Here is a 288,358-nt window from a genome sequence, read left to right as displayed (position 1 = left end):
GCCGCACTCAGAGTTTCGTCCCCACACTAGTGCATCTATAGATTTTTCGACATTATTGTGGAAAACTGCTGTGAGGACAATACACGGGCTTTACACCGAACATCGCGTGGGGCCTACTCTGGCCCTGCATACTGCAGTGAGACGCCTTGGAAGTGGGTGTACAAATCCCTGGTAGTCCTCTGGAAGCAGCTGACACCAAATCGTTTGCAGAGCAGCAGCCAGTTCTGGTCATTTCGTGGGTGCAGAATCTATGGCACGGATCCTGCATTCCATGACATCACAGAAACACTCGATCTGTATCTGGGCTCTGGGGTGGCCAGCTGAGTCTTAGGACTTCCCCTGCATGTTCCCGGAACCATTCCCGGGCGATGTGGGAGCGATGAGGCTGCGCGTTATCATCTTGAAACACCGCAGAACCCTCAGTGCGTTGGGTTATCAAATATGGATGGAGATGGTCCCCGAGCAGCGCGACATACCGCGGACCATTCAAATCCCAAAATCAGTTCGAGAACAAATAGGGGCCCATTCCACTCTAGGAAAATGCACCCCACACCATAATAGAGACACCACTGCCTTGGACCACACCTTCTTCGAAGGCGCGATACATGGATATAAGTGGTCTGCAACACACACAGGGCCTCCCATTGGTTTGGTGTAGTTGAAAGCATCACTGTTCCGATCATATTACGTTACGCCATTTTTCCAGTGTCCATAGCTTGTGACTGGCGACAAATGCAAGACGTTGTGCACGATCACGTTGGGTTAAAAGTGGCACCCGTGTGCGGCGCCGGCTCCCATACCCCATGGAATCCATGTTACTACGGATTGTCCAAAGGGAGATGCGTCTAGCATGTCCTGTGTTGAAATGAGGCGTGATTTTTTTCACTGTTGTCCTTCTGTCGCTACTGACGATCCGTCTCAGATGATATCGGTCACGGTCAACAAAGGTGTGTGCTGTGGATTGTGATACCCTTATTCAACCATTCGCGATACACTGTGGACATGGCTGACAGTGTGAAGCCGAATTCCTGCACCACTGCCGAAATCGAAATTCCCATCCATCCGGCACCGACCACCGTACTCAGTTCGAACGGCGTCAGCTCACGCCGCTGTTGCATATTATACAAATAACTTTCACAACTACTTCTCAGAAGGCCTCCTATGCAACTGCAATCGGTACAGGGGCCGTGTGGAGCGCATACAACACACCTGTGCTATCTTGGCCCTACTATCCCATGACATTTGCTACGTCAGTATGCATCGACGTAGAACGACGCTGCTGAACATTACTGAGTATCGGGAATTTACATATCTGAATCAGCACTCAACACTATCTGTTACACTCATGTACACTACCCTCTTTGTAAATCAGCACCACAGAGGAACCTGAAGCTGTTCAAAATTACGTATATCTTATTTATTAAGTGTGGGTATTGTAAGTACACTTACTGATGTGTTACCCGTCTTCATATGTCTGTCTGTGTTTGTTGGCCACCTCCACTACGGACACAATAGATCATACGGACCCTTGTAATTTTCTGTATATACAGGGTGACAATAACTGAACTATATGAGAAAAAGGAAACTAGTTAATAACTGTGTCTTGCACACCCTATATTCCACATGTAAACGTCACTACAGATACTCGGATTTAGATTATGACATGTTCGATATGCCTGCCATCTTTGGCGATGATGTGGCGCAAAGGAATAGCGTAATTCTGCATGACCCGAAGAAGTGTCGGAACATCGATGCTGTCGATGACCTCCTGATTGGCTGTTGTCAGCTCAGCAACGGTTTTGGGGTTTTTGCTGTACACGTTGTCTTTAATATAGCCCCAGAAAAAGGATCACCTGCTTTCAGATCCAGAGAATATGGCAGACAATGGAGGTCCATGCCAGTGACCTCTGGGTACCACAGAGGCAGAATGCGGTCCCCGAAGAGCTCCTCCAGGACATCAAAAACTCTCCTGCTTCGACGGGGTCGATCTCCGTCTTGCATGAACCACATATTGTCGTAATCAGGGTCACTTTGGACCATGGGGATGAAATCATCTTCCAAATCCTTCACGTACCAGTCGGTAGTCAGTGCGCCATTAAGGAATATCTCGCCGACTATTCTATTTCCTTACATTGCACACCACACAGTCAGCCGTTGAGGGTAAAGAGACTTATCGATCACGAAATGCGTATTGTCAGTACCCTAAATGCACCTACTTAGCATATTGACGAACCCATCCAAATTAAAGTGAGCTTCGTCGCTAAACCAAACCATACATGCGCATACGAATTTCCATCATGCCCCGCGGACAGCCGTGCAGTTCGAACATCCTAACGCAAACCTTTCAGAAGTTATGACGATTTCATATCATGTACTTAAATAATTGTCACCCTCTGTGAGTTTACATACCCTACCGTCTGTTGTTCTCAGAAGAGTGGTATCGCAGTCGAGGTCTTTCTATCCCATACCACTCAATGGTATTTTAGGGACAATCTAAAATTGTATGATTCATGCTTTCTTCTTCTCCACAAGTACAGATAGGTTTGTCTATCGGTACCAAATGATTTAAGTATTTTTTAAAACGATAGCGATCCAATTTCATTCGTGCAACGGTTGTATAAATTCCTCTTGGCACCGTTTACGTTATATACCCATGGCTTGTCGGAATTGCAAGGTGTATCACTCAATGATGTTTCCCTTTGCCGTTGCTTCTCCTTACCCATTCTTCGTTCCACATCATCCGAATCGACAATGGAAGTAGTTGTACGGAGCTTGTATGCGGTACCTTTGGATGACATTTCGTTCCTGTTTAGCTGCTTGGTCGGCCTGTGTGTTGCTGCGGTTGTCGCAGTGGCATTTCACCCAAATTAATATAACCCCTTTTTCTGGGTTTATAGCCTACTTACTTAGTGCATTATTTCATTAACGTTTCGTTCGTTTTCTTGAAGCGTAAAATGGTTTTCCAGGACCAAGAATGCTGCATAGGAGACGGTGAAGATAACGGTTTTTCCCTCAATACAGCTTCCCGTGGACTTAAGTGCTTCTAAATGGGTGCTAGCTTTTATCGTCTTAATTAATATTCCACAGGTAACTTACGACATCGAGAGGGTTGCGTTGACAGGCCAGTGAAACGGTACCCGGTTCCAAAAAAATGTGTGTGAAATCTTATGGGACTTAACTGCTAAGGTCATCAGTCCCTAAGCTTACACATTACTTAACCTAAATTATCCTAAGAACTAACACACACACCCATGCCCGAGGACGGACTCAAACCTCCGCCGGGATCAGCCGCACAGTCGATGGACAGCAGCGCCTAAGACCCCTCGGCTAATCACGCGCGGCTACCCGGTTCCATTTGCTTTCTTGGTCCCACCTGTATATAGCAGTTTGGCGTCCATTGTGAGTCGTAACACTTCTTGTATCGCCTTGTCATACTCTGAAAATTATTATTGGTGTCATTTTAATGCTTTACTTTTTTGTGTGATACAATTGTCGTAACATGTTGGAGTTGAGGTGCGCATCACACTCAGCTTATATTTCAGTGTAATCTACAATCTATCTCGGAGCTTCTTTGCTGACCTAATAGAGTCCGGTAAAATTCCAGCGCCACCATCAGGATACCATCGACACAAATACATAGTCCTTTGTGCTGTATTTTGAATAGTTTAAATGGATGGTTGTGCTTATAGACCCCCAGCAGATACATAAATAGTCCAGTTAGAGACAGATAAGTACTCGACAACTACACGGTCCAGTCACATTAATGTGTCCACCTGACAAAAAACCGAATAATCGTATTTTGCGGCGAGAATTTGCAGGAGGCAGTCAGTGAAGTTCTGGAAGATACCGATAGCGTGTGGAGCCATGCCAACTCCAATGCCAATGACGATACATGACGCGAACAGCCCGATCGATGTTGTCTGACGTACACTGCGATCTGCGTCACATTGTATTGTCCTGCTTGTAGAGGCCATCGTCCCGAGGAAAAAAACGTACTGGCACCCCAAGGAGATAGATGCATATTTTTTTAAATCCATTGTGCCTTTTCGCAGCCCATAACGATTTCTCCTGCAGCCTGATCCCTTCCGACAATGGTTGCAGGGCCGTAGACGGCAACAGCTAACATCCTATGGAGCATAACGCATGATCATCTGAAAAGGCTACCTATCGCCACTGAGCGCACGGCCAGTTGTGGTATAGGCGTGCATATTCCAGTGTTCATCGCCGCTGAACTACAGTCTGCATGGGAGCACGAACCAGGTGCCTGCTGCAGTGATGTTCGTTGTATGGTCGCTGAGGAAACACTGTTGCTAGCCCGTAGGTTCATTTGGGAGGTCACTTGTTTAACAGATGCACGTCTGTTTGCCTGGACATAAACTGAAGCGCCAAAGGAACTGATATAGACACGCGTATAAAGAGATATGTAAACAGGCAGGATACGGCTCTGCGATCAGCAACGCCTACATAAGACAAGTGTCTTGCGCAGTTGTTACAATGTCTGCTGCTGCTAAAATGGCATGTTGTCAAGATTTAAGTGAGTTTGTACGTGGTTTTATCATCGGAGCACGAGCGATAGGACACAGCGTCTCCAAGGTAGCAATGAAGTGGTAATTTTCCCGAACAACCATTTCACGAGTGTACCACGAATATCAAAAATCCGATTAAACATCAAATCTCCGATATCGCTGTGGTCGGAAGAGGATACTGTAAGAACGGGAGCAACGACGACTGAAGAGCGTCCTTCAACGTAACGGAAATGCGACCCTTGCAGATTTCATTGCTGGGCCACTGACAAGTGTCAGCGTGCGTACCATTCAACGATATGGGTTTTCGGAGCTGAAGGCCTACTCGTGTACCCTCGATCGCTGCACGACACAAAGCTTTACGCCTCGCCTGGGCCCGTCAACACCGACACTGGACTGTTGATGAGTGGAAACATATTGCTAGGACGGGTGAGTCTCGTTTCAAATTGTATCGAGAAAATGGATGTGTACGGATATGGACACAACCTCATGAATCCACGGACCCTGCATGTCATCAGGGGACTGTTCAAGCTGGTGAAGGCTCTGTAATGGTGTTGGACGTGTGCAATTGGAGTGATATGAAACACCTGATACATCTAGATACAACTCTGACAGGTGACAATGCACGCAAACATCCTGTCTGATGACCTGCATCGATTCATATCCATTGTACATTCCGAAGCACTTTTGAAATTCCAGCAGGACAATGCGACACCCCACACGTCCATAATTGCTACAGAGTGGCTCCAGGAACACTCTTCTGAGTTTAAACACTTCCGCTGACCACCTAAGTACACAGACATGAACATTATTGAGTGTATTGGCGATGTCTTGCAACGTGCTATTCAGAAGAGATCTCTACCTCCTCGTACTCTTACCGATTTATGGACAGCTCTGCAGGATTCATGGTGTCAATTTCCTCCAGCCCTACTTCAGACATTAATCGAGTCAATGCCACGTCATGTTGTGGCACTTCTGCGTGCTCAAGGGGGCCCTGCACGATATTGGCATGTGTACCAGTTTCTTTGGCTCTTCAGTGTATGTCCACAGCTCTCGTTCACCCATGTCATCTGGGGATTGAGGTGCATCACAGTTGCCTCGGCGCCATTTATGGATAGCGCCATTTTCCCATGCACGGCATACTTTAACTACGGAGGAACGCGAACAGTTTACAGACTTAGCCATTCGGAAATGTTTCCACCCTTGGGCCAAAAGCCGATGATTGTGCCCATTTGGACGTCTAATTAATAGCTCTGTTTCCACGCTACGACAAAGGCTGCAGTGTTATCAGCGCCCACCCGTGACGCTTTGTATACTCTCCACTGCTAGTGCTGCCATCTGCCGTTCAAAATGGCTCTGAGCACTATGGGACTTAACTGCTGAGGTCGTCAGTCCTCTAGAACTTAGAACTACTGAAAACGAACTAACCTAAGGACATCAAACACACCCATGCCCGAGGCAGGTTTCGAACCTGCGACCGTAACGGTCTCTCGGTTCCAGACTGTAGCTCCTAGAACCGCTCGGCTACTCCGGCCGGCCATCTTCCGTCTGTGAGAGATTATTGCACATTGACGTCGAACATAAGCGGTTGTCACATTCATGTAATTCGACCGTATATAAAGGTTATTTTAAGAAAAATAACCACCCACTTTTCAGTGTATTTTTATATACGCCAATATGCGTTGCAGTCTTTCGACCATCTTTAATTGGGGTAATACCTAGCTGAATCTTCAGTAAGCACATCGCTAAAACATCGATAGCAATATGGGAGCTGCGGTTGGCTTGTGAAAAAGTAACAATTTTGTTTGGCTGTTACGCTTAGCGAGCACACAATTTTGCACAGCCGCGCGGTGTAGCCTGGCGGTCAGAGGCGTCTTGTCAGGGTCCGCGCGGTCTCTCCCGCCGGAGTTTCGAGTCCTCCCTTGGGCATTGGTGTATGTGTTGTCTTTAGAGTAATATAGTTTAAGTTAGATTAAGTAGTGCATAAGCTTAAGGACCGATGACCCTAGCAGTTTGGTCTCATAAGACCTTACCACAAATTTCAAATTTCAATTTTGCACAGGCTAGCTGCAGCGTCCAAACTGCCGTCGATGTTGTAAAGATGTACTTACTGAACATGCAGATATATATTACACCAACGGAAGATGGGTGAAAGCTCGAGACGCGTACTGGCATAAATAAAAATACATAAAAAAAGAGGGTGGTTCTTTATTCCTCAAGAAGATATAACCCTCAGGCACGGAGCTCAACAACCATTAAAATGAATACAATTTAATGTTTCATAAAATTTTGCACTTAAGTTGTCAATTATTTGCTGATTAGTTTCTGGCTTTGCCCTTTTCCACAAGCCACATATGTTGTCTTTACTATATGTTATAAACTTTGTCAGTACGTCGCGTCTTACAGCTCTCAAGCTCTGGAGAAAGCTCAGCCAATAAATAATTAGCAGCTTTGGTATGAAGTTTATAATAGTCTCTCCATCGGTATTCAAGAGCTGCAGAAAACATGATGTATTGAAAACCTTTATAACATATCCTAAATTCAAAATACGTGACTTGTGAAAATGGGCAAAGCCGAAACTACTCAGCCAATAAATTACTAATAGCATTGGAATAAAATTAAAAAAAAGACTTCTCTTCAATATTTGAGAGCTGCAAGACGGAAACGTACTGAAAATTTCAATAACAACGCGTGGCCTTTCAAAACGGGGAAGGCCCGTAACTAATCATCCAATAAGTAATTAAAAGCTATGGTACAAATTTTAAAATGTAAGTTTTTCTTCAGCGCTCTGTACATGCTTAGTCATATTGGTTTCTGCTCTCTAGGAATACCCGAAAGTGCTCGTTGGGTGGATATTACTCTTCCACACTTTTGTGTTACTCCTCCAACACGTGGGGTTCATATCAGTTTGTAGTCTATCTCCAAGCCTAAATACCTGACATTTCTCTTGACTGGAAATGTATATGGGCCTAATTTTATATGATTGAAGCCTGTACATTTGTGTCTAGCGAATATGCAGACGGAGGTCTTAGTAGGATATACTTACAACGAGATATTTGGCTGCCAAGGTTGAATATTCTCCATCAAATTGTAAGGCCAAGTGTCATATCTAAATACTAGTGTTTCATTTGGTCGGGTGCATAGTTTGGTTTGCACGCTGTGGAGGGGGACATGGCGAGCGTGCCTCTGATAAGAGCCTGTGTGCGTGACTCGGCTGAGCAGTGTGGCCAGATCACTACAGAAGGTGTTATACATTTTTATACTTCAATTAATGTAGGCTCAGAGGTTGTGAATTAGTATGGTTAATGTCGCTACAAATTTGCAATTATTTAAATTTATTTATAGCCAAATTACTTCATGTAGAACTGAATATAAGGTACCTGTTTTGCTAAGGTTTTTAATATGTATCTGGTGGCATATTAGAATTTATAATTTTATTTGTATGTAAAAATTTGGTGGAGAGGAGGATGGTAGTATGAAGTCATTTATTGACTATGACACTTCAGTTTTCTAGAGATGTGTGCGCTAAAGACTTAAGTGGGTGGCGCCATCTTTCTCTTTCGTATTGTTTGGTACTGTTTGGTACAAGCAACACCCATGCTAGTCTCAGGGGTGATCTGGCTGCACTCTTTCCGGTGACAGCAGTTTTTGTCACCGATTTGAACATAATAGCATCGTATGGCGTACCGATTAGACTTCAATTTATTTGTCTTAGTATGGAGTCTGAGTTAGATCAAAGTTAGCTGTGAATACCGTCTGTGTTTTCCAGCTATTTTATTCATTTTTTGTGCAGTGTGTGTGCTAGTTACTTTATGGGGGGCTCGAGCTAAATTTTAATTCACTTAATTACGTAGAGTTTACCACTAACCTATAAATTTTGTGTGATATTAAGAAGTACAAAACTTATTACTTAAAATTATCCACTACTAGTTGGAATTATTATTTGCTGCAGCTACCTATCATCCTAACGTTATTTCAAATGTGATGAGTATTGGGAGACAACTTTGTTACTTATATTATTATTAAAGCTATAATAACTGCAGAAAGAAGAATCATCAACAAAACTTTTTTATAGAGCAATATAACTCTATTAGAGTTGTCACAATTGGGGGGCTCCTCTGGGATTTCGTTTGTCAGGCAGCTAGATCTGAAGGTTACGTTAATCAGATGTGGTCTGCAATAGAGGATTTTGGTCCTTTGGTTTCTTTATTTTCTCAGCGAACGGGCACTGTCGCCGTAGTCACATGATAGCAGCTGCGCAGTCCATGTGTGCTCCAGGGGTACATCTCCAGCGCGTCTCACAGTGATACGGAGTCGTCGCCTCCACATCAGCCTATCGTAGAAGTCCTTGCTCCGAGTTTTGGTGAATCTATAGCACCGTTGTGCTAGACACGTGACACATGCAGCTATCGACACCAGCAGCAAACGGCGACCGAACACATAAGTTAAGCGTTAGCAGCATTTGTGACTGTAAAAGGTTTGGCGATGCAGCCAGCTAACAATGACTGAGAGGATTAAGTGGTTGCCCATTGAATGTGGGTCTGATCATACAGATAGTTAAATAGGAAGTTCAGGTAGATATATGTCGGAAGAAAATAAATATTTGGGGAACAAAGATGCACAAACGCTTTGGCGGTGCACGATGTAGGAATTGTCAGCAGTAATAAGCCCAACCGAGTGGCTTAGAAAGGATTTTGAAGTTAAAATTCCAAAAACCCATATTATTTTAGAAGGGATGAGTACACAAAATAGTGATGTAGAGAAAAATCGTGAGGTATAACAGATGCAGTGGGGAAGATTTGGGTGGGAGGATAGATACTGTACAGACTGGATGTGATAACAGGGAAAAAGACACAGAGTCTACACTAAATGAATGTCCGCTAGTATAGATCAGCTTCGTCGGTGCCAGATGGAAGTCAAAGTAGAGATGAACTCAGTGAACTTACAAGGGAATGGTCCAATAAGACATGTTGAAACCTATCCTGAAATATTTTAAACAGGAAGAAGACAAAAAAAATAAAAAAAATAAATGCAGTGCCAAAATTTTAGCTGCTAAGAAGCACTGCCATTATTTTGTAAAAAATGTTGAAGTCACACATTTTTGCCGCGGGAAGAACAGCTTACAACAGCTATTTGTACAGCCCTACCCGCCTAAAGCGCGACTCTGCGAATCACTCATGCAGCGCCGGGTAATGGAATTATCCGGTGTTCACAGACACAAATTTTAAACACCTAAAGCCTGGTTTAAAATGGAATAAATGGAAGCGAACACGTGTGAATGAGCATTTGCAGAAAATTCACCACCATTTGCTTGTATTTGGGTAGAATTGTTTATACTAGATGGAGCGGAAGAGGACACGAGGTAACGAACATTGCCCGTGAACCCTATGTTATTAGTTTTTGGATTGGGAGCCAATATTCGGCCACAATGCGAAACTTTGCTATTCAATGAGAATTATTTTGCATGGCGAGTGCACTGTTCTTGACGGCGTATGTAAAATGGCGCAGGGAAGAAAGAATTTAAGTGTCTCAACTTGTATGGAAGCGTGGCATGTGTGGAGATCGTGCACTTTACACGGAATTGCATCTCCATCTCGCCTTAGCAGTGCTCCAAAATTTTTCTTCTATGTCGGCTGGCATTTTTCCTGGCTTCTCACAACCATTGAGGGGAAATAGGTTATCAGAACACTAATTACCGACGTCGAGCATCTCCAGAGGTCACACAGTTAGCGCTTCCACTACGCATGTAAAGACTAATGGTCATATTTTTTTTTTCTAAAGCAAAAATGGTCTAGTGGCAAATCAAATCCCGTTCACATCAAAAACTTTTCACCATGATTTTTAACCTAGCATTCAAGTTTCACAGACGTTGGAGTGGACACAAAAATCATGTGGTTCGGATACTACGCAAAACTGCAAGTTTCCATTTTCATATTATGTAACTGGGTAATGTTAGGGACACGTAAGTAGCTGCAGTGGCGTCCAGTTGAAAGACCTACAAGAGGCCTACGCGATACACCAGACAGAATTCTCTTTTGCTTGTGCTTGTTAGCTTGTTTGCTTTGGTGAAAACCTGGCTTAAACTATACAAATATTTTTTTGAATAGTTCAATATCGACATGTTTAATTCTTGCACATGTAATACTGATAAAAGTCACTATCAGAGAAAATAAAATCATGGCAGTGTTTGATGTCACAGACGACTTCCATCAATGAGGACTTGTAATTTATTGAAATGAAATATCTCTTGCAGTACTACATTTTATAACTATTCCTTAAAGCAATGTTTGAAAGTTGTACATTTGACTATCAGTGAAACAGTTCTTTGTTCATTGCCTGTAGTTATCACAAAAATGCGAAGTGTCTATTGAATGACAAAAACAAACATTTTTCTTGCGTCAGACACACCGCACAAAGGAAAATTTGGTGCAGTCAGGCACATCGCAGTAACCAATAGTTTTGTTTTGACAGAACTGGGAAGGAGTCAGATATGGTCCCGGCCGTTGTTCTGCATATTGCGCTGGGTACCAGACATACTTTATCAAAGTCGTAAAGCGTGGCGAATTAAACTGGTAATGCACAAATGACTGCAGCTTAAGAATACTGTTCCGCTGATAAACCTGAAATGAGAGATAGGTACCGGAAATTTTGTTGTCCGATAATTTCCTCAAAAATGCTTTCCATTGTCGAAAAAATTCTTTATCGAGAGATTGAATCGCACTTGTAGTTCTAGGCGGATTCCACGTTACATCTCCAGATTTGTCGTCGTCTTTCACAAAAACAGAGGCGTCGTTATATCCAGGCCGTGAATCCAACAAAAGCGATGAATTACTTTCTGCAGCTTGTAAGAATACGTTTCGAACGAAATGTTGAAAATTATTCTTTCCCATGTTTCCAGATTTTGAAACGTTGATTACAAGATTTTTACCACTAAACAGCCCATTTTTTTTTTAATTTTTGGTCCTAATTCGCCTTGCGGTTCTTGAAAACAAATGTACAGTTGCGGAAACAGTAAACCATTCATACTTATCACTGGTATTATCTTATATGCTTGTGTCACTGCATTCATTGATTGGGCAACCGACTCCGTCGTTTTGTCCCCCCTAAATGATAAAGCGCGGTGTGCACGCAAGTTTTTCACGAAACCAGACTGATCAGCGTTAGGAGCAGCAGTTGCGGGCAGAACAGAAAGTTTCGTCTTAACGTCAATCGTGAATTCCTCTACAGCACTGTCTATCACTGGCAACTGCTCAACACGTTTACGTGACGTAAACATTGTCGTTTTGAGATTTCTCGTTATGTACGATTTCTCGAACCTGCGTAGCCAGGTAGACGAAGCTCGGAAATTGACACTGTTTATGTCAGATGCAATTGGGAGGGCCCAGTCTCGTAGATCTCCATCGGTAACGATGCACAGCCTCTCACGACCAGTTATAAATCTTCCGAACAAATTTTCATTCAGAAGGTTTCGGGTTTCTGTTTGGCGCATATTTTTTACTTCATGTAATTCATTCTTCCATTTGTACAGTTCACGCTACGATTTTACGAAACAAAAACGCCTTCGCACACTGCGTAACTTCAAGTGTTTCCTTCCCTCCTTCGTTTAGCCAATATTTCACCGTCTTTTCTTTGTTGCTGAAAGCTGCTGTAGTACGTTTTTTTAGGCTTGGAAGGTATTCTTCTTCTTCAGAACTGTTACTGGCACTGACGTCATTGGAACCACAATTCATGGAATCGTTACAGTTATTTCCTATTGCTCCTAACGTATCCAAAACTTCAAACGAAATGTCGACATCAGTAGAGTGAATGTCAAGGACATCAACTAACAAATGACACATATGTACGTCGTCAGGAGAATTAGGTGATTTCGCCTGGAAACCATGTTCTTCATGTTTCATCACTGCTAAATTGAGAACGTTAATTGGATTCAACATTACTGTGAAACTGGAAGAAGATAAAGGTACTATCGGCAGGCATGCCTTACGAAAGCACAATAAATATTAATTCAGCTTATCTGTATTGCCAGTACTTACCGATACTTCAAAAAGCAACTGACAATTTGTAATAGATGTTACTTTGAGTGGATAATTCGAGAGAATAGTGACTGTGTACTGTACTGTCAGAAAAACTACCAACGAATGGTAACCTGAAGCATCCTTTGCAAATCACGATCATGCTGTGTTGTGTTTCCTGTTTACAAATGTAGCACCGACACGGGCTGTGTGTGTTTGTGTGTGTGTGTGTGTGTGTGTGCTTAGTTGAGCATGTGCAGTTGTTACAGCACCAGTAGGGGTGTAAATTTCTACCGCCACCTGGCGTGCTATGAATCTGGCTATTTTCAGTTTTTTTTTTAATACTTGCAGTGTCTCTTATCAGCAAAAAAATTTGATAATGCATTTCTTTCGTTGTCTTCTTCCTGTTCTAACAACGCTACCACAACAAAGGTCAAAATTTTAATAACGATTGTGGTGTTGCTCACGCTGCTAAATACTGCATTTTCGGGCAACAACAGTCATATTATGTGGCAGGTGTCATTAGAGCACAGTTAATAAAGTCATTTCAGGTAATAATGAAAAAAACTAGGCACTCATCTTTTTGTGTTTGCCACGCTGGTCTCGTATTATCATGGCTCAATCGTTGAAAATCTAGGTGGTTATCATTGGAAGCTCGGATGCAAAGAGCCCTAGGTTTTATCCTGCTATATTCAAAAGTTTTGTAGATGTGCTTCACAAACCATTCTTGAAGCTTATACTTTTACTGGACAATGGTGATGTAAAAAAATAATCAGCACTCCGAAATTAAGTTACACTTCCTTTTAATTGCTTTTATTGCAATATCACGTGACACACAAACATCACTTCACAATACAAAACATACTTGAAAACATCTTCCTTACAGTCACTGTTAAAGTTCACATTTTATAAGTTGACTGCAATATGCGTCTTTCCTACATTACGTCAAAGACTTGACCTTCTCAAGGTCCGACTCTCTAACAACTTAACAACTAAACTAACAATCGCTTACGCGCCCAAAAATCAGAGTTACATGTACGTCAAAGATCATAGTGACAAAAGAAAGAATACACATAAGAATAATATTATTGCAAAATAAACATATCGATGTATCACAAATGAAATCAAATCTGAATGTTGTCTCAGAAATATGTCAACTACTTTGCAGAAACACAGTCGAATATAGCTGGTATCGAGAGGTTCAGGTGCGGTGCCGTAATGGTTGCGTAATTCAAGTACTATTACACTGTGTAAAAAATTTCAGGGTAGGTTTCGACCTGTCTTATTGGACCATTCTCTTTTTACAGACTAGTAGCCTACACTCTGTCATGCTCAAAGACGCTGAAGTCTGACCAAAAGAAACTGCATATATTAAAGGCGATAGTAAGCATTGTTTAGACGTGTCAGGTAGGGGAAGTGTCTATCCATTTCATGGCAAGCCCTAAGTTACACTACATTGAAGGTAAAACAAATACCAAGTGGTAGATCGTTAGCACCGTGTAAATATTGTTTTATTGAGGGCATACTTGACAAGGCAAAAATTTAATTTCTGAAGCGGCAGCTCGACTGTGCTGCACAGACACTGGAGAACCAAAACGCGGTAGCATTTTGTGACTACGCTCTGTTTGAGGCTCTTCTACTAAACAAATATTGGGGTAAAAAGGCTAATCTAGTAGTAGCATGTCTTTCAGACAGGTCGTGTGTACGAGTTTTGTGAGTGTGAACTGTAAAAGTTGGTTCATATGGACAAAGCACTGGGCACTCTTACCGCACTTTCCACTCTGAAGAGACGATTTCCTTACTATTTACCGTGGGATTTGGTCCTTAGGCCCACTGAAACAGTTGACGGTTTCGTTGAATTTGTTAAGTGAATTCACGGTGCCATATTTTACCGCTACAGGGTAATTGAGAATCTAAGAAATAATGATGAAACTAGAGGAGGGAGGAACTGGCAAGGACTGCAGAGTGTAGAACAGTAGCGCTTTCAGTGAGGCTTAAGTAATTTTCAGCATAATTTGCTTAACCACAGAAGTCAGCTGAACAAAGACCAGATAGTAGTAGGTAAGGAGACAGTGGACAGTAGAATATAAATCAGCAGCGGCAGCAGTCACAAAAATAAAATTTCCCCCTGCTGTGGACTGTGAAGGGAGTAGAACTCCCTATGACGGAAATACGACCAGAGATGGATTTGCAAGAATATGTAATGATAGTCGTAACGTTACGGAAGCTCGGGTGTTTAATAGGGAAACAACGCTGGGAAGCGAAGATAGGTGGAGAGGCTGGAGGCAACAGAGCGAATTATTAGAGAGAAAAATGGTTCAAGTGGCTCTGAGCACTATGGGACTTGACATCTGAGGTCATCAGTCCCCTAGAACTTAGAACTACTTAAACCTAACTAACCTAAGGACATCACACACACCCATGCCCGAGGCAGGATTCGAACCTGCGACCGTAACAGTCACGCGGTTCCGGACTGAAGCGCCTAGAACCTCAAGGCCACCGCGGCTGGCAATATTAGAGAGGAACAGAGGCAAAGAGTTACGTCTATAGACGTAAATTTAAGTGATTTATTTGATCTGGAATCTTGTGAAGGGGGTAATGATGTCGGCTTGGCAGCACCAAAGCTGAATAAACAGAGGGTGGAATCAATATCGGCAACCAATGGCGAAGGCAGTGTGAAATTTTGTATTGACCGGGCTGAAGCAGTTCCAGCAGTAGAAGTTTTCGCGGTTAGCGTACAGGAAGTGAAACCTATCGCGACAGAAGTAGAGGTCAGACACACAAAACGTATTCTGTGTGCTGACAATATATTCACTGAACACCAGGGTACCACAGTGAACGATGATACAGGAACAGTGAGTGGAATACTGGGCTCTGTTCAAAGTAATAATAGTCTAAACATAGCTGACAGCCGGGATAAAAAGAGAACACTCATATCTGATGATAAGAATGAATTCATTGTTGTTGATAAGAATGAGTAATTTTGCTGTTGTTGAGTTGATATCAGATTGGCTCAGTAAAGGGGAGTGGGAATTCCAACCGGTATATTACAGTGTGCAGGTCAGGTTAAACAGTAGGTTGTTACCTCAAAGGTGAGCGACTGAGAAGTTTAAAGTAGCCAGGAAACTAATTAGTTTAATTGAAAGTCAGTTTATACCTCTACAACACCTCTTGCTTCTGAAGAAGTATTTGATTAAGATGATGAAGTTGTATTTTGTAGCGAAGTATGCATTAATACGTTATACAACGATAGTTGTGTCTCCGAATCATTATTTAATAATGTAAATACTAAGGTTAATGCAGCGTTTCTACCTACTTGCGTGATATTTAAAAAGACTACTGGAAGTTACAGTAGCCCAATTAAAAGTGAAGCCGTTATCAGAGTAAATATTGATATCGTTATCTGTGAACAATGACTGTTGTTGGTACCAAAAATGCAGACGACATCAGTTACCAGACCAGGCTTGTAAAGATTCGCTTGCTGGTGAAAGATTGGTGACAAACTTTTACGTAGGTAGATGTTAAGATATTTTGTGAAATTTGTAATTTATTGTGTGTTTATTATGTATTTTGTAATTAATCCAGTGATTTAAATTGTTTGCGATGGGGTAGCAGTGCATGTTCATTAATTTGTCTTTGTTTTATGATTTTTGTTGTATTTTTGTATATGGTGACAGCTGGCGTTTCGATACTTTCTCGTTCACATTGAGAAGACCTTGGTTAAAGTGAGAGGCCGTTCTCAGATGGGTGCAGTGTTGTGGACGGTATTCTGTCTATGTGAAGACACGTATCACAGCATCAGGAATAAGAAAATTGCAGTTGCCCGTGTTCTTCTCGACACAGTGTTTGTGCATGTGTTTGCCTATCTTTTCTGACGGTTTTTCTCTAACGTGAATTTTGTATGCCTGGGTTCCCTATGAGAGGCGTGTTCAGATTAGTGGTTCAGATTCAATGGGTTGCATTTTTTCTTCATTAGAGAATGCTCTGGCTGGCAAGGTTTACTACGCAGGACGACACATGGCAACGGCTAACACAGTAAGCAGTTCGACATATCAAGTGCTTTGTCGAGTAAATGTAAAGGGTTTCGAACGTGTTATTTCAAAGACCGATTGTAAAAAAACTACGAAGTACCGCAAAAGTCCTCATCAGACTGGAAGTAGGGGCATTTAAAGCAAGAGAAATTTGTTTTTTAAATTAGCGTTTATAGTGTTAATCGCCTCGTAAGGAGCACAGGCAAGTTTACTTTCGGAAGTCTTTTCAAATGACAATATGTTATTTCATTTCAATTTGAAATGTTAAACATACATATATTTGTATGTTTAGTTTGAAATGCCAAAAACGCACCACATGTACTGAGCCTGTCAAAAGATAAGATATTACACTTTTATATTTATGGATTTCCGTTTTGCTGATAACATATAACTCTCTTCGGTGAAATGGCTTAAATTTGGTGCTACTTCTCTTACCTTGCACAGTGCGTGAAAAATTAGATAAATGAAGGTATTGTCACACGACGTGTCACATCTGAATATTAGTGTTTTTTTCCTGGTGGGACACGGTGTTTGGTCTGCATACACCGTTTTGAAGGGAACAGGCAAGCACTCTCTGACATGCAGTTGTCAACATAGCTTGGCAGAGTGGTATGGTCGGACCCGCATGTGTACCTGTCAGATTTTGAATGCTCCGGGCATGACGTTAGATCCCCTTAGTAGCGAACAGGAAGGGTAGATTTACATTGTCCACGTTTATGCACTTGCAGTGCAAACTATTATAGATACAGAAAAGCACGATGTCATATCAAATAGGATGTGAAGACGATTTTCATGACATGCAGTTATGCTCTGGATAGCGCCAAGTACATATGTTCGACTAGTCACCGAAGTGGCGTCAACTCGAAAGACTTGCACCAGGTGAACGGTCTATCCGAGGGGAGGCCCTAGCCACACGGCATTTCCATATGTTTGAGAGGAATCTAATGAATAATTAACAAATTTTGCAATTTTTATTTCACAAAATGGATCCAGCTATTTATTTGCAGCACTCGTCAATGCTCACCAACTGAGTTATTCACATCTTTCAAAACATTACTAATTAAACTTTAAGAGACGTTTTAATTGAAGTTTTTATTAAAGCTAGAATATCATTTTACGAGTATATAAAACAACTATATACACTCCTGGAAATGGAAAAAAGAACACATTGACACCGGTGTGTCAGACCCACCATACTTGCTCCGGACACTGCGAGAGGGCTGTACAAGCAATGATCACACGCACGGCACAGCGGACACACCAGGAACCGCGGTGTTGGCCGTCGAATGGCGCTAGCTGCGCAGCATTTGTGCACCGCCGCCGTCAGTGTCAGCCAGTTGGCCGTGGCATACGGAGCTCCATTGCAGTCTTTAACACTGGTAGCATGCCGCGACAGCGTGGACGTGAACCGTATGTGCAGTTGACGGACTTTGAGCGAGGGCGTATATTGGGCATGCGGGAGGCCGGGTGGACGTACCGCCGAATTGCTCAACAAGTGGGGCGTGAGGTCTCCACAGTACATCGATGTTGTCGCCAGTGGTCGGCGGAAGGTGCACGTGCCCGTCGACCTGGGACCGGACCGCAGCGACGCACGGATGCACGCCAAGACCGTAGGATCCTACGCAGTGCCGTAGGGGACCGCACCGCCACTTCCCAGCAAATTAGGGACACTGTTGCTCCTGGGGTATCGGCGAGGACCATTCGCAACCGTCTCCATGAAGCTGGGCTACGGTCCCGCACACCGTTAGGCCGTCTTCCGCTCACGCCCCAACATCGTGCAGCCCGCCTCCAATGGTGTCGAGACAGGCGTGAAGGGAGGGACGAATGGAGACGTGTCGTCTTCAGCGATGAGAGTCGCTTCTGCCTTGGTGCCAATGATGGTCGTATGCGTGTTTGGCGCCGTGCAGGAGAGCGCCACAATCAGGACTGCATACGACCGAGGCACACAGGGCCAACAACCGGCATCATGGTGTGGGGAGCGATCTCCTACACTGGCCGTACACCACTGGTGATCGTCGAGGGGACACTGAATAGTGCACGGTACATCCAAACCGTCATCGAACCCATCGTTCTACCATTCCTAGACCGGCAAGGGAACTTGCTGTTCCAACAGGACAATGCACGTCCGCATGTATCCCGTGCCACCCAACGTGCTCTAGAAGGTGTAAGTCAACTACCCTGGCCAGCAAGATCTCCGGATCTGTCCCCCATTGAGCATGTTTGGGACTGGATGAAGCGTCGTCTCACGCGGTCTGCACGTCCAGCACGAACGCTGGTCCAACTGAGGCGCCAGGTGGAAATGGCATGGCAAGCCGTTCCACTGGACTACATCCAGCATCTCTACGATCGTCTCCATGGGAGAATAGCAGCCTGCATTGCTGCGAAAGGTGGATATACACTGTACTAGTGCCGACATTGTGCATGCTCTGTTGCCTGTGTCTATGTGCCTGTGGTTCTGTCAGTGTGATCATGTGATGTATCTGACCCCAGGAATGTGTCAATAAAGTTTCCCCTTCCTGGGACAATGAATTCACGGTGTTCTTATTTCAATTTCCAGGAGTGTAGATAGCAAGGTAGTACGTGTTGGCAGACGTGATTAGGCACTACCTACAACATTTACTTTGTAAGATTAATATTTTAATTATTTTTTTTATAAATTTGCTCGGTTTTACCACAGTTCAAAACTGACCAAACTTAAATTAGCTCTGATTGTGTAGTGGAAAGAGCAGGCATATTCCGGTAAGGTAGAGGTGTCACACATGTCTGAACTATAATTAGTGAAGACAAAGAGATCATGAATTACTTTGGTTCCTGCTACTAACACTGTAAAGGGCTTCGACCAGTATCAGTATTTGACACATTTTTGTAGATTCTTGTCTTGTGCTAGCCTGAGCGGTGATCTAGCAACACAGTTTCCGCTGACAGAAACTTCCGTGTCATCGCTCACGACGGAAATAATTCACATTATTCCTTTGGGACCTCAGAGGTATTCTATAGTGGGCAGGACTTGTTTTATTCCTTCAAGTTGCTCAGCAGAACTTGCCTTTTAAAGTGAGAATCCGATTTAGGCTTTGAGTCATTTGCACTGAGTATGACGTTTAAATAAGTTTCCCAGAGGGAACTTGAAATACTTTCGTGACTGATCGGCACTCAAGATTATTGCATCGTGTGTTGAATAAAATACCATTTACGTATGTTAGTGTGGAGTTTCATATCGATTAATTTTAATTGTGAACACCGCCTGTGTATTCCACCAATTTTATTTACATAGCGTGTTTGCTAACCGCTCCATTTTGGGCTCGAACTAGATTTCAGTTTATTTTATTACGTAGAGTTTATCACCAGCACACAGAATTTAACGTGATATTAAGGACAACAAATATTATTACTGAAACCTATCAGCCAGCAGTTGGGGTATTTTATTTAGATTTGCTGAATCCACTATCAACACAACGTTGTTTTAAATCTGATTAGTACATTAGATACAATTTTATTAATTTTATTTTTACCAAGCAACAAGTATTATCGAGCAGCCCAATGCTATTTCCATTGTAACAAGTTGTCCTACATCTACTCTGCAATTTACGCTTAGGTGGCCGGCAGACGGTTCGTCGAGCCACTTTCAGACTATTTCTCTACCGTTCTCCTCTCGAATAGCGCGAGGAAACAACAAATACTTAAATCTTTCCATGCAAGCTGTGATTTTTATTATTCTATTTCGATGATCGTTTTCCCTATTTAAGCTGCCGTCAACGCAATGCTTTCGCACTCAGAGGAAAATGTTGGTGATTGAAATATCGTTAAAGGCTTTCGCTGCTACGAGAAACTTCTTTGTTACTATGGTTGATATACCAAATCGGTTATTATATCTGTGACGCTCTCTCCCCGTTAGCACTATAAAAACAAAATGAGCTGCTCTCCTCTGAACTTTGTATTTCCTCTGTCAATCCACTTTGATGAAGATCTAATACCGCACAGAAATATTCAGAAGAGAATAGACAAGCGTAATGCCGGCAATCTCTTTAGTTAAACTGTTGCATCTTTTTTAAGTGTTATGTCATTCAAACGCAGTGTTTGGTTCTCCTTCCATACAAGATTTTCAATGTGATTGCTCCAGTTTATGTTGTTGGTGATTGTAATATCTAGTTATTTAGCAGATTTTACAGCTTTTAGATTTTTGGAGTTTATAGTGTAACCGAAATTTAAACTATACCTTCTATTACGCGTGAGGATAACTCCACACTTTTCATTAATTACAGTCAACTGCCACTCCTCGCACTAGCCAGATAACTTAACCAATCATGTTGCAGTTGGTTTTGTTCTTCTTATGAGTTTTCTACAACGAGAATGACACCATCGTCTGCAAGCGATCGAAGACGGCTGTTGAGATCGTGTCCTAAATCCTTTACATAGATGTCTAAATTATCTACTTTTCTGTCGCTCCCTTTGTACAGATGCATAGGTCGTTAGCAAAGTGCATGATGTTAGGGTTATCAATCTCTACATCATGTAAATCCCTTCAGTATATGCAGAGTGTCCCAGGATGAATGGTAAATATTCAGGGATATGACGCAAACCCTTATTTGAAGCAAAATACTTCATACGGACATATGCCCTGTTCCCAGTGGTTTGCGAGACTGAACTCATTTAATGTACATATATTTTAGGGCTAGTGACGCTCTGGTATGTGTCTTACCCACCCGACCTCGCTGACTGCTTAGTCTAGCCCAACGTATTTTCTTGCTTTCAGCCCGTTGGCTCGGGATGTCTTTCTGCCGTTAATCATCCCTTTGAAGGCACAGTTGTACGTGGTGTGTTGTGACTGAACTAGTGCAAAGGCCTGAGAGTGCATAAAAGAGAAGCACCGAGTAACTGTGTTTGTGGGCGCGCTGGTTAAAATGCCACACATCTACACTAATATGACGGTGCTTTCCTACAAGTAGAATTCCTGATCGTAGAGTGTTTACCAGAGTTTTCAGTACACTGCGTGAAAAAGTACTCTTTTGAGTTCGCATTTTTCTTCTCAACATGTAGTTCATCAACCTATGCAGGAATAGCAACACAGTATTATAATGTGGCACCATGGTCCTGCTACCACCATACGTCAACTTTCTGCACATATCAATGTCCCACGAACACGTTTATGGATAACATTACATGCAGATGACATGTAACCATTTCACATACACGCGCCCAAAAACTTCACCTTGGAGACAACGACAAGCGATTTCGATTTTATTACCGATTACATGGCAATCACCATTTGCGTCCATTAACACCACTCACTAATGAAGCCACTTTGGCACGGAATGGAATCAACTACACACGAAATAATCGCGATGGTTGCAGGGAAACGGGCACGATACAGTGGAAATAAATTTCCAAGTTCGTCTCTCGGTCATCTACATCTACATTCTACATCTACATTTATACTCCGCAAGCCACCCAACGGTGTGTGGCGGAGGGCACTGTACGTACCACTGTCATTACCTATCTTTCCTGTTCCAGTCGCGTATGGTAAGCGGGAAGAACGACCGTCTGAAAGCCTCCGTGCGCGCTCTAATCTCTCTAATTTTACATTCGTGATCTCCTCGGGAGGTATAAGTAGGGGGAAGCAATATATTCGATACCTCATCCAGAAACGCACCCTCTCGAAACCTGGACAGCAAGCTACACCGCGATGCAGAGCGCCTCTCTTGCAGAGTCTGTCACTTGAGTTTATTAAACATCTCCGTAACGCTATCACGGTTACCAAATAACCCTGTGACGAAACGCGCCGCTCTTCTTTGGATCTTCTCCATCTCCTCCATCAAACCGATCTGGTACGGATCCCACACTGATGAGCAATACTCAAGTATAGGTCGAACGAGTGTTTTGTAAGCCACCTCCTTTGTTGATGGACTACATTTTCTAAGCATTCTCCTAATGAATCTCAACCTGGTACCCGCCTTACCAACAATTAATTTTAAATGATCATTCCACTTCAAATCGTTCCGCACGCATACTCCCAGATATTTTACAGAAGTAACTACTACCAGTGTTTGTTCCGCTATCATATAATCATACAATAAAGGATCCTTCTTTCTATGTATTCGCAATACATTACATTTGTTTATGTTAAGGGACAGTTGCCACTCCCTGCACCAAGTGCCTATCCGCTGCAGATCTTCCTGCATTTCGCTACAATTTTCTAATGCTGCAACGTCTCTGTATACTACAGCATCATCCGCGAAAAGCCGCATGGAACTTCCGACACTATCTACTAGGTCATTTATATATATTGTGAAAAGCAATGGTCCCATAACACTCCCCTGTGGCACGCCAGAGGTTACTTTAACGTCTGTAGACGTCTCTCCATTGATAACAACATGCTGTGATCTGTTTGCTAAAAACTCTTCAATCCAGCCACACAGCTGGTCTGATATTCCGTAGGCTCTTACTTTGTTTATCAGGCGACAGGGCAGAACTGTATCGAACGACTTTCGGAAATCAAGAAAAATTGCATATACCTGGGAGCCTGTATCTAATATTTTCTGGGTCTCATGAACAATTAAAGCGAGTTGGGTCTCACACGATCGCTGTTTCCGGAATCCATGTTGATTCCTACACAGTAGATTCTGGGTTTCCAAAAACCACATGATACTCGAGCATAAAACATGTTCTAAAATTCTACAACAGATCGACGTCAGAGATATAGGTCTATAGTTTTGCGCATCTGCTCGACGACCCTTCTTGAAGACTGGGACTACCTGTGCTCTTTTCCAATCATTTGGAACCCTCCGTTCCTCTAGAGACTTGCGGTACACGGCTGTTAGAAGGGGGGTAAGTTCTTTCGCATACTCTGTGTAGAATCGAATTGGTATCCCGTCAGGTCCAGTGGACTTTCCTCTATTGAGTGATTCCAGTTGCTTTTCTATTCCTTGGACACTTATTTCGATGTCAGCCATTTTTTCGTTTGTGCGAGGATTTAGAGATGGAACTGTAGTGCGGTCTTCCTCTGTGAAACAGCTTTGGAAAAAGGTGCTTAGTATTTCAGCTTTACGCGTGTCATCCTCTGTTTCAATGCCACCATCATCCCAGAGTGTCTGGATATGCTGTTTCGAGCCACTTACTGATTTCACGTAAGACCAGAACTTTCTAGGACTTTCTGTCAAGTCGGTACATAGAATTTTACTTTCGAATTCACTGAACGCTTCACGCATAGCCCTCCTTACGCTAACTTTGACATCGTTTAGCTTCTGTTTGTCTGAGAGGTTTTGGCTGCGTTTAAACTTGGAGTGAAGCTCTCTTTGCTTTCGCAGTAGTTTCCTATCTTTGTGGTTGTACCACGGTGGGTTTTTCCCGTCCCTCACAGTTTTACTCGGCACGTACCTGTCTAAAACGCATTTTACGATTGCCTTGAACTTTTTCCATAAACACTCAACATTGTCAGTGTCGGAACAGAAATTTTCGTTTTGATCTGTTAGGTAGTCTGAAATCTGCCTTCTATTACTCTTGCTAAACAGACAAAACCTTCCTCCCTTTTTTTTATATTCCTATTAACTTCCATATTCAGGGATGCTGCAACGGCCTTATGATCACTGATTCCCTGTTCTGCACTTAAAGAGTCGAAAAGTTCGGGTCTGTTTGATATCAGTAGGTCCAAGATGTTATCTCCACGAGTCGGTTCTCTGTTTAATTGCTCGAGGTAATTTTCGGATAGTGCACTCAGTATAATGTCACTCGATGCTCTGTCCCTACCACCCGTCCTAAACATCTGAGTGTCCCAGTCTATATCTGGTAAATTGAAATCTCCACCTAAGACTATAACATGCTGAGAAAATTTATGTGAAATGTATTCCAAATTTTCTCTCAGTTGTTCTGCCACTAACGCTGCTGAGTCGGGAGGTCGGTAAAAGGAGCCAATTATTAACCTAGCTCGGTTGTTGAGTGTAACCTCCACCCATAATAATTCACAGGAACTATCCACTTCTACTTCACTACAGGATAAACTACTACTAACTGCGACGAACACTCCACCACCGGTTGCATGCAATCTATCCTTTCTAAACACCGTCTGTACCTTTGTAAAAATTTCGGCAGAATTTATCTCTGGCTTAAGCCAGCTTTCTGTACCTATAACGATTTCAGCTTCGGTACTTTCTCTCAGCGCTTGAAGTTCTGGTACTTTACCGACGCAGCTTCGACAGTTGACAATTACAATACCGATTGCTGCTTGGTCACCGCATGTCCTGACTTTGCCCCGCACCCGTTGAGGCTGTTGCCCTTTCTGTACTTGCCCAAGGCCATCTAACCTAAAAAACCGCCCAGCCCACGCTACACAACCACTGCTACCCGTGTAGCCGCTTGTTGCGTGTAGTGGACTCCTGACCTATCCAGCGGAACCCGAAACCCCACCACCCTATGGCGCAAGTCGAGGAATCTGCAGCCCACACGGTCGCAGAACCGTCTCAGCCTCTGATTCAGACCCTCCACTCGGCTCTGTACCAAAGGTCCGCAGTCAGTCCTGTCGACGATGCTGCAGATGGTGAGCTCTGCTTTCATCCCGCTAGCGAGACTGGCAGTCTTCACCAAATCAGATAGCCGCCGGAAGCCAGCGAGGATTTCCTCCGATCCATAGCGACACACATCATTGGTGCCGACATGAGCGACCACCTGCAGATGGGTGCACCCTGTACCCTTCATGGCATCCGGAAGGACCCTTTCCACATCTGGAATGACTCCCACCGGTATGCACACGGAGTGCACATTGGTTTTATTCCCCTCTCTTGCTACCATTTCCCTAAGGGGCACCATTACGAGCCTTTGGTGCGGCATGATCAGGTCCAGTTGTTGACAGGTCCAGTTAGTTTAGAACGTGTATGAACGTCCCTTGGGCCACACGGACTGCAGTGTACTGCCAGCGTCACCGAGGTCATCCACATTTTACCAGACGTATGATGGAACATCGAAACTGTACTACCTCTACCCGCTGTATTGCTCTTGGAATTATAATTAACTGTTCAAAAGATCGCGAGACATTGCTCCATTAGATTTTTCTTTGTGGGACCAGATGAAGTATGAGGCGTACAAACGAAAGTCGAATACGCGAAATAAACAGCCCGATCGCATCATAGACCCTGATGCTAACATTTAGGAATGTGTAGAACTCAGGCAAACAATACAACATGTTCTCCCAAGAGCGTACAAATGCACTTTAATTGATGGTGTTATATGCAAACATTTATTGTCAACTGTTCAACATTTGTAATATCATGTGTAATATAATTATTGAAGGTAAATATTTTGAAATACGTATTTCCAATTCATTCTTGTAAAAAGGACTACTGTAATTTTTACGAACTGTTCTACGTGCGCATATGTGCAACCCTGACAGAGCATGGAGTAATACGGAAAACAAATAACAATGTACATTAAATGTGCTCCATCTCGGAAACAAGTCAAATTGGGCATTAGCCCATATGAAGTTGTTTGCTTCAAATGGTCGTTCCTGGCATACCGCGGAATATTGACCACTACTCCTGGGACAGCATGCATATTGAAAAGTAATGGGAATTGTGGCAGTCCAGTACTTTTCATCTGTGGTACGACTGCTTGTAGACCGTTTATGATGGTGTTTTGCCTGTGCGATAATACCCGTTGTATTTTCTGAGCAAATGGTTTTAGCAGGCGATAGCTCATCAGCTTATAAGTCAATATCATTTGTTACATATTATCGTAGACTCTTTTGAAATATGTTAAAATTGCCTGTAAGTATTTATTTTCGCTTATTGTGATTTGTGAAACTCGGTTGTTAAAAGCGTTAGAACATTGTTCCCATTCCACTTCCGAACCCAGATTGAACGCCTGTCTTTTCCACCCACTACCCTAACGTATTGTGCATGCCCGTTGACAGCATTATGGGTCTACAGGAGAGAACCTCAATTTTGTCCTTATCTTGTTCTTAATTGCCAATATTCCTTGCAACTTTAGTGAACGATATAATGCTGCATTGATTATATACTCTGTTCAAGAGATTAACTAGTTGTTGCTTGCCAAGTTGTGGCAGGTGGCAAAGAATTTCGAAGGTAATATCGTCAGGTCCCGGTGCTCTATGTTTCTCATGTAACAAAGCTTAGTCAATCTTTGTTAGCTCATGCTCCTGTTAAATCTCGTGCATTGTATCTTCACGTCTTTGTTGCTGTCTGGGATCTGCCGTAGGGAACACCAGTTCTGCAGTATTCCTTCTAACTTTAAAAGGTTCTTTAGTGGACAAATCTCCCGCCTACTCCTCCGTCTGCTGGCGATGCGCGTAATTTTCAGCCAAATTTCGGTGAGTGGTGTTTGTTTTGTTAAAGTCGAACAGAAGTCTTCCTAGATCCGTGTCCACTTTTGTTACAAAGTAATTTTGGCTTCTGCTGTCGCATATTTAAGGGGAAGATAATTTTGTGATATGTTGCGTTCCTTGTATCGGCTGAAATTTCTATTAATATTTCCTTTCCGTCTTGGCATTCTACATTCCACCACGGTCTTGGACCTCATCTTCGCAAAAAGCTCGTTTGCTTTGCGCTATCGACGGCGTAGCCGCTTTGGTGAAGGCTTCTGTAAAAGTTGTATAAAATGCTACAGTGTCCCTTGTATCCTTAGTTACTGCCATGTTGTTATACTTGTATTTCTTGTAGTCATCCCAACCAGCTTTACATGAATCCCATACATACAAATGGTAACGAAGGTCTGTAGACTATTCCTGGTAGTGGAAGTTTGTGAGCAACGGTTGTGTTCCTATCATAACGTGCCTTGTAGTACGTTTCACGTCATGATACAAGGCAGTTCGTCTGATACTATAGTTATTCAACTGTTGGATTTTCTTGTCTGGGTATGCTGAAGCCAGTTACCGAGCCATCATTCAGCACTACTAACTCGCTTCTTGTGTAATTTTCCAAAACATATGCCCTCCTGTATCTAACCGTCTAAAACCCCATGTCGGGTACTGTACTTTAAGGTTACGAGAACCACTTTAGGACAGTTTACTTGATGTACTAAGCACATCAAAAAAGGTATTGCATCACCTCGGTTCCGAAAGTGCATTTTTCTACTTCTTTTAGTTTAATGGATTTTATATTTTCTATTTTAAATGTACTTTGCCATGTTACTTTTTTAGTGAGCTGTAGCAGATATTCACGTATTCTTCGTAAGTAAACTAAACATCTGTCATCAATTGCTGAGGGTACGTTTATTTTCTTGTATTCTCTTTACTGGAAAGATCAGGGTCTTTTGTTTTACAAATTTAAAGCAATTCTTGTTTTCAGTAGGACACGTCATAATCAAGAAAACAGCAGGTTCAACATACTAGTGACCCGAATGTTATTCTGCAAAGGCTGAACGAATTTGACGCTGATGATGATGATGACAGCCTGCCGATTGTGATTGAAGCACTGATGAAGATCAATCGCAGGAAGACGTTTATGAGGAATGTGAAGATAACACGGACTCAGAACAGGAAATCGACACAGATGAACCTCGGGAAATTTCGAGTGATAAAGCTAGTGATGAGGAAGGTAATTGTCACTCCAATAAGTATTATTTTCTTAGTAACATAACAAAATGTTTCATGATGTGATATTTATTTTTGTTAAACCAATTCCCGTAATGCTGAACTAAATTCTGCCTCCCTCTTACACATTCTCAGTCCATTTTTCTTTGATTTGTATTATGAAAAACAGCCAAAACCTTCAATTATTTTGTTCCATAAAGTCATTTTTTGTCACTTAGTGTTTATTCACTTGTGCTTTTAAAATGAGATTTTACGTACGTTTTCCCATTTCATATCGAAGTAATGAATATGTTTAATATTAACCACAAACTCCTAAACTAAACTGCGTCAGGACAGGCCTCGGGAGGCCCAGCGGTACTGACCGACCGCCGTGTATTCCTTAGCTTATAGGCGTCACCGAATGCGAATATGGAGGGTCAATTGGCCAGCACACCACTCTTCTGGCCGTTATCAGTTTATGAGACCGGAGCCGCTACTTCTCTATGAATTAGCTCCTTAATTTGCCTCACAAGGGCTGAGTGCAGCCCGCTTGCCAACAGCTCTCGATAGACTGAACGGTCACCTATCCAAATGCTAGCCAAGCCCGACAGCGTATGACTTCGGTGATCTGACGGGGACCGGTGGTACCACTGCGGCAAGGTCGTTGGACCTTACAAAATAAAATGAAAACAAAATACAGGAAAAACTTATATTTATTTTTTAAATTAGCTACCACCATAGTCTGTGCATCTAGCCTTGTCCCTCTTTGGAGAACGCCTGATGGAGGGTCAACTATGTATTCAATTAGTAAATATTCAGAGACACTGCACGTGGAATTAAAACACTTTCTTTCGGAAAGCGCACACGTACGATGTTTATTAGACCACAGCTCCGGCTGCTGCTGACTATGGGTTGAAGGAGACTAACAGTCTACGATCATTAGTCAATTATTCACACTCTCTGCTCTCAGGACAGAATCAGCTTTCCCCAACTGTGTCTAGAGTAAGTTCTACGTCAAATTGTAACTCAGTTTTCTAAATTTTCGTTTAGCGTGTTTCTGAGATGGGACGTAGGTATAGGTCTGGTGTTCACCCAGTCTGATGTGCGAAACCGCCTGAAAACCACACCCAAGCTCGTCGGCACACCGATCCTTGTCGCTAACCCGCTGCACGGATTTGAACCAGGATTGGCGTCTCTCTGTTCCGGAAGTGGGCGCTTTAACGAGCGCGGCTATCCGGGCTGGTGCCGGCCGCTGTGGCCGATTGGTTCTAGGCGCTTCAGTCCGGAACCGCGCTGCTGCTACGGTCGCAGGTTCGAATCGAATCCTGCCTCGGGCATGGATGTGTGTGATCTCCTTAGGTTAGCTAGGTTTACGTGGTTCTAAGTCTAGGGGAATGATGACCTCAGATGTTAAGTTCCATGGTGCTTAGAGCCATTTGAACCATCTCCGGGTTGGTGCCACAGTTCCGCAGCTAAACTGGAATACAGGAAATTGTGCCTGGGGTATCTAACCGCCTAGGGGAGGACCACCTATAGTGTGGCCGGGGATAGTAAGTTACTTAGACAGCTGTAGGATGTCTCGACCGTCACACTAAACTTCTGTCTCAATCGACAACAAGACCTATGTCAGCTTATTAGTGTGGCATCTGGAAACCCCAACTATGGTGTGGTTTGCGGCTCTCCATAGAAAGTATGGCTGACTCAGCACAGGCCGGAGCAACTGGTCTACCAAACTCTCTTCACCATGTGGTTACTAGACGATATCTGTGTGATTCTTTGGAGAAAAGGGTCCTTTTTACTTAAGTTTTCCTGCCACTAGACACTGTGATTTGAGGTGTAGCTGATGGACAGAGCTTATGGACTGGAGTCAGCTTTAGGTATACGGTCACTGAACGTGCTGTATTATTTATTGCAAATTCGAAAAACTGCATGTGTGTTCAACCGCTCCTAGCTCCTGCAAAATATTCCAAATTAGACTCGTACAAAGCCGTGGGTGACAATTTGTGCCTGTGTGTAAGTGGGGGTTGGAGGAAGGTTCACATTCCATGCCTTGCTAGTCATTTTCTAAATGAGTTTCTCCCGAGCGCATGTTTCACCTTTCGTTTTGTTGCAAAATTATTTAAAGCTTGATGTGTGATGTAACATTATTCTCAGGTACTTTATTATGGGACACGTTTCAAGACGGTTTTCTCTCCACTCGTCTCCAGAACTCTTCTCTCTTCAAAAGAGTATGAAGAAGAAAACCCTGATTATACATGTAGCATTTTCCATGGAACGAGGAAGCATAACGGTTTCTCTATATCACTTGAAGAGAATGACTAGATGGTTCCTAAACCAACGATTTACATGCCCATTCTTGTCCAATTCGACCTTCCAGTACCTCTCCAATGATCTAGGCATTGATAAGATGGAAACCTGTAATTTTCCTTTTGTATCTTTTTAGTACTTCTCGTCGTTATTAGGTCAGACTCTGTGATCCATTTGAGTGAGTAGTTTTCAATTATACTGAAATAACTTCGGAGTACCGGTGAAATTAGTTCTTTATAGTGTTTAGAGTGAATAAGCTGTGTTGTACTCCCGAATAGTACTGACATGATCGCTGAAAAGAACTGACTGGACTCTGCGATCCACAGATACACGCCAATATTGCCACATCCCCTTACCTCACGAAACAGTGGCGTTATAGGAGACTGTACCTAAGGTGTTGTAGCACATTTCTGAAATCAGTAACTGTATCCAATATTATATCCCACAATGGCCTTGCAGTTACTGCTGATGAATTTCATCTCCCTTAAATTCCAATAGGCAGCACCTTATCAAAATTGCTGAAGTCCATGCTTACGATATGATCAAAGTGTGCAAATAATTTTCCACTTAAAATTATGGGAAGTATGGTGTTGTTTTATTCAAATACCAGTAAAAAAACACTGTTCGCTTGAAAAAAGAAGTAAAAGGAGATACTATGTAGTATTTGTTATTTTGTTCTGTTTTATAGTAGGTATTCTGATCTCTTTTCTTTGACTGTTCAGAATGTTTACGACAAATGGCAACTAGAGAACACTCCTCTCTATGACAATGGCAGTTAACCCAGATGAAAATTAACACCGCGATACTGCATATATCAGGATATACGTTATTAGGGATGACACAGTCGTTAACGCTTGTAAACTCAAATTTATTACAATTATGTAATTTTCAAACATGTATGCCCACTCTCATTATTATCTGAGAGAACTACTACCCGTAACTTTATCACACCGATCATTTGGTAATTCTTGATCAAAAATATTTTCTATTATGAATTCTATTTTGGATAAGCCTTTTTACTAAAATATTTGGACTCTTTTATGATAATTATAAATATTCTTGGTTTCAAGCACTCTATGACCCACTGTTCGCTTGGTGAATCGTTTTGCATGAACTGGTTAATGACCTAAGCAGTTGCCAGAATCGTGATTATCAGCATCAAGTGCTCTATGGAAACGGCAGCATCAACAGAATATCGTTCATAATTTTATTGTGCTCATAATGGAGCATGGATCTATGATCATATCGAAAACCATCTATCGCCCCTGTTATCTAACACAAAGTGAATTAAAGTATCTGAGATAGTCATGAACAGCTGGCTATCAACTTGTTTCAACCGCTCTCCTTCTCAAATAGTGGTTGAATGAAGTCTGGGTAATTGCACGTCACGAGTTATGCTACTTTTTCACCGTCACTCCGAATCCCTTTCAGAGTTAGGTGGTCGTTACTCACATAGTGGTTCTTTCTGACAGTTAATGGTATGTGAACCAAGTTTGGTTGAAATCAATCCAATGGATTAGGAGGAGGGGCAGAACATACATGTAAACATACATACATACGTTATCACAATATGTATGGGTTTTAGTTTCAGCATTCTCATCATTCTCTTTCATTATCACTCCTTGTATTGATACTGTAACTGTTTCGTTGTCGGTGCCGCAATCACGTAGTATATCTTCCTGTTCGTCTTTCTTCGAATCATCTCCAAATTCCTCCTCGAAATCCACGCCATCTAAACCCTATTCATAGTCATTATCATTTTCTGTATCATTTTCATACTCATCTCCTTTGCCTTTAATTTCCATCTTTCTTCCATTCTGTCGTATCTTAACTTTGACCTATTTCCTCCCTATATTCCATAATTCTGCCCCCATAATAAGTAGCTGTCTCTCCTCTGGGCACTACTCTTCTGACCGAGATTGATGAGACCTGTTTTTAAAAGTATCATTTATAGACTCGCGATTGACTCCTTATCCTCTTCCCTACCATCATGAAATCCAGTAAAGCTTCGTCTCGTCTCTTGTTAGGTTGATCAGGTTTCTCGTTCTTCTTTTCGAATGTTTGTTTCTCAAAATCCCTATTTTTCGTTACTACTCAGGCTACCTTCCGGACAAATCTCCTCAATTGTTTCCCTAAACGTCAGCAATGATTCGTTTACTTCATTGTGATTCACCCTTGTTCCTTCTTATAATAAATTCCCTGAATTAACTGTCCATAAGAATGCCTTATTTTCTCCTGATCCACAATGATTAAACTAGTTCCATCCCTTGGTATTACTATTTCTACTTGATTTCGATTTCCTTCTCCTCTTTCTCAGAACGCATCAGCTGTAAATGTTATTGGGCCACTGCTCATTATCTGCGCAGCTGAGCCTCTTACTGATGCGAGGAATCGTTTTCGAATAACGTTCCCCATCACTCAGATTATATACATACATCGTCGATGTCTTCCTCCTCTCAGTCCCGTACCTTGTCTGATTTGCATCTTAAATTATCTCATTCAAAATCATTATTTTGTCATTGTCTCTGGATCTCATTCATTCCCCATACTACTGAGATTCTTCCCTGCTATAGTACATAAATACTCCATTTATTTCACTCATAAATTGATCAAAATTGATGTTTGCTACGCTAATGTGCGTTTATGCTTGCACTCGTAACCTCCGGTCTATGAAATAGATTAAATCTCCCATATACGTCTGCGGTTCAGCGCAGATCGCGATTTGAGACAGCCTTTCATAACATTTCCCCCACCAGGTCAAAACAAATTCCTAAAAACTCGTTTCAAGACTATGTTTTGTCCCTTCCCTAATGTTCTCTATTTAGACGGTTACTTTATCATGTGTCTCGCTTATCCGTCGCATTAAATTGATCTGAGTCGCCTCTATTCGCTCATTAAACATATTTTAACCGATTCACCTTCCTTCTCCACTGTTTCGATTTTCACATCAGAACATATCTTCATAACAACCAGTACCGTCCTGACGGAAACGAAGCTTTTGTTAATAGATTCCAACATCTATTTTTTCTGATAGTCAGTGTCTGATTGCATTTCTGTTCTCAGAGATATTAAGTTTACTTCACTCGATTGTAGCGAACTTATTACGTTTGTCGTTTTTGATTCTAACGAACCTATTCCTGTGGCTATTTTCAGTTACAATGTACCTATCTCTGTTATCGTCTCCGATTCCGATGAATTTACATCTTTAGTTATTTTCATTTTTACCAAAACTATAGATTTTTTTGGTGATTGACAAAAAACTGCATCATTTTGTAACGCTCCTAATGCTTGTCGCAATATCGATCTTGAACCCTACCGCCAGACAGCTCCGCCTAATTTGTATCAGAATAATTCTGCTCGTTTTTCACTTATGTTGCACCTTAGGTCCTTTGTTCTTCGTCTACACCTTGTTACGAGACTCTCTCCATACATCTGAAACAAGAGCAGGTACTCAGTGGATATTCCAAAATGTTTAAACTTAGCAAGTTGCATTAAAGCCTGAATCTTATAACCTCCAAGACAAGAACCAGCTAACTGCCTACATCACCATGACGGTCACTGATCTATTAGACTTTTTAATGTCCGATTCTTTGCATGTAAGTATCTTCAAATTAATGTGATCTCCTTGGGACAGGTGGTGGATCTCAATTCTTTTTGTTTTCCCACGTAATGCTTTTCACTTGCCACAGAATAAGTTTGCCAAAGGCAAGAGAAATACTGACTGTTTCATTGCACCTTCTCTTTGCAGTACTGACCACTCGCAAGAGCCGTCTACATTCGTTAACTCAGCTCAGTCTACTGACACTCCGAAATTGCACCAAAGTGTCTGTCCCAGGTTTTTATGGAAATTTCTCGTTAAGAGAATATTTAAGGGTGATCTGTTTTAATTGTTAACACCACTCAAAAGCCAAAATTGTACAAAATATTTTCTATTCAAGACAACCGGTTCAAGAATCGTAGCTGTCATCTTTAAGTCTTAAACTTTTTTTTTTTTTTTTTTTTTTTTTTTTTTTTTTTTTTTTTTTGTAGTAAACCATGTTCATTTTACTCTGACGTCATGCACAAGAGGTCAGGAGGATAAAACTTGGCACATAATTGTTCCGGCCTAACAATGAGTGCCTGCGCGAATATCAAGAACGATACAGCAGAGAGGGCTGTGAGACGACGTCAACCAATAGCACGCTGACTAGGACGTCACCACGACAGGAGCGGCATCTGCACGAAGAGAATAAAAGCGACGCGCCACCTAGACGCGGGCGCACTGGTAGACCGGCACTAGAAGACGCACTAGAACAGAGGCACTAGAAGAACCCCAGTGATATTAGCGATTGCTGTAACTAATGAACTTGTGGGATTAGCTTGCATGGAAATTGTGTCTATCAAAGGACACTGATTATTTCCATGCCGCCAATTGCTTGCAAACCATCCAGTAGAAACGGAAGTATTGTCAATTCAGTTACTGTAATAAACTCCATTAACATGATTTCCTTGTGTGTTGTTTATTTATCAGTGAAAACAGAGGCCCCATATAAGAGACGAGTGGGCCGAATTCCAGAATTATAAGCGTTTGACATAGCTAAATTACACACATCAAAAATAGTTTTACATCACCCTGGTTCCCAGAACTCCTGAAGACGTTTAATGTGGATATTGTATCACAGACACAGTCCCTTTGACTGTTCAGAGACGTCACTAAAACCGCCCTAAGATACAAACAACCATGCACGAGCACCGTCTATTAGACGGAGGGGATCTGACAGCCAATTCCTTCCAGTCATTCCACCAGGAAGGAGGTACACAGCTCCTGTTGTCTGTAGTTCAACCATGCCTAGACGGTCAATACCGCGGTTTGATCGCGTCCGTATTGTTACTTTGTACCAGGAAACGCTCTCAACAAAGGAAGTGTCAGGCGGCTAGGAGTGAACCAAAGCGATGTTGTTCCGACATGGAGGAGATAGAGAGAGACAGGGACAGTCGATGACATGCCTCGCTCAGGCCGTGCAAGGTCTACTACTGCAGTGGATGACCACTACCTACGCGATTATGGTTCGTCGGAACCCTGAAAGCGAAGCCACGATGTTGAATAATGCTGTTCGTGCAGCTACAGAACGTCGTGTTACAACTCACACTGTGCACAATAGGCTGTATGATGCGCAGCTTCGCTCCCGACGTCCATGGCGAGGTCCATCTTCGCAACCACGACACCTTGCAGCGCGGTACAGATGGGCCCAACAACATGCCGAATGGACCGCTCAGGATTGGCATCACGTTCTCGTCACCGATGTGTGTCGCATATACCTTCAACCAGACAATTGTAGGAGACGATAAGTGAATGCCATCCTCCGACCGATAGTGGAACAATATCGGCAGCATATTGGCGAGGCATTCGTCTTCATGGACGACAATTCGCCCTCCCATCGTGCACATCTTGTGAATGACTTCCTTCAAGATAACGACATCACTCGAGCACAGTTGCCAACATCCTCTCCAGACATGAACCCTATTGAATATGCCTGGGATAGATTGAAAAGGGCTGTTTACGGACGACGTGACCCACCAACCACTCTGAGGGATCTACGCCGAATTGCCGATGAGGAGTGGGACAATCTGGACCAACAGTGCCTTGATGTACTTGTGGATACCATGCCACGACGAATACAGGCATGCATCAATGCAAGAGAACGTGCTACAGGGTATTAGAGGTACCGGTGTGTACAGCAATCTGGACCACTACCTCTAAAGGTCTCGCTGTATCCTGGTACAAGATGCAATGTGTGGTTTTCATGAGCAATAAAAAGGGCAGAAATGATGTTTATGTTGATCTCTATTCCAATTTTCTGTACAGGTTCCGGAACTCTCGGAACCGAGGTGATGCAAACTATTTTTGATGTGTGTATTTAAAATCACACAGCATGTTACCCAAAAGGTCATGTCTCTATTGCTCACAGATACTTTTTACATTATACAATTACGTAACCAACAGCACTTCTGTTTACATTTGTTGAACACATACCGCCTAGTATGTGTAAAAAAACAATTTGTGTGATCAGTTTTATTTTTGTGAGTATAGAAAAAGTGTTTCAGAAGTACATCATGAACATAAAAACAACTGCGACTACGTCCAGAGATTACTGTCTGCTCATCCCACTAAGAAATAGCAAGGGTGATTACTCTAGGCTTGATGTTCCCCACTCATTGTAGGGTCTCACAACTATTCCTCTCTTCGTCCTAGGTAAACTCCGAACACAGCATTTAACTTTCATTAGACTAAGTGATTCCTCAATGTTTGGCCTCTTACATATGTATATATGCTATGTTTGCATTAAATGTTCTGCTGCTTAGAAGAGCTACATAGTGGTCTACCAAGTCAGTTTTTTTTTTAAATTCTTGTGTTCCATCGACTACATTTGTCTGGATATAAAAATAATGGCTAACCTCCATGAGGATTTGAATAACGACCATTAAATGCAATTGGACGCCTACTCGAATCATGTTTGTGCGTTCATTTTGCTATGGAAAATTTTAAGTTGTACACCCCATTCGCCATGGAAACTCGAGGTTTTTATCATTTACTATTTATAATATGTAGTAGAAGGCAAATTGAAGGTTAATCTGCTAAAATTTACCTTAACTCTGTATGCCGGATGAACCATCTGAAACTTGCTCCGCAAATAGTCTGGAAACTGAAAGTGTTGTTGATGTGCGATAGATTGGATTGGTATCCAGAGGTTTGTACTGTTAGCCACTAAACAGATTGTAATAATACTTAGAAAGTGTATTTTTTGTGCCGACGTACACGTCTCTTAATGTAACAATGCCTGTAGACATTAGTAGGCTAAATGAGTGAGTCAGTGGTATATGTGACAGGAGTCCAGTGCGAGTCGTTTACGAGGTACCATGTTGTGAAAAGTTTCCACATCGACTCTTGTTTGTGCTACTCAACCCGCGTAGTTGTTTTCTTAGAGTGTGCGTTTGTGTTCCTTGAGTGCACTGCGACTTGATGGCAATAGGCCGTGATTAGGCGATGGGGTTTATCAATGCAGAAAAAACCGACATGATTACGCTGTTGCAGACTGTAAGAAGAATACAGTTTGTTGTTGTACGGTGTATGCGGCAAGATATCCCCATAGACGTTAACTGTCTTGGTAATTATTTATCAGCATCTTCAATCAGTTACGGGAAAGTGATGTGTAACACCCAGTGAACGTACCAAAAGGAATCAAGTGACCACAGAAGACGGGGAAATTAATGTTCTGGCTACTTTTGCCGTTGATCCGGACATTAGTTCCCGCGCAATCGCAAGAGGAAGTGGCATCAGCTAGGCAACTGCCTTAAGCATTCTCCATCAACATACGTGCCATCCGTAACAAATCTCTGGACAGAGGTAGGTTAGTTGGTAACACACCACACCACTGCAAGTTGCGCCAAATTTGTTGACTCCTTAATCGTCTAACTTTAGAAAGGAAAGGGGGCTGGACAATTGTGTGCGTACCACCTGACGAAATAAGACTGTAATTATTGGGCTGTATTTGCGAAAACCTGAGCTCTCCTCATTATCAGGGTGGGTGTGGTCTAGCACCTTTCGGTGGTTTAGAACTCTGTATTTGTCCAGATGCCGGTCACCATTCAGAGGTTATACCTATCTGCTCACCGGTGGTAACTCGACGAATTAGGTAAATATCAGTGCCCTCTCCAGACTGCTTGCTCCCAGAAAGGACCTGACCTAAATTTCGACCAGCAACTGTGAAAAGTGCCAGCTCTCCACCACCGTGGAAGAGTGCATTGTCCACACACAAACAAGGACGGTGCGTGCTTACGAGCGCGCGCCCTCGCGTGCTCGTGTGTGTGTGTGTGTCTGTGTGTGTGTGTGTACGTGTGTGTTTGTTTGTGTTTGTGTGTAGGAATAATGTGCTCGTCGAGGTTATTGCTACTTTTTCCTTCCTTTCTTTGCGAGTATTGTGATGTCGTTTCTTTGTTGCATTTACATTTATAAACAGTTTGGCGTATAACCTACTAACTGTGTAATGGCTTTGCTTTTGTGTATGTAAAACAATAAACTGGTAGCCAAGATCGCAGGAATTCATTTTATACAAATGTTTCCCACTGCCTGGCTTGGCATACTGTTTTGTAGGGAGCGCAATGTGGTCATGTGGGAGCGATCTAATGTTTGTAAAACAGTAAACTGGTTGTCAAGATCGCCGGAATTCTCACATGAGCACAATATGCTTCCTAAAAAATTTTGTATATGTGACGATAATAGAGTAGCAACTGTTAATCGAGTAGAAAAGAAACTCTTTATTAAAGCCCTAAGCTGCAAACTGGTAGGGCAGCAAGGTGTGGCAACAGTTTCTGGAGTTTATTGTGATTTCACACTAAGTCCGGCAAATTATTATAGCCAGATCGGGATTATAGGCTAACGAGTCTTTGAGGTTCTCAAATATATTCAATGTTTACTATAAGTTATTGCTGATTTTATGAGAGTTGCAGGGTCGTCAGAGCAGCGATCCTAACATTTAGAAGAAGACATAGCTAAAGAATCTATCTTCGACAATATTCATGAAAATGACCACTATTAAACTAGAAACCATATTAAAGAATAATCTGATAGTTTAAACAAACAATTTTATGCAATAAACATTAAATTAAATTAGCAGTCTAGAAAAATGGATAGCATGAACATGCAGTTAGATCTGCAGAAGTCAGCGCTAACTTCCCTGACCTATCAATTTGGGGATGTCCGTGGTGAAGTTATTCAGTAAGGGGAAAAACTGAAGTGACTGAAAACTGAATTACATTCTCTCACCAATAATCTCAATAATCCACTTGCTTCACAAAATGTAGCACCGAGAATCGTATTAAATCAGTAGTTAACACTATAAATATTAAGATTGATGATTGTCAAGAGGGCCAGTGCATCCCTAGAGAGGCAGGTTTCTGCATGTGGAACTTATCTCAGCGGATAGTAGGAGCCTAACTTGTACCATTTCCGAAGTGTGGAGAAACGATCAGTCCATTGATGAGCTCTGATAAAGCAGCGTAGTTCTGAAGGTCATGGAGGAGCTCTCACATGGGCCTAGAAGGATTTCAGGCAGTAACCCAGACTCGTCGGCAGGTAGCTAGTCTAGCCGACAGACCATGTTCCCAGGAACGGGAGACGCACATGCTTAATGCTGTGAGCGCAACAACAGACTCAGTAATAGCTGATGGCATTTGTGACCAAAAAGTAATTAGAATAGCTAGCAGGGAAAACGCAAGCAAACTCATGCAAGTGATGGCTGCGCCAAGCGTGAAATTGGAGGTTTCGGCTCTCAAACTCACCCACTTCATGTCGTTGAATATTTTTGGAAATAATTTGCCTCTACTCAGCTGACAGATACCCAGAAGTTTATATTATTCAATTGATACCCCCCATCACACACAAAGCTTTGGTGAGATTTGACAGATTAGTTTTTCGGGATGTTCAGCGTGTAACACATTGAATTTCTGTTGCAGTGCTTAGGTAGAGCGCAAGAGCAGCAGGTTAAGCTCCGGATTATGACTGGAGCCTCTTACCAACCGAAATTAGTAACGACGCGTTATATTTGGCGTCTGTTTTTAGCAACCAGAACACTTGGTGCAGGGAGTGGCAACTGTCCCTTAACATAAACAAATGTAATGTATTGCGAATACATAGAAAGAAGGATCCATTATTGTATGATTATATGATAGCGGAACAAACACTGGTAGCAGTTACTTCTGTAAAATATCTGGGAGTATGCGTGCGGAACGATTTGAAGTGGAATGATCATATAAAATTAATTGTTGGTAAGGCGGGTACCAGGTTGAGATTCATTGCTAGGGTCCTTAGAAAATGTAGTCCATCAACAAAGGAGGTGGCTTACAAAACACTCGTTCGACCTATACTCGAATATTGCTCATCAGTGTGGGATCCGTACCAGAACGGTTTGACGGAGGAGAGAGAGAAGATCCAAAGAAGAGCGGCGCGTTTCGTCACAGGGTTATTTGGTAACCGTGATAGCGTTACGGAGATGTTTAATAAACTCAAGTGGCAGACTCTGCAAGAGAGGCGCTCTGCATCGCGCCTCTCTTGTAGCTTGCTGTCCAGGTTTCGAGAGGGTGCGTTTCTGGATGAGGTATCAAATATATTGCTTCCTCCCACTTATACCTCCCGAGGAGATCACGAATGTAAAATTAGAGAGATTAGAGCGCGCACGGAGGCTTTCAGACGGTCGTTCTTCCCGCGAACCATACGCGACTGGAACAGGAAAGGGAGGTTATGACAGTGGCACGTAAAGTGCCCTCCGCCACACACCGTTGGGTGGCTTGCGTTGTATAAATGTAGATGTCTTCCCGCGAACCATACACGACTGGAACAGAAAAGGGAGGTAATGACCGTGGCACGTAAAGTGCCCTCCGCCACACACCGTTGGGTGGCTTGCGGTGTATAAATGTAGATGAAGATGTAGATGTAAAAAGCATATGCTACCCAGCATCTCGCCTTTTATGGGCCAGGAGTGACTACTGTCATGACATGAACGCCTACCTGATTGGGCACGTTGACAGCTATTGAGTGTTCCATTGAGAGGGATAGACAGAGCGTTAGAGCTACTGACGGCGAAGGATGAGTTCTCGTTGGAATGGAACGTAATAGCGGGTCAAAAAATAATGTGCTCGAGTCAGCTACACCGAGATGACCATGAGAATAATTCTCAGTCAGTATCGTCCGCAGCAGTCAGCGGTTGCTGAGGATTGAGCCGAGGCACAATATTAGAATGATGTATGCTATGGGTAACGTGCATAGCGAGTGTGAATTACGTTCCATCAGCAGGAAGGACAACTAGATCTCTTCTCTCCAACAGGGAGTCGAAATTAAGGTACGGTGCACAAGAGAATCGGCATTACTGTTCAGTGGACCAGCTTACCCACTCATAAAGCCTTAATGTTTGGCAGAGAGGGAACGGCACCACATATAAAAAAATGTTGACCTTCCTTCTGGACAGGGCTAGCGCGGTAACAAAGATTGTGACGGCTTTGGAAACGATAACGAGTTAAAGGAAGTAAACGAATATACGACATGATGAACTACGCAAGCATACCCAGCTTTACATGGCAGATTTGATCCTAATTGCAACCATGAAAAGTCAGTCATCATGGAGAGGAAGAGAGCTAAGTTTAGTCTTCCATACGACGGACATTTTTGTGAAGAAAACAGGCTAGGGGCTCACCCTTTGTTTCTGTCTCAGCCAAACGCTGGAGAACAAAGTGGAAAGCATTTCAATAGTAAGTTCAAGAATTCCATTTCTTAAAGTCAGATAAGCAAAATAGCTATACTGAATGATACTGGACGGCAAGGAAGACTAGATGGAGATGTGACTGCTGAATATTCTTCAAGGATGTTTCATACAATCCTGGAAATTGAAATAAGAACACCGTGAATTCATTGTCCCAGGAAGGGGAAACATTCTTGGCACATTCCTGGGGTCAGATACATCACATGATCACACTGACAGAACCACAGGCACATAGACACAGGCAACAGAGCATGCACAATGCCGGCACTAGTACAGTGTATATCCACCTTTCGCAGTAATGCAGGCTGCTATTCTCCCATGGAGACAATCCTAGAGATGCTGGATGTAGTCCTGTGGAACGGCTTGCCATGCCATTTCCACCTGGCGCCTCAGTTGGACCAGCGTTCGTGCAGGACGTGCAGACCGCGTGAGACGACGCTTCATCCAGTCCCAAACATGCTCAATGGGGGACAGATCCGGAGATCTTGCGGACCAGGGTAGTTGACTTACACCTTCTAGAGCACGTTGGGTGGCACGGGATACATGCGGACGTGCATTGTCCTGTTGGAACAGCAAGTTCCCTTGCCGGTCTAGGAATGGTAGAACGATGGGTTCGATGACGGTTTGGATGTACCGTGCACTATTCAGTGTCCCCTCGACGATCACCAGTGGTGTACGGCCAGTGTAGGAGATCGCTCCCCACACCATGATGCCGGGTGTTGGCCCTGTGTGCCTCGGTCGTATGCAGTCCTGATTGTGGCGCTCACCTGCACGGCGCCAAACACGCATACGACCATCATTGGCACCAAGACAGAAGCGACTCTCATCGCTGAAGACGACACGTCTCCATTCGTCCCTCCATTCACGCCTGTCGCGACACCACTGGAGGCGGGCTGCACGATGTTGGGGCGTGAGCGGAAGACGGCCTAACGGTATGCGGGACCGTAGCCCAGCTTCATGGAGACGGTTGCGAATGGTCCTCGCCGATACCCCAGGAGCAACAGTGTCCCTAATTTGCTGGGAAGTGGCGGTGCGGTCCCCTACGGCACTGCGTAGGATCCTACGGTCTTGGCGTGCATCCGTGCGTCGCTGTGGTCCGGTCCCAGGTCGACGGGCACGTGCACCTTCCGCCGACCACTGGCGACAACATCGATGTACTGTGGAGACCTCACGCCCCACTTGTTGAGCAATTCGGCGGTACGTCCACCCGGCCTCCCGCATGCCCAATATACGCCCTCGCTCAAAGTCCGTCAACTGCACATACGGTTCACGTCCACGCTGTCGCGGCATGCTACCAGTGTTAAAGACTGCGATGGAGCTCCGTATGCCACGGCAAACTGGCTGACACTGACGGCGGCGGTGCACAAATGCTGCGCAGCTAGCGCCATTCGACGGCCAACACCGCGGTTCCTGGTGTGTCCGCTGTGCTGTGCGTGTGATCATTGCTTGTACAGCCCTCTCGCAGTGTCCGGAGCAAGTATGGTGGGTCTGACACACCGGTGTCAATGTGTTCTTTTTTCCATTTCCAGGAGTGTATTTTATCCTACGTAGTTCAGTCATCCCACGTACTCTCTTTCAAACCAAGTAATTCATCTGTCAAGTGCATGTCTGATCTAGAGTTAAGCCTTCTGATACAAATACCAATTGCGTCTGCCATGTACGTCACGTTGTTGTTTAACGAGGTATTGTGCGTCTGGGCAGTGATAAATATTACACGAGTGGAAAGATGCCCTCGTAGTCTGGCCTGGACCTCTCCTCACCTTGACAGAACACAAGCATCTGTTTTGAATGTCTTCCATCTGGAACTTGGCTACAACAGCCGCTACGTTCAGGTATTTCGAATGCTTTAATCTTCTCACAAGACCCACATGACGTCTTGTCGACTCCACACACCTGAAACAGGTATAGAAACCCAGTAGATTCTCCGAAATGTTGAAGCTTAGCAATTGGTTGCCTGCATCGCCGTGACTGTCACTGGATTAGACGATTAATTGCTTGAGGCTTCTGCTCTAAAGAATTTTTAAGATAAGATGGGACAGGCGACGACCATCCACAATTTTAATTTCTATTCCTTTTTAGTTTTGTTCCCTTCCATTTCCCCCCTCCCCCCCCCCCCCCTTTTCACACACTTTTGTTTCACTTAGCACAGAGTTAGTATTGTAACAAGAGAAAAAGCCCAGGCAGCTTCCACGCACTTACTCTTTGTAATACTAACCACTGGCAGGAAACAGTCTGGAGGGGTTAATCTAATTCAGTTTATAAATAGGTGAAGATTACTCCGAAGTGTCTGCCGCAGTTTGTTGTGTGAGTAAAGAAACAAGTATATCGGAAATACCTCATACCCGTAAATTAATTGTCAGTATGTCAGGCTATTACGTTGCACTTCTTTATCTAAGACATGATGACTCTTGGCGGGGTGTTTCCCACCAACTAAAAAGTTTTGCTAATATTCCTCTTGGTGTAAAAAGAAACTAATAATAACCGAACATGACCCTTATGTTTCATTGCAATGAGTGATTTCTTATTTTTTGCTCTCTTAGAGTAATAACGAACATATGGGGCCCATCTTAGGTAAAGAAGAAGAGTGACCAAATATACCTCTTCTTGTGACAACCAACAATCCCGCAGAAGTTGAAGAGCAGAAGAACCTGATGGCAACGCTTGACGGACGACCTGGTGAAGGACCTGGCAGCGCTGGGGATTGAAGGCACCTGGAAAAACCGACGACAAAACAGAAAAGAAATGGAGGCAGTTCTTGGGAGTAGTGCAGGGTCTGTAGGGCCTGTGATCGCTGGATACTGATGTTGACTGATAGACACGTATGCATCCCTGCCGGCCGTTGTGGCCTAGCGGTTCTAGGTGCTTCAGCCTGGAACCGCGCGACCGCTACGGTCGCAGGTTCGAATCCTGCCTCGGGCATGGAAGTGTGTGATGTCCCTAGGTTAGTTAGGTTTAAGTAGTTCTAAGTTCTATGGGACTAATGACCTCAGATGTTAGGCCCCATAGTGCTCAGAAACATTTGAACCATTTGTATATATCCCACGTTTACAATAAAAATTCTGGTGCACGGGTGAGCTACATCTGGGTGCAACATGTTTGATTTTTCTAATTAATTTTTGTCGGGCTCTAAGAGTAATGGGTAACCTCCACAAAAAGTGCCAGCAAACGCAACAGAGCACAACTGGGTTCCTAGATGAACCCTACTTACGTTTTTCTTTATGGAACTCTGTTTGGGATGGAAGCTTTTACAATGAATGCCCTATTAGTCACGGGGAGGATTTCACTCCTGGTTTCTACAGTTTACTATTTATGATAAATTCTAGAGATTAAGGTGAAAGTTTAAATTGCTAAGGTTTACCATAACTCTTCTTAAATGAGTGTAAATTTCATACATAGTATGCAGGAACAAGCGTGTAATAAGCAGAACCAAGACAGTGGGTGGAGTTGATAAAACACCGCACTCCTGTAAGCTGTTCCAAGTAGTTAGGTCCTCAACTGTGTGACTGAGGAAAGTAAAGTGTCGTACACAGCTCTGCGGCTCTCAAGTGACGAAGTAACACCGTAATCAGTCCACTGCATTTGCGGAAAACTGGCCCTCCTCCTTATGAGTGTAAGTCCGGTCCAGTATACTCGGTAGCTCAGAGTTTTGTATTTCTCCAGGTGCCCTCAGTGGCAGGAGAGAGCGATCACCGTCCAGAAGTTAGACCTGCCTGCCCGTGGCGTGAACTCGCCGAATTAGGTTAACGCCAGTGCCCTCTGCAGGCTGCCGGCTGCCCTGGAGGACCTGACATGCTTTCCTTCCAGCGGCAATGACAGCTGTCCTCTTCCCACCCCGTAGAAGAGTACATCGTCTCTACAAAAACACCGTGTATGAGTGTGTGAACAATGCGCCTGCCGAGGTCATTACAACGGATTACTTACTTTTGCATATGAATGCAGTGATAAACATATGTTTTTTTTTTGTTGTATTGCCATTCATGAATACCTTAGCGTTGTAACCTTTTTTTTTACAATGGTTTTGCTTTTGTTTATGTGACGATAACAGACGAAATAGTTCCTTCACAAGAAGAGATCCCCTACAACGTAGTCCAAAGCCACAAACTGAAAGCAAATAAAGGCCTCTGATTTTCTAGGAGACACTTTCAAGAGGCTGTTGTGATGTCACAATGTTTAGGGCTGGCAAACTTGTATCGCTACATCTCAATTACTGGCAAATCGGTCTGTGACACGATCAGAGCTGTTTGAATATAATGTACCAAATATTAACTATAAATTATTCGTCATTTTATGTTTGCTGTGAGGCCTGAAGAAAGACAAGGAATAGTCTGTGATGATGCCACGGTATAGCTTTATGGTATGTAAGCTATACAGGTCGTGGTTATTGATAATTCAAAAGTAGATAATTTTCACAAAGATGCCTTTTTGCTATTGCCCGGGGTCCCTTTGTGCCTAGTTTGAGCGGTCGTTTGTGCATATGTACATTGAGGAAGTCGGATTAGCGATCCTAACCGTTAGAGGAAAGCAGAGATAGGTAACGTAACTTAAAATTGGCAAAGAAAACAGAACTACTACTTCAGTTGATCGCCGAAAGAAGGAAGTACAAAAATACTCAGAGAAAGACAGGAATACAGACATATAAAACACTTAGGAATGAAATAAATAGGAAAGGGGAAAAAATGCATGGCGAAGTAACTGTTGGAAAAATATTGTAAGAAATCTAGAAAGAAATGATCGTCGGATGGACTGCCTCAGCATAGAAAAGTCGAAACACCCTTTTATGAAATGAAAAGCAGGGGCGGAAACACTAAGAGTGCAAAGGATATTCCGCTGTTGATCGTAGAGGATAGAGCGGATGGATGGAAAGAATACATCGAAGGCTTCAATGATATGGTAGAACTGTCTGATGAAGTGATGGATGAAGAAATTTGAGTCGATATGTAAGAGTTAGGGGATCCATTACGAAAGTCATAATTTAGAAGAGCTTTGGAAGACTTATCCCCAAATAATGCAGAAGGTATAGATAAAATTCCATTGGAATTTCTAACATCGTTGGGGGAAGTAGAAAAACCTGGCTATTCAAGTTGGTGTGTAGAGTCTATGAGACTCAAGGCATACCATCAGACTTTCGGACAAACATAACCCGCACAATTTGGATGATAGCAAGGGCTGACAATTGCGAGAACCACAGCACAATCAGCTTAATAGCTCGTGCGTCTAAGTTAGTGACATGGGTAGTATACAGAAGAGCGGGAAACAAAAGTGAGGAAATTTTAGACGACGATCAATTTGGCATCAGGAGAGGTAAAGGCACCATTGAGGCGCTTTCGACGTTGCAATTGATAATGGAGGAAATGCTGAAGAAAAATGCAGAGAATTTAATACGAGCTGTCGATCAGTAAAAGCGCTCGGCAATGTAAGCAGGTGCAAAATGTTCGAAATACTGAGGGAAATAGAACTAAGCTATAGGAAAGGATGGGTAATATACAATTTGCACAAAAACCATGAGGGAACAATAAGACTGGAAGGCCAAGAATGAAATGCTTGAATTAAAAGCGATGAAAGACAGGGATGCAGTCCTTCCTCGCTACTGCCTAATCTGTACACCGAGAAAGCAGTGACGGAAATATAAGAAAAGGTTCAAGAACGGGACCAAAGTTCAAGGTGAAAAGATACTACTAATAAGATTATTTTATGATATCGGTGTCCTCAGCGAAGGTGAAGAAGAATTACAGGATGTGTTAAATGGAATGAACAGTCTAATGAGAACACAATACAAACTGAGAGCAAACCGAAGAAATGCGAAAGTAATGGTAAGTAGCAGAAATGGGAACAGCGAGAAACTTAACATAAAAATTGGTGATCAAAAATTAGACAATGTTAAGGAGTTTTGCTGCCCTGGAAACAAAATAAACCATGAAGAGAGAATCAAAGTTGACATGAAAAGCAGATAGCACGGGCAAAAAGGGGTATTCCTGGTCAAGAGAAGTCTACTAGTATCCAACATAGGACCTAATTTCAGGAAGAAATTTCGGGGAAAGTGTGTTTTGAGCCCAGCGTTGTGTGGTAGTGAATCACGAACTGTTGAAAAATCGGAACAAAAGAGGGTGAAAGCATTTGAGGTGCGGTTCTTAACAGTAATGTTGAAATTTTGGTGGACTGATAAGGTAAGAAAGAGGTGGTTCTCCGCAGAATCTGCGAAGAAAATGGCTCAAATGGCTCTGAGCACTATGGGACTTAACTTCTGTGGTCATCAGTCCCCTAGAACTTAGAACTACTTAAACCTAACTAACCTAAGGACATCACACACATCCATGCCCGAGGCAGGATTCGAACCTGCGACCGAAGCAGTCGCGCGGTTCCGGACTGAGCGCCTTAACCGCGAGACCACCGTGGCCGGCTCTGCGAAGAAAGGAGCGTACGGAAAACATAGACAAGATGAAGGGACAAAATGATAGGACGTACGTTAAGACATCCGAGAATAACTTCCATGGTGCTACTGAAAGTTGAAGAGGATAAATTTTGTAGAGGACGACATGGAATAAGTACAACAAATAATTGAGGATGTAGGTAGCTACTCTGAGATGAAGAGGATGGCACAGGAGAGGAATTCGAGGCTGACCGCATCGAACCACTCAGAAGAATGATGACTAAAAGAAAATCTCTTATTTAAAATAGTCTGTAGCTGACTGTTATTTCAGTAGAGCTGGACAGCCCCCTCTCTCCTTAATCTATCATCACATGGTATATACTTCTTTGTGGCCTCGCAGACAGGGTCAAATTGAACCTCTAGTGGACAATGAACTTGACTCTTTATGTACGATCAGGGCAGGAAGTGGGGTAGCATGTGGTCGTTTCCATGCCATATAGCTGGGAACATGCTTCCACCTATCTACACCTACCCTTGCTTTTTGAATGTTCTCATGTAATTCTTGTGTGCGCTATTCGTTGCAAGGAACTGTGTCATCTGAAAACACGAATCATACGTGTGTATCTTTGAAAAGAATGTTTTTCGATTTGCTTGTGTCACCTGATACCAACGACAATAATGGTTTGGGTAGTGAATGAAACTCTGGCAATTCGCTTTGGCACTTGCGCAACCCATTCTTGATATGTCATTCTTAAATGTGGGGACACTGAACTACGGGTGTTATTTATTTACTCTTCCCATAAAAACAGTTGGATAAACACTGTAGTCATAATTGTCATCGTAATTGAATGCAACAAGATATAAACCATCGTGCAGTGTTTGCGTGGATCCAGCCATGCGTTCTCGAACGGTATCCATTCTTGCTTTCGTTGATTGACTGTTTCAGACGAACTGGCCAAAGCATTGCATACTCTAACGGTTTCCATTCTTGATTCCCATTGCTAGTCTGTTTCGGAAGATCATGATGCTTTTTTCCGTTAGGTGCAGATCGACCAATCGCTTTGGGTGGCACAACCGATTTGACAGCGAAAGTAATGCTTTGTGACGACCATCAGAAATCCACTTAGGAAAATAAAATAAAACCCCAGTGACATCTTTTGCCTAATGGAATATCACAATCAATACTGCCTACTATGTTACATGTGATTTGACTCAATTCAATTTTGTCAGAGTGTACACTCCTAACACCGAAAAAACGCGAACTGCTGCTGAACTATATAAAATACACACATTTGTTGAAACTGAAAATTAATGTACTAATTTGGAAAACTCCAAGGGCGTGTGGTCAACAACTCACCTATGCTAAATCACAACCAGATGCATGGTGTAGGAACGCACAAGGGACAAAAAAGGAACATTCGTTTATAAGACGACAATCTATCTTATGTACGTTACATCTTCCATCTGCTCATGTTTTATTGAAATGTGTTTTGTTGTGTAGAAAAATGAAGACTTTTAAACAGCATGTTTGTAATTTGGTTTTAGTTTTTCGTTATAGTTTCTGGAGATCCTGTGATAAGTAAAACTTCTGTGTTGGGTGTGACCAAAAATAAAGTAAATTAAGATCACTTTCAGTTGAAAAACGTTGGCATTACAGTTCGTGTTAAAGCATATGCCGTCCTCCAGCCCTCGGCTCTTCTACCTGCCGAGCAAGTTGCGCAGTTCGGAAATTTCTTCGATCTTAACTGGACGCAGATATCAATGGAGGCAGTTTAACTGAGCGTATTTTACAGGAAACCAAGAGATCCTCATCAGTATACTGTTCGTCTACAACACGCTGAATTAATTCTTAAAAAATACATTCGGTTGGTACGTAACAGTAATGTCACCTGCAGATAGTGAAACTGTTGTGAGAAGTGATGCCGATATTATAGAGTAATACGACTCATCATTGGTATGACAAGGATCAATATATACCGTTGGCAAACAGCATAGGCTATTACAACACAGACAGTCAACGCCTAAATCTAGACGAACGTGTGTAGGAGCAACATGACATTAGGAGCTTCGGCAATAATATTTTTATACGCACGAACTACTAAAGATTTTGAACAACGCTATATTTCATTTCATCTTCAGAAAGTGTGGATCAGGGTGGCAGCATAATTATAAGGGGTAGTAAAATAAAACGAAACCGAGTAACAGTGACTGAAATGTTTATTAATTCTAAAGCGGTTACCATAACTGTTGATACTTTTATCCCAGTGCCTTCATGCCTTTATGTCTACGGTTGTCTACGGCAACATAATTCTACCCAGGAATGCACCTCGTCGTTCAAAGCAAATCTACGACCACGAAAGTATTTTATGGAATTCACATGAGGAGAAATCTGGACTGTATGGAAGATGTGTAAGGGCTCCCCATGGAAAGTCCTGCAGTGTAGACGAAACAACCTTGGATTAACCCACTGCTCATTGACTTCCTGGAATGCGGCGCCACAACTAACGCACAGTGGTAAGTGGACACTCCGCTAACACTAATGCGCGCCATCAATGTCGAACCGCCCAGGAAAGTTGACGCATGGCATCATTATGTTGCAGTACAATGCCCGCCCACACGTCGCCGAAGTTATTTCGACTACGCTGCAATAGATTCGCTGGAAACCCCCCTTGCACGTCATCCGCAAAGTCCCGATCTCTCCACATAGGATTTCCATATTTTTGGCGCCTTGAAGGTAGAAATTCGTAGCTGTCAATGTACTTCAGACGAAGAAGTGCACGTCTACTTACAGTCATGGTTCCATACGCAACTGCAAACATTTTCTAATGAAGGCGTCGATCAACTTACCTCAAGTGGGACAGATGTATTAGGATATATGGAGATTACTTTTGAAATAATAAACAGTTACCTGCATTTTTACCATCTGTCTCGTTATCATATAACTGCGCCTTATACCATGTGATCAGAAGCGGTATGCGCGGGATTAGCCGAGCGGTCTGAGGCGCTGCAGTCATGGACTGTGCGGCTGGCCCCGGCGGAGGTTCGAGTCCTCCCTCGGGCATGGGTGTGTGTGTTTGTCCTTAGGATAATTTAGGTTAAGTAGTGTGTAAGCTTAGGGACTGATGACCTTAGCAGTTATATCCCATAAGATTTCACACACATTTGAACAGAAACGGTATGAAAGGCTTACAAAGTGGTTGTAGGGTAGGTAGTGCTGACAAATAGTTGCTAAGAAAAATGTTTCATATATTGCACCGCTTCCAAGGTAATTAGCACTGACGTTAACCAATCTGCCCACTGTGCGTGCAATTTCAAGCGGTCAGCCAGAGACGGTGCCGCCGTACGTAATCTTCGTTTGGCTTTCTAAACCGGAGCAAGAGCGATGCACAAATTCAACATTGGAGGCTAGTAAGGATCAAGCTCTAACCAAAATACGAGCTGTCTCTCAACCGCCTATGAGAACAGACACTAAATGTATCTGGGTGGCCGCTTGAATTTGAACGCACAACTGTCCGATTGCCTAACTTCAGTGCTAATTAGTTTGGAAACGGCGCGACGTACCGAATATTTTTTTTTAGCAATCATTTCTCAACACTGCCTACCCTGCAACACCCTTAGAAGCCTTTCAGACTTTTTCTGATCACCCTATATATATCTTACAACTGGAGAGAAGATACCTACGAATACGACAGTACAGAGCAACATTAAATAAAATTTCGCTAGCCAAGCTGTAAACTTAGCATTTGTTGCCTTAGTTTGCCAGTAAATTTGTATAACATTCTATATACACTCAAATGCTATCTTTCAATGGTATTAACTCTAATTATCTTCGTACTTGCGCCTTCGCCTCATGTACTTACTATATAAATCAATATTTACTGTTTCTACTTCTACATCATACTCCGCAAGCCACCCAATGGTGTGTGGCGGAGGGTACTTTTGGTACCACTATGTCATCCCTCCGACCATGTTCCATTCGCGAATAATGCGTGGAAAGAATGATTACCGATAAGTTTCTGTATTGACTCTAATACCTCGAATTTTCTTCTCGTGGTCAATAAGCGAAATGTATGTGGTGGGAAGTAATACGTTGTCTGACTCCACCTGAAAAGTTCAGTCCAGAAATTTCAATAGTAAATCTCTCCGTGATGCACAGCGCCACTCTTGTAACGTTTGCCAGTACAGTTTGCTTATCATCTACTTAACGCTATCTCGCCAGCTAAACGATCCCGTGACGATACGCGCTGCTCTTCGTTGAATCTTCTCTGTCTCCTCTATCAGTCCTACCTCATAGGGATACCAACTAGATGAACAGTACTCATGAATCGGGCTAACAAGCGCAGTACAAGCCACTTCTTTCGTGGATGAGCTAAATTTCCTTAAGATTCTTCCGATGAATCTGAAATTGGTGTCTGCTTTTCTCACTATCTGTTTTAATATGGTCATTCCGCTTAAGGTCGCTTTGAATAGTTACGCATAGGTATTTTACGGCAGATGCTGTCTCCAGCTGTTTTTCATCAATAGTGTAGCTGTACAGTAGTGGGTTTCTTTTCCTATGTATGCGCAACATGTTACTTTGATTTACGTTCAGGGTCAACTGCCAGGACCTTCCCCATTCATCAGTTCTCTGCAGGTCGTTCTGCAGATTCTTACTATCTTCTGCTTTTGCTACTTTGGTATAGACATCTGCATCATCTGCGAATAACCTCAAAGAGCATCCGACACTTTCTGCTAGATCATTTATATATATTGTGAATAGCAACGGTCCTATCACACTTCCCTGTGGTACTCCGGATATTATCTTTACATCTGTCGATTTAGTTCCGTCAAGAGCGAAGTGCTGACTTCTATCTGCAAGAAAATCTTAGAGCCAATCACAGATCGGCTCCGATATTCCGTAAGCTCGTATTTTTTTTCATTAAACGGCAATGTGGGACGGTGTCAAATTCCTTACTGAAATAAGAAACACGGCATCAACCTGAGCGCCGTTGTCCCCTGCCCCGTGGATCTCATGGACGAACATCTGAGTTTCGCAGGACCTCTGTTTGCGGAAACCATGTTGATTTTTAAAGAGGAGATTTTCATTTTCCAAAAACGTAATAATTCTTGAGTATAAAACATGTTCCATAATTCCACAACAGACTGTCGTCAACGATATAGGTCTATAACTGTGAGAATCTGTCTTACGTCCTTTCTTAAAAGTGGGAATGACCTGCGCTTTTTTACAGTCGTTAGGTATCTTTCATCGCTCAAGTGATCTACGATAAATTGCTGCTAGAAGGGAAGCAAGTTCTTTCGCATAAACTTTATAGATTCTTATAGGTATCTCATCTGGTCCTGAAGCCTTTCCACTACTAAGCAACTGTAGCAGCTTTTCAATTCCACGATCGGTTGTCTCAATATCTGCCATTTCCATGTTCGTACGACAGTTGTAAGGAGGAACAGTGTTACGATCTTCCGTGATGAACAACTTCGGAAGACCGAATTCAGTATTTCGGCCTTCTCTCCGTTACCTTCCGTTTCGGTGCCGGTGTGGTCGCTGAGAGACTGAATAGATGATTTTGACCCACTTACTGATTTTTCATACGACCAAAATCTCCTAGGGTTTTTACTCAGATCGGTTGACATCGTCTTGCTTTCAAAAGCATTGAACGCTGCTCTCATTGCTCTCCTTACTCACAGTTTCGCTTCGTTCAGCTTTTGGTTGTCAACTAGGATTTTACTTCTCTTAAGTCTGAGATGAAGCGCTCTTTGTTTACGTAGCGCGTTTCTAACGCAGCTATTAAACCATGTTGAATCTTTCCCATCCCTTAAAACCTTACTCGGACCATACGTGTCTGGGCATACTGACCGATGCTTTGTGTTTTTTCCATCTGTTCTCCACATTTTCATCCTCATCGGTGAATGTTTAATGCTGACTTCTGAGATATTCTGAAATTTGTATCCTGTCACCCTTGCTGAGCAAATATATCTTCCTCACTTTCTTAACATTCCTTGTAGGACCCGTCGTCATAGGTGCTGTCACAGCCTTCTGATGATTGATACTTTCTTCTACGTTAACTGATTTGATAATTCTAATTACTGTAAATGCCTCTAACTATTTATCTTTGGCCTAACAATTCTCTTACCTGTTTGTAATTGTAGCATTGTAATTACTGCCCTTTCCCTTGGTTAAGTCACTCACACGTCTTCTTGGTTATCTCTGTTCTAAGCTCCTAATTAGAAATAGCACAATACGCATCATTACAGTAAGTTACAACTGAAGTGTAGCTTTCTACGCTAATTTTGTAGCTATTAAGATAATGTTCATGTGCTGAGCGCATTGTTCCTGTAAAGCAATCGCCTTTTTCTTTCCACTTTACTGTGCTATGCACTAATTAAATTTCATCCTTTAAGAAATAGAGTTAATTGTTTCACAGTAATCACTATCTCGGGCATACTTCTTCACAAACAATAATTCTTCTCTATACCTCATATCTCTGTAGTCTTTGAAAATAATGGCTATGAGATCTCTCGTCCTTTAACGATTGTTAGTTAGAATCACATTAGTATACAATAGCTTGGTCACAGTTGAATTACACTGAGGTAACTAAAAGCATGGGAGACCAATATCCACATACATAGATGGTGGTAGTGTCGCGTACACAAGGTGTAAAAGGGCAGTGCATTGGCGACGCTGTCATTCCTACTCAGGTGATTCACTTGAAAAGGTTTCCGACGTGATTTTTACTGCACGATGGGAATTAGCAGACTTTGAACGCGGAATGGTAGTTAGAGCTAGACGCATGGGACATTTCACTTCTGAAATTGCTAGGAATTTCAATATTGCGAGAACCACAGTGTAAAGAATATGTCGAGAATACCTAATTTCATGTATTCCCCCTCTCCGCGGTCAACGCAGTAGCCGATGCACTTCGCTTATCGACCGAGAGCGGCTGCGATTTGCATAGAGTTTTGAGTGCTAACTGATAAGCAACACGGCGTGAAATAATCGAAAAATTCAACGCAGACGTATTACGAACGTATCCATAAGGACAGCTCGACGAAATTTGGCGTTAATGGCCTGTGGCAGCAGACGAGCGACGTGAGTGGCTTTGCTAACAACACGACATCACCTGCAGCGCTTCTCCTGGGCTCTTGACTATGTCGGTAGGACCCTCGACGATTGGATAACAGTGACCCATTCACATGCGTCCCGATTTCATTTGGTAAGAGCTGACAGCAGTGTTCAAGTGTGGCGCAAACCCCGTGAAGCCATGTACTGTGCAAACTGGTGGCACCTTCGCAATGGTCTGGGCTGTGGTTACGTGGAATGGACTGGATCCTCCGGTCCAACTGGACAGGTCCTTGACTGGAACTGGCTATGTTCGGCTACTAGGAGACAATTTACAAGAATCCATGGACTTAATTTTTATGTATGACAATGCGCCATGTCGCTGGCCACAACTCTTCGCGACTGGTTTTAAGAACATTCTGGACAGTTCGGGCTAATGATTGGGCCACATACATGGCCTGACATGAATTCCATCGAACGTTTATGGGACATAACCGAGAGGTCAGTTCGTGCACAACATCCTGCCCTGCCAATACTTTCGCAATTATGGAAGGTTATACAGGCAATATGACTCACATTTCTGCAAGGGACTTCCACCAACTAGTTCAGTACATGCCACGTCGAGTTGCTGCACTACGCCGGGCACAAGGAGGTCCGACATGGCATTAGGAGGTAGCCCATGACTTTTGTCACGCCAGTGTATGCCGCAACCTGAAAATGTGGGGCACTGCCCTTCGCCTCTGCTAGAGGTCAACTCGTCAAACGGCCTCCAGCAGGCTACCCGGATGCACGCATCAGAGCTGTCAATAGCACATTGTAATGTCTAATCCCTACATGCATGCAACGGGGAGGCAAGCCAACTATACATTCACTGAATCTTCCTGTCCCGAATTTGGTCATAACCACACGTCTCCATTGCATTGGTTCTTCTTCCTGGATATACACTACTGGCCATTAAAATTGCTACACCACGAAGATGACGTGCTACAGACGCGAAATTTCACCGACCCGAAGAAGATGCTGTGATATGCAAATGATTAGCTTTCCAGAGCATTCACACAAGGTTGGCGCCGGTGGCGACACCTGCAACGTGCTGACAGGGGGAAAGTTTCCAACCGATTTCTCACACACAAACAGCAGTTTACCGGCGTTGCCTGGTGAAACGTTGTTGTGAATCCTCGTGTAAAGAGGAGAAATGCGTACCATCACGATTCCGACTTTGATAAAGGTCGGATTGTAGCCTATCGCGAATGCGCTTTATCGTATCACGACGTTGCTGTTCGCATTGGACGAGATCCAATGACTGTTACCAGAATATGGAATCGGTGGGTTCAGGAGGGTAATACGGAACGCCGTGCTGGATCCCAGCGGCCTCGTATCACTAGCAGTCCAGATGACAGGTATCTTATCCGCATGGCTGTAACGGATCGTACAGCCACGTCTCGATGGGGACGTTTGCAAGACAACAACCATCTGCACGAACAGTTCGACGACGTTTGCAGCAGCATGGACTATCAGCTCGGAGACCATGGCTGCGGTTACCCTTGATGCTGCATCAAAGACAGAAGCGCCTGCGATAGTGTACTCAACGACGAACTTGGGTGCACGAATGGCTAAACATCATTTTTTTCGGATGAATCAAGGTTCTGTTTACAGTATCATGATGGTCGCATCCGTGTTTGGTGACATCGCGATGAACGCACGTTGGAAGCGTGTATTCGTCATCGCCATACTCGAGTATCACCTGGCGTGATAGTATGGGTTGCCACCGGTTACACGTCTCGGTCACCTCTTGTTCGCCTTCACGGCACTTTGAACAATGGACGTTACATTTCAGATGTGTTACGACCCGTGGCTATACCCTTCATTCGATCCCTGAGAAACCCTACATTTCAGCAGGATAATGCACGACCGGATCTTGCAGGTCCTGTACGGGCCTTTCTGGATACAGAAAATGTTTGACTGCTGCCATGACCAGCACCTTCTCTAGATCTCTCAACAATTGAAAACGTCTGGTCAATGGTGAACGAGCAACTGGCTCGTCACAATACGCCAGTCACTACTCTTGATGAACTGTGGTATCGTGTTGAAGCTGCATGGGCAACTGTACCCTTTTCACACCATCCAAGGTCTGTTTGACTCAATGCCCAGGCGTATCAGGGCCGTTATTACGGACAGAGGTGGTTGTTATGGGTACTGATTTCTGAGGATCTATGCACCCAAACTGCGTGAAAATGTAATCAAATGTCAGTTCTAGTATAATATATTTGTCCAATGAATACTCGTTTATCATCTGCATTTCTCCTTGGTGTACCAATTTTAATGGCCAGTAGTGTACATTCCTCATGGTTGACCGGCTAAATATATGGTGAGGGTGTTCTACATCTACATCTACATTTATACTCCGCAAGCCACCAAACAGTGTGTGGCGGAGGGCACTTTACGCGCCACTGTCATTACCTCCCTTTTCCGTTCCAGTCGCGTACGGTTCGCGGGAAGAACGACTGCCTGAAAACCTCCGTGCGCACTCGAATCTCTCTAATTTTACATTCGTGATCTCCTCGGGAGGTATAAGTAGGGGGAAGCAGTATATACGATACCTCATCCAGAAACGCACCCTCTCGAAACCTGGCGAGCAAGCTACACCGCGATGCAGAGCGCCTCTCTTGCAGAGTCTGCCACTTGAGTTTGCTAAACATCTCCGTAACGCTATCACGGTTACCAAATAACCCTGTGACGAAACGCGCCGCTCTTCTTTGGATCTTCTCTATCTCCTCCGTCAACCCGATCTGGTATGGATCCCACACTGATGAGCAATACTCAAGTATAGGTCGAACGAGTGTTTTGTAAGCCACCTCCTTTGTTGATGGACTACATTTTCTAAGGACCCTAGCAATGAATCTCAACCTGGTACCCGCCTTACCAACAATTAATTTTATATGATCATTCCACTTCAAATCGTTCCGCACGCATACTCCCAGATATTTTACAGAAGTAACTGCTACCAGTGTTTGTTCCACAATCATGTAATCATACAATAAAGGATCCTTCTTTCTATGTATTCGCAATACACTAGATTTGTCTATGTTAAGGGTCAGTTGCCACTCCCTGCACCAAGTGCCTATCCGCTGGAGATCTTCCTGCATTTCGCTACAGTTTTCTAATGCTGCAACTTCTTTGTATACTACAGCATCATCCGCGAAAAGCCGCATGGAACTTCCGACACTATCTACTAGGTCATTTATATATATTGTGAAAAGCAATGGTCCCATAACATTCACCTGTGGCACGCCAGAGGTTACTTTAACGCTTGTAGAAGTCTCTCCATTGATAACAACATACTGTGTTCGGTTTGCGAAGAATTCTTCAATCCAGCCACACAGCAGGTCTGATATTCCGTAGGCTCCTACTTTGTTTATAAGGCGACAGTGCGGAACTGTATCGAACGCCTTCCGGAAGTCAAGGAGAATAGCATCTACCTGGTAGCCTGTATCTAATATTTTCTGGGTCTCATGAACTAATAAAGCGAGTTGGGTCTCACACGATCGCTGTTTCAGGAATCCATGTTGATTCCTACAGAGTAGATTCTGGGTTTCCAAAAACGACATGATACTCGAGCAAAAAACATGTTCTAAAATTCTACAACAGATCGACGTCAGAGATATAAGTCTATAGTTTTGCGCAACTGCTCGACGACCCTTCTTGAAAACTGGGACTACCTGTGGTCTTTTCCAATCATTTGGAACCCTCCGTTCCTCTAGAGACTTGCGGTACACGGCTGTTAGAAGGGGGGCAAGTTCTTTCGCGTACTCTGTGTAGAATCGAATTGGTATCCCGTCAGGTCCAGCGGACTTTCCTCTGTTGAGTGATTCCAGTTGCTTTTCTATTCCTTGGACACTTATATCAATGTCAGCCATTTTTTCGTTTGTGCGAGGATTTAGAGAAGGAACTGTAGTGCGGTCTTCCTATGTGAAACAGCTTTGGAAAAAGGTGTCATCCTCTGTTTCAATGCCGTCATTTATACCGGAGTGTCTGGATATGCTGTTTCGAGCCACTTAAAGATATAACGTACGACCAGAACTGACTAGGAATTTCAGTCAAGTCGGTACATAGAATTTTACTTTCGAATTCACATACGCTAACTTTGACATCGTTTAGCTTCTGTTTATCTGAGAGGTTTTGACTGCGTTTAAACTTGCAGTGAAGCTCTCTTTGCTTTCGCAGTAGTTTCCTAACATTGTTGTTGTACCACGGTGGGTTTTTCCCGTCCCTCACAGTTTTACTCTGCACGTAACTGTCTAAAACGCATTTTACGATTGCCTTGAACTTTTTCCATAAACACTCAACATGGTCAGTGTCGGAACAGAAATTTTCGTTTTGATCTGTTAGGTAGTCTGAAATCTGCCTTCTATTACTCTTGCTAAACAGATAAACCTTCCTCCCTCTTTTTATATTCCTATTAACTTCCATATTCAGGGATGCTGCAACGGCCTTATGATCACTGATTCCCGGTTCTGCACTTACAGAGTCGAAAAGTTCGGGCCTGTTTGTTATCAGTAGGTCCGAGATGTTATCTCCACGAGTCGGTTCTCTGTTTAATTGCTCGAGGTAATTTTCGGATAGTGCACTCAGTACAATGTCACTCGATGCTCTGTCCCTACCACCCGTCCTAAACATCTGAGTGTCCCAGTCTACATCTGGTAAATTGAAATCTCCACCTAAGACTATAACATGCTGAATAAATTTATGTGAAATGTATTCCAAATTTTCTCTCAGTTGTTCTGCCACTAATGCTGCTGAGTCGGGAGGTCGGTAAAAGGAGCCAATAATTAACCGTGCTCGGTTGTTGAATGTAACCTCCACCCATAATAATTCACAGGAACTATCCACTTCTACTTCACTACAGGATAAACTACTACTAACAACGACAAACACGCCACCACCGTTCGCATGCAATCTATCCTGCCTTTGTAAAAATTTCGGCAGAATTTATCTCTGGCTTCAGCCAGCTTTCTGTACCTATAACGATTTCAGCTTCTGTGCTTTCTATCAGCGCTTGAAGTTCCGGTACTTTACCAATGCAGGTTCGACAGTTGACAATTACAATACCGATTGCTGCTAGGTCCCCGCATGTCCTGACTTTGCCCCGCACCCTTTGAGGCTGCTGCCCTTTCTGTATTTGCCCGAGGCGATCTAACATAAAAAACCGCCCAGTCCACACCACACAACCCCTGCTACCCGTGTAGCCGCTTGCTGCGTGTAGTGGACTGCAGACCTATCCAGCAGAACCTGAAACCCCACCACCCTATAGCGCAAGTCGAGGAATCTGCAGCCCACACGGTCGCAGAACCGTCTCAGCCTCTGATTCACACCCTCCACTCGGCTCTGTACCAAAGGTCCACAGTCAGTCCTGTCGACGATGCTGCAGATGGTGAGCTCTGCTTTCATCCCGCTAGCGAGACTGGCAGTCTTCACCAAATCAGATAGCCGCCGGAAGCCGGAGAGGATTTCCTCCGATCCATAGCGACACACATCATTGGTGCCGACATGAGCGACCACCTGCAGATTGGTGCACCCTGTACCCTTCATGGCATCCGGACGGACTCTTTCCACATCTGGAATTACTCCCCCCGGTATGCACACGGAGTGCAGATTAGTTTTCTTCCCCTCTCTTGCTGCCATATCCGTAAGGGGCCCCATTACGCGCCTGACGTTGGAGCTCCCAACTACCAGTAAGCCCACCCTCTCCGACCGCCCAGATCTTGCAGACTGAGGGGCAACGTCTGGAACAGGAGAAGCAGCCATGTCCGGCCGAAGATCAGTATCAGCCTGAGACAGAGCCTGAAACCGGTTCGTCAGATAAACTGGAGAGGCCTTCCGTTCAGCCCTCCGGAATGTCTTTCGCCCTGCCACACCTCGAGACGACCTCCCACTCCACCACAGCTGAGGGATCAGCCTCAATGAGGGCGGTATCCCGGGCAGGCACAGTCGTAGTCCGATCGGGGGATGCGTGGGACGAGCTGGCCGTCTCCGACAAACCCCCATCCGGACCCCCACAGTGATTCCCATTGGCAACAGCCTCACGCTGTGTGACCGAAGCCAACACTACCTGAAGCTGGGAGCGAAGGGATGCCAACTCAGCCTGCATCCGAACACAGCAGTTGCAGTCCCTATCCATGCTAAAAACTGTTGTGCAAAGAACGTCTGAAGTAATATACAGAGAGTACAAAGAAATCGACACAAAATTTAAACGGTTATTAAAATACAAGATTGCCTAGTAAATGCAGTAATGCTGCTACTTGCGCACTGCTGGCACACTGCTCAGCGGCGGAAGGAGACTACGCGATATTACACTATTCAGGTACTAAAACGCGATGCTACAGCTCTCAAATACTATAATACGCCCGAAATCTATGAATTAAACAATGCAAGTACCAAAAACACGCAAATAAATTAAGAATTAAACTATGTAACAAATAAGTGAGCTAGGAGTATACGACTTTCTGCTGGCATCTGCTTATCCAACGGCGGCAGGGGGCACACACTGGCTGTGACCAACCGACACTGGCCGTTCAAAACAAAAACAGAAGACAAACGACTACGCGAATTTACACTATTCAGGTACTAAAGCGCGATATTACAACTCTCAAATACTATAATACCCCCAAAATTTATGAATTAAACAATGCACGCACCAAAAACACGCAAAGAAATTAAGAATTAAACTATGTAACAAATAAATGAGCTAGGAGTATACGACTTTCTGCTGGCAGCTGCTTATCTAACGGCGGCAGGAAGCGCACTGGCGTGTATCTCATGGTTGACAGGCTAATTATTTATGGTGAGAGTGTTGGCGTGTACATTCTATCTGACCTCAGAAACAAGATCTTAAGCACATTGAAAGCTAACGCACAAGAATAGTATTAATTCACGTTCGTTATAACAAATGTACAGAGCAAAAATTGCTTAAATGGTGTTACTTATAGATCACCAAAAATCAGCTAAGTGACTTCTGTTCAGCTGCACTTCATGCCACCCAAGCACCACAAAATGGTTTATTATAGAGTCATACACAATATTCCTTCTTCTTTCTTTAACTTGCCCCTTTGTCCTGCAGTTTTACAGGGTCATCACAGTTAATCGGATTTTGCCAGGTTCTTTTAACGGGTGGCTGGATGCCCTTCCTGCCGCCACACCGTAACCCCTCGGACAGAGTTAGTGTACCACAACTGTCTGCGTCTAGTGTAATTTATGGAATCGTTCGGACGTGGTCAGATGTCTGCGAGCCGTATAACTGAAGCGGGACATTGTGACCATCCCGGTAATTACCTAGTGGAATGTGGGAAACCACTCAATAACCACATCAAGGCTGATCGGTAAACCGGCCGTCATCGTTAATCCGCCAGGCTGATTCGCTCCGGGGTCGGCGGCGCTATGCGAGTCCTCGATGCAGCACATTAGCATTCTCGGCTAACCTTGCGGGTCAGAGTCATATACAATAGTGTGGAAAAAAGCCATTGGACGCTAAGATAAACTGTGAGAACTTAAGACAGATAAAAAGACAGCTCTAAGTAACGTTTATACGTTTGTCAACATCAATAAGCTTTACTGCAGTATTAAAAACAAACACAATAACGAAGATAATTGTATGTCTACAACTAACAGTACTATCGCACAGTCTTCCTCTCCACACCTAAGTGAAATATATCCCTATATCTTTCACAGGTAGAGTGTCACATCGAACTTCAGAATTATTCCATGCTAAAAATATTTAAATTAACTTTTCCTCAAATAGTAATATGGTAGATAACCTTATTCGTAACTTATATCTTAGCATGAGCCGTGCAATAAATCTGGTATTTATCAACTAAATTGCTCCTTCCATCCTAACTTTTATATTGGTCCAAATGGTACGAGATTCAACATTAAACATAGAAAACACATCGATTCACTCAAGCTAGAAAACTACAATAAATCAGCTACTGCTGATCAAATGGCCCAACCCAGTGACACAGAATAGCATTTAAGAAAGTTTAGGAATGCTACATTTAGCTGAGAAACGAATGTAGATGAATTTAGTGAAAGGAATATAAATACAGAACTAACTTCACAATAAATCTACTTGTATCGTAAATAACCAAACAGAGATAAGAAATCAAATGTAGGTACAAAATTTCATCGAGCTTCCGCAGTACTGTATCGATAAAGGGAATATGTACACTGTCATAGTTTGTCTAGTTAGTGACGGAAACCAGATATAAAAACCCTCAGTTTAAATTACCAGAGCTTTTTTAAGACTTAATGTATAATACGCGTAACAATCAATGGTAAAGGAGAGAAAAATAAAGAATCTTTGCTGTAATATACACCATACGTGTAAAGGTATGCCATTACAGTACCATCTTGTTGTTTAGTGGAACCAATCAAATAACTAACTGACCCGACATCAGAGGTAATCAAATGTGTCTGTCATCTTGTCTTTAGTCAAACTGACGTTCAGCATATTCGATATAATGGACGTACATCGCAAAGCTGTAAGTGATAAACAAAAACCTTTTCTCAAGTAAGTTGTGATGACCATAGACATAAAGTAAAAGCTTTTGTAAATAAGAAATCATTAATGTTCTGTTATATTATGGGACCAAAATATTGTCAAATTTGTACAACATACCACTACTGCCGTACCAGGACGGGTTCAGACCCGGAGCTGTTGGCGGCTAAATAAAGAATTCATAGAAATGAGTTTCTGGTTCCAACATTTTCCTTAAGTGTAATTTAGGAAACCAGCCGGGATGTTATCAACCCATTATGGATAAAAAAATATTTAATGTGTTTCTCGTGAACGGAACACATAGCATCGTTTAGAAATAAAAGCATAGTCTTACCTGTCAGAAAGACTGAAGACTCTGAACGACCTAGTGATTACTGACCAATGCACGTTGTATACAAAGACACGGAATATTTTTCTCAAGTCGAAATTACTGAACACTTACACAAATCCCAATTATATGACAAATACTAGTCCGGCTTCCGTAAACACAATAGCACAAAAACTGCAGTAATTAATGAAAGTGAAACTCAGAAATATGCTATGGACGAATGTGAGGCCACAATATTGACTCTATTACTCTTCAACAAAGTATTTGATACTGTCAATTTTGGCGTACTGCTCAGAAAAATGTGACAGCCAATATTTTTAGACAGTGCACTTAAGTGGTTTGAAGGCTCCTTCTAAAACAGACATCAATGTTCTCTAACAAGTGTCACAGGAAACAATACTGGGCCCACTTTGGTTTTCTTTGTAGGTCAGTGATATCTTGTTACTTCTGTTCTATAGATATTATATTTATGCCGGCGACCTCAAGTTTTACCTAAGTGACAGATGTGAAGGTATCAGTATTTCGATCATTCAGTTGAATGATGATCTGTAAGCACAAAATCTGTGACTTAAATCAATTCCAAAAAAGTCCCAAGTAGTCTTAGTATCCCATCAGAAAATGATAAGTACAAGAATCCGCGAATAGTGGCGTCCTATTCTTGTCGGTGGCATTATAATACCACATCTGAAAACAGAGAAGAACTTGAGTGTAATTTTGCATGAGCATCTCAGTTGGACAGAAGATACTGCCATCACATACAGGAAGAATTCCGATTGACTCTACGCACTCAGATACTTTACGGAAATATCTGCACAATGTATGAAACATAAACATATGCAATAACTCTCCTACCTAACATGCACTACTGCGATATTATCCATCACAGCAAAAGTAGTGGAAACACCATACGGTTAGAACAAGCTATGTAATCTGGTATACGTTACGTCTGCAGTATTTGTCGCCATGATCATGTTTGCGCATCACATATCCGGTAGGATAAGAAACTTGACTATCATACGCTATATCTGCTTCATCGGTTCCTCACTGCGCAATCACTCCAGTACCTCGAATCAGGGATTGAATATCATTCATCTCCTCATAACCGAAACACAAAGTCTCACTTAGCTAGTACTTAAAATGTGCCCATTCATTATAAAACCATTCCCGGACTCCTTCTCTGTTGTCGTCATCCCTCTCTGTCACAAGCTGCTCAGTACTCTGCACACAAGTGAATGCCCCTTCCTTGTAACAAGAAGGTTAAGCACTTCCTTTCCTTAGTGCTCATGTAGTTTCCACCAAAATAAGTGCACCCTCTAATACAAAAGAAAACGACGTCCCATGAAACGACAATCAGTGCATGCGAAGTATATGTACAGACAAAGAAATGACAATAATTTCAGAAAAACTGAATGACTCATTCAAGAGAAAGTGCTTCGCAAACTGAACAAGCCAATAACATGTTGGTCCTGCTCCGGCCCCAATGCAAGCAGTTACATGGCTTGGGACTTATTTACGGAGTTACTGCAAGTCCTTCTGAGGGTTAGCATGCCAAATCCGGTCCACCTGGCATGTTATATCGTCAAAATCCCGAACTGAGTGGAGGGCCCTGCCCTTAATACTTTAGACGTTCTCCATTGCAGAGAGATCCGCCCACCTTGTTTGCCAAGGTACGGTTTGTCAAGAACAAAGACAAGCAACAGGAACTCTGCTGTGAGCGGGCAGGCATTACTTTCTGAGATGTAAGCATAGCATGGCTTGAAGTCCAGAGCAACAAAACGGGGCGTTGAATATCGTTGACATACCACTGTGCTCCAAGGATACCGCGTATGACAAGCTAAGGTGTCATGCTGTGAAAAGAAATGGGACCCAAGACCATCACTCTTGGTCGTCGGGCCTTATAGCCGGCGAAAGTCGGTTTGGTACCCCACCACCGTCTGGGGCGTCTCTAGACACGTCTTCGCTTGTCATTGGAGCTCAGTTCGAAGCGAACTCATCACTGAAGACAGCTCTAATCCAGCCAATGAGATTCCTGGCCGAAGGAGTGTCTAGAGACCCGCCGGACTGCTGTAGGATACCAGCCTGACTGTCGCCCTCTATACCGCTCGACAGCCGGGGGTGATAGTCTGAGGTCCCATTTCTTTTCACAGATTTATTCCTTCCGTTGTCACTCGCTGCCCTCTTACACCACAGCGGTACGTCGACTAATTGTACGCTCCGTTTTCTTTCCACTAATAGCGAGCCATCCTGTGCTCACATTTTACCAAGATGATGCCCGCTCGCACGTGGCGAGAGTTCCTAATACTTGTCCTTGTGCTTCCCAAACCCTACCTTTGCCAGTAAGGTAGCCGGATCTCTCCCCAACTGAGAACATTCGGAGCATTATGCGCAGGGCCCTCCAACCAGCTCGAGATTTTGCACGATATCCGTCTGGAGGACATCCAGCAACTATGCTGCCAACAACTCTATTAATCAATATCAAGCCCAATAAGTGCTTATATAAGGGTGACAGCTGTAGCAACGCTTTACTGAACTACTGAATTTGTGATGCCCTTCCTCTTGAATAGCCGGCCGAAGTGGCCGTGCGGTTAAAGGCGCTGCAGTCTCGAACCGCAAGACCGCTACGGTCGCAGGTTCGAATCCTGCCTCGGGCATGGATGTTTGTGATGTCCTTAGGTTAGTTAGGTTTAACTAGTTCTAAGTTCTAGGGGACTAATGACCTCAGCAGTTGAGTCCCATAGTGCTCAGAGCCATTTGAACCATTTGAACCTCTTGAATAAATCATCCAGTTTTTCTGAAATTTTAATAATTTGTTTGGCTGTAAATGTAAATCTCATATATTGATTTTCGCTCCATCCGCATAATTCCTTTGTGGTGCGTGGTTTTTTGTCTTAGAATGTATATGAAAGATATTTCCTGTGTCAAAGACTCAAACTTATGCACACATTTTCTCCCTGGTAGAATTCTTTTTCTTCTCAGTTCTCATCAGGCACGTGACTTCCCTCTTTGTAACTTCATTAATCGCATGTTATCATGCTACTCGTTCTTTTCTTCGCCCATCATTTTCTGTCACGTCCATTGTCGTTAGCGCCCACGGTTTAAGCTTGCCTTCCCATAATCTGAATTTCCTGTTGCACTTATCATGTAATAATGTGAACTGTGTTTTTATTTGTGTTAATACAATTTTTATGTATAGTATTCTATATTAGATGTAACTAATAACACATTTATTGTAATATATGTAATACAAAATACGTAGCGTGCCTGGTTGGATGCAAGGTGTAACAGAGATAGCTTAAAAGTCAGCAACGTCAATAAAATTTCATGTGCAGCAACATCTATTTAGTTATGTGTAATTTTCCTAACTTACTGGAAACCTGATTGCTCTCAACACGACAAAGCTGGTCATCTCAGGTCCATCGACAACTCCCCACAGTTTCCCACTCAGTTGGTATTTCTTTTTAACTACCTCGAAACAGACCCCATATCGAGATTATCATCCGGTATTTTGCATGAAACCACCCACAGAAAATCTTTCACTGTCCTGGAGGCACACACTATGGAGTTTACCTTCCTTTAACCTTCGATAGGTCGGGAAATCAGAAAGAACCGTTTTTTTAACATAATAACCATGGAGATCCGAAGTCCGTATTAATGATGTTTCAAGATACAAAGGCCAGCACACTTCAGACGGCTTTAGAAACAATGGCGTTTGGGGATACGCAGAGCGTACAGATAAATAACTAATCAATGGATGTCAAATGATTCAGTGAATAACTCTAAGGTTATTTGGATGAAGAAATCATAACGAAACTCTACATAAATTACCATTCCTGAAATATTTCCTTGTTAAATGTAAAGAGGTGGAGTCCAAAATGATGTAATCAGTGATAGAAATATATCTGTACTGAAGATAAAGTGCAAGTAAGATCGTGGGACAGTTGCATAGATTTAATTTAGCATCATATGTAATACTCAAGCTTGTCATCCGGAAAAGGAGAGGGAAGATAAATTATGGGTGAAGTCCCTGTCGCCGACGAGGTCAATAGAAATGTCATGTGGCTCTGTCGTTTCAGTCAACTTGTAGTCGTAACCAGACAACGTCTCCGCAGTTACAAGGAAACGGTTTTCTTTACAGTCAGTGAACGAGCCTGCAGCAGTGAAGAGGGTAATTGTGTGAAACTTCCTGGCAGATTAAAACTGTGTGCCCGACCGAGACTCGAACTCGGGACCTTTGCCTTTCGCGGGCAAGTGCTCTACCAACTGAGCTACCGAAGCACGACTCACGGCCGGTACTCACAGCTTTACTTCTGCCAGTATCTCGTCTCCTACCTTCCAAACTTTACAGAAGCTCTTCTGCGAACCTTGCAGAACTAGCACTCCTGAAAGAAAGGATATAGCGGAGACATGGCTTAGCCACAGCCTGGGGGATGTTTCCAGAATGAGATTTTCACTCTGCAGCGGAGTGTGCGCTGATATGAAACTTCCTGGCAGATTAAAACTGTGTGCCCGACCGAGACTCGAACTCGGGACCTTTGCCTTTCGCGGGCAAGTGCTCTACCAACTGAGCTACCGAAGCACGACTCACGGCCGGTACTCACAGCTTTACTTCTGCCAGTATCTCGTCTCCTACCTTCCAAACTTTACAGAAGCTCTTCTGCGAACCTTGCAGAACCTTGAGTACCGGCCGTGAGTCGTGCTTCGGTAGCTCAGTTGGTAGAGCACTTGCCCGCGAAAGGCAAAGGTCCCGAGTTCGAGTCTCGGTCGGGCACACAGTTTTAATCTGCCAGGAAGTTTCATATCAGCGCACACTCCGCTGCAGAGTGAAAATCTCATTCTGGAAACATCCCCCAGGCTGTGGCTAAGCCATGTCTCCGCTATATCCTTTCTTTCAGGAGTGCTAGTTCTGCAAGGTTCGCAGAAGAGCTTCTGTAAAGTTTGGAAGGTAGGAGACGAGATACTGGCAGAAGTAAAGCTGTGAGTACCGGCCGTGAGTCGTGCTTCGGTAGCTCAGTTGGTAGAGCACTTGCCCGCGAAAGGCAAAGGTCCCGAGTTCGAGTCTCGGTCGGGCACACAGTTTTAATCTGCCAGGAAGTTTCATATCAGCGCACACTCCGCTGCAGAGTGAAAATCTCATTCTGGAAACATCCCCCAGGCTGTGGCTAAGCCATGTCTCCGCTATATCCTTTCTTTCAGGAGTGCTAGTTCTGCAAGGTTCGCAGAAGAGCTTCTGTAAAGTTTGGAAGGTAGGAGACGAGATACTGGCAGAAGTAAAGCTGTGAGTACCGGCCGTGAGTCGTGCTTCGGTAGCTCAGTTGGTAGAGCACTTGCCCGCGAAAGGCAAAGGTCCCGAGTTCGAGTCTCGGTCGGGCACACAGTTTTAATCTGCCAGGAAGTTTCATATCAGCGCACACTCCGCTGCAGAGTGAAAATCTCATTCTGGAAACATCCCCCAGGCTGTGGCTAAGCCATGTCTCCGCTATATCCTTTCTTTCAGGAGTGCTAGTTCTGCAAGGTTCGCAGAAGAGCTTCTGTAAAGTTTGGAAGGTAGGAGACGAGATACTGGCAGAAGTAAAGCTGTGAGTACCGGCCGTGAGTCGTGCTTCGGTAGCTCAGTTGGTAGAGCACTTGCCCGCGAAAGGCAAAGGTCCCGAGTTCGAGTCTCGGTCGGGCACACAGTTTTAATCTGCCAGGAAGTTTCATATCAGCGCACACTCCGCTGCAGAGTGAAAATCTCATTCTGGAAACATCCCCCAGGCTGTGGCTAAGCCATGTCTCCGCTATATCCTTTCTTTCAGGAGTGCTAGTTCTGCAAGGTTCGCAGAAGAGCTTCTGTAAAGTTTGGAAGGTAGGAGACGAGATACTGGCAGAAGTAAAGCTGTGAGTACCGGCCGTGAGTCGTGCTTCGGTAGCTCAGTTGGTAGAGCACTTGCCCGCGAAAGGCAAAGGTCCCGAGTTCGAGTCTCGGTCGGGCACACAGTTTTAATCTGCCAGGAAGTTTCATATCAGCGCACACTCCGCTGCAGAGTGAAAATCTCATTCTGGAAACATCCCCCAGGCTGTGGCTAAGCCATGTCTCCGCTATATCCTTTCTTTCAGGAGTGCTAGTTCTGCAAGGTTTGCAGAAGAGCTTCTGTAAAGTTTGGAAGGTAGGAGACGAGATACTGGCAGAAGTAAAGCTGTGAGTACCGGCCGTGAGTCGTGCTTCGGTAGCTCAGTTGGTAGAGCACTTGCCCGCGAAAGGCAAAGGTCCCGAGTTCGAGTCTCGGTCGGGCACACAGTTTTAATCTGCCAGGAAGTTTCATATCAGCGCACACTCCGCTGCAGAGTGAAAATCTCATTCTGGAAACATCCCCCAGGCTGTGGCTAAGCCATGTCTCCGCTATATCCTTTCTTTCAGGAGTGCTAGTTCTGCAAGGTTCGCAGAAGAGCTTCTGTAAAGTTTGGAAGGTAGGAGACGAGATACTGGCAGAAGTAAAGCTGTGAGTACCGGCCGTGAGTCGTGCTTCGGTAGCTCAGTTGGTAGAGCACTTGCCCGCGAAAGGCAAAGGTCCCGAGTTCGAGTCTCGGTCGGGCACACAGTTTTAATCTGCCAGGAAGTTTCATATCAGCGCACACTCCGCTGCAGAGTGAAAATCTCATTCAGGGTAATTGTGTATTTGTAACTGAAGAGTTCGTTCTATGCAGATGCCCATTCGTCATATTTATTGGAATTATTCTGAGCTTTACTAGCACGTGCTGGAAGTTAGAACTACTTCGTATTCACAGTGAAATAACAGCTTTGTGGGGGGTAGTGTTTATCACCTAATCCTTCGAAGTGTCATAAGAGGACACTGATCAGCTTCATCTTGACATCTTCTTATAAAAACATTTTGAAGCAGTTGATGTATTTCAGACGGAGCAGGACGTCAAAACAACTCACTCCTCACAACTAGTTCCACTCGTAAGACGATGTTGTAATTACTTGCAATTAATAAGTTACAGAATAGGTAAATATACATCAGCAGCTTTCGCAGTACAATATATGTTGTCAGCATAGCAAATGCACTTATCAAGTGAAATCGTCTGGTGTAAATCACAATAACATACTCTTTGACTTGATGCCTCTGTTCCAGTCGGCGTGACCGCCTTACTACGGAGCCCGTTGTGAGTGCGTGATGCCGCCTGCGCCGGCCAGACGCTGCCCTACACTTGGGTGGTGCCACCGCTGCTGCCTGCTCGGCTCGACGACTCTACGAGCCGACCAGCTCCTGAGACCACGTGTTCAGCTACGCACACACTACTGCTCGTGGCCAACTTGCTAAGCTTGGTGCTGACCGCAGCAAGATGACGTTTGAACTGCTGGAATGCCTGTAATGAATTAACTGGCTATAATTTTATCACTGCTTCTATGACTGTAAGACGCCCATTCACTTGGATGAGTGACAGTAGATTTAGAAGATGATTTATAGGTGCGCAAACAGGATTTAGAAAGGAATATGTAATATTTACCACCAGTAGTTCGTTTAGAAATGTTTATAGAGTGGTATCTTTAAGTAACCGCTCAGGCAGAGAAACTGAATTGTAGCAGGAACTATTACCGTGGTGCTGGAAGCAACTATTCTTGCGTCATTGCCGTTTTGTTCCTCCTGCTGTTTTCATGAATAAGATAAATGTTTCATAATGATTGATTACAAAAATAGACTTTCGCTACTGGGGAATCATTGCAAATCTTTACTCTATCAGTAGCTCAGTTGACAGCAGAAAACACAGGATTATCGAGGCAGCTGAATGGAATAAGGTAGGGCGGTGCATCGTCTGGTTGGCTGTTCTCATCCTCGATTCAGCTGCTGCTAGTCCACTGAACCCTTTTTCAGGCTAGATAGAGGAGGATGTACTAGTGTATATAGGTATCCTATTGACAGCTGCAAAGGTGGCATCTAGGACAAATGACCAAGTTGTACTTTACGCGAGATGCGAAAACTTATGTGCCACGAGTACCTGAGGAATACCCAATAATTCAATGATAGGACAAGAGGTCTAGTACTACGATACAGGGGGAAAAATAGCTCCAGATATTATCGCAGATTATTAAAAGAAATGTCAAAATGTCACACAAGAAAAAAGAATCAGTCGAGGATGCTGAAGACATGATACGGAAAATTAATACTGATACCTTTCTACTGACGGATAGTGATGAAGCAAATAGGGTTGTTCTGCAGAAGCGTAGCAGAGGGAGTTAGACACTTTTCAAAGAGACGCTTCACACAAGTTGTCAAGTAAGGTACAGCATTTGCAAAATCTCTAAAGGACATTGCTGAAACCATAAACGTAGCTACAGCACTAGCGGATAGACATGGTTACGAGAATCAGTGGTAGAGGAAATGTTTTTTCATCTGACATAAAATGCTGTCGGTGAATATGTTCGGGTCACCTACGCAGAGACTGTCGACAACCACAGTGTAAGAGATGTGAGAAAGTACGACACTGGGAGCGAAATTTTAGAAGTAAAGGACATACTGGGGAAGGACAGAGTGTAAATAATCAACTGTTAAACAAAGACTGGAATGTCAAACACGACGAGAGGTCCTCCGAGTAGAATTTAAGGCTACAGAATTGTATACAGAGGTGGAATATTGCTTGATTGGAGCAGTAGACTGTAGGGTACATAGATTTTTGTTAGACACAGGTACTCACGTGCTTGTGGCAAGTCTAGACTTCATGGGAAAGAGGCGGTTAAACCCTCCACGGTATATGTTATACTGAGTGAGAGATAATGATGTGGAGTCGGTGGGTTCAGCAGTGTCGAGTTTTCATGTGGGGCACATCAAGTCTGGGGAATTATGGAAGTTTCGCTCCCTATAGGCTAAAGAAGGAAGGAAGATTAAAGTTTAACGTCCTGTCAACAGCATAGTCATCAGAAGCACAGGCTCTGATTATGAAATGATTGGGAGAAAATCTGCTTTGCTATTTTCAAACGAACCGATACCACATTCTGTGTAACTGAAGCGTGCTGCTCGGTTTCCTGTGCAAGCATCTTGCTAAAATTGACCTTCGACAATGGGTTGTTGGACTCAGGTGAATATTGTTACATCTGGACGATAATGTTCTCACTGATGTGCTGCCACATACCACGTCTCCCATGAAATGTAAAAAATTAAACTTCTTGCCCCCGGGTACAGGGAAACATCACCGGATGAAACTGAGAACTGAACCATTTATAAAAATGTTATCTGTCGGAGAACGACTACAAGAAAAGGGGTATTGTGCACATATGAGAAATGGATGGTGAATGAGTAGTGCCCATCGATGTTGATAATTTTGGAACTGCAGCGTAAAGGGTTAATGGTTCAAATGGCTCTGAGCACAATGGGACTCAACATCTGAGGTCATCAGCCCCTAGAACTTAGAACTACTTAAACCTAACTAACCTAAGGACATCACACACATCCATGCCCGAGGCTGGTTTCGAACCTGCGACCGTAGCGGTCGCGCGGTTCCAGACTGAAGCGCCTAGAACCGCTCAGCCACATTGGCCGGCAAAGGGTTAATAGTCCCCAGTTTAGAAGCTCTAGATAACGATGATCTAGACAGGTCAAGTTCAGACTCTATCCATGAGAAGTCATCAGTGTACCTGTGCTACCTGCAAAGGTAGGATATTTATGGGAACTGAGAGAGTAGCAATGGAGAAGTTACTGTTGCAGTTTGCGGACCTATTTCATTCTCGTGGGCCATTAGCAGCTACCCCAGTGTTGCAACACAGGATCCCAACTGGGAATCAAATATCTGTGTTCTGTAAGCCATGAAGAGCTCCTAATCATCTAGACCTTACAATGGAGGAATTCATTATTGAACAATTCCATGATGGTGTAACTGAAGGAAACACCATCCCCTGAGTGCACCTATGGACAGTACCAAAAAACAGATTACGAAGTAGTATCAATTCCGCTGTGATTACAGATAATTCAATAGTCGTGCTGTTACAGATGTGTATCCAAAGGAAATATACAGCCACCATTGGTAACGGGGGGTAATGTTGGTACTTCTCTACTATAGATCTAAGAAGGTAATTGGGGGTAGTACCAGAAGACTCACCAAGAACTAAATTTACGGTTCCTTGGGGACATAACCAGCATTGGTGAATACCAGTTGGTTTGAAAAATGTACTAACCATGTTTCAACGGCTGTTGGACGGATTTTTGAGGGAAACAAACAATAAAGAATGTAGGGAGTATCCAAATCGCATTATCATTACTGCGACGGATATGAAGGAACATATACAATAGTTGAGGGAATTTCTATGAAACTGCTTTGAGCACACCTAATTCTTAGAACAGACAGGTGCCATTTTTCAATGCAGAAAGTTAAAATATATCTTGGACATGGCATTCACTAAAATGGAGTTAGAACGTTTTGAAGATTAGTCAACACTACACAAAGTTTCAAAACACCACTGACAAGCAAGGAATTACAGCCTGCTTTGGGGTTAGTTAGTTACTTGTTGCAGCGCTGCTGCTTTACTTGGACTGACTAAATTAAAATAAAGAGCTCACCCATAGGGTAATGTAAGTAGCACCATGCAAGCAGGTCAGAGGGAGTACAGCAAAGCCATCGTGTACAAGCAGACCTCGCCAATGCTGAAGACTGCTGTCCAGGGGTGGGGCAGTTGCCACACATCCAGGTGCCAAGGGCTAAGTAAGAAACGTGACGTCACTGACACGCTGGAAACATAAAGCCACTTTGGCATTGGTGACCTGACTGCCATATGGCTTCACGACACAACTTTGTTGTGGCTTACGTAATGGGAAACAATGTCTTGCCGAAACTGTTACGAGAAAAGCCTGTATTAATACTGCCCAGTTTAGATGGACAGTCCGAGTCAACAGCTGCAGCCATCTACAAGAGGTAGTCTACACCAGTCACTGTCCCTGAAACTGATCCTCTAGATTCCATTACTGAACGCTGACTTCACTAAGCAGTGGGACCGCCTGCTGGGCTTAAGTTCTGATGCTGCTGAAACTAGAAACGGTGCCATCGATCCAGAGGACTTCCTGCCAGGTGACTTCTGTCAACTTCTGGTCAACTGCTTGTGGATCCTTAGCTTGTGCCTGAGCCTGCCTGTGTTGTCCAGGCATGCTCTATGGCTGCCGAGCAGCCAGGGTGGGCACACATTACCACTGTCAACTCCTGTCACAGCCGCCTATGCTATGGTTCATTGTTTGAGTAGAACATGTTTTGGTGTGCCCCACACTGAGGCATGAGCCAATGCTAACAAGCACACCTATCTTTCCCGGGGACCACAACAGCTACATGTCGTCATGGCTGGTGATATGGCTAGGCAGTTCTCAACGTCGTACTGCTGAAGGCAGAATGCTGTCTCAGAATGGCCTGCTTAAGCCTAGAGCTAACCATGCCTCTGAAGGCTGGATTCTGAGGCCTTCATATTATCCGCTTCACCACGCCGACTCTGGTCACCACCGGCGACAACGCAGTAACGTATTATGACGGATAAATGCATGACGGTGCCACCCTCTCGACATATGAGAAGAGATCAATCAGATTCCCGCCCGTCGCTTTCCCGTCACCATGCTCATCTTAGAGAGCCGAACACCATTCTGACTACCAGAAGAATTGCTCTTCCACCCACGGTAGAAGTCAAGTCACCCCTGACCTCTACTCTACGACAATGGGGGAAGGGTGTGGTTTCTCCTTCTTCTACTACTGGATTGAGATTAGCATCACCAGCTGCAACACGCAACGTCAAGACACAGTGAGGTGAGTGCTACAGCTGACTTTCTTTTCGTGTTAGGTGCGCAAGTTAGGGTGTGATAACAGAAGTGCCATAAGAAATTGAGGATGAAATTATTGAGACAATAGGAATATGCAGACCTATCACAGTTATGGGATAATAATAGGGAATACAAATCTGGCATGCATTCACTTAGGTGCATACAGTGTAAACTGTCAAGCCACAGCAAGTTGTGTACTCAGTTAGCACCAGTTGCATGTTGTATGTAAGGCCTCGTGGAGAATCAATATGGCTCATGATTTGGTGTAATAATTAGAAATAATGTTGCAATGCTATGATTTCCCATGTTGATTTTATTTCTGTTTTGTTTCCCCATTATACTTTTTGTGCTGGTTGATGTTCCACAAAATCTGAGATTACATTAGATTAAATGTACTTTTCGTTCCAGTTGATCCATAGAGAGGTGATCCCCTGAGATGTGGAACATGTCAGCAAATAAGAACACATAATAAATATTTACAAAATAAAAACAGATACGCTAATGTACCTTCAACAGATCCCAAATAAAACTGCCCTTATGGACATGAGATTTGTCAAAAAGTAAAACAGTCATGGACTGTGGGGCTGGTCTCGGTGGCGGTCGAGTCCTCCCTCGGGCATGGGTGTGTGTGTTTGTCCTTAGGATAATTTAGGTTATGTGGTGTGTAAGCTTAGGGACTGATGACCTTAGCAGTTAAGTACCATAAGATGTCACACACATTTGAACATTTTTTTGAAAAAGTAAAAACTTATGCATATTTACATTTAAGATATAAAACTGGTCACCAAATTTTAAATTACTAAATGTTCTATATACTTTGGTGCATATGATAATTCTTATGCTATTTTAGCCACATATCATCAAATAAAAAATAAAATAAATTTTACAGAACTTATTTACAACGAACGGGTTACTCCACAAAATTTGTGCAGAAGTCACATTGTACACAATATTCATATTATATGATATTAATAATAACACATCTGCGTCAATCGATTCTGTTAAGAAATTCATCAATGGAGTAGAAGGAGTTGGCCAAGAATAAATCTTCTAAATTCTTGTCAAATTGAACTTAATTATTAGCTAAACCTGTATGGCGGTTGGTATGTTATTGAAAATGTTTATTGGTGTATAGTTGACACGTTTCTGAACCGAAGTAAGTGCCTCAGATATTTGTTAAAGTTACTCTTATTTCTCCTATTGATTCCAAGAACTGAGCTATTGGTTAAAGAAAAGACAAGTTTCATTAAGGAATGAATATATTGCGAAGCAGTAGTTTGTATCCCCAGTTCCTTACACTGCCCTCTGCAGGAAGTTTTTGAGTTCACACCATACGTTTTTGGGCTCGGAAAACGATAGCTAGGTTTGATGAGTTAACCCAGAAAATAATCCCGTATTACACTATGGAATGAAAGGAAGCAATGTACGCTAGGTTTTTTACTTTTATATCACGGATGTCTAACACAATTCGCATAGAAAAGAGAAGTTTGTTTTGGCGCTTCAACAGTTCTGTGTTATGCTCCACCTAGCAGAATTTATTATCAAGCTGTAATCCCAAGAACGTAACATTGTCAACTTCTCATATTTACTTGACGTCCTATTTTAGGTGTATACTGGGAGGAAACCTTTTACAAGTTCTGAACAGCATATAGTATGTTCATTCAAGTTTAGTGCTAGAGAACTGGCTACAAACCATTTATTAATGTCAAAGATGCAGGGGCTTCAAACGCAAGACGTGGTGCAGTCTTTGTTAGAACAGGTAACTCATTTAAGAACCAATAAAATAAAACTACATACACAACTGAATGTTGTAGGATGCGACAGACCATCGGTCAGTTTGACCGATTCCTCATTACACTCAGCTATCACTAGACTGAGTAGTTTTTTTTTTCGGGAAAATCAACAGAGCATATTTTAGCATTTGAGGTTGACTTTCTGCTAGCTGCGAAGCTGGGTTTCTGGACAGACGGGCAATAGTTATAGATGACTACGTTGCGCGTGATGGTGGAAACATTAACTTATAGGCCTATGTCATACGGATTTGAGGAATACGCTGATTTTCACGCAACTCATGGGAGGAAACATGGATGTTAGTCCAAGGGACAGATTTCTTCCCATATTTCTGCATTTCGATGAAAAATCAACTCGAGCTGAACCAACAAATTCACTCTTGTGTGTAAAATTTAGTGAAAGTTCATCGAAATTGATGTTGCTTGATACCAGTCTGGAGAAAATATAATCATACATGAGCAACTATTACCAATCAATACAATAAGTAAGCACACGCAGTGCATGCTCAACAAACTCCACAAATAAGATGTCAAATTCTTGATTGCTGTCGATGTAGCGATAAGTAATGCTTTCCAACACCTCTGGAAAGAGGACACAGAGAGAGAAAAGCAACCAGTCGGAGAAATGACTTGGTTCAAATAGCTCTGAGCACAATGGGACTCAACTTCTGAGGTCATCAGTCCCCTAGAACTTAGAACTACTTAAACCTAACTAACTTAAGGACATTACACACAGTCATGCCCGAGGCAGGATTCGAACCTGCGACCGTAGCGGTCGCACGGTTCCAGACTGTAGCGCCTAGAACCGCCCGGTCACTGCGTCCGGCCAGTCGAAGAACATATCGTTTTTCCTTTCATGGAGCCATTTCTCAATTGCGAAAGAAACATAATGAGATACAAATTCCTCATATCTCTCCGACTTGCTAACAAGCTCAAAGAAAAGAGAATTTCATTAATTGATGCAATGAATAAGATTCTTCACGAAATATCTGATGAGGTAAAGAAGCCAAATGCAGAAATACACTCCATCAGCATTCTGCACCGTACTGGAAATACAGACTGCACTATGACTGTATGCCAAGTAAAGATAAATAAATATGTCATTGTTCTGAGTACACTGCCTGTCGAAGTAGTAATAAGCAAAGAAGGACGGAAGACACCTGAAAGCATAACATTTTAGAATGCAACAAAGTACAGGGTGGAAGTGATAAATGTACTACAAAACACTATAAACATGCTATAACAATTTAATGAAAGACATGGTTAAAGCATAGTTTCTACAACATCTTGTACAAGGCGGAAATAGATGCACGGGCCATCTACAAAATAATAACTAAGAAGAAAATGGAAAAGACGAAGTTCATATTTCAGCTGGAGAATGAACTCAACGAAACAAAAGAGTAGAAATAAGAACAGACAAAAGAAGAGGCTACAGGACCGAAATCTTCCAAAAAGAGGAACAAGTGTTAAATCAGCCCCTGCAAGAGCAGTATGTCTAGAGTCGACTGTATAAAGAGACACAAAGCTGTGAGCCGAAAAACAGAAACCACTTACGCTAAGTGCGTCTAGGAGGTCCCTTAACTTAAGTAAAGAGTACAACAAAGCCGTGTGTAGAACACATGTGCGTATAATATGAACCGTATATACTAAATGCATTTATAAGATTGTACAAATAGTTAACGGATGGAAGACTACAGTTTAGAGAACTTGTTAGACTGAACGATGGTAAATCAGGAAGATATTTTTGTTGAAATAATTATTTTCCAAATTAAAGTAATTGCTCTTATAACTTCTATAAGTCGAATATAACAGTATTTAATGTGAGTTCAAAATGAATTCCTTAAGCCATTTTAGGTGTGTCACAAGCTGTGCCATTCAAGTGTTTAACATCAGTGGGAAATTTAAATCACCGAGCGGCATTCGTAAGAAGTTTTGATGCTTTCAAGGCGTATGCAGAGGTGGAGTGTTGCTTAATTGGCATAATAGACGATAGATAGCATAATCTTTTTCATCACACAGAGAGGTTCACATCTCCGTTGTGAGTACGGAGAGTCAGTTAAGCCCTCCATGTTGTAACTTATGTGTGCTTGGGGATAATGATCTATGGTCGCTAGGCGCAACGATGTTAAGTTCCCGGTTTGGAACAAAATTGTTCCAAGAAAGTTTGAAAGTTTTGCCCCATGTAGGTGAACTATGCTGAATGAATCTAGGTTTGGATTTCCTGTATAAACATCTTGCCTTTGGCAATGCACGGTGGAACTCGGAGGACACTGTTTCAGCTGTTGGAATCTGTTGGGAATGAGCTACTATCATAGTGTTCGTCTACCATGGAAGACAAACCAATGGAACTGTGGGAAAAATCATTAAAGATCAATTCGAGAGTTAATATGCTGCAAGGAAAAGGAAAATTGCCTTGGGTATACGTGGGACTACCTGTCAACGTACTGTGCGTGGTAGAATAACTGGATAACTGGAAAAGAATGATGAACTAGACAGATGATGACGTTTTATAGACAGGACTGTTGTATCTGTACAAGTCAGTGCACCGTACGCATCAGTAATGATTTCTTTGGCACTATGATCTAATTTTGTCGAAAGGACTGTTGATAACAGTTTAGACGTTCTATATAAGTATGATCTACAGAGCTCAATTATATACCTTGGGCGTGATGATGGGAAAATTATTGTAGGAATTTGAAGTCCTATTAAATATTCACGGCCACTGCCAGCAATCCCGATGACACAGCAAAAGATTCCTGAATAAGATAAATCTCCTGTGTATTGTAAGTCACATACTGTACACCACCACTTAGAACGAACAATGGAAGGATTCATTAACCAACAGTTGAAAGATGGTATCATAGAGGAAAGTACTTATACATGAACGATGCCTGTTCCCATAGTGCTGTGGATATTGTAACACAGACACCGTCCATTTCTCTGTTCAGAGATGTCACTAAACCCTCTCAAAGATGTAAACAACCATGAATGAGCAGCGCCTATTAGACGGCGGGTGTCCGACAGCCGATCAGTTCCAGTCATTCCACCAGAAAGGAGGTATACGGCTCGTGTTGCTTGTAGTTCAACCATGCCTAGACTACAATACCGCGGTTCGATCGCGTCCGCATTGTTATTTTGTGCCAGAAAGGGCTCTCAACAAGGGAAGTGTCCAGGCGACTCAGAGTTAACGAAAGCGATGTTGTTCGGACATGGAGGAGATACAGAGATACAGGAACTGTCGATGACATGCCCTGCTCACGCCACCCGAGGGCTACTACTGTAGTGGATGATCGCTGCCTATGGATTATGGCTCGGAGGCACCCTGACAGCAACGACATCGTGTTGAGTAATGCTTTCCGTGTAGCCACAGGACGTCGTGTTATGACTCAAACTGTGTGCAATAGGCTGCATGATGCGAAAATTCACTCCCGACGTCCAAGGCGAAATCCATCTTTGCAACCACGACAGCGTGCAGCGCGGTGCAGATGGGCCCAACAACATGCCGATTGTACCGCTCAGGATTGGCATCACGTTCTCGTCACCGATGAGTGTCGCATATGCCTTCAACGAGACAATCGTCGGAGTCGTGTTTGGAGGCAACCCGGTCAGATTTAACGCCTTAGACACACAGTCCAGCGAATACAGCAAGGTTGAGGTTCCCTGATGTTTTAGGATGGCATTATGTGGGGCCGACGAACGCCACTGGTGGTCATGGAAGGCGCCGTAACGGCTGTATGATACGTGAATGCCATCCTCCGACCGATAGTGCAACCATATCGGCAGAATATAGGCGAGGTATTCGTCTTCATGGAGGACAATTCGCACCCCCATCGTGCACATCTTGTTAATGACTTACTTCAGGATAGCAACATCGCTCGACTAGAGCAGCCAGCATATTCTCCAGACATGAACCCTATCGAACATGCCTGGGATAGATCGGAAAGGGCTGTTTATGGACGACGTGACCCATCAAACACTCTGAGTGATCTACGCCGAATTGCCGTTGAGAAGTGGGACACTCTGGATGAACAATGACTTGATGAACTTGTGGAACTGTGCCACGACGTATACAGGTATGCATCATTGGAAGAGGACGAGCTACTGGGTATTAGAGGTACTGGTGTGTACAGCTATCTGGACTACCATCTCTGAAGGTCTCGCTGTATGGTGGTACAACATGAAATGTGTGGTTTCCATGAGCAATAAAAAGAGCGGAAATGATGTTTATGTTGATCTCTATTCCAATTTTCTGTACAGGTTCCGGAACTCTTGGAGCCGAGGTGATGCGAAACTTTTTTTGATGTCTGTATATTGTCCACCTGTGACATGTGAATATTTTTGCCGGTCCAAGACTTGAACCCTGGTTTCCCACTTATCGTCAGCAGCCACCTTAACCATTTTTGCTGTCCATGAATTCTCCTCAGCTTTACAAAGCCTTCAGGCGTCACTGTCCCTTTCCTTATATTCTAGTCTTGAGTATGTTTCCCTTTAAGCTTGAAACATTACTTGATTCCTGCTCAGGAGCATGACATACGACGATAAAAATTGTCTCAGTTTCTTGTGGTGTCATTCTCCTGAGTGGACTCAAGCAAAGATGCATGCTTAAAGGAAGATACAATTAAGACTACAGTACAAGGAAGTGGATAGTAACATACGAAGGTTTGGATCAGGTTGGGATTTGTGGATGGATTGCTATAAGGTTTAAGGCTACAGCATGCTATAACTGGGGAATCTCGTTTCGAGTCCAGGTCCACCGCAAATTTCCATACGTCACACTGGAGTAGTACATTTATACCCGCTGCAGCAGATGTTATGAAATTTGTATTCAGTACATAACCTAGAATAATGTTTCATACAGCTTCTGATTGCCATATCGTATGTAAACAATATAAAACTGACAGCACTGATTCCATTTATTCCCCACTCTCCTGTAAATGTAACCAAGAAACATGAACACCCTAAATTAAGAACTCATTCAAAATTAATAAATGCGAAAATAAGATGTAAAAACCTCTCACAGAGAATGCACTAGATTACTCTCTTGATCTAAACCCATCACCCAAAATCTGCTTGAATATATAATGTATAAAATGTTATCAAAACGCAAGTTAGGTCACCCAGAATAATTGGCTATGGTCATACCAGAAGCACACTTAACAACAAAACTTCATAGCATACTCCACTACATTCGTGACTAGTTTGTATGGAATTTAGTGTGAAGTTAATGCGAATGCTTCTGGGTTCATCAAATAACCTAACATTATGAAAGTGGAATGCCCTCCACAACAGCGATATAACTTTCAGAATGGTAAAGAGCAGCAATCAGTCGTCGGTTCCGTTCTAGCTTCATTAGAGCAGATCAAGATTTCGCCTAATAACTAATCATCATCCATGTCCTAATACACTGATGATGTACTAGTACATCATAAATGTACTAGTAGCCCGCATCTCGTGGTCGTGCGGTAGCGTTCTCGCTTCCCACGCCCGGGTTCCCGGGTTCGATTCCCGGCGGTCAGGGATTTTCTCTGCCTCGTGATGGCTGGGTGTTGTGTGCTGTCCTTAGGTTAGTTAGGTTTAAGTAGTTCTAAGTTCTAGGGGACTTATGACCACAGTTGAGTCCCATAGTGCTCAGAGCCATTTGAACCATTTTTGAAATGTACTAGTACATCCAAACCTGTTTTTCAGACGCTTGTCACATCTCATTAAAGACTATTTTGTAACCTGCTTCTGGTTTCCTATTCCTCACTTTACTACCTCCCTCCTTCTTAGGGACTGGTGTCACCGATGGTGGCAACAGATTTGGTACTTCTTTAAAAGAGCGAAGGCAGTTTATAAGCACAACAGATGTATGCCGAGATAACTGTTATTTGACTTTTAAAGGAAACGTCACTTCTGAAATCTGGCACTGACATTGGCAACGAGAGATGACTCTCCTTGTCTCACTCTTTGGGGTTTAAGGGCTTTTCATTAATACCCAGTGACTTGTATACGATACGCGAGAAAAAGAACTAAAACTTCACACCATTCTTTTCTGACATTTGGAGGCCTGGTATTAGGATTTTGTACCCATTAGCACACATCCTTCAACGTTCTATCGAAATTTCATACACTTTCCCAGTTCCTTCCCATTTTTGGTGTGACTACATCAAACGGTGAACGTACCATACACCACCTTATATTGCGACGGCTCCATATTATCATAAATACTTGAATTATACGCTGCTGCCATCCATAGTGTGAAAATATCACACTCATTATGATGGCTGTTAATGTAATATATCAAATGTATAGCAATGGTTTGATGTACATGTTCTGTCTTTCCATTGGCATGTAGATGTCATGGCCTCATTCTTGGTTTTCAAATGCAGAAAAAGATGACTTAACAGCTTCATTAGCTCTTATATAAAGTTGGGCCCCGATCTGTGATCATCATCTCTGAGCACCAAGCTTAAGCAGCCAACTATTTACCATTTTATGCTATTACGTGTGCTGGTTAGGTTTGGAATACCAATTATCTAAATATGTAGAGAGAACTATTCTATAATATTCAGAATGTATATATTTTCTGCTGATGTCTGGCTTAAATGTCCTAAAATAACCATTCCAATAGTTGTGAATGGTTTAATGGCCTATGGCAACCTCTATAGTTGGAAATTTTTATGACTTGAATCTGCATATTACACATATAGCACGGTTTCTGACACGTTTTTCTATTTCTTGCTTCCGTGTTGTCGGCCAGTAATCGTCAGGTACTCTCCAGTCCATGGTTCTAAGACCTCTGTACCCACATAATATACGATCATGGACTTCCCTTAATACTTCTTCCTATAGTGTGGCAGGGACTAAACCGCATGCCTCCAGCTTCGTGGCTCTAGACACTGCACCAACATGAATGGTGAACTGAGGCTGTATGGTAAATAGTTTACAATTTTCATCAGCATCTCGTACGCGCTTCCACTCAGAGAAGCTAAAACCAAGTGCTTAAACCATACCAAACTTGATGTTGAGCCCATTTCGTAACAAGTTTGTGAATAGCTTCAAAACATTCTTAATTTTAATGACCACTCTATAAGGCTGCTTGCTGGATCTTCCAAATCCAACACATTATGACCATTCAACACCTTAAATTTCTTCCCACACAAATAGCAACAGAAGTATGTCATACCACAAACGAATCCTCACATCTCTTTCTCAGTGGTAGAGTAGTTTCTCGCAGTCTCTTTCAATTGTCATACTTTATAGGCAATTGCACGGTCATTACACTGCACTTTCCGACTTAGAACACAACCTACCATAAGGCTGCTAGTCTCACATAATAAAATAAATTGTTTTTGTAATCTGGGAAGATCAACATGGAATTATTTGTTGATGATCCTATTAGTTTTTGAAATGAAGCTTCACACTCCGGTTTCCACTGAAGCCTTTTTCAAAGTAAACACATGAGTGGTTGTGCTGTATTCACAAATCCTGTAACAGACAACCTATATATGGTGGTATCTAATGTTTACTCCTAGTAGTTATTCTTCCAATAGCATCTCATACAAGCAGACCAGTTACTTGTTTCCTGTGGCTACTCATACTTTAGATACATTGGCTACGCACAGCTTCGTTTAAAAATAACAGCTCCGCACATCTGCTTTCATGCCCCACATCTAATTCGCTGCAAATAATAACCTGTAGCTGTGATCCTACAGTCCAACAGTCTAGGCATCGGCGAGAATTGAGAGTTAATAAAATACACTGAAATAATAAAGAGCAGCTAAATGAATCATTTAAGAACAAGTTTTCAATTCTATCGTCTTAAATGATATAGACGACATAGCACTGTGTTGAATAATGTTTATTCAAGAAAGGACATCTAACATAAACAGGAAGTGGTCCTACGATATTCATTTAAAATACGGACAGAAAATACCATTATCAAATGCAGAAAAGTTACGTTGAGAGCGTTACGAGAATGGGAGCAAAATCCCCAAAGCAAATAGCTATCGCAGATATGTGAAAACTAAGTTCATTTCGTAATCACGATACGAGAAACATAAAGAAAAGGTTTGTCTATAAATAAATAAGCCATTATTCTTGTGCAAGTACGCTCACAGTAAATGGAAACAGATTATCCTTATATACGTGTTCAAACTATTCATTATGTCTGATTGACAGAAGCGTCAAAAGAAAAATGGTTCAAATGGCTCTGAGCACTATGGGACTTAACTACTGTGGTCATCAGTCCCCTAGAACTTAGAACTACTTAAACCTAACTAACCTAAGGACATCACACACAGCCATGCCCGAGGCAGGATTCGAACCTGCGGCCGTAGCAGTCGCGCGGTTCCGGACTGCGCGCCTAGAACCGCTAGACCACCGCGGCCGGCAAGCGTCAAAAGACTCTGTTCAAATGTGGTGTCTGCGAACACATGCGACTGGCCACTTTTAAGTTATCACAGTTTTTAATAGCACTTGCATTCAACATTTAATTAAAGTTACTTGCAAAACAGTAAACTGTTCATAAACTAAATACAAAAGTATGACTAAATATGAGGTGTTCATGCTGTATCCATTTGCTGCGTAAATGTTGAGAACACAATGTACTGACAAACATTTGCATTACGAAAAGAGTATAAAAGACGTCATAAATCAAATAATAATATAGATAAAAATACTTAACTTCCAGTGATGATAGCTATAGAGGAATATTATCATTTGAGATATCGTGTGTTGAAATCGTATGAAGTGATCAAAGGTTGTTAATTCAGAGGTTCATTGCAAAAATGTTTATCCACTGCAGAATACAAACTTTTGTTGCTTTAAAAATACTGAGATACTATTGCGCCATTTAATGCACTTCATTTCTCTGGGACCGTCCACGTATTCATATTTGCGTCAATATTTTATTGAAAATTGTTGTAGACGCTCAGAGAGCTGTAAGAAGCCGTCTTTCAATTTGTATCGAAGCCTGCCACTGCTGGGAGCATAGCCGGCCCTCTTAAGCAATCAACACGACGTTCAAATTCCCCACACCGGGATTTTTCGTTTTGCAACCGCGTCCTCCTCTCCTCATCCCCGGCAGGCCTGGGGCGTCTGCTGCAGCCAGCGCTGAGTCGTGGACGCACTAGCGTTCAGCTGCTAATCAAAGTCATCTTCCCTCTTAGCAGCTGCAGGCGGCCGATTAGCTCGCCTACGTACACATAACGTTACATATAATAATTTGTGAGTTCCAAAACTGGCCGTAACTCATTACTCGTCTGTAGCGTTTGGAAAATTTTCCAACTGCACTAATCTTGGATCTGTTTTCTACCTGTCCTGGCTAATTACAAGTCCTTAGTAACTCACTCCTTTCCCTGCAAAACGGCACACTTTGATGTTTAGGGTCATATGTGCAGAATGTAATATCTTAAAAACTTCCTTCAGCCATCACATATGCTCATCCACATCTTTTGCAAATAAAGTAATATCATCAGTGTACACCGTACAAAGACCTAGGTTCATCGTTATCAAAAATCCATGCAACAATCGTTAAAATGTGACTCGTTCAATTTTCAAACGAAGCAGCATTTGCCAGTATTCTGAATGACCCCAAGGAACAGTAAACACAGTTTTTGGTCAGTCCTCTGGCGCTACTTCCAACTGTTGATACCAACTACTTACGTCTACAGTGCAGAAACGTTTACAGTGTCCCAAGTTATCAGGAGTTTCTGCAATATTCTGATAATGATAGCTATAGCAAAATCTTTCTTTCTTTGCATCATAATAATGCTATCTTTAGTAGTTCTGGGAACCGTGGTGATGTAAATTTTTTTATGTGTGTATATATACCACTTGCAGCTGACGTCGTGAAATTTGGATTCGACAAATAATTTGGAATAATAAAGTTTTATTTTGCATTTGTGTATTTTTGCATCGAATACATTTTATTCGTCACGTTAGTGTGTGTGTTTGGTGATTTGTTTGTGGGCAGTATGCTGAGAAGATTCTTAACTGGTTGTGAATAGTTTTCTTGGATGGGCATATCGTAATCATAGCATCAGGATGAGTGTAGTTGGAATGAGCGTACTGTGTAATGCCTGACACAAGTGATTCCAGCTTATGCAGGAGCATGCAAGTTGCAATTATACCGAGGAAGAGCAAGAGTGGTAGGATGCTAACAGCGTAGAGAGAAGGGATACACTCGAGTTTTCTCATGTGCAATTCCATTGTGGTTATCGCAAGCTGTTACGAGGAAGGTCAACCTAAGGACATATTACAACTACAGCCAAAATTCAGTGGTCTGTCAATCAGTATAACTTGTGAGATGTTAGGAACAATATTTCACCTCCTAGCTACTGAAACAGAAAATGAACGTTACACCTGCCTTGTTGTATTGACTGGATAAATGTGTAGAAGTGCCACCGGCGCAGAATCTAACCTATCGTAATGACCTATTGGAACCCAGGTTTCTCCACCCACTGGAATAGCTAATAGCATTTTAGGAACGAGGAACGATGCTCTATGGCGGAGAAGATACTCTAGCATGTGCAGCAATATCACAGCAGCCAACGCCCCAGAGATTTGGTAATGAAGGTTTCAGGTTCAGGTACCACTGAATTCTTGATTCTTTGTGCACACACTATCTATTTCAGGCGAAAGCCTACTGGCCCATCTGAGCTCCTTTTACATCAGTTGCCAGTAGATAGGTCCAAAATCAGAAAGTAGGAATGAGTTAGATAATCAGCCAATGAATATACTGGGTTGAGTTGAATTAACATAAGGCGACCTGAGTGTGATGTACATATATTTTAAACTGCAAGATATATTGGAAAGACTTTTCCTGAATTGTTGAGAGCCTGCGATCTGTTGGGCCAGATCTTCTGAACGGTTAAGGCATTTGTGCTGCAGCTGCTTTACATGGCGTGTTTAAATTAAAGATGTCACCGATGGCCAACAACAGAAGCACCATGGAGGCATCTCAGATGGGGGCTGGGGAAGCAGTCATAGACAAACAGAATTTACTTATACTGCAAGTGCTGACATCCAGGCCTTGATGTGATTCCCACAGATTTAGACCCCAATGACGAAGCCAGAGGTGTAATGCCATTGACACAGCGGAATGACAGAAGCCACGGCCTTCCATCCCAGCTCTGTATGGCTTAAGCGATGGGAAACCATGCCTTGACAAAATAGTGAAGAGTGAACCCTGTATACATATAGCCCTTTATAGTTGGACGGTATCAGTCACCACCTACATGCTGCTACGAAAGAAAATCTAGCTACGTCGTCAACCTCACTGTTGAACGGTGGCTTCATCAAGTTGAAAGACTGTTCCTCTCTTACCCAAGCCTGAATGCAACTGGAACTTGAACTAGTACCATACAACCAGAGAGCAACCAACCAGCCCACTTCAGCAGACTGCAGGTCGTCCACTTGGGGGTCCTTGGTTCATGGCTGAGTCTGTCTAGCTGAATTATGCAGCCATACTCTGCAACTGCCTAGCTGCCCCGAGCAGGCACTCTTTAACACAGCCAGCTGCTGTCACTGCCACCTACGCTCAGGTTCACAGTTTGACTCTGCATGCTCTGGCGCACCCCAAACTGTGGCATGATCCAGTGCCAGAAAGTGTATACTTCCTCACCGCTGTACTGTTAATGGGAGAATGCCACCTTACCACAGCCTGCTTTTACTGATAGCCAACTGTGCCTTCTATGACTGGGAAAATCCTGCTGCTCATAGGGGCAAGGTCTCACTCTGGTCACCACCAGCAACAGTGCACAAATGTACCCTGAAGAACTGACTTAACCTCATAATCACTAAACTTAGGGTGGAGAACCAAATACCATCCCGACTATTGGAAAAATGCATCTTCCAACAACCTTGAAGGTCAAGTCACCCCTGAACTCTATACTCTATAGATACAATTGTTCAATAATTTGCAGATATAACTTTACCAGTCTCACACTTACTGAAAGGCGGGAAGTTGCAACGACACCAGAGGGGCAAAGTGTTTTTGAGGAATTTAGCGGAATTATTGACAACTCGTCCTTTACTGCTTTTTTTAGATGAATGAAAATAATTCATTTTATCATGTGCTGCTAGCAGTGATATGGCAGGTTGTGTTGTAAGACAGTAAATGCAGGGTACAGAGTACACTGATGCTTATGCATCATGACAGTTGAGCAAAGCATCAAAAAGGAGATTTAAACGTGATAAACGGAGTGACGTTTTCCTGCTGCTACGTTATGGAGAAAAATTAATTTATTGATTTACTGTATAGCATTGATGTGGTTATTCGCATTAAAGGATCCCTCAAGTAGACCTCCATGATGGATTTTTAAACTGAGCGAGTTTGATTTTGATAGTTCACAAATCTTGCGAGGTACACAGTAATGTGGAGGGAGTAATCAGGAAAAGAAGGACACAAGCTGCTGATGGGGGCTGCAAACTATTTTCAGTGCAACTGAAGCTTACTATTTGTGATGGTGCATTGTGTAAGACAACAAGGCTTGGGCCTGACGTAGTGCTCGCCTTTGCGCTGTGAGAAGAAACACTGATGTAATCATACGATCACATGTTATCGGTCATTGAGGATGTTGGGTTGATTTGGGGTAGAAGACCAAACAGCGAGGTTATCGGTCTCATTGGAACAGGGAAGGATGGGGAAGGAAATCAGCCGTGCACTTTCAACGGAACCATCCTGGCATTTGCCGGCCGGAGTGGCCGAGCGGTTCTAGGTGCTACAGTCTGGAACCGCGCGACCGCTACGGTGGCAGGTTCGAAACCTGCCTCTGGCATGGATGTGTGTGATGTCCTTAGGTTAGTTAGGTTTACGCAGTTCTAGTTTCTAGGGGACTGATGATCTCAGAAGTTAAGTCCCAAAGTGCTCAGAGCCATTTGAACCATCCTGGCATTTGCCTGAAGCGCTTTAGGGAAATCACGGAAAACCGAAATCATAATGGCCGGAGGCAGGATTGAACCGTCGTCCTCCCGAATGCTAACCACTGCACCATCTCGTTCGGTGGAGGATGTGGAACCACAAGTAGAAGAATAGAAAAAATATGAATGGTACAGGATACATACTCGAAATGTAGAGCAGTGGGCTAAAAGTTGTGTTCCACGTACATAACATTCAGTTTAAAGCCATCAGTGTGTGACAAGAGCCTTATCAGGTTATTGAGATGATCTCTCCAGTGAATGTCGAAGTGGCGTTACCAATAGATAAGACTACCATACACGTCAGTCCTACCTGTTCTTTTAGTTCACCAGATTCGTTGTCACCAATAACAGCATCAATCTTTTAACAGGGGGGAGGTTAGGAGGAATGGGGAGAAAACAGACCCACCCATGTATGTCACACACGCTTTTCCCAGATGTGATAAGATCACGAAATAAATAATACCACTAGGGCATGCTGAACAATTATTTTTTTGTGAAACCTCTTAAAAAACTTTAAATACAACAAACATTATTAAGATTCTACATCTTAATTTATCATGTCTACACATTGCAGCACCATACCACTAGAGGGATCCGGATTGGGGTGTTAAACAGGGCGGTGTGTGATGTAACTACATAGCGTGCCGCACTCGTGTTTCGAATTCTAAAACATCGTCCATACATGGACGTCCACGCATGACGATGCCAGACCACACACGAGAGATGCAACCTCTGCCGTAGTCCATGCCTTGATTTCACGTTTATTGATCTTCCCCCATACAGCCCCAGGTTGGCCCCATCCGATTTCCCTATGTTTACATAACATAAAGAACATCTTTGAGGGCTTCACTTTAATAGTGATGAAGCGGTGCAAGCAGAGGTAAGGCTGTGGCTCCATCAGTGAGGCAAAAAATTTTTCAGTGACGTATCAAGAAAATGGTCTCTCGCTGGGAAAAATGTGTTCGTCGTCAGAAGTGAAGAATGAAGATACATGATGTTAATAACATTCGTTTTATTTAAAAAGCTTCAAAAGTTTTCGGATAAAAACTTCGGTCGCACTATATTTCAGTACTACCTTGTATATTAAGATGGTTCAGTTTTAGCTGCTTGAATATGGACTGCTGCTGGTCCTAATACCGCCATCAGGTGAAATACCTTCCAGCTGGAGGCCATCCGCTGGCCGAACTAAACCAGTTTCATGGCACCTGGTGACTCCATAATACATAGAATATAATGGCATGTAAATATGCAGATTAAACTATTTTCTTCATTTTTAGATTGCCAAATCATAGATTACGAATACTGAAATATAGAGGAACTAAGGTGCTTCATTACCGCTAGGCAGTGTGTTTTCCAACAATTAAGGCTATGATCTAGAGAGCTGTAAAAACTTACATCTTTGAACTTCTTGTATTTCACTGTCTGAGAAATTTATTCTTGCAGCTGAGGAAGTCTGCGAGAATCACTGAACAGTATGTGCTGAGCTGTGTCAGAATTCAATGATAAATTAATTGTCATGAATCAACTCTTCACATTTACAAATATATCATCAGCTGCAGTTTTGGTATCGACCTACTTCTATGTTTTTGTTCCTACAATTTTATCATCTGGAAAACGAAAAAAATTGGACTTTCAGATAGTGTAAATGGAAGATAGTTTATGTATATCTGAAAGAACAGAGGATCTGTAAGCAAACCTTGCTGTACACCATGTGTGACTGCTCCAAAATCTGACTGATTAGAACCCATGCACCTTGCTTTCTGTCATTCAATTAAGATAAAGATCATGAATCTGCTGTGCCTACTATTCCATAGCAGGTGATGTCTTACATTTGGATATCATGATGCAGAAAAGCAAAAACTTTTGCCAAGTCACAACTATTCCCAGTTTCAGTCTAGTGTCGTAACGTCTCCACCACGCCATTCACTGCAGAGTCATAATTCAAAAGAGATTGATAATTAATAAGTAAATTATTCCGCATTTTGAAAGATGGTTTGTTTACTCTAAAACTTAAGAAATTTTGAAGATCTGAAAGATGGTTGCAATAATTCTGCTATGTAGTTATGACTAAATGTATCAAAGAACCTCAGAGACTAGAAGGTGTTGAGACCTGCTCTCCCTTTACAACTATCAAATAAATCTAGGTGTTCCTAGGATCATGATATCACCATACTTGAGAACTCAAACAAGGTCCTTTAGATAAAAGAAGATATGCTTTTGATATTGTGGGTAAATTCAGACCACTATTAAAGATATGAAAAGATAACAATAGCCGTGAAGAAATTAGAATAGATTCCAGTTTATTTACAAGAATCTGTCAGAGGAGTTGGGTACCAGCTGCCTCATTGTACTTTCCACAGAACCTGTAAAAGTTTTCCCAGGAATTTTGGCATGCGAAAATTTTCGCGCTTTTCTTAGAATGCACCTCACCTCAAACTCCCACAAACTCCAGTAACTGTAACTAACTCACATCCACTAGTCCATTGCTATAAGTCACACACAACTATTTACTCCCAGTTGGTCTTTCTCCATCACTCCTTCATCCCAACTAATTGTCATTACATTACCTTACATTAACACTTGTTCCATACATCATGAACGTGACATTTCGTGATGATGTGGAATGTGGCAGTTTAACACAAGTTCTCTTTACACAATACAGCGAATATTTTTAATTTTAGACAGTTGCTATTCCATATTTAAAAATTCATCTATTGAGTAGAAAGAGTTTTCATTCAGAAATCCTATTAATTTGTTTTTAAATGTCGGTTGGTTATGTGTGAAAATTTTAATGCTATTTGGAAAAGACTAAAGATTTTTGTGGCAGCGTAATTCACCCATTTCTGTGTCAAAGTCAGATTTAACCCACAATACTGAAGAAGACCATTTCTTCTAGTGCTGTAGTTATGCACATCGCTATTAGTTATGAATTGGCATGGGTTGTTAATAACAAAATTCACATGTCAATATATGTATTGCGAAGGTACCGTGAATATCCCAAATTCCTTAAATAAATGTCTGAAAGGTGATCTTAGGTGGGCTCCGGCTATTATTCTGATTATACAGTTTAGTGCAATGAATACTTGTTCTCTTAACTATGAACTATGGCAAGATATCATGCTTTCTGAAAGCAGTGAATGAAAGTAGGCAAGGTAGGGTAATTTATTGATATGTTGATCGTCAGAATTTGCAATAACCATAATAGCATAAGTAGCTGACCATAACCATTTCAGCCGATCATCAATGTGTTTCCAATTTTAATGTCTCATCAGTACACACACCCAGAAATTTAGAATATTCTGTCTTATTAACAGACTCCTGTTCAAGGTCTGTATTTATCAATGGTGTTATGCCATTTACTGTACAGAATCGTATGTACTAGGCTTTCTCAAAACTCAGTGAGAGTCCATTTGCTGAGAACCATGTAATAATTCTCTGAAAGACATTATTTACAATTTCCTCAGCTGATTCTTGTTTGTTGGGTGCGATTACTATACTTGCATTATCAGCAAAAAGGACTAGCTTTGTATCTTCATGAATACAGAATGGCAAGTCATTAATACATATTAAGAACAACAAGGGCCCCGAGACTGAACCCCGTGGGACACCATTCTTGATACCTCCCCTGTTAGAGGACTCTGTACAGTTAATTTCAACCTTCTGCATTCTTCCATTTAAGTATGAATTAAACCAGTCGTGCACTGTCCGACTCATACCACAATACTTCAGCTTATCTGGAAGCATTTCACGATTTAAGTAAAAAGCTTTTGACAGATCAATAAAGATCTCAATGGGTTATGTTCACTTATTCAAAGCAATTAATATTTGATCAGTGAAAGCATATATAGCTTCTACTGTTGAAAAGCCTTTCTGAAAACCAAAGTGACATTTTGTTACTGTTTCATTTTTACAAGATGCGATGGTACTGATGAATACATACCCTTCTCAAGAACTTTGGATAAAGCTGTGAGAAGTGAGATTGGGAAGCAGATGTTAGTATCACAACTGTCCTCTGTTTAATGGAATGATTTAATAATACCATATTTCAGTCTTTCTGTAAAAATGCACTGTATCAGTGAGCTACTGCATACGTGACTGAGAATCTTACTTAGCTTTTAGTACTCCATTGGAAGTGCCATCAATTACATTTTAGCTTTTAATTTTGGGTGAATTTCTTACTTCCCTAATTTCAGTAGGAGAAGTGGGTTGAATTTCAGTTTCATAAACTGCGGTTGTATTGCCTCTTCTGCATACTGTGTTGCATTTGTTATGGAATAGCTCGATACTATTTTCTCTACAACACTTAAAAATGATTATTAAAAACATTTTCTACCTCTGTCTTCTGTTAACAAACTATTCATTGAGTTTCAGAGAAATACAGTCTTCCTGAGCTCTTGATTGCCCTGTTTCCCTTTCCATAATATTCCAAATTGTTTTAATTTTATTATGAGATGTTCTAATTCAGACATAATACACACACATAAAAACTTTTTTATAACTTTTCTTAAGACAGTGCAACTTTTTTATAAAATTTCAGTGATCAATACTCCTACTTTTAAGAAATACTTCCCTTTTCTGTTTACAGGATATTTTTAACCCTTTAGTAAGCCATAGCTTTTGGGTAGTTTCATAAAATTATATTCCACTGTTTCCTTAGGGAAAGCGTTTTCAAATATACTCACAAAGGTATCATGGCAAAGGTTAAATTTTAAATTAGCATCAGGTTTCCTGTTCACCTCATCCAGTCTAACTGTTGCAAGGTTTCCCTAAAGTTTTCTATTGTTAAATCGTTAATTTAATGCAGTGTTTTGGAGGACTGTTTTGTGCTATTGTATGGAGCTATGTGTATATTACAACTAGCTGTACATCATGATCAGACAGACCATTCTTAACAGGAAAAGTTTCTATTTGATTAAATTTATCTTGGTCTATAGAACATCATATCAGTGTCCTGCTTTCCTGTACCACTCGAGTAGGAGAATCAATAGCTGACATCAAATTGAAAGATCCAAATAATACTTCGAAGTCAAGCTTTCTAGAGGACTCTTTCAGAAAATCTGCATTGAAATTCCCACAAACAATAATGTTCTTTCCTCTGTCTGACTGGCAGCACACCAAAGAATCCCAGGTTTTTAAAAAATAGCTGAAAATTTCCCAGAGGAGAGCTATACAAGGGAACAATAATAAAAGAACCATTGTTCAGTTTAAGCTCACACGCACATGCTTCTGTATGTTTCTCTACACAATTTTTTTTATTTTCTAAATTTTTCACACTATGGCAGGTTTTAACATATATGGCAACTCCTCCTCTTCCATAGTGTGCCTTCTTACATGTGCTGGAAGCTTATATCCACCTACGTTTACCTGTTTGTGTCTCTCTGTCATTGTCTTCTGTGTTACAGCCATTGTTTCCTTCGTTCTGTCTTAGTACTACAGTCTCCTCTTCTACTAATGCCTTAATTCTGCCTTCCTACTGCTACTGTGTCTTCTCACCGTCGCTGTCTCTCTCTTCCTCGTTGTCCCTGTCGTATACTTTGTTTGTCATTACCACTGGCTCTCACCCACCTCCACTTCCTCTTTCTCTTTATTCCTTCCCCCCTGGCACTGTCTCCTTCACCCATTTCCTAATACTGTTCTGTCACTATCAAATATGTTCCACTGCCACTGTTCCTCTCTTTCACTCACACTGACATTAACTTTCTTTCTATCACCCAACCACAGCCTACTATCTTCCAGTATTTTTTACTTCTCCGTCTCGTTGCCACTGCCACAGTCTTCCTGTCAGCATAAAAAGGTGTGAGTTTGTTCGCATTCCAGTATTTCAAGGAAAGTTTTTAGAGGTGCTGATGAAGGTAGAATGCGGCAGCTGGTACCCCAATTATCTGGGAGAGTCTTCTAAATAACTCGGAATGTATTCGCATTTTTTGTTCTCCGATAAAAGCATTTCCCCGCTGGCTCATATGAAAAGAAGTGTATTCGTCAGTAATAATTAAATAGTTTTCTTATGCAAAATTGACTAATTTTACACATCAGACAACATCTTACGTACAAAAAATTTGCACGTCCTAAGTATTACAATGTGCGGTTCGCAAATGGTAACGAAGACTTTTTTCAACGTATTTTTCAGTGATACGTCACTTTCTAAACGGCGTTTTCACTTCACACCGGATTTTACGTGTACAAATACGGTAACTTCGATCCTCCGTGCCTCGGAGTAGGATAAAGTTATGAAGAATATTTTCAAGGTTCTTCCAGATCGCGATCTTAGGGATACATCGTAAATTTACAGTTGTTTGCTTTTCGTAGCCCTCTCGGACTCCATGGCTGGGTTTTCGTACAAGAAAAGTGTGTTTCTCGGTGAGGGATAAATTTTTTTTGAAAACGGGAAGATGTTTCATTTAGATAAACACCTACAGAGTATAGCGTTAAAATCTGAGGAATTTTCTGCTGTTATTTGTTATTTAGATTTCGCCTTATACCGGCTTTTACGTGTAGAAGTAGGGCAATATTGAACCTCTGTATCTGGTAAACGTGTAATGATATATTCTTCAAGATCGAGAGCTTACGAATATATCGTCAGAACTTTGACCATTTTTGTGCATAGCAGTCTAGGAATCCTCGACTGGGTTTTCGTCCGCTGCTGACGGCGAAAATATAGTAATAAAACCCTTTTTGTGGGAGTTTCTTACGGAACCGTCTATGAACTAATGATGCCTCTGTAAGTCCCATCAATTACACCGTGCACTACATCAAATACAAAAAGAACCAAAGCATTTGCTCCATTTTCCTAAGCAGAGGAAGTGTTTAATATTCATACTTTGACCCTGCACTGTAGGATAGTGACACTAAGATGATCCTTGGGCTGGGTATGTAAATTGTCCCTAGATCAAGGCCTATCCAAACCCCCGACCCTATCTTTTTTATCACCAACAGAGCCCGAGCTATGAGCACCGGATAATCCCGTTTTTAAGCCTTCCGTTTCTTAAGATATTAGGTACACATGCTGTTGCATGCATAGCGGTTCTGTATCAGCCTGCCATTTTCTATACAATTGGAGAGACTGTCATATTTTCGAGTAGGAATTCGCTCTGAGTACAAATACAGATTCACCCTGTAAGAAATCGAAACTTCGATTTTCTAATGTAGCCTCAAGGAATTTAGGTGAAATATCTGGAGACTGAATGTTGAAGTAACGTTGACCACAATGCTCTAGAATATTTCATGTGTTGTTTGTTTCATGAAATGTCAACTATATGGTTGTTACTCATGCTACAGTTTGACATGTGTTGTGTGAAAGAAGCTGAAAAATTTGTTGTTTATTATTATCGAATGTGATCATACTGTTAATTCTCTCAGAGAAAATTATATAGGTAGCTCTGGATCTGAAATGTTGTGAGGACCAAATAATAGTAAGAAGTGTTTATAAATATTGTGACATGATCTAAATGAGGATGACTGCTGAAATTAGTAAAAAATACTATCACGTGCACTTATATCCAAAACGAGGAAATCCAGCAAAATTTTTCATTCAGTCGGTTAATACACTTGGTTAATTTAATACTCCTGTAGATCATTGACAGTGTCTGTTCATTCATACAGGGCTATTAAAAACGAAGGAACAAATTTCAAACATTTATTCATTCCAGACTACAAGAAATAGAAACCCAATTCCAACGCTCCTGGAAAGAAAAATTTCAAATACTTATGTATTCAATGTGAGCGCCATGTGTTACACGACAAATATCAAAATGGTGGCTTATTTTCTCCCACACACGAAGCAGCTGATCCCTCGTTATCGAATTCAAAGCTTCACAATGCTATGTCGTAGACTTTCAAGGTTGTCAGGCATAGGGGGGATAAAAACGCGATCTTTTGAGTAACCCCACATGTAAAAGTCACTATATGGGAGATTTGTAGACCTGGGAAGCCACTGGCGATGTAGATCATCTTCTGCGCCTCCTACTCCAATCCAGCGTCCTAGAATGGTGTCATTGAGGTAATATCGGACGTGCTTAGAGAATGACACGATAACAGGAGGTTGCATGGAAGAGGAAGAGCAGAAGAGGAACACCGTCGCCGTTGGTCTTCCAGGTCTCCAGATCTCACTCCTTGTGACTTTTATCTGTCGGATTACGTAGAAGAAAGGGTTTTTATCCCCACTATATCTTACACTCTTGAAAGTCTGCAACATCGCATTGTGAAGATTTGAATTCGATAACGAGAGACCAGCTGCTTCATGTGTGGGAGGAAACAATCCACCGTTTTGATATTTGTCGTGTAACACATGGTGCTCACATTGAATACGTAAAAATTTGAACTTTTCTCTTACCAGGAACATTGGAGTTGCGTTTCTAACCTTTGAAGTTTGGAAGCAAGAAATGTTTGAAGTCTGATCCTTCTTTTTGAATAGCGCTGTACATGCATGCATATCCGATGGACATTGCGTTTGACGATACGGCCACTGAATAATGCAGACATTGCTGACCTCTGTTTTAATTTCTCATGTTTCTAGGATCTGAGGCTAAACGCAGTATATGAATTACTAGTAACCATGTAAGAATTCATTTCACTACATTTAAGATCATAAATTTCACTTCTGTACATATAACAAAATAGGTTTGTTTTCGGATGTAGTATGAAGGTATAAAATTTCATACTGAAGCAATATGAAGATTTCTGGGTTTGGGTAACACTTGTTTCACTTTTTTGAAATATTTCCTTGAATGTATGACAGTAAATGAGAAAAAATGAAATACTAGGCACTTGTAAAAAAGCAAGACAGATATGTAGAAAACAGTGTACAACTACTTCTGTAAAATATATCTCTGAGTAAACTTATTATTCTTTTGTCTATATTGCTATTCAAATTTGAAATAAAATTTAACAATTATTTCACAGTATAAATTATATGTTCTGCCATGTCTGTTATCCTTGTGTAACATCCACAACATCTGGCTCTCAAGATAAGATATCTAATGATCTCTGTAAATCGCCACAGTATACTGTCTTTCTAATACCGTTAGAAGATATATAAAGTGAACAAAATGTATCATCTCAGTCTCCTAAGCGTTTGTCTTTATGAGAGGGTTTGAATGCTTCAATGTGCCTGTAAGGCACACATCCAGTAAACAAATAATATAACATTCGTGTATTGTGAGAAGGTATGTTGCTGCAATGTGAAATGGGCAGTGTTGTAGCAGGTCCTTAGAACAATACAAGTCCAGAAACAACCTATGTTCAGCTATAAAACTTCATTAAGTGGGCGCTGATGTTTTTTTGTCACTGGCGTCAGATACCATTTTTATATCTCCCCTTCTAAGTGTGAGACAACTCAAGCAAATTTTGTTTTGCAGAAGGCACACTAGTCTTCCAGTTTTAATGTCATAATAATAACCACTCGGTTGACCTTCTATTGTAATACTCACCTTGTTTGATCAAAATCGTTCTTGTCTGGACCAGGACACTAAATTGTTCCCCTATCAGAGCTACGTGTCATATTAATTTTAATCACGTTAATAATAATCAGAAAATATCAGATCGAATAATTACGCAATATTCAAAATATTTCAACAAAACAAATATAAAAGCAGTTTATTCTCTTCTTAAGAACAATTAATCAGATGATTTTGGAATAAAATTTGTTGCATTAATTAACTTAAGTTTCATTTCCAGCACTTTAATCACTTTGGAAAATCTTTGTTGTATCTTTGTGTTTATACTTCATCACATTAGCTTTTCTCATAGCGTCGTTGAGATAGCTTTCAGTAGCCCTTCTGCAATATTAGTCAGTTAATTACTTTGTACAAAAATGTTATTGTACAATATTGTACTTCATGTAAGCGACCATAGACCAGATTCCCTGCACTTAAATTGTCAGTGTTTAGAGCCCACGTTGTTCTAACTTGGATACACTGAATTTGGACTAATTCTCCCCGTCATATAAAGCTGATGTATCACGTACAACATTGGAAATACATCGGGTTATCTGTAAGTAAACATAGACGATTTGCGTATATAGTAGTTAAGTGCCTCAGGAAAGTATCATTACAGTACCCGTTTACTGGTAACATTAACATTTGTAATTTGATTGACTTTTCTAACCTAAAACTTACTGATTATCGTTCTTCTTTTCGTCTGAATGTTGTAAAAGCTCAATACTAATTTTAAATTATGTCTATGTTTTTATGTAAATGTGAGGAAATTTATCATTCTCTGTAGTGCATTTTCGCTTGGGATCAAATTTCATACATCGGAATAAATGCGTTATTTGTGTTCTTGTAAACCACCATATTATCACAGTCATTTTAGGGAGAGGATAACGTGAAAGAATTCGTCAATGTGAACTGGGGAGAAAACACTTATTAGATTGAGCTTTTAGATGCCCTCTCTGGATATATACATCGTGAACGAACGAGTACTTTAGAAACGTAATATAAAAATATTTCTTTATTATGGCGTTCAAATTGTGACAAAATCATAATACTGTTAAAATACTGTTTCAAGAAGTACTATTATTGGGGCGAGTTGACTTCCTGTTTTCTGCTCATTAAAAGGAAATTATACATTGACACGCAAATGATTTAATCATCTTCAGCCAATAACCTTTCACTGTTCCCAAGATATTCACCGCTATAGAAGTTATTTGCTATCCTTAGATGTTCGCAGATCACATACAGTTCGACAGTTCCGCCAGACTCATTCTATGACAGCAATTCCGTGAAATACGTCTTGATATTAAACGTGTCAGCAATGTCTCATACTAAAAAAGAAAGTTCGGTCTACGTTTTAAATGCAGCATAACATTTATTGTTCTATAGTTATGAGAAACATTTAATTAAAAGACAAACTCCTCCCGCAATATACACTGAAGGTCTTCGAGAAAGCACCGTTTTTTCGGGAAACTTGATTTCGGCACTCTTTCATTTTTCTTATTCGGCCACAGTTTTGTGATATTCATTGTGTCATACACGCATCAGAAATAATTCTCGCCGAAAAATCACATTTAGTTAACTCAGGAATAATAAATACTTTTTGTTTCTAACTGTGGTGACATATAGCCTAAATAAGAAAGCACTCATCTAATGCCGTGTACTGAAGGACCGCTTGGGACGGCACTGCTGATTCGTGATGAAGAACTTCTACTACCTACGTCATGTTTCTGTTTATTCAGCACACCTAAACATTTAAGACAACTAATGATTGATTTTCTGACGGCAGAATTATTCCACGAATACAAAAATGGGTTGATAAGGTAATTTATGTTAGCAAACGAGAAGCAGAGACGATAAATGACATTAATTTCTGGAGAAGAATAGCCACATGACTTAATTATATATAGGACCGTATAGGGAGCCCAAGAGAAGAGGTACACCCCCGTCACGTATAGAACAATTCGAGCAGACTTGGTATTTATGGCTCTCGGAGCAGAAAGGTGGTTGCCATCTGGGCAGCGTAGTGTGAAGATCACCTGCTGCGATTCGTCGCAGCGCCGCCTCTTTTTCACAGCCACTGCCTCCCTGAAACAGTTAAAATTGCCTTACGAAGAATGATCTAGCAGAGTACTCTAAATTTGGGCAGCAAAGCTGTAGCTTCTCCAAAAGTTTAACTTCCGAAATAGCCCTAAAATTAGCTCTGAATTTATTTTAGTTATGTTCACTGACATTTAGTTTGTTAGTTCTAGGTCATCGTCTTGGACCTAACATTTCGTGACTTTGTGGGGAGATACCATTAGAGACTATGGAGAAAGTGGTCCGAATCCAACAGAAGTAACGACTAACATTAAATAACTGGGAAGATTTGATGTAAAATGAAGCAAACAGTTTGTCTACAAGGAAAGCAACACACAGTGAAATCCACCTGCAAACGACCTGCATGAAACAATTCGATCAACTTTGGAATAATATCAAATCTGTATACGAATAAAAGCTTTATTTTTCCAGAAAAATCTTCATTTAGTTAGGATCAGTAATTATGATTCAAATACTCACGCCACTATCTTTCGTAAATCACTGGATATGGACAAGTGTTACATGAATATCAACAGAAACTTTCGTTTGGTGCTAATGAAAATACACTGTAAGACAAGAAAAAACACTCTCCACAAAGGAATGACTCGGACGAAACAGAAATCGATACATATGATGCCTGTGTGAGACAAAGAAATTATTCCAATTTCAAAAAAATTGAATGATTCATTTAAATGGAAGAGAGTCATAGATTCAACAAGTCTGAGCCGCAGACTGGGGACCAGCTCATCATTTGTCTCAACTACCGTGAAAAACAACCTAGGACTTCCCCGTGATCAGACAAATGGCATTTAATCTGCCGCATGGATTGCATATGGGTCTCACTAATCTCCGTGTATCGGAAGTTAGAGCGATGAATTCCAGTTAACACTATATTAATCTTTTCGATACTTTAGTTGCTCTTGTCTTTCATACTACTAAAACGTTTGAAGTTTTTGTATACCGCAATGGGAAAAGTTACCTCCCTGGTAGTGTTATCTATAACATACCTATCTGTTATTACGTGAGGAGGATGTAAGTTAGCTGTTGCTGTTGTTTGAGTCTACTAATGATTCAATATGAGGGTCACCAGATACTCGAGCTTCAATGATTGATACAAAATAAAGGAATATATCTTGTGCCGTTAAGGCTGATCAAAAGTGATCTGTTTTCTAAAAGACGATTTACACCACAGAAGCGTCATAATATGCTACTTCTCCCACATATAAGTGTGCCTGATGACCTTTGTTAATTTACGTTCAAGTGACATGGTATTAACTAACTACTCGAGTGATGTCAAGGGTATTCGAGTTTACACATTTACTTTGCAAATATAGCTTTTATAGTTTTGAGCCGAGTCATTCACACGCAGTTAAAAATTTACCACCTTACACTGATGTACCTTGAAATACGAAGGTTATTCGGAAAGTAAGGAAGGATCGGTCGCGAAATGGAAAATACAGTGAAAATCTGATGAAGCTCTGCACAGATGCGTTGGGCACTGAGTCTAGTATGCCCGTCGATCGCATCATGTCGCTTTTTTCAGTTCTGAGTTCACAATGAGAACGTAAAGATGGCTAGTAATTAGTGTCTCTTCGCTAAGTATGAGGTCCTGGCGAAAGATTTCACCTGAAGCTATGATATCCACATAACATAACTGTCATGCGGTTTGTTCTACACGACAATTCTCAGCAGCACTCTGCAGGGGCAATGAAGATGCTCTTGCAGCGTTTTCAATGGGACGTGTTTGATCACTCACAACTACAGCCCGTGACTGGCCACCCTGAGGCTCATCTCTGCACAAATGAACCGCTGGCTATGAAGACAATATTTTGACATAGACAGCGAGATGCAGTCCAGAGCAGAAAGTTGTCGAAATGCACTGGCGGCTGTCTTCTACAACGAGGGAATTGAAAAGTTGGTACAACGCTGTGACAGATGTCTAAGTCTGAGCGGCAGTGTAGAGAAGTAACTGGAAGGTGTATCTAACCGTTGCTAATGAAACAGTTTTGATTTTGACTGTGGTTTCCATTTCGCGATCCATCGTTCCATACTATCCGAATAGCCTTCGTACAACATAACGAAGATACTGATATCTTGTTTATTACAAATGGTATGTTGTATATTACTCAGTGTCAAAGCTGCTACAGTAAGGAGTTATCATTGAACATGAGCAAAATGCAACTCGTATATGGTCTACAGAAAAAAATAAAAAAAATTAAATGTGCAGAGCAACATCTTAAATTCTGGGGAAGGTGAAGTCTGAGTTTTAGATTACATTGTGTCACCATCCATATAAGTCTCAAAAAATAATTAAGTCTCGTGTCATTCATAGTCAAGATATTTAACGTTTACTGCGCATGTGTGTACCCACTAACCACATCTGATCGCATGATAAATATCAGATGAAACTAACCTTCCAACATGTTACTTCTCTGGTGTGTCTCGACGACGAGTGTCAGTGCAGTAAGGTGAATTATATACCTCATGTAAGCTGTTTTCCGTGTCCCCAATTTTCAGCCCTATCGATGCATATCACGGCTAATACGTCCTCGTCCGTGATGCAGCGGAGTGGCTGCAATGTATACTTCTGACTCAGCGGCTCAGTTCCGAATTTTGCATTTCTCGGACAAGTTTTGTACACCCACGTTAAAAAATATGCTTCCTTATGCCTCAGATATGGAAACCCTTAGGTCACAAGCAGTTGTGAGAAAGGTAAAATTAAGTATAAGACAAAATAATTTTGGTACAACAAAATTTACGTTTTGCCGTCGAAGAGCTCCATAACCTCGTCTACGTCACAGGTGATGAACATCCGCTACAAATTTACACATATTCTAGATATCGCAGATCCTTTGAAAAGCTGTTCCCATCAGACACAAGCGTTTAAAGGCTGGCCATTGTCTGGAAAGTCTGGAGGGTGCTGGAAGTCTGCAGATACAAATCAATATGCATAGGTTTACTGTCATAAAGATCCATCCACTTTGCGACTTACGGCGATATCAGAAAACGGTTAAAGTCATATTTCTCTTCTTTGATGATGAATTGGATAAACCTGTGGATTGAACTTGAGACGTAAAAAACAGACAAATGCGAGTAGGAATCGCGCTCTGAGGATTCCATAGGAAATTAATTATTTATACAAATAGTCCATCTGTATGCTATAATAGTGAGTATGCGAGTATCAGATAAGCGTCGTAAATGGCCGTATCTTTTGGTTCCATTGTCTTCGGATCTTAAATGTTTTACACCGTGGGATTAAATATTTGAAGTAAATTTCAAGTTGATACCTTTATCCACTCCTGAGAGAAAGGGGTCTTAACAGTCGGACAGAGAGACAGACGGACAACTTATGGAAAAAAGTGATATAATTGAAAATTAACAATTTTCTTTTTTGCTTTACTTACACTGTGTTACCAGGCTTCTTTTCAATTTCTATTATTGTTGGTCAACAGATAGTTTCCTGTAGGCTTTGAAGTGTGAATCTCCGAGTATAGAAATATATGCCATAAATAACCGTATGTTTCACTGTATTGACTTAGAAGCTTAAATTTTTACATCGCCAAGTTGTCGTATACCTTGGTATTTGACGTTAATTTCGACTCAATACCTCTAACCATTACCGAGGAAAAGGAGTCTTAACAGATTGACAGGCTGACGTACAACAAAGAGATACTGTAAGGGTTCTGTTTTTACCGATTGAGGTACGGCACCCCAAAAATGAAATAATAAAGGTTATTGTATACAAAGATTATTATTGTCATACTTCAAAATTTTCATTAACGTACACTCTATGCTAAGTACCTTAGTTTAGGGCCTTTCATCTAGAGTTCTTATCCTCTCAGATCCTTCCATAAATAGCCGTGCGGTTCTAGGCGCTGCAGTCCGGAACCGCGGGACTGCTACGGTCACAGGTTCGAATCCTGCCTCGGGCATGGACGTGTGTGATGTCCTTAGGTTGGTTAGGTTTAAGTAGTTCTAAGTTCTAGGGGACTGATGACAACAGATGTTAAGTCCCATAGTGCTCAGAGCCATTTGAACCATTTGAACCTTCCATAAATAGCCTTGCTACCTTGAGGCAGAGGAGACTGTTCATGGCAAGTCGACATTTTGCTCGAAATTTCTCACGATAAAATCCCCTCAGTAACGAAACCATATGTTTGATCATGTTATAGAACTGATGTTGCTCAAAAGTGGTCGTCATGGCTAACCTTTTTCAAATGTCTTGGAACCAGGAAATATATTTTACTGTTCATAAAGAGGTATTATCGCCACACCTGCAGAACTTACGCTTTCCTCTATAATCTCAAAAGGTTTAGGAACATCTATCCAGAGGATGTGAAATGTGATACTGTGTAGTCGCTCGTCTTACGGAACCTCCACTAAAGCCATGAACATTGCATGAGAAGTGAGAACACTGGACTTTAGTAACTAAACAGGAATGCTTCTGCTCATTATACTTGGAACGTCCATCTATTTTACCATGTCCTTGCTTCATACGCCCATTTACGTTGGTTGCGGTCAGACTTGGTCGTGACTACCATATGCTACGTACGCTTCTGCAGCATCTCAGTGTTTATGCATCCCAGTACTTAGCATCAGAGGGGAAGCACCTGTCATCTCATTATAATCGAGACACAAGGTCTCACATATTTAGTACCCTAGATGTGTCCACCCGTAAAAATCTGCAGACTCCTTCTTTATAGCAGCCGTCCGCCTTTGCAAGAAGCTACCCTGCACTTTGCACAGTTACTCTTAAGAATAAGCCGAAGAATTTCACTATCTCACCCTAATATCATTTCCTTAAAAAATTAACGTATGTGGGTGGTCTTTACCTCTGACAAACAGTAAAGCAAATGATCCCATCTTCTCCCAGTTACGCTCATTTATCTGTCATTTTTCGTCAGGCACACAACTTTCTTCCCCTTCAACTTCCTTAATGCTGTTTTCGTCTTTCACTCCCTCTCACATGTACAGTGCTGCTACCACCAGAAGTTTAAATCGACTTTCCAGTTATATGTCTTTATTGTTGCTGAACTAATCTAAAACTAAAAAACTAAACTCCGCCCGAAGAGGCCATGAAGGCCCAAAGGTAACTACCGGCCGCCGTGTCATCCTCGACCCTCAGGCGTCACCGGGTGCAGATATGGAGGGGCATGTGGTCAGCACACCGCTCTCCCTGCCGTATGTCAATTTCCGAGACAGGAGCCGCTACTTCTGAGTCAAGTAGCTCCTCCGTTTGCCTAACAAGGGCGGAGTACACCCCGCTTGCCAACAGCGCTCGGCGGATCGGATAGTTACCCATCCAACTGCTAGCCCAGCCCGACAACTTCGCTGATCTGATGGGAAAGCCGAGGCCGTTGGAGAACTAATTTAAACAGCGTTTTATTTCTGCACTACAGGAATTTCTAAATGTTATAATTATAAGGGGCCATCAAATGGATATGGAACAGATTGGAAAAATCAGTTACTGTTTGTCACTTCAAAAGTTAGTGGCATAACCGCTAATACCAGTGTACCACTGTGAGGCAAGACCGACATTGTCTCCGTGGATAAATGTTTGCGGTGGCCAACGGAACCATGATTGCAGCCAGGCGTGCACCTGTTCTTCCGAAGAAAATCGACGGCCACGAATGTCTTTCTTCAGGGCTCCAAAAAATTGAAATCGCATGGGGAGAGATCGGGACTGTATGGAGGATGTGTAAGGGCTTCCCAGCGATAATTTTGTAGCATTGTAAGATTCCACGGTACGATCATGGTCCCATAGACAACTACAAATATTTTTCCGTTAAGACATCGACTAGGGATAACTTAATTGACAGTTACGGCGCTCAGTTGTGAAATGATAAACAGTTTGCTTACTTTTTCTCCATCTGACTCATTTTCATTTGAATGTCCCTTATGTATTAGATGTAACTCATTATATGGTTTTCATAATGAATGTCACGTTAAATGAGCAGAATTTAGATGTAAGGCAGGGCCTGTTGGCTCTAAAATTGCCAGGTTAAATACATCAACAAAACATAAGTTAATTGCTTATAACTTTATAATAACAATATATTTGAAATTTAGTAGGTTCGCGAGGTCGTGCGTAAATAATTAAGTTTAATCTAATGAGAAAGAACAATAATCCACTGACTTTATGACGTTCGTGTTTACAGTTGTATTATTATTAATAACTCAGCAAACTCAGATACTTGTTTCACCCGTCAGAAGCGAGGATCATCAGCCAACCGGTTACGCAGTGATAACTCCTTGGGGGTTAAAAGTACAGTTCTCTACTACAGACAAACACAAAGTAATGTATGACTGAAGTTCCGGATTGACGACCACTAGTATGCTACAAACCACTAACTTGTGTGAAGATTTTTACTTTCGTTAACCGTTAATGATAATTTGAAATTTCCGTCTCTTCATATAAGACACAAAATGAGAACGTATACAAACAGCACAAAGCATGATTTGCGGACAGCTTAAAAAAAGAATTCTGTAAATGGAAAATACTGTTGGAGCAAGACTCGAGCTGCCACTACCGCCTTTCACAGCAGATGAACTTACTAAAGTATCCACACAAATTTCGACGAGTCACTAACTCTCACATATTTTCCAAACTCCACACAGCTACTCACAACATGCCTCGCTGAACTGAGAGCAAACATATGTTGACAAATGTTTCAGCTATAGCACCAGATAACACGAGTGCGAAACAAAGGATCTGATTTGCCTCACAGTTTATGGAGAAATTTATTCAGGGAGAGGAAAAAATTAACAGGCGTTTTGCTTCTGAATAAGTCTCTCGAATATGTGGACCTCGAAGCATTACTGATTTAAAAAATTATACTAACCTGTGTGAACCTACCAACAGCAAGAATTAATCTTATAACTGAAATGAACTGTATAGCATAGTTTAGGTGTATAACAATAGCCAAATCAATGAGATACCGAAACAATAAATGATCTATGAGAATTCAATAAGCTACGAATTCCGATGTGCTGTAATCAGTGTCTCTAAATGAAATGGTAGGTAATCAAAGAGAATCTGCATATGCTTCAGATGAATAGAGCGCCATTCAGTTGCCACCCAAATTCACAAAGCATCGACAACGGTGCCATAATGAACAAGCTGCCGACCAGTCATAACCCAGAAAACTTAAATGATCGCCAAGTCATGTGAACTTTCCATTGCTGGAAATCTGACAGGTTCACATACCGCAAGAGGAAGGTAACATCATGTTGTTCGTAAACGCACAGACGGCTACCAACGTTTCCACAGACCTTCTAAAATCGGTAGCGAAAATCTAACGTAAGGTAATTAAGGAAACAGTTTCTGGTAATGAGGTAAGCATACTTGGTTGTACACAACTTCTCCAAAACGAAGATACCCGGAGAGGCGAAACAGAGTCGAAGACATCGAGGTCGGATGTTAGAACTATGACTGAAACCAGGGAGACTTAATCGATGATAACACATCGCGTCAGCTTTCCACACTACAGCAGATGAATTTGTACATAAAACCACAATATTTACAGTATGGAACAAACACCATCGAACATTTTCTCTCTTCACATTGTATTTAGCTAAATAAAATGGCAACTTACACGAAAATACCCAGCTAAATAGTGAATATACGTATGAAGTGATACTATTGTCACTTAAACCGACACTTTATTACGACCATTATGAAAAGTGTGGGACGAACCTGTGAACACGGTAATGAATAACGGTGACGGTTATAATGATACTGGCATGCGTCAACATGCCTATAGCCGTCACAAACTCTACAGGAACAACAGCCTCCACCTCGCAGATGATACCATCAGTCCAGTTGTTCCAATACAAAAGTGGGGAACAAGTAGCCAATGGGCACACCCACACGGTAATAAGCAGCGTCGCAGACCGCCTGGAATCAAGCAAACCATCGCACATTAATTTTAACTTTACCAAAGGACGTCAGGGTCACTATCAAGCAAAAGTTCCACATTAGATTACGAATATAATTATGAGCCCGTTATTGTTGTTCATTATTACAATACAGTTGATCTGTATCTTTAAGAGAGTCGTACATCGTCATTTCGAAACACATTTGCTTTTTTAAAAACTTGAAGTGATTTCCCAGTCAGTGTAATGAACAGATGAAACTGCTGTGTCGTAATATCACTTTCAGTACACTACTATTAACACACTGTTTGGTATAAGAAAAGTTTGCTGACTAGGTGTGCAAAATAAATCTTACACAACCGGACACATGTCCAGATGTTGCAAAACTCAATCGCCCTATCTATACTGCTTACCTAGTCCTCAACGCTGTGGGAGTTCCCTTATTCCGCAGATTAACTACAATCAGCTTCTAACTTAAACATCGAGGAGATTGACCGTTCGGCAAGGTGAAACGTGTTCCTCGCCGTTAGTTACTTAATTAGACAGTGTGTGTATGTGTGTGTGTGTGTGTGTGTGTGTGTGTGCAAACTGCTGAGGTTATCGGTCCCTAGCCTTACACACTAATTAAACTAGCTTATGATTAGAACAAAACACAAACCCATGCCCGAGGGAGGACTCGAACCTCCGGCAGGAGGGTCTGCGCAGTCCGTGACATGGCGCCTCTAACCGCGCGAGGGCGTATGTGTGTGTGTGTGTGTGTGTGTGTGTGTGTGTGTGTGTATGTGTGTGATTTAATAGCCGCCATTTGGATCTTCGGGCGTGTTATCAACAAGGAAACACAATACTGACGCTCTACGAGACTGAATTTGGAATGTTACGTATCTTAATTTTGTATGTGTTTTGGAGATTTATAAGGGGGACTGGATAGATTGAACTTAAGGTATTACACATGTGCTCTGCTAGAAAGAAAAAGACATCTGATCAGGTCGGCAGAGGCTTATAAATACACTCCTGGAAATTGAAATAAGAACACCGTGAATTCATTGTCCCAGGAAGGGGAAACTTTATTGACACATTCCTGGGGTCAGAGACATCACATGATCACACTGATAGAACCACAGGCACATAGACACAGGCAACAGAGCATGCACAATGTCGGCACTAGTACAGTGTATATCCACCTTTCGCAGCAATGCAGGCTGCTATTCTCCCATGGAGACGATCGTAGAGATGCTGGATGTAGTCCTGTGGAACGGCTTGCCATGCCATTTCCACCTGGCGCCTCAGTTGGACCAGCGTTCGTGCTGGACGTGCAGGCCGCGTGAGACGACGCTTCATCCAGTCCCAAACATGCTCAATGGGGGACAGATCCGGAGATCTTGCTGGCCAGGGTAGTTGACTTACACCTTCTAGAGCACGTTGGGTGGCACGGGATACATGCGGACGTGCATTGTCCTGTTGGAACAGCAAGTTCCCTTGCCGGTCTAGGAATGGTAGAACGATGGGTTCGATGACGGTTTGGATGTACCGTGCACTATTCAGTGTCCCCTCGACGATCACCAGTGGTGTACGGCCAGTGTAGGAGATCGCTCCCCACACCATGATGCCGGGTGTTGGCCCTGTGTGCCTCGGTCGTATGCAGTCCAGACTGTGGCGCTCACCTGCACGGCGCCAAACACACATACGACCATCATTGGCACCAAGGCAGAAGCAACTCTCATCGCTGAAGACGACACGTCTCCATTCATCCCTCCATTCACGCCTGTCGCGACAACATTGGAGGCGGGCTGCATGATGTTGGGGCGTGAGCGGAAGACGGCCTAACGGTGTGCGGGACCGTAGCCCAGCTTCATGGAGACGGTTGCGAATGGTCCTCGCCGATACCCCAGGAGCAACAGTGTCCCTAATTTGCTGGGAAGTGGCGGTGCGGTCCCCTACGGCACTGCGTAGGATCCTACGGTCTTGGCGTGCATCCGTGCGTCGCTGCGATCCGGTCCCAGGTCGACGGGCACGTGCACCTTCCGCCGACCACTGGCGACAACATCGATGTACTGTGGAGACCTCACGCCCCACGTGTTGAGCAATTCGGCGGTACGTCCACCCGGCCTCCCGCATGCCCACTATACGCCCTCGCTCAAAGTCCGTCAACTGCACATACGGTTCACGTCCACGCTGTCGCGGCATGCTACCAGTGTTAAAGACTGCGATGGAGCTCCGTATGCCACGGCAAACTGGCTGACACTGACGGCGGCGGTGCACAAATGCTGCGCAGCTAGCGCCATTCGACGGCCAACACCGCGGTTCCTGGTGTGTCCGCTGTGCCGTGCGTGTGATCATTGCTTGTACAGCCCTCTCGCAGTGTCCGGAGCAAGTATGGTGGGTCTGACACACCGGTGTCAATGTGTTCTTTTTTTCATTTCCAGGAGTGTATAAGATGAAATAGAGGTTTTGCGCTATTAGGACAAGTAAACAATATGAAAATAGGGATGTGTAAGTTATTATCAACAGAAACCTGAACAAATTGTCGTAGCCAAAACAGACATGAAGGAAACAACCATAGAGGTACAAGTTCATTTGCCTCTTAGCCCCGCACATGATAAAAAGATGAAAAGAATGTATGGTGAGATAACGGAAATTATTCAGATTTTTAAGGAAGATGAAGAATTACGTTTGGCGGGGACTGGAATTCGATAGTAGGAAAGAGAAGAGACGGAAAGAACATCAATGTTAATCATTGCAAAGACTTGGTTTAAGGATCAGGAAAGAAGGTAAAATACGATGCAGAGATCTGAAGACATGGAAGGTCAAAACCACATTTTAAACTGCAGAATACTTCCAGGAGTAAATGGTTACGAACTACAGATTAAAGTGAAGAAACTGTACAGAGGTAGGATAATGAGGAGATTAGAACTAGATAAACTGAAGAACAAGAGGCTACTGAGAACTTGAAAGAAACCATTAGGCAACGACTTACTCAGAAGAAGGAAAGGAATACAGTAGAAGACGAATAGTTAGGTTTCAGAAAAAAAATAATAAGGATAGCAGAGAACGATATATGAAAGAAGAAAAGAGCTAGTAGAAATCATTGGATAACACATAAGGTAGTGAGTGTAACTGAAGAAAGAAGAAAATAGAAAAATGCAGTAAATTATGTAGGCAAAATTGAATAAAAATTCTAAAAAATGAGATTCTACATCTACATCTACATTTATACTCCGCAAGCCACCCAATGGTGTGTGGCGGAGGGCACTTTACGTGCCACTGTCATTACCTCCCATTCCTGTTCCAGTCGCGTATGGTTCGCGGGTTCCTGATTGGCAGGAACTGCTTAATACCTGAGCAGGTATTGACGGAGCACAAATGAATACTGTAGAAACATGGATGACTAGGAGGAAAATAGATTATGCCAATAGGAAAATCAAAGAGACCCTTAGAAGAAAGATAAGCAATGATATGAATATCAAGAGTTCAGATGGCAGGCCATTACTAATCAGAGAAGAGAAAGCTGAAAGCTGAAAGAAATTTAAAAATGACCAATACAAGGGAAATCAACTTTAAGACAATATTATAGAAAGACCTATGTGGCTGAGATGCTTCCTTCTTGACCCTCGCCTTGCCCTCCTACCCCAAAAGTTTGGGGTGTGCCCCGTCACCCCATTTCATGATGAATCCGTGATCATCTTTCACGGTACGGTGCACCAGCGCGTACCGACCAACGAACGGATAAAATACGAAAAAAATTAAAAATAAATAAAAGAACAAAAGTAAATAAATACATAAAGAACTTGTTTCCTTCTTACTGGGATCCCCTATCCCTCATTCCGATCGCCCTTAAGGGTTGTCTCTCTAACGATGGTCCCTCTTAGTTATCTTAGTTTAGTTTTCTTAGGAGGAAGGGGGGGAGGGAGGTTAAGGGGGAAGTTTTTGGTGTCTTTGGGATGGCAACACCTGAAGAGAGATCTGTTTATCTGTTTTTGGTAGCGTCACAAGCGGCGGTGCCCCGTACAGTTAGCACTGTTTGTATTTGTTTTCATTCGCTAGGTAGAAAGAAAAAAATTAAATACTATAAATCCTAAAAATATAACAAAACAGATCACTGACGGACGCTTCTGCGGTGGCACTCCACTCGGGGTTAAGCCGGTTCGAATCCTGGTAGTGGAAAAAATTTGCACCATCAGTATTTGGCCGGCCAGGGGAGGAGAGGTTGTTGCGTAAGGTTTCTGACCAGCAGATTTTGTGCAGTGTCCTGGTTTAAGTATCAAACCTCCCCACAATGTCTCATGAAGTGAGCGCATGTGACACAGTTGACGACGATTCGTCCGTCGGATGGGAACGTTAAGCTTGGCGGCCTCCTCTGTCTCCCTTCTTTCATCATCATTATCATCATCATCATACAAACATTACTACACAGACACACACATACACACACACACACACACACACACACACACACACACACACACAAATATATGAATGTAGTAGTGGACCAAGTTGCAAATAAGTTAATAAAAATAAATATTATAGAAAGGCAAGAGGAAGTGTGTGAAGATGTGATGGAAGATATGATACCGATTGTTCTAAGACTGGTCGGTAAATTTCAGGCACAGAACTAGAGGACCGAAGACTTGAGTGTAAGCAACCGAATGGTTGATCGGACAGCCAAACGCTTGTGCTGCAAGTGGTGCGCAATAAATCCCTGACGGTAATGCGAGAATCCTACTTGAAACTTTACTCAGGGTTCTCGTAGGTTGTCGTCAGGATAATCAAACACATCGCATGCGACCATGGCTAGAAGTTGGAGGCTGCAAGTGTTGCAGTTACGCCTGCAACACACTAAAGGGGCAACTGTCACCCTGATCCGTTGGCTAGGAAGACAGGAGGTGGACGTGGTCCTGATCCTGGAAGCCTGTCTGCACAAAGGGGGTGTTTCAAGGCGCGGAGGAAATGGAGGTAAGTTGATTTGTACTATGAATCTAAAGAACTGCTGGACATGCATTTATGATAAGAACAGAATTCGATTCATGTTGATGACGGACTCTTGTTTCAGGGACTTAGCTACCTTCAAGATTAAGCAGCGTGAGCAAGGCAGCACGAAGGAAATGGTATTGGCCTCAGATTACTGCTCTTTTCCAGGAGGTGAAGAGACTGGTAGACAGCTGCTCTCGGCAGAATGAACAACTGATGGTTGGTTGTGTGGGGAAGCAGCGACAACAACAGCAGAGGTGAGTACTTTCTCGCACTTTTACTCTGGAGTAACCTGCATATCCTGAATAGGGGCAGGAAACCTACTTTCAGGAACGAAAGCGAAGAAGTAAATGGACATAACTTTTGGGTCCATTGTACTGGGTATCTATGTCGAACAATGGCATGTGGCGTTGGAGCCATCATTATCTGATCACACGTGAATTAAGTTTTAGGCTGATCAGGGTGTTACACAGATCATGGCCTACAGGAGTAATAGGGAAACAGAATTAGAATCTTACAGAAAACACTTCCACTTACTCTTATCTGACGTCAGAACTTCTACAAGGAATCCAACATATTTTGAGAAAATGTCAGACGCAGTAACATCTGCCATTATGACCAAGTACTTATAAATCTGCCCCGTCACGAAGACATATACAGACAGGAATGTACCTTGGTGGAACTTCTACATGGTATTGTAAAGGAAGACATGACGAAAAGCACAATTAGTAAAATACTGAGAGGCATCACCAAATAAAATCTGGCCAATAAGCAAGCGAAATTATAGTCCTGGAAGGTACTGTATAAGGAAGTAGAAGGTACAGCTACTTTCGTCAGACTTCACAAAATTCCCGCCAGAAAACCATATAATTCAGGAGATTCTATAAGAAAGGAGGATAGTTAATATACTAGGACAGTGAATGAGACGCTGGATGTGCACCTCAAGACTCACTCCCCTCAAAACACTCCAGCAGACAACATAGACTAAGGCTGAATCCCTGCCAGGCCCTTGTATACAGATAATGAAAGGAATAACTGTAAATCTGCAAGAGAATGTGTTGATAAAAAAAAATCCAGTGGACGTAGGGAACATTTGAACCACTTAAGTCACCTCAACAAGATGGAATCATTCTCTCTCTGCTGCAACAAGCAGGGCTGAGTTTTTGGAGATTTGTATTCAGAGTGTTTAGTGTCAGCCTAGCAGATGGAATCATTCTTAATGCTTGGAGGAGAGTGAGGGTAGCTTTCATTGCGAGCCGGAGAGAACTGATCATACCAAGGCCAACGTTACGACACCAATTATTCTGTCCATCTTTTTTAAAAAGACATTATAATAAGTTGGTTATTGGGCACGTTATGGAAAGGAGGGTAACTAAGGTTCCTCTACAGGCAAACCAACAGACATATCATCAGGTAAATCACTTGAAATAGTTTTCTCCAGCTTATTGGGAAGGTGGAGAACACACTTCACTTTCAGGAAATTGCTCTATGCATCTTTTTGGATATCGAGGAAGCTTTTAGGAATACGACCTTCGAATCAGTGGTCAGGGCTATAGAAGAACATCATACGTAGGAGGATTAAGACAGCGTTAAACAGAAGAAAGGTGGGATCGAACATGATGAATCATAAAATGGTGACCAACACTATTAGGGGGTGTCTACAAGGATGGGTTTTGTCTAAGATTCAGCACCAAACAAACTGTTGAAGTACCATTTCCGATCAACCATATCCAGCACAGGTACTGGAGTCTTACGATTCACGATGGAACTGTATCTGTAGAGGGGCTAGCGAAGTATCTACGAGTAACCCTGGATGCGAAACCATCATGGACCCCTCACATAAAGAATACACGCTTCAAGGCAAAAAATGCTCTTCTGAGCTTTATATAAATATGAGGAAGAAACTAGTGTCGAAACCCCAAGAGTATGTACTCGGTATACATCATCGTAGTAAAATGAATGACAATTATGGGGCGACACTGTGGTGCAAGAAAGCAGAAAAGAAGGTCGCTGCTATAGAGGTTGGCAATGTGTAGGGACTCACCTGCTTAACAATAAGACTGGACATTAACAGCACACCCACTGCTAGAATGGGGAACATGCTGGGCGTGCCACCCGTACACCTGTGGGCTAAAATGGAGGCAGCGGCAGGAGCATACGGGCTAAAAACTGGAAGTAACTGGACACCCTTAGGATATTCTGAATCCCACACCAAAATAAGGAATGTGGTCCTATGTAAAATCGCTAAGCTGGTCTAAGACTTCCATTCAGTCCCACGTTGCCCAGTCTGGTATGGCAGGTGAAGATAGCAAAACGAAAGCGGAAATTTAAAATTTTACGTTCAAAAAATCGCTCAGACAAGAGAAAAGTACAAACATACCACAATTTGACCGTGAAACAGAGTCCCGTAGGGACAATATAGTAAGAAGCTTCTCTGATGTAGAGAAACTGCTGAAAGATTTGAAAGAAAATAAATCACAAAGTTCGTATGGAATCCTCATTCGGTTTCTCTGAAGCATTGGCCCCTTACCCAGCTTGCATTTATCGTGAATCTCTCGGCCAGCACAAAGTTCCAAGCGACTGGAGAAAAGCGCAAGTCCCTACAGTATATAAGAAGCATAAAAGGACAGACCCGCAAAATTACAGACCAATATCCCCAACTTCGGTTTGCTGCAGAATTATAGAGCATATTCTGAGTTAGAGTATAATAAATTCCATATTTCTAGATTTCCGGAAATCATTGGGCGAGGTGTCACACTGCAGGCCGTCAACGAAGGTAGCAGTATATGGAATAAGTTCACAAATATGTGCATGGCTCGAATATTTCTTAAGTAATGGAACCCAGCATGTTATCCTCGATGGCGAGAGTTCACTAGAGATAGAGGTATCGTCAGGAGTGCCCCAGGGAACTGTGATAGGGCCCCTGTTGTTTTCTCTCTATGTACATGCTTGATTTAGCGGACGGGATGGGCAGCAATATCCCGTTATTTGCTGATAATGCAGTGGTGTAAGCTAAAGTGTCGAAGTTGAGTGACTGTAGGAAAGTACAAGATGACTTAGAGAATATTTTCTAGTTAGTGTAACGAATGGCAGCTAGCTCTAAAAGTGGAAAAGTGTAAGTTAACGCGGATGAGTAGGAAGAACAAACCTGTGATGTACGGATACAGTATTAGTAGTGTCTTGCTTGACACAGTCAAGTCGTTTAAATATCTAGGCGTAACGTTGGAAAGCGCTATGAAATGGAACTATCATGTGCAAACTGTCGTAGGGATGGTGAGTGGAGGGCTTCGGTTTATTGGGAGAATTTTAATAAAGTGTTGTTCATCTGTAAAGGAGAACGCATGTACGACTGTGATGCGACGTATTCTTGTGTACTGCTCGAGTGTTTGGGATCCGTAGCAGGTCTGATTGAAGGAAGACGTCCAAGCAATTTAGAGGCGAGCTGCTAGATTCGAAAGGTTCGAAAAACACATAAGTGTTGCGGAGATGCTCCGGGAACTCCGATGGGACTCCGTGGAGGTAAGGTAAGGTGATTTTCGAGAAACACTATTCGGAAAATTTAGAGAACCGTCATTTGAAGCAGACTGCAGGAGGATTCTACTGGCGCCAACATATATTGTGCCTAAGGACTACGAAGATAAGATACGAATAATCAGAGCTCATACGGAGGCATATAGGCAGTCACTTTTCCCTCGCTGTATTTGTGAGTGTCACAGGAAAGCAAATGACTAGTAGTGGTACAGGGTACCTCCGCCATGCACCGTACGGCGGCGTGCTGAGAATCTATGTAGATGTAGAGGTAGATAGAATGGTGGGGGAAATTCGGGCTGACTATACAATAACATTCCGCAACTTTAATAAACCTTTTCATGTAACAATCGGAAGTAGGGAGCAGTGGAAGAATGAAGCACAATATGGTGAAGGAGACATAGTCTGCTTTACTGACGGGTCGAAAATAGACGAAGACGCTCAGGACGTGGTATGCGGAAGACAAAGTACACGAGGGATCGCAATGCCTCTAGGGAAACCGGCCACGGTTTCCAGGCGAAAATATTTGGCATGAAGGTACCCGCAAAGGAGAATTTGCGTAGTTGGTACAAAGGCCGCAGGATCTCCACTCATTCATACAGCTAAGCAGCTCTGAAATCGCTATCAGCCCCTCCAACGAGATCAAAGATCGTTAAAGGATGCCACAAAGACTTTGTTAGATTAGGGTAAAGCGACAGAGTAAACATGTTGAAGATCCCTGGTCATTCAGAGATTAGTGATAATTAACAAGCTGATTATCTGGCCGGGATAAGTGGGACGCCTCGATTTGGAGACAGACCAAACACTTTGTAGGATCAATAACAAGCCATGGAAATTTTAAGGAGCACCTACACACGATGGCTGTAGAGAAAGAAGCCCCTATTTGTAGTCTGTAGGTTAATCTTCTAGTGCGGGGAGTTGGAGAATAAAGGACAGAGAATATTCGGGTCATCAAGCCCTGAAGGAAGTATGTCTAATGAAGGACCAGCGAAGGGCCTCCTACTATTACTTAAGGGTAGTGGTTGGGTTTAATAGAACCACAGGGAGTGAATCTGCACTATTAACCCGGTTTTGGTGCCAGAAATAGAGGGATAGCTCTGCTGTTGTTTTTATCTCCCTCTTCGAAACAAATAAAGAAAAGAAGCGACAGCTGAAAGGTGGAAACAATTATAAAGATTTCAATTCAATAAACTGTACCAACAGCTGTACACTTTAAGATTTTTTTAAAAAAGCAACCGGTTTCGACAATTCATTTTGCCATCTTCAGGCGCCATACGCTTTTTTTTTAATAAACGAGCTTAGGTTATAGCGTCACAGAACTGGATATCGTGATTCCCAGTCGTTGTGCAACTAATTCAGACGAAAGTGTGACAGCAATTGATCAGCTGCACAAGGATTGGGATTCACGATATCCAGTTTTATGGCGCTATGCTATAAGCTCGTTGATTTGAAAAAAGCGTATGGGGCCTGAAGATCGAAAAATGAATTGCCGAAACTGGTTGCTTTCAAAATAAAATAAAATTCCTTCAATTGTATGGTTGTTGGTAAAGTTTATTGAATTAAAGAGTATATACCAGACGATGTTCACTGGCCATGATGGACCAACAGAGAATTATAAAGATGGTCTTTACAAGGGAAATAAACTTGCAGATAATATTATTTAAGGGGATGTTAAGATATTTGAAGATGTGATGAAAGATATGATACTGCTAGAAAAATTTGACAGGGCACTGAAAGAACTAAGTAGATTAGAGGCCTCTAGAGATTACGAAATTAGCACTGAATTATTGGGACCCATGAGAGAACCACTCAAGACAAATTAATCAACCTTTCGTGCAATTTATAAGAGGCAAAATAGATACCCACAGACCTAGTTTATAAATTTAATTGTTAGTAAACTCTTTCCGAAGGTATTTGTCTGGAGTGGAGCCCTGTATGGCACTGAAATGTGGAAGATAAGAAGTTCAGAGAAGAAGAGACTAGACGCAGTTTAAATCTGGATCTACTGAAGTATACTGAAGAGTTTATACTGAATCGAATTCGAAGGGAAAGGGAATTTATACCACAACCTCATTAAAAGAAGGGTTCGGTAAACAGAATACATTGTGAGGCTTCAAGGAATCCTTTAGTTTTGTGATGGAGGAAGGCGTTGGAGTTAAAATTTTAGAGAGAGAACAAGATTTGAGTATAGTAAACAATTACTAACGGATGTCGGTTATGAAAGTTATCGAGAGGTGACGATACTTGAACTGGGTGGACATGGATGTAGAGATTCATCCAACTAGCCTCCACACTGATGACAACACCAATAACAATTATAACAACAACAACTCTCTCGAGTAAGTCGTTCGCTAATTTATAATTCATCGTCTAGTACAAAACGTATTCGTTGGAGAATACTCAAACTGGTAGGCTCCACGATGCTGATTGGTGTCCGGGTCGCAAGAGATGAATACATGTTCATGATGCAAGTAACCAGATAAAAATGGCGTTTTCATTTTTGCTGAGGTAAAAGAACAAATTAGTTGAACTTCATCAAATGTACACGGAGAAAACATCAATGATATCTGAGAGGAATCATTCAAAGTAAGCATGAACATGCAAAGAATTGTAAGTTTAGAATAGTGGGTAAAGTACTTGGCTTGTGAACGAAATGACTGAGGATTAGGTTCTTACTTCAATTTTCCGTTTGGTTGTTCGCATTTACTCTCACTTTCGGTTCTGTTCAGCTAAACGCTGGGTGTTTCTCCAAATATAATCTTGAGGAGAACAGTTATGATCCCGGAATTTGCCTTACACCGATTACAACTCTTCCAGAAACCTTGTTCACAATCTCAGGCTACACCATATTTAATTTTCTTGCCAGGAAAGTACTTTGCTAGGCAAATAAATGTAATCTGCAGCGAGGCTACGTAAACCTATTTCCTTTTCTTTAAAATAAGGGAACGAAAGCTGGCAATTTGCTCGGCATGTTCTTGAGTGTACCTATGACACAACTGCCAAATGTACCTTCAATGAAATGAGTCTATTTTGATTTCCGTTTCATGAAAACAAGAGCGCCACCTTTGAGGATGCTGTGATCGTATCCATTGAGGCCGAAAAAATGAATTGCAAACGGCAACTTCTATTGTTTGTGCAGGGTGGTCAAAATAAAACTGTCCCTAAAACTGTTTCCTTAAATTAGTAAGACCGTAATCTAAACGACCCTAGAGATTTATTGGTCCTGAAGTAAGATAAAAGTCGATACCTATATTATCAGAAAAGTGCAGTTACCGCACCCACCACATGTGCACCTTCGACAGGAGTTTATGAGCCGTTCGGTGCATAGAGGACAGTCAGCGAAGGCAGTAAAATTTCCTACAGTCGAAGATCAGGTGATGTCATTCCTTGTGATTTGCACCTCGGCGGTAAGTTGAAGCCTTAGACGTACTCAGACAATTCTTATACATTCGAAGCGCCTCATCTGAACATTGAATCAACTGTTACTGACATCCCTTGCGGAGTTGCTACGCGTGTCTCACAGATTCATAAATTGAGCACATCAGTGCATCTACAGCAGCAGAGGTCGTTCCAAGCGTACTGTAAACTTTTCAAATATATTTCGCACCATTCTCGTCACATGCGTTAGTTTACCTCTCGTTCCCAATGCTCATTTGATCACGGGACATGGCTATGTGCAGCCACTTGGGTAATTCAGGTAAGAATAAGCCTGCATTTTCACAGCGTTTCAGTAGAGCGTTCTGTGTCTCTGTTTGTGAAAGTAACAATGTGACCAGTGTACATTTTTCATTTCTCGAAGGATAATTTACTGAAGATTTGAAATGTAGAAGGTACAAATAGGCCATTACCAACCAGCATGCCACATAGGCTATATTACACATCCAGATACAGTATATTACTTCCCTCTATATATAGCAAATTATTTCCAACACACTCATTGTATTTAGCCGGCCGGTGTGGCCGTGCGGTTCTGGGCGCTTCTGTCTGAAACCGCGTGACCGCTACGGTCGCAGGTTCGAATCTTGCCTCGGGCATGGATGTGTGTGATGTCCTTAGGTTAATTAGGTTTAAGTAGTTCTAAGTTCTAGGGGACTGATGACCACAGATGTTAAGCCCCATAGTGCTCAGAGCCATTTGAACCATTTTGAACTCATTGTATTACATATTTCTTTTTCTTTTTCTTTGACATTAGCATGTATAAATTATATTCTCATCAGCTAGGCAGAAACAAATTGTATAGAACCATTTTAACAAACGTTGAACACTCAATTCGCTGTAACCTTAGAGAAATTTTTATGTTATGTTCCTTATATTATAAAAAAAGATTAAAACTGTATACCACTAACGTTGCAATACTGAGAAGTGTTTGCTGTAGGATTCAGAAGTATCCGACCCACCTTACATTTCAAGGCGGTGGGTTACTGTTAATGAGATAAATAAATAAATAAATGTACATTTGAAACTGTGTTCACGTTGTGGTCGTCATCGGTCAACAATAGCAGCTGATAACCGCTACATTAATTATGGATCGTAGGTACTAGCGGGTAAAATGCTACAGCACTGAGCACTACCACTTTTGAGTCACCTTGGAGGACTGCACGAACCCAAGTTGTATGCTACAGTCTCCACACTGGCAATTTGTACTCCATTTGTCTATTACGAACAACAGTACAATTCCTCATCCCTTTGTTAAGGAAGGGAACTCTGAGAACGGAATCTTGATCATTGGCGTCGAGTTCTCTTCACCAACGAGTACAAGGATTCAGCTTATTTCTGATGGTCGTCGCAGAAGAATGTAGAGGTTGTCAGCTATTAATGCGCGTCTCCGGCAATCGGTCCCACGGATGGTCGGGGAGGTGTGTCACTCTTGTTTTGGTCGATATAATACATCTGACGAATCTAATTGCTATTGAGGATAATTTGAAGGTTGTACAATATCATTTCAGTATTCTCTAACATATTGTCCAGCCCTACAGTCAACATTTCGGCGATGGATTCGCCTTTCAAGCGGATACTGCAAGCCCACCTCGTTAACACCTATCTCCAGGAGGCAGAATCATCCGAATGGAATGACCCCCGCTATCAGCTGACACCAACAGATCTGAAAGTGTTTGCGACCTGTTGAAAATGGAATAGTGTCGTCGTTGGTGCATTCCTTACCACACCCTGTATGTTTATGGGACGGCCGCTATGGAAGACTGAAAGAGGCTAGAGCAGCAAAGTGTCGATCATCTTCTGGCTAATATGCGAAGGAAGACTCAAGCATTTTACAATGCACGGGATCAAGCAAAACAGTATCAAATGTTACCCAGCAACAAATTTTGATATCATATATGCACACAGATATACAATATTGAATCGACTGCCTTAACTGTGGTTATTGTTTCTTTTTAACTCACAGTAAAGCTATTTTTAAATTTCATAGGACTCATGCAGTAATTCCCTGCTCATCCTAATTCTAAGCTCACTCACGATCCCTGATATATAGTGGTGTGCACATTTTTGAGCGTTATTTAAAGAACTGGTTCTTCTCCTCATTTACTATGGTGACGTATTCAGTGCAGATATTTAAACTATTTCCAGTGTTTTGTATGTTGGTTACTTGGTAAATAAAAATTTATTTTTCCACGAGTTATTTGTTTTGGAATGATCATAGCTTCGTTATGAAAGAAAATGCACGATCTTTTTCTCGCAGTTCTTTAGAATGAATCAACTGTGAAGCATTGCAGAAGCGTACCTGAGGTTCATTATCTTCCTGTACTGCAGGGCATGCATGACAGCCACATAGCGATCCAGGGCGATGGCTCCCAAACTGTACGCTGAGGTCATGTGGGCGCTGCTCACGAGGAAGAAGCGCAGCACGCAGCTGAACCTCCGGGAGCCGAGCACGTCCTGCGCCCAGCAGAAGTAGCGGAAGACGAGGAAGTAGCCGGTTGCGACGCCGACGTACGTGTCGGCCAGCGCGAGGTTGGCGGCGAAGCGCGCCGAAGCGGCCGTCCCGTGGACCGGGTAGTGGCGCCGGTAGCGGCACACGGACGCCACAATGAACGAGTTTCCCAACACCATTAGAGCCAGCACCGTGTAGTCGATGGCTGCCTGGCCCGCCAACAGGGGTACGCCACCCACCTCATCGCTGACGCCACGGTCCAGGCAAGACGACATCACCAGCTGTAGGCCGACAGCACGAAGTGACAACAAATTCACATTCATTTTTTTAATGTTTATACCCGGGCTCGGTGAGGACATGATTACCACCCTAATTCACTAGTTGTAGCATAATGTGGTCATTTTAAGGAAGGAGTGTCGTGTCTTTAAAAGTGAGCAAATATCATTGTCAAATAGTACTACACAGCAGTTAGAAAAAGAAGCCTTTCATAGTATTGAAACACCAGTACATCGTAGTCAACATGTCTATAAAAATGGGTGGGTATCTGAAACGAATTGTCTATACAGAGCGTATCAAAATGAATACACTGGTTTTAAGGCTCTGTAGCATATATTACATCCAACTTACAATGACAAATAGCCCATGAAATGAAAGAGCAACTCAGTTTATCTTACAGGAGTTCAATGTGAGCATCACTCGTCATACATCGAGTCGATAGGCGAGTTCTCCAAAAACCTTTGTGTGTGTGTCTGGAGTAATAGTTGTAACAATGCTCTTTCTGAAGTCGGTTTCATCACCAGGTAGCAGAGGCACATACACATTATCCTTTATGAATACCCAAAGGTAAAACTCGAATGGCGTCGGAGCGTGTGTGAACTGTCATACAAAACAGGTTCTATCATCCGGCTCCTTGCAGTTATTCCAGCTGTCGGGTACGAAGTTATTTAACCAATCGCATACTGAGTTATGCCCATGAGGCAGCGCACCATCTTGCTCTCACATCAAGTTTGTGGTTCATTTTCTTCCAGTTCAGTCGAGTACGCGATGCAAAAGCGAGCAGATCGATGCGAGCGAGCGGCCGAAGCAGCAGCCTGGGCATCGCAGGAGCCTGCCGATTGCCGTCCGGCGGTGCCTGCGCCGCCGCCGGACCCATCGGCCAACCTGCTTACTACGACACAGGCTACGGCGGACGGGAATCAGCTTATGACGACATCGGCTTTAGAAACGGTACACTGTGGCAGCTCCACGGATGACAACAACGGTGGACCCAGGCCCCGGTCACGGCCGGTCAGCCACTGTCCTCGACAACGTTCGCGTTCTGGCATTAGAAACACCTCCACGATCGGGATTGTTGCTCTGGGAAATGGGACCCCATCACGATTCCTATCGGTTCGCAAGCTGAAGACACAAGCTAAACGATTACTAAAGATGACAGGAAATGCACGAGCAACAAACCAGGAACCGCGCCGCCAGGCACACTCAGTTATATCAAACAATGACACGAATACAGAATCGGACGAGGACCTACACACATGAGCCCGCCTCCGACTCCGACATCGACCACCACTCGCGACTGACGTCGATGCTGACCGAGATTTCCAATTTGTACGGTGGAATGAGACTGGACGCAAGAGGAAAAACTCACAAATCATAGACATCAGCAAACTTCAGTTACCTATCCGACATCCAATACATTCGTCCCTCTCCAGACTGGCGAAACACATGGACATCACAGCACAACTGACGACTACGGGAGCAACTACTCAACCTACTCCGGGACCATCTGCGAAAGCTCCGATGCCAATGACCAAAATTCCACCAATCACAATTCAGCTCACAGGACGGTAACTCTCTCTAAACGCAGAACTGAAGAAACACGTTCATGGACCAATCAATTCCGTCTACAAAGATGACACCAACAAATATCATTTGGAATCGATCACAGACTAGAAACTGTGTCCTCGCTTCTTTCTGAATGCAAAAATTCTGTTCTTTACGGATCAACCACCTGCTGATAAGTCACTGAAAGTTGAGGTTAAGTACATGCCAGCAGAGATCACTGCAGAAGCAGTTGAAAAAGAACTTCGATCACTAGGATTTTCACACTCGTCGATTCATCAGCTCAAATCTACCGATGAACAGACCAATAAACTTGTGTCTCAACCAATCTACTGTGTTAAGCTCCCTGCAGGTTCAACCCGTTAGTCTATCTAAGATGTGTGACACATTCTGGGTACTAAGATAAAATTGAGAGTTATCGGCCAAAGGAAGGATCCCCACAGTTCAAACGCTGTCAGCGGTTCTTGCACATGGCATACTCCTGCTCTCTATCACTCCGCTGCGTCAAGTGTACTGTAAATGACCCATCCATGGAATGCACCACGACTGCCACTCAGAAACCGAAGTGTGTCAGCTGCCAAGGTGAGCATCCTATTACATGGCGGGGGGGGGGGGGGGGGGAGACTTCCTAGATTTCAGTAGGCACTGAAAATCTACACGGCACAGCGCCAAGTAGCATCAGTTAGCCAGCAGTAACAAGCCTCAAACCCACCAGCACCACCGATGCACACCCCAAAACAGTTCCTGTCACTGCAACCAAAGGCAGTGCCATTGACTTCCACAGGAAGTCCACCTAACCGCTGGAACTCACAACCGCCAACGGCAGCGGCTTCAGACCAACCTACTTTTACCTTTTGTGAACTGTCTCAGATGTTGTCCAGCATCTCTGAATTTATGTCCACAGTCCCCATTTCCATCGGATCTTCCTATGTGGAGATCTAAATGCGAAGCGCTACAGGTGGAAGTCTGACTGCTGCAACACAAGGGGAGAACAATTCCTTCTCCTTTAAAAGCACCTGGGCAATTACCGTCGGCCCTGATGATCCGACGCACGTTCAGCACAACAGGACCCATTGCTCTGATGATCTCGATGTGGCGATGCTAAAGAATCTTCTTCTCGAACTCCAACTCACCACCATAGTGGACCTCATCTCAATCCACAACCCAGTCATTGGTACAACCTGGACCACAAGCTGTTGCCCACAACTATGGTCACAAACTGCGATCAGTACACTACATGGCTCAACAACACTGTCAACCCAACAGTGGACGTTTCCAGCACTGAGAGAATTGGTGAGGCCGTCTCAGATTTAACAGTGAAAATCAAACGATCATTCCGACAAGTCAATTCACGCCACACACCGAACTCGGCACTATAAGGCTTTTTATCCCTTACTGCAAGACCTCAATACGCTCAAGAACAGGGTACAACACCGATGGATACAGTTCTCAATGCTGTGCTAATTCACAGCTGCCAATCTCTACACACATGACGTGACATCCGTTTTTCAAACATTTATGCTTGTCCTCTGCGGTGGTTTATGCATGTGAAAAATTGTGTCGTGATAATGGAGATCGGCTGTAGGAACTACTGAAATATTGTATGAATGAGCACTTCTGGCCATGTCCGAAAGAAGACACCACACGGAATCCGCAGCTGTACTACGCATTATAAAAACTGAAGGTGGAGGGAGGAGAAAGGAAAGGAAAGCTTCTGATGACATCAGCAGCAGAGGGACTTTATGTGGAATCGCCGGCGACAAGTGAAAATGTGTGCCGGCCAGTGTGGCCGAGCGGTTCTAGGCGCTTCAGTCCGGAACCGCGCGACCGCTACGGTCGCAGTTTCGAATCCTGCCTCGGGCGTGGGTGTGTGTGATGTCCTTAGGTTAGTTAGGTTTAAGTAGTTCTAAGTTCTAGGGGACTGATGGCCTCAGAAGTTAAGTCCCATAGTGCTCAGAGCCATTTGAACCATTTTTTTTGAAAATGTGTACCGGACCGAGGCTTGCACCTGGGATCTCCTGCCTACTAGGCAGTTGTGTTAACCACTGCGCCATTCGGATACAGAGTTCATCGCAAATGCTCGGATTATCTTGGCACGCTCCCCGGCCGACCTGCATTCCCCTCTAGCACTACCTATCAGCAGTCCTCGTTCGTGTCCTCCATGCTCGCTACTTTTACACTCCTGGAAATTGAAATAAGAACACCGTGAATTCATTGTCCCAGGAAGGGGAAACTTTATTGACACATTCCTGGGGTCAGATACATCACATGATCACACTGACAGACCCACAGGCACATAGACACAGGCAACAGAGCATGCACAATGTCGGCACTAGTACAGTGTATATCCACCTTTTGCAGCAATGCAGGCTGCTATTCTCCCATGGAGACGATCGTAGAGATGCTGGATGTAGTCCTGTGGAACGGCTTGCCATGCCATTTCCACCTGGCGCCTCAGTTGGACCAGCGTTCGTGCTGGACGTGCAGACCGCGTGAGACGATGCTTCATCCAGTCCCAAACATGCTCAATGGGGGACAGATCCGGAGATCTTGCTGGCCAGGGTAGTTGACTTACACCTTCTAGAGCACGTTGGGTGGCACGGGATACATGCGGACGTGCATAGTCCTGTTGGAACAGCAAGTTCCCTTGCCGGTCTAGGAATGGTAGAACGATGGGTTCGATGACGGTTTGGATGTACCGTGCACTATTCAGTGTCCCCTCGACGATCACCAGTGGTGTACGGACAGTGTAGGAGATCGCTCCCCACACCATGATGCCGGGTGTTGGCCCTGTGTGCCTCGGTCGTATGCAGTCCTGATTGTGGCGCTCACCTGCACGGCGCCAAACACGCATACGACCATCATTGGCACCAAGGCAGAAGCGACTCTCATCGCTGAAGACGACACGTCTCCATTCGTCCCTCCATTCACGCCTGTCGCGACACCACTGGAGGCGGGCTGCACGATGTTGGGGCGTGAGCGGAAGACGGCCTAACGGTGTGCGGGACCGTAGCCCAGCTTCATGGAGACGGTTGCGAATGGTCCTCGCCGATACCCCAGGAGCAAGACTGTCCCTAATTTGCTGGGAAGTGGCGGTGCGGTCCCCTACGGCACTGCGTAGGATCCTACGGTCTTGGCGTGCATCCGTGCGTCGCTGCGGTCCGGTCCCAGGTCGACGGGCACGAGCACCTTCCGCCGACCACTGGCGACAACATCGATGTACTGTGGAGACCTCACGCCCCACGTGTTGAGCAATTCGGCGGTACGTCCACCCGGCCTCCCGCATGCCCACTATACACCCTCGCTCAAAGTCCGTCAACTGCACATACGGTTCACGTCCACGCAGTCGCGGCATGCTACCAGTGTTAAAGACTTTTTTTTTTTTTTTTTTTTTTTTTTTTTTTTTTTTTTTTTCACTTGCTGCTCTTTATTTATTGACCCACCTTCTAATTGCTTATGGTGGGTCGTATTAAGCCTCTTAGCCACTGTGACTGGGCTCGGGCCCAGGAGTGGTTATGTGAGTTACCTCCCCTGTTCCCGATCCCACTCACACTGTTGCCCAAGTCTTGCCACGTGGAGGCGGGCTTTTACGTTATTTGTTCGTTTTTGTTCGTTGTGCAGCTTTTAGATACATTACAAATAATATAAATAATACGGAAATGGAAAACAATTTCATTTTGAATTTAAGAAGGAGTAAACAGAAAGATAGGAAAGAAAAGGATAGAGAAATTACCACCACCTATGTGTGGGTTGCGGTCAGGGTCTTGGAATGACCTTCAAGACGCTGGCCGCCACTCACAGTTCACATATGTACTTGTATACTTCATTAGCTTATTACTACTTACATAGTGCAAAATTAAATATTAACTAGTCTAGATGTGATGGAGTGATTTTATTGAATTTGTTTAGGTCTGTGTTTGTGTCATTATGTGTGGTTGTGGGTGTGTGTGTGTGCTTGTCAGACAAGTTCTCGCTTGATGAATGATTGGCACCTCCCGGCTATATGGCAACTCAGCCTGGACGGTGGTTTTCCCCGATCTACATTGTGTATCTGTCGGGTTGGGCCCAGCTAAGGGGAACCACAATTAAGATCCTTCCATCCAGGCCCAGTGTTGCCTCTCGTCGGGAGGCGTTGGTTCGTATGGTAGGTGCCTATCTTGGAGTTAACCCTTGTTTACAGGTGTCATGTCACCTTTGACTGCATATCCTCTTGTGTGTGTTCTTATATATATGTGCTATGTGCGTGTGTGTGTATGTGTGTACATGTGCATGTAAGACCAGTTCCCGCCTCCTGGTTACGCGGCAACTCAGCCTGGACGGTGGTTTTCCCCGATCTACGTTAAGTATCCGTCGGGTTGGGCCCAGCTAAGGGGAACCACAGTTAAGATCCTTCCATCCAGGCTGGGTGTTGCTTCTCGTCAGGATGCGTAGGTCCCTGGGGTAAGTGCCTGGCTTTTGACTATTACTCATTTGTGATTTTGTGTGCATGTGTGTGTTCTTTAGTGTTGGATGTTGTTCAGGTACCTAGACTACTCATCCGCAGGTTGCCACAATGGGTCGTCGACATGGCTTATCTCAACATCTGTGTCTTCGCCCGAGGTGTTTGTACTGCTATCCATCTCATGGGCACTCTGTGGTCTGCGTCCCCGGCCTTGCCTTCTGAATGGTCTATTGTTTAGATATTCGGTATACAGAGACCTGGATATTTCGTCAGTTAGTGTATTAAGTTTGTCACATAGGTCTGGGTCTCGTAGAATGGTGTATATTTCATCTTGGGTATTCTGCCGGGTAATGTGTAGTGTGTGTCTAATGTTTGTGCGTTGCCCGCAGAATAGGACAGTGTGTTCTGGGGAGCCTTCTTCCCCACATGTGCATCTGGTAGTCTGCTGCAGACTCATGCGGCTCAGGTGCATGGGATAAGGGCCGTGGCCTGTCAGAAAATGTACCATACCGCGGCTAGGATCGATATGCTTCAGTCTTAATCGTTCTTTGATGTCAGGGAAAAAGCTATAGACTCGTCGGCCCTTATCGCTGTTAGCCCACTCGCTCTGCCAGGTATCCACACGCCATGCTTTGAGTTGACGTGATGTAGCATATGGTACACCAGTGATCTGCCGAACCTGGTCTAGTTTCCCCATCTTTAGCCAGTACCTTGCCGCACGGTATCTTATGGTTACGTCTATTGGGAAGATTCCCATCACGACGCAAAGTGCGTCGACTGAGGTTGTGTTGAAGGCCCCTGTTAGTCGAAGCAGAATGCTTCTTTGTCCCCGCCGTACGGCGGTTCTGTTAGTGGATAGGCTGAGTCTATGGGCCCACGTGCTGGCAGCAAAACATAGTACAGACTCGAAGAGAGCGCAATGATATGTTCGTATGGCTGACAGTGGTAGTCTGTATTGTTTCGAGTTTAGCCTTGCCAGTTTGTGCAGTATTTTTTCTGCTTTGTCCGTGGATATTCGTATGTGTTCGTGGAAGTTCAACCGTTCGTCTATGTAGACTCCAAGGTAGCGTGTTACTTTTGATCTTTTAATGTTTGTGTCCCCGATTTTGACTGCTGGGTTCCTATGCAGGATGCCCTTTAGTAGTGTGTAAGTTGTTTTATTTTCTGCTACCTTGAGCTTGTTGTCTGTGCACCATTGTGTAATTGTTTTGAGTGTATCATTGGCTCTGTCTTCTAGCTGGGCACGGTTGTTTGCTGACACTGCCACAAGCAGGTCGTCAGCGTAAGCGACAACTCCATCTGTCGCATTGTGCTCCTCAAGTAATTCTAGGAGCGGTGTTAAAGACTGCGATGGAGCTCCGTATGCCACGGCAAACTGGCTGACACTGACGGCGGCGGTGCACAAATGCTGCGCAGCTAGCGCCATTCGACGGCCAACACCGCGGTTCCTGGTGTGTCCGCTGTGCCGTGCGTGTGATCATTGCTTGTACAGTCCTCTCGCAGTGTCCGGAGCAAGTATGGTGGGTCTGACACACCGGTGTCAATGTGTTCTTTTTTCCATTTCCAGGAGTGTATTCCGCAGCTCGTGGTCTAGTGGGCAGCGTTGCTGCCTCTGTATCACGGGGTCCCGAGTTCGATTCCCGGCCGGGTTGGGGATTTTCTCTGCCCGGAAACTGAGTGTTTGTGTTGTCCTCATAATTTCATCATCATCATCATCATCATCATTCATGAAAGTGGAAAGACTGGACTGTGTAAAAATTGGAACCTCGTCCGGGCGCTGATGACCGTGCAGTTGAAGTCCCCACAAACAAAACTTCATCAACATCATCGCTAGTTTCAGATTCCCGCTGGAGGTCGAATGATATTGTACGTCCGCGCCGAAGGTTGTGTATGTCCGAAAGAACAGACACCACACATTCATAAAACTGATTCGCGTGAATAAGCAATGAATTCACAGTCTTCAGTGAGGATGCACAATATGTTTTGACCTCCAGCGGAAATGTAAAATTAGCGAGCATGGAGGTCACGGACGGGGCCTGCATATGAGTGGCGCTAGGTGGAAGTGTGGGTCGGCAGGGGAGCGTGACGACACAGTCCGGGCATTTGCGGTAAACACTGTGTCCTGATGTCGCAGTGGTTAACGCAACTGTCTACTAAGCAGGAGATTCCAGTTTCGAGTCCCGGGCTGGCGCACATTTTCACTCGTCACCGCCAATTTTGCGTAATGTATCGGTGCAGGTGATATAATCAGATCTTCTCCTTTGTCTTCTCCCCCCTCCACCACCAATTTACATACTACGATATTGTGTGACCTATGCGTCTTCCACCGATTATAATCTCACTTTCGTATCGGTTAACTCTAGACGTGATGCCATGTTCAGTGCTCACCTTTCCGTAACAAACTGCTCAGATATATTGTCTACAGCCCACATTACAACGCCACTAGCAGCAGCATTAGGGTGTCACACACGACCATCTTCAGCACCAACGGAATAATACGCATCGATGGCAGAGATTGTTGACATATAAGTTTATTGGGCCAGCCATGAGCCGTGGTAGCTACATCCACATGACATTCGCCCAAGCAGGTCATGCGCCTGAGAAGCATTGAAGATGGCAATATAAGTGGAAGTGGGTTCTCTTGTCGCAGCTATTTCATGCTGATCATCATCAACTACGCTAGGCCACAGTCATCTCACCACCACTGTCTCTGAATTATGGGTACGACGTCGCCACACTTCGCTGGACTGAGCTGTTGTTATCATCTCACTCTGCTGTACTGCCACAGGAATTTGCCTCTGTCTGCTGTGTTTGACTACTGTTGATGCTCTTGGAAACATGTCCTCTGGATTCATATAAAAGTGACCTACGTTGAGTGGAGCGATCTGAATTTGATCACATTATTATCAAATGCAACTGATTGCACACTCTGAGAGACGCTGAACATATGGAACTTCAAGTACCTGTTTCTTCTGCCTCGTTTATTTACTTGTGGACTGTTTTCTTCGGATGCAAGAATTCGGCGGGTAAAGTTTTGATAATATATGATGGCCAGTGTATACTGTAAATATAAATGTATTTATTTATTCCTGTAGGTTACATTAGGGACAATCGTTCCTGTGACCTTTGGCCATTCAGTCAAATAGACGTAAGTGAACAGGCATACACATGCTCACTTTCGTTCATTAAATTCAGTGATCGTAGAATCACGTATTTCGTTCGACACAGAATCATATGGACAATTGGCGACCAGTATCGGTCATACGGAGAATGTTCACAGTGATACGATTGTTTAAGGAAATGTGTACTAGGCTTCACTAGACGATGAATCGTCAGCAGATTCGAAAGGAACATAGGGTGTGCCCACAGGCAGTGTAGTTAGATCGGTAAAAGGCGTTAGACACAGAGCTACATTGCCGGCTTGATAACCTGAATACGATCACACAGAGTACCTTCACAAATATTAGATAGTTTCAAGAACCCAGTAGGTTGCTCTAGAGCTGAGCTCTCAACAGAAACGAAAGGAAAAACTGGCGTTCGAAAAGTCAGCGTATTAGGACCGCTAATTTTCTCAAGACACACCTTCCGTCCAAAAAGATACAAGACCGGTTTTATTCTGATTTATGACGACGCCAGCGTAGCAACTACGGTGGCAGCTTGAACTAAAACCGTAAACAACAGACATGCATTTGACCTATCAGTTCCGAGCAGGCAGCCTTAGGCAGTGGGCGTGCGGCCATAGTGTGTAAACGTTGTTGATTAACACATCACAAGGGTGCGACAAAGTCAACACCTCTACATCAAGTATTCCAGATATTCTCCAGAACGTTTTGAAGAAGAGAAAAGTTTATGCAAAATCTGTCCACACACCTTGACTCCCGAACAGGAACAACGACGCGTGGACGAATGCCGCGGCTTGACTACAATGAAAAACGCGGAAAATTCTTTCCTAAAAAAATATTGTCACTGGTGAGAAGACTTCGCGTTGCCAATACGAAACTATCACAAAACTGTAACGTGTGGAGTGGATCTCTCACAGTTCTCAAGGACAGGAGAAGGTGGGAATGTGAGGCGCAAGTTGAATTCTCCAAGACAGAAGAAGGTGCGAATGTGAGGCACTAGTTGAACAACATCCCAAAAATTGACTTTCGTGACATTTTAATATTGTTTTGAAGACGTTCTGTATGAACTCAAGTGGGGGCAGGGGCGGGGGGGGGGGGGGGGGGGGGGGGCGGAGGAGACTTGTAGAACACTTGAAGTTTTAAAACCACAATCTAGACAGTTCTCTACTTTTTATTAATCCAGTTCCGATATATTGAGACTGTAGATAAGCAGTTATCGTGTATGGGCAACAGTACTTCCAGAATGTTCACTGATGTTGGTGTTGTCTGCAGGAATATATCATAATTCGGTCAGTGTTGGGAAGCAAATGAAGAATGACCAACAGTGTATATTTATTAGGTTGGTGCACATGTTTATACAGGTTTTGTTTTGCATGTTGTTATCCCGGTTGCTGTTTGCTGTGGTTTCATTTATCGATTGTCATTTTTTATTTGTAGTTCACTGTTGCTATTTGAGTTAACAACTTGTCATTTTGGGATTTGGAGATAGTGAGGAGAGCTGTGGGCCACTGGACAGAGCACGACAAGCATTTGGTTTTCTCGTTTTAAGGAGAATCGTTTTGACATTAGTGACTCTCCACGTTCTGGAAGAACTTCGGGATTTGATGAAGATCGTTTAAACGCTTTAATCCACAATGGTCGGCAACAGTGTACTCCAGAACTGGCAGATGTCATTACTTGTGATCATTCCATCATTATACGACATTTGCATGCAATGGGAAAGGTTCAAAAATCGGGTGCATGTAGAGCGCACGTTTTGAGTCAAAATCTGTGGGTGGCCATATCTGCATCTCTGCTTGCTCGTCATCAATTGCCTCGTGAACAGCACCGACCATTCCTATCCTGTACCGATACTGGTGGCGATAAATGGTGTCTTTATGCTAACACAGGGGAGAGAAAGGAATGGGTGAGCGCAGACAGAGCAGCAGTTCCCCGTACAAAGACTTGCGCGCATCCACAAAGATGCGTCTTCTGGAACAGCCACCATGTGATGTACTATGAACTGCTTCCTGTGGTGTAACCATCATTGCTGACATTGGAGGCCTATAACAGAGACGTATTGCACTTGCAACGCGACAACAACAACAACCAGGAAGACTGTGTGAAATGATGCTGCTCATTCCGCACCCACTTTATTCACCTGATCTAGCCCTTCAGATATTCACCGTTTCCACTATCTGTCGAACAGCCTTCAAGGAACTTGCTTTTCGGCTGAACATGAGCTCTGAACATGGCTCGACGAGTTCTTCACCTCGAAACCACTTGATTTCTACAGTCGCGGAATGGAAAAGTTACCCCAGCATTGACAGAATGTTGTAAATAGTGGAGGAGAATGTAATATTGATGACTAAATTCTCTCTTATATGTATGAGATGTGATTGTTAAGGGAATGCAAAAACGCTACGAACTTATGCATCAACCTAATATTTTCTTCTCAGTATGACAGCTCTTTCTAAATGTCTTCAACGCTACGTTAAACCCTAATTTTCCTTCCTTTCTTCCATCTTCAAATGTGTACAAACGCAGAATTATGCCAAAATAAAACACTAAAAGCTTACATGTGAAGTCTGGCGGGAATACGAATGGATGACTTATATTTTTTGGGTCGGGAAGTGCATTGCAACAGTTAATGAGACAGCGGCAAGACGCTAGTGCCACCTCATTATATTTTAACTTTCCGTCAACAACCAAGTCATAAGAGACGTAACTTAACCAGAGATTTCACAGGGATGTGTTACGATATCGGCCGTGTCTTTCTCAAAGGAACATTCACAGCATTTGTTTTAAATAACTTAGATATCAGCCTAAATCTGGGTGGCAGGACGGGAATAGCATGGTTGCTCTTCCTGAAGGCTTGTTATCCACTACACCAGCTCAGTGTTCTGGGACACTGCCCCACTGTTTGTAATCCTTGTCAGGCTGCCCAGGCAGTAAACGTATAAGGGTTGGCCAAAAATATAGAAACACCAAACACACAGCACAGTATCATACTTAACACATTGTAGGGAACCCTTTGGCATTCAAAACAGGTTCCAGGGTCCCGGAGGGGATCACTATATGTCCTGAATCGTTTTCAAGGGAATCTTATACCATTCTGCATGCAAAGTAGTGGAAACTTCACATAACGATGAAGCTGATGCTAGTCACGCACTTCTCTCCTAAGTAGACCACAAACGCTCAGTACCAGTGAGATCTGGTGATTGTAGCGGACAGGGAAGATGCGACAATAGATGCTTGTGCTGAGAAAACCAATCCTGAACGACGCACGCTGTGTGAACAGAAGCACTGATGTCGACGTGCACCAGCAATCTACCCACGACCGGACTTACTTAGCTACGACATAATGTACTCAAACGACACAGAACACTGTTCTGATCACGAGTGACAATTACAAGGTATTAAGAGCATTACACAAGTGCGTTTAGTGGTCAAATACAACAGCTCAACGTGCAGGTTGGCTGTCATCTTAATTTAGGTTCAGGCATGCGTTTCTCGCGGTGTTTCCATGATTTCGTCCAACCACTGTAGAAAAACGTTGAGAGTCACACGATCAAGGTGTTGAAATGGTGATCTATGGAAAAAATATACATTTTTTTCTCGAAATTCCGTTTGGTAAATGTAAAGAACAGGTGTTCGAGACAGGATGAGCAATTATTCTCTGAAGGGATCATGGGAACAAAATAAGATATACTAGAACGTATACAAAAGCATACAGTCATTATTTCCTTACCTTATACGTAGTTACAGTAGGTCCACTACCCTACACTGCACTACATTCTGCACTGTACAGTAATTTGTTACGTTGGACAGAAGGTTGTTTAAAATCTGTGCGATTTCTTTCTCTCTGGAGCTCTCTCCCGCCAGTGACTCTTAAGATGTCCGTACTGATGCAATCTAGCGGCCTTCTATCCTCTCCCGGGCTACAAATGAAAAATGGTGTCGCTCTAATTCTGCCTTTTTTCAACCATTTGCCCCAACTACGAGATTTCTTTTTAGGGTCTGAACCCACTGTACTGCCACACTGCTGTTGTGCAAAAATCATCATCTCTTTTGCTGAGCAGCTTATGTTGACAACCAACTGTCGAACATGCAGTATCAATAATTTTTGTTGCTACATGCCTAGTAAGAAAATGACCAAGGTACGAAAACATTATATTCATTCATTTCCAATGATTCTTGGACAAAGAGTGACTCTTGTTTATCACGCATGACGTAAAGGAGTTAATTTTTTGAAGCGGTTTCCAAAACATGTCCTCTGTTTTTATCTCATCCAATAATATTTTAATTGCACCAGTGGCAAATAAAACAAATTTAATTTGAAGTTTCTGCGAAGTTGCATGCACTTTAGCTCCTTAACTATTATATGAATACCCTGCTTGTTACAGTTTCCTGCTTAAGTCATGCATACACAACGTGATGAAGTTAAAACACTATAGCAACGCAACGAATGTAAAACATTTCATACACGAGAATAGTGTTCTTAATCTGAACAATTACGATACAGATGTGGATTACACACGCTTGTCTTTCATCATTAAAGAGACATGCCGCTGACACTATCATTAACAGGCCAGATAAACTAAAGAAAAGTAAATGAAAACAGTTCAACTCATAACCGTAAGAAACCAAAATGAGATTTTCACTCTGCAGCGGAGTGTGCGCTGATATGAAGCTTCCTGGCAGATTAAAACTGTGTGCCGGACCGAGACTCGAACTCGGGACCTTTGCCTTTCGCGGGCAAGTGCTCTACCAACTGAGCATGGGTAGCTCAGTTGATAGAGCACTTGCCCGCGAAAGGCAAAGGTCCCGAGTTCGAGTTTCGGTCCGGCACACAGTTTTAATCTGCCAGGAAGTTTCGTAAGAAACCAAACTTACTGTGCAAATGAACATTACCTGTAAACGATATATCACAATCCAATCAAAACACATGAACACTAATATGTAAAAGTTTGTTTATATGTAGGTTTCGTATTTGTGTGTGTGTGTGTGTGTGTGTGTGTGTGTGTGTGTGTGTGTGCGTGTGTGTGTGTAAGTGTATGTGTATTTGTGTGTTTAGGCGTTCACGTTCGTGCGTGCGGAAGCGGTGAACATGACACCGTCAATTATGCACACTAAAATGATTACGTATTTTTGTTTCAAAAATGTCTCAAAACACATCTCAAATTACACATAATGCTTTGGGTTGCACGTACATATCTTTTTTCAATTTCTTTTCATTTTATTCGTCTTGACCTGCAAGAGCTTAGCACTTAATCTGTAATTAATGAAGAATATCATCGGCATCAGCCTATATTGAGAAGCATGAGTGTGAATAGACGCTTAATGTAAAGAGAATATGAGAAGGCTCCAATGTAAATGCAAAAACGTAATTGAATTTTTTATACGTGACGTAGCTGTAAGTCCAGGAATCGTAAGATGTTAACTACATTCGTTTCAGTCAACCGAAATCTGTTTCTTCATTTCGTGCTTCCCTTCGTTCTCCACTGCATCATAAAAGATTTCTGCCCAGATCTTGCTGATTTTGAGAAGACTACAGTACCAACACGTGACAGAGTAAAGTGGAACACACAGGAACCTATCTGCCCGCCAAGACGACACACTCGTGTGACCTCATCATCATATTTCGTGCTGTTGAGCGGACGTATCACCTGTGAATACGGCAGTAACAGAGATCTTTAGCGAAATGTGGCAGGGAAGATCAACGCGCTGACACTAATAAACGAAAAGTCAAAGAAATGCACTTCATTTTTCTAACGGCGAAAATAACACTGAACGTAAAATATAGTATCTAATTCAAAAATGTTAAGTGTTTTGCTTTTATTTCAAGTTCTGCGTAAGTGAACTGCACTGCCGATTCACGTTGGACGCGGTGTGGTTTTGCAGAACACGGAGGTTTCGCAAAATCCCATTCCAAATCTCTAACGTCCTCCTGTTGAATATACACTCAGGTAATTCGAAACAACAGGCTTTCATGTTATCATCTCTTCCCCGAATCCCATACATAATTTGATGCGTCTCCTTGATTTTAAATACAATATTTTGTGACACGCTCCAGTTATTGATAGTCCGCCTTCGTAGCGGAGTGGTTAGCGCGAATGATGCTCATGCGGAAAACCCGGGTTCATTTCCTTCGTGCGAGGACTGGAGATGCCATCTGAGGAGCTACTTGAATGAGAAGTAGCTGCTTCAATGTCTGGGAAGTTGACAACGGTCAGAGAGCGGTGTAGCTATGTCCGTAACAAAGCATCCGAATGACATCATATGCCATAGGATGGTGATCGATCTGCGTTGCCAAGTCCAACATCTATACTCTGCAAGCAACCTTACGGTGTGTGGTGGAGGGTACTTTATTTACCAGTATCACTCCATTTTCCTGTTCCAGTCGGGTATGATTCGCGGGGAAATCGATTGCAGGTAAGCCTATGTGTGGGCTTTAATCGCTCATAATTTTATCTTCGTGGTCTTATAGCAAGGTATATGAACCTCAGTATCGTACGTGCTTCATTCACATCTAGTTTTATATAGTCTTTCCACTTCAAATCGGTCCGTACAACTCTTTAAGATATTTTGTGAAAATAACTGCTTTCAGTGATGTTTCAGCTATTTTGTAACCATACATTAAAGGTTTTTTCCGTTTATATATTTGCAGTACTTCATATTTGTTAATGTTGACGGTCAATTGCCACTCCCTGTATTACGCATCGATCCTCTGTAGGTATACTTGCATTTCATTATAGTTTTCTAGCATCGAGGCATCTCTGTACACAATAGAATCATCCGGCAAAAGCCTCATGGAACTTCAGACCTTATCTACTAGGTCATTATACACAGGGTGTCCCAGAAATGTTGTGACAAGCTTCGAGGATTTGTAGAGGGTGTCTTGAGGAACAAATCAAGGATAGGAAGCCGTGTCCAGAAGGGTTATCCGACGACGCCATATGGCGTCGAAGTTATAGACGCTGGCACGTAATACTAGGCCAAACCCTCTGACAGCCAACATAATTCTGTACGCTGACGGACCGTAGGCAGAACGTGGGCAGTGTTTCTTGTTATTCATTGATAGTGACTGATTGCCTTGATCACCGGTGGGAAAGCTAGCCGTTGTCTAGAAAGGCCTTGTCTCCTATGAACTCGACGCTCTGTTGCGTCATGTGACCTAGGTAATTGACCTAGTGATGGCATCATCCACATTGGTGACGTCATCGCTGTCATCAGTGACATCATCATCCGTACCTGTTTGTAGCTAGGACACTTTCCTCATCCCCTTCCCCTCCTTATCTCGAGCAACTTACAGTACAGTATTAAAAATCGAAGATAGAGAAAACAACACATTTGAGTTAATGAAAAATTTTAAATACTCTTCCCCTTTTTACATGGAAACAGAAACCAATTGTGTGCTTTATACTCCCTCCTCTTTACAGCCAATCAGATCGTAGTACTAATAAGTCAAATTACGTTATTTTTTATGTACTCACCAAGTTATGTCCCCTCCCCCCTCTTGTCTCAGCCAAATGATAGCGTGTTATTTAATATCGAACATGGTGGAAACAGCAAAATTGTGATAATAGAAATCCCTCTCTTCTTCATATGTAAAAAGACAAACTGAGTGTTTTATACACCCCCGACGTCCACTTTCTCACCATCAGAGTGTAGAATTTAAATGATATTCCTGGTATATAGTAACATATTACGTAACCACCAATTGAAAGTTAAAGATATTCATTACTTCCTTGAATCTCAAGTATCTTCATTATTTCTGGTACAAAAATAGTGTGTAAGATAGTTATATTATTTGTGTACCGACCAACTGTGTGCAGCATTTTTTGCAGTTCCCCTTCTCTTTCCAAAGCAGTTCTACAAAATCCAATTGTGTGTTTTGTACCCCTTTCCCTCCCCAGTAAACTATAAGCACTACATGCATAATGGTAAATGCTGGACGCTAAACGGTAAATGGCAGACGTTATATGCTAAATTCTGAAACGGTAAACACTAATGCTAAACGCTAAAGGGTAGACGATAAGTGCCTGATGGCAAACGCTAAATAGTAAACGAGTAAAATGTAAATGCTAAACGGTAGAAGCTAAACGCTTAACGTAAACAATAAATGTAAAATGGTAGACGCTGAATGCTAAACCATTAGTGTCAGGTGCTTCACGTAACGGTAAACAGTAAACGCTAAACAACAAATACCAAGCCGTAAACGCTTAGCGCTAAATGGTAAACACTAAACGCCTAACGATAGGAGCTTCATGGTAAACTGTAAAAGTCTGATGCTCACACATAACGAATGTTGATCACTGACCATTACTGATTACTGGTCATCTCTGATCACCGACCATCATTCATCACTGACTGTAATTGATCACTAGCATTGACCATTGACCATCATTCATCACTAACCATCACTGATCATTGAACATCAGTGCAAGTATAATTAAGTATCGCTATGATAATTTATGATGCGTAAAAAAATTGTCAAGTTAAATTATTTTTGTGAAAGTCAAAAGCGTTTGTGTACGTAAGCATACCTGTGGATAACATTAAAAATGATTCCAAGGTCGAAATATTACGCATCATTTACATAAACACATACCTCTGTATTTCTTACACAAACAATATGGTACAAACCTGCGTTGTCCAGTAATTAGTTCATGTCTCACTCATAACTGTATCAAAAGTAACTTATTATTTTAATGTATTACTGAGGAAAGAAAGGCTAACCAAACAATAAAAATATTTTCAAGGCGCACTTTCAAAATTTATACTGTGCAAATATAAGAGTTTAGAGCACATTCTACATTGTCATCTACACTTCATACATCATCAACTATTCCAACAATAATTTCTTGCGATTTGAGTAGATATTCGGAAAACTTCATTAGACAACCAAGACTCTAGTGCTGTATCTTCATTATTGAACTCGAAACGGCACTTAATAGCATTTGCCAGCAAACTGTGTACGTTACGAATAACATAGCTATCTACCAACTTTTTATAATGGAAGAGAAACCGTGGAATAAATACACTCATACCTACCGTACTCTTCAAGAACATCATAGCGTTCGTAAAAGATGTAGCACTCTCTCTGAAGCGAATGTGTTATTCGGTCACTGACTTCTGTAAGAGCTTGCACATCAACAATGACTTTCTGTGTGACAGCTACCGTAAGTACTATTGCGAATGACACAAGGGTCTGCTTTCAGGGATCTAACATTAAGGATTTCCACTGTGTGGCACTTTTTGAACAGAAACTGACATTTTCATATATACAATCAATCAAGTATCAGTAGTTTCAAAATCGACTGTGTCTTCGTTATTCTCTCTTCCACAATATGGTGCAAAAGGCTGTGGGCACTATGTGACTTAACATCTGAGGTCGGCAGTCCCCTAGAACTTAGATCTACTTAAACCTAACTAACCTAAGGACAGGACACACATCCATGCCTAAGGCAGGATAATTTGTGTTTGTCAGTGGGGCAGTGACTACGTTTAAAACGACTGTGCAAAATTCTCTGCTTTCTCCTCAACTTGATAAAATGTTTGTTGAACCAAGGTGGATCCTTTCCCTCCCCTATATTTTTGCTAGGCACATATTTCTCTAGTATGTGGTGGACAATACGTTTCAATTCCGACCAAAGATGCTCAATATCTTTGTGTCCTGCGGTGAATGCTTGGAGCTGACTATGTCCGGATACTTTTGATCACATAATGTATATCCATTTTGACCTACTTATTGTGATCAAGCGTTGGTCTCCTTCTGTTTTAGGCCATGCTGACTTAGATCCGGATACTTTTGATCACAAAGTGTAATTCCATTTTGACCTACTTACTGTGATCAAGCGTTGGTCTCGTTCTCCAGTTTTAGGCCATCCTGACTTAGGTTTTCCGTGATTTCCCTGAATAGCTTCAGGCAATGATTCCTTTGAAAGGGCACGGCCGACTTCCTTCTCCATCATTCCCTAATCCGAGACCGATGACCTTGCTGCTTGATACCCTCGCCCAAATCAACAAACCAACCAACTTCCCACCATTATAAAATAGCCGAGTCCTTGAAGCATTATTATGTGTCCTATCACACAATCACCTTTTTTTGTCATGTTGTGTCATTAATTTGGTTTTTCCTCAGTTCGAGTTTGTATCTCCTCATTCGCATATTTATTCCGTCTCCTCATCTAACCTTCATTACCCTGCTGTAGCGTCACATTTCAAAAGTTTCTTGTCTGATCTGTTTCATGTAGACGTTTTACATCCTTACAAAGCTATGCTCCCGGTCATCCCCTCTAAAAAAATCTGTCATTTAAATTTATATTCAGTGTTGACAGTTTTCTCTTCTTCAGAGTTACTTTTCTTGCTATTGCTAGGTGCATTTTAAACGCTCTCCACATCTTCCATCATCAGCTCTTTTGCTCAAAAAATAAAAAACGCATCTACTAGTTTCTCAAATTCTCAGTCTCAAGTTCTAATCTAATTTCCTCAGTATCGTCTGATTTGATTCGACTAAATTAAATTATCCTACTCTTTACTGTTACTGGTATTCAAATAATATTACCTTTTCAGGACACTGTCGAATGGGTTCGACTAATATTACAAGACTTTAGCCGTCTCCGTTCAAACTTCAGTGTCATCGATGAACCTAAAAGATTTTGTTTATTTTCGCTGAGCTTTAATTATATTTCTAAATTCTAAATTTCCCTTACTGCTTCTGTAGCGTATCGATAGCAGAACAGGAATAGGCGAAAATACTTCTTCACTTACTTCTCTACTGCCATGTATTTTTCCTGACCTTCGACTTTTCTAACTACGATGTGATTGCTGTAAAGTACTAGGAAATCTTTCGCTTCCAATGTTTTGGTCCAGGAGCCTTAAGATTTATAGAGAGTGTATTGCAGTCAACATTGTTAAAATTATATTTAAATATATCAGTAGTGTAACAATAGGTCTTCCTTTCTTTAGGCTAAATCATAGAATCTGTGTCGCCTTTCGTTTTCCTAGGTTTATCTTGAATACAAACCAAACTTTCGCGATGTTTCTCCATTCTTCTATAAACTTTCTGTGCCAGTATTTTGCAACCATAACTTATGAAAGTGTTGGTTCCCCTATAGTCACAATATCAGCTATTGCTTTCTTAAGAATTCAAATTATTACATTCTCCCTGAACTCTGCCTGAGTGTATTTCACCTCTCTCATGTATTTTTCATACCAGATGGAACTGTTTTCTCACGGTATCTATACCACTGCAGATTTTAATAATTTCGGGGGGTTATCGTCTGCTGTAGTTGCCTTGTTTGGATTTAGGTGTTTCAGTTTTAGTTCTTCAGTTCACAGCGAACAAACTATGGTCAGAGATCATGACAGCTTCTGGAATGATTTTGTAATTTTAAAACTTCATTTGTAAAATTCTGTTTTACTATCAACACAATCACCTATGAACCTGTGAACCTTAGCTGGTCTTACACATAAACGTGATGATAACATCCACGACTGTATCCAGTAGTGGTAATACACCATCTGTAATGTCCTCCATGTCTGCAGTGCGTGGAACTCTACATCTTTTCTGGCGTAATGAAATAATTTTTTCGAGTTACTACTATTGTTTGATCGAGGTATTTGGTGACATCAAACGTAAGTAAATTTGAAATATCATGAAGCAATGTTCAAGTAGTCTCCATGTTCCTATGTTTCAAATCTTTTTATAGAACGTAGTGCCCTAAAGCTCACTGCGTATTTTATAACATAGATTATTGCCATACAGTTATGAGTAAGTTTAGTTACACGCTGAAGGTATGCAGTTGGGTAATGAGCTGTCAATGAAATATGACGGGAAAATATGAAATTTTTGTGCCACCATAAACAGCCTGACCGTCGAGATTGTGGGAGAACTTGGCTAATCGAAAGCTGTTGCTGCGTTGCTTATCGTAATATCGATAGCGGGTAATCATCTATAATTTACGACCGTTGTTGCTATTACCTTCGAAACTAACAGCTTTGAGGAAGGGAAGTCTGAAACGATCAAATTATAGCATAATATCGGGTTACACCACGAAGAGGCACTTTTTCCTTCTGGTAATGAGAAACTAAATTGTCAAAGTCATCATGATTCTTTGTATCTAAGTAATGTGTTCACACTATAAAGAAACTCTGCTTTTCTAAGACTAATATGATAAGCACATGTAAATCGAGCATCCACGGGAAGTGGTGTGAACTTACCTCTGGCCTGAGAAACTACTAGCTGGATCTTTTAACGCATTTTATATGGTATAAATCCCTGCACTTTATACTCAACCCGGTAACTGAACAACTAATCTTGTTAGAAGTAGTATCACCAAGTTTGCACTATTTAAGAAACAAAACTTACGTAACTTCAATAATAATATTCTCAGTATTGCTCGTAAATGGTTACATGAGGTAATACTTTTGGTATAATGGAATTATTTTAGTGATAAGCCAAAATTCCTGCCATGATTGAAATTACGTAATAAAACAATACAAATCGATAGCAAAATGTAATGATGTCCTACCTGGTCTTTGTTATACCAAACTTGTAAGAAACCTTCACAGCCACCAAAACATATGAGCAACATTTAATTTAAAGTGATAAAAACTTAATAAAACCCATAAATCATAAACTAATTACTTTTCCTGCAGTTTGTATCCCATTATAAAGCTCAGGCGACGGAGAACCGGTTAAAAGCCTCATTTTCTTCAAATTTGCTAAACTGATGATTATTCGATATAACTACGAATTTTATTGCCTCGTAAATAACTGATTAACACTTTTGAGGTATTCGGAATTTGACGTATGCTTTTATACTGTCAAATTAATTAGATAACACGAAATTCAGCAGAGATTTCAGGAACATGTGCCGGCCGCGGTGGCCGTGCGGTTCTAGGCGCTCCAGTCCGGAGCCGCGCTGCTGCTACGGTCGCAGGTTCGAATCCTGCCTCGGGCATGGGTGTGTGTGCTGTCCTTAGGTTAGTTAGGTTTAAGTAGTTCTAAGTTCTAGGGGACTGATGACCACAGCAGTTGAGTCCCGTAGTGCTCAGAGCCATTTGAGCCATTTTTGAGTCAGGAAAATGTAATAAAATATTTATGTTGACAACAACACCCAGAACACAATGCTCTAGTCAAAATAAGTGCACTGCTTGCCGAAGAGTTTGTAAAGCCATACCTGCGTATTTAAGCACCAATACTCTAATTTCGACTTATGTACAAAACAAGTTAGTACGCATACTAAACTTCACGCCTACTGTAAATCCTACTTAACATTTGTACCCGAAACTAATATTGTAAGCAACCAGTTGACGCAGGACTCATTGCAAAGACCCCAAGCATTTCTGAAGCAAAATGCACTTGTAACGTGGACGTACTTGAGATCAGACGTTTGTGAAATTTGCTCTGTAACAGTACTGCCCAATGCTAGCACATGTGTTGCAGTGTACAAGCTGGGTAGTGGATAGACTATGAGGTGATAAATTCAAATGTCTCCCAGTAAAAAGGTATTTTTACTTTACTGAACAACAACAGAGACAACTCAGTTAAGGAGATTTCCGCAGAATCAAAGCATCTGGAAAACAAACGCAACTTAAAGAAAGAAAAGTACAAACGTTTCGAAAGAAAAGTACAAACCTTTTTAAAATTCATGTAGGCTCACAGCCATCGTACATCATCGGGTCTTCGTTCTCCATATCTCAAATCAAATGGGGGCACACACGATACGCAGACAAATACGCTGAGAGAACTTACAAACTCTTGCAGATTTTTCAAAGAGGAGTCCACTTTACAACTTTCTTCTTTCCCACACACAAATCACTCCCAGACAGGCACATAAGAACGGGAAAACTAAGATAGTGCACTCATAAAGAACTAAGTGATTTGCAACAGATTATATACAGGGTGTCCCGGGAGATGTGGTCAATATTCAGGAATATAAGCAGAACGATCATTCGAAGCAAAAACATCCGATAAAGATGGGCTCTAAAACTCGTATCTCAAGAGCTATGACCACTTGTTCATCTTCTAGACTGAGAAAAAAACTCTCCTACAGTAAGCTCTCTGCTTTCCATCTTTTGTGAAAAAACTGTTGTAAACATGGACTCTAAGGGGCATATGTTAAGAGCTATGAGCACTTGTTGGTCTTCTGTCCTGCGAACACACTCCTCCTACTGCAAAAGTGGTCATTGCTCTTCGGGTATGCATTTTTGAACTCATGTTCCCTAGACCTTTTTTTTTTTTTTTTTGTTTCGTGCATGTCATATTCCGGAAAACTGACCATTCCTTTTCGGACATCGTATATGTTACGAACTGATGGTTAAAACCTCGGTTCGTTTCCTTCGTGTACTCCAGTTTCATATTTAGATGAAGTCACCAACTTACTATGATGATCGGCAATAATATCGATATTTTGTCTGAATTACGGCATTTGTATTAATCTACTACATAGTAACAGCATTTCTATGAGATGGAAAACTTGTCGTCTGTCATAAATGTAGTATTTAAAATCATTAGAAACTCCTTAGGTTCCTGAAGAGGGGACAGCAGCCTTTGCAGTAGGTGCAGGGCAACAGTCTGGAGGACTGACTGATACATCCATGTAAGTTCAACGAAAATGGCCTTCCTGTGATGGTACTGCGAACGGCTGAAGCCAAGGGAAACTACCGCCCGAGAGCAAGCAACTCTCCTGTATGGTTAAATGATGATGGCATTCTCTTAAGGAAAATATTCCGGAGGTAAAATAGTCCCCTATTCGGGTCTCCGGGCGGGGACTACGTAGGAGGATGTTGTCACCTTGAGAAACAACTCGCATTCTACGGATCGGTGCATGTAATGTTAGATCCCTTAATTGGGCTGTTATATTATAAAACTTTAAAAAAGGAAATCGGTCCCTTGAAGTTAGATACACGGAGTTTTAGTGAAGTTTGGTGGCAGGAGGAACAGGACTTCTGGTCAGCTGAATACAGGATTATAAGCACAAAATCAAATAGGGGTAACGCAGGAGTACGTTTAATGATGAATAAGAAAATCGGAGTCTGGGTAAACTACTATAAACAGCATTACGAACGCGTTTTTGTAGCCAAGATAAATACGAAACCCAAGCCACGACAGTAGTACAAGTTTATATGCCAGCTAGCTCCAAAGATGGTGAAGAGATTGAAGAAACGTATGATGAGACGAAAGAAATTATTCAGATAGTTAAGGGAGACGAAAATTTAATAATGGTAGTGGACTGAAATTCCGTAGTAGGAGAAGGGAGCAGAAGAAACATAGTAGGTGAACATGGACAGGGGGAAAGGAATCAAACAGGAAACCACTCGGTAGAGTTTTGCACAGGGCATAATTATAATTTAATCATTGGTGACACTTGATATAAGGATCATAAAAGAAGGTTGTACAGGTGGAAGAGACCTGGAGACACCGGAAGGTTTCAGATTAATTATATAATGGTAGGACAGAGATTTAGGAACCAGGTTTTAAACTGTAAAACGTTCTCAGGGGCAGATGTGGTCTCTGACGACAGTTCATTGGTAGATTAAAATTGAAGAAATTGCAGAAAGGTAGGACATTAAGGAGATGGGACCTGTGTAATTTGGAAGAACCAAAGGTTACTGAGAGTTTCGGAGGCAGCATTAGCCAACGGTTGACTAACGCAGGGGAAAGGAATACAGTAGAAAACGAATGGGTAGTTTTAAGAAATGAAACAGTGAATGCAGCATAAGGTCAAACAGCTAAATAGACACGGCCTAAAGGAAATCCATTGATAACATACTCAATTCAATTAATGGAAGCAGAAAATATAAAAATGCAGCAAATGAAGCAGTCGAAAGGGAATAAAAACGTTTAAAAAATTAAGTTGACAGGAAGAAGCAAATGGCTAAGCAGGAGTGACTAGAGGACAAGAGGAAGGTTTAAGAAGCATATTTCATCAAGGGACAGATATATACCGCTTACAGGAAAATAAAAGTGGCCTTAGGAAAAAGAGAAGCAGCTGTATAAATATCAAGGGCTTAGATCGGAATCCAGTCTTAAGCAAAGAAGGGAAAGCTGAAAGCTGAAGGGAGTATATAGAATGTATAAACAAGGGAGATAAGCTTCAAGGCAGTATTATAGAAAGGGAAGTGGACGTAGATAGAGATGAGGTTGTAGACATAATACTGCGAGGAGAATTTGACAGAGCACTGAAAAATCTAAAGCGAAATCTGTCCCCGAGAGTAGGCGATATTCCGTCAGAATTACTGGTAGCCTTGAGATAGTAAGCCATGACAAAACTTTCATCTGGTGTGCAAGAAGAGGCAGGTGAAATTCCCTCAGAATTCATATACAATGTAAGAACTCCAATTCCAAAGAAAGTGATTCTGAAGGTGTGAAAATTACGGAACTATCAGTTTAATAAGGCATGACTGGACAATACTAACACGAATTCTTTACTGAAGTTTGGAAAAATAGGCAGAAGCAGGAATATATGAGGCAATACTGACCCCACAACTCATCTTAGAGAAGACATGTTAGGGAAAGGCAAACCTATGTTCAGGGAATTTGTAGACTTATAGAAATCTTTTTATTGTGTTTACTGGAATACTTTCTTTGACATTCTGAAAGTAGTATGGATAAAATACAGGGAGCGAAATGCTATTTACAATTTTTACAGAAACCAGCAATAAGACTCGAGTGGCATGAAAGTGAAGCAGGGGTTGAGAAGGGGGTGAGACAAGTTTGTAGCCTATCCATGCTGTAATTAGACCAGTATATTCAAGAAGCAGTAAAGGAAACAAAAGAAAAATTTGGAGTCGGAATTAAAATCCATGGAGAAGAAATAAACTTTGAGGCCTTCCGATGACACTGTAATTCTGTCAGAGACAGCAAAAGACTTGGAAGAGCAGCTGAACGGAATGGACACTAGATACGTTCTCCTTGAAAGGAGGATATCAGATCAACATCAACAAAAGAAAACAAGAGTAATGGAATGTAGGCTAATTAAATCACGCAAAGCTAACTGAATTACATTAGGAAACGAAACACTTAAAGTAGTAGATGGGGTTTGCTGCTTGGGCAGCAAAATAATTGACGATGGGTGAAGTAGAGAGGATATAAGATTTAGAATGGCAATGGCAAGAAAAGCATTTCTGAGGAAGAGAAATTCGTTTACATCGAATATAGGTTTGAGTGTGGGCCAATCTTTTCTGAAAGTATTTGTGCGGACTATAGCAACGTGTGGAAGTGAAACACCTACAATAAACAGTTTAGACAAAAAGAGAATAAATGGTTTCGCAATGAGATGCTACAACAGAATGTTGAAGATTAAATGGGTAGATCATATAACTAATGAGGAAATTCTGAATAGAACTGGTTAGACACGAAATTTGTGGAACAACTTGACCAAATAAGGGATCGGTTAATAGGGCACATTATGAGACATCAGAGGATAACCAATTTAATATTGGAGGGAAAAGTGGGTTGTAAAAATCGTGGAGGAAGGCCAAGAGATGAATACAGTCCGTAGATTCAGAAGGATGTCGGTTGAAACAGTTATTAGGAGAAGAAGAGACTCGCACTGGATAGAGTAGCATGGAGAGCTGCACCAGACCAGACATCGGACTGAAAACCACAGCAAATATCTCCTTACCTCATGTTACACAGTGCACACGGGATGAGTCATGGTAGCGCCCTGACTTCCCCTGTTGAGCGGATGTCTATCGCCATTGAACAACCGAAACTTCCTTCTTGTTCGTTACTCAGGCATTTAGCTATTGAAGAAAACTGTCATCTGTCAGCTCGTATGCTGCAGTCATAGTCTGTCGGAGACTTGCATACTAGTTAAAGGCCATGAAAAGAAGAAACTGCTTTTTAACTAATCCAATAATTTTATTCCCATTATTGTGTTTCTTCCTGCACACTTTAGCTGGGAAGATGATGGAACACCCTGCGCCAAAGGCACACCTCATGACGACTAGTGTCATAGCTGATGCCTCTCTTACATTTGCTAATTAATCGATGAAAAGTCTTTCTTTGAGGACCATAATGATAATTTATTATGTTGGTGGAAAGGTTCATAGCGTTTTTATTTAGCATGTTGGTATTCCGACTGCTATTTTTTTTATAGAATGTCATTTTTTACTTGTAGTGCACCGTTACTACAAACGAGTGGAGCTCTGTAGGCTAGAAAATGGAGTGTCAAGGAGAGAAATCGGAGCACACCCACATATTTTTCTGTTTGAAATCAATAGAGAGGGTACAGGAGCGGAGTCAGCCAGAAACTTTTGCGCCATGGAGATAATGTCACTGGACAGAGCACGTTAAGAAAATGATTTTCTCGTTTTAGAGAGAATAATTTTGACATTAGTGACCCTCCACGTTCAGGAACACATTCGGGGTTCGATGAAGATCGTTTAAACCCATTAACCCGCCATGATCCACGTCACTGTATTCGAGAAGTGGTAGATGTGATGAAATGTGATCATTCCACCACAGTCCGGCATTTGCAAGCAATGGCGAACATTCAAAAATCATGTATCAGTGTACCGCATGCCCTAAGCCAAACTCAAAATCATCTGGTGGCCAGATGTGCATCTCTCCTTGCTCGTTATCAATTGGCTAGTAAATAACACCGTCCGTTCCTATTGCATATCGTTATTCGTGACGAGAAATTGTGTATTTATGCTAATACAAGGAAAAGACAGGATTGGTTGAGTCCAAACAAAAGTACCAAACTCCACTACAAAGACCTACGCACTTCCACAAAAGACAATGTTGTGCACCTGGTGGAATAGCGACGGTGTTGTGTACTATGAATATCTTTCCCGAGATGTAACCATAACTGCTGACGTTTATTGTCAACAACTGACATGTGTTGCAGACGCAGTCCAAGAACAACGACCAGGAAGACCTCGTGGAGTGATGATACTCCACGATAACGCCCAATAGCATTCTGCTAGACTGACAAAAAGCAATATACAGGAGTTGGGCTGGGAAGTCGTTCCACACGCACCTTATTCACCTGATCTTGCGGCCTCAAATTTTCACCTTTTCTGCTCTCTGTTGAATGACCTTCAAGGAACTCACCTTCCGGATGAAAATGCACTCCGAACATGGCTCGACGAGCTCTTGGCCTCTAAACCACGTGATTTCTACAGTCATGGACTCGAACAGTTACCCATGCGTTGTCACACTTTTGTAGACAATGAAGGGGAATGTGTTATTGATGATCAAAGTCTCTATTATGTTTATCTGTAGTGACTTAGGGACAAACGCTACGAACTTATGTAGCAACCCAATATACGGAGAGTTTTACTGTCACCAACCGGGAAAGCATCCGTGCTTTCAGTATCATGTAAGACTATTCGTTCAGAGGATTCCTGCAGAGTGTTGTCAGGCAGAAGTATTAAGCGTAGGGAACTGCAATGTTTGACTCCTACTTGAATTTTTATTGACATGAAGTATTTTAGCAGATTTTCGTTTCACTACGCGCTCGCACTAGCCGCATCTTAGAATCATAGAAGATCGATTTATTTATTATTATTTTCTCCTTAGAGTCTTCCTACAAACATCTTTTTCCAAACATCGAGGATAATTACAACAATAAAGATAATTAAAAAATTCTGTCAGTTGTAATTGAACGTTCTAGGAATGTAGGTCATTAAATATGGTAGAACTGAAACATAACGCAATACTTCAAGGCAAAGAATTTACGAGCTACATTGGAACATGATATTAACAAAATGAGTGGATCTTTCAGTTACAGCATGTTTAAGTATCGTCAGTACTCTAAGAACAAAAAAAAAAAAACATATAAGATGCTGACAAGATTAAAACTATAAGCTCAGTAGCAACCCACCGAAAGTTTTCTTATAGTTTTGTTGTCATGGCATCAAGGACCATGGATTATCTTCGACATCATCACTCCCCATAGTTTGCAGACATGAAGAGACACAATTTTCATGGAGGCTTCGTCAAACAGAAATCTGTAATATATTTATTCGGGCTAAAATGGGATACCGAAGTGTTTAAGATACCGGACTCCGATTCAGATGATCGAGAATTAGATTTTTCATTTCCGTAGAACAAGTAATATTTCCCTAAATCGTTGTCAGATGGGTTTCTTTGCATATGCCGCCGGTCACTGTGGCCGAGCGGTTCTAGGCGCTTCAGTCCAGAACCGCGCTGCTGCTACGGTCGCAGGTTCGAATCCTGCCTTGGGCATGGATGAGTGTGATGTCCTTATGTTAGTTAGGTTTAAGTAGTTCTAAGTGTAGGAGACTGATGACCTCAGATGTTAAGTCCCATAGCGCTTAGAGCCATTTGAACTATTTTGCATATGCAACGCCAGAATTTCTTCCCAGTATTTGTTCAGTCCGACCACCAGTTTTGTCACCCATACCTTCATGACGTTAAACCATAATCTTCTTCTTTTCATCGGCGCAAATTGAGGAGCTACAGTCAATAAAGAGGGTAGTTCTGATTTTACTGCTGATCTTGGAAACTTGTTACCTAAAATGTATGAAATTTATTCGCCTTTGTGATTATAAACAACCATCAGCACTGTGATTGAACGGAGGCAATAAAAACTAGTGCCGGACTGGACTCGAATCCGGATTTCCTTCTTATCGTGGGCGGTCGCCTTATCTTTAGGCTATCCGAGCGCGACTCACGGCCACACCCAAACTTCCACATGTCGTCAACCACGTGTTCACAACCTGTACTCTCAGATCCGTTATGCACAGGGGAGACATTTTACTTGAAAGTTGCTTGTCCGGTGTCGGCGGATAAATACAATGTTACAATGCCTTTGTTGTTCCAAATTACGATGCGCATCGTAGTTTAGAATAATTTCAGGCACTGCAATATCGTTTGTTGCCTAAACGGCTTAAAAGAACCGACCTTGCAATAAAATAATGAATGGCCAGAAATTCTTGGCACAATCTAATAACAAACGAAAGCTGAACATTAACCACCTGAACACCTCCCTGTGTGTTTGACTTGTTACCAGTCTTTCAATAGCTCTGCACACAGATTGTCTGCTACACGATGCTTCACTGCACAACAGTTTTGCCCAAGTGAAATAAATACATAAATAAAAATAAAAAGAATGTGTGTTATCGTAATACTTTACGAGTATTAACATTCGGCAACCCCGATAGTGTCAGCAGCGCATCAGTGTCCACCGTGCCACTGAAATCTCTGATTACGGTTTCCATGTTTGCTGGCGTTGTAAGCCTCTGGACACGCTGCGCAACAGCCGTAGTGTGGACTAAAAAGATTACGTTACACTCGACATTAGTGTTTTTTGACCTCAGTGTCGATGTTATCGTGAACTGAAATAGGGTGCGCTGCCTCGAAGTGATTCGAAAGTAGGTGCCATTTTAAGACGTCGCAATAGGTCCGTTGTCTTCAGGATTCATTTTATAGTTGACTGTATCGTATAGAATACATTGAATCCCTGCAGTAAACTGCATGTTTGTACATATGGAATAAAACTGTCACTGACAATTTAGATTAGCAACTGTATTGTGTTGTATTGTATGCAATTGGGGACCTAGAAATGACGGAGAGGCTTCGTCCCCGCCGTAGGCCTCAGTGGTTCACAACCCCACAAAAGGCTACAGCAGTCCACTCACCTCACCACCGCCCTACACCGGACCCAAGGTTATTGCGCGGTTCGGCCCCCAGACGGATGTAACCGTAATGTTGGCGTGGTAGAGTAATGATGGTGTACGCGTACGTGGAGAAAGTGTTTGCGCAGCAATCGCCGACATAGTGTAACTGAGGCAGAATAAGGGTAATCAGACCGCATTGGCCGTGGCAGATGGAAAACCGCCTTAAAAACCATTCACAGCCTGGTCGGCACACCGGACCTCGACACTAATCCGCCGGAGGGATTCGTGCCGGGGACCAGCACGCCTCCCGTCCAGAAAGCAGTGCGTTAGACCTCACGGCTAACTCGGATGGCAAAATTAGGTAACTAAAATTAACAAATGAAAATAGGCTTCCTTAATCCATTTGGTAACAGTAGCAGCAGAAAAGTCGTTCAAGATGCTTCAGTACATTTTTTTCTGAAGCGATCATCATACAACTGCGATCAGGACTCAGGATATAACGTCAAGAAGGCCCTATCACAATGAGAGATCGTGCACTGCTACAAAACGTAACGCGTTTTTAATTTCTTTCAAAATTAAATTTGAAACTGATTATTAATAAACCAGTATAAATCGGCATTCTTTGTCATCCGTCTTAAATAAATAACGAAAACGAAAACGCAGGAACTACCTGGATTATACACTGCCTAGCACAAAAAGCGAAGCGCCGTGATGGGAAGGGGGAAACAAAATGAAATTTCACGGGTTGGAAGGGTATGTAATGCTATTTCAGTGACTACAAAGCCGAGTCAAATTTACAATGAACATGGCAGTATGAAACTGTGTATCAGTGTGAGGTTGTACCTCTTCTGACAGGGAGGCATAGACTGAATTGGTTGGGAAGGGTGTCACAAAGCCGTTGTACCCTCTCCTGATATAAGCTGGCCCACAACTGTTGTAGATAGTCCTTGACATCCTCGATACTAACACTGGGACGGAGTTTACGTTCGAGCTGGTATCACAAATGTACTGCCGGTGGCATATCTTAGCTCTTCCTGGTCACGGAAGTACCTGGATATCACGTAGACAGTTCATTGAGACACCTGCCATGAGTGGATGAGCGATGCCACGTCTAAAAATGGCACCACGGTACGGTCTCATGAGAGGCATCAGGTGCGACGCTGCATATCCGTGGCTTATCGATGACAGAGATTTATAACTATTATCATTTACAAACTCTCCAACACAGAATACATGTACGAAGCAGCACTGCATCTGACCATATCATTTGGTTAATTAACTTGTTAGCAGTGTATACTATTACCATCGTTACGTTATTTCCCTTGTCAACAGCATTGAGCAAATGTTATCACTTATACTGCAGGCGTTCTTAAGGTTTACCATGAGTGCCTACACAGATCTGTTGTAAGGAAGAAGCATACAGGTCCTTCCCTCCCTCTATGTTCATAAACACCGCCGGAAAATAATGTGTGCACTCTTTCAGAAGTTTCCAATTCACTCAATATTTAATGTTGCAACAGCGCATACGGAGTACATGAAATGATTACATTTACAGATCAGTAGCAGCAGAGATTTTGAGGTACCAGACGTCGACCCATGCTGAAATACCCATACTAGTACATGGTGTAGTTTCCTAGCCTCCACGGGAGGCAGTGCAGACGCTGACTCTGGCGGCCAGTCGACCGTACAGATGGCGAATACTGTCCTGGGATGCGTTCTACCACGCCTGCTCGACATGTTCATGTAGTTCTATAAGAGTTGTGGTTGACGAGTCGCACGAGTCACTTCTCGTCCCATCATATCCTAGACGTGCTCCATTAGAGACAAGTCCGGAGATCCTGCTGGCCAGGGAAGTTTCTGCACGTCTTGCAGAGCACGTTAAATTTCGTGGCCAGTGTATTGGTGGACATTACCTTGTTGGAACAACACATCGCCTTCCTGTTCCAAGAACGACAGAAGAACTGGTGTAATAAAATGCTGCACGTATTGGGCGCTGGTTAGCGTCCCCTCCAGAACGAAAGTTGTAGCTTATTGCACCACAGACCATAAGGCGTGGGATGGGATCAGTGAGTCTCGGACGAATACACTCTGCAAGACATCGCTCCCCAGGTCTACGACGTCTGCACCAACGACCATCACTTGTGTGAGGGCAGAATCTGCTTTCATGGCTGGAACCCACAGCCCACCATTCCATCTTTCAAGTGGTTCTCTGACGGCACCAGTCGAGCTGGGCACGTCGATGATGTGGCGCGAGTGCTAGACGGGCTAGAGGTGCTCGTGCCCGTAGTAATAATGCTAACAAGTGTCTCTCAACAGTTCACATTGGCACATCTGGGCTTACAAGCCCTCTTATCTCTGCTGTGGTAGCTGTACGATCTGCCACTGCTCTCCTTAGAATACCACGATCCTCGCGGGCGTCTGTGTTGCATGGACGTCCAGAACGTCGTCCACGTGTGCGAGAATATTAAAATGACCATTGGTACCAATATCGTTGCATAACTCACGCAGCACGTCCAGCTTGTGTAGCAGTTCCCCGAAAGGACCATCCCATCACTCAGAAGGCCACAATTCGACCCTTTTCAAACCTGTTCAGTTGGCTTAGGATGCACGAGTGCGTCTCCGTGGCATGGTTGCCTGCGTGCGTCACACGTTCGCACCATACTGAGCCTTCTGGCGGTGTGTGTTCCCTATCAACGGGTAGACTCAGATGGCGCTCTAGTAGCTATGCGACTATGCTATCTGCCGTGGACGAGGTTGAAATCATTATCAGTACATCTACCATACCCCAGGTGGCATATGCAATTATCGGATCGAATTCGACGTCAGCTTTCCAGATGTATATTTTTTTCTGGCACTTTATTACTGGGGTGTGTTACCCTACATATATTTACGAAAACATAGAATGTAACTTTTTGATTACATCATCAATTTTGATTTCTCTCTAAAGTAAATATCGAATGTACGCATCCGCAGCTGTGTAATCAACATGACAGACCGTCATGCGGATGACCTGCGTTCAGTTCCCCGCACTGCCAGGAATTCTTCCTTGGACACGGGGTTCAGTCAGCCTGGTGATTCCAGTTCAGAAGCAACTAGAATCAGAATCAGTGGCCTCAAGGTCTGAGAAGCAGAAAACGTTCGCGAGAGGGGTTCACTGACACCATGCACCACAATACCGCATCCAGATGACGCCTCTGGCTGAGAATGATTCGGTAATCGATAGATCCCGGTTTTTCAGTCTGAGGCCAGCACGGGGGAGCTTTGTTTTGCCTTGCTAACGACCGTCAGATACGTTTTGTGAAAATTTCAGTAGTTAAGTTGATCAATTTCTGACGTCGCTTGTCTGTTACAGATACTGTAACAAGAGGTATGTAATTTAGTTTTCACAATTAGATCGTAGTTGCAATATTTATTGGAACGCATAGTTCTGAATAAATCAGAATGAAAATATTGAAAGCACAGACTGACAATGGAATTTCAAGCGCCCGAAGCAAGTCAATCTGGAACTAGCCATCTCCTCTTAATGCACCGCTGCTAATAATTTTTATCTGTTTACGTGTTCGTTACTGCATTTTTCATGCAGTTATCTACGTATCTGTCGCGCGGGGTAGCCGTGCGGTCTGAGGCTCCCCCCGTCGGAGGTTCGAGTTCTCCCTCGGGCATGGGTGTGTGTGTTGTCGCTAGTTTAAGTTAGATTAAGTAGTGTGTAAGCCTAGGGACCGGTGACCTCAGCAATTATGTCCCATGGAAACTTGCCACACATTTCCAAATTGTCTACGTAATGTAGATGTATCTTGCGCATGAATATTTCGCAGGAGAGCTTCTGTACAGTTTGGAAGGTAGCAGACGAGATACTGGCAGAAGTAAAGCTGTGAGTACCTGGCGTGAGTCGTGCTTCGGTAGCTCAGATGGTAGAGCACATGTCCGCGAAAGGCAAAGGTCCCGAGTTTGAGTCTCAGTCGGGCTCAAAGTTTTAATCTGCCAGGAAGTTTCAATATTTCAATACATTAACAACGACAATTTTCAGTTGGATGTATTGTTCAGAGTCTTATTATTAATGTGCTGATTCTCTTAATGAAGATAATTGTCATGACAACTTTGCTAATTAAAAAAGGTGCATAATTGAACTTCTCAGTGCAATACGCAATCGTAAATTATAGCTGAGCTAATCGTCAGCTCTGATCATAATGACATCACCCATTAGAAAGACCGACATCCCGACTTTCCAACAAAGTATTTTGATTTGCCTAAAATCTATCTGCTTACGAGATAAATACCATTCAAGTTCGGGTCCATTTACATTTTGCATTGCAGCTTTCGCCTTTGTGCTTGTTGCATTCCGACCTTTGCCATTATTCTTCTGTCGACCCGATTTCATTGCACAGGGTGACATACTTCACTAATTAGACTATTAGACTAATAATTAAAGTTTTTAGTTAATTCATCATAATTTTCATTTTTGCGTTTGAACTCGAAAACGGGGTATTCGGCAAGTGGAGGCGTAAGGTGGCTTCCTAAACTTTCCTGTTCTGCTAATCCACAACATATTTCATAAACCAAATTACTGGTAATATATTAATAGTTTATCGCGAGTAGCAAAATGTAACCTAGCCCTCTTTAAAATGAATATGTACACTACTGGCCATTAAAATTGCTACACCTAGAAGTGCAGATGATAAGCTGGTATTCTTTGGACAACTATATTATACTAGAACTGACATGTCATTACATTTTCACGCAATTTTGGTGCATGGATCCTGAGAAATCAGTACACAGAACAAACACCTCTGGCCGTAATAACGGCCTTGATGCGCCTGGGCACTGAGTCAAACAGAGCTTGGATGGCGTGTACAGGTACAGCTGTCCATGCAGCTTCAACACGATACCACAGTTCATCAAGAGTAGTGACTGGCGTATTATGACGAGCCAGTTGCTCGGCCACCGTTGACCAGACGTATTCAATTGGTGAGAGATCTGGAGAATGTGCTGGCCAGGGCAGCAGTCGAATATTTTCTGTATCCAAAAAGACCCGTACAGGACCTGCAACATGCGGTCGTGGATTATCCTGCTGAAATGCAGGGTTTCGCAGGGATCGAATGAAGGGTAGAGCCACGAGTCGTCACACATCTGAAATGAAACGTCCACTGTTCAAAGTGCCGTCAATGAGAACAAGAGGTGACCGAGACGTGTATCCAGAGGCACCCCATACCATCACGCCGGGTGATACGCCAGTATGCGGATGACGAATACACGCTTCCAATGTACGTTCACCGCGATGTCGCCAAACACGGATGCGACCATCATGATGCTGTAAACAGAACCTGGATTCATCCGAAAAAAAGACGTTTTGCCATTCGTGCACCCAGGTTCGTCGTTGAGTAAACCATCGCAGGCGCTCCTTTCTGTGATGCAGCGTCAAGGGTAACCGCAGCCATGGTCTCCGAGCTGATAGTCCATGCTGCTGCAAACGTCTTCGAACTGTTGGTGAAGATGGTTGTTGTCTAGCAAAAGTCCCCATCTGTTGACCCAAGGATCGAGACGTGGCTGCACGATCCTTTACAGCCATGTGGATAAGGTGCCTTTCATCTCGACTGCTAGTGATAGTCTACGAGGCCGTTGGGATCCAGCACGGCTTTCCGTATTACCCTCCTGAACCCACCGATTCCATATTCTGCTAACAGTCATTGGATCTCGACCAACGCGATTAGCAATGTCGCGATACGATAACCCACAATCGCGATAGGCTACCATCCGACCTTTATCAAAGTCGAAATCATAATAGTACGCATTTTACCTCCTTACACGAGGCACCACTACAACGTTTCATCAGGCAACTGCGGTCAACTGCTGTTTGTGTATGAGAAATCGATTGGAAACTTTCCTCATGTCAGCACGTTGTAGGTGTCGCCACCGGCGCAAACCTCGTGTGAATGCTCTGAAAAGCTAATCATTTGCATATCGCAGCACCTTCTTCCTATCCGTTAAATTTCGGGTCTGTAGCACGTCATCTTCATGGTGTAGCAATTTTAATGGCCAGTAGTGTAGTTTCCGAAATCGCAATATGTTCATATGCCAGACGTTATACAGCACACCTCTCCCTCAAAACAATCAGTCTCAGGGGAGCTATCAAAAGAGAAACATATCTGTCGATATCTGTAACAATGTTATGTAGTCTCGGATCAACTCGCATTCGCTCAACATGTATGTGGGATCTCGACAAGCCGCGGCCACTCTGAGTTGTATTAATACATCGCGGGTTACATCTACAATGCTGACGATTATCGTGTTGTCATACATACAACTATAAAATGTTCATGAAAGTCATATCCAGCATTTCTATATAAATATTTTGACTATGGATATATGAGCAGCAAGTATGTGCCGTTTATCCGATGTAACTTTATAAAGCTGTGACTGTGTTAATTCCTCTGAACTGGTAAACGTCATTTGCCTCGGTAGGGTGTCGTGTTATTCACATGATGTTTAATAAACTCGGTGACTCTCAATAACTACAGTGCCTGACCGAGCAAGGTGGCGCAGTGGTTAGAGTCCTGAACTCGCCTTCAAGAGGAGGACGGTTCAAATCGGAGTCTGGTCATCAAGATTTATTTTTTCCGTGATCTCGCTAAATCACTCCATGCGAATTCCGAGTTGGTTCCCTTGCAAGGGCATAGCGGATTTCCTTCGCCACCATTGAATAAGCTTGTGCTCCATCTTTAATGACCTGTATATCGACGGGATGGCCTTGCGCAGTGGCCGCGCTGTTTGAGGCGCCAAGTCACATACGGATCTGCCGTCCCGCCAGAGGTTCGAGTCCTCCCTCGGGCATGAGTGTGTGTGTTATTCTTAGCATAAGTTAATTTATGTAGTGCGTAAGTCTAGGGACTGATGACCTAAGCAGTTTGGTCCCTCAGGAATTCACACACAGCCGAATACTCATTCGAACGGGATGATAAATCCAAGTCTTCCTTCCCGCATACCTCCTTTCGAGTGTGCCCACTTTATACAGCCACTTTGTTCTGCTATCATTGTGTGTACAGAGACCTGTGACTTTCTGCAGCGATTATGTTGTTAATGCTACGACTGGATATAGTGTAGTGAATGTATGGAGGTATCTGCTTGCATAAAAATATGTAATGCGTAACTGATTTTGGCCATTGTTATGTTTGAGGTGGAAATAAATCGGGATGAAAACCACGTTACTTGTGATTCTGGGTAGAGTACATCATATTCACAATTCCTAGAAATCACTTTACTCGTACATATATTCCACAAGACTTGGATCATCGAGGCTCCGAAGTCTTAATGGATAATCCAGGTAGGCACCGTCCCATGGCTTATTGACAATCGAAATATTTGCTCAACGTATCTACAGTAGAAGGAAACTGAGTTAGGGATTTCTTGCAAGTTATTTAATTTATCGACTGTAAACTAAAACACTGGTGCAGTGCCTAGGGACTGAGTTCTCGTTTGCCTTCACCAAGGTGAACCAGTGAGTGAAGATTTTCATTCCAGCACAGGCCTTGAAATCAGTCCTTCAGCAATGTTGAGTCTACAGGTAGCTGTCTTGTCATTTGTATAGATTATTAAATGACATTGGTAACAGTCATCAGCCTTGCGTCGGCTAATACATTCAGACACGTGCTGTCAGGTTTTCCTTATAAACACGTTACTGACTCCTAATTTGTGTCCTAAAATAGCGTTTGGAAATCGGTACAAGTTATTGACGCTTGTTCCTAATGACAAAATAGTAATGACTGCATTTTACAGCAAGCTCAAAGTGCCACCATCTCACCGAAATGTACGAAATTTATTGTTTAATCCTATTAATTGTATTATCATATTCAAAATGGATGCACCTGTGACGAAATGCAGAAAACCGCTTCCAGACAGACATCTTTTCTTGTGAATTAACTTTCCTTCGGATAATTTATCCTGCTGCAGGATTAAGCGTGAAAGCACAATACTATAAGTATTTCAATTTGCGGACCAAGGCTTGCCAAATAGACAATGATTTCTGCCTCGTCTTTCTGAGCTATGGACAGTGTTATAGAAATACTCATATATATCTTTTCATTTTTTTTAAATTGTGCGTTTTATAACTAATTTTAAAGAGTTTAAGTGCATGTTAAATTTTTTTTGGAATAATAAAGTATGTATGCTGAAGAACTATCTCGGAAAGAAAAAAATATTGATTGCCTGTCTCGAGGTAATAGTTATGAAAGAAAAAGAAAAATTATGAATTCTTATGACGAAATTTCCCACCGACCCATTAATCACTTTCATTGCTTGTGTGTATATAGTAACAACTCGAGGAACGTAGAAGCTACTCATTCACAAACATTACTTAAGACCGTTCGGTGAAAATTACGTACGTCGTATCGTGCTGTGACTGTTGAAACGTCAAAACACATTCGGCACAACGGAAAAATGTTAGAGGAAAGGTAAGGTAATCATTCAGCACGTAAGGTGGTTTCAACTTTAATGTAAGAAAGGGAATGACACATCTGTGAGTGATCTCAAACACGAAGCAGCTAATTAATAAGGAATTCATACACAGACATGAATTTTCAAATTGAATGTATGGCGTATTTCCTGTTTTCATAGACATATTAACATTCGACCTCAGGTAAAAATCTGTTTGGAATATACAACAAAGCATTTTTTCTCCTCTTTCTTGAGACAGACTAACAACTTAATATTCATCGGTTTGCGTGGTTGACTAAAATTTAATTTTCTCGAACAGCGACTTACATTTCATTTATCAACTTCAGCATCCGTTACTCTGCTAAGTCAATGGAAGAGGTGGCTGACAGACGTACAGAGTGTAACTGTCATGTATTACTTACCTAATCCATTTGCGGCCATCAGGACACCGACTCTCTTCCAAAATGGTCTGGTCTGTTAGTCTTGCGATATGCCCATCAGATAATGAAACTATCTGTTGATTCTCACTATCACTGGGTCACAGATAAAGCTACCTCTGAAATGTTCACGATTCCCCAAATTATTGCATAATTCAGAGTGACCAGAAACATAGGAACTTAATATATACTCACTCCTCTCCTTACAGACACATACACATTTCACATTCATCGGTTTGCGTGGTTGACAAAAATTTGATTTTTTTCAATTACGTAGTCTACAGGAACTTTATCTCCTGCAGGGAGCATAACGTAGTGTTATTGGTCAATGACTAACAGAATCTGTGGGAATAATACAGTCACAAATTCGCCAGTAACAACTGCTGCATCTTAGTAGATTAAGTGAAGGTAAAAGAAGAGCCTTGGCGTGAATCCCCAGTAACCAACACACATAACAGACGAATATGCCAGTTTGGCGCTATGTGGTCATATCATTGACTCCAATCTTCGTATAATTTAAATTATAGATTCCCATTTATGCTGCAACGCCATTCCGATTCCATGCGGCCGACCGTCATCCTCGACGATCAAGGTGGTAATTGATGTGATGCACCTCTATTTCTCTGCAATTCTTTGGAATGACGGACCGAGTATTACGTGGAATAGATAACACAGAGCGTCTCAGATTTTAGAGTGTTATGTCGATGATCTTCAGGGATTTTCAAGCACGTTGTGATTCGTTTTATCATATCAGAAGAAGTAATACTAACACATTAAAATAATTGCTTCTGCGTTAGAAACCGAACGATTTACTTTTAACCCACAAATTGAAGGACGTGCCGATACAGGGCATCATCTGATTCACTCTGTAAACAACCTGTTTATGCGACTGCCGCGTCTGTACTTCACAGAAACGAAATCAAAAATTTCTTGGGAAAAAGTAGATAAAATCAGTATATCTGTAATCCTACAGGGGTGTGCTGCATGAAGCCTAAACCAAGCTCTTAAACGATTCATCTGAGAAGCCTTTATCTCTTCAAAAACGTGTCGCCTACTTTTAGTATAGAAATTATACAGGTGGATGTAGGTTATAAACTGAGTCGTTTTAGACGTGGAACCAATGGCCTTCATCGGAAAAGACCACAGCAGAACAAAAATTTCACTAGACAACACAACCCTCGAGCAGGTATCAACATTCAAACACCTAGGGTGCAATCTCATATTACAGATGACATTAGGATTTTAATGAGCAAAAGGAGTAAGGTATGTGTCAGAAAACTGCTTAACGAACAACTATCATCCGTATCGGTGCGCGTGCGATACCTTGGAAAACAAGTACAATTGTCTCTGCTGTGGATATTTGTACTGTTGATCACTGTTGTCAAAGACAGAGCATTATTCGTTACATGAACTTATAAACACCAGCAAGATGTGCCCGGAAAGCCAATATCAAGTGGAGGCAGGAGTTTCGCAATAGACGGAGCCTTAATGTGAAAAAAAATCTTAACGTTGTTAACTGAGAAGCACAAGAATTAGCGTCGTTCAAGCAACAGATCGTTGGTTCTAGAAAAAGACTGTTCGCACAGCAAAATTAGAGAACATGGTGATATATCGTGTGGGTGAAGATTAAACAGTAATAGTCCGACCAGCTGCACGTGAAATGTACACTTTGGAGAATACAGTGTGGAAAATATTGTTGGTGCAGCTATTACATCGGTGTCACAAAGAACATGTGTAAGCAATGCTATTAAATAAATTTGAGCGCAGAGTTCATATTCGTAGATTAATACTGCAGTGCAGAATGTCCTACAGTTTACACTGCTCATGCGCGTGGGCGTTCTCAAGTACTTAATATCATAAGCACAAAACTTATTACGTCTCAAAACACTGATATTAACTGATCCAATATTATCTGTAAGCGGATTACTATGGTATGTAAAAAGGACAAATGATTTTGTTATTATGTATAACGTACAGTTTTTATGTAATGTTAATTGCGCCATTGATTCCAAACTTTTCTTTTGGTGCAGTATGATTAAAATCAGCTGGTCTAAAATAAAGTGATCAACAAATTAGGCAATAAAGCTAGGAAATGTCCATTTACATTCATTTATTAAGTAGACAATGGAAAAGAAAATTAAATATAGAAAAAAAGAATATCAGAGAAAATCCACAAGTAACTCAATGACCATAACTGGTTATAAAGTGTTGTTGATCTCCTCAAAAATGGAAAGCAGGAATTAAATTTTAAAACTGTTCATTTAGCTTTGATATCTTCCCCCGGGTGTTTCAGATACAAATTTATAGTCTATCGGAGCTTTCTCCTCTTACCAAAATGAAGTCCATCATTCTTTAATTGTTATGAAAAGTTGAGATAAGCACGTTCAAGTTCGCAGTCAGAATCGGACAAAAGCTGTCTGAACGGAAAAACATTGGCAATGGGATTAGATAAGGAAGTCACCTCTAACCAATTTTATTCACCATGTATATAAACAAAATCGACAGTGACTGGAGATAAAACATGCGTAGCAGAATCAGGATAGAGAGAGAAACTGACGTAGACATACTACTGTTTGCAGACGACGAGTTACGTTTTGCAGAATCCGTGGACGATCTACAGAGATCAGTGAATAATAGAAACAAAGATATGCCCATCATCGGAAAAGACCACACTAGAACCAAAATTTCGATAGACAACACAATCCTCGAGCAAATTATCAACATACAATTACCTAGGGTACAACCTTATCTACATTCAAGAAAACGAAATGCAGTACAAAATTGCAAATTTCGCAAAAGTTACAGGACTAATAAATAGCATCTTCAGCCCATCTGTTGTCCATCGTCACACGAGAGTCAAGCTGCACAACACTCTATTCTTGTATGGCAGCGAAGACTGAACACTCTGTAGAGATAACGGACGCAGTGACATCATTTAACACACATACGAGATATATTTATTATCCACATTCGACACGACCACTCGTTTTGTATTATCGTGAAATAGGGGAGATAGTGCCACAGACATGATACGTGAATTGGAGTGGCAATCATTAAAACAAAGACGTTTTTCGTTGCGACGGAATCTTCTCATGAAATTTCAATCACCAGTTTTCTCCTCTGACTGCGAAAACTTTCTGTTGGCACCCACCTACATAGGGAGAAATGATCATCACTATAAAATAAGAGAAACCAGGGCTTGCACAGAAAAATTTAAGTGCTCGTTTTTCTCGCGCGCCGTTTTAGAGTTGAAGGGTAGAGAGACAGCTTGAAGGTGGTTCAATGAACCCTCTGTCAGGCACTTAATTGTGAATAGCAGAGTAATCACGTAGATGTAGATAACAAATTTTGTTCTCCTTAATATGTGGCTTGGGAAAATGGACAATTCCCGAAACTAGTTCACCTATAAATAAATAGCAGTTTTGGTGTTAAAGACATAAAAATATCAATATCTGAGAGCTGCAAGACACTATATACTCAATACGTTTATAAATTCACTTACTTTGAGCAATGACTCAATTTCCATATAAAGTGACGAGATGGCCTTTCTATCACAAGAAGAGCTTTTGTTGAACATAGAATATATAAACTAAATTTACATATACGTATATACTTTGCAAACCACTGAACACTGAATGCCGGTGGGTACAGCAAAATGGATGGACTAAAAGCTGTAGACAATGAAGCACTGCTGCACGCTTACCTTCGCTAATCGGAATCACAAAGTAATGGAGATTCTGTTGTTATTAAGACATATGGCAGCAAACATGAAAGGTTCATCTACGCACAAGAAAGGGGATATTTTTTCGCAGAAAGCATTACTCCTTAAGTAAATATTCTTATATGTGCATCTGACAGAGAGGATGACATTTTTGAAAACATATCAGTAGCAGTTACAAGGCGACGCTCAGGAAGGTAGGCCTGGGAGTAGCTCCCATGGTGTGAAGGGAGAAACGATGGCTTTAGGTGACTTGGAAGGCATGCGATGGTGGCGACTAAGTGCTGATCCAATAGTGCACGCCTGTTACAGTTTCAAGAAAAACAACTTCCACGTCTTTCGAAAACATTACAATAAAACTGAACACATCATAGAGATGTCGACAATGAGACAGACTCATTACAACATAGATCGTAATTTATTTTATTACGAAAGTTAACAATGTTTATGATTACGGAAAATGAAAAAGTAAACTAAAAAACACAGAACTATCACAGCACATGAAGTATCAAAAGAATGTTGAAGAAATCACTAAGCACCACAAAAGTCTCATCTTAAAAACTTTACTTTTGTCAAAAGTTACATCAAGTTGTATAACGCTATCAGGACGCAAACGCACCTTAGCTCTGAGTTCTACACAGCTACACAGAATTTGAAGGCAGCGTGGGATACACTCCTCTTTTATTAATAATTCCCGATGGTAAGTATCCGAGGCTGAAGTTTATTTATTAGTTTGTTTATTAACCATACATATCTCTATCAGTGGAATTCTATTTAATTAATAAAAGGTTACACTATGAAACATCTTAAGTCACAAATGAATAGAGGGCGGAAGGAAGCTATTTAACGTAGTTCTCTTGCGTTACGAAACGCACTTGTGACTGTGATTTGTAGTCCACTAATATCTTCTCTAATATTATATTATTAATCTCTTGAGAGATGGCCAAATCATCGCGATAAATCTAAGGTTATTTTAATATAATGCGTACATCTGAAAATATCTTTAATTTTGAAAGATGATCATTATGAAACTTGGATTAATGGTATTTGACGTTAAATAGAAAATATAAGGGTGCAGGTATCTTCTTTTGGCAGTGGTCTCTCTTTAGTTGCAGTCACGCTGGCGAATCTGTACTGTACACGAGCGGTGAGAAGGCTGCGCCACTTAACATTTTATCTTTTGCAGAGTGCATAACCTTGAACTTAGCGTAATTCGACGGAGCTCAGGCTCTTACTTTAACGTTCTGAAGAACACAGAATATTCTGAACGCTGTTTCAGAGACTGATTGTGGAATGTTTATGTGTGCTCTAACCTGTAAAATTCGGAATCGCTACGAAATAGACTTGACCATGTGTCAAATTTCTCTTACACTTTACAAATATTAAAGTTAGTTTGTTGAAAAGTAAGTTTAAAATGTTAACAGTACAAGTCAAATTACTTTGCCTTATTCTGCCTTTAGCACTAGCACACTTCCCTAAAAATGTCTAAACTCATCCAGTATTAACAGCTAAAACACGACACTATTTGAACCATAAATCTTGTAATTGATCCAGCGCAACTTCCCACGAAATAACTGAATTACACAAGCACGTTTCTCCTACGAACCGACGTAATACTTTCAACTCTTTATTATACTTTCTACCAATTTCATCACACTTTTAAACCTCGAAGCGTCTGCGCACGACCGCTGACCGTGCAGGAGGTCAACAATGACTCTTTTCCCCACACCAAGACGGCGCGTGACGACTATCGCTGGGTCACTGAAGCCATTACACAAAAAGATAATAATGTCTCTATGGAAAAGGCGCTCTTAGTTTAGAAATTTCCAGAAGCCAGCAATAAGTAAGGTATCGATATGTCATAACATCAAACAAATAATCGCATACCAACATATCACCAACTAATTGTTCCCTCATGAGTTATTATACCAACAATAGAATAAAAGTAACAGCCACACTTCACGTTCTCTTGTTCCTACACAGAAAATTTACAGCCGATTACATTTTAGTTAATATACGTGACAAGTGGGCAATCAACACATATAGAAATGAAATTGACAGAACAAAAAAGAAAATCAAAATCCCGTCTGCATCAATGAAATCTCTATGGCATGCAACGTATCCCAGTCGTTAATGTTTCTTATTAAACCACATACATTTCTCTCTCTTTAGCTCAAAATCACTGAAAATACCTTTTGACTGTAATCATGAATGAGTTTTCATCTCCCTCAGTCATATTTCCATAAACTCAGACGTTATGATATCTGAACTCTCCTTTGTTTACAAACATTGATCAGCCTACACAAGGGAAATGTAAATATATGTACAACGGTAGCTCAGTACATACAGGGTGGTCCATCTGAAGTTTCGGATGAGATTATCTCGAAAACTATACACCGGGTAAAAATAGTGGGTAAGGCAAGTTCGTAAACTCAAAGGGGGACATCAAATGATACTACACGTGAACTCCAGCCCCCGCAAATTTAAAATCTTAAATCGAAACGTCCATTTTTATTGCTGATTCGGATTCTCCATAACATAGTAATCAAGTTCTGCCTGAAACATTTTTTAAACCATTGACAGACGGCGCTGAAATCGAGAAAAAAGTAACATTGGGGAAGAACTCTGATTTATTTTGAATTATCCGAGAAAGACGCATCAAATCGATAAAAAATGAGCACCAATTCTTTCGTTACGCCAAATTATGCTATTTTTGTACAAAATGTACTGTATCCTACTTTTAGCGTTACCCGGGAACAACGACATGGACGTAGTAGAATGATGTTCCATGGGGAGCTTCATTAGTGTCAGAACCCTTGCTACTCACATGTTGGGGTGCTTCATTAGTGTGAGTCCCCTTGCTTCTTTCATGTTGGGGTGCTTCATTGGTGTGAGTACCCTTGCCTCTCACAATTTGGGATGCTTAATTAATGAGATTAGCCACGAAAAAATTGTTCAAAATTATCCCCATTTGCTTCAATGCATAAGTCATTCGTCTGCGAAAGTTGTCCACAGTTTTGAGCAGCACATCCCGTGATGTGGCTGCACACGCTCTTCGAATGCGTTGCTCCATATCGTTTCGCGTTGTGGGCTGTCTGTCATAAGCAATATTTTTTAAATAACCTCACAAGAAAACATCAGTTAATGTAAGGTCTGGTGTACGTGGAGGCCATTGAATTGGTCCGCTACATCCTATCCACCGACCAGGGTACCGTAAATTTAAAACATTCCGCACATTTTTCGCATAATGGGGAGCTGCTCCGTCCTGTTGGAACCCCATTCGTTGCCCGGTTTCTAAATCAACCTCTTCCATTAGGTCCAACAAATCATCGTGGAGACGTTGTAAAAAGGATTCCCCAGTAACATTTCGGTCAAAAAAATACGGTCCTATCAAGTAACCTTTTAAAATTCCACACCAGACCATTAAAGACCATTTGTGTTAATTGTCAACGGGTCTGTGCCAGTGTGGATTGACAGGTGACCAATAATGACGATAATGACGATTTAATTCGCCATTGCTTTTGAATGTGGCTTCATCAGTGAACATAACGTATCTAAAAAAGTCATTGTCACCTCCTATCATTTCCAAGGTCCATTAACAGAAATGCACGCGTATTTGGATATCTTTCGGCGTAAATGCCTGGGTCAGGGTGACATTATACGCATGATATTTATGTGCCTTCAAAATCCTCAAAACAGTTGATTTCGGTATTCCAGTTTGTCTCTGAGTCGCACGACTACTAATTTCGGGATCCAATTGAACACAGGCGAGAACGGTAAGGGTAAGAGCGTCATTTTCATTGTATTCGAGATGACGAGGAGGACGGTGCATGTATATATTTCGAGCTCGTTGAGTGCAATTTCGAATAATGTTATCCTTTGGAGGTCGTCTGTTTGGGAAACGATCCGCATACAATTGCGCAGCTGCAGCGTAATTGTCATGGCATTCACCTACAATTAACATCATATCAACCATCTCTGTAGGAGGATAGTGAGCCATGTTTCGCTAAAGAATAATTTACTTTCGTCAGTTGATGTATACGGTTTACAATCTGAAAGTGACGCCTGATCGAATTGCACCGACCTTTAAACTGACCCATAGTTCGCAGTTTGGCCTCGGTAGCGCCACAGTCGGATGAGTAATGCAATTGTGAAGAGTTCCCTAACGAGATTTTGATACCATTCCGCCTCCCTTCATCAAAAACTGTGGCGGGTAGGATACATTTTGTAAAAAAAAAAAAAATGGCTTAATTTAGGGTAATGAAAGAATTGGTGAACATTTTGTATCGATTTGATGCGTCCTTCTCGGATCATTCTAAATAGATCGTGATTGTTCCCCAATTTTAATTTTTCTCGATTTCAGGGCTATCTGTCAATGGTATAAAAATGTTTCTGACAAAACTTGATTAATTTTTTATGGAGAAACCAAATCTGCAATAAAAATGGGTGTTTCCTTTTAAGATTTAAAATTTGCCGCACCCACTTTGAGCTTACGAACTTGCCTTACCCACTATTTTACCCGATGTATAGTTTTCGAGATAATCTCATCCGAAACTTCAGATTGACCACCCTGTATAAGAAATAAAAAAACTGTAGACCTCTATTAAACTAGAACCTAATAACTTACCAGCTGGTTATCTAATATGGTGACCTCTTACACCTGTAGATCAAATTGTACATTGTAACTCATGTGATAATAAAATTACCTGGAAACACTTGCCATCAAATTTAAAGTACACTAACGGGAAAAAATCGCAACACGAAGAAAGAGTTGTGCGACATAAAACTTGGTAGGCGCGTTTATACATCTGAAACATGATGTGTACCCAAATTTCGTACTTGTCGCATAGGAGTGGTGCTAGTCACGTTGCTAAGAGGATCCAAATCATGTCTGCTTTTTAAATACACTCTGTGATGGTCGTGAGCGTTCGTTACCTTTGAGATTGGACGTGGTGTGTTGATGTTAGTCAAAAATACGTTTAAAACGGCAAATACGCGACTATGAACCAACATCTCACAGAGTTCGAACGAGGTCTTGTTATAGGGCTACTAGAAGCTGGATGTCCCGTCTGCGATATTGCAGGCAAACTTGGTAGGGACGTAGTCACCGTACATGACTGCTGGCAGCGGTGGTCACAAGAATGTACGATCGCAAGGAGACCAGGCTCAGGACGGGCTCGTGGCACTACTGAGAGGCAAGATCATCGTGTACAGCGTACGGTTCTGCCGCCTCGTACTCAATCTGCAGCAGCAATTTGAGCAGCAGCAGACACCACAGTGACACAAGCAAATGTTACACATCGGTTACTTCAAGGACAGCTCCCTGCCATGCGCCCTGTCGTGTGCATTCCACCGACCCCATATCATCACCACTTGTGACTTCAGTGATGTCAAGCGAGAGTTCACTGAAATACAGGGCGGAGGTATGTTGTGTTTTCTGATGAAAGCTGGTTCTGACGTGGTGACAGTTATGACCATCTGTTGATTACGAGGAGGCCAGTTGAGTGCCTTCAATCAACCTGTCTGCATGTTAGCCACAGTGAACCTTGCTCTACTTCACCTACACTGACTGCCACAACTTTCGTATCCTAGGCAGCCTGAATGGAAAGAGCTTGCCTCATTTAGCATTTGAGACAAACATTGACTGGCCATCGGCGTCTCATTATTCTACTCAGTGTCAGACCATGGGAAGGCATGGACTACGACCCTGCATGCAGGGAGCCACTGAATGGATATTACGTGGAGGTGGTAGAAATTGCAACACAAATAAAACATTTTGAAATTAACACTGAGAGATATATTCTTAAATCAGGACAGAAAAACGCAATCCTAACCGAAGCCAGCTTCCACTGCTATAGGCACATCCACTAAATGACATATGGAAATAGAATTTACCTGCAGCTACATAAGTTTAATTGAGAACACTTCGGAGAGAGCACACTGAACCCTGAGCACTAGGTGTCGTGAGCAAAAGAGGTGCTGGCAGAATTCGATGAGCTGTAACGCATGGCTGGAGCGGCTCCTCTCCCTCAATATCGCTAAATACTTGCTATTACCAAACGACCGAAATGGCGATCTAATCCGATCATCATTAGACTGTGCACGTATTGACGAACCGTAAAGCTTTTCCGTCGCATTGTCTGGCGTACGTATGGAGAATAGGCCGTCATACGCGGGACGGCTGTTAGTGGACCTCCCAAGAAATTATTCCAGAATGGGCTGCAGTGGTGATGCTTAGGGGTTCTGTTAGCTGGTAGGCAGCTAACATTACTGTGCCTGGAACTGAAAAAATAATTCCATTGCCAACATACTGGGTGGTCAAGCGGTTAGCTGTCGCATGCTGGGCCATACAACTGGCCACTTTCTGTTTGACCCAGAAGTTTCCTAACCGGGGGCAGCCTCGGCCGCTGAGACGGCGGGACGTTCTGTGGTCCTTCATGCCTCAAGACGACGATGTGTGTGTGGTGCTCACCAGTGCTCAACCGTAAGTTCATCAGCGCCCTTATACATATTAAAAGAAACGAATGAGGAAAAAATTATTAAAACGCGATCATACACGTTAAGACAACGGGAAAGAATAGAACATACTATACAAGGAAAACGACAAAGGAGCTAAAGGGAAGGCACAGGAAAATGTCACCGGCCAACCACTTACATAATATATGGGCAAGACAGTCACCCTGAGAACATATTTCAGTTCTCCCCAAAAATCTTCGTAAAAACGTTGATCAACTCACAAAACTTTCAAACTCTACTCACATTCGTTGCATTATTATCTAAAATAGAATGCTAAGCCATTGGCAAATCAGCCGTGGCCCGCTGGTCGGAAAATAAAATGCAGTCTGATAAAATGTGGCACATAATATTCTGCTTGCCACAAACGCCACACATTGGACGGTTCTCTTGCCAGAGCAAGATGACATGCTTCATAGGGATGTGGCCTAGGCGAAGGCGAGTGAGGAGGACCTCGTCCTGTTGACATGACTCGAAGGAGGTACGCCACGGCCTAGTTGTGGGCTTTACAACACGGAGCTTGCTGTCAGTCATCTCCAGCCACTCATCCTTCCACCGACGCAAGACTCTGGAGCTCAACAGCAACGTCATAGCACTCAGGGAATGGCACATTGAAATATCTGAGGATCAAGTCACGCCTCCTTGGCTGCTAGATCCGCCCTTTCGTTTCCCCCATATGCAAGGCAAAGAGGGTAACACTTCAGACACTGCGATGAGGAACACCATTCTCCTGCTCAAATCGATCTGACTCTGTGAGACCAACTCGGGTCCTAAAAAATCGCTGAGACAGGAAAGACCATATAAGGATGGAGAGGTGGCCACGAAAGCCCCATTGATGCAGTTGTGTGAGAGTACAGTGTCTCCCAGCAGTATCATACGCCTCAATGATATCGAAGAATATGCTGATACAGTTATGTTTACATAGCAAAGTCTGCCAAAAACCCGATTCTTGCAGAGTCAGGTCGTCGACTGTGGACTGAAATCTCCGGAATCCACACTGAGAATGGCTAAGGAGTTGCCTGGTCTCTAATGACCACACTAGACGACGGTTAACCATTCGCTCCATGGTCATTCTACACAACCTGTTAAGGCGATACTCCAATAACTACTGGGAAATATGAAGTCATTTCCTGGTTTGAGAAGAGGTATGAGAATGGTCTCCATCCACGGATTGGGGAAGATACCTGTCCGCCATATGAGATTAAGACAATCTAGGAGGATTTCCTTCGACGCCGCTGGCAAATTCCGAAACATGCAGTACCGGATTTGGTCGTGACCAGGTGTCACGAGTCTCAGTCAGCGCCGGTTTAAGCTCCCACATGGAGAAATGGGAGATGTAGGCCTCAGAACTATTGGTTCTGAGGCCCTACTTTCCCCTCTCTATAGCTGCATGGTAGAGACGAAACGCCAGATTCTGGTGTACACTGCAGTAGATTTTGCAAATTGTTTGGCCAGCATCTGAGCAATGTTTCCAGAGGTTGTTTGTAGATACCCGTGTTTCAGCACTGCTGCTATTGATAAACGACTGTGTTTACCAGAAATCCTCTATATTGCTTCCCATACAATTGTAGAAGAAATGTAACTATTGATGAAGTCCAGCAACTCTTGCGACGACCTTTTCTTACTCTCCCTGACGATGTATTGAACCGTGGCCCTCGCGACTTAAGCCTTAGGTTGTCTGCTGTTCGTTGGCACTTAAAATGTCTAAGTGATACACAAATGTCCGGGATTGTTCAACAGCACTCATCTGTCCACCACGGTTTAGGTCGCCTCCTAAGATGACCTGAGGATTTCAGGATAGACAGATCGGCAGCGTGATGGATCACTCGTGTGATGTGGTCCATCAATTCGTGGTCGCTATTGCAGTGTTATAACACTGCCAGCTGGCTGAAGTGCATCCAGTTAACCCTGCTGACAAAACATTTTGTTGGTTCTGCTTCAGGGAGTGTTCCATCCATAGGTGGATGCAGAATGGGAAGTGGTCACTGGAATGAAGGTCGTCAATGACCTCCCACTGAAGTGCGAGAGAGCAGTCGACGGCTGAGAATGTGCCAGTAGCAGTACAGAATTGAGAGTGAGTACCTGTTTTGAGGATGCAAAGCTCGCTACACGTCATGAGCCCTCTAAAACCTGACCCCTAGGGCAAGTAGACGTCGAGCCCCACAAGACAAGATGGACACTGAAGTCTCCCAGGACGAGGAATGATCAGGGGAGTGATAATACAAGAGGTGTGAGAGCCTCAGAGTGTATCACATCTAGCGGAGTATACACAGCAAGCAAACCGTAATCCTGTGACGTCCATGAATTTCAAATACAGCTGCTTGCAGGTCAGTAGCCAAGTCCAGAGCAGAGAAGTTGTTCACATTATTGGCCAACACCCTGACTCCTCCGTTTTCTCTTTTCCCCTACAGATCATGTTTGCGGTACACTGTATAACTGTGCAACACATGGACGTCTGTATCTTTAAAATGTGTTTCTTGTAAACACAAGCATAAGGGCCACGCCTGTGCTATGATTTCCAGTTCCTCCACATGAATCCTGAACCCACTGAAGTTCCACTGCAGTATGGAAGCAATTATAGCGATGAGGTTTTACTCTGTCTTTCACATTCTCGCTATAAACAGAGGGGGAAGTGTCACTTGAGAGACTGTCTGCTATCCTCAGGAAAACTTCGAAGTCAATACCAGCAAGGGCATGATCTTCGTTGGATCCATTAGACAACAGCAAGGGCGCATATTCTGCTGGCTTTGGAGCGGACCGCTTTGGCCATTTGGCCTTCGTCCCCAGGTATGATTTTGGGGCGACTGGCAAGGCTGATGGAACAGAAATACTCTGGTGAATCTCTTCTGCTGTCGGCCATGAGAGTTTCCTATCTACATTGAAATTATGTTCAGCAACATTCAATGCTTCAGCTATAGGGACCAGCAGCGCAGGCTGCCAGCTCCATTCACAGTTATAGGTAGATGTTCCCTGCTCAACAGTCATAGTCTGCGTGCTAACACTGATCTTCTAGACAGGCTGAATCAACGCTGCGACGAAAGACTTGACGAAAATTGGTGGATGCATGGCCTTCAATTCCTTCTTTGCTTCAGAGTACGGGATAAAGTGCGAGACTTTAATTTTTCTGAATCTTCTTTTCTTCAGTGTAGACAGGACAATCCCTGCTACAAACCGGATGGGCCTCAGAGCAGTTAACACACCTGAGTGTTGCAGTGCACTGGAAACCCTGCTCGTATTCCGTACTACCACATTGGCCACATGTAGCCCAACCATTACAACCCATAGCGGTGTGACCGAAATTGGATTTGGTACATACAGTCTTACCTAAAGGCAGAGAAATCCTGCAGCAATATAGCCACGTAACTTTGAAACATCTTGGAGGTCAGCCACCCATCCACTTTCACATTCCCACTATAGTTCTTTTATATCCATATCCATTATGTTCTGGCCAGTGTGCAGCTCACTGGCGATGGGATATTCCCCAAGTAGCTTGGCATTCAACAGCTTCTGTACTTGGGGAGCCCTCGTAGTTTCCACCAAAACAGTACCTTCAGCGCTTTAGGGATATAAAACGTCGACAGTTTTTCAAAAGAACCGTCTCCACGTTTCATAACGACAAAAAACATTATCCACTTCATGATGTGGTCTGCTGCTTTGATTACTGTTGTTGACTCTCAGAGATGACCTAGGTGGACTAGCCGCATAGGGTTTTGGTTGGTAATGCAGCCCAGTGGAACACCCAAATTGCTGGGAGTAGAAAAATGAGATTTAACCTTCATGGTGTTCCCACGAGCAGCTACGGAAGAAAGCCCACTCATACAGAACGTCACATGCCTGGGTAAGCCTTCGACAAGTGAGGTGTGGGAGGTTTCTCAGAGGTAGTCCGCTAAAAAATGTTCCACCTCAACAGTTATGCATTTCACCGGCACGCAGCAAACCTTTATATTGAGATTTTTTCTATAGAGGTTTGTACCATCCTCAAGATCCGGGCAGTCAAGCCAAGATCCCCACCCCCTATGAGACACAACTTTCCACCACCGCGCCGCACAGTGGTCTCTTAAGCATGCCCAGAGCTTATGGTGACAGGGGATTGGTGGCGCTTACCAGTCCCCAGCTCAGGAACCCTGAGCTCGCCAAGCCCGTATCCAAAAAGTGAACGCTGAGCCCCTGAGGACTCAGGACGAAGATGACGCTCCATTTAAACCTGAATATTTGTAGCGGTCGCCGCCATTTTGAACAATTTATTAATTCCTCTCAAAATGATGCCGAAATCTGTTTACATGTTTCTGTTCTTTTGTATGTAGGGAACTATTAGTAAAAGGTTTTTTCGTTTCTCTAATTATTTAGCTGCTTTAATTCGAAGTTGGATCTTAGATACTTTGCAATAAAATTTATGTGCAAATTATGGATAGAGATAGATATTCATTAATTACTTCTCGACTCATCCTTTTTTTCCGGCCTTGCGCGGTCGCCCACGTGCCCGTCACTGCACATGGCGTGCGTAAGAGGGTTCGTAACACCATTTCTTACAACCTACATCTGGAATTATCGGTGAAGGTGTGACTGCGTTTCACAACTGGCGCGATCTAGTGGTTATTCCGTGCACTCTGACTGTAAATTTTTGCGTCAGTCTGGTAATTCGACCCGTTGTGCTGACATTCATGAAAAGCATTCCAGGGGGTGTTTTCGAGCAGCATAAAGTTCGCCCACATGCTGTTGCTGTAACTCAACATGTTCTACAGAGAGTCGGCATGCTGCCCTGGCCCGCTGTATCATTAGATCTGTCCCCAATCGAGGTCATATGGGAGGTCATCGGACAACTTCTCAGCATCACCCACAAACAGCAGTAAGCGTCCCTGTATTGACAGACCAAGTGCAACAGGCATGGAAATCATTCTCACAAACTGAAACTTGGCAACACACGCACTAATGCAGAATTGCTTTCAATATTCTGGTGGTTATATCGGTTATTAGTGTACCAATATTTCACATTTGCGGTGACTTACCTCGCGGTTAAATTGACTTGTGATGTCCCTGTGCTAATCACTTAATTATGTTACATAAACAAATGTACCCACATCAATTATTTTTTGTTGCATAGACAAAAGTACCCACATCAATTAATATTTGGAATTGCGATTTTTTTCCGTCAGTGTACGTTAACTACAATAACATAAAGAAACAGATCCAACGTTGTTTATGTGTGTGTGAAATGCAAGACAGGCTAAGAATCATGTCTTTAAAGACGAAAAAAATTATTTTACCACAAACAAATACAAGTTTATGATTGGGATAGAAATGAAGTCCCATGCTTCTTGACAGAGCGTAGGGGAACGATGCGGGAGACCCGCACCGCCGTACTAGCCAAGGTCCTAATGGAGGTGATTTCCCGCTGCCTCCCTCTGACCGAAATGAGGATGAATGACGATGATGGAGACGACACAACAACACTCAGTCATCTCGAGGCAGGTGAAAATCCCTGACCCCGCCGGGAATCGAACCCGGGACCCCGTGCTCTGAAAGCGAGATCACTACGGCGGGTAGCACAGCGAACGTAGTTGCAAATATCATGGACCACTGACAGTCACTATATTTGCGTGGGCCACCAAAAACCGGATCTAGTAAGCAGATTCCACAATACGGTTTCTGTTTGGGCATGTAAAAATTTCAAAGTCGATTCTGGAAGTGCGTTTCTAGCAGCTGGTTTTCAACTTCCACAATCGATTTTAGTTCCCATATAAACGCACAAACGGTTTTGAAACGTGCTTGGATCGTTGGGTTACGTCTTGTTTTCAAAATATGCAACTGCGTCGTGAATGAGATGCAGAAATATTAGACTGAGCATGAAACTGTCTACTTCTATTACGTAAGTGAACAGAAATAGCGATTGTTCTGATTCAATTAGAATTAAATTCAACGAAGACAGAAAATCCGCTTCAGCCCTTAACATGTAAACACGACAGTGAAAAATGATTTCCGACATTCGGTTTTCATCTTTTGGAAGGTGTGCTACATGTAAACGTAATGAGCATGCCGGAAAAGGAATCAAAGCACGCGCAAAGCCTAAAATTGCTGCATTTGTAAATGTTGCAACTACGGACTGCAAAAAGAAAGAACATTTCTCTGTTCACTATAACGACAGCCTACGTTGCTGCTGGCTTACCACGTATATAGTATACTGACGCATACCAACACGAAATTAATAAAAGAAAGTCACTCTTCGTAAAAATTTGACAGCTCTCTTTTTCGTTAGAGCAACCTCGTTTTCTTGAGGCCGTACAACATGCATAAATGCATCGTCTCAACGTCCTTGCCAACTCGTTGCATCTCATCTTCCACTGCATAATATTTAGAACCTTGTGAACGTTGAAACAACAGTAAGTCACTTCATCTCTACCTATCCTCCTTCGTGTCAGACCGCACACCTATGTTTGACCTTGGCCGTTCGCTCCTTTCCCATTCCACTTCTTGCTGTGTTTCTGTTCGTAAGTCGGCCGACCATAACCTTCTTGCATATACACTCACTTTCAGAAACAGCACACCTTGAACGACTAGAGATAGGACGCTCGCATTCACAGGACATGTATATTAGTATGTTCTACAGAAATGATTAGCATTTCCGTCACTTCGGTTCAAAATGTGCCCTGTTGCCTTGTAGGCACAGGGTCCGTCATGGGACATGGTAACTTGTTCCACGCGTAATGGTATCGACGCATAGGCCTATAGTGCGCGATTGGAGTCCTGCGATTTACCCGTCTATGCTGCATTCACCTGGTTCCAAAGGTTACCTGCGGTGGCTGGCATTGGGTCAAAGCACTGCACCCGTCGTTTCACCATATCCCTCATGTTTTCGGTTGGCGGCCAGGGCAAAAGACTTATATCCTGAGACACCAAGAAGGCACGTGTTCATTCAGTCCCATATAGAAGTGCATTGTCTTGCTGAAAATGCTGTCCGTGATCCTATGTCTAGTTGTTCCGGAGTTTTTCTCAACATGAGTGTGTTTGCGGTGGTAATCATACTTTTTTTGTGTTTCCTCTTGACTCCCGCTGTTGGTTCCCTGTTCCATTTAGCTCGAATCTTTGCCATCCCCGCTTCACCATCCCAATTATTGCGCTAGGCAGAAAACTACCAAATTTGCGTGGTAGCTATTGGATCGTCCTGCATACAATGTAATTTTCCTTACACCGCACTTGTAAATACTGATTGCTTCCTAATTATAAATGCTGTTCATCGCGTTTCTGGTAATATGGATGGCTGACAAGGAAATTTAAGCTCCCATCATTCGTGTTTTAAATTAGTATTTCTTCAGGAACATCTTCTAAAATTCCGAAAACGGCAGGTTTTGTACTTCCTGCGCCAAAGACAACATATCCTCAAGTTTCTCCTCTCTGTCTAATGATATCTGATATTCCTCTTCTAAATCTTATTTTTGTTTCATGACAGTATGATTCAACTCCTCTAAAAAATAATCTTCTTTTCCGTGTCCTTGAATATTCCGTTTAAGAGTGCCTTCTTCATCCACTGGCAATACTTATAAATCCGTACCAAAAATATTAGCATCCATTTCAGTACTATCGACATCTGTGCATTTGATAGTTGTTTTGTCATCTAAGATCACTGTAGTTGGCGCTCTGCTTCACACGCTTAAGTTCAGAACTATATGTTTAAATTAATAAGTCGGTGTCTAAAGTTGTTTTAAAATCCTGATTCCCCAGGTAATGCACAGACTGTAATATTAGTCGCATTTTGCGTATCTTCACATATATCTTCATGTTTCTCCTCTTGTCTTCTTCAAAGATCTTCGCCATCGCCTTATTGTGCTTCTGTTTGACCTCATCGACTACCTTTTCTCCCTTCTCTTCAAAGTCTGTATTTAATCTCACTTGACCTTTTTCAGACAATTTAAATATTCTTCCTTAAAGCCCTTTATTAGTTCCCATATTTTAGAAAACATTTTGGGAAAAAAGCGATCGATTTTCCCAATTGTACTTCAAAAAATAGTCTAGATCACCTAGAAGACTTCTCTTCTTCACCATTCCTTTCACTTCCTTTGTGAATTCTTTCTAACTTTTTTTCCAATTTTCTTTTGACCTTCCCTCATCGTGTTGAGTAGTGAGATCATATCGTATTGATTGCTACTCGTAGGCGACTGATATTCGGTTTTACTGCCAAGTGGTGTCGCCTCCAGTTCTTCCCGTTTATGGGTCATTGGCGCCGAGGTTCCAGTTGCACTTAATTCCGCCGTCAATTCTATGTCTGTAGATTCTCTCTTAGTCGGATTCTTTCTCTTTATCGAGCTGACATCTCTTATTACTGACTACTGATTCCTTTGTAAGCAGGTAAGTAGGCTGTTTAGGTTTTTATGTTGGTAACGCCACGTAGCGCTCTGTATGAAAATCACTGAATGTGCTGTGTGCAGTCTGTGGTTGGTTTGCATTGTTGGAATTTTTGCTATTGTAGTGTTGGGCAGTTGGATGTGAACAGAACGTAGCGTTGTGCAGTTGGAGGTGAGCCGAAAGCAGTGGTGGATGTGGGGAGAGAGATGGCAGAATTTTGAGAGCGGACCATTTGGACGTGTGTCCATCAGAAAGAGTAAATTTGTAATACTGTATATCATGACTGATGTATATATGATGGCTTTTGAATATTATTAAGGTAAATATATTGTTTGTTCTCTATCAAAATCTTTCATTTGCTAACTATGCCTATCAGTAGTTGGTGCCTTCAGTAGTTAGAATCTTTTATTTAGCTGGCAGTATTGGAGCTCGCTGTATTGCAGTAGTTCGAGTAAAGGAGAATTTTGTGAGGTAAGTGATTCATGAAAGGTATAGGTTATTGTTAGTCCCGGCCATTCTTTTGTAGGTATTATTGAAAGTCAGATTGCGTTGCGCTAAAAATATTATGTGTCAGTTTAGTGTTGATCAGCATAAGTAAAGAGAGAAATATCTGAGTACGTTCAGTTCAGTTCAGCTGTTAGAAAATCAAATAACGTAAGAGGTTAACCAGCACAGTCATTCATTAATTTCTGAAGGGGGTGATTCACCTTTCCTGACGACATATTTACAGTTAAAAGTCAAAAATACAAAACACCAGCCCAACTAACTTCCTCCACTTGAAATTCCCCACATGCCAAATAACTCAAAAGTTTTGTCTACATTAGCAATTTCAAATTACGCGAAACTGGCTTTATTGCAACACCAGCGTTTTTTTTTTTTTTTTTGGGACTGTTGGTTACTGTGGTGTGGTGTAATGCTGCAGATTGTTTCTTTCTGTGTTGCTGAGATGGTCTCGAATCACTGCAGTCCAAGTTGCTGTAGACTTTCGTTTAACAAACAGTTCTGTTTGCGATGACGTACTTTTATTTACCGTGTCCGTACACAGACTTGTAGCTCTATTGTTCATTCCCAATTATTGTGTCTCGACTTGCTATTCTTCACCAAAAATCACCTGTCCGCGCACGTACGCCAGTTGCAAATCTGTGTACCGAATTACTATTTTTCTCCAAAGAGCAAGTTTCCTTTCCCCTTTTGCCATATGTGAAACCTCAAATGTCATATCGATTATTCTGACCATTTTTTTGGAGTTATCGGAGTGTCGTACTAGAGTTTGGGAGGTTTACGCAAAGAACACTCCATGTTATGAAGTAAACCTGACCAGGTTCCTGACATGGGTAAGTATCTCTTATACTACACAAATATTAAAGTTCTTCAGTTGAAAATTGGAAAATATCACTCTGAAATAATGGCAGTACAAAAGAAATTACTTTGTTTTATTCTTCCGCTAGCACGTAACACACTTCCCTAACAACGCTTAAACTCATCCAGTGTTTGCAGTTAAGCTCGTTCCACACTCAATCTTAAAAACCATTGCTAAATTTTTTCCCACATTAATTGAATAGGTAATCACTGATCATGGATGCCTTTTCATTTGCATTTACTGTCAATTTTATCCTTCAAGAAAAGTACTCATTTACAGACATGACACTATATGAAGCCTAAATCTCGTAATTTATCCCGTGCGCCTTTCCGAGAAGTAAATGAATTACTCAAGCACTTTTCTCCTACGAACGGACGTAACACTTCCAAATCTTAACTGTACATTCTACCAATTTCTTGTATCGTTTATCTGCGACGCGGCTGTGCGTGACCGCTCCTTGTGATGCTCTATAACGTGCTCAACAACGACTCCTTGAACACACCAAGACGGCACGTGATCACTAGCGCTAGGGCATTTTTGCCATTATACAGCAATACAGTGCGCCATCCACAGAAAAGGCGCGTGCAGCTTCGAGAGTTCCAGAAGCCAGCGATAAGTAAGGAGTGCAGTATCAGTACGTCACAGATCTAAAGATAGCAGCATTCCTTACAAACTTTGCAACTGTGAGAATCAACTCAGCAGTGAATTAGAAATATTTATCTGCAGTTTACGATAATTCTTAAGCGTGGTTCACTTGGGCGTTTGTATTTCTGCGAATAATGAACTATATTACACGTCGTGGCTAGTGAAAGAACAGGGCTTTCGGATTTTAATTTATTTTCCATGGGTTTTAATAGCTCCTACTTTGAGAAACGGATACCGCGCACATTGGGCATCTGCAGGTGCACTGAAAATATATATGCTCAAATTAATATTTCCAGTACAATTTTGGGATCCTACCTTTAATTAACTCTCATTAAAATAATGTACGCTTAACCTTATAAACTTAAATTCAGCAAACATCTGTCGAGCAGCTTTGGTAGGCACACGTTTTCTCATCGTCGGCTAGCTTTCTTACTGCGCGGTATTTAGGCCACCACAAACGTTGAAATTTTATGCTTCATAGTGACGGCCATTTTCTGCTCAATAAAGGGACTGGCAGCTTGCTTCAAAGGGTTTGGCTACTGAAAATACATTTATATCAACACTTAAACTTCACAAGAGTTGCTACAACATTCAGATTAAATAAAATTGCATACCTCTTGGTCGCTATCCTGTAGAGTACAAAATGCTTTTAAGACGTAAATCCATCGTAGAACTAAATGAAAGGTTGGTTTCTCGTCACTTTCTAGATCAATTACGGATTCTTAAGACAGAGGTTTCTTGTGTCGTAGGTCTAGTACGTATTTTTCCAATTTCTTTAGTCCATCTGCTTTCCATATATTGAACTTTCAGAAATTCATCGACATTAAATGTTTTGTTGACAGCATGCTTTTTATTCTATACCTCTACAATCAAACCCGACAAAGTAAGTGCCACTGTATCAGCTGAGTTTCTTACATCTGTTAAATTAAATGATACGGAATGCAACTCCATTAAAATTAATATATAAATGCTTTCAATGTGAGGAATGAGCCATACGATTTGTTAGCAAATTTTCAATATATTGCTTAAATGTAATTGCGTTTGGCCTTAAATCCAATCGGTTTGTGATTTTCAGTCTGTCTATCTTACATTAAATTAAATAAACAGTTCTGTTAAATAAACAATGTATGGATTTCACTTCATTGAATTTTCCTTTAAAACTGGATCTTTAGTATCCAAAACTCTAAAAAGGTCTCAAAATTAGAGAGAAATCTTGTTATTCATAAGCCTTCTGACAGTTAGCGTACGTCACTGTGGAGTTACATAGTTTTTCTTCGCATAGCTTCGCAGTTAACCTATATCTGAACGCGTTCTTTTGAATTTTGTTTACCGCGTTAAAGACAAATTGAGGAAACTGTTGCACTCCACCTCTCAGATATTTAACAAATAAATGTTGTCGAGAATTACGCTCTGTACTGCAAACACTGCAGGTACAGTTTCGTTTTAATTGGCATTTAAATACATGATAACCCCCAAACATGGCCTACAAATCCACGATACGGCCAAAAACGTGGTACATGCTCCATCTGCTACCCCTGATACTATATTTGATAAGGACATCGCTTTGTCCACGAAATAATCTTTCAAAACAGGGTGGTTATTATGGCTTACTTGGTCCATAAGAAAATGATTATACGTGAATAATAATGCTTCACTGCAAGGTAAAGATGACTCGTCCAGCTGTATGCAGAAACGAGCCGCTTTCAGTTTATAACACAACGTGCTTTCAGATGCATTTCATCAATATATTTTAGAGCTGTGTTGTTGCTCACAGGAATTCTATTGAGTATATCATTAGCAGGTTAATGTAGAACAGTTTTCAAAATATTTCCAATGGCCGACATAGTTAATTGTTTTCCTATAGTACGCTGTTTTCCAGATTTGCAATAAATAGCGAGATATTGTAAGGCGCCTACAAAGCGTCATTCTCCCTTTACGAAGACGAAGGGAAAATACTCTCCTCCATGGGTCCCTTTTGAAGTTTTTCTTTAAGTATTAGAAAGTATTTCATATCTCTAACTGTTTTATCTAAATCTTGAAAGATGGTAGGTCTTTTCGACCCACCTTTCTTCGGGTTTACTTATTCAATCGCCGGCCGAAGTGGCCATGCGGTTAAAGGCGCTGCAGTCTGGAACCGCAAGACCGCAACGGTCGCAGGATCGAATCCTGCCTCGGGCATGGATGTTTGTGATGTCCTTAGGTTAGTTAGGTTTAACTAGTTCTAAGTTCTAGGGGACTAATGACCTCAGCCGTTGAGTCCCATAGTACTCAGAGCCATTTGAACCATTTGAACTTATTCAATCGAACGGACACTTACAGGCTCCAGAGTCAGTGAGAGCATTAGACAGAGTTGATAGTCGTCGTAATGCTGAATTTCATGGTAGCAAAACGCGGCTAGTCGCAGGCATGGAGAGAGCGAAGCGAGACGTAGACGGGCGCTTTCGCACAGAGGAAGCTACTGCAGAAGACTCGGCCTAAGCCATAGGGGGGCACTGGTCGTTAGAGGTGGAGAACATGGGACGAGGCCACAGTTATTGTCCCTGAGGCCAGTGGCCAAACTTTTTATGACTGTTTTCGCTGAGTTGCCATGGACTGAGGGAGTGGCAATTGTTTGCAGCCGAGGCAACACTCATTCTGCCGTTTCGAGAGGCGCACTCACGTGGTTTTCTGGGAAACTTCGTGTAAGTTCACTATCTGCTAGGCTGGTAAAACATTTCTCCATAACGGGTGACATAGAGTGACACTGCAGGAGTTAGACACTAGGTGGCCGAGAAAGGTGCGGGCTTTTTTTGAGGTCGTGTAGATGCATGAACTATGCTACTTCCACAGCGCGTAAATAACAGTGTGTTGACTGGGATGTGGACCGTGACGCCAGAAAATGTAACAGAGGACGCCTGTTCAATGCTTCGAGATACGTTTAGAATGGAGTGACAGTTCACACGTCTTATGGAGGGAGGTTGTATCAGAGAGTGATATGTGACTGGTGCAGGCCTTTTTACCAGCTTTCAGTTGGTGGCTTTAGCTTTTCGGGGCAAACTCCACATAGACATTTTGGTGGACTTCGATGTACTGTGTGGTATCTTAATCTCAACTTCGGACCTTGGTGAAGAATAGTCGATTTGGTATTGGAGAAGAGATTTGTTTCTGGACCCGGATAGTGGGCGCAAAGCTGAATCAGAACCAGAAGAGGAGACGGAGGTCCATCAGTTGACCTGTTGCGGAGGCACACTGGCCACTACATCTGGAGATTTCTACACCGGCATGGTGAGCATTTCACAGCATCAGCACTAGCAATCCTTAAGAGTGAATTTCTTTTAATGCACTGCGTGCTCACAGCAGCACTAGTCGCTGGCCGATTAAAGGGCAGTGTGGTAGTTTGTTTCAGGGTACAGTTCACAATCACTGCCATTATTATTCATCACAGTCAGATTGCGTTATCCATATTTTTGAAGTCAGAGTTAACGTCAAGTCGCCACATTTTCTTCAACTTTGATAACCGTTTCACAAAACTAGTCACTCTATGAAGACAATGAAGAATATAATCGATGTGTTATGCTGACCTACGTTCCATTTAATACATGAGTCTAAGAAATTAATGTGTTACGATATTGAATTCTATCTGTTGTTCAAGTAGAAAAGATCCCTTGATCACCTTTATCAATATAGTTACCTACGTGGGCATAATATTAATATTCTTGGAATGAAAAGAGCAGTTTGCTATATTCAGTTTCACTACAAAGGAATACATTTCTTGTCATTTTCATTTAAAGTCCGATGCGTATTGCTTACACCGTAGTGTCACTGAAGGGATAGTTCTGTGCCTAAGAGATACTGAGAAATAGATGTTAATTAGAGGTGTCCACATATCTGACCACCAAAGAGACATTTTGTAGGCTTTGTCCTTTTAAAAAATATTTATGAAGTTAGCATGCCGCTGCTCAAATTGGTAAACAATTAGTAACATAATAGAGATTCTCGAATGAGAGCTTACTAACTGTTTACACAACTTCCATTGCGAGACATTTACCGAATTATTTGAAGCTGCTTCATAAACACAGGTATTGTTCTCACATTCTGAACTTAGGCTCTATTTCGTGACTACTACATAGTCTTCAATTCTTAATCTCTCCTCAATCTCTGTTAAGTTTGGCTTGTTCATTTTGCTGCTCCCTCCGTTACGTTAACTGAGCTGCAGCCGAAGTACCTGCGTAGACACAGGGTGTCCAAAAACAGTGTCGAGTACTTTGAGAGGTGGTAGTACTCATCGAAGCAAGAAAAATAAGTCCAGAAAATATGGGTCCGGGAATGCATGTTTACTGGGAAAATCGCAATAAACATGGGTACAGACATGCTCACTTTCTGTGATAAACAGGTGTTTACAGAAGGTGTTCAACGTGGCGTCGATTGATGACAATGCACCTCTCTCCCTCCGGTGTAAGGAATTACACATTCCTTGAAGTACACCCAGTTGTTCTTTCATCCGCTGACACGTACTGAAGACACGACCATGTAGGGTCAAGTGATTGGCTTGGCGTAGACCAATTCCCTCAAGTGTCCGCATAACCAAAACAGGCAGGCACTGACAGGACCGCCGTCTGCCATGAAAATCCTGTGGCCTTAGGGCTTGAACGAGCTGTAGATGATACGGACACAGCAATTTTTCATGAAGCCCCTCCCGGATAAGAGAGTGAGACACCCCGATCTGGCTGCTGATAATCGTCGGACACTGGTCCCAGTCGTTTCTTCCACCAAACGTAGCACACTCTCTTTGATGTGTGAGGACTTCGGAGGGCCCTCCACTGAGAGACTTCCGAGGTGCAAGGGTATCTGTGTCCCTCAGACGTTGGAGAAGTCTGCCGAACTGTTTATCAGCGGGCACTCTGCCCTGTGGATATTTTTCCGCCTATGGGGCTCGGGATTGCAGGCTACATCCACTTGCTAAACCATAGCAGAATATCTTATCCGCCATTTCACTTTTCGAGTATTACGCTTCCATTACTAACATTGCTAACAAGTGGTGGAAGAGAGAAAATGTAAATGTACTACAACATTTGTACGAAGAAACAGATCAATAACGGTAAAAACGTAAGTGAATCCACTTTTAGGAGAGGGCGAAACATCATGATACAAATTGAGGTTTGACAGTATTGTACAATAAGGCATAAAACACGATGAAAACGAACGTAACCTACAACACGACTCGAACCACTCAGTTGACTGCAGGCCACTTAATGATAGGTAGAATATGGTGAGTAAGACTTCATAGTAACATGCCGACACATTTGAAGGAGTGCCAATGCAACGACTGTGCTAATATCCGCAACCAAGCGACGCACAGCCCTTCCTGTAAACACGTGTTCATCTCGGAAAGTATGAGTTGCCGGACTCACGTTTATTGGGCTTATTTTTCTTGTTTCAATAAGTACCAACACTACTTAAAGTATTGGACACTTTTTTTGGAACACCCTAGATATAACTGGTTATTCTGTAGTCACACTGGACTGATAGCGCAACCTGTTGTCAAATGAAACCTGCCGCTATTGCATAAATCCAATTTGGCCTGCTTTAATGGCCGTATTTCAATATATATGTACTCTTGCGTTTCCTTGTGGACAAGTTGAGCTGCCTTAATGGTTGCGGTGGAGACAGGGGCAGAAAGCCTGGAGGGAGAATTTTTACACCTCTTCCAACCGTCAAGATACCGTTTGACGACGTCTGACCAAAACAAGGGAGGATCGCCGTACTGTGTACCAAGTTCATTGCAACTCCTTCACATCTGCGCCTGCCAACCGAGAACTAGTAATGAATACTTCGCACACTTTTGTATCATCCTGCAGCGCTGGTCGGAGATTAGCTGCACCCAACTAGGATATTACAGTCCTTTGCGTAGGCAGCCATTATAATTACAACATTAACGGCTGCGTGTGAAGTGCTGCTGTGCATAGGAAGCATGGACTGCTGACGAATGGCGTCACACTGTGTTCAGCGACGAATCATGGTTCTGCAACACCCCATCGTCAGGGAGTATGGCCACGACGCGTAAGCAGGTCCCATTCTTTCAATGTTTTGCTCAAGGTAATGGCTGGTAGTGATTGTGGGAACTCTCATCCAGCATCCTCATGTGTTCTCTCTCATGCGACCGTAAACAGAAGAATGCTCGTCCACACCTAAAATGTGTCTCTATGAAATATCTGTGTTATGTTCAGGTTCTCCCGTGGTCAGCAAGAACGCAGATCAGCCCCCGGTAGGACATGCGTGCGACAAGTTCGGAGGTCAACTCCGTCCCGTTGTCAGTATTGAGGATATCAAGGACCAGTTACAACAGCTGTCTCAAGAGAGAATATGATGGCTGTATGACACCTTTCCTAACAGAATCAGAGCATAAATCAACGTCAGAGAGGGTGCAACGCCACACCGTCAAATCATTGTACATTGCAGTCGATTAGGTAAAACTGAAACAAAATCAAATATCCTCTCAACGCTTGAAGTTACATTTCGCTTCCTCTTTCCCTTACTTGTGCTACACTATTCTTGTTATACAGTGCAGTTTCGTTCGCATTGCCGATTTAAGATGGATGAATTATGGTACCGATTCATACTGATACATTAATAATCAGCTGCTAACTTCAGTTATGAAAGAGACGGAAAGAAATGTAACGTTTTCTAAAAGTGTACGGGCTGTCATTGTGATATAGCCTCTCTTGCGGCATATCCTGAGTCCTGATCGCTGTTGTATGATGACCGCTGCAGACCAAAAAAGTACTTCATCATTTTGGACGACTTTTCTCTTACAACTGTAACCAAATGAATTCAGGAAAAATATTTTTATTTGGTAATTTTAATTGACTAATTTTATCATCACTGACAGTTTTATCCTGTATATACAAATATGCAGACTACAGTAATTGGGATTCAAGGTTTTCTATACGATGGTGTAAGATAGTGACTTCTTGCAACCTTCTGCGTCATCCTGCACCATTGGTAGGAGACTATCAGCAGCCAGACTAGGAAATTACCGTCCCTTGAGTAAGCAGCCGTTAACACCACAACACAGACGACTGCGTTTGAAGTGGTGTCTTGACCGGTAACCATCGACTGCTGATGATTAGCATCGTATTGTGTTCTGCGATGGCCAGTCGCTGTGGCCGAGCGGTTCTAGACGCTTCAGTGCGGAACCGCGCTGCAGCTACAGTCGCAGGTTCGAATCCCGCCTCGGGCATGGATGTGTGTGATGTCCTTAGGTTAGTTAGGTTTAAGTAGTTCTAAGTCTATGGGACTGATGATCTCAGATGTTAAGTTCCATAGTGCTTAGAGTCATTTGAACCATTCTGTTCTGCGATGAATCTCTGTTCTGCATTATCCCGGACGACAAACGTCGCTGAACATGTTGGGAACCTGAGGAGAGGTATTACCCTCCAACAGTTTCGGAGGGGAAAAGCGGTATTATCCCTGGCGTCTTGGAGTGGGGAGCAATCTGTTTCGACTTCAAGTCACAACTGGTACTAATTGAGGAACTCGGATGCCACAATGACACGTCACCGACATCCTGTGTTCTCATGTGTTTCCTCTCATGCGAAGGTATCATGGTGGCATTTTCAGCAGGACAATGCTCGCCCGCAGACAGTGCTTGCCTCTGCATGATGCCAAGGTGCTATCGTGACCAGTGATACCCCAGACATGTCCTCAGTATAATATGTGTGGGACCAACTCCGTCTCGTTCCGGTATCAAAGATATCAAGGACGACATTAGAACCGTCGTGTGGCAGCTTCTCTCAAGAGAAAATATGACGATTTCGTGACACATATTATTCACATTGAACCTTGAACACACCAAGAACTCGAAGAGGAACTAAAATTACTGTCAACATAGTAGCGAATGCAGGACACTTCAGCTGAGCTGGCCTGATGTCTGCTCTAACAACAACAGATTATACGTCGTAAGGGCCTTTTGATGATGATCTTCCCATCGTATTATAACATTAAGCACCACTGTTGTATTGGTGCTTTAAGAGAGAAAATGGACGGAGGACAGTAAAATGCTCTACAAGATAACTGTTCGATTTTATTAGGTAGCCGGCAAACGATTTTTGTCCTTTTCTGTTTAAAATTTGTCTTAGTTCAGTGACTGTTGCTCCTTAGAAATGAAAGAATACCGTGATATGATGTTGTGCTGAATTAGCGGAATATGTCTGGTTTCACAGAGAGTACTAAGCTTGTTTTAGCGTTCATAGCAACGTTGCTACCACATGGTAGAGGAATTTTGCGAGTAAGAGTCTGTATTGAACTGGGAGGGAAGAATCAGCTGACACAGAAGCCGTGCTTGGAAAACTGAACGCGTAAGTCGACTGTTCATGAAAATCTGGAAACGCAGCTTTGAGTCATATTCCTTGCACAAGTTTACTTATGCCTCTTAACTCGAATGTGAACCAAATCACTACGGATAGTGGCGTTATTGACTCAGTTCTTATTTCGTGCAGATACGAATCACTACGTCGTCTGTGAATTGCCCTTGTCTCTTTAACAGTCAGTTTCTACCATGAAGAAAACACTGGAACATATTATCTAAAGCTTGGAGTCTGATATCACTTTCACACAAAATGTTCATTCCGAACATTTTAAACTAAGCAAATTTGCCGCGTAATGTATTTAGATGATGAAGTACTAAATAAGAAACGAATATAACAACTTGTATTTCACATGCATCACTGATCATGATTGATTGTATTGCTGTTGAGCAACATAACGAGAGGGAATATGTCGTATCTGTACTGTATTGAATTGTATTATAGCGAAATGTGGGAGAGAGTGTCACAGAAATTATACAGGATTTGGGCCGGACATCATTAAAAGAAAGGCGTTTTTCGTTGCGACGGAATCTTCTCACGAAATTCCAATCACCAACTTTCTCCTCCGAATGCGAAAATATTTTGTTGACACCCACCTACATAGGGAGGAACGATCACCAAGATAAAACAATTTGCAGAGTATCCATGTAGATGTAGTAGATATAGATCGTCCAAAAGTAACTAATCCTTTACTAAAATCTTCTTTTCCAATGGTGCTGAAAAGCATAATTTGTCTAAAAGTGTGAAAATGTAGCAGCAAGTCCCGCGTCTCCATCCTTCACGAGAAACAGCAATATTAAGTACCAGTTTTTAATCGGAATATGATTTGCTCTTCAGGTAAATACTAATATTTAAAATAATAAATGTAGTGAGCGGTCCAGACGATTTTTTTTTTCATTATTCTAACACATGCCTGGCCACGATTCGCGCTCCCAGAGTGCGCTCGCACGCCGTTAGCACAGCGGAGTATGGTCAGCGCTCCGGTTTCCCCTACCACTGCGCTATTACGAGCAGGTACGACGACTACTTGCGGAGGGCTGCGGACTTGGAAACCGGAAGACGTGTCGACAAGACAGTACGACTACTTCTAAGAGGCGAATATTGTAGCATACTTTTGTAAGGAGGATTTTATCACTAGTCATTATCTTAAGCTTTTTATTTTTCTGCCAAAGTAATTATTTTACTACTCAAGTCAATAAGTATAATATTCAGTGTTAATACCGTTAGCAGAACAGCAAAAAACTTTACATACAGGCATTTAACAATAATTTGTGACGTTTATTAATTTATACACATTTCAATTTAGAAACAATGGTTCATGATACAAAAACCATTTGTAAACGTATGTTGAAACAAACATTGAAATAAATTTCACGACTAGTCTGAGAAACTGGGGATATTGCTCTTCGGGTAACATTTTATATGAGTGTTTTAAGTTCGCGGATTCGACAAGCAGGTCGTTGACCAGGCTGCAACATTGCACATATATCAGCTTATGTTGGAGGTAATGAGGAGGTCAGCAACCGAAAGTGAGAGCGGTCTGATAAATAAATCTAAATCACTTTTCAACGTACACAGTCTTGGAATCTCTTTGAGAGCTCGTGATGAAATTTGACGCTAGAGAGGCTGAAGAAGGCGTATCTCACATTCTCCTGTTTTGGAGCCATCTGTATAGATGAAAGCATACTGTTGTCAGTGTCGTGTAAGGAAGAGCTAATGTTCATCCCTGTTCTCAAATCGGATGGCAAATACGACATTGGCGGTAGGGTGAAGGAAGTACTAAACGGAAAACGAACGCAAGGAAGTTTCGAGTGTTGGAGGATTAGCGCCAAATATGTCTCCATTTCTCATATATGCGGATCAGTAAGAGAGCCCTGATCGCCTTCGTCTGTGAGGTGCCTGCACGAGCCCCCAGAATTGAACCACCATCTTGTGGGAGGCACAATAACATATGGAAGACCGAATAATTAGAAAATTATAGGCCAACATATGTCATCGTTCGGTGAGGAGCATTGTTGACGCTTCCACTAACAGTACCTTGGTGTGCGTTGATTTCATGGCCCCAAGAACAAGAGGAAACACACTTTATTGGAGGCCATCGAGGTACACATAGACGATCCTGCTATAATCGAAGACAGAGTGGATCAAGATCTTGTATATAGTTAAGAGTACTGTCGGTTTCGCTCCCCACCAAACTCTAGCAAGCAGCCGCAGTGTGTTGCACCTTGTCTACGAAGTACGCAACATAACGTGTCCACGTCAGTATGCAGTCAAAGTACATGCCAAGTAGCTTAACATGTGACTGAGCAAGAAGGCTGCATGAGCCAAGCTAAAGCACTGATGAGAAGTAAATTGCGTCGATTTCTCGTGAATACCACCACAGCAGATATTGTGGGCAATAAAGTGTGTTCATATCCTAGTTCCCATGCGGTCAGCTTATCACATGCGTCTTGAAGCTGTAATCTTATCAAAAAAGGTTCAAATGGCTCTGAGTACTATGGGACTTAACTTCTGAGGTCATTAGTCCCCTAGAACTTAGAACTACTTAAACCTAACTAACCTAAGGACATCACACACATCCATGCCCGAGGCCGAATTCGAACCTGCGACCGTAGCGGTCTCACGGTTACAGACTGTAGCGCCTACAACCGTTCGGCCACCCCGGCCGGCTGTAATATTATCACCCAAAAGCGCTGTGGATAGCTGTATGTACAAACGTCGTTTGCGTACTGAAGAACTTCGACGTTGGGGCAAAAATAGTTTCCCAGTCGGCGACGTAAAGAGTGTATCGTAAGGAACTCAGTATTCCTCCCTGTGGGAAGCCGAGGGACGCTATGCGAGGACCATGTAACACGTTGCCCTGGTCACGGGCATTACGGTACGACAGTAAGCCAACTGCAATTCAGAAATGAATGATGTGCTTCTCCTCTCTTTTATTTTTTGGACAAGTGCACAGACCATAATAGCCATGATATTCTTAATGCAGAACGTAAATCCAATATAACACAGTTGGTATTGTTAGCAAACTGTGCCAAGCCGACTGCCATGCTCTAGCTGCATGCGGCTGCAGCCTTTTCCTGTTCCTCCTCTTCGCCTCAGCCTGTTCGCGGCTGCTCTCGGAGCGCTAGGCGGGAGGGCGACAGGACAGCTCGTTGGTGTAAGTGGGGGACTTTGGCCAGGGGGGGGGGGGGGAGGGGCAGGAGCGGAGAGGGAGGGTGGTGGCTTCTTGGCCAGGCCTATTCTGATACGATACACAATGGGAAAATTTAACGTCGATTCCTTTTTCTCCCATCCATGTAAGCTAATGAGATCTTTAAGAGTATAACCAAAACTTCTTATAACAGTATGAAAATATTTCTTGGTGAATGATGAAATACACATGAGTGTAAGTGGCTGTTAGACTGCGTCACGTATACATCTTGTGAATGACTTCTTTACCACTTCTGAAGGTCTCGCTGTATGACGCTACAACATGCAATGTGTGGTTTTCATGAGCAATAAAAAGGGCGGAAATGATGTCTATGTTGATCTCTACTCCAATTTTCTGTACAGGTTCTGGAACTCTCGGAACCGAGGTGATGCAAAACTTTTTTTTGATGTATGTATAATGTGATGAACATATTTTCCCTTGTGGTTGTGGTTGCACTCCCATGCCTCATTAATAATACGAAAATTGATTTTTTTTTACATTTATAACATTTGCCTGCACTTCCTCGGCATGAACGGAGCTTTCTGCTGTGGAACTACTTGATTTAGTGCTATTATACCAAGCGGTTATAATTAAAGTGCAACTACTGTGAAAGATCCATAATATCGTATGGCAGCGGAACTTTGCCGATACACTTATGCGTTAGTGTGGAACCGATTAGGCTGCAAGAAAATTAGTTCCAGTTTTTGCCACCAGGTGCGAATCTAGTGCTTTACAGCCCCCCTTGTCGAAGTTCAAGGTGGTCATACTGAACAAATTGTGTAAATGACACTTAATAATAAAATAAATTTTATTCCGTTTTCATTTGTTTGACCTTTTCTGCCCACGTCATGTTCCTAATCTGTTACTTATGGAAACATTTCTATATTTCTTTCTTGCATTCACAGCGCCAGAATTTCACTGGACAAAATTGGAAGCATTTTTTTCCAGCGTAAATCAGTTCCGCTTTGACACATTACAATATTTACACAGTTTCGCTGCCATGCGAAATTATAGCTCACATTGGACCTCTCTGAGTAGCTGCAGCTTAATTATAACCACCAGGCAGATGATGCTACGAATATGAGTCCGATATTAAAAGATGCCAAAAACTGAATTTTCGGGGAAATGATTAAGCAAAGTAAATCCTCAACCTTATCTCCGTCCGTTTTCTCTCTTACAGCATCAGTACAGCGGCCAGGCATAATGTTACTAACCGATGGACAGATCAATGGCTCTTTTCGTACGCGCAGACACGAAGCCAACTGAAGTATCTTGCATTCGTTACTGATCTGACTGTAGTTTTAATTCCTCTCTCGTCATCTTGTATTACAAGTCCTATTATTTACGTGAAACACTGCAGCCGCATTTGGCTATGGTTCCATATACAAAGCCAAGGCCAGCGTCTTACAAGGTCGCTGGTGGGTGTGAGAAAATGGCCCGTCGGTTACGAATTCGAGGTCAGCAAGACGTTAAATCTCACAGAAGGTCATGCAGGCACAGTGCCCACCTTCCGGTAACGTAACCTAACAGCGTTTCCTTTTGTTGTACACAATAACAAAGACCCCTTGGAATAAGTTCAATTAATGGTTATACAGAGAGTATTTTCTACTAAAATTTGCAAAATCTTCAGAGTTCAGAGAAACTTATCAGTATCACATAGACCTTATGTCTCATTGCGTTCTTTTGATAGTCGAGACACGACTAATGGTAACTCTTACTACCGCAGTTTATTAGGTGACATGGCACGTTTGACTCTAACTGACATTTCATTCACGCAATAAAATGACACTGTGATGGTGATTCCATGTTCACTGCAGTGAAATCATTGAGTCAACATAGTCATTCTTTGACGGACCATATCATCGACTGGGTTTCATCATTGCTGCTACTTCCATTACCATGATGATGCTATCAACAGTGTGCTGTCCCGCATTTGTACTCTACAATTTGCAGAACGATTTATTTCGATCCGTTTGCAATACAAGAGAAACTTTGATTTAATAACTTATTTTAAAAATGGAAAATATTATATACGACTACGAGGTGAGCTTGAAAAGACTGAGACCATAAAAACTAACTTTTGCTTTATGAAATATTAAATATTTGTATCTGGTGACATAATGGGTCAGTAAAATGGAGAAATTAACTGAATTTCAGCACACATAATCGAGGTGTAACTCTTCTCCTTTAGTCTAGGGCAGCGCGCAAAGGGAAGCATGAACAGCGCAGAGCTTTTGTTACGGTTCAGAGAAGATTCTGCCTCAGAGTTAGCAATATTCGTCTGCGAATCGAAGACAACTTATTGAACGACAACGGCCAATGTTTATAAAGAAGCGACATTTAAAGCCGGTACTATGCCTCATAGAGTGGGTAGACATAGCATACAATGACAGTAAATGTCTTGTTTTTGTTGCTGAAACACTGTAAAGTGCAGGTTATTATTCGGTACATTGAGTATTTTATTCTGTTGCAGTTTGTAATATGTCGGACAGGTGATATTTATCATCAGAACAATGTCACAGTACAGACATCGAGCCTCCTCACTCACACTTCACACTCATCAGAAATTCTGCATTAGGATATTTACGTTCCATTTTACAGTAGCGTAAGGATCAGTACCAAGCAGTTTGAGCTTCCACCGGAGTATACAATGTTCTAGTGACTCCACGACAACCATAGATATTTCTACATGTCAGCATCTTGTCACATTACAAGCACAAACGAAACGAGAGATCTCTGTGATTGACAGCATAACCCTCGAAGGGCGGGGCAACGTCAACCGCGAAACAGAAGACAGTGTATGCAAAAAGACAACACACACGTTAAATAACTAGTGCTACGACAAAACCAAAGATATCCAACGTTAGACGTAGTCAAATATTAATTAACAACAGGTGAATTATTGGCGTCAGCTCTGTCTCTCTGATGCTCGGCCAGGGACAGAGCAGTTTTTCTGGAAGAATGTAAGTAACGTCACTTGCTAGTTTAATCTCAACAGCTTCCTTCACAATAATATAGCAGTAACAAGAACTGCACCCCTCGATGTCTGTGGTTTTTATATTTCACCGCAGTAATTGGCTCTGAGCACTATGGGACTTACCATCTGAGGTTATCAGTCCCCTAGAACTTAGAACTACTTAAACCTAACTAACCTAAGGACATCACAAACGTCCATGCCCGAGGCAGGATAGGAACCTGCGACCGTAGCAGTCGCGCGGTTCCGGACTGACTGCCTAGAACCGATCGGCCACCGCGGCCAGCATTTCACCGCATGACCGGTACCAAGGCAGTAATCTAGCGTTGCACATTTGCTCGGGTATTGAAAGTGTGTGTAACGTTAATGCTCTGAATATACATTCTCCGCAATCCCGATGATTTTACCAATGTATTGTAAGATACAGTTGCAAAGGATACTGTAGACACTCACCTTACGTAAACCAAGATCGACCTAATATTTGATAGTTGTCGAAAAATACACTGGTGCCAGGATTGGATCCATAGCTATGTTAGATTTTTAAAATAAGGCGCAGGATCTACGAGGGTTTCCATTGGATCGAGACAAAAAGTATTTACTAAGAAAGTATTTGAAATGAAAACTGGATTTTTGTATGTGCTATGTAATTATAAATAAGCAGACGTTTATTTTTCACAAAAACAACAATTACATGTATAGCAACTGGAATATATTTGATGAATTGTATATTTAAGTGGTGTCGGTACTCGATCTCACCGAAAAACAAAAACAAACAAACATAACCGAAACGTGATTGGAACAAGCGATCCAGCGAATACCAGTCACGAGTAATATTGACTGTTTCTCCATCTTTATATATTTTAAGCTTTAGGAACGAGCTTACAGCATATACACCTTTCTTTAAAAATTTAAATCTGGCTGAAATGGAACCCAGACCCCACACTGTGGCAATTGAGTATTCTATCTAAAGTCTACACCGCCTGCCAAGAAATGGACCTTACTTTTGGATATTGAAGACTTTCGGGAAACTTCAAAGTAGATTATCTAGAAAATTTTTTAGAGGAGCGTCCACTTGCTTTGGGATATTGATATTAAAGTTCTGAACTTCGCGTACCATATATATGAGAAATTAAAAGCATCTGGTGACCATGTGGTCTCCTTGTGAGGTTACATTGCTCTATCAACATCACTTAATACTGAGTGGATGTTGACGTTTATCAGCCTGAACGTACAAATATTGTGAGCTGGCTTAACGTTAATGGCATGTCTTAATGCACCGTCATATTTCCTCTTGAGCAGCACATCAAGGAAGAATCGTCCTTCACCATCTCTATAGCTAAGCAAATATTCGTGTAAATTGAGCTGTAATGTTCTAAAATGCTTTTCTCACTGCCATGAGCCCAGTTAAAATCTTGCTCGTAAGATGACTGCTCGTTTCTGTTGAACAACATTTCTTAACTTCATGACACGTTATTAGAAATGCGGAATAATAAGTCCATAAACATTCATAAAGAGACAGAAGCATTCCTCGTGTACAGACAGCAGCTGCTGGGGAAGTTGCACTTCGTCATGTGATCCGCCCTCCGCGGCCGCACTCAGCAGCCTCTGCGGTCACGCGTGTGAAGGACAGACAGCCGAGCCGCTTTCTGGTGTCCAAAGTGTTCCTCCAGAACGCAACCTCATTGCCATCCATTGTCACCTTTCTCCGAGCGTTTCAGGCTATTTAAGAACACTTGATCAGTAGCTCTAGTGCTATATAGTCAGCCATGTGGGGATGGCAGCCAGAGTAAACGAAATGGTGGACTCATATGAACTTTGGGGATTAATACAATATTAAAGTCATATTCAGTAGTTACAATTGTTCTCACTTTTTTTTCATAACCACATATCAGTGATTTATAAATTGGGTCCGCGTCATTAATGACATAATTTTGTTTCTTCTTCACATGACGAATGAGAAATAATAACTAGTAAATGTCAGTAAGTAAAGTCGTATAGCATTAATGGCTGTGGGACCGCAGAGAAAGGGTCAGCCGCATAACTGGAAAGGTTTTTCCTTCCTGGCAGGCATCTTTCCATTGCGAAGTATGAGAGTTGTGCGAGAAAGTGCATAGGTTAAGTGTAGGTTGTAGTAAAGTGTGTGTATGTGTGTATGTGTGTGTGTGTGTGTGTATGTGTGTATGTGTGTGTGTGTGTGTGTGTGTGTGTGTGTGTGTGTGTGTGTCTGTATGTACTCGCGCGCGTGGGATGTATAGTGCCATCGTCGTGTTGGAGATAAAAGAGAAGAGAGAGCGTGAAACCAGGTGTCGGCACATGGTTTACTCCTCTCAAAAAGCACCAATGGGGTAGCATTCACAAACTACGGACAGATCACTCTCAACAGTGTCACATGCCGTCAGTTTATAAGACATTGCGGAGGGGTTTGGAATTTAACCAACGACAGTTGCTCAAAGACTGGCGATAAGAAACTTTAGGACACCACTTTTCCTCCACTTGCCGGCCAAACAACGGCATTGAAAATTTCACCCACCACCGGGATCCATACCACCTTACCTCCGAGCAGAGGGCCGCCGCACAGCCGTGAGACATCGCTCTCGGCCACGGGGGCAGGTGAAAACCTTGGTGATAGTAAATTACTTTTGCAGAACATGAAAATGATGGTTTCCATATTATGTATAACGAAAATATGAGTTAAAACAATTCGGTAAATTTCGAAAATATTTGACGGACCTAACGCAATCCTGCAATTTTATTTACTGTTTGTTACAAACCAGTAACGTAACCATCACTACAAAGGATGGACCAATACAGAGTATTTCCGTTAAACTGTTCACCTTAAATTTTTCCACATTCGTTCACATTACCGTAATTCTGTTTTCAACCACATGAACTGTGAGAAAATTCTCATACCTCGACGTATAGCCTCTTTTCATAGTTATAATAACTACGGAAATATCGGTATCAACTTTGCTTCTTCTTGTGAAACTACATTTATTTCTGCTGCTCGTAACGTGGTTATAAAAGAGAAGGATTCAACGACGTTTCAGTTTACAGTGTCCGATAACTAGTTTCGCAGTAATCACAATAATCAGGACCGAGGACATATCTTTTTTGCACTTGAAACGGATTGTTGTCTCAACCGCAAGTTTCCGATTTCATACCCAAATAAGAAAATACCTCATTTTCGATAAGCAGAAACCGTTTTGCATTGCCGCGATATAGGTGTGAAAGAAACGCAGAAGAAAAGAGGCTTTCGTTTCATTTGTGTCGTTCAAGTGTGGCGATGCTTGTTAGTTTGAACAATTATGTTGTATGTCCCAAACAAAGATAAACTAGTTATGCTACTTTGAAGGGGAATGCAGGAAGAACACATAGAGAACAGTTGAGTTATATTCACAGAAGTATCCCGACAGTCGGTGTCCAGATCAACCAGCGGGACTGCAGAACACGCATGTAATTCTGTCTCTCGGTTCTGATGCGACCTCAGGAAAACAGATTTCTTCTTCAGAAAATTCTCATTTATCGATTCAGCTCCCTTTACAAATCATGGAAAGTTGTATGTAAGAAGTATGCATTTTGGTACACTGGCAGTCCACACTGGTTGAGACAGGCTGAACTTCAGAAACAGTGGAGTGTAAACATTTAGAGCTGGATTGTTGGATATAAAGTGATTGCTCCTTAGTTAGTAGAACATAAGCACAATTTCTTATCGAAGTTCTACCAGCTCTCCTAAGGGAAGTAACGCTAAAGATACGTAGATGTAATGTCGCACGAGTACGATGAGTGCCAGGTTATTCCTCGGTTTTGGCTGAGGATGTGCTCGAGCAGCTCCTCCCTGGTCGCTAGCTATGAGGTGAAGGTGTTAGCAGTTGGCCTGCACGTTCACCAGATTTGTTGCCACTGGACTTTCTTCTCCGGAATAAACTCACGTATGAAGTCTACGCACAACTTCTGACGAACTAAGAAGATTCAGCATCACACTACTGAAGCATGTGTAACGATGCCGAAGGAATCTCTTCCGTTTGTCCAGGAGTCCTTGCACAAGCGGCTGCAAACGCGTATTGCAGTGAACGGTGGGCATTTCCAACACTTCACGGTATAAATGGAATGTTAAGGAAGATTATATGAACATAAGCCTTTATGATTTCCTTTCTGTTGCTAGCTCTGTGTAATTTTTGATGTAAATTCCCTATTTCACACATCTCTTCAGTTTCTGACGTGCTGATTTCCTTCAACGATTTGGCAAGAAACAAGAGCAGAGCTGTTACCGTAGGTACGTGGTGAATCATCCTCAGATGCCTCGACGTTTCCCTTCAGGTTGGTGTGTCGGCTCATGTAGCCATTTGTGATTAATATTACTTTTAACTGAAACTTTTCTTTATTATTTCGCTTTTGTAAGTAGTCTCTCTTAGCTGCGTCAAGCTGAAACGCACCATCACCCTGACGCGACCGTTTGGTACAACAACACTAGCTTCAGAACAGGACAGCAATCGGTTTCATTTTCGAAATAGATAAAACTAAAAAGCTCTAAACATTGTAATTTATACGAAACTACAGATCGGACTTCAAAGAATGAAACGGCGTTGCGCCCATCTCTTTGAGGACTACAAGCAAAAATTTCTGTAGTTCTATTTCAAAAAGTACAGTTGATGCCGATGTCACTGTAAATAAAATAGCTTTGAAGAAAGACTGTACGCCATTTAGTGAGGACATTTTAGGAATTCATATGGGTGAAAACAGAATTACGAAGTCTTAAACGGTACAGGAAGAACATGAGATGAACTGTTTAGTTAAATCACTCCATATTCAAGAACAAGTATTAATTATATAAATTGGAGGAACTAGGATTAACAGGTTTCAGACTAATATGAACATTAATTTAGGGACAAGTAGTCAAGCGATGATGGTGAGTTAGAGCTGTGGTGACGAAAAACTAGAAAGCTGTTCTGTTTTTCTTATCACAGAGCAAACATCTAAAAATATTAGATTTACCGTCCCAGTCCAGACAAGCAGATTAAATCATGGGGTGAATATTAGAGTTTACAGGTGGAGCACAAACTCGGAATAAGGAAGTGTACGTAAGGAAATCGACCATGTCATTCTCAAAGGAATCATTCCGGCGCTTGAATTCAGAGATTTAAGAAAACTTAGGAAATCCTAAATATGGACGGCTGTACGTCTGTACAGTTTCATATTATTGCCCTACTTCGTTTACTGTCCTGATTTAAATTGTCTACAGCTGCAATAAGTAGATTAAGGCAAATAATACATTCCAGTTTATGTTCTTAGTGTTTTTCCTGAGCAGTTGAACAAATAACATGTTTTTCACTTTCTTGCCGAATAACGTCTTGAAAAGAGCTTACATCTACATCTACATCTACATTTATACTCCGCAAGCCACCCAACGGTGTGTGGCGGAGGGCACTTTACGTGCCACTGTCATTACCTCTCTTTCCTGTTCCAGTCGCGTATGGTTCGCGGGAAGAACGACTGTCTGAAAGCCTCCGTGCGCGCTCTAATCTCTCTAATTTTACATTCGTGATCTCCTCGAGAGGTATAAGTAGGGGGAAGCAATATATTCGATACCTCATCCAGAAACGCACCCTCTCGAAACCTGGCGAGCAAGCTACACCGCGATGCAGAGTGCCTCTCTTGCAGAGTCTGCCACTTGAGTTTGCTAAACATCTCCGTAACGCTATCACGGTTACCAAATAACCCTGTGACGAAACGCGCCGCTCTTCTTTGGATCTTCTCTATCTCCTCCGTCAAACCGATCTGGTACGGATCCCACCTTGATGAGCAATACTCAAGTATAGGTCGAACGAGTGTTTTATAAGCCACCTCCTTTGTTGATGGACTACATTTTCTAAGCACTCTCCCAATGAATCTCAACCTGGTACCCGCCTTACCAACAATTAATTTTATATGATCAATCCACTTCAAATCGTTCCGCACTTATACTCCCAGATATTTTACAGAAGTAACTGCTACCAGTGTTTGTTCCGCTATCATATAATCATACAATAAAGGATCCTTCTTTCTATGTATTCGCAATACATTACATTTGTCTATGTTAAGGGTCAGTTGCCACTCCCTGCACCAAGTGCCTATCCGCTGCAGATCTTCCTGCATTTCGCTACAATTTTCTAATGCTGCAATTTCTCTGTATACTACAGCATCATCCGTGAAAAGCCGCATGGAACTTCCGACACTATCTACTAGGACATTTATATATTTTGTGAAAAGCAATGGTCCCATAACACTCCCCTGTGGCACGCCAGAGGTTACTTTAACGTCTGTAGACGTCTCTCCATTGATAACAACATGCTGTGTTCTGTTTGCTACAAACTCTTCAATCCAGCCACACAGCTGGTCTGATATTCCGTAGGCTCTTACTTTGTTTATCAGGCGACAGTGTGGAACTGTATCGAACGCCTTCCGGAAGTCAAGAAAAATAGCATGTACCTGGGAGCCTGTATCTAATATTTTCTGGGTCTCATGAACAAATAAAGCGAGTTGGGTCTCACACGATCGCTGTTTCCGGAATCCATGTTGATTCCTACATAGTAGATTCTGGGTTTCCAAAAACGACATGATACTCGAGCAAAACACATGTTCTAAAATTCTACAACAGATCGACGTCAGAGATATAGGTCTATAGTTTTGCGCATCTGCTCGACAACCCTTCTTGAAGACTGGGACTATCTGTGCTCTTTTCCAATCATTTGGAACCCTCCGTTCCTCTAGAGACTTGCGGTACACGGCTGTTAGAAGGGGGGCAAGTTCTTTCGCGTACTCTGTGTAGAATCGAATTGGTATCCCGTCAGGTCCAGTGGACTTTCCTCTATTGAGTGATTCCAGTTGCTTTTCTATTCCTTGGACACTTATTTCGATGTCAGCCATTTTTTCGTTTGTGCGAGGATTTAGAGAAGGAACTGCAGTGTGGTCTTCCTCTGTGAAACAGCTTTGGAAAAAGGTGTTTAGTATTTCAGCTTTACGCGTGTCATCCTCTGTTTCAATGCCATCATCATCCCGTAGTGTCTGGATATGCTGTTTCGAGCCACTTACTGATTTAACGTAAGACCAGAACTTCGTAGGATTTTCTATCAAGTCGGTACATAGAATTTTAATTTCGAATTCACTGAACGCTTCACGCATAGCCCTCCTTACGCTAACTTTGACATCGTTTAGCTTCTGTTTCTCTGAGAGGTTTTGGCTGCGTTTAAACTTAGAGTGGAGCTCTCTTTGCTTTCGCAGTAGTTTCCTAACTTTGTTGTTGTACCACGGTGGGTTTTTCCCATCCCTCACAGTTTTACTCGGCACGTACCTGTCTAAAACGCATTTTACGATTGCCTTGAACTTTTTCCATAAACACTCAACATTGTCAGTGTCGGAACAGAAATTTTCGTTTTGATCTGTTAGGTAGTCTGAACTCTGCCTTCTATTACTCTTGCTAAACAGATAAACCTTCCTCCCTTTTTTTATATTCCTATTAACTTCCATATTCAGGGATGCTGCAACGGCCTCATGATCACTGATTCCCTGTTCTGTACATACAGAGTCGAAAAGTTCGTGTCTGTTTGTTATCAGTAGGTCCAAGATGTTATCTCCACGAGTCGGTTCTCTGTTTAATTGCTCGAGGTAATTTTCGGATGGTGCACTCAGTACAATGTCACTCGATGCTCTGTCCCTACCACCCGTCTAAACATCTGAGTGTCCCAGTCTATATCTGGTAATTTGAAATCTCCACCTAAGACTATAACATGCTGAGAAAATTTATGTGAAATGTATTCCAAATTTTCTCTCAGTTGTTCTGCCACTAATGCTGCTGAGTCGGGAGGTCGGTAAAAGGAGCCAATTATTAACCTAGTTCGGTTGTTGAGTGTAACCTCCACCCATAATAATTCACAGGAACTATCCACTTCTACTTCACTACAGGATAAACTACTACTAACAGCGACGAACACTCCACCACCGGTTGCATGCAATCTATCCTTTCTAAACACCGTCTGTACCTTTGTAAAAATTTCGGCAGAATTTATCTCTGACTTAAGCCAGCTTTCTGTACCTATAACGATTTCAGCTTCGGTGCTTTCTATCAGCGCTTGAAGTTCTGGTACTTTACCAACGCAGCTTCGACAGTTGACAAATACAATACCGATTGCTGCTTGGTCCCCGCATGTCCTGACTTTGCCCCGCACCCGTTGAGGCTGTTGTCCTTTCTGTACTTGCCCAAGGCCATCTAACCTAAAAAACCGCCCAGCCCACGCCACACAACCCCTGCTACCCGTGTAGCCGCTTGTTGCGTGTAGTGGACTCCTGACCTATCCAGCGGAACCCGAAACCCCACCACCCTATGGCGCAAGTCGGGGAATCTGCAGCCCACATGGTCGCAGAACCGTCTCAGCCTCTGATTCAGACCCTCCACTCGGCTCTGTACCAAAGGTCCGCAGTCAGTCCTGTCGACGATGCTGCCGATGGTGATCTCTGCTTTCATCCCGCTAGCGAGACTGGCAGTCTTCACCAAATCAGATAGCCGCCGGAAGCCAGAGAGGATTTCCTCCGATCCATAGCGACACACATCATTGGTGCCGACATGAGCTTAGCGATTACAGTAGCTTAATTCCAATTATTTTCTTGATTACCGTGAATACATCACCATAATACAGTAAGTATCTTTTCAAAACGCTCACTCTGCTGTTTTTCACCCATTATCTCCGTGATCCCGTTTTCACAGATACGCCAGTGAAGCTACGTGTTTTGAAGGTCCTCTATAAGAAAGAAGAAAGGGAACAGGAGCCAGACGAAATACAAGTGTTCCTGTTGGACGGCACTCCGACGACTTGCCCGTTCGATGAAGATCAGTTGAATCATAAGGATTACACACACACATTGTTCCGAGCCGAGAAAATCACGGACCCAGCAAGGAATTGAGCCCAGGGCCATTTGGTCTCGAGGTTTCAAAGCTGGCCACTAGACCACGAATTGGCAATAACATGTAAATGAAATATTAGTTCTATATGTGATGAGTTTTACACTCGAACACCACCGGCACTCTCAAACATCCAGCTTTGTTCAAACTCCTGGGAAATTTAATTAGACACATCTGCATAGTACTGCGTAGCACGACCTCCGCTCTAGTGACCCGATTGGGAGCCATACTGTTCCGACCACCGGACCCTACTCACGGATAACGGTCGGGTAAGGGTATAAGGGATGCATAACTGGTTAGATGTCCTCCCACAGGTTCTCAGTTCGATCGAGGTAAGGCGATACGGCTGCCACACAAACAGCCTGACGACGGTGGAGTGTTTCTACCTAAACGAGACACATTTAACAAGTCGGTGTCCTACGAAACGTACTAGCCTTCTCTGGAAAGGTGGGTGGGGTGTTCTGAGAACGATACAAACGGATCCAGATAACAGGACAGTAGTTTTTTATAGCTTTCGCTGGCGAGAGATGAAGTCAAAAGCACCAGGATCTCAATGACATCCCTTGTAAACTTTACACATGATAGAGCACAGCAATCAGTTGTCCTTTTTTGCCGGTTTTGTTTGGCAAATATAGATTCCGGCTAGCGCCTAGCCATTAACAAAGCTAAGAAATACAAGAAGTATGTGGTCAGGCGATGCTATAAAAAGTTACAATTCATGGCATAACCTATATGGCTTAAAATTTGATTACATACCACTACTTCATAGTATCAATTCATGTCAGTTCCTTGTTGTTCAACCGTCTGTCACAGTTCTTTCAAGACTACTGTATAGCCGGCCGGAGTGGCCGTGCGGTTCTAGGCGCTACAGTCTGGATCCGAGCGACCGCTACGGTCGCAGGTTCGAATCCTGCCTCGGGCATGGATGTGTGTGATGTCCTTAGGTTAGTTAGGTTTAATTAGTTCTAAGTTCTAGGCGACTGATGACCTCAGAACTTAAGTCGCATAGTGCTCAGAACCATTTGAACTACTGTATAATGAAGATAGGTTTTGTGGAGAAGACATTGATTGGCTGTATGGCGCCCTCTATACGAACTACGTGATATACAACACTCAAAGGAAACGAGTTATGGTCTCTAGTAAAAACTTCAAATTTGCATCAGAATAACATAAAATAAAATACAAGTAAAATTATTTATGTTGCAGTCCGACTTATTTCCACGTTTAACCGTAAACACAGAAAATACAAAAAAAAAAAATATCCAGATTCGCTCCTTGTAACTCAATTTTTTTGTCATTCCTTAAAACACATATGTAACGTCAGATTCGTAAAACATTTTTAAGAAATATTTACAAGACACAAGGAGATACATGCTATATGCTGCAACTATTAGAATTGATTTGATTTAAATGTTTTTATCCTTTGTACTATTTTTCTCTTTATTTAATCCTCATGGCAGGTATGTTGTTCTAGGCGCTTCAGTCCGGAATCGCGCGCGACTGCTACGGTCGCAGGTTCGAATCCTGCCTCGGGAATGGATGCGTGTGATGTCCTTAGGTTAGCTAGGTTTAAGTAGTTCGAAGTTCTAGGGGACTGATGACCTCCTTCCTCTCCACCCCCACCCATTGTCACGCCTCTATCACTGTCTCCCACCCTCTCTGCACCTCCACTCCCACTATTTCTTTCATCAGGGCTATTTCCATCACCTCCCCCTCCCGGATGATGAAATTCGTTGTGAAAATTACCCTTCTTACATACTGTAGACCCACCTTGTGCCCCCCCCCCCCCTCACCCCAGGGCCCACCTTTCGCATCCCCTGCTTCCAACTGAGCAGTTTTTCCTCCTCCCACCCCTGAGACTCTGCAATACAATAAAGGGAAAAAAAGAAGAAAAAAAACTGTTACTTCGTTCCCACTGGGTAAAACCGTTCACTGATTCTCAGCAACAAGACTTCAAAAATTCCCAGAACTGCACATATTTCATACAGATCTGATTATTAATGTGGTTACAGTTGGCATTTTTGTGATGACAAAAGACCTCCAGCTCTTCTAGGATATTTTCACACTTCTGTATCGGCTTATGTTTCACTGTAAGTAAATGAGCAGACATCCCCGATTTGTCCGTGGTTCCTTGACTGCCCAAAGCGACGTATTCCCCAACACTAATTTCCAACCTCCTTACTGTTTGGCCAACGTAACAGGCCCCACAGTACGGGCAATAAGTTTTATAAATTTCAGAAGCATGAAAGAGGCGCTTTACAGTGTGTCGCAAAATACATCCTAAGTTATTTTTAGTTCCAAAAGACACTGTCAGGTTGTAGTTTACAAAGACAGTTGCTATTCTGATGCTGATTTTTCATAGTAAGGTAAACTAACAAACTTAGTATTTTTTCTATAAGACATTTTATTGTAAAGCGTCATATTATTTTTGTATTTCTAAGCTACGTTGGGTACCTATGTGTACTGTGACCAATTAATTTAGGCAGGGTTTTCAAATGTTGCGAGTATCCAATGGCAGTGTATCTTTGAGCATGCGAATCTATGCATACAGTGACAAGAGGTGAGTAGAGTTACATGTTTAGAACGGTGGCCTTCGTGCAACAGAGTAAACATGTATTTCTGGATGTTATGGCTCCTCACTGATTGCTGACGTCTAGCAATGATCTGGTGAGTCGTTTTCGCACTGTTGACCCCATACTCACCAACCAATCGACGACAGTCGACGGTGACCAATATCCTTTAGCAACGACATTTGGCCGTGGTGGCGTTAGCTTTTCTCGAACAGAAGTACAGCCTACACAGTGGTAAGTTAAAAACCATGAGTACGTATTACGGACGATAAAGAAAGTTTCTGTTTGAGGGTATTGCTGCATCGTATACGCAACTCCGATACGGGTATATGAGCACCGACATGTAGGCAAGGGATTATTGTGGCATTCGTAACTTTCCGACTCATGTGCGGTAATTGCAGAAACGTGAACTATGGCGGTGTTATTACAAAATGAATCCAAAGAGGATCAATGTACTGTTATTCTTTTATTGGCTGCAGAAAGACAAACACCGGTAGACATTCATCGCAGAATGAAGAATGTGTATGGGGCAGGATGTCTGTCGAAAGCCATCGATGTGGAACGGTGCTCCAAGTTCAGTGCTACTGATGATTCGACACAAGACGAACGTCCGCCATGTCGTAAATGCCGTAACAAAGAAGTTACGTCAACTCAAGTAGGAGATACTCGAGCATACACTCTATAGTCCCGATCTCGCCCCAAGCGATTATAACGAATTGGGTTTGTTAAAAAGGCCTTTAAGGATCGACGTTTTCAGTCGGATGAGGACTTCTTCACACAGCAGGACACAGTGTTTTACCAAACGGGTATCTTCAACCTGGTGCATCGGTGGGATGATTGCTTCATTTTTCAAGGTAATTTTGCCTGACTGGCCAGCTAGTTCTGGACTGTGCGGCCTTCAGACGGGAACTTTTTGATAGCTCCTTACAGATGGATTGATGGTCACCCAGTATCTGTCCGAGCTCGACTGTCACACTGATCGCTAGTACAGTCGACTGCCTGTCAGTATGCCTACCGTTTTCCGTACTGACAGGGAAGATCGCTAGTCCACACAGAAACTCTGTCTAATTTAATTGCACGTGGGGTCACTGCTCCGTCGACAAAGAGGAGGGCAAGATGTGTCGTGGAAATAAAAGAATCACAGACACAGACTTACCTGTCGTAACATGCATTATTTATTTATTCTTAAAAAATACAGTCTGTTGTATGCTGATATGTACAATGAACATATGAGAATGAGGGTCTCATGTGGGGGGCAGGGGGTTATATACGATGGCGAACTGAAAAATAATGCCTCCGAATTTTTATGTGTAAGCGCTTGAAGCTGTTTAAATGAAACAAACGTTATTAACATTATATATTCTTATTCTTCAGGTCTACATATTTGCAGCCCTGTGGCGCTTGACACCTCTGATTTGTAGCGTGTAACATGATGGTGTGAAATGTAAATATGTCGGTGGTTGAGAAAGAGCGTGCTGTAATCAAGATTAGAATTTGAACATTCGACCTCACATGGAGCACCCCCTCCTTCAACACGACAATGTCAGACCACTCAAGAGCGCTGCGATATCTGCTACAATCCGACGCCTTTGGTTCACTGCCATCGATCATCTTATATACAGTCCCGGCTTTGCCCCATCAGGTTTTTATGTTTCCAAAGCTTAGAGAACACCTTCGAACACTCCACTTTGACAGTGATCAAGCGGCACAAGCAGAGGTGATGATGTGGCTCCGTCAACGAAGTGAAACGTTCTGTAGTGAGGGTATCAACAAACTCGTCTCTCGCTTGGAGAAATGTTTTCGCTGCCAGGGTGAATATGTTGAGAACTAGATATGTAGACATGAAGAATAAAGATACAGAATGTTAATAACGTTTGTCTTATTTAAAAGAAAAGAACTGTAAGAGTTGTCACATAAAAGATTAGGAGGCATTACTTTCGGACATTGCCATTGGGCAGCGATGACTTCATTTGCACTGGTTTTCCTGTCTACTCAGCTTCTCCAGAAGCTATGCCAGAGCTGCAGAATCTCGCAACTTTGGTTCTCACACACGCTGGCTAGCGTTTTCTGCAGTGTCAGCTTACTGAATGAGAGATCTTTCGAGCTGAATATGCTTTCTCACTCAAAAGCGCCTGGCTCTCAGGCTGACTGGAATTTCTCCTTCTATGACGTCGTTCCGCTGATTGTTGCAGGGACGGTTCATCGCCCAAAGCCGTGGGCGCAACTGTAGATAGGAGTAAAGTCATCTGCAATGGGGTTCTCATTCAGAAATGACATTGGAATTTTCGTTTGTTTGTGAAAAGATTATTTTATGTCTCGTTTAGAATGAAGAAACATTTAACAGAACAGGTCGTAATTCGACAGAAGCAGGATCTTAGCATACTGAGACTGTGGTTTATTGTTCTGCAGTATTGTTGCTCGCTTTGACCAGGATCCTACGACTGTCAAGCAAATATGGAATGGATGCAAGATCTGTAACCTTATAAATATACCATTAGATAGATAAGGATACTCAATGCATTTAAGTTCTTAACACTACATGAAAGCATGCACACAATTAAATGTAATACCAGAGATTCCAGATACACAACAATTGTTTCCTTTATTTCTGTACGATAAGGGCTCCCTGTAGTGAGAACTGAGCGCTGGTTTTCGCAGATGTAAATACCTCAGGTGGTTGCCATGGAGGTTGCAGACCGAGAGTACCCGGCATATTGTAAATTTTCAGTGTGCAAGCAACCTAAATAATGCTATTTAAAAAAGATACGATCTGTAGAAGAAGGAGAAAAACACAACGCACCTAGCATGGGACATAACCATTGGGGGATAGAGGGGGCATCAAGTAGAGATGTTTAAATTTTGTAACGAGACCTATTATTGGCTTATGACAATTAATTTTGTGGAAGTGCCGGAGACTTGCGAGAACGGACGTGAAGCCATGTCTGTTGGATGAAAAGTGAAAACACACATACAGTGCGAGAGATATTTCAGTCTTTTACCCCACTCTAAGAGAGGACGGAGCGTTAATGGTTAACCACGGCAGTATCGTTACCAGAAGGAAAACTGTGGAACTGTATACTCGGGAAATATACACCGACAGGAACTGGAAAGGCACGTATACTGCTATTGGCTACTGAGATTCTGGCGCTGGGTAGACCAGCTAGAGGTTGTGGAGAAAAGGAGAAAGATACTTCACCTCGGATCTCTATTGGGTGAAGACTTCGACTTGTGACTGAACACAGAGGACGCTGTGGTACTGCAGAGGGAGATGTGTTTGCTTTAGAGCCGGTGCTGAACTTAGAAATCTCAGCCTGTGCTGCAGCTCCATAGTGTGATACTGCCTCCACCGGCCTGTGACAGCGAGCAATCGTCCGCCCGGATGATGCGGTATCTGCACACGGCCACCAATTTGATGTAATAATAAAAATGATTCATCTGACTAGACTACACGTTTGCTTTGGCCGAAGGTCCAACCTCGATGATATCGACCCAATTGAATCGTAACTGCCGATGTCACTGTGTCATGAAGGAAACACGTTTGGTCGTCCGCTGCGCAGTCTCATGTTCAACAATATGCGCTAAATACTGAGCTCCAAAACACTCGTGCCTGCACCGCCATGATATTCTGTCGTCAGATCTGCCATAGAGCGCCTCCTGTCCTCCTTTACGGAGCTGGCAGAACTCCTACCTCCATGCTGTGTGACGAGGTGTCGACGTCCAGCGGCTTACCGTGGTTTCACCGTCCTTCAAACACTTCCATGGATGCTTAACTGCTCACGGCAGGGACCGTGAACAGCTGACCAATTCCGCCGTTTCTAAGATGTCCGATCTCAGGCACCCGTCCATAACACTTGGCACTTCGTCAGAGTTGCTTATGTCAGTTGATTTCCCTATTTTCGTCCCCATATCGTCGTCCGTGCCAGGCAGGATCGCTACTGTATGGCGTCCCAAATGGTACTCGCTATTAAGCAGGTGATCATAATTTGATTGGCTCGTCAGAAAATCTACTGTTACTGAGGGAAACATCTTATGAAAACTATCTTGTTCGAAGATCTTAGGTCTGTGTCTCTATTTTAAACCAGTATGTTTTTGAAAGAGTCGAGTCCATATACAGATTTCGATTTAGTGTTCAAGCCGTTTTATGCAAGCGATTTTGTACCGTACAGCAAGCAGGTTTTGCTGTTTCAAGAGCTTTGCGCCAACTGTTTCTCACTTAACACTTTCCGGTATGTGAACTGCACTTTTTGTGTGGCGGTAACGCGTGACAGTAAAGCAGGGGAGTACATGTACGCCTCCAGGTATCACGGAACAAGAGGTGTGCGCTCAAGGCCTTCCAGTTTTGCCTTGTCACGTCCTTCCCATGAGATCACACCTTCACACTCCTTTCATTTCAAGAGCTTCAGTCATCTTGTGGGATAGTGTTTGTCGGACATAACTACGTGGTCCTGACACAAGCACTACAGTGGATGAAAAAAGAAAGAGACAGTCATACGTCATGGAAAAACCTACAGTAAATTCTACGTGTACTCCATCGATTTTCGAATCTGTCTGCTCACGATAGTGACGGGAAGACTGATTGTTTCTGCCTTATCAAACTGGGGAGTAACCAAATTTATTAGCTAGACGTTCAAAAAAAGTTGTTTTCGTACCTGAAGCTACCAGTCATGGTTTTCACTGGAAATATTTCCGGTTGTCAACATATACGACGTGTCACAGTGGCCCAAAGATAAGGACGTTGTCATATCTCCATTGTAAGAATGGTACCTTTTCTTTCAGTATATTTAAACAGAAATCGAATGGAGGTCCGCTAACCGCATTACATATAACGTTATGGAGGAACGGCTTGTTAGCAGCATTACTCCTTTCCTTCACATACAAGAGAGACGAATATAATACCGTGGAGTGATAGTGGCTTGTTGCCGGCCGGGAGGGGGCGTGAACAGGAAAATAATTGCCTGGTGTACCAGGTTATTGACTGCATTGGTACTTACAGTGCCGCAACATGAAAATCACCGTGCTATGAATAAACAGATACCATGCTACATTGCCAAATGAAATTGTTCGCGTTCTCGCTGAGGGTACCATCCGCGATGGGACAAAGATATAAGGTCATGTTCATCACATAGGCCCTCTGCAAGCCGTGCGGTGGCAGTTCGGTATTCTGTGGAACGGTAACTGGCGTCTTACCGTAACAACATGGGGGAAGACATTATGCAGCTACGCTGCCAAACATCCTTGCACTACAGTGGTACTCCCTTGGTACATACTACAGAAAATTTCTGACAACGATATTCCGCTTCTGCTATAACCAAGCACGGTTCGGACAGCACCTCTGCAGACTAAAGCTGATACGGTTGTAGCATGGAGGAAGACATTGAGCACATCATTTTAGACTACGCGCTTCCCTGACAGGCGACAATCAATTTACTACTGTGCTTAGGGCTTCGTGGACAACTAATTACCAACAGAATAGAGACACTACTTATAACGAATGATGTGTCACAACATAAATATACCTATCACTTCTTTAGAAGAAGAATTATAACATTTTTTTTACAACCAACGTAAATATTTTATCATCTGCTTGGAATGCGGTTCATGAGTGTGTGTGTGTGTGTGTGTTTGTGTGTGTGTGCGTGTGTGTGTGTGTGTGTGTGTGTGTGTGTGTGTGTGTGCACGAACAAAATGGCATATATACAACTTGTTTGTGTTCAATAATTTCTTTCACTGAATGTACATCGCCAATTGTGGTATCGCCATATAAATACAATAGTTTTATACTAATCTTCTGATCCCGAAATGCCGCATATGCCAGAGCATATCGCTGGCCCGACCTATAGTAGGGAGGGAACATTAAAGCATAACGTCCCGTCGACAGCACGGGCATTAGATACGGGGACGAACCTGAGAAAGTTAAGTTGCGCCTACGAAGTGGTATTACTTAAACTGCGATACGTTACACGCCTGCAAGTATCTCTCGATATAAGTTTACGGTGTCAATTGAAATGTGACTTTTATTTACTAAAATAAATTTTCTCACCACAATTCGCAGCATGTCATGAATCGGAAGCTGGATTAGTCGATCACGTCCGAAGGCCACAAAGAAGAGGAAAGCTGACGGAAAGACTATTACACTGGTGTCCAAAATTAAATCAACAAACCACTGTTTCCCCGTCCTGTATCTAGTTCACGATATAATCATACACACTGCCAAAGATGTCCGCACGATCGTGTTCTGCATGGAGGACAACATTCCGGTCAACGAACACCACGCCAAAGATTACGTCAGTGCACATTGTAATGGTACTTGAATTACGCAACCATTACGGCACCTCACCTGAACTTATCGATACCAGTAATATTCCACTGTGTTTCTGTTAACTACTTAACATATTTCTGAAACAACATTCAGATTTGATTTCACTTTTGATACATCGATATGTTTATATTGCAATGATATTATTCTTATGTGTATTCTTTGATCTTTGACGTACTTGTAACTCTGATTTTTTGGCGCGTAAGCGATTGTTAGTTAGTTAGTTGTTAACTTGTTAGAGAGTCGGACCTTGAGAAGGTAAAGTCTTGGACGTCATGTTGGAAAGACGCTTAACGTAGTCAGCTTATAAAACGTGAACTTTAACAGTGACTGTGAGGAAGATGTTTTCAAGTATGTTTTGTATTGTGAAGTATTGTTAGTGCGTCACGTTATATTGCAACAAAAGCAATTAAAAGGAAGTGTAACTTAAATTCGGAGTGCTGATTGCTTTTTTACGTCACCATTGTCCTGCAAAAGTGAAATCTTCAAGAATGATTTGTGAAGCGCATCTACAAAACTTTTGAATATAGCAGAATTAAAACCTAGGACTCTTTGCATCCGAGCTTGGAATCATAATCACTTAGATTTTCAACGATTGAGCCATGATAATACGAGACCAGCGTGGGAAACACAAAAAGACGAGTGCCTAGTTTTTCCATCATTACATGAAATGACTGTTAACTGTGCTCTAATGACACCTGCCACATAATATGACTGATGTTGCCCGAAAATGCAGCATTTAGTAGCGTGAGCAATACCACAATCGTTATTAAAATTTTGACCTTTGTTGTGGTGGGGTTGTTAGAACATGTCAATCGCGGCAATGTTTGACGTGTAATCCAAATTCACAATCGCTGTGTACATTGTCCACGCCGTGCTGTATGACACAGTGAAGACACCCACCAGGCTCTCTGCGGTGGAAAGCCATAGGAAGAACGGAAGCAGCACAGTCGCAAAACTGAAGTAGCCCGATGGCTTAATGTGATTCATGCTGTTGTTTTTCGAACGTGGCGACATATCACAGAGACCGGAACAGTAGCCCGAAGATCGAAGGACGGCCGACCATGTGTGACATCAGAAAGAGAGGACCGCTATTTGGCTGTAAGGGGACGACAGTACTGCCTTATTACACCACGCCAACTGATATCTGACTTCGCAGCATCCACAGGACGTGTTGTATTGAAGCAAACTGTATATAGAAGACTTCGGCAGAATGGCCTTTATTGCCGGAGACATGCTGTATGCGTACCTCTGACGCGTCTTCACAGAAGGGCAGGGTGTAGAGTGAAACCGTCAACATGTCACCTGGACGGTCGAACAGTTGACCAATGTTCTTTTCGCAGATGAATCATGATTTGGTCTGGAATGTGACTCTCGACGGATTCGCTTCTGGAGAGAAAGTGGAACACGATTTTGGGGCACAAACATTGTGGAAAGAGATAGATATCGTGGAGGGACCCTAATGGTGCGAGCAGGGATTATATTGACCATTAGAACACCTCTTCTTGAACTTGTACGGTTGAATCGGCAAGGTTTAACTGCTATCAGGTATCGTGGCGAAATATAGTAACCTCATGTCGGCTTGTTGCGAGGTGCTGTGGGCCCAGACTTCGTATTCATGGACGATAATGCTCGACCTCATAGAGTATGGCTGGTTGATATTTTCTTGGAAACGGAAGAAATTGTACGCATGGCGTAACCTGCTCGCTCTCCCGATTTGATACCCATACAGCAGCTCTAGGATGCACTAGAGACACTCGTTGCATTACGTTAGCTTCCACCAATCACTCTCCAGGACTTGCGAGCTGCCATGCAGGAAGAATGGGCGTCATTGCCTCAACATTAGGTTGATGACATCATTTACAGCATGTCCCATCGTTGTCAGACCTGTACTGCTGCCAGAGGTGATCACACCCCATACTGAGCACATTAACCAGTTGTAGGAATGTGTGTATAAATCCGTTAAGTTGGAAAAAACCATTATGCATGTTGCAGTTGTTTCTACTTTACTGTCACCTATTTACACTGTTTTGTGGCAAAATAAACGCAACTTAGGAAATTTTCTGTTTCTTTCTTTTATTTTGGACTCCAGTGTATTTATGAAAGCCAATAACTGTTAAATATACGGATCGCAGGGAAACTGTTTATTTGTCATGCCCCAATAATATGCAAACATTTATGTACTACTGATAATGAAAAGGACTACTGTTAAAGGAAACTATCATCCCGAACGTACACAGGTATGAACTGTTATTCAGTATCTGAAGTGCTTACAAGATTAAGAGAAACGGACAGTGTTATACGTCGCAGTAGTTACGATAAATACACAGTTTAATAATAGTTCACATATCAGCGTCAAGTTTCCTTGTTCGTTTAATTAATAACTCTTCAGAAAATAACGGGTCGTACGAGGAATACAGCCGCCAGTGACCGAACTACACTCCTGGAAATTGAAATAAGAACACCGTGAATTCATTGTCCCAGGAAGGGGAAACTTTATTGACACATTCCTGGGGTCAGATACATCACATGATCACACTGACAGAACCACAGGCACATAGACACAGGCAACAGAGCATGCACAATGTCGGCACCAGTACAGTGTATATCCACTTTTCGCAGCAATGCAGGCTGCTATTCTCCCATGGAGACGATCGTAGAGATGCTGGATGTAGTCCTGTGGAACGGCTTGCCATGCCATTTCCACCTGGCGCCTCAGTTGGACCAGCGTTCGTGCTGGACGTGCAGACCGCGTGAGACGACGCTTCATCCAGTCCCAAACATGCTCAATGGGGGACAGATCCGGAGACCTTGCTGGCCAGGGTAGTTGACTTACACCTTCTAGAGCACGTTGGGTGGCACGGGATACATGCGGACGTGCATTGTCCTGTTGGAACAGCAAGTTCCCTTGCCGGTCTAGGAATGGTAGAATGATGGGTTCGATGACGGTTTGGATGTACCGTGCACTATTCAGTGTCCCCTCGACGATCACCAGTGGTGTACGGCCAGTGTAGGAGATCGCTCCCCACACCATGATGCCGGGTGTTGGCCCTGTGTGCCTCGGTCGTATGCAGTCCTGATTGTGGCGCTCACCTGCACGGCGCCAAACACGCATACGACCATCATTGGCACCAAGGCAGAAGCGACTATCATCGCTGAAGACGACACGTCTCCATTCGTCCCTCCATTCACGCCTGTCGCGACACCACTGGAGGCGGGCTGCACGATGTTGGGGCGTGAGCGGAAGACGGCCTAACGGTGTGCGGGACCGTAGCCCAGCTTCATGGAGACGGTTGCAAATGGTCCTCGCCGATACCCCAGGAGCAACAGTGTCCCTAATTTGCTGGGAAGTGGCGGTGCGGTCCCCTACGGTACTGCGCAGGATCCTACGGTCTTGGCGTGCATCCGTGCGTCGCTGCGGTCCGGTCCCAGGTCGACGGGCACGTGCACCTTCCGCCGACCACTGGCGACAACATCGATGTACTGTGGAGACCTCACGCCCCACGTGTTGAGCAATTCGGCGGTACGTCCACCCGGCCTCCCGCATGCCCACTATATGCCCTCGCTCAAAGTCCGTCAACTGCACATACGGTTCACGTCCACGCTGTCGCGGCATGCTACCAGTGTTAAAGACTGCGATGGAGCTCCGTATGCCACGGCAAACTGGCTGACACTGACGGCGGCGGTGCACAAATGCTGCGCAGCTAGCGCCATTCGACGGCCAACACCGCGGTTCCTGGTGTGTCCGCTGTGCCGTGCGTGTGATCGTTGCTTGTACAGCCCTCTCGCAGTGTCCGGAGCAAATATGGTGGTTCTGACACACCGGTGTCAATGTGTTCTTTTTTCCATTTCCAGGAGTGTATTACGTAGGCCCCTACAGTCTCATAGGTTGCGGTGCCTGATAAATTCAGTTTTCACTAAGCAGGTTGCATCATTCGTATGATAGTTATCCACCCCAACAGCTAAAGCCACTCGTTTGTTTATTTTTCGAGAATAGCTTGGCTGTCAAGAGCAAAGGAACTGACACAAACCGGAAAGTGGAATCGACCTGTTTATGGCAGCGACACACTTCAACTCCTTCCAGTGACACTATATCACTCGTAATACAGGGTGTAATTCCCTTTACAGACGTTGAGGACATGTTCTTTACAGCAATACAAGAAGAAACGTCTAGTACACATGGGCTCTAAAATGCATCCCTTATCAGCAATGAGCACTTGCTCATCATCGCTACTGTGGAACACGTCTTGTCTACTGAGCAAGTGATCATAGCTCTTCAGGTGTGCATTTTAGAGTGCACGTTTACTGGCTATTATTTTCTTGTTTTGGTCCACACTAACTCGTCACAAAATGCGGAAAACAAAAGAGCTTCACTAGAAGAAACGTGTTTCACAGAATCTAAGGTGAACAAGTGCTCATTGCTCTTTCGGTATGTCATTTAGAGCTCATTTTTACTAGATATTTCTCCTATTTTTGTGTAAGGAAGCTGTCCTCAAAGTCTGTAAATCGAATTTAGTGACACTCAGTATGTTACACAGTTTTATTACAGTTAAACCAATTACCACTGTAATATCAAAACAGATAATAGGCATATGGTCACTCCAAATACCTCATATACTTAGCTGTGATGATATCCTTTCCATGCCGTAGTTGATGAGCTATATAGTAGTCGTTGGTAACGTACGTAAGAAAGAGCAATGCGGAGAGATCTGTCGGAGCCCTTGGTGCCTGCTACAGACCTGTCGCTCGTCTTATCGATGCGTCCCAGACGTTCTCTATCGCATTCTGTCCAGAGATCTCGTCGGCCTATTCATGCGTAGGATTTTAAACTGCAAGATATTCATCCTCTAGAAGAGCTCATTGCGTACATGAGTTATCGTCAATGAAGGTAAAGTCCAGGTCAGCAGTGACCATGCATATTATTGAGTATGGTGCAACTCATCGAATGACCAGCGTCTGCACAAAACTCAGTAAGCTGGTTCATTATAATTACTCCCTTCGTCGGGATTTCAGGTTCGCCAAACTGGTCACATTGTAGGACGTTCCTGCGTCTGTAGTGGCTACCACTTCCCCTCCAGGAGAGTGAGTTACTAGACTGATTGTGAAAACAGAAGCGTGCTTCATCCACGGAAAGCACCTCCATTCCTCCATAGTCGAATGTCGGTGTTGCCAACTGCTCATTAAAACAGATATGTTTTAATATAGTCCCAAATGGAACAGAAACTGTCCTAAGTGTGCTATACAGTCCACCTGCTGTGAGTCTCCGAAGCATTGTTAAATGTGAAATTTTGAGGAACCTGTAACCTATATACGTAATTATCTAGAGTCACTCGTTCATTACTTGTTATGGGTAAGGCCAGACATTAGTCCGGTTGTGGAATGGCGGACCTAGTAAAGGCGATGAACATTTAGTGTATTGGAACCGTGGCGATAAGGCCGTGAAGTGATGCCTTCTTTACGTGGTCTGCTTCGAGGCGTCTGAGCACTCTTCTTCACGAAACAGGTTTCAACTGGAATTTCTTTGAACGAATATAAGAAGCGAATTGCTGTCCCTTCCTCTCGATGTGACACTTTTACACTCTTCGTCTGTGCTTTACCTCAGCCCGAGAATAATATATTAATTAATATTATTCAGTATTAATTTATTATGGCGACTGTCATGCCATAGTATGAAAAGAGTCCCGATATTGTAGATAGTTCATTACGATTATTAACTCCCGTTTGAACACAACCAGCAAAGGTTACACTTCGAAGGCATCTGAGGAGATGCTGCAAAATAACAGTCTCCACATCACTAAGGTCTCTTGGATGATAAAGAACATCTGTAGAAGAAGCACTACGAATGCCTTTCGCTTCAAATCGTAATTAATTATTTATGTGGCATAAGATGTGGGAACATACGTAAAACATCAGACGCAGCGGAATTGTTATCACTGTGTGTTGATTTTCTGGTTGTACTTACGGTGCCTACACTTTACAGCAAGTTAAAAGCATGATAATCTGGCCAAATCACTAGGGGAAACATATACAGTTTTTTGATATTCTGCAACAGAAAAGCGTCAAAAGTTTATGTTGTATTGTGTGCATCATCATAATAACCATCAACAGCATCATCACTATCAACTATCGGACATCTACTGCAGGATAAATCTTCTTATAGACATTTCCATGCGTTACAGTCTTATTCTGCACACATCAACGGAAATTCTGAATATTTTCTAATGTCATCTACTCCCTTCACATTAGTTTGTCGTCTCAGTATTACGTACGAGGTCGAATCAAGAAGTAAGTTACACTTCCAAGTTATGGCCATTCATTAAACCACATAACATAGGCAACACAGTTATAACGACATACAATGTAAGTTCACTTTTCACATAGTCTCCAAGCGACTGTATTCATTTCCCGGAAGAGGTAATCAATTTTTCGATTACGGATGTGTAGAAATTACCTCCAGCGCTATGTAACCACCTGTAGAGAGCTGCTTTCACCTACCATCGTTTAGGAATCGTCGTCCACCGAGATCCTCTGGCATCTTACCTAACACATGACAATCACATGGCGCAAGATCTGGACTGTGTGGAGGATGTTGCCGTACCTCCTACTTCAATCGTTGCAGCAGTTCTGACGTTTCGAGTGCCAAGTGCTTTGTTGCGTCATCGGGCAATAAAATCACACCGGTGCTCAGTTTTCCCCGCCGCTTTCTTCAATTGCTTTACGCAACCGGTGCAATGTTTGACAATACGTAGCAGAGTTGACTGTCGTGCCTTTTTGCATAAATTCCATGTGAACCCCACCCCTCCCCACATGTCAACGTGTTCGCCGTCATCTTTTCTGCTGAACATTAGACCTTGGCCTTCTTTCGTCGTGCTGATGTGTTGTACACCCATCACATGGATGTTCTCTTTGTTTCGGGAATAACGTGGTGGAGTCGCGTTTTATCTCTTGGGATGATTAGTTGCAGAAACTGGCTGCGCTCCACAGAACACCGTTCCAAAACTACGAGTGATTATTGGAAACGCTGTCCTTGGTGAACATCGGTGAGCAGCTGTGGAACCCACATGGCACACAGTGTACGATATCAAAGGTGCTGGTGAACAGTGGAGAACACACTGCCATCCGAAATGTTCAGGGCACTGGCGATTTCCTGCAATGCTGTGCGTCGATCCTCTCTAATGATCACGTTCACACTGTCAACATTTGCAACGTTACTGGGCGTTACTGGCCTGTTTTCGCTGTATTCGTCAGTGAGATACGTGGGTCCGGCATCAAATTGCTTACACAACATTACAATACCTGGGTGAGAGAGTGCACGCTCATCATATACAGCAGTGATTTCACGATTAATGTCCGAGCAATTGAGCCATTCAGCCCACAGAAATCTTATCGTTTGATGGTTGCACGCACCTTAAACTTGGAGTGCACATTATTTGACGTGCTATTGAGCCTAGCCTGCTCTGCACACACAACAAAACGGGATACCTCACCACACGTCCTGTCGGACGTGTGAGCAATTATTGTCTCCTGCCACATACTAGCCACATTCACGACACACAGCGTGCTCTCGTGGCGAGCTAGTGTGACTTACTTTTTGATTCGCCCTAGTATATCGTGAAGTCCAGCAAATACTTCCTTTGTCCATTTACCACCTATTCATCTGGATACATGACCCGCCTCCTTTTGTTTCGTTTTCATTAGTCATATTTACGTCATCCTCTTCAACTGCTTCCTAAATCTATTTCTTTCCTTATTCCTTACGTTGTTTTGAAGTAGGATTTTGGAACATATACTGGATTTTGAAACGTATACTGTATTCGATCATTACCATTGACCTCGAAGTTAATTGACACATAGTCAGCCTATTGACACAGAATCGACTCTGATTCAGAAAATATCGTCATTTTGAAACGCAACTAGCTCTTTACACACACGAAGTAATGAGTGCAACCGACAGGGACTCTCAACTTGATTAAACACTTCTAAATTTCCAGAAGGTTTTTGACACCATGCCTCGTAAGAGGCTTCTGATCAAATTGCATGTCTATGGAGAACTCCTTCAGTTGTGGTGCTGGATTCAAGATTTCCTGTCAGGAAGGTCACACACAATACGTAGTAATCGACGGAAAATTACCGAGTGATACAGAAGTGATGTCTAGCGTACACCAAAGATGTGTCATAGGTCCTTCTCTGTTCCAAATCCTTACATACGATTTAGGAGACAAGTAGAGCATCTCTCTCAAATTGTTTGCAGATGATCGTGTCATTTACCATCTGCCAAAGTCATTAGAAGATCAAAAAAAATAATTCAAAAAGCCCTAGACACGATATCTGTATGGCCAGAGAAATGGTAATTGTCTCTGAATAAGGAAAGGATAATTTAGATCTGTCCGCAGCTCGTACGCTTGCGGTAGCGTTCTCGCTTCCCGTGCCCGTAGTCCCGGGTTCAATTCCTGGCGGGGTCAGGGATTTTCCCTGCCTCGAGATGACTGGGTGTTGTCTTTATTCATCCCCATTAAGGTCGGAGGAAGGCAATGGCAAACCACCTCCGCTAGGATCTTGCCTAGTAGGCGGTGCGGGTCTCCCGCATCGTCCCCTACGCTCTTCGGGGTATGGAACCTTATCGTCAATTTAGATCACAGCTTGCAAAGCTTGGAAATAGACCGTTGCACTACATTCATTCCTAAAGCTACCTTTTTCATTTGTTTATTTAAATTCAAAAATGGTTCAAATGGCTCTGAGCACAATGGGACTTAACTTCTGAGGTCATGAGTCCCCTAGAACTTAGAACTACTTAAACCTAACTATCCTGAGGACATCACACACATCCATGCCCGAGGCAGGATTCGAAACTGCGACTATGGCGGTCGTGCCGTTCCAGACTGTAGCGCCTAGAACCGCTCGGCCACCCCGGCCAGCGGTTATTTAAATCCAATGATTAATGGTGGTCTACAAAATTACACTGAATGAGAAAATCCATTTTTTAAAGAAACAACATTTCCGCTGCATTATGAAAGAATCTCGTCAACAATATAATACTCAGCATCCTAAGTACCAACTTTTTGGAAACAGAATAACGTGGATTATTTAATGTCTTGCCGACTTTACACTTATACAGGAGCGTAATTTGTTTGATGCTATATCTTCTCAAGTAAACGCTGTAACTTTTTTCAGGTTGTTAATAAAAGTGGCACTAGAACTTCACCTCAGTCGTTTAGGATTCACATCTCGTCGGTTGCTACATTTTATAACAAATGGTGTTTGAAGGGGCTTTTACCTTTCTGTATAAAAGCTTTAATACTGTTACTCTGTGCACTGAAAGATACTGAAGTTCATAAAATTAGGCAGGAGCCGTAATAGCAAACACTAGTGCCTTCTGTATTCTTCAGTCGCACGTGTGCAGTGAGCCCTGCGCGGGAGTTGGCGAAATTGCCGGATATTACGACACGGCCAACTTGGCTGGAACTCTCTCCGCAGCAGTGCTCGCAGAGTAAACACCAGCGTGGCAATTAAAACAAGAATTCCCTGGCGTGCTTCTCAGTCAAGTTTAATAGATGCCTTGCGGTAATTACAACACAGAACCAGAGAGTTCCTGTACATGGAAACATATATGAAGCCGATCCGGAAGTGCAGCGCACACTCGGAATTCATACTGATAATTGACTAGATCTCAGTTAACATATTCGTTATCTGTAGTCACATTTCTGTCATTTGAAGTCTGCACAGTCGATGGGTATGTCAAATCTTGTTTTGAAACGTATTACTTTTGGATTGTCCGTCAGAGTGGAAGAACAGGAAATAATAAAATTAAAAGAACTAAAGCAATTCTAATGCAGTACGTCTTTGCCTGTGATTAAGCAACTATTCATGAACCCAATAGCAGAAACACAGTTAAGTTCAACAATAAAGTACATTAATGGGAGTATTTCCCGAGACTCGTTACATATCGTTCCAAATTGTCACGAAGACTCTAACAGGCGTGCCTCTTATCCACTGCTGATGTTATAGAAACCATGACTGTATTTTGAATACTAATACAGAAAACTGCAGCCATTCACTTTCTGGAAATATTCGTTTATTCCAGTAACTAGTTTTGGAACCCTTTAGGCTCATCTTCAGACGCGGACATCAAAGTTCCATGTTTATTTCCACACCATGATGCTTATACAGGCTCTGTGACAAGAAGCCAGATGAAGGTTTCATGTACCATCGTGAGTAATAGTTGCACGGCGAGATGTATTACTTACACTGACAGTATGGGAAACTCTGTTGCTGGTAAGCAGATTGCAGCTGCCATTGTGATGATGGCATAGTTCCTTGCTATGATTTTATGTACATTATATACTCATACTTTGTTCTAAACTGATGTCTGACGCTAACACATGGTAATCCAGTGTCACTCAACCCACAGTGAGCCGGTTCGGGTTCGGAAACGACAGGTGGGGTGATATATACGGGGAATGAGAAGTGGTATTTGGTTTGAGACATGATGTGGTACAGTTTAGGGTTAACTGGTAAGAAACCGGTTAACCAAACCATCCTACCCCCATGGGTGTTACAGTGTGACGGCAGATGACAGTGTTAACAGCAGCCTATTCGTCCAGTAATGAGATTAAGCTTGTCGGCCGTGTGATGTTATTTGAAGTCTGTAGGCAATTGGCTACCATCGAGTTTCACCAATAACCTCAGCCACTAACAACACAAACGTAACACTACGCTACTGTTTGAGTGATACCGCTAAATCCTAAGTCCATTGTGATGGATGTACCCAATAATTTTTGTACACAGTTATTTGATTCCATTGAGAATACATCCTGAGACATAAATCTCGACCTTTCTGAAAAGCCCTGTAGGTACGGGGTCCAGTGGTTCAAATACCTGTCCGACAATCCTGAGCTGACTTTATCAGGGATTCTCTAGATCTGTTAAAAGAAAGGTCAGTGTGGTTGTTCTGGAAAGGAACTGCTGATTTCCTTCCCTCTTTCTGCCCCAATCCAGAATTGTGCTTCATCTCTCACGACGACTGGGCGTCTTTATTCTTTTGTTCTTTTTCTACTCCCAGGTCCTTTCCTCCTGACTTTCCATTTTTATTAATATTGTTTTCTCTGGTATATGGTAAGTTCTTTTAACGAGTAACATAGTGACTATTAACATAGTGTCATAGTTTGAACTTCTAATTAAGAGAAATAAATGTAGTTTACCAAGTCTTCCCAAAACACTCATCCTGCGACAGCAAAGAAGGACTTAATAAGAGAACCGTATAACGTATTTATAAATTTTGTAATCCTTGTTTCCAAAAAACTATAGTGTAAAATGGTTATTTAAAATATCAAAGTGAGGACACGACAATTGACATACACTCGTAACAGTCCTCTACACTAAACCTCAAAGCCAAATATGTAACACATACAACTCAGAAAAAATGCATTTCAATTGCACCTTTAAAAGACACGTTGATTTCCTCAAATAACAATATTTTAATATTCTAATATTGTAAGTTGTACAGAATATGTCTTAAAAGAAACGTGACATAGGTGATGAAATCAGCGAAAACTATTTCACGTAGTAAAATATGCTAAATATTAACTCACTGTGTTGTGTGTAACTGATAACAGATATTCTAGTGTCTTATTTGAATTCTGAAAAATTCGTCAATTCTACGGTTTTTTTAAAGGACTTCATTCCAAAAAAATTGAGTTGCACGGTGAATGAGTGCTTATGCTGTTCAGACAGACCACTTAGCAATAACACTAAACAGTGGATTTTTGGATCATTCTTGCACAGCCATATAGTGCTATCGGAAGTAACATATGTTAAAAAGGATGCGTAAGGAGGTTGAGAAAACGACAGTGTACGTATACCTATTAACAAGAAAACTGAAGAGATGGGGAAGGCTGTCCGCTGTAGCGTGCAATAGTAAGATGTGGTGAAGTAATAGATACTCTTCCATCAAACTGCCCAGTGACATTTAGGTGTAGTTGATTCTACGCATTTGCCAACAAAGAAAGCACATTAGGAATCCCTCGTTCAACAGATATTTAGGGTACAGCTCGCTTCGCAATCTGGAAACCAGTATCAGGTAGAGTAAATAGTGGAGACAGAGCCGGCCGCTGTGACCGAGCGGTTCCAGGCGCTTCAGTCCGGAACCTCGCTGCTGCTACGTTCGCAGGTTCGAATCCTGCCTCGGGCGTGGATGTGTGTCATGTCCTTATGTTAGTTAGGTTTAAGTAGTTCTAAGTCTAAGGGACTGATAGCCTCAGATGTTAAGTCACGTAGTGCTTAGAGCCATTTTTCGAAGTGTAGACGGAAAAGATTAAAGAGAAGAGAGGAACGTTTCGTCATCGTTTCCATTAGTAACGGCAACAGCGATACGGTGATGCCCATTAAATTCAAATGACAGACGCTGTAAGAATGATGTGCATCAGTGGCAATTTTGCTTCTTAAATTCCAGCGGCGTATGCTCTACTGGGACTCAATCAACCTATTACCCCTCTCACATGTATTCTGCCAAAATACTTCGACAAATTCTAACCAATAGGTCGGTTTAGCAATGGCCGTAGACCCGGAGACTAACCGCGAACGGAAGAGGACAGGGACTAAACTACTGGGGCACCATCGAAAACGCAGTAACTGTCTTGTGGAGTAGTGCTGTAGGTGCAGAGATAGATAATGATGCAGACTGGAACATGAAAGCAGTGGACGAAGAGTAAGGCCATAGGCCAAAGAGAGCATACTTACAGATGAGCCACAGCAATACGACCACTGCCCAACGCGCGACTGACTGCAGCCTCGTGGCGTCGCTAGCATTTGACGCGTAAGGAAAGTGTGCAAGAGGAATCGAATCGGGAATCCTTCTAGCAACCACATAACCCACTAAAAGAAAAATCCGCTGACTACTACTGCCGTCGCGAGCATCTATGGATGGGACTTGAAGATAGTGAAACCACGAGTACGTGAAAAGGTTATGGGGGTTCACGCCTCATACATGACGTGGAGGTCGGAGGCTTGTCCGCTCTGTAAAATAGAATAGGCGGCGAGCTTTCGCTGGCGTGACGACAGCGTACAATGCTGTCGGAATCACAAGAGTTTTGGGCCACTCCGTTGACCGCACGTTGTTAAGCATGATTGCAGTGCGTACTTAATTATCGGCATTGGACACCTGATCAACGGGAACATATTGCCTTGTCGAACAGAACAGGTTTCTTGCTACAACAGGAGGAAGGTCGTGTCCCGGTACACCGTCATCAAGGCCAACGGGTGCCCGAAACATGGACAACGCCACGAACGCTGGCCATTGGGCACAGTTTATGCTATGGGAGACATTCACCGGACATCCATGGTATCTGTGGTAGTAATAATAGGCACCATGACAGCTGTGTATTACGTGAACATTAATGCGCACCACCTACATCCCTTCATGCTTGACGTCTTCTCCGACAGCGATGACATCTTCCTTCAGGGTAAATGCTCATGGCACAAGGCGATAATAGTGCAATATTCGTTTGAAGGGCATTATAATGAAATCAAATTCGTGTATTAGCTATCAGATTCGCCTGACATGAACGCGGAGGACCACGTCTTAGACACTAACGGACGCCAACACATAGACCAAAAAACACAAGCCCTTAATTTGGAGGAATTACGTGACCTGTGCGTAGACACCTGATGCTCTACCCCTTCAGAAATCTACTTAAGTTTTTTGTAGTCCAATGCCGCATAGCGTTCCAAATGAGGAGCAATTAGCTTTTAAGTAGGTGGTCGTAAGGTTTTCGCTCAGCATGGTATACTCCGGCTATATAATGTTTCGTCATGATCCTGAGTACTCATTCTGGCTGATGTTCGGTTGGTGCACTACTCAACAATTTTATCATACCACATTCCAACAGAAAGTTTTCCTAGTGACGATGTTAGTCTGTCAACGGGAACCTTAAAGTCGCCCATATACCACGTAAAGCAGGCAATGGCTTCCAATCGCGGCGTCTTGCATAGGGCGTACCATCTTTTAGACAGTATTCAGTGCTTACACCGGTTTTTGCCTCTCATTATAGATGAATTTATATGTTTTACGCAAGGGATGGGGCCCGTTGGGAACAACACGAAGATCTTGGTCCAGACTGGAATGTAGACCTTACCCGCGGACGACACACCGGTGGTTATTTATGACTCCTGTTACAATTTTATGTTGACAAGAGCCTCTACCTGTGGGCAGTTACTAGTGGGCATTCATTATGAAGTAAGCTAAACGTAATGTGGCTGTTATCTAAAGTCATGGCTTGGGATAATTCTTGTTTTACTAGTTTTATAGGCCGGCCGCTGTGACCGAGTGGTTCTAGGAGCTTCAGTTCGGAACCGTGCTTCTGCTAGGGTCGCAGGTTCGAATCCTGCCTCGGGCATGGATGTGTGTAATGTCCTTAGGTTAGTTAGATTTAATTAGTTCTAAGTCTAGGGGACTGATGACCTCAGAGGTTAAGTCTCATAGTGTTTGGAGCCATTTGAACCATTTTGAACCAGTTTTATATACGACAAGAGCCACTCGTTACATCATGTGTTGTACCGAGGCCCACTCATTCTGATGTATATATGTTCAGAAATATCGAAACGTAGTTCAGTGGCTAATAAACCTTTGTTTTGCCACTATTTGGCTGATTTTTTTCAACCTCTTCGGATTCACACAGTTGCTGTTTCGCAGCCATATTTAAGATTTTCAACTTCCTTTTCCCTCGTCACCTCGGTGTATCCGCGGGTGGCCTGAGACCGGTACACTCACCAGAAAAACCGGAGAGAAACGATGACGACGCAAGGACGGAAGAGAGCCTGCGGACGGTACTCAAACCAACGCCGGAGTCGAGCAACAGGGCTCATCGAACGGCAGACCCGACACAACAAGAGTAAGTCAGTAGCAACATATGCAACGACAAAGTGCAATGAAGACTGGACAAACGCCGTCAACATGTCAAGAACGAGCCACAATCCAAATCGAGATCAAAGAGGAAAACCGATACCTAAGCGAAGTCGTCGACGAGTAGTTGGTACTACGGTGGATGTAGTAACGAACGCTATTAAACGAAGTACACGACTGACAGAGCAGTCGAGGTGCAGCGGTATTTACGCCGGCTCCGAAGGGCATTACTGGTCGGTGTACTCACTTGGCGACATTGTGGCGCACTGACTAGGTGAGTGCAGCGCTGCGAGACTCTGTCCTCCATCGTCCATCGAAGTCCATTTGCTCCAGCGGCCATTCAGCTTCCGCGCAGCCCGATACCAGACCCAGGAACCGAACTCGGGTTCTCCCGATAGCAATTACACGCTGACGACTTGAGCTACGGGGCGGACCTGGGGTAATGGTACGCATCCCCACGAAAAAGGTGAGAGAAGCTGAATGAAGAAGAAAGTAGGGGATGAAAAGACATGAAAGGCTGGACTGAACAACAAGCATGTGGAAATCTGAGCATCCAGAAAAAAAAAAAAAAAAAAAAAACCGGAACTACGGAGGTAACGCCAGTGTCATCGGACGTTTCTAACATTCGTGATATTGACGACGACGACGATGATTACGATATTACGATAAGCAGTTTACTGGTTCTTTACCGACTCATAGTAGCAAACTTAATGAATTACGTTGCAAATATGGAGACATAGGTAAAGACAATGAATGCTGCAGATGTACAGGTGAGTTGGTTGTTCTGCTTCGAATGTACTGCAGAAGGCTCGCCAAGACTGTGTTGGTGATGAGTGCCTATCAAAGAAATGAACATTATAAAAATTGGTATATTGTTATAATGTGAAAATCAGAGTGATTGAATATTTCATGTCACTGTTTAAATACATTTCCATATTCTAATTCCGTAACAGAAATTGGCAAGTAATTTATGAGGTGATTATTTCAGTCATGTATTCTAACATGTGTGAGACTGGTCCTGATCTATCTACCTGCCTCAGTTGCGCAAGGGGGTTCTGTGAATGTTTTAGGAATTTGGTGTCGAACCTACAGCCCGCAAGGCAGGAAGATACCATCTCACGCAGAGTTCAGGAGAGTGTAGCAGTACGGACAGTGATGTAATCAGACACTGACATCTAGATCAGTTCCACTACAGTCCCTGTACACGAAAGTTTGTCGCTAACAGAAATTAGTGCAGCGCGGGGTTTAGGGCGCATTATCACTGTCCGTGCGGCTCACCCCGTCGAAGTTTCGAGTCCTCCCTTGGGCATGTGTGTGTGCTTGTGTGTGTGTGTTGTCCATAGCGTAAGTTAGTTTGAGTTAGATTAAGTAGTGTGTAGGCTTAGGGACTGATGACCTCAGCAGTTTGGTCCCATAAGGCCTTACCACAAATTTCCAATTTCCAGAAATTAGTGTACTGGTTCAGGCGTAACTACATGTTAACAAAAAATGAAAACCTTAAATTTCCGTTATTAAGGTTTATTTTCACTTGAAACCTGACTTTATGGCATAGCAATGTTTGCAAAAATACCTACAGGATGGTAAAATATTGATATTGGGTGTTCACAGCTGTGAAGCGAAATTCCTAACTATTTTAAGGTTCTTTAATAGTAAGATGGTTGATGACCTTGTCTGAGAGTCGACAATGTAAAATCAAACGAAATACAATTGGGTCCAGAGTTATCAGTTAAGCTAAAATGCACAATGAAAATACCCAAAATGGAATAGGGACGGTAAATAGCACTCAAAAAGAAGTACACAATCAAAACAATTCAGTAACTTTAGATTATAAAGCGCTTTACAGTGGCTGATCAATCGTTTTCGTTAGATCGGATATATCGCATATTTTCCTTTCAATGAATCTCAGCAAACGTGAATATGTGTCACTATAGGTCATGGTTGAATATACAAAAAAATTGGAGAGACCGCAGTTCTGAGTGTCAATTGAATATTACTTGCTGGTGTAGCGCGAGCGCACGTGTTTACTTCTCATCGGCAGTGACAGTGGCGGCTGAGAATATATTCTCAATCTCTCTCGACTGTTAAATCTCGGTGTGATACATTTAATACGCCTTCGGTGAAACCGCGACTCCTAGTTGTTCCCTAGCTATATTAATTGGCTATTTCGCTGGAATAGTGTGTACGTCGTTGTCCTCAAATCGCTCCCAAGCATTAATTGGCAGTTCTCGGTGCGATTCTCCGTACTAGGAGACTTTGCAGTTTAACTCCTCACAAGCTAAGACGAGCCTGTGACCAAGTGTTCACATAATGACTATCACAATCATCGTGTTGGTCGAAGTGATTGTGATTGCTATAGCAAAAATCTACAAATACCAGTACTGCTGGCCCCTGTTTTGACCACAACCGAGGTAAATCTTCCGACACGTCGCTCAGGGACCTGAAGATGACGTAGTGAAACACTGAAACTGGTAGTCATCGGTCCCTAAGTTTGCCCACTACTTACTCTAACTTAAACTAACTTATGCTAAGGACAACACACACCCATGCAAGAGGGAGGACTCGAACCTCCGACGGGGAGGAGCCGCCCGGAGCGTGGCAAGGCGCCTTTGACCTCGCGGCTACCACGCGTGGCTACAGTAGTTGATTTCGTTTCCTACGTGCGTGCAGTATTTCAGGGTCAACAGTCAGAGCCTGCATCATTAATCAATTCTTTGTTGGACATTCTGCCAATTGATATTGCCTTCTGGCGTCTAAACTATCCTGGAGACAACTGAATCATCTGTGAACAGTCTTAATGAGATTTCGAAACTTTCTACTTGATCATTTATATACAATGTGAACGGTAACTGTCCTATCACACTTCCTCTTAGAACTCCGAAATTTACCGTTACGTCTTTTAATTTCGTTCCTTTAAGAGATCCGTGTTGAGTTTCTTCTGCAAGGAATTCTTGACTGCAGTCGCAAATAGTATCCGATACTCGGTAAGGTCGTATTGTTTTCACTAACCAGCTTTCTTGAAAACGGGAATGATCTGAGTTTTTTTCCAGGGCGCTAGGTACCCTTCGTCGCTCCAGCGAACTACGATAAACTACTACTAGAAGAGAAGTAAGTTCATTTGCATAATCTTTCTAGAATCTTGCTACTAAGCGATTGTAGTAGATTTTCTGTTCCGCTATAAGTTATTTCAATATCTGCCATTCCGACGTTACGATGACTGGAAGGAAGGGCCGTATTACGGACCGAATCCAATATTTCGGCCTTGTGTCTGTTATCTTCCGTACCGTAGCCAGCAGGGTCTTTGAGTGACTGACCGGATGATTTTGAACCACTTAGTTATTTTACGTGAGACCAAAACCTCTTAGGGCTCTAAAGCAGGTCGACTGACAATATTTTACTTTCAAAGTCAATGAACGACTGTCTCGTTGCTGCCCTTATACTAATTTTCGCTTAGTTCATCTTTTGCTTGTCAGCTGTCTTATCACTTCTCTTGAATCTGTAATGAAGCTATTTTTGTTTAATTATCAGTGCACTAACACGGGAATCAAACCATAGTGGGTCTTACTCATTCTTTTTTTTTTTTTCTTTAATTCCTATGGGACCAAACTGCTGAGGTCACCGGTCCCTAGGCTTACACACTACTCAATCTAACTTAAATTAACTTACACTAAGAACAACACACACACACCCATGCCCGACAGGGGCAGCCGTGTGAACCGTTGCAAGGCACCTAAGATCGCGCGACCCCCAACCCTTATGACCTTGCTCGGAAAGTACTTGTCTAAGGCATATTTAATGATGCTTTTGAATTTTTTTCCATTTGTACACCACATCTTCGTCTGAAACACAGAATATTTGATGTTGACTACTTAGATATTCAAATAGTTCAAATGGTTCTGAGCACTATGGGACTTAACTGCCGAGGTCATCAGTCCCCTAGAACTTAGAACTACTTAAACCTAACAACCTAAGGACATCACACACATCCATGCCCGAGGCAGGATTCGAACCTGCGACCGCAGCTGTCGAGCGGTTCCAGCCTGTAGCGCCTAGAACCGCTCCGCCACTCCGGCCGGCAGACTACTTAGATACTCTACAGTACGTATCCTGTCGCTTTTGCTAAATAAAAACATTTTCTTACCTTTTTTAATATTCCTATTAATACCCGTCGACATAGCGTCACAGATTTTTGGTCTCTGATAACTTTCTCCACGCTAACTGACTTGATAAGTACATGTCTCTTTGTTGTTAGGATGTATAAGACGTTACATCCACGATTTCGGTCTTTAATTACCTGTTCGAAGTAATACTTGGACAACACATTCAGAATAATGTCACATGAATGCCCATCTGTGGTACTAGTTTTGGGAGCATGACTCTCCAGTCTATACCTGGTATGTTAATCACCCCGTAATGAATGTGGATTTCCCACTTATCACGACTGGTTGCCTTACCATTTGGCTATCCGTACATCACTTACAGTCAGACCCAAACTTGCGTATGTACTCAACAATGAGTACGTTATGTACTCGTACATACATTACGAATATTACCGAACAGATGAGACTTTTATTTGAAAGAGTCTTTGCCCGGTGACAGCGGATAAATACGATATTCCAGTGCCTGTGTTATTCTGAATTACGAAATTACGATGCAAGTTCCTTTAGACATGCATGCATGTCCAAAGGAACAGGCACTATGGCGACTACAGCCATTTATGAAATACTTTAAATGTATTCACAACTGCGAATGTGGACAACCATCAGCTGTAGAATGGAATGAATACAATGAAAACTTGTGCCAGACCGACACTCGAACCCGGTTTTCTCGCTTATTGTGAGCGTTTCCAGAGGAACCTGAATTGAAATTTAGAATAACACAAGCACTGCAATATCGTATTTATCCGCTTATATCGGGCAGGCGACTTTCAAGTAAAGTGTCTCACCTGTACGGGAATATACATAATGGATGTACGACATCTGGAAGTGCGGGTCTGGCCGTGAGTCGTGTACGGATAGCCAAATAGCCAAATGGACATGCAGCTCTCGGCCGTGTTGTGAAGCGGACGTGCGCGAAGCTCTGTGCGGCGCTCAGCAAGCGGACCGTTGTTTACTTGCGCCGGTAGTGGTATTGCAGTGTAAACAGATCGCCTCGAACGACGATGGCGCTTTCTTATAGAAAAACCAGGATTAAAGTAACGTTCGATGCCCTGTACGCACGACCTAAGGCATACCAAGTAGAGCGTTTCCTGCGTGAAGTAATACACGTCGATCCACACAAATTTATCGCTATACATCTTTCGATCGTCTCCAGCACAGCTTACCTGAAACTTGTCGATGAAGCAGCGTGCGAACGACTTCTTCACCGTTCCACGGATGGATACCGTTTCCACCACTCAGACGGGAACGTGGGTGTAGTGACTGTCGACCATGCAGGACTCGGCGTTCAGAACATACGAATCTTCGAGCTGTCTTTTAAAGTTTCGGCAACGGTTGTCGTGAACGTGCTGCGGCCTTAAGGGGAAGTACTAAGTGACGTGGAAGAAAAGTGGCATACGTTAGAGATTTATCCTGTACAGAATGGAGTGCGTCAGGTGCGAATGGAACTGCGTAAACACATCCCAGCGTACGTGACCATTGATGGCTGTCGAGCGATCGTCATTTATGACAGTCAACCGCCCACTTGTTCAGGGTGTGGTCAGGAAAGGCATGTACGTTCTGAATTCCTGCACTGACGCTTCGTTCAGATACCACGTGCAGACACGACGCCTAAATCGCAACCGACAACGCTGCCTATTACATACGTCGAGGCAGCGGTGAACATGTCGGACGCGGACGAGGTTCCGTTCCAGCCGGCGACCCCCGCGGGCCGGTTTCCACAGTCACGACGACGCAGCCTTCATCGAAACTGTCGCTGAGCTCGACAGCAGCGACCACGTCTGCACACCAGCCGTGTCAGGAAGGAGAGCATCAGCAAATCGATTCGAGCTCGGGCACGGAGATGCGGGAGGTGCCTACTGTTTCCGTGCTCCACAGGACGCGGACACGCGTTCCCGCAAGCAGAAGTCGCCCAAGCGACTAAAGAAGAGGAGGCTGTCTGCAGGAAATGATTCGACAATCTTCGTGCTCGCCTCCTCATTTTGTCAAAGATACCATTCATGCCAAGCAAACATGTCTGGGCCATGACAGTAATGTACATACGGCGGTAAGCTCTTATAGAGATGTGGTGGCGCTCATGTCGGCATGCTGCTTAGAAGGCGCCCTCTTGGCAGTTGACCTGGACCATGTATTGCACCGAGTTGAGCACCATTTCTTGCAGGCTGTCTTAGAGAAGATGGGACTGCCCCACTATCGGCAGGTGTGGTTTTCCGTCTCATCCAAGGGACCCTTTCCACAGTTCTGATCAATGGCTACTTCTCGCCGCCGTTCATTATTGAGCACTCAGTGCGACAAGGATGTCCCCTGTCAGCCTTTCTCTTCGCCGTCGTCCTCTAGCCTGCACTTCATGATTTATGATAGCTTTTGGAAGGCATTCGCCTCCGCGATGTGCATTTTAAATGTTGTGCCTATGCGGACGATGTAGTATTCTTGGCGAGGTTGGCAGAAGATATATGTTCGGCGATCGCATGGCTTCAGGAATACGGAGAGGTGGCCGGGAGCCGTACCAGCCTGTGAAAGTCGCATTATATGGATGTAGGCAGAGGATTGCATAAGAGTGCGCCACTGCCCATTACCAAAGTCCTGGTGATGAAGTGTTTGGGAGTGACCTCCCATGGGAACGTGCAGCACACAGCAGCATATACGTATCGCACGCTACTTAATGTGATCTGCACGCAAGTTCGTCTCCATAACTTTCGAACACTTGACTTGATCATGCGCGTACATTTTGTCAACGTCTACCTCGCTCCGAAACTTAATCATTACACACACGTTCTCCCGATGGCAGCTACGGTAGCTGCCAAGTTCCAGGCGGCCTTTGGTCATTTCGTCAGCGAGGGTAGAGTGTTCAAGAACCTTTACAAGACGCTAACGTTGCCCACACATGCAGGCGGTATTGGAATGATAAACGTGCACAACACGGCCCGCGCTCTCTTCCTACGGACGATGCATCGCCTACGTACGTCGGACAAGGACACCCTCCCTGGTACACTGATTCAGGAGGTGCTGCCTCAGTCCCCCCTTCCGCCGATTCCTGTTGGACGTATGACGCCACAACTGTGTCAAATTCGCACCTATCTGGTCGACATGAGTTAATTGTTGGATGTCTTGCCGACCCCGCGGGATCCTAGAGCCAAGGACTTGTACCGCTACTTTAAACGGATGCTGCCTGCTAATATGGTTGAACGCCAACATCCGGCAGTTGGCTGGAGGCTGGTGTGGAATAATATACACTCGCCTTTCCTGCCCACCACAGTCAGGGCGCTGTGGTATGTGATAACGACTGAAGAATTCCCCACCCGAAGAATCCCCCAACCACGTTTACACATGATACATCTTGCCGAGGATATTCTCTGCCTCAGATGCACCACTGTCGACACCGACATGCTCCGTTTCATTTGTGGTACGGCTACCGACCTGGCTCCTCACACGGCGCATGTTGGCATTGTTGCTGAGACGGACGCCTCAGTCCGTAGAGCACACCGAACTGATCCATCCCGACGTCACTTACTTCCCTGCTACTAGTCATAACACCTAGGTGTGGGTTAAGGGTATGCTATTGTCATACTTTTTTAATGAGAGTGTTGCAGGGTTGTTAGATTTAAGGCATTATTTAACGTGCAACTACACGATTTTACGGCGCCAAGCGTCGTATGGTACGCTCTTTGCGAATTACATGGGGTCGTTGTTTATGCGCTCACCAGACCATTGGGGTGTACCGAGCCTGAGAAGAGACTGAGATATTGCACATGATGGGCTGATGAGAGACATCAACGGTAATTATAGCGTGTTTCAACCTCGCTGAACGAGAAAACGACCTGGACATCCCACCGTCTGGCTGCTGTAGACACCCCCGGAAAAATGATTGAACAAAAAAAGAATTACAAACAAAAACATAAGAACAACATGAACAACAAATAAAATGTAATAAAGTATTGTGTCCTTTCCTTTATCCTTCTCTTTTTTTTATTAAAATGTTCAGAGGCATATTTAATCTTTGTTCGTTGGCGGAGCCTGAAGTGGTGGCGCACTACCGTCCTAGTTAGCTTTAGGATGAAAATGGCGGTCGCACTAGCTTTGTTTTTGTTTTTAGTTGAGATAGGTTTTTGGGGATAGTATGGGTGATAGGGGTCAACGCCTGAAGAGTAAGAAGTCTATATATTTTATTGAAACAAAAGAATTTAAAAAAAAACAAGAAGTGCAAAAAAAAAGATGGTAACGGGACCGCTCACGATGAGCAGGAAATCTAGGTTAGAGTCCCGGGGTGGCACAAATTTTCGGTTTCATCATTACATTCTACAGCCGATTGTTGGCCATTTTCATAATTTGCGAATACATTTCATGTATTTTAAAAACCGCTGTAGCCGCCGCAGTGCCTGTACCTTTGGGTCTACCTGCATGGTCAAAGGAACTTACATAGAAATTCACAATAACCCAGGCGCTGCAAAATCGTAATAATTACATGGGATGAATGAGGTCTCTGGTACGTCTCGAAATGGCGAAAGATAAAGGAAGCCAATGTTAACTCATATTGATGTGCATCCATATTTTTACTTTCACGTGAAATAGGGGGATGAGGCGGGGACTAACGTAACTTTTTAACTCATTCAACACAGTCATTCACAAAAAACACAATAAATATCAAATATTGTAGATGATAACACACAGTGTCATTGAAATGTAGTATTACGTGTCACAAAGTACGTAACAACTAGATTTGGACCTAATTACAACTTTGTGCCAATTTTCTTCGGTATGCGAAAGCTATAGCTGGGCTGTAACATTAGTATTTAATCAATTTATGGAGAACACGTCATGGGAGACTAAAATGACACTCGTGTACCTGTACTTTTCACAGAACGTAAGCTCATAAACTGAAGATTTTGCGTGTGCTTATAAATCTTATCTATGGCCGAGTCTTCCAAATTCATCTCTTTCTATTCTCTCTTTATTACAACTTCAGAAAAACATGCTCGATAGATGCTCTTGATTAATTGTGCCCCGCAGCTAGGACCTCACTCGCCTGTCGGTGCTAACTGACCTTTCAACGGCACACGTTGTTGGTGGAATTCTTATATAATTCAGAAAGTTCTTCTTAATCCAGGGAAAAAATGTACTTTCCGAAACGAGGTCGTTTAAATCTTCCGTCATTTTCCTTGCATCTTCTCAAAGCATATTGCTTTCCGCTTCAAGATTTCCAACGTCGCAAAATACAGAAGATTCAAGCGCAGTTTTGACGACAAAGGCTATTTTCATTCGTAATTTTCATAAAATTGGAGTGGACTAAAACAACATTAAAAGGCATCTCGTTGTTTTGTGCTAACATGGATTTATGTGATATTCTTGCGGTGAGATGGATGATACACCAACATACTTTGATCCGTTGTGTACTGACTGACCTTCAGTGATATTTTCACATGGGTTTAGTCTTTTACCTTCACTAAAACTTGCAGTTCAACGGATAAGTAGACGGGAAGGGTCGAGACCCTTCTTGCTCCTTCCTCTATCCCCTCCCCCTTCCCCGCCCCACGCCCAGAAAAAGAAACACACATACATTATGGGGGCGCCTGTTCTATTCTTCGTCTGCAGCCCTACACAATTCTGCAAGATTACCACAACTATCCGGGCACATTAAGAATGCACGAGGGCGAAAAGATCTATAACCACAACAAAAGATCACATCTAGATGTACTGCACCACTGATAAGAGTAACACTTGGTGGGGAAATAGTAAATAGGATGGAAACTTCAAAATTGTTAGGTGTCCGTATCGATGAGAATTTAAACCGGAAAAAGCACACTTTGGAAGCCCCAAAGCAATGTAGCTGAGCTACATTGGCTCTTGTATTCATTGAAAATCTTGGGACGAGATAGATCAGTAAGCTGACATATTTTGCATATTTTAATTCCATAATGACGTATGGAATAGCGTTCGGGGGTAACTCATCTTTAAGAGACAAAGTCGTCGTTACTCAAACGTGCTTTAAGTATAATATGTGGTGCTCATCCACAATCATCTTGTATATATATGTTTATTGAGTTGGGCATTTCGACTACTGTTTATTCTCTGATGAAGTTTGACATAAATAATGCGCTACAAGTTCAAAAGGAACAATGATACTCACAATTAAAATACTAAAGGGGGAAATTACATTCATTACTCAACATAAAGTTTGGCTTTAACACATAAAAGGGTGTACAACGCTGTAGCTAACATGATTGACCACTTTTTCAGATGTATAAAATTTATGACAGACTGTAAAGTAAAATTTGTTAACAAACTTAGAAGGTTCCTCCTGGACAACTCGTTCTAATCCCGAGAAGATATTCTATTATTGTAAGGTTTATGTGGTGCGTATGAATTTCCAAATCATATCTGTATCTTTTTTTTCTTTCTGTAAGGAAAAAAACTTTAGAGTGTCAAAAATGTTTCCACATGTACAAATTAATTTGCGATGCGAACGCAAAATCTCTTTCCACATCATTACGATTTACCGCTCAAAATTATTCATGAAACATGAAACTAACTAATTAACTAACCGACAAAATGGAAATAAACATGCACGGCAAATTTAATCAGTGGGCCAAAGTCATGGTGTGAAAAACATCCAAAAACATCACAGAACCCTCGGGCGTGAACGAAACCATTCACACTTTGCGCGAAAAGGGCTTCATTCGTCCGATTGTGCACTCTGATTCTTCGAAAATTTGAAAAGAGGCAATGTCGTGACTCATCGGACCACGCAACATTTTTTCAATTTTCTGCTGTCCTGTTTACGAATTTTTTGGCCCACTCAAGTCGTGCTGCTTTATATGTTGCTCACTAACAAATACGCAACTTGCTTTACAGAGTGGTACTGGGAACGTCCGAACGTGATAGCTCCTTTCTGTCATTCTGTCGTCTCTCCAGTTCGAACAACACTACCACCCTATTTACATACAACCATCATTTCACTTACAATCTCCGCTAGTTGTGTGCAGCGGTTGAGATGACGTGTATCAACGTGGCTACCCAACGTTACCAGTACCTCATACGTTCGTAACGTGGATGTCAACATGCGCAGCTACTGTTTTCAGATTGACAGACTATCTCATACATTACTATGAAGGTGTCTGTAATTTAACGGATGATATACACGTACTATGTGAGTAAACGGACGTAACATTTAAATAGTATGAAATGTTGCCAAAGAGTCAGCTCTGTATCCTTAATCAGAAACGATACACTGATCGTAACGTACGACTTCCTTCTTGTAGTTAACCTTTTTCCTCTTCTAATGGCATCGTCGTTATACAAGGTACGTAAGCTTCTTGTTCGTTTTCTTCTAGAATTCACTTTTATTTCATCTTCGGAGACTGTAGTGTGCTTACTTAGTTACTGACTGGTCATATCCTGTAAAACATGAAGCTGACGGCAGCATCCCCATTTAATTCAGGAAAAGGGTGTATTTGATAGAGTAGGAGCAGTTAAATTTTCCATAACATAAAATCAGCATGTATAATAACTCCCAACACTGAACTTAATAATAGTTTTCGTTAGTTCTGTGATCTAACATCACAGTCCTGTTTCATAACCAAAGAGTTCCTTCAAAGTATCTCGGATTTTACCGGAATTTCTACTCATAAATAAGATCATAAAGTAACCAGAGGTAAAAGGTAAGATTCGTATATGATACCGGCAGTTTATGATTTTAATAAATGCCCGTCTTCATATTTATGTCTTTGCCACAACTGATGTTAACGCAGTGCCACATTGCTTCCTGTGACACGTTGCGTAGACCACAGTTGAATCTAGTATTTTAACTAGAATGAAGACAGAGTGAGCTGAGTGGCACACGCTTTAAGGATTGTTTGCCTATGCCTTGCTAAGTGGTGCTATGTGTATGATAATGGCAGTTCATAGTCTGTCCTAATTGCTGATGGGTCGTGCTATCTGTCGTACAAACAAGCAAAAACAAACGTCAAGTGGTTCCCTTTCTTGAATATAACCTCCTCTCAGGCTGCTAAATATATAGTAAACGACATCTTAGAAGTTGCACAGAGATTAAATTCTTCAGCAGTGTGACTTAATTGCAATTCGCTACTTTCTAACACAGTGGCAGGAAAACATCATTACATCATAACATCAAAGTACTATCCGATGAATTTATTAGTATAATTCAGATTCATTTCAAAATATTGACGTTCTGCTATTTTTCATACGTGTTCATTTCCTGTTAAAGGGATTGACGAATATATGATGATAACTCGGAGACATAGACAGAAGTCCTTGGACCACTGCTTATTATCTAACCATCAATAGTAACTGCACACATATATACAGCTGAAATAAGTATAAAATATGCACCAAAGCCAGACAGCTCTTAAGCATAAGACCACAAAAATAGGATACAAATAACTATTACCATAGGGATACTCCATCCACGTCATATAAGCGTAAATTATTAATGGACCTTGTAGCTTCTAACAAAATCTGCCAGATTTAACTTCACAATGGCTCAACAGATCACAATTGTAGACTTAAAAGTGTAAATAGCAATGCTTTAAGTCCTGAGTTCGGGCCACATTTTCAGATTTCTTCCGACAGCTTTATTGCTTTCATTGCTTGCACTGACTCGTCATGTTGCAGTAAAGTGCATAACTTATAGAGATATTTTACACGTTCGAACATATGCATAGATTAGTGTAATCTTTCACATTTGAGATAGCTAAGCAACGCGATTATTGCATCGGCATAAACTCCTTCATCCTCACTGAATATTTCGTCGATAAAGGACGGCATTATGAGGGGTGAGACTGTTGAAAGATAAAAACAAAACAGGTTTTTACGTCAGTCACTTTCGATGGTTCACACCGTCATCTTCAGGTTAAGATTTTTTAGTTACATAGTTGGTGTTAGTGAAGAGCACAGACGCTTAAGTGCAAGCATTTTATGTTTCTTTTGCTGATAATAAAAATATGTTTTTAGAAAAGGAGCTGTTAAAGTTATAAAAACATGATTTTCTGAAAGTAAAGTGTACTTAAAGGTAAGTAGAATAGAGAAAAGGCTGCATACTGCTACGAGCTTCATATGCTCTCCCGTGTACATTGTATCTACACTGTCACTTGAAAGATGTTAATCATGTCAGAGATGTTCTTGCTTATATTAAGTACAAAAGTAATTGAAAAGTGCAAGAGATAGAAAATTAGAGGTTGCCTACGAACTGACACAGGCAGGGACAACAATCGAACGAGGTCCTAGAAGGCCAAAATGAGGCATTATAATTTAGCTACAAAACCAGGTGGATTATATGATTTACAGTGTTATTCTAAATAAAAAGGGACTTTTGGAAGAACTTAAAATGAAGGGAAGGAAAATTCTCAGGAAAACTATGGGACCTCAGAAGGCCACGATGGGACTTGGAAGAATCACTAAAATGGGAAGCTGTACAAGACCACCGGAAAGTTAATGTACACAATGAAGAAACTACGGTTGAGATTTTATGGAACCTAGCAAGAAAAGACGAACAGTGACTGAGGTAAACGCTCTTCAATTATATCATATCATCACAGTCCACCTCTAGGACGCCAGAAGAAGTCGAAAGAAATGCACAAGAAACTGGTATTACACTAGAGATTATCCAAATCAGAAAAAAATTCAGAAGCAAAATCAACAGCATTTTAAAATAATTTGAAGAGAAACCATTAACTAGGAGGTCCATACATTACATTTCCGAAGAGCAGGCAAAGACAAGAAGAGGAAGGATTAAGAGGTTCTGAGAAGAGAAGAAAGGAAATGTCATTAAACCTTAAGTTCTATGTGGCCCATAGTTGGTCAGATTCACAAGGTATGAGGAGTATAAATAACCGTTTAATATAACAACTGATTTGTGATTTATGGTAACTAATAGCCAAGGTCCAGCAATTTCACTTTTCATTTATCTTTGTACTTACTTAATGTAAGCAAGAATATCTCTAACATGTATAACATCTTCGAAGTGAGAGCGTAAAATTAACGCACAGTTTAGATCCCGTGGCGCAAGTATCAGTACACAGCCTTTCTTAGACTCTACTTCCGTTATAAGTACATTTTATTCTCACTAATTCATGCTTTGCTGATTTTAACAGTGCCTTTTCTAAAAACACAATTTTATCATCAGCAAAAGTCGCAACATAACTTGCCTTGCTCTAAGTCTGCTGTTGTCGAAAGGCGTCTGTAGCCTTCACTTACACGAGCTATTTCATTAAAAAACATCTGAAGATAATAATGTGAACCACTGCAACGTGTAGCGTCTAAAGTTTCCTATATTCAGCTTATAGTTATGAGTGAATAAATGACACAGTTTCTTTACTTATCTTCTTTCAGTTTTCGTTTGCACACACAGCGTGATTCAGCGGCCCCTACCGCTAGGTTTCATGCAACTCGCAACACCTTACAAAATCACGCGTCATAATTTTATATCCTTTCGCTCACTATGTGCAAACTATATTTCCCAGAAAGAAATGAACAGGACTTTTGTAGGAAGTTTAACGTAGTTAAATGGCTTACTGGGATATGATTTCGCTGGAGGCTAAGTTTTCAAGTTATTCAAGAAAAATGTGTTTGTGCACCACGTTTTGTATGTATTTATTGAATAATTAAAAACTGCGGCCTCTAGCGAAAACGTATTCCAGTACAGAATTTAGCTACATTAAATTCCCTACAAAAATGTACAGTTTATTTTATTTTTTATTTTTTATTTTTTGTAGGACTAATAGTTTGCGGGTAGCGAGCTATGGAATATAAATCTTTGGCACGTGATACTTGACGGCGTTGCAGGTTGCATAAAACCCATATGTAGGGGCAGCTGATTCACCCTGTACATGTACCTACTCGTACATGTATGAATCATACAATGTTGTTCACACTAACCTCAAACTGATTACCTTAGTAGATTACCAAAGTTTGATCGCTGAGGTCAGTCAGCCTGGTAATGGAGAAAAGAAAAACCGGCGACTTGACCTAACAAGCTGAACAGCATGTTGCTATCCCTCTGGACGAGTAGCTAGTGGCACTGTGTCTTCCTTATACGAGTTATGGCCCCTAACTATCGTCAGTACAGTGTGAGACACGAGTCCCGTTATTAAAATAAATAAATTGACTGAGATTGTTCATGTGGCATATAGCTCAAAGTTACAAATAACTTTCGTACAGTATTAATTATTGCTTTACTGTGTTCACACGTACCGTTCTTTAATAATGGGACTGATTCAAATGCGGTTAAAAAATCTTGAATGAACGGTTGTCACTATTCCCGTAACAAAGGCCATGAATATCTTCTTGAGTCTGTCACTTCTTTCAAATATTTCTGAGCAACAACAATGTTCTCCATCATAAGGGGTGAACACGAGAATACGTAACTGGCAAGATGAGTGGAACACTTAGATTAGTTGGAAGGGATCTCGAAAGAAATTAGCTAGTGCGACTTATGAAAAAGAACTAGCTATCATTTCCGTTTCTAGTACTCATTGCAGCGGGCGTCCAGCGAATTCAGAAACGTTTTTCTGCTGTCATAGTGGGTCGGTATATCCTATATAAATGTGTCAACTATTTATTTACTGCTCGTACAAAACAGATACGTGTTTCAAAGTTCTACTAACCTTCGAAGTAGTCACCAGCATTGTGTATAACCCGTTGCCAGCGATGTGGAAGTCGTAGGATACTCTAAGCAGTGTGTTGACAGTTCGAGCGGCGCGGTCTATTGCCCGACGAATTTTTAGGAGCTCTGAAGCAAATGCTGTGAAGTGTTTCCTTCAGTTTAGAAATCAAACAGAGCTTACGAGGGCTTAAGTCAGGGGAGTGCAGTAGGTGGTATAGAACTTAGCAGCCCCATCAGTCAAACAAATCAGTAACAGCTTGCATTGTACGTGCTTGTGCATTGTCCTGCAGAATGATGGTCAGGTCGTGCAGAAAGTGTCATCACTTCTGTCGTAGGCTGTGTTCCAAAAATTAACGGCATAGTGACAGAAGGGATGACACTTTCTGCAGGACCTGACCATAATTTTGTAGGACAATGCTCAATCACGTACAGTGCAATCTGTTACTGATTGGTTTGACTGATGGGGCTGCTAAGTGCTATACCATCTACTGCACTCCCCTGACTTAAGCCCTCGTGAGTTCAATTCGATTTCTAAACTGAAGGAAACACTTGACGGCATTCGCTCCATAACTGCTACAAACTCGTCAGACAGTAGACGGCTGCCGGCCGGTGTGGCCGACGGCTCTAGGCACTTCAGTCTGGAACCGCGCGACAGATACGGTCGCAGGTTCGAATCCTGCCTCGGGCATGGATGTGTGTGATGTCCTTAGGTTAGTTAGGTTGAATTAGTTCTAATTTCTAGGGGACTGCTGACCTCAGATGTTAAGTCCCATAGTGCTTAGAGCCATTTGAACCATTTGAAGTAGACCGCGCCGCTCGAACTGTCAGCACAACTCGCACTGCTAAGAGTATCCTACGACTTCCAAAGCGCTGTCAACGGCTTATACACAATGTTGGTGACTACTTTGAAGGTCTGTAAAACTTTGAAACACATATCTATTTCGTATGAGCTGTAAATAAATAGTTGCCACAATTAAAGTTCAAATCCTCGTAGATATCACGGGAAACAGGCGACGCTGTTCTCGCGCAACGCAAATGGATATATTTAGGAAAACAATAATCGAGGAAATTCTGATATCAAAATATCTCGTAGGGATTAAGGAAATAAGATAAGAGAAGGCAGAGTGCATTTAGACCCATAAAGACAATAATTTTCCTTTCACACGATAGGCAAATGGAGCAGGACAGAAATGGACAAATACTGGTGCGAAGTACCCTCCGACAACTTCTGTTTTTGTTGGTATGTGTACAGTGCTCCTGTCAAAGCTTCTCATGTACGTTTTTATTATGAATTCGCGGAACCTCATTTTGAAGCTCTAAAGTTGCACTATATGGATATCGACATCCCATCTATTGTGTGAAGAAGTTCGATCCACATAACGTGATAAGGTGCCATCCTGAAACATTTGCGTCACTTGGATGCTTCTTTGATGTATGACTGAGCATCGATAACATCATCGGCTTGATTAAAGACGAAACGAATTGATCGTAGATTGGGAGATTTGTAGGCGTGAAACCAAAGTTTATGTATACCACATTGAATCGGATGACACTTTAGAGCAGGCTAAAGGTAAGCGACATGCTGCCGCATGGACTCTTGTGGCTGACATTATAGTGACATGTCTGAAAAGTGGTATCGACGATGCTCCACATGTGTGACGTCTGATTAATTTTCAGTATAGAGTACAAGTCATTCATCGCCATGATGATCAACTTCGCGATTGCGGAATTAAACACTTCCACAGTAGCGCTATTCACTCGAGATATGGCCAGAAAAATAATTCTCTGTAATTGCTCAATATAATTTTTCCTTTAAAATAATTTTTAGTGATATCATGAAGGAAGTGGTAAGCGGGAAATTTCGATGTATTCATTGTGGTAGCGGTAAGGAAAGTTTTTGACCTTCAGGACACAGTCATAGATGAACTCTAAATTGCGCTTAAAGCGGCTGATATACACTACCTCTTATTACACGGCAATTGTATTACGTTAGATTTCTTACCCCATGACTTTTCGTGCTGCTATTGCACTAAAATTATCTGCTCAAGAGTACAAATTGGGACGGTATGCACTGTGTGTTTTGTTTGGAGAGAAGCTTGTTCCATCACTCACCAGACTTGGTTTAGACAATAGTAACACCCACTTCACTCTTCGCCCTCAAGCTTGCTCTTACTACTGCTCAGTCCAGTCTCGGGTTTGCTATTTCGTCAGTGTTAATTGTACAGAGTGATTTACTAATGAAAAGTTGACTGAAGTGCAAATCATGTGCGGCGTTCACTGAACGTAACGGAAGTGTGGCACAGCGACGCTGTTGTTAGTTGTTTCCGAAACGACGGCAACCACATCACATTACATCTGCACCTGTACATAGCCGTTTAACATATTCTGACCCATTCAGTGTTAGAAAGATTGACATTGGCAGCGTGGCGTATGCCAGAGCACTCGACCTGGAAGAGGATGTGTTATACATGATTGGTGACAATCGTGCCATTAGTATCGTACATGGTCTGATCACCAGGTTAACAACTGTTTAGACAGTCTTCAGTGAACAACAATGACACCCACGTCAGTGGCAGTCACATGTCGAGTGGCATTTGGCATAATAGATCCTACACCAATGTGCAGAAAACCAAAATTTTCTGGTTTTCGTGTTGTTTACAGTCAAGTGCAGCGTTTACAAAAGACGGCAAACTGAACTGTAGGAATAGCTTGGTATACGGCGATATAACACACTCGCATTGGAGTGTATCTTGTAAAACAAGTTTGCTGTAAAGTTATAGAGTGGTAATGTTACGATTATGTAATTAACGTTACGTATTCCCAGATAAACTGCAGGGAGTCGTTTACAAAACGTTGTTTAAATTGTCCTCCAGCAGTTCCTAGAAAACGTGCTGCTGAAAATTCGTCAGATTACGTGATTTCAACGTAACAAATTGTCGGCACACTGTGCGCTCGATATTAGAAACCACATAGAAATCAGTTCGGACAACCATCGCGTTAGTCCTGATTCATGGTCACCTCGGTTATCACACATGACAACAACGGACTTCTGCCTGGGGCGTTTGAGGAGCCTGGTTCACGAGACTCCGGTTGGTACGATTTTCCCTCCTGAGACTCTGCAGCACGTCAGACAGGTGATGAATCGTTGCTGTATATTCTGCTGTCATCAAAGTGGTCAACAAATAGAACAACACATCCGTGAGAAAAGATTTTCATTTCTTAAATGTTGTACCTTAACCTGACAGTAGATATTGAACACAAAATATAAAAAGATGTTCTTTTTTCGTCTGAGGATGATCGTATTACTCAATGATTTGTGTAGTACATGTTGGTCAATTCATATTATACACATCTTCATTTTTGGTAAGTGTGTTCTCGTAGAAACAAAAGCAATTGTTGTTACAAAGAGAATAATTCGATCTACATTATCATTTTCCAACCAGCCAAGTGAGACCTTTGTTTCCTTACGCTAAAATACTCAGAAAATATTCCTGAACTACATCCCAGTTTAGTCGGTGTAGTTCATGTTAACCTTGTGCACATGGTTCCGAGTCCAACGACAGCAACTCGCTTTGAATCTTTTAATAAAACGGAGTCACTTTGTCGTTTGTGGCCAAGGTCTTCATTTCGAAGATTGGTTGAATACAGCACTCCACTCTGCTCTACCTATCAAAGCCCCTTCACCTCTGAATAAGAACTGCAACCTACATCCACTAGAACTTGCTTACCTATTGATCCCCTGGCCTCTCTCTACAATTTTTATCCTTCGCATCCCTCTACTACCAAAATAACGACTCCTTTTGCCTCAGGATGTGTCCTACGAACCGACCATTTCTTTTAGTCAGCTTGTGACACAAATTTCTTTTGTCCCCAGTTCGAGTCACTATCTCTTTAATAGTTATCGCATCCATCTATCTAACCCTCAGCATCCTGTTACACATCACATTTCAAAGGTTTTTACCCTCTTGTTGTATGAACTGCTTATCATGCACGATTCACTTATGTATACGGCTACAATCCAGAAAATGATTTTCAGAAAAGGTTTCCCAGAATTTAAATTAATATTAAACGTTAACACTTTGCTCTTATTCAGAAATGCATTTCTTCTTATAGTCGGTCTGCATTACATTTCCACCTTACTTCAGCCCTCATCAGTTAATCTACTTCCTAAATAGCGAAACTCATCTACTACTTAAAATTACTCATTTTCTAATATAGGTCACTCGGCATTGCCTGACATATTTCAACAGCATTATATTATCCTTGTTTTACTTTCGTTTATGATCACTTAGTAATATGTTTTCAAGTTAGTATTTATTGGGTTCAGCTCCTCTCTCAAGTCCTTTGCCGTCTCTGAAACAATTACGATGTCATCAGTTTACCTCAAAGTTTTCATTTCTTCTCCCTTAACTTTGAATCTCTCTCCAAGTTTATCTTCCGTTTCCTTTATTGTTTGCTCATTGTAAAGATTACATAACATCGGGGATATGCTACAGCCCTGTGTCACGCCATTCTCGACAGCTACTTATCTTTCATGTCCTTCGACTGTTACAATTGTAGTTCTATGTCTGAACAAGTTGTATACAAATTTCACTCCATGTATTTTATCGCTGCCAGCTTCAATTTTCAAGGGGTGTATTCTAGACAATATTGTAGAAAGTTTTCTCTGAATCTACAATTTTTTGCCTTTCTTTGACTTATGTTCTAAGATAGGTCATAGGGTCAGTATTTCCTAATGTCTTGCTACATTTTGCGGAACCCAAGCTCACTTCCCCGAGGGCGCCATCAAGAAGTTTTCCCACTGTTCTCTGAATAATTTCTGTCTCTATTTTGCAATCATAACTTAATGAACTGATAGTCTGTAATATCACCCACCTGTCACTACCTGCTTTGTTTGGAACTGGAATCATTACACTCTTGACCAATTCTAAAGTTTACTTTGCTTGTTGCTTACGATTGTACCTCTTACATAACACTGAATATTTGCGTCATGACTGACTGTTCCAGGGGTCTCAATAAATCTGAGTCAGTGACGTCAATCACAGGTCTTTCAGTTCTGTGTCAGTTTCTTCTTGCAGTAGCATATCTACAATTTCATCCTTCTACAGCGCTGCATTTGTCGTCTAGTAATTCCTGTTTATCCATTTTGCCCTTTTACTAATCTAATTTTAGACGCCTTCATTCGCTTTCGTCTGCTTCGTTGGCTAAATTTCTGCATTTTATTCAGTCGTCAGTTAAGTTCGATATTTCCGGTATTATCCAAGGTCTCCACACAGGTCTTGTCTTTATACATTTCATTCTCGGTTGCATTGTCTATTTCATCTCAATAAATTCCCCGTCATATTTCTATTGTATTCCTTCCTCCTGTTTCAATCAATCGTTGCCGTGCGTTCCCTCTAAAACTCCCTACAACGTCCAGCTCTTTAAATTTATACACGTCCGACATCCTTAATTTTCTGCCTTTCCGAATTTCCATACTCCTTAACTGCTGTTATTAAATTATGGTCAGAAACAACATATGCTTCCGGGAATGTCTCACAGTTTAAAATCTTGCTTCGAAATCTCTGTCAAACCATTATACACTCAATCTGACACTTTTCAGTGTTTCTAAGGCTCTTCTACGTATTCATCCTTTTTACATGATTCTGAAACTAGTCATGCTACGCGCTAAATTCTATCAGCTTTCTTCCCTCTCTCATTTCTTTCCCCCAGTCCGTGCTCTCCCATTCTCCCTCTATTTTTCATTCTTTTAGTTTTCTTAATGTCCAATTTAAGATCCACAGCATAAGTAAATTTTCGTCGTCATTAACAATGTGTAAGGTTTCTTTATCTCAATATATACGAGGGGTGGCTAGAAAATAACGCTACTGAAGCTGTCACAGAGTAACTACGCATGCGCCAAAAATGAATGACCAACAGGAGGGGAGTATGTAGAGAGTGACGGTAACTAAACAAGTACGTTTTTGAACTAAAATGTTTTACAGCAAATGTCACGTTATTTCATAGCAACATCTCATATTTTTTATTCTCTTCATCGTCAGCGGAGCTAGCTGACGTATAAAACTTTATCACCGTGGTAGGATTTCCTTTCGTCTCTACCTTGGCTACGATAATACATTCAGTACGCTCTTTATGACCTTTCCTTGCATTACTGCTCTTCAGTTTTGTATTAACAACTTCGTACTTACCTTGCCAGATGGCCTTTTCTTCCTGCCACCGTACTGCAGTGTTTCCCACTAAAACTACTTTCAACCTATTCAGTTCCTTTTTTTTTAATTCGCTAGTATACCTATACGTTTAAGGGAGGAAACAGTCCACATTTCGACCCGTAGAATGTCAGTTTCGTTTTTCCTGGTGACAACATTCTCCTCAATAGGCTCCACTAGGAGATCCAAATGAACCAGTGTGGGACTTCTTAATCCCGCTGATTATTTTACACATAGGATGCCATCATCTTGTAACCATACACTAAACAGCCAGAACATTATGACCACCTATATAATAGCCGGTAGGTATACCTTTGGTACGGTTAAAAGGGGCGACGCTTCGTGACATGGAAGCAATGAGGCCTTGGTAGGTCGCTGGAGGGAGTTGGCACCATATGTGCACACCAGAGTCACCTAAATACCGTTAATTCCGAGGAGGGGGGGGGGGTTGAGGGGAGGGTAATGAGCTCTGACGCCATGTTCAATCACATCCCAGATGTGATCGATCGGGTTCAGATCTGGCGAGTTGGGGGAGCCAGCACATCAATCGAAACTCGTCACTGTGTTGCTCGAACCATTCCATCATACTCCTGATCTTGTGAAATGGGGCATCATCTTTCTGGAGAATGCCACTGCCCTTGGGAACCATGATAGTGATGAAGGGGTGTACGTCTTCTGCAACCAGTGTACGAAACCACTGCGCCGACATGGTTCCTTGCTTCAGCTCCACGGGACCCAGGGATGCCCACGTGTGCATAATGGAGCCGCAGCCAGCTTGTCTCCATCCCGTTACAGATGTCAAGAAGCTGTTCTCCTGGAAGGCGACTGATTCGTGCCCTCCCATCGGCATGATGGAAAAGGTAACGGACTCCATCAGACCATGCGATGCTCTGCCACTGCGCCAACGTCCAGTGCTTATGGTTACGTGCCGCCAATTTCAGTTGTGGTTGCCTATGTCGTGGTGTTAATATTGGCATATTCATGGGATGTCGGCCAAAGAGGCCCAACGTTTGAAGTGTTCTCTGCACTGTGTGTTCAGACACACTTGTACTCTGCCCAGCATTAAAGTCTGGTGTTAGTTCCGCCACAATTCGCAGCGTGTCTGTTCAACCTATGAGGTCCGACATCTGTAATGAGGGATGGCCGCCCAACCCTACGACGTCTGGACGTGGTTTCACATTAGTTTTGCCATGTGTTGAAGACACAAAGCACACCCCAAACACTCGACAAGTCGTGAGGTTTCCGTAATGCACGTGCAGAGCCATCTGGGCGATCACAATTTGCACTCGATCAAACTCAGATAGATTTCGCACCTTCCGCATTCTACATACGGGCAGCACACACACTGATACTGCATGTACCGTGCATGTGTCTGACTAGGAGTTATTTCTCGACACGTGATGCTGCTATCTTCTGGACGGGTTTATATCAATAATAGGCCGGTGGTTATAATGTTCTGGTTGATCAGTGTATAATAGAACTGCAGGCCCTCGTTAAAAGAAATGGCGTTGTTTATGATTGCTTTCAGTTGTTCACAGCAGCGGCACACCAAGACTTTGTTGCCTGATGTTGTGAGGTCAATAATCCAGACAATTGCCCCTTCAAATAGTCGAAGGCCTACCGGTCCTCTTCGTGAACCATAAATTGGAATGGTCGCTGGCGGTCACGATGACATCCATACCGCCTACTGATATCAAACTGGACGGCTGTCACCGGTACTCTGTGGGGAATGTTTGCGCCTCTGCCACTTCAACGGCTACTGTGCTGTCTGCACAGTCATGCTGATGGACCCCCCATGTAATGAGACAACTTCTGACGTCACCTTGCACAGCATTCCCCTTCATACTACTTGTATTTCTTTTTCCGACATTTTATTTCTTATGTTTTGTGCATTCCGGTACATTTTACATTACTGATACAAATTTTAACTTTTTTATGAAATAAATCACGCCACTTAGCGCAATGCTGGATGTACTCCTCAGTTTCTGAAAATTAACATTCACGAATACACCACTGATCCCTGTATTACGGTGATCGGAAAGTATGCCGTACTGGGGCCTCCTGCTGTTGTTGCAAGGACAGCGGCTTGTGTTTATTTGTACAGTCTGCAGCGACATTTCGTATCTGTTTGCTAAACTGACGTTTTTGTGTTCCTGACAAACAAAGGAATTTTTTGTTTGATTGCCCTTTCCGGCAATTAAATTGCTCCCAGAAAATATTTGCATGGTACATTCTGTTACAGATCATTCCACCAGCGAAACAAGCACCAATATTTGGAGTTTTTATCCATTACTGAACTATCACGAATCCTGGTCTACTGTTTACCTTAAGACTACGCATCCTCTGAGCCGCAGGTGTTTTAATGACACTTTTTCTGTGTATGTGTAATGCAAGTTTGTTTTTTGTTTCAAGAATTCCGAAAAATTTTTGCTTCGTTTTCAATTCCATCTAATGATTGGTGCGAGAGCCAAGCAGATAATCTTTTCAACAATATTAAGTTGCGATCAAGAATGCGATATTTCTTTGATTCATTGCCATTACTGTCGTCTATCACTGCTCGCTCCTGATATAGTGTTCATACGTCACATGCTCTTACATGTTCATTTTTGCTTTATACTAGTAAACTCCCTGAGCTGTGAAACAAGTTAAGAAAAAATTACGTCCACAGTTCTTGATTCGCTCCCTATCTCTAGAGTTAGCCATTCATGTTACTTGCCTGCCGTCCTATTCATAACCGCTGCATGCCGTATCATCAACGACCTGCCTTTTACACGCATATCATGGCCCGTCTCTGACAATCTCTTCCTACTACGGAGAAAGGATAACCCACTCAGTGCTGTCTGTGCTGAGTAAACCACTGTAGCCACACTTTTTCTGATTGCATGTTGTACTGAGATGAGAGGCCAGAAAGGAATTTCGGTGTTTGCGAAGTGGCTCGCTAATTCTTCTTGATTCAGCGATCGTTCAGCCAACAGCTACCTGTTCTATTCTTTTATTCCTTTCGCCTAATTTTTCCTTTTACTGTACGTTTTCAGTCTGACATCTTACGTGATTTTTCTCGTGTGTGTGTGTGTGCATGTGTGTGTGTGAGAGAGAGGAAGAGAGAAAGAGAGAGAGAGAGAGAGAGAGAGAGAGAGAGAGAGATTTCCAAAGTACTTTCAGCAGTTCACTTATCACAGGGTCTGTGGGTAGGGAGCTAAAAAGAATGGGTTTCAGTGGTCGAGCAGTTCCTCATAAGTCACACTTTTCTGTAGTGAACACTAAGCGACATTTGAGGGGGTATAAAGAGCGACACTATTAGACAACAGACGATTGGCAACGAATTATTTGGTGTGATGAAACACGTTTTACCCTGTCACAATCCGACGGAAGGCTTTGGGATTCGCGAATGCCTGAAAAATTTGCTTTTCAACATGTATAGTGTCAACGATGCAGTTGAGGTATAGACATCACGGCATGTGATGTTATTTGTGGTTAGGTATTGTCCCATTATTGTGGTTAAGAAAACGCTAAATACGCAAGGATACCAACACATAGTACAGCAATGTGTATTCTGTAGAACTGAAGAACATTTCGGAGACGATTACTGTTTATATCAGCATGCCAATGCAGAATCTGTGCGGTAGTAATTTGTGGATAATAACATTCCTGAAATTAACGGTCTGCCCTGAGGTCCGGTCTGGGCACAGTAGAAGACCCAAGCGATGAGTTAGAACGTCGACTTCCCTCCAGACGCTTGAGTTCACGTTGCTACCTTCTCTGATTTCGGCTGTTGTGGAAGAACGGGCTAACACGCCTTCACAGACATTGACAAACCTCGTTGAAAGCGCCTGCAGCAAAGGCCAAGCCGTCAAAATGGTGAAGGATGGACAAATCCTGTATCAGTTTCCACAAATGCTATATTAGTTTCCACTGATGGGTCTCCAGATTGTTTTGATCAGATAGTATAACTTGCTCATCAAATCGAGCATTTTTTATCATGTCCCACTCTCCCAAATGCCACAATAATTCCGAATGGCATGTACATTGAAGGGCTTCTTTTCACTTAGATCTTTTAGTGCTTTGCCGAATTCTTCTCGCAATGTCGCATCCCCCATTTCATCCTCAGCTACTTTGTCTTCCTCTTCTACAATGATGTAAAATTGGTTGAGATTGTACAGTTCTCCAATATACTCGCTTCGCATTTCAACTTCCCTTCGTTGCCTACTACTGGCTTGCTATCTGAGTTCCTAATAATCCTACAGGTGCTTCCCCTTTCTCTGAAGGTCAGTTCAATAATTTTGTATGTTTCACCTATCTTTCCGCTATTCATGAATGTTTCTACTACTTTGCATTACTGCTCCAGCTACTCTAGCAGTTTTGCACATCCAGTCAATCTCATTCTCAGATATTTGTGTTCCTTTAGCCAGTTTCATTGCTTACATTTTTATATTCTATCCGATCGTCAATTACATTCAGTACCTAGTGTATTTTCAAGGATTTCTACTGGGACTTATATTAATGTGTATTTTGTCTCTCAGACCTACCCATTAGCCCTCCGTTGTACGAGGGTTATTCCATAAGTCATGGTAATTACGGTATATCTTGCGATAACGCGACACCACAAGAATTCCACAATGTACACTCCTGGAAATGGAAAAAAGAACACATTGACACCGGTGTGTCAGACCCACCATACTTGCTCCGGACACTGCGAGACGGCTGTACAAGCAATGATCACACGCACGGCACAGCGGACACACCAGGAACCGCGGTGTTGGCCGTCGAATGGCGCTAGCTGCGCAGCATTTGTGCACCGCCGCCGTCAGTGTCAGCCAGTTTGCCGTGGCATACGGAGCTCCATCGCAGTCTTTAACACTGGTAGCATGCCGCGACAGCGTGAACGTGAACCATATGTGCAGTTGACGGACTTTGAGCGAGGGCGTATAGTGGGCATGCGGGAGGCCGGGTGGACGTACCGCCGAATTGCTCAACACGTGGGGCGTGAGGTCTCCACAGTACATCGATGTTGTCGCCAGTGGTCGGCGGAAGGTGCACGTGCCCGTTGACCTGGGACCGGACCGCAGCGACGCACGGATGCACGCCAAGACCGTAGGATCCTACGCAGTGCCGTAGGGGACCGCACCGCCACTTCCCAGCAAATTAGGGACACTTTTGCTCCTGGGGTATCGGCGAGGACCATTCGCAACCGTCTCCATGAAGCTGGGCTACGGTCCCGCACACCGTTAGGCCGTCTTCCGCTCACGCCCCAACATCGTGCAGCCCGCCTCCAGTGGTGTCGCGACAGGCGTGAATGGAGGGACGAATGGAGACGTGTCGTCTTCAGCGATGAGAGTCGCTTCTGCCTTGGTGCCAATGATGGTCGTATGTGTGTTTGGCGCCGTGCAGGTGAGCGCCACAATCAGGACTGCATACGACCGAGGCACAAGGGCCAACACCCGGCATCATGGTGTGGGGAGCGATCTCCTACACTGGCCGTACACCACTGGCGATCGTCGAGGGGACACTGAATAGTGTACGGTACATCGAAACCGTCATCGAACCCATCGTTCTACCATTCCTAGACCGGCAAGGGAACTTGCTGTTCCAACAGGACAATGCACGTCCTCATGTATCCCGTGCCACCCAACGTGCTCTAGAAGGTATAAGTCAACTACCCTGGCCAGCAAGATCTCCGGATCTGTCCCCCATTGAGCATGTTTGGGACTGGATGAAGCGTCATCTCACGCGGTCTGCACGTCCAGCACGAACGCTGGTCCAACTGAGGCGCCAGGTGGAAATGGCATGGCAAGCCGTTCCACAGGACTACATCCAGCATCTCTACGATCGTCTCCATGGGAGAATAGCAGCCTGCATTGCTGCGAAAGGTGGATATACACTGTACTAGTGCCGTCATTGTGCATGCTCTGTTGCCTGTGTCCATGTGCCTGTGGTTCTGTCAGTGTGATCATGTGATGTATCTGTCCCCAGGAATGTGTCAATAAAGTTTCCCCTTCCTGGGACAATGAATTCACGGTGTTCTTATTTCAATTTCCAGGAGTGTATATTGAACTGATGCGGCTGCGTGTATCTCAATACCAACACAAAATACAGTGCAGGAGGCCACGGTAAAGGGTGAAATGAAATACATGAATTGGAAAACTGTGTAAATTTATTGTACGCGAGTACAAATGGAACAAAAATTAATCAAAATTAACTACTGTGCTTCAAAATAGACCACCAAGGCAGACTCACAGCGTGCCAACGACGGGGTAGGCGTCGTATGCCATTAGAATTACCTGGACAGCACTCACCTCGAGAGAGTTCATTTCAAAACAATGATCAACCAGCATTCGCAGCAGTAAACTGTCGTACGCAATGGAAATTTTCAAAAATTAATGTAGACATACGGTGATTAGTCCGAAAATAGTTCCTTCCTTCTGCTAACTTGCTGGAAACATCAGTCTGTCCGTAGAGGAAAGTGACTGGTATTTATTAAACAATTATCTTTAATCTCTTTTAGACACTAACACAGAAACCCACTTTCAGTCGTGACCTTTCCCGGCCACGCAACAGTCATGTTCATAAAGCATATGTCTAAAGTAAGTTACTGATTTTTGTCTAAAATAAATGAAAAGTGTTGGCGAGACGACATTTTGGTCGACACAAAAAGTAGCTACGGTTTAATATCTTCCCTGCCAAAGACATTGATATGTGGCAAGAGGAGGATGGAACCATGTAATCACGAATAATTAACGCAGATGATATTAATATCGTTTGTCAATTTAGAAATGGCAGACCAGGCATATTCTATAGTGTTCATATCAAATGGGATTTGTCTTTACGTTACTCAAATCACTGTAGAAAGATTCAGTCATAATTAATGAATTGTAACAAATGAAAAATTTCTACAAAATGAAATTCGAATCAGAGGTTGTCGCAAAAAGTCACTTTGACAGTATTAATCTTCCAGGATCGACTCAGATTTTAAATATCAAGGAATTTTCTCAACTATTAGTTTCGAACGCTACAGCCACCTATACCTGAGCAAGTAGTCATTTACTGGTTTTAGTTTTTCATTATATTTAGTATCCCATCCCTTGGTCCGTGATACAGCCGGGTCGCTCCATCAAATACGTTCCGCTAGTAGTCCTACTGTCACAGACACCGTGCAACGACCTCTGGTTGTCATTTTCGGCAATAACTGAAGGGCACTCTTGTCAAGTGAATGGTTATAGCGACTGTTTCTGATACGCAGGAGATCCGACACAGATTTTCATTTGTCACGACGTAACCATTACAATGAAGGTGCAGTGTTTCTGGACGGATTTCTCTGATGTCATTTTATTGATTTCATCTCCGTTCATTATGTTCAACTTATTTTAATTAATATATTTTATCTGATGAAAGCTATAACTGCCTTTTAGGACAATTTCCGATAGTTAAGCAAACTTTGAGCAGTAAAGGATGTGTTTCACACCATTCAGATTGTTTTCGGCAACAACAACGGTTTCCAGAGACGTTCAGATTTCCGTTACCCTTAACGTAATATTGCGATCATCACACTCTTATTAAGTCTGGCTGTGCATCTTTCATGTCGACGTTCTTGTAGAAAACGCTGTGTGCGGAAACAACCTGAGTGTGATGTTAAGTTTTTGGAATTTTTGAAAATATATTCAGCGATCTTAAAATTTGTTAAAATTAAAATAGTCTTGATCGCAATTTTTTATTTATTTATCGGAATGAGAGACCGGTTTCGAGTCTTTCATAGAGTCATCTACAGAATCTGTAAATATATATTGCCAAAGTAGTGTAGACGTTATCATAAGCATATAAAAGATATATAATAATATATAAAAGTAAGATAAATAGTAATAAATTATATCCAGAGCGGGGAATGGACACTGCCAAAAGAGTTTCGTCGGCCCTCGACGCTTGTGTAACTGCTGACTATATTGAGGGAACAGGTATTCAAATGGTTCAAATGGCTCTGAGCACTATGGGACTTAACATCTACGGTCATCAGTCCCCTAGAACTTAGAACTCCTTAAACCTAACTAACCTAAGGACAACACACAACACCCAGTCATCACGAAGCAGAGGAAATCCCTGACCCAGCCGGGAATCAAACCCGGGAACCCGTGCGCGGGAAGCGAGAACGCTACCGCGCGACTATGAGCTGCGGACGAACCGGTATTAATAGGGCTGGACACACCCACCGTGCTGAGTATGATATCATATGAAGGCCATCAGAAAACACGTTTATGATTAGATAACTTAATACATAACTATGAAGGAACAGTTAAAGTTATAATACATCATAATGTCAAATATTGATCATTATTCGTCAGTTAATATAAATTATGCTATTAAAATGGTGCATTGGTATAAAATAGAGTATGCTGCCCTCTAAAGTCAGAACTACAACTCTGCACCAAAGATTGTCGTTGCCCCAGCGTTGACGTGGATAATCGAGGGTTACCATGGAAATGGCGTCCTGTTCGGCTGTGGACGTGCTGTCGAAGACTGTGCTATGGGGAGTTACGTGGTATGTTACGGTTATGTGCCATAGAAAACCGGTTAATTTTGCTCTCTTCTGATGTCAGCGTCATGAAAATAACTGTACTAAGGCGGAACCACACTAATATTTCTATAACAACAGCGGAACCGTTGTACTAAAGTGCATCGGTAGTTGCCGTAGAAACGGCGTCCTAGCTCGGTGAGGCAGGCATCAGATGATCAGAGATAATGGCGTATTGTATTGTATTGTATCGTATGTTAACCGGGGACCTAAAAACGACGGAGAGGCTCCGTCCCCGCCGCAGCCGCAGTGGTGCACAACCCCACGACGACTACCGCTGTCCACTTCACCCTTCCGCCGCCCCACACCGAACTCAGGGTTATTGTGCGGTTCGGTCCCCGGTGGACCCCGCAGGGAACGTCTCACACCAGACGAGTGTAACCCCTATGTTTGCGTGGTAGAGTAATGGTGGTGTACGCGTACGTGGAGAACTTGTTTGCGCAGCAATCGCCGACATAGTGTAACTGAGGCGGAATAAGGGGAACCAGCACGCATTCGCCGAGGCAGATCAAAAACCGCCTAAAAACCATCCACAGACTGGCCAGTTCACAGGAACTCGACACAAATCCTCCGGGCGGATTTGTGCCGTGGACCAGGCGCTCTTTCCCGCACGGAAAGCCGTGCGTTAGACCGCACGGCCAACCGGGCGTGCGAGATTATTGTGTACTGCGAAAGATATCACAACGGCTGACATTTGGAGCACGAAAACAGTGTTTGCATAGATAAATCGGCAGTTGTTATAAATATAGCGTCTAATTTTCACAGCGACAATATATAGTGCTGTAACAAAATTGTAATTGGCGGAATTTGACGCCTTTGTCAATGTAGCGTAGTATTCGTCATTATGACAAAATTATACGTCATAAAAGGATAAAATTAAAGGGTTATAATCAGCTTAATAATCTCTTCACAAGAAATTCTCTATGTCAGGTTATAATATTGGCAACAGGATGCTGTAAAAGTGTATGGTGATTGGTGGGAACAGATGCCTGATACCGCTGTGGAAAAGTACAAAGCGTACATAAACATTTTTTGATGTACGCTTTGTACTTTGCCATAGCGGTATCAGGCACCTGTTCCAATCAATCACTATACACTTTTACAGCATCCTATTGCCAATACTCTAACCTCATACAGAGAATTTCTTGCGAAGAGATTTTTAAGCTGATTATAACCCATTTATTTTATCCTTTTATGACGTATAATTTTGTCGTAATGACGAATACTATGCTATATTGACAAAGGCGTCAAATTCCGCCAATTATAGCTTTATTACAGCACCAGTGAAAATAAGACGCTATTTCTATAACAACTGCCGATTTATCTATGGAAACTCTGTTTTCGTGGTCGAAATGTCAACCGTTGCGATATCTTTCGCAGTACACTATAATCTCTGATCATCTGATGCCTGCCTCACCGAGCTAGGACGCCGTTTCTACGGCAACTATTTATGCACTTTAGTAACATCGTTCCACTATTGTTATAGAAATATTAGCATGGTTCCGCCATAGCACGGTTATTTTCATGACGCTGACATCAGAAGAGAGCAAAATTAACAGTTTTCCTACGGCACATAACTGTAACATACGACGTAACTCCCCATAGTACAGTCTTTGACAGCATGTCCACAGCGGAACAGGACGCCATTTCCATGGTAACCCCCGAATATCCACGTCAGCGTTGGGGCAACGACCACCTTTGGTGCAGATTTGTAGTTCTGAGTTTAGAGGGCAGCATACTCTATTTCATACCAATGAACCATTTTAATAGTATAAATTAAATTCACTGACGTATAATGATCGATAATTGACATTATGAGGTATTATAACTTTAACTGTTCCTTCATAGTTATGTATTAAGTTATCTAATCATGATGATGTTTTCTGATGGGATTCATATGATGTCATACTCAGAACGGTGGTTGTGTCCAGCCCTATTAATACACTCCTGGAAATGGAAAAAAGAACACATTGACACCGGTGTGTCAGACCCACCATACTTGCTCCGGACACTGCGAGACGGCTGTACAAGCAATGATCACACGCACGGCACAGCGGACACACCAGGAACCGCGGTGTTGGCCGTCGAATGGCGCTAGCTGCGCAGCATTTGTGCACCGCCGCCGTCAGTGTCAGCCAGTTTGCCGTGGCATACGGAGCTCCATCGCAGTCTTTAACACTGGTAGCATGCCGCGACAGCGTGGACGTGAACCGTATGTGCAGTTGACGGACTTTGAGCGAGGGCGTATAGTGGGCATGCGGGAGGCCGGGTGGACGTACCGCCGAATTGCTCAACACGTGGGGCGTGAGGTCTCCACAGTACATCGATGTTGTCGCCAGTGATCGGCGGAAGGTGCACGTGCCCATCGACCTGGGGACGGACCGCAGCGACGCACGGATGCACGCCAAGACCGTAGGATCCTACGCAGTGCCGTAGGGGACCGCACCGCCACTTCCCAGCAAATTAGGGACACTGTTGCTCCTGGGGTATCGGCGAGGACCATTCGCAACCGTCTCCATGAAGCTGGGCTACGGTCCCGCACACCGTTAGGCCGTCTTCCGCTCACGCCCCAACATCGTGCAGCCCGCCTCCAGTGGTGTCGCGACAGGCGTGAATGGAGGGACGAATGGAGACGTGTCGTCTTCAGCGATGAGAGTCGCTTCTGTCTTGGTGCCAATGATGGTCGTATGCGTGTTTGGCGCCGTGCAGGTGAGCGCCACAATCAGGACTGCATACGACCGAGGCACACAGGGCCAACATCAGGCATCATGGTGTGGGGAGCGATCTCCTACACTGGCCGTACACCACTGGTGATCGTCGAGGGGACACTGAATAGTGCACGATACATCCAAACCGTCATCGAAAGCATCGTTCTACCATTCCTAGACCGGCAAGGGAACTTGCTGTTCCAACAGGACAATGCACGTCCTCATGTATCCCGTGCCACCCAACGTGCTCTAGAAGGTGTAGGTCAACTACCCTGGCCAGCAAGATCTCCGGATCTGTCCCCCATTGAGCATGTTTGGGACTGGATGAAGCGTCGTCTCACGCGGTCTTCACGTCCAGCACGAACACTGGTCCAACTGAGGCGCCAGGTGGAAATGGCATGGCAAGCCGTTCCACAGGACTACATCCAGTATCTCTACGATCGTCTCCATGGGAGAATAGCAGCCTGCATTGCTGCGAAAGGTGGATATACACTGTACTAGTGCCGACATTGTGCATGCTCTGTTGCCGGTGTCTATGTGCCTGCGGTTCTGTCAGTGTGATCATGTGATGTATCTGACCCCAGGAATGTGTCAATAAAGTTTTCCCTTCCTGGGACAATGAATTCACGGTGTTCTTATTTCAATTTCCAGGAGTGTATCTGTTCCCTCAATGCAGTCAGATCCCTCCAAAACCCAGGCGATCATTGTAGGCAAAACCACCCCTTCCTTCCGCCTCCTTGATTTCTATCTCACCACCTATGGCCATCCTATCGCCCTCACTCCCACCCTTAAGTACCTTGGCGTCACCCTCGACCGTCGCCTCTCCTGGACTCCCCATCTCCGGACAATCCAAGCCAAGGCATGCTCCCGACTCCATCTCCTCAAGCTCCTTTCAGGCCGTACGTGGGGTCTGGACCCCTCCACCATCCTCCACACCTATAAATCCCTCATCCGCCCTATCCTTTGTTACGCCCATCCGGCCTGGATCTCCGCCACCCCCTACCTTTTATAAATCCCTCCAAATCCTTGAACGCCATGCTCTCCGCCCCGCCTATCGCATCCGTCTCCCCTCCCCCACTCGGATCCTCTATGATCTCATCCCCTTCCCCCACCTCCTCCTTTTCCTTGAAAGGATATGGATCCTGTACACCTCCCGCAAACTCGATCCTCCTCATCCGCTTGTATCACCCATCCTCTCCCAACCCCGCATGCTGCCGTGCCTGTATTCCCATGTCCCACCTGGTCTCCATCTCTCCACCCTCCTTACCCTCTCCCAAGGTGGCTTCCGTCAGCTCCCCCTCCCTGAAGATGTCCTCCTCCCCTCCATCTACCCCTCCTACCAACTTTGATCCTCCCTCCCTCTTCCTGTGTCTGTTCCATTGGGCACCCTCCCTCCCTCCTCCCTCCTCCCTCCCTCCTCCCTTTCTCCCCACTCCTCCCCTGGGCCTCCCCTCCTCTGTCCCTCTACTCCTCCTCCCATCTCCTCAGCCATTGGCATCTTTGTTCTCCCCTCTCCACCCCCCCTCACCCTTCTTCCCATCTTGGCAGGTCCCCAGACTCGCACATGCTACGTCGACTTTCGCGCGCTGGAGATCATTGCCATCAGTGTCTCGTGAGTGTGCCGTCGTTTTGTGTTTTTAGAGTCCGCCGTCACGCTTCTACGTTCACTTGTGCCGTCGGATTCCTCAGTGTCATGTGCGCCATGTCAACGTGTTTTCAGTGTCGTTATCGTCGAGTGTGAACGGCTCCGTGTTTTTGTGTTTTTTGTGTATCTGTGACCACTATTTTTAGCCCATCACTCTGTTCATTTTAATTCTCCATTATTGTACTGTTATTGTCAACACTATGGCTGAAGAGCGGCATAGCATGCCGCTGCCAGCCTACCTGATTGTTCAGGTGTTAAAATAACAATAAAGAAAAAAAATGCAGTCAGCTCTACCTCCTGTACACGGCAGATATGCCCCAACCCCCCCCCCCCTCCCCCCAGTACACCTCTTGCAATCTACCGATGACACCGCATTCCTCGCCCTCACTCCTAGCCTCCAGCGGTCCCAATGCCTTCTCCAGAATCACCTTGACCTGTTTGCCGCATGGTGTAACCAGTGGCTCCTGAAAATCATTCCTTCCAAGACCCAGGTAATCATTGTAGGTCGTACCATTCGCTCCTTCCGGCTCCTGGATATCTCCCTTACCGTCTGCGCCCGTCCTGTCCGCTTCACCCCATCCCTAACCTCCTAACCTACCTTGGCCTCACCATTGACCGTCATCTCACCCGGATCCCTCATCTCCGCTCCATCCAGTCCTATGCCCACAACCGCCTCCGACTCCTCAAACTCCTCTCTGTCCGGACATGGGGGTTGCACCCCTCTACCAACCTCCACACCTACAAATCCTTACTCCGTCCCATCCTCTGTTATGCCAGTCCCACCTGGATATCTGCCCCCCCCCCCCCAATTCTATAAGTCCCTCCAGATCCTTGAGCGTCATGCACTCCATCTCGCCTTCCGTATATGCCTCCCGTCCCCCACACGGAATATCTATGACCTCATTCTTTTCCCCCATCTGCTCCTATTCCCCGACCATATCCGCATACTCCACACCTCCCTCCGCCTTGATCCCCCTCGCCCCCTGGATGCTCCTCTCCTCTCCCATCGCCGCCCCCTGCCACATCTTCACTGTTGTGTCCCCCCAACCCTCCATCTCTACACCCTTCATTTCCTTTTGCAAGGTAGCTTCCATCAACTCCCCCTCCCGGATGATGCCCTCTCTCCCTCCATTTATCCCTCCTATCAACTATGATCCTCAGCCCCCTCCTTTCCTCCATCCTTTTCTTGGGCTCCCTCTCCCCCCCTTCCGTCCTCTTTTTTCCCCACCTACCCTCTCTCTGCCCCCCTTCTCTCCCCTCAGTCCTTTTGCATTTCCCTCCTCTGCCTTTTAAAATTCCCTCTCACGTATGACCTGCCTCCCCCCCCCCCTTATGAGTCCTCTCCCTCCTTTGGCCCACCCCTTTCGTTTTACCTCTCCTCCCTCCTTGTTTTCCCCCTCATCTGTCCAGGTCCTCCCCCCCCCCCCCCCTTATCTGCCCTAGGCTATGGTGTGTCCTTTGTGCCGACATTTTAGTGGAGTGTTTACAGTGAGTGTTCAGTGTTGTGTCTTTTCCGAAGTGTTGCAAACGGCCATCATCCTGTCTCTGGGTGTGATTTTATATCTCTTGCGAACAGAAACCAGACTGTCGCAATGTTTTTTAATTGTCTGTCTACTATGTTACCTGTCTGCATCCTGTGTCTTTTATTCGATTTGCCAACCCGTTGCTTTATGTTTTAATGTTCCACAATTTTCCGCCATTTTGCACTTTAAGTCACCGTTTTATCGCCTGTTTTTATTGTTTCTTAACTTCTTCTTTCGTTTTAAAAAGCCTGTAGGCTGCAGAGCAGCGTAATAAGCTGCTGCCAGCCCGCCCCCTTCGGGGAATCGAAATACAATAAAGGGGAAAAAATGCAGTCAGCAGTTACACAATCGTCGAGGGTCGACAAAACTCGTCTGGCAGTGTCCATTCTCTTCTGTGGGTGTAATTAATTATTATTTATCTTTTTTTATGTGTCTTTTATATACTTATTATAACAGCTACACTACTTTCGCAATATATCTTTACAGAGTCTGAAGATGACTCTATGAAAGAGTCGAAACCGGTCACTCACTCCAATACATAAAAAAAATAAAAAATTGCGATCAAGACCGAGTGTGAAGTACCCAGGAACGTGATTTACCTGATAGGTCCACTGTGTTTCATTTTCCCGCAGTATCCTTACAACATTCTAGTGACCACTGCAATGGTAACTTACGACATCGTTTGGACATAAAAGTACACATACCGGTAGAATCACTGAAGATCACCTCGCTTTACACATTTGAAAGTTTTCTTGAAGTTTGTCGTCGAAATTGTTTTGCCGTGCTGACAAGCCATCGCCGACCATGGTCAAACTTGCAGCTTGAACTGTCGTTTGTACACTTCCAGTAGATACTAATACTAGCAGGACGTAAACAGCCGAAGAACTTTGCCGTTTCCATAACGCTTGTGGCCAGAGCCCAGACATCCTGACCTGCTGTGCCTCAAAGTCGCTCAATTCAGCAGCTTTCCAAAGTCCTTCGAAATTGGGTCCACTGACGATACTGTTTTACGCCACCGCATTCCGAAAACATTTCGCACTGGGATACACACCCCTCAACGTGAACCAGGCGATCTCTTTCCTAAGAAAAAAGGCTGTTCATACAGTTAAGGCTCATCAGTATTTATTAATTTTAATTTCGCAGAGAGTATCCTCATCTACAACTGAATTAACATATGTACTTGGCAATCAGTGTACTGAGCATGGTGGCTGGTACTTAGAATCGATTCTAGCAACTTTTCATTCTGTTCCATTGGCGTACGATGCGAGAGAAAAATAGCATCCTATATCCCTCGGTACGCACAATAATTATTACAGAATAGTTGCTGTGTGTTCCTTGGATACCAGGTTACTACAGACATACAGGTGGGTTTTGTTGAAACAGCGCAGCTTTTACCTCAAAGATATCTATTTAACTTTCCTGAGCTTGTCCCCCGTTGCACTTCCGTTTAGGCTGTACTGACATGCACGACTCTAGCCGCGCCTTTCTGTAAATTCGGATGCTTACTACTGAGCCCGTAATCGAATTCAGCCATGTTTTCTCCCTTTGTTGCGGGCACTATCTTGTGTTAATCAACATTTAAAGGGGGTCGACATTCGTTGCGCCAACTGATAATTTTTTCAAAGTCGTTATACACTTACTTACAAACATCTTGACAGGAAACTGGTTCATAGAAAATAGTTCCGTCAACGAACAATTTTAGGCCACGCGGGATTTGCCGAGCGGTCTCAGGCGCTGCAGTCATGGACTGTGCGGCTGGTCCCGGTGGAGGTTCGAGTCCTCCGTCGGGCATGGGTGAGTGTGTTTGTCCTTAGGATAATTTAGGTTAAGTAGTGTGTAAGCTTAGGGACTGATAACCTTAGCAGTTAAGTACCATAGGATTTCACACACATTTGAACATTTTTGAACAATTTGAGGATAATCATGACCCCATCTGATAAGTCGTTTCGTATATGAAAACAATAGAGATCCCGTAACGCTTCGTTGAGGCACATTAATTTCGATTCCGTTGTACACTCGCCTTCCAGTGTAGCATAATAGGTTCGCTCAGAACTTCTGTCGTGCTAATCAAATCATTATGAAAATATTCCTTGTTACCGTGTCTTGGTTCTTAGTCGACAATTGACTTTTATTCCTCATTAATAACATCCGATACGATAGTTTTTAATTCCTCTCTTCGTGCGTGGTAATAGCTACAAGGAAATGGAGGAGGAGGAGATTAGTGTTTAACGTCCCGTCGACAACGAGGTCATTAGAGACGGAGCGCAAACTCGGGTGAGGGAAGGATGGGGAAGGAAATCGGCCGTGCCCTTTCAAAGGAACCATCCCGGCATTTGCCTGAAGCGATTTAGGGAAATCACGGAAAACCTAAATCAGGATGGCCGTAGACGGGATTGAACCGTCGTCCTCCCGAATGCGAAAGGAAATGGAGCTCTGTATGTCTGTCATGTGTCATGGAGCGCGTTCGCTAACCTGGAACGTGATTTTATATTTCTACCAACACCTAAACAGCACATATCATGAACTCGCCAGCCATCAAACGAACAAATATGGATTATCATTTACATATATGCGCTAAGGAAAGCAAAGTAGGGCTAATTCCTCCGAAAATTTTTACGGTATTTCTGTTTTGATATTATACCTCGCAACACAGGAGGAAAATCTTTTGGAACGAAGCAGTGTTGACGATCATTAGAAAGCTAGGGGTGTTAAATTCAGTACACGGCTTACAGTGTATTAGGAAGTGATTGATAGTAAAAAACTTTTCTACTCTGTGCAGAAACGTTTATATAATGTTGTGGTACACGAAATTCACGATAACCAGTTACTTAAGAATCGAGATACAGTTTTGCAAAGCGTCTTCCCAGTTTTCCGAAATAAACATTACCAGAGTACTTTCAGACTAGCTGCCCTGCCAATCAAAGTTAAGAAGCGAGTGAGATCACAAATGGCATTAACATGTATTATTACCAGGTCGGTCAAAAGAAAACACTTCAGTAACGTATTCTCTGCAGTGATCTCAAGAGTTAAGAAAACAGCACTCCAAAAGAGTTGCCAATATTCAGCCTCTAAGTGTGTGTGTGAGTTTCCTGGGATACTGGAGTGTTTGTGGTAGGCCTAGACAGAACGGTGATCACTATGAAATAGTTATGAGGGTGATTTTTGAAAGAAATAGTGTGGGAATAAGTACGAGTTTTGTTTTTGGTTCCTTTCATTGATAATCGCTACTGGTTTCCTATATGAGCCGTCGCTTTTCTTGCATTGTCGCTTTAACCCATTTATTACGGAAAATTTTCCAGAATATGAATTGAGTTGGTTTATTTTCTTCTGCGAATTGCCACAGTCTATTTATGCAAGTCGATGGTACGTAAAGTTATAAACTTCAGTTGACAACCCCAGAATTCCTCAGGGATTCTGTTACAGTTCAATTTCAACCCGTAATCTGATCAAACAAGGGATTGGTATTCGTCTATTCGCATCAAGTTCAGTAGCGTGACGTTCGATAGAGACGTTTTCACTATTCAAACGTATAGTCATGTGTGCTGCTGAATTTGGTGTGTATGTTGAATTATGGTAACATCAGTGATCTGTCGTCTCGACTGATTTACTACAAGCATTTAGTGTTCAAAATTGTCTTTGATCACATTCAAAACATTATTTTCTTAGTTCAAACTTTTGCGCGAAACTAGGGTTTCACATTTAATGTAATGTTAATATTGAATATGAAAGTATGTGGCACTGACGAATCCACTGGTGAGCAGTAGAACTAGACGTAACCGCTGCTGTGGAGAGAGAGCGCTCGTATTGCCGCAGCTAATGGAATAGTTCGGTGTGCCACGTGTCCCTGATGTCGTCACAACTTCTTCTGGCCGTCCGCCTGACATTCAAGTACAGGATAAGCACGATGTGCGATGTCAGCGCAGCCAGATCCGCACATCGAATATCTTGTCTCTCGGTCAAGCATGCAGCGGGATTTCGACACACCAATACTGAATGTGTGTATCAGGAATATTTGTTTAAAAGACAGCCGCAGTGTCTTAGGCAGGCAGTGTGTTGAAGACAGAGGTAGCCGACAAGTATAGCCGGGGGAAACATCACGGAAGATAAGTGTTCAGTGCTAGGCGACAGGATAAGTGAGCAGCCGAAACATACAAAGCCACTCTATACTCCACTTGTGAAGTATAGAACTGCCCCACACTAGTACGTGTGGTTACCGTACGTCAAGGCGCATGGAATGGAGTCGCCTTGTGGGACGGAAAGAGTACGTCGAATGCCTCTTGAGCGAGTGGTCCATCAGCGAGTGGTCAAACAATGCCCTTCAATCGTGTTTCACCGGCAAACTACGTTCGAATCTGATGTAGGATCCTGTGCATCTAGCACCCTATAGGTGATCTGTATCTCCAGCGAAGCGATGCATCACGCAGGAATTATGTTAGAAGAGTATGAAGAACGCTCCACGGATATGAGGACCCGTGTTTGGACCCCGAAGTCACTTAACCAAAATTTTATGGATTGATCTTTGAGGCCGTGACTCATCAGCGACTACTGTATATCGTTAAGTCGTGCCACAACTTGTCTTCAAGTCAACAAGGAGGGCTACTAAGTGGGTGTTTCTGATTCAACTATTCACTGGTGTATGTTCCCATTTGGTAGGTTAGTAAATATGTTTTTTCTCCTACTACTGATCAAATTTATTGTTTGTTACACAACCATTATAAAGTGACGTATGGAACCAATTTTTATTCAGTATTCTGAACGAGCGAGGTGGCGCAGTGGTTAGACACTGGACTTGCATTCGGGAGGACGACGGTTCAATCCCGCGTCCGAACATCCTGATTTAGGTTTTCCGTGATTTCCCTAAATCACTCCAGGCAAATGCCGGGATGGTTCCTTTCAAAGGGCAAGGCCGATTTCCTTCCCCGTCCTTCCCTAATCTGATGAGACCGATGACCTCGCTGTCTGGTCTCCTTCCCCAAAACAACCCAACCCATTATTCTGAGCATTTATTCCCACGTTTTTCATGAAAAGTTCAAAAATGGTTCAAATGGCTCTGAGCACTATGGGACTTAACATCTTAGGTCATCAGTCCCCTAGAACTTAGAACTACTTAAACCTAACTAACCTAAGCACATCACACACATCCATGCCCGAGGCAGGATTCGAACCTGCGACCGCAGCAGTCACGCGGTTCCGGACTGAAGCGCCTAGAACCGCACGGCCACAACGGCCGGCTTCATGAAAAGTGTGCTAAATGTTTACCACTAGCGATTTCAGTAAATGTGCAATGGAAAAATGGCCTTTTCAAATCTATCTCGAACAGACAATTTAGTATGGTCTAAACCTCCTGGGAGCAGGAACGAATATTTTTCGGAGATTTGGTATCATTCACTAACATTTGATACGCGAAGTTTTCCCGCAGATGAGTCTATTGAGATATAGTCAAGCTTTTCTGCGACTTTTCTGGGGAAATGCAAGATGATGGTACGAAAATAGAACTGTCTTACACAGTCTTAATTATGATTACTGTTTAGAAACAGATTACTGGAAGTCGAGATAGCTGCTAGGTCCACAGTGACAATGTTTATTATCTCACTGGCTCATCTGCACGTCAGACACATTGGCGAGCTACTTCCGAGCCCATTTTGTGCTGCAGCTTTTTCCATAAATCAGAGGATACAATTCTGCCCATTTTACAGTAGAAAGATAATGTATGACTCATATTTATATCATTTCCAGTGTATTGCCAATTTTCCTCATTCTTCTCTCTCTCCACATAATAACAGTAAACTTTTATCACAATACTTCTGCTATGCTTCTTCAAGAAATATACACGTTCGTTCTTTTTACCTCAAATTGCTCTCTACTCTTTTGGCACATTTCCGCATTAACACTGGCGTCTAGTCGCACGGTTAGGTATCTAGCCTAGTAACGCCGGTAACTGCGCATTGCGTTGAGCCGTGTGGCAGTGACAGCTGATACGTACCGGCCGACGTTCAGGGAGCGTGCAGTGGCTGGTGGGAGGCGCATGGTGGCTCCGCGCTGCGGCTGCGAACGTCGGCGCCAGCGGCGGAGCACTGGCCTAGGCCGCAGCGAGCGACTGCCGGCTGCGGAGGTGGGGGGGCCGCCGCCGCGCAAGGTCAGCACTCGCCGCCGCCGCTGCCGCCGCTGCACTCACTATGCGTCCTCATCTCCTACAAACGAGCCAGCTACGGGCATTGAAATCCCCGACCACGTGTACTGTCACAGAAAGTTCACTGGCTTCCGACAGATGTACTAACCTTAAAACAGTATTTATTCCTTCATCCCAACTTCTGGGTCGACTGTCACGTTTTGTGCCCATTTCGTGACCCTCATTTTAATGAGACCTTCGAGCGGCCTTCTTCACCTCGGTTTAGCCTACTCCGACAAGTTGTCCGTAAAGTCAGTGAGGCATATCGGTACTCTGAGGTTTCCTACTACTAACGAGGAGAACACGGCAAGTGCCATAACCCGATATCCCAGAAACTCTGCTCAGTGGAAGAGAGCTCAAAATAAGCAAACACATGTCTCAGTTTACCAATAGATATTTGACGATTTTTGAGAAAACGACGACCAAAGCTTTTGAGGTAGCGTATGTGCCTTTAAGCGAACAACTAGTACAACCGAAGCGCTTGTGCATGGGCTAGCGTCACGGCTTCACACTTCTGCACCCCGTGCTGAAAACGCGATTATTATTTTCATATTTGTTTTTCATTTATCTATCCATGTCCGTAGAAGATAACAACAAGAATGCTTTCCAACGTATATTAAAATAACGTTGTCCATATTCGTCAATTAATTGTGGGTCTGGCGAATGAATTTAAAAAAATGAATGAAAAAATTGGTTGTAATTGTTTTTGGTGGAATTCCTCTAGTGTATCTTGCTTGATACATAATCAACTGCAGGTACCAGTTTTCGGAAATACGATCCGTTGTGCGTGGTTTGCCACGAATTTATTTCCAACGCGTGAAATCTTCAGCAATGTTGAGAACGGTTCTTCCCCGAGTGAGATTCTTATGAAGAAGTGTATCTGTGGCAAACCTACCTTCGTGCCGTGTTTGTGTTCGGAATTTCTCTTTCCAATATTTCTACGATCGGTATCCGCCAAAGGAACGCAGCAAATCTCCCTGAACAATAAACGTAAGAATAAAATATGAGATTCAAGAACTGATATAAGAATAACCATGAGAATAAGAGAATTTAGAAAGTCTGTAAGCCCTAGAAATACCATACACACATATATTTTATATAAAAAATATGTAACACCTATTGTGACACCCAGCCGTAATTTTGCAGTTAATGTAGCGCTCTTGTATTCCCTAACTTTATAAGAAACAGTAATGTAGTAAACTTCCACGGACGTGGGTAGATAATACAAAAAATAAAATAAAAACAATTATCGGGTTTCCAACGCTGGACGCAAAAGTGAAAAAAAACGTGACGCTAGTCACTAGCTCACTGGATGCTCTGAGCGTCCGGTTATTTTCTCAGAAATCGTCGTATATCTTCCCCTGAGCAAAGTTTATGGCACTTGACGTGTTCTCGTAAGAGTAACCACCAACTGGGCGCGTACTTCTTGTACAGTTGATCGGGAAAGTAACAGTATTGGGTAAAGTTATATCGCGAGACGTATGATTAACAACAGTGGCTTCGTGTATCGATCGGAAGGGCTCACTAATTAAGACACTGGTTTCGTATTGTGGGCGTAGGGGGTTCCAATTCTCTTCCGTACGTTCACACGGAGGATTTACTTTATTTTCCTAAATCTCTTAACGAAATTGCCGCAATGTTTGTGGAGTGCCGCTAACATAATTCTGACATCTGGGTGTTGCACTGTTCGGTTGAAAATAGTGGCCATCTGTGGACGATCAAACAGATACTCGCCATCGGACAGTAGAAATTTGGGTCCCCACCGCACGGCGTGTGTGCGGTCACCACCATAAGTTCAGAGCTATCCAAATGACTGGAATTGCGTTTCTCCTGATTTGCATGCAGCCCACACACTGTAGCCCTCTTGCAGGTCTTCTGATCTCTTGTCGGTATAGTCTTTTGACTACACAAAATGGTTTCCACAGGCGACCAGTAGAGAAAACTGCTCTTTATCGTATTCAGTCTAGATGTAAATTAATACCACAGTGTTACAAACATTAGAAATCACGTTATTAGATATGAGACAGTCCTTGACGCTTGTAAACTCAGCTTTATTGCTTCACAATTGTTACTATACCCATTTGGATCTGAAATTTACTTAATCACACAAATCGTTCTGTGATCTATAATCAAAATGAAATAAACTGTCTTGAGAGAATATCCGGACTCCCGAAGGTCTATGACAGTACGAAGAATTTTTGCTGTCTGAAACGTTTGCTGCCACTTGCTGAACGTCGTTCCTATGGCGGGTGGTTTTGCATTATCTGGTTACTGGAATGAGAAGTAAAAACAGGAAAAAAGCGTATCACCATAATTTCCATCTACTCATGGTGCCTTATATGTAATTTTTACACCTGTTTGAACTTTAAATGGCATGAGAACAATTTTTAGTTCTGGATCTGAATTCATAAACAACATCTGTAGTCATTGGTAACTAAGAAAACCTATCATTTCTGAACAAGCCACGATCACGGCAGTGATTTCCATTGCTGATTGGGCATAATAAGACGTGGAATATCAAGGATTAAATCAGTATCAGTTACCAGATTTGAACTTCGCAGTAAATTAAAACTTAACTGAAACCGGAATGCTATCAAGATGGTACTGTTACCGACGACTGTGCCGCTAAAGCGGAGTTATTGAACGCAGTTTTCCGAAATTCCTTCACCAGGGAAGACGAATGGAATATTTCAGAATTTGAAACACGAACAGCTGCTAGCATGAGTTTCTTAGAAGCAGATATTTTTTGGAGGGTTGCGAAGCAACTCAAATCCCTTGATACGGGCAAGTCTTCAGGTCCAGACTGTATATCGATTAGGTTCCTGTCAGATTACGCTGATACAATAGCTCCCTACTTAGCAATCATATATAACCGCTCGCTCATAGATAGATCTGTACCTACAGATTGGAAAATTGCGCAGGTCGCACCAGTGTTTAAGAAGGGTAATAGGAGTAATCCATCGAACTACAGACCTATATCATTGACGTCGGTTTGCAGTAGAGTTTTGGAGCACATACTGTATTCAAACATTATGAATCACCTCGAAGGGAACGATCTATTGATACGCAATCAGCATGGTTTCAGAAAACATCGTTCTTGTGCAACGCAGCTAGCTCTTTATTCGCACGAAGTAATGGCCGCTATCGACAGGGGATCTCAAGTTGATTCCGTATTTCTAGATTTCCGGAAAGCTTTTGACACCATTCCTCACAAGCGACTTCTAATCAAGCTGCGGGCCTATGGGGTATCGTCTCAGTTGTGCGACTAGATTCTTGATTTCCTGTCAGGAAGGTCGCAGTTCGTAGTAATAGACGGCAAATCATCGAGTAAAACTAAAGTGATATCAGGTGTTCCCCAGGGAAGCGTCCTGGGACCTCTGCTGTTCCTGGTCTATATAAATGACCTGGGTGACAATCTGAGCAGTTCTCTTAGGTTGTTCGCAGATGATGCTGTGATTTACCGTCTAGTAAGGTCATCCGAAGACCAGTATCAGTTGCAAAGCGATTGAGAAAAGATTGCTGTATGGTGTGGCAGGTGGCAGTTGACGCTAAATAACGAAAAGTATGAGGTGATCCACATGAGTTCCAAAAGAAACCCGTTGGAATTCGATTACTCGATAAATAGTACAATTCTCAAGGCTGTCAATTCAACTAAGTACCTGGGTGTTAAAACTACGATCAACTTCAGTTGGAAAGACCACGTAGATAATATTGTGGGGAAGGCAAGCCAAAGGTTGTGTTCCATTGGCACGACACTTAGAAGATGCAACAAGTCCACTAAAGAGACAGTTTACACTACACTCGTTCGTCCTCTGTTAGAATATTGCTGCGCGGTGTGGGATCCTTACCAGGTGGGATTGACGGAGGACATCGAAATTGTGCAAAAAAGGGCAGCTCCTTTTGTATTATCACGTAATAGGGGAGAGAGTGTAGCAGATATGATACGCGAATTGGGATGGAAGTCATTAAAGCAAAGACGGTTTTCGTCGCGGCGAGATCTATTTGCGAAATTTCAGTCACCAACTTTCTCTTCCGAATGGGAAAATATTTTGTTGAGCCCAACCTACGTAGGTAGGAATGACCATCAAAATAAAATAAGAGAAATCAGAGCTCGAACAGAAAGGTTTAGGTGTTCGTTCTTCCCGCGCGCTGTTCGGGAGTGGAATGGTAGAGAGATAGTATGATTGTGGTTCGATGAACCCTCTGTCAAGCACTTAAATGTGAATTGCAGAGTAATCATGTAGATGTAGATGTAGATGAAGTAACGAACTGGCCACTTGTTTAAATTTTAAATTCCTTGATTTAAAATTTTGTGACGGGAATGCGAACCCAGTACATAATAGGATTGTTAACTGAATAATATCAAATATTAGATACCGAATATAACCACCACCTTTGCTTGAGCGGGATTCCAGCTCGTCACTTTCCTCCCTCGTTGAACACCCAAGAATAGATGTTGTTTGTTCACTATTAGGGATATGTGCGCATGCTTGATTTGAAAGAACGTGACGAAATGTTTGTGCAAATGTAACTCCAACCGTACAAACATCGTAACGAAGATATGTTAATAAACAAATTACTCTTTCTCCAGCAGCCAAGAGTAGCGTGTTTCAACTTTTAACGACTTGATGGAAATTTATCGACTGACTAGGCATCGAAACCATCTCGTTCCGTAGTTGTTGGGTACAACCAAAGAGAGGTTAGCGATATAATTATTTTTCACCGGGAACTTCGAGTAGAATGTTGGTACTTGAAATGACATGATGAAAGTCTGAACCTGAAATACTGTGATTAGAAGTTCATTCTCTGCCTGTGACTTGAAACCAGCATCTATCGTTACTTGTGACAAAAAAAAAAAAGAGACGCTAAAACATAAAACTGTGTTTCATCAGTAGTTCGGCGTGAGCAAGTTAGTGCTTGAAATGAAGTGGTGAATATGTTTGTGCTGGAACGGGATTCGAACAAAGATACGCGCCTCTCACGAAGACCTAGAGCAACTAGAAATCTGGATGAAAATAACGAATTGATGTAACTCTGCCGCCCTGAGAGGGTCAAATAACGTGAAAAGGGAGACCCAAATTCCAGCAAAGCACCAACAATATGTTCAACGTCACAAGTTAAAATAAAATAAGAGATCCGTAACCTAACATGACCAGTGGCTCATAAAATAAAATAAAATAAAATTTCTAGTGTAAAACAACTTACTGGAGACAGACTTTCTATTCGTCGCAGCTTCTGCCTCTGTGTTGGCCCAACCTAAACTGTCTTTGCTCCAGTTTTTAGCAAATTGACATCATATTTAATGCGGATTCTGAACTACGATGTAGCCGACTTTCTTTTCCTGGCGTTACCAGAGGTGTAAGAGCTACTTTTGTGCCTATTAAGAATGAACGGCTGGAGGGACAATTGAGCCCATACCTTGCAGATATCAGTCTGGAACCAACTCAACACAACACTGCAACACACATTTGTAACCTACATTAGTGTGTTATAACGGAAGATGCAGAACAATGTATGAAAGATCTGATTCCCTGGAAGTGTATTCCCGACTGTTCAGTGCCTTCATTTTCTGGTTCTGCTGTAAATGTATTCGACTCCGTCGACATTCACCATTTTCCTTCGCTATTCAATGCACATTTTCTAAATGGTCAGTTTCTTCACAAATCTCACAATTAAATTGTATATTGTACCATAGTGAAATAGCCGCCAAAATCTGCATGTGTGCGGTTTCAACGGCTAGTCGGTTACAGTTAATTTCTGATACAAAGACTATAAAGAGTTACAGATTAGGTAGTAAAGAAACACAAGTTCTCTGTTAACTGGTTAATTATCAGTAAGGTTCCGCATAGAAGTTATTCAAGTCTCAAATCAGTGGTAAGTAGAGACGCTTCTTGCCATCATAGCCCCTGTTCGGAACCATTTTGAAATTTTCGCTATTTCAAACAATTTCTTAGTTCGATAAATCCCACTGTACATTGTGTAGTCAACGGATTATTTAATTATTACCATGATAATACTGTTACCTTCTTTTATTCAGCTGTTGCTGTTACAGGTGTGCTTGCAGAAAACATTTAATGATTTTCAGTTATTTTTGGAAGCTGTTCCCAAAGAGCGGGTAATTATTTAGTTCTTTTCATACGTAGGGAATACCTTTGAAGTTAATATCTGACACCTCCGATTATTCACTGATTACACGAAACTAAATTAATAGAAGAAGACCATACTTGACAAGAGAAATCACGTTGCACGACTTTATTAACTTGGGCTCAGCGATGTTACCTCTAAACACCTATAAATTATGGTAAATGCCAATTCAAAAGCCAGACGATGTTAATGTCTTCCGTTAAAGTACTTTCGTGCTTTCAGATTTCCGAATTTAATAATGTCGAGGCTTCCTGCTCTGTATATGTATGGTCTAAGCTGGCCCTACATCAGATTAGGCCCAAATTAGTGAAATATCATATATCACCAGCAGTGTAATCGTACTGCCATCTACATTGTTCGTTCGCTTGATTTTGTAATCACTGAAATAAAATCACATAACCTTGCAGTGCGAAAAGTTTGATACCATCCTTCTTTCTTTCTCGAAGACTTTTTTTTTTTTTTTTTTAGTCAACTTTTTTCCTTTCTACCAGCGAAATGAGGGAAAATGCGGCAAGTAACCGATTCAAAAACTGCTGTTTAGTACTGTTAAGAACATTTGTTTTAACGTTCGTTGTAGCTGAAGGAGTTTAGTTTCTTGCAAGAAAATCTTAAGCAACAACTACCGTAAATTTTCCGAAGAATAAAAGGTCGTTGCCCAAACAGAAAGAGGTTTAAAAATCTAGTCTGCAAATTCTGAGCCAGGTAGATCTTTTCGTCTGATACCACTGCACAAGTAATTTACCTAGGAGACAACACACTTTGCGTTTCTGTAGCTGTCGAAAGCATTAGTTGAATCAGTGTGTTCAACGGCTAAGGCTACAAAGTTATTAAAACTGCAAAACAATTATCAACCGAAGGCTGAGTTCCTCCTCAACTATTTATGTCACGTAAATTAATGGGGACTATTTCATCTTGCCTTCCTCCAGCAAGCATTGGAAGCAGTATACACAAAACTAACAAAGTATTAAATTTTGTAGAAGTGAAAGGATTAGAACACACTACCTACAAGCTAGAAATTTACGAATTTAACCACGACGTCAATGTAGCAGTCGGCTCAAATGTTATTTTCGAATGCTATGATACGGTCTGTGAGGTCATACCTTAGTTTAATCACGTCAAATAACCGGAGAAACAGGAAATGAGCCAGTATGTAAATCTAAATTTCTAAAGTGAGCCTCTTCGTTAGCATTGCATATAATACCGTCACTGGAAAAAACACCAAGCCATCCGGCAGACTCCACAGCCATTAAGACTGAACCGATTCCTTAAGTGGCCAACATAACAATTCTCATAGCTCTGTGTCTGGCACGTCGGAGGTTCGAGTCCTCCCTCGGGCATGGGTGTGTGTGTGTGTGTGTGTGTGTGTGTGTGTGTGTGTGTGTTTGTGTGTGTGTGTGTGTTGTCGTTGGTGTAAATTAGTTTAAGTCAGATTAAGTAGTGTGTAAGTCTAGGGACCGATAACCCTAGCAGTTTGGTCCCATAGGAACTTACCACAAATTTACAATTTACAAATTTTTGTCTGCCATTCAGCACAAATTGGCCACCCTATAAAATACGGAAATTGGTAGCGAAGGTGTTATCATCTGCTTAAGCCATAGACTCTCATGTCTGCTTGTGATCGTCTGGTAAATAGCATCTAAGAGCTCGTCAAAGTCCACTCTCTGTATTGAATTTCACTTGTATGCTACAGCTGCATATGCATAATTCCACATTTTGGCATCCCGAAAATGGCGAAGTCCGCTCCCAATAGAGTGGGCGCAGCCACTGGCTGCGGCCACACGCCCTCTTGCTGGCCAGATGTTCCCTGCTTGAGATCTGCGGCGTATGCTGCTGTTTAGGTTCTGGCTGGTATAAGGCCATTCATAGTAGGTGTGTAAGTTTCCATGGAAAGAGTCTAACCATATACAAAGTGAATGCAATGCAGTTCAAAAAATAGTTCAAATGGCTCTAAGCACTGTGGGACGTAACATCTGAGACCACCAGTCTCCTAGACTTCGAACTACTTAAACCTAACTAACCTAAGGGCATCACACACAATCGTACGCGAGGCAGGATTCGAACTTGCGACCGTAGCAGCAGCGCGGTTCCAGACTGAAGCGCCTAGAACCGCTCGGCCACAGCGGCCGGCGCAATGCAGTTTGTCTTCGATCAAAATGGTAACAGTCTGTCTCACTGTATTCCATGAAACAGTTATGAACAATACAAGACTATTGAAACTGACGCAATATGAATCCTACTAAACGTTATCGGAGCTACTTATTTTGGAGACGCCTTGTTTGTGAACAGTTGAGAACTGAATTGCTGCTAATCTAAATGTCATAAAGTTTTGACACAGTAGTGGCAAACTTTCTCATTGAACAATTGCTCATGCAGCAAGGCGTGAGAATCTTTGATTCATATAATGTACCGCCATCATTAAAATGCACCAGAAAATATGGTTGAATTGTGCACTTACGACATATATCTTGCAACAGAAGTTTTTTATAATGAAAGGTATACGTAATTTGCTTGTTTCAGTCATAGTTGAGTAATGACCCGCCAGGTTAGCCGAGAGCGCTAACGCGCTGCTTCCTGGACTCGGTTAGGCGCGTCGGCCCCGGATCGAACCCGCCCGGCGGATTAACGGCGATGGCCGGTGTGCCGGCCAGCCTGGATGTGGTTTTCAGGAGGTTTTCCACATCCCCCTAAGTGAATACCGGGATGGTCCCCACGTACCACCTCAGTTACACGGCTCGCAGACGTCTGAACACTACCGCCCTATTCCATGGATTATCCTACTTGCAGACAGTTGGGGTACACTAATTCCGTCCCAGGGAGTACGGGGTGGTGGCAGGAAGGGCATCCGGCCACCCCTTACATTAACATTGCCACATCCGATTAACCATGCCGACCCTGAGTATCCGCGGGAAAAAAAGGCGCAAGCAAAAGAAATCAAAGAAAGAAAGTCATAGTTGAGTAATGATCCAGGTGGTCATAACCATTTTCGGCTGCTAGAGGTCATCTTGAAGTCTATACTAGTTGACTTCATGAGAATCAGTCATGTTTATCGCCATGATTGGTCCCATATCACTAAAATAGAAAAGGACAATACATATTCCCTCATAAAGAAAAAGTAACTGAAAAAAAAACTGACTCAAATGTCAGGAAGAAATAATATACTATGCAGTTAGATACGTACTATCAGATATCATATACAGGTGGCATTTCAGGACACTCGTCATAATGTGAAACCATGGTGGTGGAAATGACACAAGAAACTGATAAACCTGCCTAATAGTGTGTAGGGCTCCCGCAACCATGCAGAAGTGTTGCAACATGACGTGGCATGGACTCAACTAAGGTCTGAAGTGGTGCTGGAGTTAATTGATATCATGAATCCTGCGGAGCTATCCATAAATACGTAAAAGTACGAGGGGGTGGAGATCTCTTCTGTACAGCATGTTGCAAGTTTTTCAACATATTATCAATTCTGTTCATGACTGGTGTGTTTGGTGACCAGCGGAAGTGTTTAAACTCAGAAGACTGTTCTTGGAGCCACTCGATAGCAATTCCGGACGTCGCATTGTCCTACTGGAATTGTCCGAGTTCGTCGGAATGCACAATGGGCATGAATGGGTGCAAGTGGTCAGCCAGGATGCTTGCTTACGTATCACCTGTTAGAATGGTATCTAGACGTATCAGGGGTCCCATATCACTCCAACTGCACACGCCCCACACCATTACAGAGCCTCCACTAGCTTGAACAGTCCCCTGCTGAAATTCGGGGTCCATGGTTTCTTGAGGTTGTTTCCATACCCGTACACGTCCATCAGCTCGATACAATTTGAAATGAGACTCTCTGACCAGGCAGTATGTTTCCAGTCATCAACAGTCCAGTGTTGGTGTTGACTACTCCTGGCGAGTCGTAAAGCTTCCTGCGGTGCATTCATCAAGGGTATACGAGTGGGCCTTCGGCTCCGAAAGCCCAGATCGATGATGTTTCGTTGAATGGTTCTCACGCTAACAGTTCTTGATGGCCCAGCATTGAAATTTGCAGCAGCTTGCGAAAGGGTTGCACTTCTGTCACGTCGAATGATTCTCTTCAGTCTTCGTTGCTCCCGTTGTTGCAGGATCTCTTTTCGGCCGCAGCGATGTTTTACCGGATTCCTGATATTCACGGTACACTCGTCATATGGTCGTATGGGAAAATCCCCCCTTCATCGCTACCTCGGAGATGCTGTGTCCCATCGCTCGTGCGCAGACTATAACACAACGTTCAAACTCACTTAAGGGGAACGGGAACGATGAAAATGACAAAATTAACATATTTTTGGTTTCTTCATTGTAATATTATTTGTAGTTTTCTGAATAAAACAAATCAAGTTTCACCCTTCTAAGTGAATTCTAAGTGTGTTTTTTATCGTTACAAAATTGACGCGCCGCGTAAACGGTTGTAGCGACCTGGTGTGTCACCTCTGACGGCGCCGCTCGCTGGCTGCAAGCATGGTATCTTTGCTGAATTAGACAGTGTTTTGTTTTCCAACGTTGTATGGCTTTATCTCTGTGACAAGTTACTGTTCATATCGGTACACATAAACGCTATACAGTGTGTGCTGACTTGTGGAGCTCGCTTTGTGTTGTTTAGCTGTTCAATTTCGCGGATTTGACGTACATTGCTCGTACCTGTTTTACGTATTTGGTTTGTGGATATCAGTATGCCCCGTTTCAACAATCGAGTGTTTAAGAAAAGGCACAATGAGTGGAAGAAGAAATCTTTTGTTGTTTCGAAGGGAGATGCTGCTTATACTGCTTCACTGAGTACTCCAGATGAATGTGATAGAACTTCTTCCAGCAAGAAACTTTGTGACAGCAAAGAAAAATTTGAAAACTATGAAAGTGACAGTAATGATGTGAATGAAATAACTAACATTTCCTTGCTCTCTAATATTTTGAAACATAACGTATTATGCCAAGTTTACAAAGAAAGAGGACTGGAATTGAAAATAACTTCACACATTGGTTTGACTTGTAAAATGTTATTGAAGTGTAACAAATGTGATGCAGATGTTTTGTTTTCTAATTATAACAGTATTCCTCGTAGTGGTAATAGTGGAAAGAGGGTGTATGACATAAATGTTAGGCTAGCCTATGGCTTGCATTGCATTGGCAAGGGCAGTGCTGCAGGAACAATGTTATGTGGAATTATGAACTTTCCAAAACCACCAGCAAAGTTTGGATTTTATAATGAATTGGTGGGATCTTCTGCTGAAGATATTTCTCAAGCAACAATGAAGAAAGCAGTTAAAGAAGCTGTGACAGGTAATGGGAATTGTAGCGATTTAACTGTAGCTTTAAATGGGTCATGGCAACGTAGAAGTCATAAATCTCTAAATGGAGTTGTGACAGCTACGAATAGAGACAGTTGCAAAGTAACTGAAATTGCTATTCTCTCAAAAGATTGTAGATGTAGGAGCAATACCAATGACGAACATAGTCAAAGTTGTGAAGCAAATTTTTACGGCACGAGTGGAGCGATGGAAGTAAAGGGAGTGAAAGCAGTTTTTTCCAGATCACAGGAGTGGTATAATGTACGATACACTAACTATCTAGGAGATGGTGATTCTAAGGGTTATAAAACTGTAGAGGAACTCAAACCTTATGGCAATGAAATTCACATTAAAAAACAGGAGTGCATTGGACATGTGCAGAAGCGCATGGGAGCTCGCTTTCGCGAACTAAAGCAGACATTAGGGTCCCAGAAGCTTAGTGATGGTAAAGCCCTAGGAGGAAGAGGAAGACTGACAGATGAAGCAATTGATAAATTGCAGAGGTATTATGGATGTGCAATTAGGCAAAATACAAGAAGCAATGAGTATATGAGGAGAGCAGTATGGGCATTATTTTTTCATTCTGCATTAACAAATGAGTACCCTCAACATGCACTGTGCCCCACAGGTCATGGCCTAAGTACCAATCAGGAAAGGAATATTCCCATAAAAACAGTTTGCCAAATGCTGTAATTGATGTAATTAAGCCAATATTCAGAGATTTATCACAGCCAAGTTTATGGGAAAAGTGTTTACATGGGAAAACACAAAATCCAAATGAAAGTGTAAATAATTTAATCTGAATTAGGATTCCCAAAAGAGTGTTTGTACAAATAAAAATATTGCATTGTGGAGTGTATGATGCAGTGGCAACATACAATGAAGGAAACATTATGAAATGTGATGTACCGAAACGCTTAGGTTTCCAACCAGGACACAACACCATTTCCACAATGCGCATAATTGATGAAGAAAGACTAAGAGTTGCGGGAAGAAGAGACAAAAGGCTACAATATGCTGCAAAGGGGAAGAAAAGACCAGAGGAAATGAAACTAACACTGGAAAAAGAAGAGGATGCTGATAATCCATCATATGTATCAGGAATGTGCTAAAAAACTTAGCAAGCCATTTCCCGTAAGTTTAAAATTCTCATCTTTGAGGAACATTTTCTCAAAAACTTCTTAAAGTATCTCAATGAAATTTATACACAATACTGTTTACTTCTTTTCCTTCATTTTTGTAACAAATTGTAAAAAAAGTACTGTATAATTCAAGAGTCATAGAAGAAAAAGTGCAAAATTTTACAGAAAAAATAAGCATCTATTAAAAAAATTGTTAAACAAAAACCAATAAATATTTCTTAACACGGCATTATGAATTTGTAGAGAAATATTCACTGAACGTGTAGTCCAAATTTCAGACCTATATGTTTAATGGTTTTAGAAAAAATGTTCCTTCTATTTGCTAAAATTAACATGGAGGAGCTGGATCGTTCCGGCTCCCCTTAAATCTTGATAACCTGCCTGTGTTTGAATACGCATTCCTATTCCAGTTTCTCTGTCACTTCAGTGTGAATTCATAAGGAAATTTGGTAAATTATTCGAAATCACACAGTAATCAAATTTTGAAGTAACGAAGAAAATTATCTCTCCTGATATACAAAGAGAAATTTAAATACTAAGAAATGGTCAATTCTCCTGTTTCATACGGTTTTCATCGCCAGATTTACCACAGTGGTATGCTACTCAGTGTGTTCATTGCTTCTGTAACTTTTCCCTGGGACGATGAATCCATAAATGACGAACAAAGCTCAAATCACAGTCATTAATGGTCTCTTGAAGTGTTTTCAGAAACTTTCTTACTAAGTAAATCGGTATTTTCAAAGAAGACACTTGCGCCAGCAGTGCAAGGCATCGAATCGAGGCCGTGAGATGGCCTACGATGAAGAGCTTCTCTTAAGATAATCACGTAAAATTTTGTCTCTAGATTTTGTTCTGTCTTCTTGAAAACTGAGTAAAAGAAAAGAAAAATGTATGAAAACTTTTCTCCAGTGAGATACCAACCGACATCCAAAGCCTCCAAAGCAGCACTAGCAGACTGTGTTACCGCTAACCCAACAAGACACAGCTGTAGCATTCCTTTTGACATACTTCCATTGTGTCTAGTACATATGGCTCACTACGCGAAGAGAGAGAGCAGTCGTAGCTTAAGCGGCGATCATCTATCTTTGGTTCAGACAATAAATTTAACTTGTCAGTGTCACATCTTAAATAGAAGTCATTAAGAATATATCATGAAAATGACAAGGAGGTATGAAGTGTATGTAGACGGATAGCGTTGTGTATATCGGGAAGTAAGTGGAAGCTCACAGTGTTGCTAAACTTTTCAGGCAATGTTACAGTTCCATTTTATATTAGTTTCGTATCCAAAATGCTCGAGTGGCTCTGGGAAGCCCGCCTACTGGAGAGCAGCTGCAGGTCAGC

General features: G+C 42.7%; 1 protein-coding gene across 2 annotated transcripts; it reads right to left on the bottom strand.

The window, feature by feature from the left end:
- Positions 1-100,041: 100,041 nt before the first annotated feature.
- LOC126470476 (melanocyte-stimulating hormone receptor-like) lies at positions 100,042-274,375 on the bottom strand. 2 transcript variants are annotated; one of them, XM_050098344.1, is made up of 4 exons: positions 274,240-274,375; positions 124,047-124,477; positions 109,638-109,838; positions 100,042-101,950 (listed from the first exon to the last, which is right to left on the bottom strand). In XM_050098344.1, exons 2-4 carry the CDS (start codon positions 124,469-124,471, stop codon positions 101,509-101,511), a joined length of 1,068 nt encoding a protein of 355 aa, XP_049954301.1. In that variant the 5' UTR covers positions 124,472-124,477; positions 274,240-274,375; the 3' UTR covers positions 100,042-101,508. The 2 variants fall into 2 exon arrangements, with proteins under 2 accessions (XP_049954301.1, XP_049954302.1); XM_050098345.1 differs by lacking the exon at positions 109,638-109,838.
- Positions 274,376-288,358: the final 13,983 nt, after the last annotated feature.

Source organism: Schistocerca serialis, chromosome 3 (assembly GCF_023864345.2).
Source record: "Schistocerca serialis cubense isolate TAMUIC-IGC-003099 chromosome 3, iqSchSeri2.2, whole genome shotgun sequence".
In the NCBI taxonomy this organism is placed as follows: Eukaryota; Metazoa; Arthropoda; class Insecta; order Orthoptera; family Acrididae; genus Schistocerca; species Schistocerca serialis.
The sequence above is the reverse complement of the archived record's forward strand: the minus strand, read 5'-3'. Positions and strand labels throughout refer to the sequence as shown.

Coding starts and splice junctions, on each gene's coding strand:
- LOC126470476 (XM_050098344.1), bottom strand. CDS start 124,471: ATGTCGTCTTGCCTGGACCGTGGCGTCAGCGATGAGGTGGGTGGCGTA. Junction 109,839..124,046: donor AGGAAGATAATGAACCTCAG/GTACGCTTCTGC, acceptor GCTTGATTCCAG/GCGGTCTGCGACGCTGCTTA. Junction 101,951..109,637: donor ATTCATTACCGTGTTCACAG/GTTCGTCCCACA, acceptor TAACTGTTTCAG/GGAGGCAGTGGCTGTGAAAA.